We start from the raw sequence: 226,631 nt of genomic DNA, 5'->3' as shown, positions 1-226,631 counted from the left end.
AATAAATGCTTTCAAACCCAATTAATAAACACTATAGATAGAAGAACTGTTACACCTCAAAGTAACTCTGTATCTTGAAAATAACCCCCCATCCCTCTTTAAAATTGAAATAAGAACACAGAAAGAGCGTTTATTTTGGCTGTTCCGCCCTGTATGCATTCACTATTCTTACAGTCTGCTAATACTCAAAGACTAAACTCATGTGGAATACTTGATTAGAATTTTATTTCAAATACAAAACAGTTGCCCAGGTGTGCCATGAGAGCATCTCCAAACTCCTGTGCTGTTTTCATCCTCCTCTCCCCACTGGGCAGTGTCACCTGGATTCTGAAGATAGGATCAACTTTAGGCAGAAGCGTGGTACTTTCTCTGGCAAACTGAACCTCAAGCATCATCCTCTGCAGCTTTGCATTGTTGTTCAGACTTTCATCCGCAAGGAACTTCTCAACTTCCCCACTGTCAGTGAAGGGGCCACCTCTAGATTTCAGTGTGTCCAGCATGTCTAGTCTCTTCCTCTCCTTTCTTTGAGCCATCTCCCGGAATCTGTCCATCCCTAAGCTCCTGGCTCTTCTGCAAAATGATTGACCTACTGACTGCGTTCAGTGTGCCTAGCTTCTTCAGTCTGTAGTCCACCTTGCCACATTGTCTCTCCATCCCAATGTTGTGCACAGGGGTGTCATCAGTGTTACTAGCCTGTTCATTGACAGGGTAGTCCATTGGTAAGGTCTCCTCATCAATCCCATAGTCCCTCCTCTGCCTGGCCAGGACAGTCTGCAGGTGGAGCTGCATGAGATCTGTCAGCTTCTTCACTTCATCCAAGTGTCCGGCAGCCACGTCTGACACTGAGTTCAGGACCTCCTCTGTGTAGGTCTTCTTTACACCACTGAACAGCTTGTCAGACACTACAGGATACTCAGGTGTTGTGAATGTAGTGTAGTTGTCGCTGATTGGCTGGCCCAAGCCTGTATGCAGTCCCTTGTAGAACTCCCTGAGCTGAGTATGGGTAGCATCTTTTTCTATGGTTCTGGCATAGAAGGGCTCCACCAAGTGCACACCCACGCAGGCAAACACCACGAGGACCACCTTGAGGTAGGGAAGCTCCATCACTTCTCTGATGAGGCAGGCCAGGCGGTTGTTGATGTGAGGGTTCTGGCTCAGGAACTCTGTCAGATGGCCAAAGTGGTATAGCAGGACTGCTGCTGCCCTGGAGAGACACCCAAACCTGCTGTCTTTGTAGGAAAACAGCACACTGGATACCTGCCTTTGCTCAAGGAAGAGGAGGAATTCCCTGCAGCGGTTCCAGGGTTTGTGGGCATACTCAGGAGCCACCAACTTGAGGCACATGTCCAGTGCCTGTCCAGCCACACTGGCATTCTTGCTGTCTACATCCAGATCCACCATGTACTTTATTACATTAGAACTTTGCAACATCTGACAGGTGAACCAAAGTGTTCTCTTAAAATTTTATTTTATTTTTAATGATAAAAGGGGGGAAAAGTGGGAAAAAAACATGTCCGATTTAGTTTTTTGGGTGGGGTGGGGGGTTTATTTCATGATAGGTACCAACTCCCAATACAAAATATCTCCCAAATGACCCAATGCACCATCCCTGAAGTGGGCGTAATCATTTTCCAATTTTTTAATTTTTAGGCCATTTATCCCCCCGCCCTGAGCTTATCAAAGCTTTGTATGGAAACATACTGCTGCCACCATGAACAAAAAAAAGTTGGTGTGAAAAAATTCTTGTTTTAATGAGATCTCTGTTGCATTATAAGAAGAGTTAACAATAAGTTTTCATCATGTGAAATAGCAGCAAAGTTTTGTTATAGAACAACATGTTCTGTGTCCAGTAATAATGAGAAGCCTGCTCAAAAAGAATTTTGTCTTCCTGGCAGCTATACACTCCCATACCTTTGTTGAATAATCAAAGAAAGTTGAAATAACTGACTGAAATTTTGATGGATGGTTTTCAAAGTAAAACATTTCAATGCTTTGAAGTCAGTTGTATTTAAAAACAGTTGCTTTATTGTATTTTCATCAATTCCTGATTCTTAATGTAATGACAAAATGGTTTTAATTTTGTCTGTTACAGTTATTTGTGTATTTGTCATTATTTCATAATTGAATTGTATTTTAAACTTGTCTGTTAAGCGCTCTAGTCATCATCTGGTCTTGCTCTGTAAATAAATTTGATTTGACTCAAATTTAAAATTATTAAATTAATTTAATGCAGTGAACCTTCATTTCGATACATTTGAAATAACAAAGTGAAAAATCTGGGGTTCACATTTTAATTCCCTTGGCCCATGTCTGCATTTCCCAATGTAGTATCTGAGTGTATTCCTAAAAGATTAGAAGAGTAATGACTGTGTAATGTTGCAAAAGCACGACTTACTATAGCTACACAGATGAAACAGTCACATGCAATAGATCTGGCCTGTTTGCCAAATGGAAACAACTGTCTCTCTGTCTTTGCTGCATATTTGTGTTTCTTATTTTCCTACATAATAAGCATGTCACACTACCATTTGAATTCACATTTATTTAAAATACATAGTAAGTACAAATACTAATTTACATGAAAACAAGTATTCTGACCTATAATGTGTCCATATAAAATATATCAACAAACTCATATATGTGACACAACCACTCAAAGCAAGAAACAGTTAGTAGCAGCAGTCTGATATATTTAACACAAATGCCCATCATAATACACACCGTAAATGCAAAGAATATGATTCCATCTATATGACAAAAATATGTATAAGAAAGACAAGTACAAAAGACTTTACAAAAATTTAAAATGAATGGCTTGCTTAATCACAGATGCTTCTGTGACTTGTAATTTCTAGCGAAGTTGTATAATGACATCAGAGCTTTTTTCTTGTTGTGGGTGTTGTTTTAAGCTATGTGACGCACCATATTCAGATATGTTAAAGATTTTGTTGGTACAATTATTTCATGCTTTTCCTCCATTTTGTAAAGTATTGCTATTCACAGTAGATTTCTTAACTTCTATCCTCATAGACTGAGTCTCAGCTCGTGACTCCATCTTCACGCCACCTGAGATCCCCAGGGATCCCAGCACAGCTTTTCCCGTCTTTAGGCTCTTAGACATTGGGATGCGGGTCAGTCCTGTGCGAGGTGGCTGGGCATCATGCCCAGTCTGACGATAGGGAGAGAGAGTACAGTTTTTCAGGCATAGAAATGAAGACAGGGCAGCATTTGTGTGGAACATAAAGAGTAAATAATGGAAAAGGGGCAAAACCCATTACATGAAAAAAGGGAGAATTTCTAAACCATGTGCCAATCATATGCATTAGAGGAACTGTGTGAATGAAGAATGTAAATATTTATCCATTCTTTCACTTCAATCCCAGTGGGTGAGCACTTGTCCAAGCTGGGTTTCAGTGTGCTGTTCTGAATACAAGGCTGTTTTGTGTCAGCCAGAGGGCATTGAGCCCTGCATGGCTGTTTATGAATGTAAACACTGCGTAACAACTATAAATTACAGCATGACTGCAGCAGGGTGGCAAAATGCCACATCATTAGCTCTGCTGTCGTGAGGCCTGCCCACAGGGCCATTTCTGTCACGCAATTTTACCTGTGTGTGTGTGTGTGTGTGAAACCATTATTGCCCTCAAATCGTGTAAATATTTTTTCAAATGTTATGTCACTTTTGAAGAATGACAATTCAATTCATACTGCTTTCTACCAAAGCTACTTTCTACAGATTCTTTTGGTAGAAAATACTTCCAATGAACTGTTGACAGTAATATTGAACCTTTAAGTAAAACTTACCATGCTTTGTGTTGGTCTGGAAGTGGTGGATGTAACAGGGGAGATGGTGATACTGCTCATCACTTTGCTCTGTGAGCTCCTGGTGGCAGTTGTGGTGATTTGACGAGGGGAGCGCAAAACCGTCCCAGTTGATAAGGTCATTTCCTTGCTCTCTGTCACAGCAGTCGGCCTGACTACCATCTTTGGGGTGATGCTGTTGCCTAGATGAATATGGATCTTGTTATCTTCAGTGGTGGTGATAATGCTGGTGTTGTTGTGGCCCTTCCGTATAGGCACTGGGACCATCTGCTTCTCCGGGGTAACTTTGAATACAGCTCGGCCCATGGTCATCTCCTGGGGCTCTGGGGAGGCGGATGCCTCAGGTACTACAGCAGTGCTTACTGTCATAATAGAGACAGGGGACAGAGGCCTTCCTGAGGCAGCGGAGGAAGTTCGGCTGCTTTCTGGAGACTTGGCTCTTGATATAGCTGTGATGGTTACTGGAGACTTGGCTCTTTCAGGGCCCTGAGGTCCAGTGGTGGGTTTTCTCCTGGGGGTTGGGGCAGAGTAGGTGGGAATGATTGTGATTCTGGATTTAGGATGAGATGGGTTGGGGCTAAGAGGTGCTGAGCTAGAGAAAACATCCTCAGTAGTAGGGCTACTGATCTCAAGAGTGGCCATGTTGTTTTGATGGTCTGGTGTGACTCGGATGTGTAAAGGCTGGCCTTGCTTTGGGGACATGGACAGTTCAGAGGTCAAATGATCTCCATTAATATGCAGGGGCTTTTCCAAGTTGGTCTCTTGAGGGGTATTGTCCTTCTTCCTCATCCAGGGAATCCAAGATTTCTTCATGCCTAGGTCGCTGCTAGATGAAGGACAACGCTCAACAGCACCAGTCTTTTCTGTTGGCTTCTTCAGGCACCTTTGTCTGAGGTTGCTCATGATGTGATTTTCTTCTTGAACAGACTTCCTGATAAAGACAGCAGGGGTATCCTCCTCTGCTGACCCAGTAGCCGATGCCTCTGTCTGTACTCCAGTGGATGTCACAGCAACATCCACCATTCTCCTCCCATTCAAGCTAGGCCTTAGTGCTCGACTGTGGCGCTTTGCTATCTCCAGCTCTTTTGTGAGATGGAAAACTTCAGTGCCCATGTTCTTTGCTTTCTCTTCCTCTTCCAAGAACCTCTGCTGCAGGAGAGAGTAGTCCACTTGCAACTGAGAAAGCTGGTCTTCTTTATGCATCAGTTCATGGATCTTCTCTTTGAGGGCTACCACATCAGCCTGCAATTCCCTGGTTTTGGTCTCCTCTCTCTTGCAACGTTGTCGGAGGTCTTCTTCCTGGCTTTCCTCCTCTCCTTTCTCAATTGCTTTGTTCCGTGCTATCTGATTCCTCATTTCCTCCACCTGCTGCGAAAGAATGTTGGCTTTGTCTTGTTCAGTCATGAACCTTTTCTCCAACATGTCGTACTGATCCTCTGTCTTGATCAAATCTCCCTCTACCACTTCAAGTTGTTTGAGACGATTTTTCAGACGCTCAATTTCAAAGGTCAGTTCCTTAATTTTGTTGTCTTCTCTTCTTATGGGGTCAGGCATTCTCCCCAGTTCACATTTCACTGAATTCTTCACTGATAGCTTTTCTGCTTGCTCAAACACATCTAACCTCTTTTTCATTTGGCTGACTTTAGAATTAAGGTCCTTAGATTTATCAATTTCATAAGCTAGCTTAGTGTTTAGCTCCCCTTTTTCTATGGTTAGAGTTTCTACTTTGGTTTCCATCTCTGATTTCAACTTCAGGAGCTTTTTGCTTTCTTCTATCAGTTTCTCAGTCACCTCCATAACCTTACCCTGCTCAACCTTGACCATTGTACTCAATTCCTCCTTTTTCTTCTCATCTGACTTCATTCTTTCCATTAGGGTCTTTCGTTCTTCCATCAAAGCAACCGTCAATGACTTCAGCTTACTCAAGTCATCCTTGAGGCTCAGCTCAGACTTTTCCAACTTGAGTTCTGAAGATTCAAGCTCTTTCATACGGATCCTGAGAGCTATGACTTCATCTGAGAGCTCTTTGGTCAGACCCTTCTCTCTCTCTAAGGCAGTGTGTAACTGTGCACACTCAGACTTGCTAATGCTGAATGCATCCTCAAGTTTTTCTAATTCCATCATCCTTTTCTGAAGCTTCTCCACTTCCAGCCTGAGGTCTTTACCTTTACTGTCTTCCTCTTGTAGTCTCTTTCTTAGCTCCTTACACTGATTTTCAGTCTTGGTTATCTCCTCATCCTTTCCCTCCATCTCCAGCACCCGCTTCCGCAAGCTCTCCAACTCAGCAATCAAGTTCGAGTTGCCACATTCCCCTTTGCCAATCTTCTCCCTGAGCTCCTGCAGTTCTTCCTCAGATTTCCTCAAGGTCCCGTTGCTCTCCTCTAGCTCCTCCACTTTATGTGTAAGCCCCAAAAGTTTGGCATTAAGTTGACGGTTGTGGAGCTCCTGACTGGACAGCTTGGCACTCATCTCCTCATGTTGTTGGGTGAGCTTGGCAGATCTCTCTTTTAGCTCAGCCTCCAGGCTCAGCATCCTATGGCTATCCTCCTGAGCACGCTCTCTGGCTTCACTCAGTGCCTGCTCCCGCTGTTGCAGCTGCTGGCTGAGTTCCTGGACCCGCTGGCTCTGTTGGTCCATTTGCTCTAGGTGCTGCTGGCGCTCATTGACCAACATCAGGGCAAAGGATTTCAGTTTGACCAGCTCCTCTTGCACCTTGGCCAGACGTTTAGAGTGCTCCTTTTCCTTTCTCACCTGGTAGGCTTTTTCGTTCTCAAGCAACCTTTTCAGTCTGAAAACAGGATGAGAAAAAACAAAGGCAAGGTATTAGTTTGGTGTCTTGTATCTGTGCATGCCATGATGGCACAGAAATATTTGTACTCATGCACTGTTTTATCCCAGTTAATGTTTTAATCATAGTTTGTGGGTCAAAATGTTCCCTTTTAAATGAAGTTATAATCTCAAAACACATCACTGTAAGATACAAACCAAAGATACAAATTTTCATTAAACATATTTAAAGTATTATTTACAGACCTTTACCAGACAAAGAATTATAGGTGGGTGCTGCAACTAAGTCCAATACTTGAGACAAAAAGAGGATTTCATTATTTACATTATGTTGTGCAATAAAAGAGCATACATGTTATGGTATTATGCAGAAAGCAATGAGATCAAGAGGTAAAACTAGCAAAGATCTACAATACAAGTCCCAAACATTATTTTCATCCCTGTTGATGGGATAGAAACTAAGTACAAAAACTGTTGGTGTGAAAGTTTAACATCCCCTCACCAAGTGGTCTTCTTTTCTCTTAGCTTCTTTCTATGCTGCTCATGCACATTCTCATCTCCGGCTCCAACAAAATGCATGCAAAGCAGATTGAATGCAAAGCTGCATCGTCTCCCTACTTTCACAGGGACAGACTAATACAATATTCAACCAGAACATTTTTGCATTGCAAAAGAAAGCAAATTAATAGGAACAACAAAGAAGCCTGTGTATGTTTAAACAACCTCTAAAGGTTCAAATGAGCCTCTTTTAAAACATATCCTATCACCTAAAATGGGGTTTGTTTCACACTACAGAAACAAACTATATTTAAAACTTACCCACTATGGATGCTCTACAAACAGGCACATGGACATTTCTGCTATTATATAAAATCCACTCAGAATGCATAAGAAGCAGCAGGGGCCTCCTTTTCCACAGATCTTCCACCGTCACATTCCAAGCATGTTATCAGGACAATGAAAGGTGAATAAATACAGTGGAGTACCACCGGACCTCTAGTGAGTGATGTCACCTCATCCATATAAGGCAGGAATGTGTGTATGAGAGAGTGTGTGCTGCTCTGCTCTGGACACTGTGAAGGGGGTGGGACCCTTGCCACAGGAGGAGTGTTTTGGCTAAACCCCCCCCAATTTTCATGCTTTCATAAAACATGGCATGTTTGAGAAGAAACAACTATGGGCAGTTTTTTTTTATTTCGGAAAGTTTTGAGGATACTAGAAAGAATGAATAGATATTCACATTTTTCTCAGACAAAATCAGGTTCAGTGCAAGGTTGGTGCAAATTAAATTATATCTCAATTTTCCAAAGTGCACAGGATATTGCCTCTGCAGACTGGAAACCATAATCTCACTGGTACAGGAGACAGTGGAGAATGTCTGCTGTAGTTCCACTCGAGGGGAAACTGGACTTGAACGAGGTTCCCTGCAAAGTCTGCCTGTGATGAGGAAACCAGATATGGATGAGTTGAATGTCTCCCTTGAGGTGAAGAAGATCTGGGAGGATTGAACACAACCATGACAATAGGTTTATAAAGTGCTATGCCCAGACTCTTGCATGAAACTGTATAGATACATTTAATCATGTAACCACAGTTTTCACAACCATAAATCTCTGCAAATGATTTCAATTTGAAATTCTGTTGACCCTCAGTTTGTACATGGCAGTAAACATCTAACATTGACTCCAGTTACCAGCAGCTTTCACTGCCAAGTAGGGTCAGTATGCCTGGCTACTGTACAAAGGAGCCATCCAGATCGCAGAGTGCAGCTCTTAAAAATCATACTTACACAGTCACTGACACCCTAGAAATTGGCACGCTAAAATTACTGTCATGCAAAGGTCAAAGTCATGATGTCAACGGTATTTGGCACTGATAGTCAAGTCATGTAAGAACTATGGTTTAGTTTTGCAAGGTTGTGTTCTGTCACTAAGTAATAAATAACCATGGGCAAACTGGCTGTGTACAGTGCATCCACTCCTGAGAGGTAAGTACAAATGCTTGGCTGCAAGCTATGAATCCACATACTCAATCACAAGGAAGACAGTACTTCTAATAAAGAAAAGCAGACTAATTAGAGATGGACCTTCCAGAGGAAATTTGTTACTATTATTTTCTATGCTGAATGCATGTTAGTATTTCATCTTGTTTTAACATTTTAAGTGCATTTCAGGTTTAAGAAAGTTGTTTGAATGAGGTTTCTTAACTTCTTAGGCTACTACAAAGTATGTGCAAGACATAAAAACACATTTCTTAAGCAAGTACACAGGTGCGATCTATAAGCCAACATCCACAAATTTTTTTCTCCAAAATGGAACAACATTTCATCCCATGTTTCCTGGGGAATGTGACCCCCCCCCCCCCCGTCTGGAGGCTGAAGACTGAAGCAGACATGAACTGCCAAAAAACTGTCAAAACACTGTTGTATAGTAATGACAGAGAAAAAGCATTAAGTGTTAAGCAAGAGAGGCAGTGATAATGTACAGTATGGAAGACTGATATGGTGCTAACCAAGAGAAATCAAAAGCAAAGTGGACATAAGGCTATTTAAAGGCAACTATAGGTCTACACATCACTGTATGCACATTATCTGCTGACCAATTCTTGAATAATATGTCAGTTGTGCGGTACAACTTTAAAATGACAATAAATTTCATTTCATTTTAGTTTTGGATTTCAGGCTTGCATTTTCCTTTTCTGTGCATGACTTCACATTATTTAAGACTCCCTTCATGAATGGGAGTCGGTTCTTCCGTTAATCATTACACATACCACCATGCCACTTAAATATTTTATACTTCTTGACATATAAATTGCTCTGCTGTCTGAGAGAGTGTTAATGGCTGATGACTACCATTCAGTAGCAGCTAATTCAATGCCCATCCTCTGCATTCCTGCAGATGTTTGGCGCAAGACCTTCTCTCTTCACTCTCACCCAGATGGCTGGAGGAGATCACGTTGATAAGGATGAGATGATGACACGCTTCCATCTCACCTGAGAGAGTGAATGTCAAAACAGAGTGGTGCCAGACATGCGAGATTTGTGCATGCTTCTGTGTAAGTGTTGGCCGTAATGTTTTTGTGCAAATAATTGTTTTCACGGCAACAGGTAGAAGAATCTGGGCTCTGCAGTTGCTGACAGGTAAAAACCTAGCAGAGATCACCTTCTTTACTCTCTCTGTGAGGTGACTGAGGCAGACCTGTGCTTGAGCCAAGGAACCTGCTGGAAACCACCTGGCATTAGAAGGAGGTCAACTCTTTCCTGCATGCAAGACAAGGATCAAGTGAAACTTAAGTGGTAAGTTCATGATCCACACGATTTGTGCCATATGTTTCAAACAGAATCCCAGGCTCACTGCCTCCGACATTTAAAGATTATCATGATCTCATTCAGGGTATTTTTTTATTAGCCACAGAGGCAGCTTGGCTCTAGGGAGGGCAATGTTGGTTGTTTGATTCACCACTTTACCACCACCAAACCAAACTTATTATAAAATATTTCCACAACTATTGCATGGATTGCCATGAAATTATCAACAGACATTCATGCTCCCCTCAGTATGGATTGTATGGACTTAAGCTGAAAGTAGCACTTTATCCAAACGCAGCTTCACAGACCTGCTGTCATTTTTCTCCTCAGAGCTTCTGAAAGGCCCAAATGTACTGTCACATCTACTTTTGTTAAGATGCAGCATGCACAAATTTGCCTGCACATCAAAAACTTGACTTTCATCTGTTGATCTTATCTCTGCTTGACTTATCTGTGCTCATTCATGCATACATTTAGCTTCAGGATTAATGTGTTTTGAAGTAAACGTTGTCAGTCAAACCAAATCTTCAATACAACATAGTTTGTGTTAAGCCTTACAAAACCCAAATGGTATAAGTTGCATACATAACTTAAACTCCTGAAGTAATTTGGTTGAAATCATAAAACTTTAATCTAGATATGTTACTATAGCTGTGTGCACACTTATTTACAATCAAAAACAAATTCTTTATTGAAACTTTATTAATCAAGACAACCCTCTTTCTCCACCTCTTGAAACCAGCCGGACAACTAGATGTAGCTAAGCTAAAGTCTGCTGCTCATTTCCCAACTCTCTACTTCACTGTGTGATGGCAGCTCTGCTGTCATGACTGTGATTTAGCTCCCATCGTCTGTTTCCTGTGTCCTGCAGCAAAAGCCAAAGGAATAAAAGTAGTGTGTGCGTCCGCTGGGTCAGCGCAGCAAATGGACTCTTTGAAGTTTTGACAGTTCATGAAATGCAGCATATAAGTGGTTTCTAGTCTGCTTTACATTTGACTTGTCATACAATATGACCTGTACAGTACATTAACAAAGCTCTCTCTTTCTTGCTCTGTCACAAATGCTATCAAGCCTGTTTAGCAAACTATAAGTGCAAAGAGAATAACATATTAACTTACATTAGTACAATTAATGTGCACAATATCCCCATCTCTCAGGGTTATTGTGTGAGAATGGACAGTGATGCATTATGGGAATTGCAACAAATGACATTCCCCAACAAGCAACAGCCAATTAAAGTCTTTCATGCGTGAGAACTTCAATTAGTAGGGCCTCCTTTCTCGTACACATTCATTGCCCATCTACACCAAGCTTGTTTGATCTGTGTGAGGCCCTCAACACACACGTGATGTAACCATCCCCTCTCTGATGTTGGTGAGTGTGTATTGCCCCTCCTCCCCCCTCTTTCTCTCTCAACTCAACCTCTCATCCCCCATCTCCTCTTGACCAACAAGCCAAGTCGCAACCTCAGCAATGACTTCATTACACAGACCATGTAATGGGAGATTCACTCCTCTGAAATGCCCTTTATTCCTTTATTTCCTCCTCCTCCTTCACCAAGTGGTTCATCTCCTCCCCTCGCTGTCCCTGACCTCCCTCTTTCCCACAGCAAAGAGCCTGACTCCTTCCTCACCTAGAGTTTCCACTCCTCCTCCCTCCTCCAATCCCCAAGCTACCTACCTCTCCCTGTCAAAGGAAGGTATGCAAGGTTATCCCTCCAGTAGCCAGCTCCTCCCTCTCTCCTCTCTCCTCTCTCATGCTTCACCGGGCTGATGAGGCCATCTTTCACACGTTCTCCAATGTCGATCCATTCCTTCATCGCACTTCTCCCTATCTCACTTTTCTCACTGTATATGGTTCACACCAGTTTTATAAACCATGTTGGTCCTCGTATTCATGTTTTCACTTTCTCTCCTCTCCCTCTTCACACTTCTCCTCCCCCACTGCCTTCACCTGTCTGTCTTGCCAGCAAATTTTCCATATGCAAAACATACTTTGTTTATATTAGTATAGCAAATTAAGCTATACTGACATCAAAAATAGACCAGTATATAGCACCATTTATACTGTATATAAAAATGACATTCTTTACATTGTTTTCATTTTTCCACTCCATATATTCACAGTAATGATGAAAATGTATGTCAGTACTACTAAAACTTCTATTTTTCTGTATTTTAATATATATATTTAATATGTATATTGATCGACATTACACAAATGTTCTTGTCAAAAATCTAAATTTCACTGTGTACAAAGCTGCATCTTCTACTTTTCCCTTGTTTCAGCTAAAGGTGCATCTCTCAGAAGGGTTTGTTTGGTGACCTTTCAATATTTATCATAATTAGATAACATAATTTGAATAATAACACAATACTCTCTATGCCCATAAAAATGTAGCTGATGTGTGTGTTTTTGGTGCGAAGTCCCTGTTGTCTTAATCACATAGCAGTTCTAAGCCCTGCTCCTCTTCTCTCCTCCTCACCTTTCTCTCTCCTGCTCCAAGAGGTTGGTGAAGTCATCGCTCTTGTTCATGTAGTCTACATGTTTACGTTTCTCTGTGTCCAGCTCGTGGACAGTGCGGCGATGGCACTTTTCAGCAAGCAGCAACTGGCCCAGCATCCGTCGGTACGTCTCCTTGTGCTTCTCCTGCAGACGCTCCAGCTGACAAAAGGGCAAAGACACACAATCACAGCGGTAGAGGGACACGTGCAAACACATGCAAGTTCCCCAACACATGATTGAATTTTATTTGCTGTAATATAATTTGACAAGACTTTTGTAGCAAGAAGGTGTTCAGGAATTTCACATTAAACTCTTCTACCTGCGGCTGATCTCTGGAATGTAACTGACATAAAGAGAATACATTTAAAGGAAAAGATTTTAGGCTTTACTTCTTACTTAAAATATCTCATATATTTTTATAATACATCAAAAGCTTGTGAGTCAAACATTAAGTTTATTCATGTTTCTCTTACAATTTTAAGATCTATCTGCCTTTTGTGGCTTTACATGGTGTCAGGATTCAAGAGCCTTCAAAAACCTGTTGATAAAATAAAATCTTCATCATCCCTAAGAGTTTCATTTATCATAAGATGTAACTGCCAACTGACCTCAGCCATAGGCTTTTGGTAGACACTGTGGTTGTGTGGCTCAGTGTCGGTGATGAAACCATCTCTCTGCAGGGCCTGGAGGGCCGATCTGGGGGCCGCAGAGCCGTAACGTGATTCAAGGGCCTCTGGAACAGTCTGTTTGGACTTTAGCATGCAGATAACATCCTCTCTGGCCTGAAATCACATGAAGACATATAACTGATATAGGATTTTGGTCGAGGAGGATGGTGTGTGTTCACTCCAACTGTTTGAGGAGAATGGCTTCCACATTTTGCCAAAATAGTCACTGAACACATAGCACATTTGCCTGTATACGCTGGCATGTTAAACTACCATTTTCAACCACAAGATAGAGCTATTGTGCAAAGAAAATTGCAGTCTCGCTCTATCCAAAGCATGCACAGACACTTTCCATTCAAACTGACTTTGTATGCACCAACAATGCCTTTCACAGATATGTGTTCTTCCCCTCATTATTGCACTTACCCTACCTATTACAGCAGGTGAAAGGTCAAAGGGAAACAATGTGCCACATACAATGTGGAACAACATCCAACACACCTGAACCTCTCCTTCCATGATGCCCAGCAGTTTCAGGAGATCCTCTTTGGTCAGATCCCTGATGTCCCTTCTTTTTTCTCCAGCCTCTGGGGAATCCAATAGTAGCTTCTCTTTGTCTATGATCACCTCGATTTCCACCTTATCCTCATCCTCATTCTGCTGAACTTTGGCCTTCAGGCTCTTCACAGGCAAACCCACTTCCTGTTCTTGGCTGATGTCATGGTCGTCCTGTGGAACCCCAAGCACCCCATTGGCGGGGCTCTCCACCCTGCTGCTTTTGGACCTCATCTTCTACCTGTGCCAAGGACAGAAGAGACAAAAGCTTTTTCTTTTTTTTAGGGCAAATATCTTCTGTTACATTCCCGTTCACAAACAAAAATTTTAAGCTTCATTTCAAAGTTTGGCCTCTGAATATTTGACTACTGTAATACTTCAGGTTGTCAGTGCATCACAGTTTACAGTGAGTTTTATGACTTTGCCATTGAATACCTTTCCTCATATCACAACCCCATTCACTGCCCTACTGGATGATATTGTTCTATGTAACATTTCTAATCTGGAGTAATTATCCATAATTACCCAGCACTGTGTGTGTGTTTGTGTGTTGTATGGGGGTGTGTGCATTCCTGACATGTCCCATTTTCTCACGAGGGTTGTGTATCTCATGGTGAGTGTTGATGGTCTGGAAGTACGTTTGTGGCACTCCTGGGTGCTCTAACCTTCTCTGCTAACGTTAAAAATCTGAGTCAAACATTTTATCCAGATCCTGAAAAATAAATCCGTCGATGACAGACTCTAAATTCAATTCTACCACATTAATCACTTACAACAACACTGTCAAGGTGGCCGGTAGAGTATTTGTATTATAAACTTGATTACTTAAACATGCAGTGAGCTGAGAGAATAACATTGAGAAGTTGCATACTTGTTTGTACTGCTACTGTTCATAGCCCTATCAGAAGGGCTCAATTAGACGACCTCTCACCATCATGTTCCAGATGTGTTCATTTAAATTATTGTGTGCTATTTAACAATATTATACAAGAGTAAATAATTGTAACAGTATTTTTCATACAGTTGATAAATTCAATTCAACTTTTTATCAGTTGGCATACTTTTAATTAGTTCAACTGTTTAGCTTACTATTTAATCTGTTTGTCCATTTCTTTTAGCTAATGTTTAAATTGTTTATCCAATGCTTTTAGCAAACTATTAAACTGTTTATCCATGATTTTTATCTAACTATTTAACCTGTTTATTCAGTACTTTTAGCTACTTTTTTCAACTGTTTATCCAGTAGTTTTAGGTTCTATTGAAACTGTACTTTTAACTTAAACTTTTTTATGTATTTATCCATTATCTTAAGCTAATTATTTTATCTTTTCTGCCCGCTCGCGAACTTACAGCTGTCACAGCAGACACAGGGACTTCTAGATAACTATGACAACTATTAAATTACTTTTCAGTAACCATTTTTAGTATTTATCCATTATCTTTAGCTAATTATTTTAACTTTGCTCTCTGAGTTACAGCTGTTACAGCTAACAAAGGTCAGTAGGAGGTGAGTCCATCAGCTTTTTGTTGCTGATTGTTTGCTAATGACTGTGACAATAAATTTACTAATTGTAAGCCACCAATTTCCCAACCAAGTTTTTTTCTTTTTTTTTTTTTTTTTGCTGAGATACACACACTAAGATACACACATGCTAAATGTCGAAAATAGAGCACCTGCACTAAACCATAAAACAAAGTGAAATCATATGTTCTCTCTTGAATAGGAAGTTTTCATTCAACTGCACAATGTTGCAATAAACCATACCAATCTGGGCCCTGGTTGAATCACTGCACTGAAGTGTCAAAGTTGCAGGGTCCTTAGGCTACAGGTTTGCATCTCTTTGCTTGTGTGTGCATGAGTGTGTTAATGCTCCATAACAGTAACCTTGAGAGACTGTGCAAGTGATTTCTTTGTGATCAATTTCAGATATGACATCAACAGCTCTTTTTAATTACAAACAGAGATACACCCACCAAAATCCCCTCCATAGCACCCCGTTGATGTCATAGAACCCTCACATCTGAATCATTCATTGAGACATCCTGAGCAAGTTCACCAAAAAGTCCAATGATATAAAGACTACAAGCTGGAAGACCCAAAGAGGAACATTAATAGCCATTTGATTTGGTCTAAATAGACAATAAATGTGAACTGGCTGTTGCAGACTGTTATAGAAGAGAAACATGACTTTCTATATGCAATGTCAAGTGGCTTGAAAGCAAGCCTTTCAAAGGTTTTGGTTCACTTCTGTAATAGCAGGCAGCGAAGTTAAGATTGCACTGAATTGTAATGATGCTTGAAACCAGTCTCTTTGAATCCCATGTGTTTCCAGGAAAAAGACCCAAGCACATGAGAGGGAAGTGTGCAAGATAACATAGACTGCATCTCTCAGTTCAAACAAAAAAAGAATAAAATCTGACAAACCAACACATTAAGTACATTCCTTATCTTAGTCCTTGGAGTTCAGTGAGTGCACATTGGCTCCAGGGAGATGTGGTTTAACTGGAGATTAATTGCAGTGCCTTCTTTCCTGTTCATAACTATTAGTTTCAGCTGTGGGCTCACTATCACTGACTCAACCATCATAGTACAGCAGCACACACAAATACTTACAATGTTCATGCCACCATTCAGGCAGTGCCAGGGAGTCTGTATGACACCCAAGGTTGGAGGGCATTAAAAAGGGTACTACTGGGGCATGAGAGTGATGAAACATATAAACATGTGCAGTGCTGTAAATGACTTGGGCAGAGTACTGCTGACAAAGTGGTTGACACTGAGTTAGGCACTCTACAGTTTATTTTTAATTTCTGGGTTGGTGCCACGAAAATCCAGGGAAGCTACTGTAACAGCTCGCCTCATTTTCAGTGTCACTCCTGTCCAACAGGGCAAGCAGGAGAGAGTGGGTGTCTATTTAGTTATAGTTGACAGGTGTACATCTATAAAGAGTTATAATAAAATTGAAATTCAATGAAACATAAAGAAATATGTTATTACAAACAGTTGTTTTTGATTAATTGCAGAGGGTCTGAATTTCTGGCAAAAGGCATTTTGCACTGCCACTGTAAACTGCCAAAACTCTAAAAAGTGGATAAGTTGATATATCTCTGTGACCTAAGCGATTTAGTTTTTCCATCAACCCACTTACATCCTATTTGGCTCTAAATAAATACATTTCTCAATTGAACAGACATATCATTCATTTGGAGTCATGTTTATGTCCAGCGAATAAAGTCTAATATTCACTCTCCTTTTAGCTGTTTTATAGTTTCCACCAACTCCAGGGAACTATCTGGCTCTTTAGCCGCTAAATGCTCCACCATGTTCACTATCTAGTTGCTAACTTTTTCTGTGTACTATTTGGGCACGTGGCATACAGACAGTATTTAGAGCTTTTTCCCTAAAAAGGGTTGCAGTAAAACCAAAACTTCTGAAGCTGCTGAGCTGAAAGATACTAACACACTCTGTAGAATTAAGAGAAACTGCAGAGTTGGGTGATAATGATTTCATTTCATAGTCATCAAAGTCTGTTTGTCATCAAAGCCTGTTGATAAGAAGTCATCGTCATCAGTGTCTTGACCTTTTGATCCACCTTGACTGGTCACTGCAGTCTTGATTGTAGTGAATTCTCCAGAGCAACAAATGGGGATTCCTGAGCCACGTGGCCCACATTCCAGTCTGGCATGCAACATTCCCAGTTGTCTTTATGGAAAATAAAGGCGCTCTAGCAGACAATAAGCCTTTACTGTGAGGTCTGTGCCAACCCGCCACAATGCCCACACACATTCATGGCATCTAAACCATCAGTACAATGTCACTGTCTGGCCTCTAGTACCTTGATGCTTTCTAATATGAAAGGGTGGCCTAATACCCAGTGAGACCCCAGTCAAGGCCTAAGCCTAAATTTAAAGCAGGACCCCAAATCTGTCCCAGGGTTTGGGCTAGTCCAGCTGTCACATCACATATATGAGTATTTATAGGCAACACCAAAGCACGTGCCTCCATTCCAAAGTGAAAAAAAGGGGCTATAAAATTTAGTCATTGGTCAGCAAGTCAGCAGTAACATGTGCCAGACAGACTTCACACTGCCTTAGAGTTAAAACAATTAGTCAATTAATTGATTTGTCAGTCAACAGAAGATTAATCCGTAAGAATTTCATTAATCTATTAATAGTTTCAGTTATTTTATCAAACAAAAATGGCTAATACTATCTGGCTTAAGCATCTTAAATGTGAAGATTTGCTTCTTCTATTATTTTAAGTTGAATATCTTTGTGTTTTGGACTAAAGAAGGCATTTAAAGATGTTACCTTAGGCTTTCAGAGATTATTAGCAGCATTTATCACAATTTGATTGCAAACAAAATGATTACTTGATTAGAAAAAAAAAAAAAAAAAAAAAAAAGATTGAATGTTAGTTCCAATGTAGTAGTTTCATGATACAATACTTAAATAATCTGAAAGACTGGTTCATGTAAAATTGTGAATATAGTCTAAATTTAAACCCTGTTTGTGTTCAAGTACAGATATTCAGGTAACAGAGCTGTAAAATAATTGAAACAGGAGCAAAAGCAAGATTAGCAGAAATGTAGACTGTTAGCATGAAGGGGTCTGGTGGCTCTAGTCCATGTCTGTGATGTTCATATAGAGAAAAAATGAGGAAGGGGATAGCAGTGTGGCTTGTACCACAGATTAGGGATGACAACAGCAGCTACAAATAATGCTGCAAAAAGCTATACGTAAAATTATTAGTTTGATTCAGTGAGTTTTGACATATTCACACCACAAACCCAATGTGACCAAACAAGGAGTTAGAAATATTCTTTGCATGCGAGCGTTTGGCAACTCCTTCTGCCAGAGGACACTGATAAAATGCGGTACGCTTCAGAAGCTCTTCCGTCCTTACAAGAAAAACACACAAGGCCGCCAAGATATGTGAATTTCAATCAAAACTGTAGCTGTGGATGAGATTCGAAGCTATAAGACAATCCATCTGATATTGAAAGTTTTGTGTGCACCTATTTCCCATGCACGGGCAGAAAGCTGCAGCCTGTTCCAGGGTTTTGATGGACAGCGCATTCCACCCTAGACAGCCAGTGACCTTTGGGGTCAAATTTTACATAACAGTCATGTTCTAGGAAAATAAAGACACAGTTAGCAGAGATAAATGGCAAGCTCTTTCTGTTCAAATAGCAGCTCAGACATGTACTCATTCCCTCAGCATTTAACAATATCAGGACCTTTTTGTCCACTATTACTAAATTGACATGTCAAAGGTCTGTCATGGACAAAACTCAAGCCTGTACAGCTTGGCTTACTTTAATGATTGCTCCTATAAATACCCCTTAGCGACAATAACTCTAACGTTGACCTACCATACTGGACCAAAATGTCAGCATAGGTGGTGGGTTTCAACTTGTAGTATTCTCCTGATGTTACATTAACCTGATCCTCTCACTGGAGCCTACTGTAGCTTCAGCAGTTAAGGTTTCACTAATGAGCAAACTAAGAGGAATGTCAGTACTTCTCTACATGTAATTGCTCATATTAATGACTAACTTGCTGTAAGAGACTAAAAGACACACTCTTTGCATCATAAAATAACTCTGCACAGGTAGTTCCTGAATCAGTAACCTATAAATTATGACATATTTATGCTTGTTGTGCTGGTGGCGGTTTGTTAAATATTCACTTTGAATCTTTAGTGAAGTCATATAATCCCTGTGTAAATCCACAAGAGCAATTGCAAATCTTTACAAGTTGAAACAAGCTGTAACTTGGGTTATGCATTATAAACATTGGAGTGTGTGTGGGACACTTTGATGCATATTTTATTCAGATGCATATTTTATTCAGTCACACAACATGCAAACCCCATTGTTCTTAAAGTGCACTAGAGTCATCAAGCGTATGGATTGCTGCAGCTGTTGGAATAAATGACTCACCTCCATCTGTCATAATTAGTGTAATAGACAGTACATAATTGGAAACATGAACACATCCATTATTTCTAAGAGTTAAACATATTAAGTTGTAGTCTCCAAACTGGGAGCAGTTTCCATAGCAACAGCATTCATTCAATCTGTTGGGAGAGTCCATAAACCAAAACTGACTTAAGAAGATTCTTCTAGACTAATGGCAGGACTGGATATCATCTTTACAGCATGGAGATCAAGGAAGAGATCGAGTTCTGGCTGTTCTATGAATAGAAACAGTAAGGCAACATATGGATGAAGCAGACCAAGTTATTGCCCAATGTCATGGGGTCAGCTGTTAGTCTGAACTTTTTGTCTAAATGCCTGCAAGATCATAATTCCACTAACTGAACTTCATGTGTTTGCTAGAAATGGTAATGTTGCCTCACATGAAGTACTAAGCTGTTTTTTGTGACTATCAGTTTTTATACATTTGACCTTTTCGCTTGCAAATGATGAAGCTTTTTCAATTAAAAGCAGTGTTTTGATTGGAAAGGCCCGTTGACTTCATAGCACATTGTTCTCTGTCGTTTCAACACATATAGGTTTCGAAGAATATTGTTTAAAGTTATACTGATGACACAGCTATATTAGAGCCATTTAACTGCACTTGCAGGTGACAGATTAGAAGACACTTTTTCTATGCAGCTACTCTGGCATCTTTGCACTGTTAAGTGAATTTTTTTTTAAGTGAATTAAGATCTTTTTATGTAGTCTATGGGCACACCTCAATCCTTTCTCCTCAGTGGCTGCTGGTGATCAAGATCATAATGAAATCTTTTGGCAGCAAGTGGACCTCAGATATTTCTAATATCAGAAATTATCACTAATAAATTGTTATCACTTTAACTTAACAGTGCCAAAATATACTGCATGGTTCTGTCTCACTGCTCTCATTAACCCATTTCCAGCAGCAGGCAGCTGTTTTTAGTGTGGCATTGGTGGCACATGGCCCTGCTGATGCCAGCGTCAGTTTGTCAGTTGGTTGGTCCACTGGACTGATATATCTCAGTCTCAGTAATTAGGAAGTGGATTGACATGTAAGCTTATACAAACATGCATGGTCTCAAGAGGATTGAATGCTACTGACTTTGGTGATCAGCTGACTTTACTTCTGGTGCCATCACATGGTTGACCTTTATGGTTTTGTGTAAAAAATCTTGATAATTATTGCATGGATTGGAGATGAACATAGTAAGCATCAATGTATTGCAGGTGTAATGCTGATCAGCATTAATATTGTCACTGTGAGCACGAGAAGTGTGCTTAAATTAGCATTTAGCTCAGAGCACTGTTGGCTTATTGTTTGCTAGCTTTAAGCTTAGTGACATTTTAAGGTTGAAGTGTGTGTCTGCCAACTTGTAGACTATTCAGCACCATAGAGGCCTGAAAATTTAGCCATAAAGTAAGCTTATGGCCAGTAAACACATCACATCCTGGAGTACTTGAAATGATAATATAATAATAATGGGCATAGGTTTTCATATGGATGGTAGGGACATGTCAATACCAATATTTTGGGAGGACAAAACCGACCCTACCAATATTTGAGTGAACTCATTCCCGCCATGTGTGGAGTAAAGTCATTAGCTACTGTAATTCCAAGGTGCCCTCCCTGGAGGCTACATCTCCAAGACGATGATTTAGGCATGCTAGCACTTGATTGGCTGAAAGGGCAGAGACTATCGGGAGCCTCACATCATGTAGAAATATCGCACTTACTGCCAGACAGAGGAGGCGAGAGTGGATCAGTGTGCTGACAATGGTTATCAGTGTCTGTCCAGACCTCAAACATGGGTGAAAAGTTTTGTACTTTGTTGATATCTTGTCACCAAAAAAGAGACAATGCAAGCTTTTTCGCCGTCCAGAGTGTAAGTAATAGGTCGTAAACTAACCAGCCAGCAGCCACATTGAATTAAAATGAAAACCTGCTAGCTAGCTACCATTGCCAGCCTTACATTATTAAATTGTTAATACATGCATCATTGGATTAGCAGAATTTTACTGCTGTAGCTGGTCAAGGTGCTAGTTTAGCTGGGAACTAGTGTTAAATATGAAATCAGGGGGAAAGGGGAACTGAAACACTGGTAGGACTATTAAATATAAAAATATTGATGTTAGATGCAAAAAATGCAAAAATATTGTTCTTTTTTTTTTTCTTAAGTTTAGTTTTAGTCTTGGATGTGTGTGTAGTTTTTTGTTGAAATGTAAATACAGATCTTGTTATATTGATATTTTCATAAACCACTTGGTTGACAGCATTAAGGAATCCTCTTTGTTTTGGAGATGTGGCAGGGATGTTGTGTCCCCACCAATTTTAAGACCAAACCTACGCCCTTGAACACTTAGCTAACTGTAGTATTCCAGATCTTCACCAACACTACCCATTTAAGTTTTGGAGGTGAACGCTTGTATTGTGTTGGGATTGTGACTGTGCTCTTTTTGTTACTTGTTTACCTTTTTCACACAGAAAAACTAGTTATCATAAAAATGAAGTGCATGGTTGCAGGTCGGGCAAAAATAAAGTAGAGAATAGAAAAATCAGTCAGTGTGAAATTACAGTGTGGTGTTCAATCTTCAGCACAAAGTCACAAACAACCACAGAGACGTATAATCCTTATCTCAGTGCTTTTCTCCAGCTCAGGGACATCACCGGACAGATGAGGTCTCTGGATAGCTGTCATCATCACATACCAGCCCCATTGAAGAGTCATGATTATGTCACTTCACCCCAGAAAAAAACATGGAGTTATAAAAGAAAAAGCATGGTTTGGTTAGAGAGGGTGGAAATATGATTGAGCTCAACTAATATCTCCCCTCTGTGGACTTTCAAACGTCTCTTACATCAAACCGAAAAAGGTCTTCCTGCTGAGAAAGGTGCCGTATTTAGAGATGGCCACACTCACACTGTATGGAAAATACTTGTTAGCCTAGTAAGCTCTGATGAACCTGAAACTTTTGCAACACTCGTGATATTCCTACTGTATGTTAACTTCCCGAATGACCTCACTACTTCTAATATTATTACACGACAAGAACCAATTAACAACCAGTCTACTGTTTATAGCAAGTGTGTGATGCCATCTTGCATGCTACATATCAAATAATCTTGAGAAGATCTTGGGTTGCTATGGATTTTAAGGACTTATTTTTAAACCACGGGAGCATGAGTTATAAGTGCCACTGTTCTGCGAAACATCCAAATGTGTCTAAACTGCATTTTTGGAATTCAAGACCAGAGGCCCGTGTATGACTGGAGCTGTGCATATGTCAGTGACAGCTGTTGTTGAGGCCCACCAGACGTATGGGGAAGACAGCGATGAGCTTCACCTCCCTACTATATTGTGTTTCTGTGCATGTGCATAGACATATCCTGGAATAGAGTAGCCCATATGTACATACAACATGCAGGCACAGACACACATTCGCACAGTATTAAGAAAGGAATGAGGTCACTGAGTTGATAATGTGCATGTCAAAGAATAATGAAAGAAATGTGTCTGAAACATTTAAATGAACAAGTCCTCTTCTTGCAACTCCTACTTCTTTAAAATGTTTCTCTATTATACCTCTACTTTCTTTTATTCAAATACTTTTATTAGCTACTTATCCTCTTCTTTTTGTCCAAAGCTGTGTGTGTTAAGTGGTAAGCAGTTCTTAGAAAACACGCTACACTTGCCACAAGCGGCTTATGCAGAAACAGAGAAACATTATCTCTCGTCTTGAACAGGGTTGAATATGATAAGTCACAAATATCAAGCCAGTGCAGTACATTGTCAGTTGAGTATTGGGACTACTACATAAGCTCATGGCAAGGAGATAATGCTACACCTCACAGTTAAAGTATGTCACCCTCTGCATGATAAACAAGTCAAGTGACACAGACCTATAGTAATGTCATGAGGTAAGTCAGTGACACATTTAGTGCATCTCAAATCAATGCTGCCCTGGCAAACACCCAAGTTTAGCCAGCATGGGTTCAGTTTAAGCAGGGACAACAATATTGATTTACAGTAGGACTGATTAATTTACAAGATGAGATTGATAACTGCCCAGCCAGCATTCACATATGTCTTTTTCAAGTGGCTATTTGGCTGACTGAGCTCCACAGACCTTCCAGGGCATGTGCCGAGCGAGAGAGAGGACGTGCTTAGATAAAGCTGGAACGCGCACAAAAATGTTAATGAGTAATATCTCTGCAGAAGTCCTCTTTGTCTTGTTTCACTGGTGATATCACTGAGTGCACAGAGGCCACATCAGCTGGACAGGGTAGGAGGCAGGGAGAGAGGAAGGGTGAGGTTGCACAGAGCCCCTGGACACTGACAGCAGCCTAAGCCACACCTGCACTAGATTCCCCCTCTGCGAGTGAGATACATTTCATATTTTCTTTTCTTTCTACTAAGGCAAGGTGATGTGCGCCTTGACAAATGGACAGCGGCTAGCAGGAGCCATGTGTCTCCTCCGAAAAGCCGATGACTTCATGCAGATGAAATGGAATTCATTTTGGCGTCATTACAATCCATAAATATTCAGGATGAAAGATGTCATCCTTCTGCAGCTTATGGGTGCCTCTTAAGGTTCTTAATGTCAAGCAGTGGTGTGTGTATTTGCACTATGTGTACTGTATTTGGCATGTGCAGTAAGTGCAAGAGTTAGAGCTTGGCTTTATGGTGCTGCAGAGGTGTTGGAGTTGGCAGATGTGGGAGAAGTTGATGGCAAAGGTTGCAAGTGTGTGTGTATGAGTGCATATCATTGCCAAACATGATCTGACACATAAGCTGAAATACTCCTCTTTTCCCTACATTCATAATATCTCAGTGCAACATCACCCGCGTCATCTGGAGAAGATGTGGGCCTCTCTTCCCACATGCAAGGCAAAAAAGCCTTTGCACTAAATGGTCTTATTCATAAAGCAACATAACATGTGATTCACAGAGAAAGGTTTTATTCATGACTCTCTCTTTTATGTATGCATTAATACAATGCCAAATCTGTATAGCCATTAACAGCACTAAGAGTAGTCACTTGTCTTCTCACGGTTGAGAAATTAATGCAAAAAGTAGTTTGAATGTATAAAAAGTGAGCAGAATTAATTAAAGGTTCAGGGAAGAGTTGTTTCATTCATACGGCTCAAATACAGCTCAAATGAAAGAGGGTGGATTTCTTTCAACCAGTGTTCTTTATTGGCTCCATAAAACAGATGACAGTCCAGCAGCAGCACCTGTACCTGAGCCTGTTCCTGTATTTCAGTCTGAGAGCAGAACAGCTTACAAGTCCTGCTTTGCCAGAAGCACATGTCCACGGCTGTTTCCTTCACAAGGGAAACAGCCATTACAACAAGGTTAGGAGAAGCTGACTTACCTGCTGTTGTGTTGTCCCCAGGTTTGAGCAATTAGTAGCCACACCAAGTAATCCAAGAAAAAGGCACAAAAGGAGTTCAGTATCCACTAATATCCTCTAGCTTGTGTGGTCCACTTGTGGTGTCTGCTACTGAGTGGTGCCAAGAGCCATCTCAAGCTCTGCTCTCTCTCTCTCTCTCTCCTCTTTCAGTCCTTCAGGTCAGCGAGGGAATGGTAGAGAGCACTAACGGAGCACTGTAACTTCCTTCTCTCACTCTCTCACCCTCCCTCCCTCTGTTACTCCCACAGCCTATCCAGTTTTGCTCTGCATAGCACTCTAAAAACACACCTCTCATTTTCTTTCCCTCCAATCCTTTCCAGAAGTCAGTTGAAGAGTGTGTGAGAATAAAAGGCAGAAGGGGGGTGAAGGAGGTACGCAGGCACTATTCTACTCTCTCTCAGCAGTTGAAAGGGGCTGTTGCCCGGTGAGGAGAAAGGCAGAGGTGTGGTGCGATGTCCTTTGTCACAGGGCCAGATCTTTACACTCAGCTGCATCCTCCATTGTCCCTCTCTACTCTTTTTGACCAGAGTCACAGAGACTAAAAGTATAGCTCTATATTTAACTCAACCACTGTTGCCAACATGGGTGCTGTTAGCAGCTGAGGCTAGCTGAATGCTATATGGTTTGGCCGGCTAGACGGAGAGCTAATTCTCCCCACTGACCCTTGGCGACAGCTGAACCTTACCATACCATTCTCTCATGCTGGGAAAGTCCGGTGACAGCAGCCACCCAAGTCCTAACAGTGGTCCAAGGAACCACCAATTGCTGACTTAGGAGGCTGAGTGTGGCCAAACTCTCCAAGGACTTTGGAGGCTACTCTGCCCTTTTGGCCCTGCTTGTAGAAAACACTCTAAAATAGGCCAGTGAGTTAAATCCGAGGTACAGTAATGTGCTCTCCATCAGTGGGAATCATTGACTTTGCTGCCAGGGTACTGTTGGGCTAGACGTGCAGAGTTGCAGTAGAGAGCAAACACATCTAAACTTGGTTCACCTACCCATTTATTTGTGGGATAATGTTTACCCACTTTTCAAGACCAACATAAATCTCGTATCTTGTAGATTTGGGTAGCACCAGGTAGGTAAAAGGCCTTTCAAATAAAAGAGAATTAAGAGCATGCCTTAACTGGTGACCCCATCCTGCAGTAGTATGCATAAAGGCCCAGTCTTATCAGCATCTAAAACAGCAAAACTTAGCGAAGAATCACTTTGTTTCAAAGGCATCACTGCATTCAGTGGATTTGTTTGTGGGAGAGACCAAATCTGCCTCAAGTTCACTTTGACTGTCCAAAGTTGCACCTTTTTCACGAGCCCCATGTGCATCAAGTGTGCTGACACTTAAGGGAACTGAGAGCTGGATAGTCCAAAAGAGGAATCTATCATAGCTTATTAGCTGCATCGCATCATCAACTTTGATCAATCCTCCCTCTGTCAGAGTAAAAACTGAATAAACTGTGTGAATTTCTTGTCACATATAATGCTGGCAAAATAATAAATAATTACTTCTAATAATTACTTCTCTATGTCTTTGTCATCAGAACAATCAACACAACAGTTTTGCCTCTCTGCCAAAGGGGAGATTCACTGCACAATTCTTTGCTTCAAGGTGATTGCTGATGTTTTCAGATTATTTTAATATCTAGCCACACTGACAGGGCTGAGCCAATACTGGAGCAAAATCTTGCAGGTCAAAGCTCTTTGTTTCCAGCCCTATCAAGTTCTCTGTTATTGGTTAATGTTTATCTTGTTTGTAGCTTATAATAATCAGTAACAGTTTATTGTTTGATTATTATACCTCTACTGTACTGGATATTTGATTATTTCTTGAGCTGATGACCTGATGAGACATCTGCCTGCATTTCTCTTCTCCTTAAATTGAAAGTCTTGTCTAGTCACTAGAGGGAAACGCCTGGTGAACATAATGACACTCTTATCACTAGGTGGAAACCAAAGCAAACAAACGATGGAGCAGCTAAACAACAGATAATCTCACTGTGGAATTATGTCAGATGGACATTGACACTTTCACTCCCTCTTTGTCAGCTCTTTTTTGTTCCAATGTACAGTGCATCTGACCCAAGAGCAATTTAGTTCACACATTGCCATTGCTCAATTATGTGGGTGTGGGCCTGATGTAATGTTTTGTTTTGGTAAAATGAAAACACACTTCAGCAGACACAAATGCATAGATGGTTGGGCAGACAGAAACACACAGGACAGGCTTTCTGGTTGTTGTTTTTTTCTTCACTTCAGCAGTCATTTGTTCATTGACTTTCCCAAGCGCCTCTTGATACCTGGAGATACAAGGTCATCCAAGAGTTCTCAGCTCTGGAACAACCTTATAGCCTTTTCTTCTTTTTACCTTTTTGTTGTCCTGTGTGTGACACTGGAAGAGAGTCAGAGCAAAGACAAACTCAAAAAACAAAGTGCATTTGTTTGACAGGCCCCTTCCCCCCCACATATGAAGTCATCCCCCTACATGTGGTATCGAAGAAGAAGATCTATCCAAACTGAGGTCATGAGAAGTGTATTTTGATTGAATGCCATAATTCCCACACCCAAAATGAAGTCATGTGGTAGGGATCCAGTGAGGAAGAGGTTTGTTATGATTTCACTCTGTATATATAATGCCCACAGGATGGTGGTCCTGTCTGGACTGCGGTTGTAATGAATCATAGCAGAAACACGGGTTGGTTGAAGTAGCCGCTATTCCCACACTTATATGATGTGATCAGAGTGAATGGCACGCTCATTTAATTAACACAAGATGGGTGATAAAATGTTGCTGTGGGACTTGAGTTTTGTCATCCAGTTGCAAGGAAGCTTCAGTGTAAATCTTAGTTGGAGGTTTTATCAAAGGAAACATATGAGGAGAAGACAAAATGATGTCAGGCAAATTAAATTATGTTATTAACCAGAGTTGTCAACTGATGTTGTAATCCACATCAACTTTGCCCTCTGAACACAATCACACTTTTATACCTTCATTTTTCATTTCAGGTCTCTCAACGCTACCTCGTTGTTGAGTGCCCCCCCCCAAGCAAAGTAATCACTGAGGTCCCATCCAGCTGTCGTGTCTGTTGTTAAAACGCGCCAGCAACATTAGCAACCCTGTGTTCACTTCCACTTCTTCTGCTCAGACATCACCTCAGCTCTCCTGGGTCATTTTCAGTTTTGGGCGCGCTGACAGATGCTAATGAGCTGTCCAAGCAAAGTGAGATTAGAGCAGGTTGAGGCAACAGGGAACATGGTGTTCCTGGATCCAAGCCATGAAGGGACTACAAAGGTTTCCAGCAAAAGAAGAAGAAAAGTCATGAAGTGGCAGAACATCTTTATATCAATGTTTGTGCTTGTTGCCAGCTGTATACGGTGTGTTTTTTTAAAGGAACACTTTGATATTTTGGGAAATAACACTTATTGCTTTTTTGCAGAGAAACATTAACACCACTCTCACGTTATATGGAGCTGGAGCCAGTTAGCTAACTTAGCTTAGCATAAAGACTGGAAGTGATGGGAAACAGAATAAACTGTGTGAATGTATTGTTTCATATAGTCCTGGCCCAAGATGAACAAACTAGCTAGCCCCACGTAAAATGTCAAGTCGTTTTTTTTCTATTAAACAAACAAGATGTAAATTATTTATTAATTAATACTTTTGTTTGTTTGTTTGTTTGTTTGTTTGTTTGTTTACCTCTGGACAGAGCGAGGCAATCTAACTCTCAGCAAGAAAGCAAATGAGCATATTTCCCAATGCCAGCCTATCCCTTTAAAGGAGCTCTTTGTAAGTTTTGCTATTGCAACACAGTGACTGAGTAACTGTGACTTTACTCACCAAGAGCTGTCTCCAGCAGTGGAAAGCAACGCTGCTGGTAACTCTTGTCCCTGTCATGTCATTTTCTTCTACAGAAGTTAGCACGCTAACCAGGCAGCCCTGGTCCGTCCCGTTACTTTCAGATATTGACTCACTGTATTCTCCAATCTGCCCTGAAGACGTAGCGCTGCTCAGAGGACGCATTATAACCTCTTGTCTTGAAACACAGTGATGCTCAAAACTCTTCAATCACCACCACCCACTCATGGTAAGAGACTATTGGCGGAGAGCACTTACGGCCCCTTCAACATAATGATGTCAGCAGAACAACCTGAATTATTCGCTACCAAAACTCCCAGACCTAGTGATTATTTTCCCTGAGACATGACTGGCACTGACATGAGCTATTATTTTGGTTTTGTTTGCCATGACACAGCACACAGGAAACACTAGTTATGTTTGATGATTGTTTGATCCCCATTTCACAAAAAGTACAGTGTCAGATTTGTACTCATATAACACTTTAGTGCCACAGAACAGCTCACATCTTATAGTAAATTGTTACAAAAATACCAGCAAATCTCACAGTACCAGAAAAATACCACCACACATGTATCACAGCAACACAATGATTACCACAGGAATGCCAATGCTGAAGTACCACAACTTCTTTTATGTGGTTCTGTGCTCTGTGCTATAGGATTTTCTTAAAGGTTGACAGACAAGCATATCTAATTAGGGTTTGGATTTTCCACCTCCGAGCACAGTAATAGTGTCCTGTCCAAAATGAAAAATGTATATAATTTTTGCCTTTATAAAAAGAATCAAAATTACATCATACAATGTTTTAACTTAACTACTCTAATCATGCACTGCTTTTATTCATCCTTAGACTACTTATACATTAAAACTGGAGTGTTTACAGTGGGTTTACATGTATATGGTAAACCACATGTTTAACACTGTGGTGTCACAGTTCCTGCTCAGCAAAAACATTAGAGTAGTGTTCACTGCCCTTGTATTGGATTAGGGTAATAAAGAACAAGGTTTGTTTTACCAGTTTTACATTTATTTCGTTTTCAGCGGAACACAATATGGCTATATTAAATGCTTGAAACAAGTGATTCAAATTACTGAATTCATAATAGTATACATCTGGTTTCACTTTTTGCACAGTTTACCCAGTTGAACTTGTTACAGCATTAATAACACATCCAGTAAAATACCAGAACATAATACTGACTGGACTCAGAATTATCATCGCAAGAGAAGTTATTGCTGCACATACTGTAGACATTTCATCTCTTGTGGTTACTGTGTTTATTGATGTAAGTCTGTTTTTAAAGGCTAAATTGGCCTGGAAATTACATACTCTTAAGTATTTCAGTCTTTGTTTTTCTTCTGATGTTTCAGTCATAGTGATGACTTACCATCTCAGTCATGTTAATTACTTATGTTTCATTTCCTGTTTTTGCTGATCACACACTATAGAAAGGAAGTAACTCACTGACGCCCTCCTCTGTTAAGATGGTAAAATAGTTATACCAAAGCCTCTAAGACTGTGTGAAGCCCTGTAAATCAGGCTCCTCCGTTTAGAGAAAGACGTGGGACTTTGTGAATATAAGTGTTCCTATGACAATATTGCCAAATTTCTTTTAAACTTGTATGTGTTGCTTATTACCATTTAATGATTATAGTCATGACACCAGATATCTTCGATGAGGCCAGCTGAGTTGTAATTAGATGTTAATTTTTGTTTTTATCTTGTGATTCAGTGACTGTTGTTGCTTAACACAGTTTAACACAATCTGACATACACTTTTACCTTAAGGTCCACTATCCAGCTTGTCCAGAAAAACAAGAGGGGGAAAAGATGCTCAGTTTTAATGACTTACGTTATATCTTAACGTTACCAATTTCTGAACTGACATTACAAAGTGTTTCTTGGCTGCCTTGTTGGATGTGGCCATGGACTGACTTCACCCCCGGGGCCGAAGGATTTGGAAAGTAACTGTGACTTTGCTTATTATCAAAGCAAAATATAATCCACAAAAAAATTATTATATATTATAATATATATATTATTATAGATTAAGCATCCAGCACTATATAAAGCATTTACAATTAGCCCCACCTTCACCTGTTGCATTTTTAATTACATATTAATTCATCCATGTTGTTCTTAAGATCCACTTCTATAATGTGTAATATGTAATATTAAAATAGACCATTTTGCAGTATGAGTACTAGTACTTTGAGTATATACTGATTCTGATTTTGTACTTTTATTAAAATTTTAAATGCAGGACATTTACTTGTAATAGTGCAAGTCTACACTGTGACTATTTTCTGAATAATTTTCTGGCATGAAAAGGGATCAAAGGTTGTTTCGATAAGTAGAAAAAGTCATAATTTTTATGTACTGTGGGTTTTTTTTTTTTTAACCTGTTTTATATTAATGCTGATATGATCACTACTTGAATGACACTCCAGGGGGTATTATGTGAACTTTTGGCTGTTTTGTGGCCTTATGTAAGCAATATAAAGTCATAATAATTAGCCTTTTAAATCAAAGACAATGCTGATAAACCCGCTGAGTATACGGAATAGGCTATGATTAGGAGCACCCAGAACTGCAGGTGATGAATCTTGTAAATATTCCAATAAGCATGATTCTGTAGATTACATCGATAGCCTTTTCTCATTGTTGTGTATTACTAACTGAGTAAACTGTCAAGAAGGTGACTTTGCAGAAGCATCTACATGAGAGCAGACCCAGGATGACCCTCACCCTTCACCACCAGCATTTTTCTTTCTTCCTACTTTTGGATCCGTCCAAGGACAGCCACAGCAGGAGAGGAAGCTGCCACTCATCTGCCAAACCCTGGAGGAGAAGGGTATTTCCATCTCCAGCTCTGACACCCGTGACCCTGCCCGCCCAACGAGCCGAGCCGGGAGACCACAGGGCCAGAGGGTTCATTCCAAACAACAGCTGTGCATCATCCAGTGTGACAAAACACACAGACAATGAATCTCTGCCCTGCAGTGGGCTGTGGGCATGCAGGCTGCTCATCAGTTTAAGATGAGAGGTCTCAATTAATTCAACATGACAGTGAAGTCTAAAGCTGAATTCATAGCCTAATAACGATGGTGGAAGCAATGGGATGTTGTGCGTTGACAAGCCTGAGTGGACTTTATGCTCAATAGTGACCCTGCCACCTCATTTTTCATTTTCTCCTTTTGCATGTATACGTCATGCTTTTCATTTATATCTAGCACCTCTGTTAGTTGAACACATCTTTTGAAGCCATGTAAAATCCAATAGTTTCAAAGAATGCATTAAGGTGTCATTAAGAGAGAAAAATAATGTAAGTGTAAATAAGTAATAATGGCAGAGTGATTTGCTACTTTAGGACAACATCACCAACGGTACTTCTGTAGTTTTACTTGAAATGTCGCCCTCTCCTGGTTGTGATGCATCACTACATCAACACCAAACGGTTTGTCAAGGGCAAAGCCAAACCCCGCCTACTTCAATTTGATTTGTCGACGTTAACATTCTCGCAGGCTCATTGGATGCCCGGACGTCGATTGAATGACGAAGCAGGAAATGTAAGGAAGGAAAACGGTATTGGTGAGAAACGTGGGTTAACTGTTGTGTATTTTCAGCTTTGTGTCCTCGTTGTGTTGTTTGTTGTTTGTCCTCAGTCTTTTCTCAGTTTTTAGAGACAATATGAAGTGTCTCGCCTTAATTCTGAGCTCTTTACAATCGGCTCTGCTAAAGGCATTTGGACTAAAAGCTAACGCTAGCAGCAAAGGCTAATAACAGTTACACAGGGTCAGAGCTCCGTGTAATGTCAACAAGAGTCTAAAGTGAATCGTTCAGCTTGAAATTGCAGGATTGTGTATCAATGTCATCCCGACCTGGTCCTGATACGATGTTAGTGTATTTTGCCGCCAATTTTAGTCATGTTTAAACTGGAATTATGCAAATGTCACTGGTTTTAATTATACCGACTAATAGCAGCAATAAACACGTAAAAATCTTATATGGGGACCTCTTGTCAAGTGCGCTGTGAAAGAATAGTTATCATGTATTTCATGTTTCAATCATGGTCATTTAGTTTTCTATTACAACTCCACTAGATGGTGCACTAGATCTTATTATAAGATACACTAATATTGACACAGTTCTGTAGCACTAAGGTAAGACAATGGAAATCAATTCCATGACCAGATAAAGAAGTAATTGGAATTGATAATAGTTTGCCAGAATTGACAGGCGTCTATAGATTAAGACTATTCTGTTCCACATTATGCATCATGTTTGTGGGAAAACATGAATGTGTTTCAATTTAAAGGTTAAAATAAAGCCCACGCAGCCATTCTGCAGAATCCCAATTGTAAAAGGAAGTGCTGAAATAACAAAATACTGAAGAAAGGTCACTCCTGACTTGAAATGTGAAATGTAACAACTTTAGAATACTGCTACTGACAGGCTGTTATTACCATTAATGTCTCCAATGTTGCCCTTTTCATATTTCTATGCCTCTCAGCCTCTGAATGGCACTGCTGCTGAGGAAACTCATCAGTCATAGTTTCTTTCTCTCAACATGTGTGTATGTTTGTATTTCATTTTCGAAGAGTTCACCTGAACAATGTCAGCCTCAGGGAAATTGGCATCTTTACGTCTGCCTCCCTTGCCTACTGTGGGTGAGCTGATAAAGTTGTACAAGCTGCGAGCTGAGAAACAGCTGTCCCAGAACTTTCTGCTGGATTTAAGGCTCACAGGTTAGTCCTCCTGCCTCAATCTCCCTTTATTTATTTATTTTGCTCTTTCTTTCTTTCTCTCTTTTGCTAGCTCTGTCTGCAATGCACCAATAGCACCTAGTCTTTGTTACTGTGTCTACACTACATTGTGTTTTTGTCAGTGTACTTGATTGCACAGCTCCACATAGCCTTGTTTCAAGGCATTGAAATCGACAGGCTTTTCTGTATGGGGAGCTTGAGTCCTGCTAATGTGAATGGACCGAGTCAATTGTTTGCAGCCCCTGCAGAGCTCAAGCCTTAATATAATTATCAGTGATGCAGTGCAGGTCTGATCTGCTCTCCTGTCCTTGGACAAGGTGACTGTTAGATTAATACATCTTGTCTTCATCACACACAGGCAGACAGATATTGCAACATCACACACTATTAATCTTGATTTAGATACCTGAGAGTCTAATGAAAACACTTGATTGGAGAGTATCATGTAATTTATATGATGCATGACTTGAGTTAAGTTAGTATATAATTGTATTGTATTCAAAAATGTTTATGAAATAAAGTCAGATAAGTGAGTTGGTTATCCATCTCCATCTTTTCAGACAAAATTGTGCGTCAGGCAGGCAGTTTGAGGGATGCTCATGTGTGTGAGGTGGGTCCTGGTCCTGGGGGCCTGACCCGCTCCATCCTCAATGCCGGTGTGATGGATCTTCTTGTGGTGGAGAAAGATTCACGCTTCATCCCTGGGCTGAAGGTAAACTGAGGAGCTACAACGATGTTGGTTTATGCACAAGGTCATCAGGTCATTCAGCAGAACAGCCAATAACACCTTCATCTGTCAATTGCTTGAAACTAGTTAATTTGTTCTCAGATGTGGCATCATTAGCTGCCTGCAGAGTGACTGATGACTATGTAGTACCTTTTCATTTTTGATGTCATGTCTCATTCATTTCCACAGCTGTTGTCTGAGGCAGCACCAGGGAGGTTGAGGATTGTCCATGGGGACATACTCACTTACAGAATGGACCGAGGATTCCCAGTAGATATCTCTAAGCCATGGGAGGGAGGTGAGATAATTAAAATTATATAAGCTGTTACTGTGGACAGATTAAAGTAAATGCATGTGACTAAACTGCATCTACATGTGGCTCCACAGATCCACCAAATCTTCATGTCATAGGGAATCTCCCATTCAACGTCTCAACCCCCCTCATCATAAAGTGGATGGAGAACATAGCCAACAGGACAGGGCCCTTCGCCTACGGACGCACCCGACTCACACTCACTTTCCAGAAAGAGGTGGCAGAGGTGCGTGAACAGTGTGACATGTTACTTGTGTGATACTTTAAATTAAAATGAAATTTGAAGAAAGCTTAGACACACTTTGACGACTGAGTAAGAAGTCTTCATGGGGCATTATAGTCCCCTTTTATTTTGGAATCAATGGCTATTTTTTATTATCATGATTAATTATGGATCTTAAAAAATTCATAATTAGGCATAATTAGCAAGTAAAGTAAATAGGTCTGATTTTTGGTTATTATTATTTAGGCTAGTCAGAATCATTCAGAGCAGGATTTAATTATGTATGCCTAATTTTTTTTTCAATTTGTGACACATATAAACAAATTAAGACACACTTAAGTACTCTTCAAGTTTTTTCTTCGTACAATATGTTTACCAGTTTATATATGTGTTTACTACTAAAAGCAACATCATATAACTTGGTCTTACTGAAAATGCATCACTAAGTGTAATAGTTTTCCTCTCCACCCAGAGGTTGACAGCCAGCACAGGCAGCAAACAGAGGAGCCGTCTGTCCATCATGGCTCAGTATCTCTGCACTGTCCACAACTGCTTCACCATCCCTGGACGGGCCTTCGTCCCCAAGCCAAAGGTAGGACTTAATTTTGATAGTAATAATTAATATCTGTACATTTAATACTAATATGGCAAATCAGAAAAAGGCAATCAGACAGAGTGTTAAAGCATAATAAACCAGATTTAATGCAGGGAGGTTCATGTGTCTTGGTTTGTATTTGGCAAATACCTTAACCAGACAGTCAGACTGGCCTTCTGTTTGAAGTGTGATCGTCTGTTTGAACTTCATTTTGTGCTGGCTTTTGCAATGAATTAGCAAGAGATGTTCTATTGCTGTTTGTTTCAGATCTTATGTAAAGTTAACAGTTAAATGTTGACTTCACTTGTCAGTACTAGTATTGGAAAAGTGGCAGATGGACACATTATTATTTCACAGTTCTTACCCCAAGATAACAGTAAGACCTTCTCACATCTCCTAATTTCTGCTCCTCATCTGGTCCCATGTTCCCGCCGGAGTCCCTTATCATGTCACAATCACTCATCCCCCTTCACTCTTCTTGCTTTAAGGCTTCATTAAAACTGTGTTGAATCAGTGTTGTTTCTGTTCTGTCTTTGGACCCTTTCTAGGTTGTAATGATGCCTGGTGGGTATTTCAGATGTGGCACGATCACACTGCGCCTTGTAATGAGGGCCTAGTTCTTTTTTAGGACCAATTTCTCTCTCTGCGTCTTTCAGCCCCTGTGCGCGTGTCAGTGGTGAAAGCAAGGCGTTCACTCTTACATAACATGAGAATGTAAGGGGTTTTTATTTGGGGGGGATATGATAGGATGTATAGTAGACTGGGGGTGCATTAAAAAAATAAAAGTACTGCTGCAAAATTTGAAATATCAGTGTTGGCTAATAGACAGCTCCGCTGAGATATACTTCGAGATTACAGACACACAAGTCTTTTGAAAGACTCAGGAGCTCTCTTACATCTTTGTACAAATCAAACCATGTTTTTCTTTTCCTGAATTAAAGGATAGGTGTTAGGTGGATGTCAGGGATGGACTGTTGGTCCCTTGAAGATGTGGTGGCTCTTTAGGAGACCCACTGTTGGTAAATATTTAATCTCCTGTGTGGAGTAAAATGCAGCAGAGTGAATGGGACCAGTGCTGATTGCTCATTCTCTTAGAAGAGATGGCTCCCAATGATTATTTCATCACACTTTGCTGCCTTTCCGTGCATTTTCTTACTCTTGAGTCTTATTCTTGTGTGTACATCAAACTGTAGCTAAATGGATTTCAGCATGCTTGTCTGTGCTGTAAATGTGCACACACATACATGTGTGTTAGTATGCATGCCTTATGTGTAAATGTGAACGGAGTGGACATTGCACACGTGATGAATCAGCGCTTCCCACATACCCATACAGGCCATCTATCCACACTAAATGTTTTAACGGGCACAAATTGATATCATTAGGAGAGATGATGGCTGTTTGATGAGCAGGCGTCCTGCTGCTAGTGTCCTATAAAGATCAAAGAGCACGTAGAGTGTGTTAATGCTATCATACTCTCTGCATTTTTCAGGCCCCTTTTACTAGTATGTCATGTAGTATAATTCATAAAAAGCTCTATGGCTCTGCATTGTTTATTGGTACACACCAGAGTAATTACACAGAATTGCATGAACAATAAAAATGTCCTGCTTGATTTATGGGACATCAAAGTGCTGGTTGAAGTGGGGATTGAGGCTGTGACACTCAGGGATATAGACTTCTAGCTGAAGCAGTGGGTTGCCTAAAACAGAGATACATATTGTAAGAATATGTAATGGGATATAGGAAATAAAGAAAATTATTGTCATATCATTAGTGCATTAGTTCTAAAGGCTTCTGTCTTGCATGTAGGTAGTGTACACTGTTTATAGTGCTCAAGTGAAAAGGCAGAAGCTACAAGCTAAAAATGATAATGGATAAATCCCCCACCCTTCCCCCCTTTGTGGGCAGAAGTTAATTATAATGGTGGAGTAACTGCCAAATATCAAAGGTCTTTCTCTCTATATCTCTCCCCTTCTGTCTGTCTGTCTCTCAGTTTACTGCAATGTGTGTGTGTGTGTGTGTGTGTGTGTGTGTGTGTGTGTGTGCGTGTGCGTGTGCGTGCGCGTGCACGTGCGTGTGCGTGCGCCTTTTCAGGGAGCGTGTGTGACTTTGCCTTATACCTATGGCCAATAAATCAGCTCAGTGGTCTGATTATTGGTATCATCTTGTTCCCCCTGAAGCTGTGGGATCACTGATTCTGTTAATGAAGGGGGATTTGTTCAAATTGAAGCACAGCTGGGCTGTCTTTTTGTCTGCTCTTGGCATGTCATTGTCATGTCTGAACCTTAGGCTATTTGTTTTCATTTTTTGTTTGTTTTTTTTTTTGTAGTCATGACTTCCCTTGATCGTGCTAACTCAGTCATATTCAGATAAAATATTTCTGTAATTATGAATATTTCTTTCAAAGAAAACATCACCGGTTAGTCAGTGGTGTCAGATGTCTTCCCCCTGCATCCCCAATGGCAGCTCTCCTCTACTACGGTGAATAAAATACGCAGCAGCAGGTGCTGTACCACACATATGGCAATTAGTAGAGTGTGAAAAACATCTGAAGTGGTTTAATACTTTGTAATCAAACAAACACTGAGTCACAAAGAGCCACAGAAAAAGCAATGAAATTACTGAACCTTTATAAATGGCCATGATGAGAAAATAGCATCAGATAAAGGCGGGGGGAAGGGAAAATGCAGGTTGAATGGCCAGTTGATTTGAACCTATAGGAGCTGGGCAATGTGGGCTAATGGGATAATGAGAAGGGAAATGTTGAATCCATTTTACATTAGCAGCTGCTGCGGCCCGTATTGACGTAGGGTGGGCAGATAGGCTCTCGTCCTCGCTGTTTAATCTGTCTGTCTTGTTCTTCTCGCCCCCGGACTGCACCTCTCCTGTGTCACATTGAGTGACTGTGATCGTCCTTGAAGGTTTCTGAGAGTGGCGATTGGCTGCTTTGATGGTGTTCCCCCAGGCTCAGAGTGCCCTAGGTCTGTCCTGCTCCAGATCACACCTGACTCCCTTTCCTTATTAGTCACTCTTCTCCTGTTAATTCTCACACAGACGGACAGATTGAGCGATCCTGAAATTACTTCTGTCATTCACAGCTATACACACTGTATACTTGAATGATCTCTTTAAGAACGTAAACAGAAAATAGACACAAGCTTTTCTGCTGTTGCCTTAGTTATTATATTATTGCATTTCTAATTTATATTCTGGTCAGAGGTCAAGGAGTTGTAGAGTGCACCGTGCCATCAAAGCATGTGCATCTTCAACACGAACATCCTGTCATCCAGATTCATCCTCACTGCCCCTTTACATTGAAACTAGCTGATTTGCAAAGAGCAAAGAGTGTGTGTTGACTTGCTCGCGTATCTTCCACCGACTCCCTGCTTCTGATTAAAATCAACTTCTATCCATCACAAGGAGGACTTTAAGTCGGGCAGTAGATGCTTCATCACGAGCAACCTGTTGTTTCTTCTGCATGGCTTCTAGAGGGCTCTGCATTGTGCTAACAGTTCTGGTGTTCATTGGAAGAAATGATGGAAGAAAATGGAGGCACTGAGGGGTAGTGGGAGACAGAAAGATTAACACTGAGAGAAAATGAGGTAGTGAAAAAATTGAGTGATAACTAGGTGGGGGGTGACAATAAAAATAAAAGATGGATGGAGAGGAAACATTGGGAACAGACTAAAACCACAGTGAGATAAAAGAATAAAGGCAACAAAAGATAGGATTGAGTCTAAGAGAATGGAAAGGAAATGAAATTATATTTGGACTGAATGTGATGTGCAGAATGAAAGAAAAGCTAAACACAGCAAAGCCTCCTCCACACAAGTACAGAGCGCCAGAAGACAGATTAATGACAGAGATCGATCTGAAAGGAGAGTGAGGCGTACCTCCAGCAGATGGTTGTCTGGGCCAGTCATCAGCCCTCTCTGAGTAATGGCTGCATCAGCCATCACCCACCAACTAACTGAGCCTCACAGGAGAAGAGCCCTACAGATGTTTGCCTTGTACACAATTGCCTACCAAGAGCACAGGCCAGATGAGATCAGAGCCTAAATTAAATTTGTTAATGCTGCATTGAGCATCCATTATGGCTGGCAGTTGTCAGGCAGTGTTTGGACTTGTGCAGTAAAAATGTAGCAGATATTGTATTTTTTATATATATATATATATATATATATATAGTATTTTCAGCACTTGATTTTTTTATTTAGTTTTCTCTCCAGCTAAGGTGTCAGCTGGTGATTCTATCTATCTATCCGTTGAAGTCAGAGGGTGTCACGGTATTGAATGTGACCCACCGCAGTAACAGTGTACTGCAGTGGCAGGCTCAGTGATGGATATCTTCACTGTGACCTGAAGTGGCTCCTGTCTCAACAATAAGAGTGAGAATCTACTCAGAGGGGCTGCACTGCTTTCTCACCTCCTGTCCCACAATCTACAGGCACACAATTCATCCAGGCCTATTCCTATCTCATAAACGGGGTCAAACATGGTATCAAGAGTATTGGGGAAAGTTATTTCAATGACTCGTGCCAGCACGGTAAACGCCTGAAGGCTTGGTCTCAATACATCACAGACCCAAGGTAAAGAAAAGCTAAAAATACTCTCCTCCTCCTCTCTCCTTAAACAAAATGCCGAGGTTGGCAGAGTTGGCTCATGAACATCTCCAGAGATCTACTGCTCCTCCTAACAAGAAACTGTGCCGGGTTCGCTCGGAGTCAGCGTTCAGTTTAGCAGATTCAGCTCTGTTTAGTTAGTGAGCATGCCAAGAGAATATGCAGGTATTTTTGAGGAATAATGCTAAAACCCCCAGCTATATCCAAACAAAAGAAGGTCAGCTTCAAACAAACAAAAATCAAATAAATGCAACTGCTACCGCTGCAATGATACACTGATAACAAATTAAGTCAGTTAAAAAAAAAAAATCAGGCAGGGAGGCATCAATCTATAAGCTATTAACTTGAAAGGTTATTTGAACACTCTAATTTAAACTTCATGCACAGTGATTTCATGACTTCATTTCAGGTTTTTTAGATGGGGCGTAGGAGGTGTAGGTTAGTGGGTGTGTTGATTAGGTTGTGCACAGGTCTGAGTGTAAAAAGAAAACCTGACAGTTTGACTATTAAACTGACAGTTGCATCAAGCTTTAGCTTGTCATTCTGTTTCTGTGATCTCATTAATACATTGTAGTCATCTTTAACACAAGACAATAATCTCTCCTGATGCATCCACACCTTTCCACCATTTAGCCTCGATCACCTTCAGATTACTGAATCCTCCCAGCCACGCGTCCCGCCCCGTGCTCCAAGCTGAAATATTAAAGGGCCTCCTTTGAACTGTCAGAGTGTATTGTTTTCCCACAAGCTCTCCTTTTGTCATCTCCATAGCTTTTACTGCCTTCCTCAGCAGTTTACAGTGCAGCCAAGGTCGTTGCTGTTATTCCCCAGCCTCACATGTGTACTGGGACCAGAGGAGAGCAGCTCCAACAAAGGAAGGTCATTCTCCGTCATCGCTGATGACCGCATTATATCTTCAGTATGAACCTTCATGAGCATAACAGCTGTCCAAAACAAAGAGATGCACATTAAGTATGGTGACATACTAGAGTGATTTGGGTGTTTGCATCTTGAGCAACGTGGTGATCGTTAATGGAGTTTTGGCGAGCATGACAGTTAACATGCGCAGTTATCTGTCTCGCTCTTTGTGTCTACCAGCACGACTGGTGGAGCGCGTTAACGCTTTTGTGAGCAGTCATCGCCTCATTGTCTCCCACATCTCTCTTTCCTTTTCCTCCGGTTGATCTTTGGAAAGGTTATTTGCTGGTTGAGAAGGTCAGTAAAATAATCTGTGAATTTCACGAGGCAGGGGAGTTCAAATGAAAGCCCACTGCATGATTAACCCCTGCCTCAAATTGACAAGCGCTCACCTCCCTTCATCTAAGCTCACATTCCAGATCTGTCATAGCGGCAACTCGGGGTGAAAGCCTTTGATGGAAAATGTAGGTTAAATACACAGAGGAGCAGATCTTATTAGCGTTTCCCCACGAGAGGAGTAGTTATTTGATCTGCACTCTTGTTGCATAACCAAGAGGAGTGGGAGAATGAGCAAGAGCCTTAAATAATCCATGTTTGTTTCGGGAAAGCACATTCTCTCTCAGCCGATGTCAATGAGGGTCCAATCAGCTGTAATGAGATCTCAGATTCTCTTGGAAAGTCACTATTTAATAAATGCTCCATCTGAACTGTACAGGCTATATGTCACAGACAGAACATACTGTACAGTATTCTGATTTAAAACAAGCTCTGGTTAAAGCTGTAAGCGTCTTCACGCAGTTCAGACTTTGATCATTCAGATCACTCATGCTTTTAGCATTTATGTGTTTTTTCTGCATCTTAACATTCATCTTGTTTAAATTCATGTCAAATATTTCTTGTTATACTTACTTAGAGCCATAAAAAGTTGTTTTGGCAGAGGAAATACCAAATTGATGAAATATCTGTGATTGTTAATCAACTAAAAAATAAAAAAGATGTAATTTTTCAAGCAAAAATGCCAAACGTTCCCTAATTCCAACTTCTCAATTTTGATGATTTACCATATTTTATTGTCTAATGTGATAATAAAATCAATATATTAAGGTTTCGGTGTGTTTTATAGGACAAAACAAATCCTCAGCTTGACATCAGCTTGAACTTTAAAATGTGTGTTGGGCACTTTTCACTATAATCTGACTTTTTATAGGCCATAAATGACAATCCATGAAAAATAATCCCCAGATTAATTGATAATGAAAATAGTTGTTAGTTGCAGCACTACACTAATCTTCTGATGATCTTCATTAATTGTTTTCCCTCTAAAATGCCAAAATATAGTAAAAAAAATTATATTTACTACAGCACAAGGTGTTGCCTTCAGAGTTCATGTTTTATCCAACCATCTGCCCAAGCCAAAGATATTTGCTTTACTAGTAGATCACAAAGAATAGCAGCAAATCCTCCTATTTGAGAAGCTGTAATATAAATGAATGGAACAATTCATTCGTTATAAAAATTGTTGCAGATTCATTTTCTGATTTATATACCGATTTATAGTTTCAGCTCAATTTAAATATTTACTCTAATCTAATTTCTGCTGTTTATGTCTAGTATCTTCATTTTATTGGTTCTTGTTACTTAATGCAGTTGTGAGAATGTTTACATTCTCTCATACACTAAATTTAAAATACATGTATTTTTTCCTGGCCTTCATGGATCCTATGTAAATGGTTTAACTAAACTAGACTAATGGAATCCTTCAGCTGTCGCCTTCTTTTCCCATTTAATTGTACATCATCAGCAGCTACTTTACATGTTGCCATTTAACTAGTGACTTAGTGTCAGATAAACCAGACGACTGAGATAACTCCCGTTCCCTTAAGCTCCCATGGGTGCAGTCATTATTTCATTCATGTATTCTCTAATGCTGTCATCTCAGTAAGGAATGACAGGAGTGGGTTGGGTGTGTTATTAAAAGAATCCCTTTTTCAAAACCCATTTGCACATAGTAATGTTTTATAGATGCATACTTCAGTTGGACTGGATCTGCTGTATTCGTGGGTGCTGCGTATGAGCAGCTGGTCTGCCTACACTCAGCACAGCCTGCACCATCCAACAATCTCTCATGTTTGGCAGGAAGATGAATGCTATCTCTGTCCTTATCGGCCACACATGAAAGCACACAACAGACTACATACAATAGGCATATTGCTTTCACAAAATAGTTTTATTGGTAAAAAATAGAACTACTTGCACAAGCACATTGAGACAACTGTATCAGAACTTGTGAACTGGTCATCATCACAAATATGCTCTGGCAAAGTAAGAAGTGCTAAAGCATCCACAAAAATAAGCTGCAGTTATCAAAATGATAAATCAATGTCTTGTTACCGTATATGCAGGAGAGTTGTAACTCTTTAGACTTTTAGGACCTAGTCACTTTGCACTCTGGCCATTTATAAGCTAATGAAATTGCGTGCTGATGATCAAGCTACACAGCCACAAAAAAGAGAAATCTCTAGCTCCTATTTCCCTGCTGAATCCTATCAGGCAGAAATCGTTCCCTTTTTTTTCCCAGAGTGCCATTGTGTTATGTATTTGTACTGGTCCAGGGAGCTTGGATTGCTCAGCCATTTGAAACAAACTGCTGTCAAATAAAGTAACACAAGTAAAGGTGCATTGAGTAGTCTTCTTATAAAGAAGATATGGTATGAACATGGTATTTTATCTTATATTGAAACAATCGAAGGGGATTCTGATCCCTCAGTAAAAACAAACACCTTTAAAAGCTTAGATACTTGTGTACAGTTGTCACCGACCTACAGTGAACCAGAATTCCTGACACAATTAACTTTTTCTCATTTATAAAATACCACACTCATGTCTTCCCAATGAAACTCTCATGCCCAGTGAAGTCTTGCTGTGCTTTGAGAAATGAGGAATAAAGAGGATTTAAAATAACCCTCGAAAGCTGCACTGGACTGTACACAAGCATCTAGTCGACTTGAGACTTAGTCTGGCAGAACAAATCACAAATCCATAAAACATTTGTTAATGTATAATTCATGTACAAACAACGCAATAAAAAAATAAACAGAAAGAACTCCAGATAGTATTAAAACGTGTCATCATGAGACGATTTGGCACATTCTCAAAACACATCGTGTCAGTATTAGTTGATGACATGGCACATTCTTTACTTTGTTTATTGCATTGGTTATGGTGCCTGGGCAGTGAGTCGTTGTCAGGAGGCCAGTTCTGTCGGCTGAAGTCTGTGCTGGGCAAGATGGCTAACTCAGGGTGGGGTAGAAACCTGACCCTAGAGGGCTGCCAGGACCGGCAGTTGTGCCCACAGAGATGCCCATGGCGTGCCGGCAGCAGCCTGCAGGTGGCGAGCTGGACCTAGCCATCTGCTCTCCCCCAGGAAGCTGCATGTTTATGAGAGAGAAGGAGGGACTGTGCACTCCTATACATCACTGCCAAGGCCTGTCTCGAGCACGAAAACAATATTCCTCCAATATCCTTCCCTCAGAAAAAAGTAGACACACTCTGGAACACAAGCGTTTAAAAAGCGTGACAGTGCTGCTGACATATGAGTAGGTGGGAGTTTTGTTTACGTGTGCCTGCCATGCATGTGTGTTGGGCAGCCATGCTTTCAACATGCATCAGCGCTCACTCGTCAGCGATCACATCCATGTGACATGTGACACAAGCAGGACAGGGAGAGGGTAAAAAAAAAAAGATTAGACTGACAGGTAGAAAACAGAGGAATGGTGGCGTAGTCAAGTGGCCGCAATTTAAGACACTGAGACCTTCTGCAGGTGCAGACTGCTAGCGTATGCGCAATGCTGACGCACTTGGAAAACAAGTCACATATGGAGAATGACTCAAACCTTTTTTAGCTGCCTGCCACAGAGCCACCCGGTCCACCATGACTCAAGAAGGATCTCCCTCTCTGCTTCATTTTCACCTCTCTTCCGCCGCACCATTAAACATCTGCTCACCCCTGTGAGACTACTTGCATGGTATAAACACCATAATAGTGGGCAGCAAAGAAGAGCGTTTTTCAAAGCCCTCTGACCACGTAACAGGGATGCTGCTTCATGTCACTGGCTAATAAAGGGGATTAGTGAAAGTAGTGTGAGCAGAGGCTCTGATTAAAGCTTATGGAACCATGGTGAGAGAAAGAGACGCCCCCCCCAACAACTTCAAATCACTGACTGACATGCACGTACCCTCAGACAATAAAGATATTTGAATGCCTTACTCTGTTTCCATGGCAGTGTGGAGGAGGATGACAGGAGTGAAAAGCACATGCAAAAAGCCGGCGTGTCTGAGTGTTTACTCTGTACACGAAGACACACAACCGCATGTGGAAGTGTGTGGGTGTGCATGTCTGAGGGCGTGCAGGAATGGATTGGGATGGGTGGCTGTTACTTACAGGCAGAATGTTATTGTCTGGATGAAAATATGACAACAGCACATCAGATTGTCCACTCTGCTGAAGGACTGAATCTATCATTTTTCTCTCCATCTCACTCATACTCCCACCTGCTGAAAGAAAAGCAGGTATCTGTTTGTCTGCATTTTTTAGTCTCAAATCCAGCCCAGCAGCCCACATCTGTTCCTCCTGACAGTCCTCTTTGAACAGTTACAGCAGGGTAATGTTTCTACAGCTTTTCAGGCACAGGCATTGTGTGGCTATGTCTCAGTCTTCTACCAAGCATTCCGCTGTATTAATACACAGACAGGCTCCACACAGCATGCTTTAGAGGCAAAATATCAACATCAGTCTAGTAGCTAACAAAAATATTACCATTTATTTCAGTCAGTTCCACGTAGCATTCTAGTGGATAAGAATACGAAAAACTACAATGGCTTGCTAAGTGAGGACTTCCACCTACTGCTCTCAGGCATTATGTTGCCTATTTTGTCAAATGGGAGGTGTACCAAACGATTGTAAATAGCAGCTAAATGATTGCTTTTTTTTCTTTCAATTCAAACCTTTGGCGATGAAAAAAAATCTACTCGGAAGCCTTCCTTATTTGCTTAATCCGTTCCCCAGGGAACTCTTTCTGTGATTTACTGATGAAGGATGTCTGCATTTGGTTTGCGGCTTCCTTCGATTCTGCAGCACCTTATCCTAGCTCCTTAAACATTCACGCTGTTTGTTCCAAGGCGCTGCTTAGGGAATACCTCCGCTGCTTGTGCTTGCAAAACAGAAAAAAGGAGAAGAGCCAGATAGAGGAGAAGGGGAAAAATAAATTCAAAGTTGTTGCCCTCCTCCCTCATTTTTTCTCCACCTCCATCTAGAGTAGAGCCCGGTGTGTAGCAGAAGCTGTGATGGTTTCCCCTCAGGCTCATCTCCCTTTAGCTGTAGCGTACACAGCGCTGTTTTATTACACATAGTCCTGCAGGCTGTAGCCAGTCTTATTGTCTAATGGGGAGAGAGAGCAGTACTGGTGCTGGAGCTCCTGCTGCTGCTGGAGCAGCTGTTGCTGTTGCTGCTGGAGCAGCAATTTGTCAGGGGGAGGGAGCAGGACCAGGTCCTGGGGGCCATGCCTCTTCCCTGAGCAGGACATACAGAAGATGGACCCCCCAACGAAGAGGAATCCCGCTGAAACAAAGGCAACATACACAGCACCCCCAGGCTCAAACTTATTGCTCTCAGGCACACTGGAGTCCAGGAAGTTGGTGATGACCTCGTTGGTAAACCAGGAAGCAGGCACCAGACACAGAAAGCCTGCAGCGACAAAGCAGCCTCCACTGGCAATTGCAGCGTGCCGCTTGGAGCGTCGTCCACCTCCCCATCGTGTGCATTTTAGTCCCAAGGATGCAAGGCAGAGGCCCATGGCAGCCAGTACGCAGCACAGCACCATGGTGGTGCGGGCAGTCTGCAAGTATGCAGGTAGTGAAAGCACCGAATACTTAAGCGTGCAACTGAACATGCCTGTGCTGTACCATGTGCAGTCCATCCACAGTCCCTGCATCTGGGAGATTGCTGTGATGATGTTGGAGCCCACATCTGCGCTGACCTTCCAGTTGGGCAGCACAGTGGCAACCATAGCACCCATGATGCCCAACAGTGCTAGGACAAATCCAAATATCTGCATGCCCGTGGATGCCATGCTCCTTTTAAAAGTCGATGCCGCTGCCGCCTCAGCCCTTGTCCTCGCCTGGCAGCATTCACCCAGCGCCAGCCAGACTCGTCAACCCCACTGCCCAGCCGCCTCTCTCCCCTCCCTTGGTGGTGTGCCAGCTGCCAGTCAGATCCTCAGTTCCTCAGTTCTTCAGCTGCAGCTCCACTGGACTGGAGGAGAGAGACGGAAATAAGAAATTGAACTGAGTGGGTCTCCTTGCATTCCCCCCCCTTTTTTTTTTTCTTCCCTCATTCACCTCACACAAGCACAGACTTTTTCTGGCTGGAGACAAAGGACAGCATGAAGCATCAGCTATAAGAGTGGCTCTGGCGGACAGTAGGTAAGCAAAACACTGGGGGATGTTGTGCATGTGTGCATTTTCTATGCGCTGCCTTCTGCCATCTCCTTAACGGAGCCCCCTTAGCGCTGTTACTGGAGAGGGAGAAATGAGTTTGTGGTATTTGGAAGCTCAATAGCTATGTGGACTTAAAGCTGCAGCGCCCTCACCCCTTTCAAATACTGTATATTCTGCCACTTTAATTTCAGTGCCGTTTCCCTAATAAACTGAGCCTGCCTTTTTAACACTGACACAGGGTTATCTTCAGGTAAAATGTTCCATATAATTTAGACAGCCGCTAGAGTTAAACTTGAGAATGTACAGCTCTTTTTTTTAATTATTATTATTATTATTATTATTATTATTATTATTATTATTATTATTATTATTTTGTCGGACTTTCTAGCCCGCGCATTGTGATCTCTCTCTCATCTAACTAAATATGTCGATCCATCATTGGATAAATAACCTCGAAGCTCAGTCTAATTGTTTGCTGTTGTTATATGGTCCAAGGCGGTTAAAAAAAAAAAAAAAAAAAAAAAAAACCCCGATGTTGAAATAATCCCTTACCCCGGCTGGTGCAGAGCTGGCGCTGAGGCGTCACGTTGTTCGCAGTGATTCCTGTAAACACACAGACTCACACACTGAGAGGCAGCAGGCTGGTGAGGGGGCGAGCAGGAGGATTCAGCCCGGAACACGGATCCATTCAACTCATCCATTTCCTTAGCAACAGTGTGTGAGAGGACATCCCAGCTCCACAGACCACACAAGCTCGGCTCCAGCCCGGAGAAATAACTGTACCGCTCTGTCTCTCTGTCTCTTTCCCTCCCTAGCGCGCTCTCTCTCTCTCTCTCTCTCTCCCCCCCTCTCTCTCTCCTCAACAGCGTGTGTGTGTGTGTGTGTGTGTGTGTGCGCGTTGGAGAACAGCAGACTCTGCCTCACAACCACAACTTCAAAAACATCAGCTTTAGTGGGAGTTAGCTAGAGGTAATCTAGTTAGCCTCATATCAAACAGCACTTGCACTTAAGAAAAAAAAAACAAAGCTTTAAGAGTCAGTTCACCCAGACTGCAAGAACATGCCGACACCTACCTCTAGAGGTTCCTGTGTTTATTTTCCCAGGTTTGGACTGGCGATTGCAAATTGAAACAACATCCAAGCGTTTATCCGAAGTGCACTCCCTCCCGCCAAAAAAATAGTCCTTATAGTGTGTAGGTATTATTCTGCACGGTGATATATACATTTGTCTGCAATTTTTTTTTTTTTTTTTTTTTCACTATTTCACAGTCAGCTTGTGATTATGTTTTAGATCAATTTAGTGGCATTTAAATTAGAGTACCTGTATCTGTAAATATTATTTATTTATTTGGACAATCAATTTAAAAAAAAATGTAACTTTGCAAAATATCAACTAAACTAAACTAAAAGTGACAAAAACCAGCATGAAGTTTTGCAGAATGTTTGCTGAAATGGTGTTTAGCTGTAGAGAGTGGCATTATTTGTTTCCTCTGCATAAAACTCTTCTTGCTTCTCGCTACGTAATGTGAGCAAACTAAAGAATTATATTTAAATCAGTTTCTTAGCTGAATTCAGCTGCTCGGTGATGATACTGCAGTACTGCAGTTGTTTAAAGATAAGACATTGCACAGATGCAAAGTCTAGATTAGATTTCCAAACATAGCCCCATTACACAACTGGGAAGGGTAATCAAATTAAGTCAGAAGAAGAAAAGCTGCTATCTTATGACCAGATTGTGGTCTGTGAAGATTTGTTTGTTTATGTGTCCGTCCAGAGGCCAGAGGAGCATGTGTACCCCACCATGCCAAAACTGACCCTCCCTGGGGCATCATCTTCATCAGCCATCAGTCAGCAGGAGGCTAAAACTCACAGCTGCTCCCCTGTCTTTGCCTCTCTTTCCTCTCCTCTCTGTAGAGGACATACAAAACAAGGGTGGGAGTGGCTAGTACGGCCTTGATTCATGAATGACAAAGAGGGCAAAATGAGACAGGGGGGGAAAAAAATCAGACAGGGCTAATACACCTGATAACCTTGGAAACACAGATGTGTGTTGCTATTATTTTGCTGCATGGGCAAATCAGCAAAAACAGCCAGCTGTGGGGAATTATTTCCCCTATCCCCCACTTACAGTGTAACATCCAGGCATTGACCACATTGATGTGTAGCCATTACATGTAGATAGGTTGGTAGCAATTGATTTGTTTAGCTATTGATCTGTTTGTTTAATATGGCCCAGTGCTCTCTCCAGCCTCTGTTGTTTTTCTGGTAAACTACCCCTAAGAGGCCCCTTTTCTCAAAATGAGATCTGGCCGGCACGCGGAGATGGTGCGCACCACATTACCTCCAGTGTGATGTTGGCGTCGACCTTCAGCACTACATTCTCAGAGCTCTTTGTGGGATACCACTGCGGCAGGAAGAGAAAATGTTCCACTTTTCTGCAGACACACGACAGTATGGCATGTGTGACCTGTCTCCTTGTAACCAATGAGATCCTAAGTGCTGATGCTGGTGTTGTTCTGTGGGGAGTAAGATAAATAAATAAACAGATTACAGTGGGAATGGATGAAAGAAGAAAAAAAAAAAGATGGAAGGTGAGAAGAGCAAAACACAGTTAACATATACCCAGTGAGTGCAGATGTGTGACACTGTGATGTGTGAAGATATTGCAGCCTATTATAAACGAGGTTCCCTCTATTTTATCACCTCGCCGCAGAGCTCTCTAGCCTTTCTGCAGCATAGCTCTGGGGCACAGCCGGACCAACCACGCTCTCTTTTGCCCACATCAGGGTCTTTTATCGTTCAATTTGCATTTTCCTCTTTTATGTCCTCCCTTGCGTAATTGGTTTTTGTGCACAACGTCTTGCAAAGGCGGTTTGTTCACAGCGGTGATGCAAGGTGTCATGTGATAGCTGTGATGTTGCTGTCAGTGCAATCTTGTTGTGGAGAAGAGCCCGGGTCCAGTTTCACCATACATAATAAGTGTAAACCTGCCCAAGACGAAACACTTGTGACATGTTGTGAAATTACCGGCATTGGCTTGATTAAAGAGTCTCTACAGCTTACTCCATTAGGACTGACTCCCAAGTGAACAATGTGGAATGGCATTTATAAGTTTTAAATATCACATCAAAACTATTTTTCCCATGTTGCTCTAGTTTACTGTTCCGCGAGTCCAGTACATTTCACATTTTTGGCTGAATTTCAAGCTTTTCTGTGACGAAAGCATCTCTCCAAGGAGCTGATCTTGTCAAAGACCAGGGCTACAGTCTTGAATGTCCTGCCATGGGTGATTTCATGGGAAGTACACCAAAGCTCTTACTCCCTAAACCCCTCAAGCAACATCAGTATATTCAGTGGCATTGACTGCTGCCTTCTCCTCTGAGAGGCTGTCTCCCTCCACTGATGTAATGGATGTTGTCTTCTCAAGGTATTGTCATGATTAATGCAACTCTTCCTCCTTTGGTTGCAGGATCTCCGTGAGCTTTTCTCCCTTCCATTCCCTGGCTGTATATAGCTTCCGTCCATCCCCCTGCTCTTTCTCAGAACCTGCCATTATGTAAGCACAAGTGTTGGTGGTTCAGGTAGCGCAGTGGCTGGTGCCCCAGGGCCCCTGCCATCTCATCTTGGTTACGCTTAGAGGGACATGACAAATTACTGCTCACACGCCATTGGGTAAGAACTCACCAAGAAAGAGACATCAGAGGTGGAAATGAGGAAAGGGGAGCTGGAGAACCACAGGGCAAAGCTCGAATAATAGAGTTCCCTGCTGAGCTTTGGGAAGGTCAAACACATGAAATATGGTAATGCACAAGTGTGTTAAGATGGATGTGTGACTGCTGTGCTCAAGTGGGTCAGAAAAGGTCTTGAGCTGCGGACAAAAGCAGATATGTGACTTTGCGATAGAGATCTGTCAAATCTTGCCCTTTTCAAATGCTTTATCGGGGGATTCAGCAATGCAAGGCTTTCTATTTTACAGTAGAAATGCAAGGTGTCAGTGTTGGTTTATCAGATTTTTTAGTATACCATACGCCAGAGGAGAAGGAGGTTCAAAGTGTATGTAAATGTTTGAAATCTTTGTTTTCAAAAGCTCTGGTTAAATTAGTCCGATAGAGAGAATCGGAGCAAGAGGAATTTTCATGAGCTTGTGTATAGATCCTTACATAACAATCTAATTTAGAGGCCAAATTAGTGGTAATGATTCACTTGTTTTTCCCCTGCTAAATATGATTGCTTGCTGAAGCCTACAAGAAATGATTATCATCAGAGCATTTCCAGCCTCTGTCTGCTTTGTGTGGTAAGATTTCCTACTGCCGCTCTTGTAAAGAAAAGGGTAGCGGGGTGAGGGATAGGAGTCTGCGCCGGCAGGGTGGGTGGGCTGTATTAAGCTTGTCAGATAGTGTCAATAAGTCAGTCTGCTACCCAAGTTCAGGATCTCCCTCAGCAGATGCAGAGTATTTTAGGAGTTTGGGGGGGGGGGGGGGGGGGGGGTTCAAAGGCATGTTCATAGCACCTCAGTGGAGGGCCCAAGTGACAACATGTGATTTAGGATGGAGTTTCCTTGCATGTTGAGGTTATCAGGTGGAGGATTAATGGCAGGGAGCAGGATATATTACAGTGGTGCTATCTAGTGAAGCCGTGTAGCAAGGCCATACATATATCATAACAGCAAAGTGACTTGGACAAGCTGATGGCTGAAATGCTGCTGCCTGTATAGTCCCAATATCGACTTTTCCCCTTGCTCCTCTCTTAAATCATGAAGTGCGGAATATAAATGGCCTAATTATTCCAGCAGAGAGTGAAATTAAAGGCATTCCTTTTTATTGCATCTTCCCTAACAGATGGTGGTCTGATCTTGCATCAACCAAAGCACTGATGGAAGCTCTTTGCAAATCCAGATATAAGATCCTGACTTCAATCCTTACATGTTAATGTGACAGGTGGAGGAATTGATTCTCATAATACAAGCCTCAGTCCCAAACCAAATGATGCAGCCATAGCTCTCAATGCCCTTGACAATACCTGCCACATGGGCTTTGTATTTAAAATGCATCATCTGAACTAAAAGGGTTAGTGTATTAATAATAGACTCATCAAGACGAAGCCAGGGCCATTACTGACACTACAAATAAACCATGAAGTCATCATTCATTGTTAGACTGTGTTAAACGTGACAAACATCAACATTAAAATTAAACATCAGATTTTCTCGACAGCTGTATATTACATGCACTCGCAGCTTCAGCTCATAACCTCCTTCCTAATGTCAGTCCAAACTCCTGGGTAATTCTGAACCCAGGAGTTTGAAGCTTTCCCTGCTCTATAATTGCACGTAGCTTTCAGGGCTGTCGAGACTAACAGTCTCCACCACTGCCATCCCATTAAACACCACTGCGGCAGGAAACTCGGCAGCAGCCAGGCATCTCTGGACTACACAGGGATCTATAGATCTGATAAGAGATAGTGCTCCTGAGCGCTACCTCAGTTGTTCACAGAAAAGCGGAATCTAAACAGCTCATTAGAAATCCTTCGCGCGCCCTTGGACCACTTCAGATTTCCCCCCCCTAATTATCGACGCCAGCCCTTAGCCGAGAAAATGCAAAAGGCAGCTGTGAATGAGAGTGAGTCACACAATCCAGAAATACAAGCTTCAAGGATGCATGAGGAGCTCCGCAGGGCATGTAGTCTCAACAGGAGGGCTGTTGAGCTGAATTAGATGTCCTTTTATTTTACCTCTGTGTATCTGTTTGTATGAGTAAGACGCAGGCATGTCTGCGGGTGTTTTTTTTTTTTTCTTGCATGTTTGTCTTTAAATGTTAAGTTAACATGCGGTATGTCATTTCCATTCATGCACCTGCATAATTTCTTCCTTTTCGACTTTTGCTTCCTCTCCATTTGCATACCTGCACATATTACAGCTGTCTTCTCTGTTTTCTTTCTTCTCAGCATGTATATAACTTTTTTAAAAACACCCCATCCCACTTCCAGGTCTCCAATACTTTTCCATTCAGATGTGAGCTACTTATACAAATGTTTGTCATTGTTCTCGAAAAGCACTCAAAGCCAAAAAGCACTTTAGGGCAATGAAATGCATTATTATTACAACTTACTCTTCTGATGCTTCTCCACGGAGCGCCAATGTCAGTCCGACCTGCCAGTCAAGAGTCCCTCACAGTGCTCCCCCACTGGGGAAGTATGGCTATTACCAACTATGGAAAGACAGACAGGCAAATGTTCTGCTCTGCTGCCCACTGTCTGGCTGTGCCATTGGTCCACACACAGTGGAGTATGACTCTGATTGTGCTGCTCCCCTTTAAGCTATAACTTGCAGAACTGAATATCATCATGTAAAAAACACCCTTAAAAGATGATGTGCAACAGACGCACAGATCAAGCGATATCAGAAATGTTGTTTTAATGTATTTTGGTTCTTTTGATCCTATTTTGGTGTTAAAGATAAAGAGAGCAGATGATCCTCTCCAGGAAGCAATGGAGGAGAGAACATGTGGATGTATATGTGCTTGAAAGTTAAAGAGGGAGTGATCTGAGAGCAAGAGAGCAAGGCTCTGCTGAGTCTGGCACGATTACTTCAACAGTGTGTCATGTCAGCTTAGTGCTGACACACGAAGGATCGGGAGGCAGCAGCTACTGAAGAACTGGAGCCAAGGTTTCCGCCACCACCACCACCTCCACCACTACTACCACCAGTCCTCTGCTGTAGTTCAGTGATTACCAACCGGGAGCAAGGGGGTATGTTGGAAGATTGTAGAATAGCTTAACTTATTGTAACAAAAAAAGAAATAGTGTTTTATTCTTGCTTTATATAATGAATAGTGATTTAAAATGAACAACTTTGTAGCATGTTGGGTGATGTTGAAGGGGCACTTGAGTTCATCTGACAGGGTTGTGAGGTGACCTTCAAAAAGCTACATCCATAGTTTTTCCATTATATTCCTTTTTTTCATGTTTTTTTTCAGCATGAGTTGAAAAAAGAATTAATCATAGGACATATATCCACCGAGTCTCCCATAAAGCAGGACATAAGCTCTGTGGCTGGCTAACGTACCCATCACTGGATCTATGTACAGTAGGTTTATGCTCCATTGGTTTCACCCTCAATGGAAATGGTACAGCCAGATAGATAAATACAGTGGGATGAAGAGAAGAGTGCTACCGTGAGTCAGGCTCGTAGGTATTAAGTAACTCAGTGGTGATGCAGTGATAGGATGAGAGGCAGGAAAGAAAGACAGAGGCTCAGTTTCTATGGTCCATCGCACAGGTGTTACTGTGGCAACTGGAACAGGCTCGCCAGCCAGCCAGCCAGCCTTGCTGCGTCATCTTATTTTCTGCCTTTCCTCTCTTCTTTTATCCCAGTGTTGATCCCTCCACCTCTCTCTCTCTCTCCTTTGTATCGCTCTTGCCATTTGTCAGGCAACCTTTCGCTCCAGAATTTTCTCCACACTTTGCATTCTCCTTTCTCCTCACACAACTTGCTCTTTCATGACACTTTTTTTTTTACATTCACATGAGTACATTCTTTTCAATCTAGTTTTGACCCTGTTGTTTGTATTCCTCTTGCTGTGTGTGTGTGTGTGTGTGTGTGTGTGTGTGTGTGTAGGTGGACGTGGGAGTGGTTCACCTCACCCCTCTGGTTCAGCCCCAGATCCAGCAGCCCTTCAGGCTGGTGGAGAGAGTCGTCAGAAATATATTCCAGTTCCGCAGGAAGCACTGCCATAAAGGAGTAGAGTAAGCACGATTATACAACTTGATGTAGCTTGTAAAGCATCTTTCCTCTCTCTCTCTCTCTCTCTCTCTCTCTCTCTCTCTCTCTCTCTCTCTCTCTCTCTCTCTCTCTCTCTCTCTCTCTCTCTCTCTCTCTCTCTCTCTCTCTCTCTCTCTCTCTTACTTTTTAATCTTGTCTCATGCTCATCTATCATTCTCTCCTCTACATTTTTCATTCTCTGTTTTCTGACAGCAGCATCTTCATCTCATCATTAATTACGATGGTTTTTGATTTGCCTTTGCTTTCTCGCACACACACACACACACACACACACACACCATTCCGAGAAATGAAGACACAACTTTTGAGGCTGTCCGTAACCAAATTCTGAAGAGCGGCGCACTCTCAGAGCTCTATTGAAAACCACTAGCAACAAACCCACATGCCCACATTTGCACGCTGCCCATCGCCCCCGTGCCTGTTAGGAAAGTGCATGTGGGCCCGGATAACAAAAGAACACTGGCTGCGCAAAAGAGAACAGCAATTATGAGTCATTGAGGTGGCACAGGAAGACGAGGCAGCATATTTTATGTAACTGCAGTGGGTTGGCGGTAGCAGAACCAAATTGGAGAGGAGGCACCAGTGGTGAAAAGCATCTGTACTGCGGATGTGTTTGGAACTGGTTACTGCTCATTAACCTGCAGGAGAATACAGAGGAACATCTTAGGCAGGGCAGTGTCTTTAAAAATAAATGGCTACCTCTCTGTATTGAATATTCTGGAGAGCTTTTGATAGTGAGAGCCAGTAAAATAAATGGAAGCTGAAAATTTAAATTATAGCTGCACTCTTTATTTTAGAGAAATTTGTGTCTGAGAAAGAAAGAGTTTTGCGTCAATGTCTAACATCCCTTGATGTTGCATGGTAGTGGAACAAATGAACAATTCATGAGCAGTTCTAGCCCTTTGTGTGATTTCAATTAACTTCACAGATTTGAAATAATTGCTGAGGGATAATTTATTTCTGTTTGAACTTTATAATGCCATTAAACTTGCATGATTGTTAAGATATCAAAGCGACCTGAGTGCAGGAATCTGTACTATCATTTCTTTCCCCTCCCCAGAAAGTTGTTCCCAGCAGCGTGTCGTATTGAGCTGACACAGGAGATGATGCAGAAGGCAGATGTGGACCCCACTCTGCGCCCTACAGAACTCACCATACCACAGATCAGGGATTTAGTGAATGCCTATGCTCATATCTGCTCCATTGAACCCAGCCTCCTCAGCTATGAGTTCAGAGAGGAGCTCAGAATGAAGCACCTCGCAAGGCAAGGAAACACGCCAGTGGACACATTTATGGACACGCCAACCAGCCCTCTGCAACCCTGCTGAAAAAGAAGAAACCAAGAGAATCCCACTAACAGCCTCTGTTAGCACAGGGAGACAACAGACTGCTCTTAGCTGTGACATTTCCACCTGGCATAAGCATGCATTTTTAAAACGTTTTCCCCTGTGCTAAGGGAGCAATAGTTACCTATTGGTATACATGCAATCCTGGGACAGAGAGAAGAACCAGCGGGCACATAAAGAATCCTGAGTGGGTTGGAGCAGCTCCAAAACCTTGTTCCAAGATGGAACAACTCAGACTAGAGTTGTGTGTTTTTGGCAGAATAAAGAAAGCATGCTAGTTACCCACAATAGCTCTTTAAGAGTGAATGTCTCTTTATGTCCCAGTTCTTATTCAGATCCAGCTCTCATAACACCTTCTCCTATGGGACCTGAAAGAAACGTCAGAGCGTTTTCAGGGTGATTTAGAGAAGGAGAACAACATGGCAGCACCATATCCAGGCCAATTTTTCCTTTTGCTATGTACTGTATTGCTTAGTCACTTGGGAGACAGAGCTTAAAGGGAGGAGGAAAGTGCTGGGAATTTGTCAGCTCAAGAAAGACTCTTGTTGTATTAAAGGAAGAGGACTCCTATTAAAATAATTTTTGTTTAAAAAAACCTGGCCATCTTGTTTTTTATGTTAATGTTTGAGTAATATTATGTAAGTTATATTGAACATGTTCATCTAAACACTCCGTTCACGCCGTTCAACTGGTAGATGAGACATACATAGTAAATTCTAACCGTCTACTTTTAAAAAAGAATAAATCAGCTCTCTTAATTAATGGAGGTTTGTTACATTTTATGTACAGAACACAGCATGTATGATATGTACCTTAAATAAATCTGATCTGATGATAATTACACTTGGTGTTATTCTTACTCTTAGATTTTCTATCAATAAAAGCATTGTTAGATGTTTGATATGTAAATGCTAGAACAGATTATCACCAGCAGAGTGTGGGAGGGCTTTTTCCTGCCAGTGTGGCAGATGGTATGCTAGGGTTGACTTGCCAGAGGGAGGATGCATTCAGTTTTGATGATTGGTGGATGATAATCTGCAACCACAATCAGGACTTCATCTGATCTGCATGGTAGATAGATATGCAAGACTGCCATGTTGGCAGCTGCGATGCTGTGTTATCCAGACAGCTCAGTGACCTTTAAAATGTGGTTTGTGTCATGATCATCTTTTATTTTGGTAGATTACTGCACGTGTGGAGAGAGATTGGACGGACTGATGTCACACACGGTGGAGGTAATTAGCCACTGAAGAGATATAAGAGATAACCACTGAAGAGATAACTATAGCGATATCCATTGTGTTGTCCTGAGTTTGTACAATTTGTTGAATTGTTGAAGATGTGCGCTCTACTGAGTGCCATTCTTCAGCTGTGGTAAGGTAAAAAGTGTGCCCTTCTGTTATGTAGTGTAGTATAAATTAGGATTAGCACTTTTAACCACTGTTGGTGTACAGTGTACAGTTGCCCTTTTATGCATGCATTAGCACATTGTTGTGGTCTGACAACTGTGATGCAAAAAAGTGTCCAGACTCAAGAAGACTGTGGTAAGTTAAAGGTGAAAGTTTACCTTGTCAGTCATTCCCAGACAAAATTAGTGTTATTTTAAAAAATTGGCCCTCAGCTCACCACCCATCATAATTAACTTGGAAACCTTTCACTATGGTTTACACGCCATTAAACTGCCACAGTTGTCTAGTAACCTTATAAATCATGCCCAACCTGCACCAAACAAAGCTGCATCATTCTATCCATTTGACAGTACAAAGTGTAGCCTCTGCCCGGCCAGCATCATGACAGATCGATCAGCGATTTGTCACAGATTGTGAGATGCAGTGACTCTTAAGTAGTGAAAGAGCGCTAGAAGCTGGCCCTGTTAGTCTGCCAACAAAATCAGTCCAAACATATTTGATTGCTTCATCATCATGCTTGGCTGTCAGGTAGTCCTCCACACCCGTTCGCATTATCATGAAAAAACCCTTTTGTGTGGCTCAGTGTAAAACTTTGCAGGAGCAAAATACTAATCATGGCCCTACATAGAGTTTTCCTTGTGTAGCCCAGTGGAGTGCATCAAAGTGAACAGTTATTGTGCAGACATTGAGTCAGTTCACTGACGTTATGACTCGTCTGTGTTTCTGCTCCTGGCTACAATTAGCATGAAACATCATCCCATAATTGTCACATATGGCCACAGTGGTAGTTGTATATCAAACGTTACATAGGTGCTTGACGCACCCCAATTTAAATTCCACTCACCTATTTAGTGGAAAAATGAAGCTGAAACTAGATAGCCAAGCAGATAGTACACAAGGCTAAGTGGAAAAATGAACGAGACTAACAAAACATCCTTTAATTGATTATTAGGGTGTTTTCAATCAGCTGAATTTAATGAGAGAATTAAGAATAGAAACATAAATTGTATTTATGAAGATGCTAAATGTGTTCAGCCAAGAGAACATGTCCCACCATGGATAACTGCATACATGTCCATGTAAAAAAATCCAAGCACTGTAGTGAAGCTTTTTCTCAGTCCTTCTTCGTCTAACTGTCCCACTTCTGTCATGTAATTATGTATTCCATCGAGGATATACCTTTCCTTCAAATACCAGGATATAGAACTGTGTGTTTGGTTTGACAGCTAATCAGGGACTGGTGGCAAGTCTAGCCCTGGGACTGAACCTGATAAGATACTTATGTTTCCTGCACTGCTTTACCTGTCAATAGAACATAAGATATGCAAATCTGAACCAACACTCTTTGAAACTTAAGTTTAAAGCACTGTACTCAAGACATCATTCACAAATAAAACTTTTATTTATAAAACAATTCCATAAGAATTGAATAATGGGGCATTCACATTCATTGGTATCCTAGCATTAAAGGCATGGTAAGGTTGAGCTGAGAAGGTAAAAATGTAGTAGTGGTTTGCCTTGTTACAGTACCTCAAAATGTACTTTATGCTATGGCAAACAATGTTTAATAAAAATATCAGTTGCACTTATTGCAAATTCCTGCCTTGTTTCTCATCTGTACAGTGTCAAGTATGTATGAGAGAAAACATAAATGTGTCAAAGATAGAAAAGATTATATATACAGGACACACAGAAACATAAAAAGAACCATTGGGTTTTAAACATTATTGCAGTTTAAATCATTCAATTAAGCAGCCATATCTCAAACATTTGTACATTCAAATGCAAACACTGGATATTACAATCTTCAGCAAAAGACAGCCAAAATCCAGTAGGCTACATTTAAAAGTGAACGCCAAACTGTAATACATATTTTTTGTTTCAGAGAAGACCAAATCTTTAGCCAACTGTTCAAGCCTTCACCCAAAAAGTTACTTTGCTAAGATATACATAATCAAACCTATTAATAAATAAAAACAGCATTAATAACATTACAACCTGTACAAATAAAAAATATTTCAACTATATAGGCAAACAGTGTACTTTAGTGCACAAAATACCGCAAAAAGGCTTCATTGCCAAAGTCAGTCTACTTCCTGTTAATGTAAGCCCATGCCCTCTATCATCTGGGAGTCTGACTTGACCGCCACAGCTCTTTGTGTGGACCCTATTAAGTCTGAGATAGCTTTTATTCAGTGCCTCCTTTCGTTTAATGTTTGACAAAAATTACAATTCGTAGTTAGTGGTGACCTACAGCCTTGGGTTCTGTGAAACCAAATACAAATGAATACTTCACCAATCCTGAATCCATGTGAAAACCTGCTGTGCCAAAACTGCCCCAAATCACCAAAGAGGATGCCTGAAAAATGTATTTTACCTCAGTATCCCAAGGATGCACTGTGGACTTTCCGCCCTCTTTCAACTTTTGGTAGTGACGAACCAACGTGACAGACCAAGGACATTCTCCCTACTTCTTCAATGAAAAGGTCAAAACTGAATAAAAACTGCCAGTCAGTATGAGCTGCAGGGAAAACTTCGATGGAATACGTCACAAAGACAGTTTGTGGGGAGGAGGCAAAGCCCAGAGAGCCGAGGAGATCGTGGGTACGCATCAGTGCTTGGCAGATTCATTGCAGTCATCGTCACAGGGACAGAAATCACCTCGCTTCGCCTCTCTAGGGGAAAGAACTGGGTCTGTCAGCCCATAGGCTTTCATTAGAATACAAGATTTATACCTAACCCTTTAGCAGGCAGGTGTGTGGCTTAGTAAACCAACTTCGAAATTGAGGCACAGCTTCACAGCCACCCTGGTAGAGCCCACAGTGAATGACAGACCATCCCCTATTGTGATGTATGGGCTTGGATCAGCCCCTCTCACCTCTTATGGCCACTAACCAGTGGCCCAGGTACAGTATAGTCTCGTCCACCCCACAACCTAGGAGGAGGTGGCGTTTTCAGAGTTAGTGGCACAGCTCTCAGCTGGGTCATAGAAACAGTCTTCATTGACTACAGATGTCAGACTTTGAACACTAAACTCTCGCTCCAGTAACACGTTGAAGTCCATCGCCCCAGATGATGATGGTGCATCCGTCTGACTGTCCAGTGACTTACTGTGCTCCTTCATGTTCAACAGTGCACCCTGACTCCTCCTGAAACTGCCGGGTTTCCTCTTAACAGCGTTGAAGTGTCCTTGTGTCAGTTTGGGTTGGGACTCTGGAGTGTCCCCAACTCCTTCAGGTTGAACACAGGGTGCTGGTGCACAGTTTGAGACAGCGTCCTCAGAGAGCTTAAGTTGGAGGAACTGAGCCTCAATGGCACTAGTTGGGGAGCTGCTGTCTCCACTGTTCCTTCTTGTCGCACCCTCACTAAAGCCGTCATCGTCCTCATCACTTAAAATATCTGACTCTTTGACAGAGGTGGAGCGGGATTGTGAATTAGACCCCGGTGTCTCAGACCAGTTCTGCTGGACAGGGAGACTATGCGAGTCAGAGGAGGTGCAGGGTGGAGGAGCCCCAGATAAACTACAGGTCAGACTTCCCTCGTCTGAGTCTGGCCCCAGCTTGGTATTCCCAGCCTGGGCGGAGAGATCTCCAAGCGGCTGCTTACACAACCAGGAAGCCCTGGAGGAACCTGGTAATGAAGGTGGAGACAGAGTTTAGAAATGCCACTCTTATCTGAGCAAAACACTTGCTCCATAACCCCCCCACCCACCCCCCACCCCCACCCCAGCATTTTATGGCCTAAAAAGCTAGATATGATCATCTGCACAGTTGATGATTTTTAAAGCCAAATGACCTTAAAGGCTAAATGCCAGTCTGCAAGAATCACTCTTATGCCCTATGTGGGTGTGTTTTTTCCCAGGAAGCAGTGCCTGGTATGCAAAACAAGTGTCAAGTGTTTCATAGATGTTTAACAGGAAGAAATATTACAACAATTTTTCATGAGATTGCTTCTGAATACCCACCTAGCCTCGCGGAGGAGGGCAGGGTGCTGCGCAAAGGGACCAAGCGCTCCTTACAGCTCTTGTCCATCATGCCTTCACTCCTCATGTTCCTCCTCACGTTCTCCCTGAGGATGGAGCGGATCACCTTGATGATGTTGACCTTGCTCTCTGGCACACTGAGGAGGACACAGCAGAGGCACCATAGTAACATGAGCACAGGGTATGTTAAACTTGATTTGAGAAGCTAAATATAGATTAAGAGGATTGTGAGAGAGCTCCATTGTGTCCCCGGTGTCATGGGTGATTTAATTCATTAGGAGTGATCCCAATTTCACAGTGTGTAATGAGAATTACCAATTTGGTCACAGGCTTGACTCCCACCACAATCCACGTGAGGACATTTCTCACCATTAAATGCTAAAAACAATCGTGAACATTGCAGAAAATGCAGATAATTGTGGCCTGATGTGTCTTCTTTGGGGACCAAGATATGAAAACAAATGGCTTTACAAGATTAGATTATTGTAATAAACATTAATTATCATTTAAAATGTACTCTAATTCTATAATATGTAATGGGTAAAAAAAAAAAAAAAAAAAAAAAAACAACGATGGAATTTATGAATGAATACCAGAATTAACCATCACTGATTCCACCTGACAGTTTTATCTCTGACCTGCTATACAGCTGGAAGACAGTCTCCGGTCTCCCTTTCACTTCAGACCTGGAGTGAATCAGCTCCCAGATGCAGCTGCTTTCTGCACCTGTTCCTGGGAGAGCAAGGAAATAAAGGAGAGGCTTTTAATCACACAGTCCAAATATGGTTTATGGTTTCAGAAGGAGATAAGGGGGGGCGAATGGAAATGCCAGAAGAGGTGTGTGTGTGTGTGTGTGTGTGTGTGTGTGTGTGTGTGTGTGTGTGTGTGTGTGTGTGTGTGTGTGTGTGTGGGCAAAGAGAATGAGCTTAAGGGCGTGTGTGTGTGGGGAAATATGAAAGGAGAGAAAGAACAAAAAGATTTAGTGGATGTACTTTGTGAGTGATTTAGTGGGGGTAATGTGGGAGTGTGCCGGCCTCTTACCTGCAGTATTTCCCAATCTGACCTGCAGTGCAGAGAGCGGGATGAGCCATCGGAACTTAAAGGGGTCTGAATCCCCGTGAGAAAGTGCTGAACGAGGGTTGGCCTGGTCAACACACAGAAAATGCCACATAGGGGAAAAAAGAAAATTGCATTGTTTCACACCAAAGATAATATGTATGGCATGTGAGAGTAAATGAGTGCAACAGACACAATACTTACCATCTTCTTTTTCAGCTTGTTGTTTTCCCTGTAGACCAATATCACTGCTTTCTTGAACACTGGTGAGAGAGAACACATCGGCATCTTAGTTCTGCCTGCGAATGCCTCTTGGGGAATGCTGACTGAAGGAGTGCAACCCACAGAAGCATTTTAGATGCCAGCTTGAAGCCTTAAAGCATATATCAGCACTACAGCTCCGGATATTGGAATTCATTGAGATCTATTTGACTGGTACTGCAGACAATTCTGTGTGGCTCTATAGCAAACCCAACACTTGGTTTGTACCGATTAAACATTTTAACTGCGAACATGGGTGACGTTAAATTGTCTATTTGGTCATTTATGCTGAGACAAAACAGCATGTGGAGTTAGTTAGTAATAACAGTCAAGGTATTGGTTTCCAAAAACAGAAGGATTCTGGCGGGATGGGAAGGGAAATACATGTTTCCCAGAATGCAACAGTAATAATGGCAGGAACAGTGTGCAGACTCACCAAACACGGTCATTTCGGGGTCTTTTCTCATTCTACCCAACGATGGATGTGGGTTGAGCCAGACCACTGAGGAATGCATGAGAAACTCTCCCATCGAGATCTCAGTGACCTGAGAGAGACACACAAAGAAGATGTTTTGGAAGAGAGCGGAGGCAGAAGAATAACAAGCCAGACGTTTGGCTTTTCACTGTCGTGTGAGATACATACTAAGTATCAATGTCTGTGAATGGAGACCCACAGACACTACAAACTGGTGTTGGTACATAGGGTGAAAGTTGATTTTCAAGCAAATCTCTATCTGGTCTTCATCTAAGAGCTGTTTAAGTACATTGAAAACATACAGTACCCTAGACAACATTATTTAGCATTCACTTTGAATATTTATACTGCAGTGCTTACCAGCTAAATATTCTATCAATTTGTAAATGTATTCAGTCCCTAGAGGCAATGCACGGAAGACGGCGTAAACAACATAAGAAGCTAAACAACTCCACTCTGATGTCCTGATAGTTTGCTGGGTTGAAGTAGATAAGTGTTAAGTGTTTCATTTCATTTTCTATGAGAGGCCCATGTAGCAGGTGTCCTGTGAAATTCAATTTGATATCAATATACAGCTGATGCTAAGCCAACTTTAATTACACAAGACTATTCTTGGTGATTATAAATCTGATTCTAAAATGTGTATCCACCTCCTTATCATGGCCAGTCTGCTCAGCAACTAGCTGATCAAACACGGAGCCATAATCCTCGTAGATCTTCTGCATCTCATTGATGTGGCTGGCCACCTTCTCCATGGCTTTCAGAGCCTCTGCAGGGACAAGAACAGAGCACAAGTGTTGACTGTATATGTGGCTGCTTTGCATTACAGTAGCAGATTGTATTTGCTCATTGTGTGCGCAGTGTGTATGGGAACAATGCCAGTTCTTATGTGCCAAGATTTGCCACTGAATGTTCCCATGCATGTCAGCAAAACAACATGACACTGAAATGACAAGTGTGAGTACATATATTTTTTGTGAATATTATCCATGTGTGGACATGATTGTGTGCAAATGTATGTACGTATTTCTCTCCCTACCAGTGAGGTGGTAGTGCTCCTCGCTGTCAGCATCGGTGAGAGAGACCAGCTCCCTGAGCAGCAGGGGATACTTGAGCACCCTCTGCACCGGTTTAATCAGGTAGGACTCCAGGGTGGATGAGTGCTGCTTGGTGGGGTTCCTTGCATCCAGGAATTCCTTGAAGGCCTGATCCGTCTTAGCTGAAATAACACACGTACTGTATTCATAAGGATCTTTGGGCAGTCTGTTATCTTTATCTGTTTTTGGTGTCAGTGTTTGTGTTTCCTGATTGTCTCAAGCAAACATACTAAGAGAGACATGTGGCTACACTGTGAGCCAAACTCAGATGTGACATAGAAAACTGTTGCATATTATTAGTCCTATGCAGGCTAGTGCAGAATCATGGTGCAATAACGTGTCTCCAGCAGGGGGTAGTGTAGGCTTCTCCTCAACCTACTGTGACAACTGCAGTATGTGAGTGTAAACATCTGTAAATGAATCCATTACACTCAGTGCACCACCTCTTAGTATCTAATTAAACTGAAAAGAAGTTTTCACACAGATAAAGTAAAAATAAATATCCAGCAGACCTGTGATGAGTTACTTAAATACAAAAAAAGCTGTTTATTTACAATCTGGTGAAAACGATCAAGTTGGGACTGCTGAGTTTACACTGAAGCCAACAGCATAGTGTGAAATAGCAGGTATAATAAAGAACAAGCCTTCTGTAAAGGTGATGACATTTCCCCTGAACAGTATGCTTCCACGACACTTACTGAGGGGAGCCATTAAAGCATTAATTATAGCACTCCCAGCCACAGACAGGCAGCCGCATTGACACCTCCCTGAGTAATTGGCAGGCAATTAACGCGTCGACAAATAAACAGAGAAACTAAGGCAACCCAGGGCCTTTAGCATGATGAGAAAGGGAGGGGAGTGATGAAGATGGCAGAGATGGGCATATAATTACTTAAAGGGTTTTCAGACGCCCACAGATTTCTTCTCCCTGTCCTTGGATCAGCTGGTTGTGACCAGGCTGTACTGGGTGTTCTGTATCAAGCTGAGCCACCTACATACTTGGTGTGTGCGCTGTGCAACTATCACCCTGTTATACTTGGCTGTTCTGTGCTGTGCAATTATTGTACTACATGTTGCTCTAATATTTGTGCATGGCACAAGCTATAACATTTAAAGCTCTGGTTAAAGAACAGGGTGCATAAACCCTGTGAATACAGGTGCTTGGCATCTTTCCCTTCGCTCTAACATTTGGAGCTGGTTTGCATCAGCTTGGCACTGCCCGCAGACTGAAGCACTTAACAACAATCATTATGCGAAGACTTAAGTGCCATTTTGAAAAGGATGGTCAGTGATTTCTCACCACATAAATCCGAAGTTTAAAAACATTTACATTTGGATCACAGGTAACAGTTCATCACTAAAAGAAACCGGAGGGTTCTCCTCCTATGTTTTTATATCCCATTGGTGGGATATTATATCATTAATCATATTTTTCATGATTTTATATTTAACTGTACAGAAAGCCCTTCACTGCACTAGTGTTGCTTTGATAACCACAGTTGCCACAGTTATTCTCCTCTAGATAATTCTGACCCATCAGAGCGTTTTTCTCCTGTCTAATCCTATTAAACATCAATCCTGCAGCTTACTTCGAGGAATATCCCCCACAATTCTGGTAATGGGGCAGATTTAAGCAGCACAGGGGGGCAATATGCCCTCACCATCCCCCCCATGTCAGCAAAGAAGCCAATCTTCTTACATTTCTCTCTGTAGTGGGCAGCGTTCCCAAATAGTGGCAGAGAGGCTGGCGTCTTGGTGGCATAAATCAACTTTAAAATTTCTACTCTGTCACATGCTGAGGTAGACGCAAGGAATTATTAGGGCTCTCAGGTTGTCACGGTCGCATATCTGCCGTTTGTGGACAAGGTTATCCAAAGTCTGTGTATAAATATATGCATGTATTTGTTTAAACTTGGCCTGCTTGAATGTTTAGAAACCGCAGATCCCAAAATGAAAGGTGAGAAATCTCCTTTTTTGTAATGCTAATATTTTGTGTGTGTCTGTGCATGATGTTAGAGATGGAACGCGGCTTGCAGTAAATTGGAGAGGCATCACTCACCTCACTTTCATCCACTTTCTCACTTCGGGACATTTGCTTTGGTACATAATTGATTTGTTTCCCAAAAAAAAAGAGGACCAAACCTTCAACAGTGAGTGCTGTGAGGTGTCTCTGATGCAACATAGGTGCAAGGAAGCTGAATTAGCAGGGGTGTGGCAGTATGTATCTGCAGATATATTTATATGCCAATCCTCACTCCCACTTTGTGCAATGGAAGTGTATTTAGGTCGTCATATATACTTCATGTGTTTAGGTGCGTGTTGTACCTCTCTCCAGGACCTTCTGGACCTTGATGTGGTTGGCACAGAAGCCGCTGTAGAGCTTGAAGTGGTCAGCGTAGTAGAGGAACGAACCTCCAAGAGAAAACAGCAGCTTCTGAAAGCAGAGAGGGTGTGAGAGAAAAACAGAGACAGGGAGTGAGTGTTGCGCACAGATGGAGAGAGAGTGATGCTACACAACGCCAGAGAGAGGATGAAAGAGTGCGAACATGTGAGGTCGTAACTGGACCTCTGTCCTCCCTCTCTTGGGAGACTATTCAAACGCCCACTCTGTCCTCTCGCTCTTGCCTAACCTTTTGAGCACAGTAGCTTTCAGCAGCTGAGAATTCAACCAGTGAACCACTGTCTCAATCAATAGACCCCACATCTTGTCATGTCAAGGCTATAAATCAGCCGACAATGCTCCTGTCACACCACCTCAATTATTTATAAACCTCAAGATCTCAAAGATCATGAGTTTCTATGGAATAGTGCCTAAAATCACCTGGTTTGAGAACAACGCTGCTCTGTATACTCTGAATCTAAACTAAATCTTTGGACATTTAATCAATAATATAATATGCTACTGTGTGTGTGTCTCACCTTGAACTGTGAGGGAGTCTCCAGGGTGCTGAAGTCAGGCGAGGAGGCGATCCTCTCCTCCAGCGTCTGTAGGAAAACCCTCTGGAAGTCCAACATCTCTGGCAGGCTGCCAAACAGACTCTCCATCTGAGGAAGAGAACAGGGGTAGAGGGGTAGTAGGAAAAAGGACAGAAAGAGGCAAAGAAAGGAGAGGTAGTTTGGGATTGTGCCAAGGTGATGGATAAGGATGTATGAGAGGAAAATAGCAGAGAAAGTGTGGGTGGGAGGAGGAGAAGGAATATGAGGCTACAAGGAAAAAAGGGCCAAGATAGCTTGTAATTCATAACAATCAGCCAGACAGGCACCCTGGAGTGTTATAAAACCTCCACTCTGATGGCTCCATCTCTGACAAAGGCACTTAGGGACAAGCTTTAGCCCTGCTAGAAATACAGGGCACACCCATGTACAAACTTCTGCAGGCTTACACACCCTCCCCACCACACATAACCAGGGTCAACGCTTCCCTTCATTAAAAGACGTTCGGGGGCCAACACGCCCTTGTCCACTTTGTGTCTGGACACGTCCCACTGTCCCATAATGGCCTTTTAATTTGCACCAGTGCTCAGTGGCCTATCAACTAGTGTGTCTTGGGAGAGACGTCCTGTGTTTGAGGTCACGCCTGGCACAGTGCTGCACACAGGGCTTGAAACTGCAACACTAAGGTCATTAGCATGCTGCGGCTTCTCCATATGTTGTCACAGGAACTCACAATCGCAGTTTAACATGTTTTTTTAAATGAAGGCAAACCCCACTTTGTTAAAGAAAAAGGTGCACTGAAATCAGTGGACACTGAGGTGAATTGTTAAAGGCTAGGTTTCCGCTTAAGCTAGCCTTTATTAGTGTGTCCCTCTGGAATGGTAGAAGGTCAGTGTAGGGGAATGCTAATTTGTCCTCCAGCCTATCACAGCGGTAATGAGGGAGATATGGCCAACCGGAGTTCATCACCATTACCGTTGGGTAATAAACACTCAATGAATTTGCCTCAACACCTCCCAGACACGCCTCTGTGCGCTACACCTCTTCTTACATGCTCCATTCTTCATACATTCGAACACTTGCCACCTACCTCGTCCAGTGTGAGGAAGGTTTCATTCTGCAGGGGTTTCAGGTAGATCTCGAACAAACAGGCCAGGTCCTACACCAGAAAAACAAAAGGTTAGTGACAAGGAATCAAATGCTAAGATCACCCCTTACTTTTCCCTTTATAACCTCTATCTGCCTGCGTCCCACAATCCCCCATCTCATTCCTCCACCATCTCCCCTTTTCCCCCCACCCCCCACCCCCCACTCCTTTAATGTGGCTGTAGCTTGTCTTGGTATCAGTGGGAATATTCTCATTAGGTTGATTTATGGGCTTCCTCCTGCTCCTCCTCTGCCTCACCCACCCTCACCCCACCCCTTAGCTACCTTAGGCACTAGTGGTGCACAGATACGGGTGAACAGGCTCTCTGGGAAGACAATCTCCTCCCTCAATTACAAATCAGCAGTAGGCTGACTATGAGGGGTGCACGGGGAAAGGGACTCAATGAAAAATGAGGAGATGAAGAAGAAAGGGGAAAAATGCCCACCATGTCATGTGTTGCAGACACAAGAAGATCATGAATGTGGCTCTTTAATGTGCGCCAGGGAGGAAAAGGTCATATTGGAAAACATGAGGGCAGCAAAATGATTGGGCAGGGGGAAGATAAATAAGGCGAGACAGGAGGAGGAGGGAAGGAGGAACCCTGACCGTGACACAGGAAACAGCATCTCAATCAGTTCTTCTCTTGTTCTTTATGTTCCATCTCACTACTAAGCACAGTATCTTACATTACATGACATTTGTGAAATACACTTATTCGCTTTCTTGCCGAGAGCTAGACGAGAATATTTACACCACTCTCATGTCAGTATGGGGAATATATAGCTGGAGCCAGCAGCCCTTTAGCTTAATCTAGCATAAAGAAGGAAATCAGTGGGAAACAGCTAGCCTGGCTCTGTCCAAAGGTAACAAAATCCACCAAGCACCTCTAAAGTTGACTGAATATCATATCTCATTTGTTTAACCTATAAACAGACCCTAGTGTAAAAATGACAACTTGCAGTTTTATGAGGGGTTATGTGCCAGACTATTTCTTGGCCAGGAGCAGTAGTTTCAAATGCTCCCAGCCAATAAATAGTCAGGCACGTAAGCTGCCATTAAAACCTCTGAAAGTTGTTTTTACACTTCAGATTTAAACACAGATTTAAAAAAAACAACAAAAAAAAACAAACAAGCTATAACATGTTAACTATTGCGTTTCAGAGGTGCAAGCTCTCTTTCCCCCTATTTCCAGTCTTTAAGCTAAGTTAAGCTAACTGGCTATTGACGCCTGCTACATATTTTCGGTCTTGTCTTGTTGAAAATAATAATTTTATAACTGAGGAGTAAAAAAATATGACAGTTTTGAGTTTTATCAAACTTTTATTCAGGCTTCTGAGAAGACAGCTTTCAAAGCTTTGTGGTCTCACCTTCACATAGGACTTCTCTGTGTCCACCAGCTCCTGGATGACCTTTCGTAACCTCTCAGTGGCACTCATGTGCTTGGGGCACGGTCTGATCAGGGTGGCCTCTCTCGTGGGACCTGAACCCAACTCCCCTCCCTGCCTCACCCGCGGTTCCTTGGTGTCCTCCATCAGACCACCAGCGCCTGAGCCCGTCCCTTCCTGGAAGGACTGGTAGAGAGTGCACACTGTGTCTACGCTCTGTAGGGGGCAATAAAGAGACAGGGGTGGTATTTAGGTTAGGTAGCTCAGAGATTATAAACAGCCAGCTGGATAAAATGAGGATCACACTTGTGATAAGACACTGCTTTGCATGCATGCAAAGACAGTCATGCATGTGCCCACAAGCAAATTCTCTGAGATGCATTAAAATGAAAAAGTCTTTTACTTCCCTCATTTAACTATTCACCACTAATGATTTCAGCTCCACAGCCATATGAAATAATGATGTGTATACAGTAGAGCCACACTGTACATGGCCAGCCATTCCCCTGGGTATACTAAGGGCGTTATGGAGATTTAGTTATGCACTCTATCCTAATTGGCTTTGCATCAAAGACTTTACAGTGCATCTGAAAGACTGACTGGATATCCCAGCAGATAGTATTATAGCACATTACATTCTTCTAAATCCATAATGGACAGTTATGCAGCTTTGTGTCACATCAGTTCCAGAAAATTTGAAATGCCAAGAGATCCCAAGAGGTCATGTATTAGTTTGTAATTGTTTGTATTAGAGAGTGGAGGAGGAGGGTTAGTAGCATCTCATTTTCTAAATTTAGTTGGTAATACCTCTGCTCATTCACAAAAAGTACAATTGCCTCCAGCTTGGCTTGTACTTCTTTGATAGGTGGAACCCCGTGACGAACTCAGCGTCATACCATTTACAGAGGTGTTTGACGGAAACAGATAATCCGCATTATTTTATATTGGACTGCATTGCCTGGGGTAAGGAAATTAACATCAGCTCTAGGCACCATACTGAGAAGCCTTGCCTGTGGCGCGTAAGATTTTGTAGTCTGTGAGCAACTGTGGCAGAAAATGAACCATTATCAGCTTCTCTGTTCTATTCCCTGGGACATGAAAAAGAAGCAGTGAGGGAGAAGCCTCTCTCTTCTCTCTACATTACACCATGGTTGCCACTCTGCTGTATATGCTTTTCAAATACTTGAGCAAACGTATGTACACTTCAATCAAAACACAACCTAATGTCTTACCTTACAGGCAACTCAAGCATATCACTTCATCAACTGCACCGGGCTTTGCTACACTATGGTGTGCAAGCCATCAATTATGATTACTGTGCTAAAAATAGCCTCGTGATGACCAGTGCTTCTTATTCCAAGTAAATGGCATGATGTAGCATTATAATCTGTGGCCAGGCACTAGAATCAGCAGAGGCTGATAAGTGCCAGTAATAGCAGGTTCCAATCCGCTGCACAGCAACACAGCACGGTGGGTTGGCCACGACGCCAGGCAAAACAGCTGCTCAGCACTCTCCATATTCCTCTGTGTGTGTATGTGTGAGTGTGGGCGTGCTGGTATTGAAAATATTGCATGAGCAAGCATCCGAGTGCAACTCACTACTGAGAGACTGTACACTAGCACAAATGGATCAATAAACCCTTCATTCTGACACTGCAGGCGTCAATGCACACACACATGCACACACACTGAGCAGAGGGTGACAGCTTGTCTGAGCCACTCTGCTCTAACACTGGTGTGAGCTACCACCCACAACCCACCCTCCAATTCCACTCCCAGGGAGCCCAAAGACAATCAAGGCTTCCATTAATAAGCCTGCGACTCATCAGCTAGCTCATTATAGCATGGTCACTCCAGAGACAGCCGTCCGATGCTACAATACAGACTGTGTGACAGACTGAAAGACAGAGAAACGAGAGAAAGAGACAGAAGGGAGAAATTCCTCTCTGTGTCCTCTATGTATGTCTGGGTTAAGACTCTTTCAAGTGATCCACCACCCACAGCAGTGCTCCACTCTGGATTTCTTTGAATGTGGCTAGAAAATTACGACTGGGCCTTGATGTCTCCCTGTGCACTGGTCGAGGGACCAAAGAGCCAGACACACTCATACACTGCAAATAGGCATACCTTTATATGCAAGCACACACGCAGCTGGCTAAACAAGACTTAACAGTCCACAGCTAGCTCATTATAGCAGCTATGCTAGCAGCTCTGTGAAGCAGCTGTTCTTTGGGCTGAATGCTAATGTCAGCATGCTAACACTTCTCACAATGACAATGTTAACATCCTAATGTTAAGTAGGTATGTTTGCCATGTTGAACATATTAGTTTAGTGTGTTAACATGCCAATGTTAGCTAATAAACGCTAAATAAGCTAAAGCTAATGGCTGAAAAGGCCATGGTGCTAGCTTTTTAGCCACACTTGCTTAAAAAGGCCTTCTTACACTAATAACTGAGTTAAAGGTTTATCTATCTCTAAAGTGCAACTTTCTCCAGTTCAAATAAATTGTACTTTTTTAGCCCACAATTGAGTGTCTGAGCCAATGGGGAGCTTAACGTGTTTCTCAACATTTATTTTGATTGTCTGCATGAAAACACAAATGTAGTATGCATGTAATTCATAAATAACCGAAGAATATCATACGTGTAACTACATCTGCTGACGTACACTGTTCCACTAAAGATAACAAAATGTGCTTCAAATGCCAATGATGGTGCCATGCACAGTGCCAGTCAGCTTTCATTCACTGATACACGCTCTGGGAAAACTCCATATTGCACCAGGCAGGCACACAAGGGGAGATTGCCTCAAGGAAACACAGAGGTTGAAGGATATCAGAGCGACATAATCATCAAATAGGCCACTGGTAGCTCCAGACACGGGAGAGCAGCCTTGTGCAGACAGATAACAGTCATATCTGCCATTTATTTCAGCTACAGGCGCCCAGAAAGGAGAATGGAGGCCTGCTCGGGTCTTTAAAGATGTGTGTGCACCCGGTAGCACACACCACCGCTCAAGTGCTGAGTTAATTCCCATCACACCCACACACTGGAAGGATGTGGGCTCATGTTCACGCACACACACAAATGAGATGAAGGAGGAGCCACAGTATTGGGGGAAAAAGGAACATATATGCTTGGTTCGATGCTTGGGGACATGTGCTCAGAGAAAAACACTTTCACCTCTCACACAGCTTCCTAAGTAAATAAGACATCATCAACACTAAATGGCAGATACCTGCAATGGAGCGTGACAAGAAGAAGAAGAGGTGGGCTGAAAGAAAGAGAGAAGGAAAGGAGGAGGGAAAGGTGGGGGCCCACACACTGTCATGACGCAGGAATTGCAATTGTTTCACAACAATCCTACCAACACAGACTGACATCCAGCCCAAATAACCAATTAAGAACCAAGGACAGGAGCCGGCAGAGGCGGGAGAAAAGCCTGGGAGCGCCGGGAAAGACAAGTGGATTCGACAGCACCACTGTGGATTCCTGTTCAGATTTTCTCGCTGACAGCTATCAGCTCTGCATCATGTTTCTACCTCTTCTTGCTGCTCATGCCCTTTAGTCAGTTCAGAAAAGAATTCTATGTCAACCCTTGGAGGTTAAAAAAATAAAATAAAATCACCCGAGAGGCTGATGAGTCATTTTGTCTCCATCTACACATCTTCCTTTCTGACAGCATCCAGCAGCCTTTTTTTTCATTTACAGTCAGTTGTCATACACATCTACATGATGTCCATTTGCTACGATCCCCCCCTAGGACAAAGTAAAAGATTGCTATACCCAATTTGTCAAATATTAATCCATATTTTTATAAATCCACTTACATTTTCATTCCAAACTCACCAAAGAAATCCCCTTCACATAAATCAAGGTAAATCTCTCCACCAGCCATCTCATCCCTATGAAATTAAACGACATCTATTCAATCCAGAAAGCCCCTATTGAACCTACTTACCATCTGGAGCAGTGATACTTTCCGTCTGGTACTGATGACTCCCTATTGTCTCTCTTAACGAGGCCTATTCATAAACTGCATCAAATATCACAACATAAACAGCGTCAATCTTTCTAAATATTTACTTGCTCTCTCGGTCCTCTGCTCACCATGAAGAGCAGTCTATAGAGCAGCCTCCATGCTGCTGTGGCCTGCCGCTGGGTCCTCCGGGCCAGCGAGCAGCCCTTCCTACGTAGCCTGCTTCCCCTAGATGCTGGCATGGCTGCCCCGGAGACGGTGTGTGGTTTAACGGCTTGACCAAACTGGAGAAAAAATATATCCGTGACGGAACTGAAAAGTTGACCTGACCGTCCTGGAGATCTTCTCTCTCTGTCAACCCCTTATTATTCGTCTGATGGTCAACTCTTCAACTTCTCTCAGCCTCCTCTTTCTTCCCTGCTCTCTCTCTCTCTCTAATTTGCAGCTGCCCGTCTCTTTTAGGCCTTGGGTCAGAAGCCTCAGTCTTGAGTACGACTCAACCTCTGGGGTGGAGCGTGCTTTGATGGGGATCGAGCCATTGATCCTGCGTCCTGCCGTTCTGTGGGCGTAGGCAGAGAAAAAGTGCTTGCTGCTGGCTTGTTTTGCATATCAATCAGGAGTGGACTAAGTCTGGCCACTTGGTTTGTTAAAACAGAGTGGGAATTTTTCCCCTTGCTCACTATCTGTCTCTTTGCATCAGCGCTGGTCAGCCTATGTCTCTACCTCCACACACTGCCATCCATCCTACTTCCCTCTGCCCATTTGCCTCCAGATATCTCCATTTCTCCTTCCTCTTCCTCTGGATCTTCCCCTCTGCTTCGGCTCCATGTGACCTCTCTGGTGTGATTTCCAGAGAGCTGAATGGAGAGGCCCGGGGCTGTATCAGTGTCCAGTCTCTCAATAGCAGCAGTACAATGTAGACTGTTCTGGCTTGTTACCTCCACACACAGAGGAATGGCTGACTCAAAAATGGGAGGCTCTGAGCCGGTGGGGGTAACAGGGCAGGAATGTTAACTATGGCCGCGCACAAGAATAAAACGTGACATGTATCGTACATTGCACATAGTGCTTTCACATGCAATAAATAAACAGATGACGGCGGCTCTGTCCTTGTAAATTAAACTTGTTTTCCAAATTTGTTTTATTACAACCAAATTTAGCTCATTCCTTGTGAGGGTAACCAATTAAATGAAGTTGGGAGGCAAGACTCTGGCTCAGGTACTTTCTCATCTGGTATCACGTAAGAAGACAATGCAGTGTCAAGGCATGTGTGAAGGTTCCTCCAACTGTTCCTCTATTTGACAGCAGGCCTGATGACAGTCAGGACTTTGTTAAGGTATTTTTGGGCATTTTATTTTTTACTAGACAGACACATGGGAAACAAAATGGGAGCGACATGCAACAAAGGTCCCAACCAGTTGTGAAATAGGGTCATTGCAGTTCATGGTCAGCACCTTAACCCCTGGGCCTCAGTCAGGATTTTTCTGTAAGGCTTCAGTACGCTTCAACAAAACAGGTTTTGGAATGAAAAAAGAGAAGAACCAACTTCCACACATCCACAAACCTGGCCAGATGCTGCAACACCTGGCGTGCTGCATGAAGAGTTTCAGAGTCCACAGTCAGAAAGGCGGTGTGATGCACTGTTAGAAGATCCAACGCAAACTTTATGTGAATCATGCCGAGGCCTTACCCAGCAGCTTTTTAGGGGTGTTTTTTGGGGCACATACACAATAGATGTGAACTTACTGACAGCTCAAAGTGTGCCACCAAATATTATTCAGTCTTATTTGAGTTATACTCCAATACTTGTTTTTTTTCCTTGAGTTGGGCATAAATACTTCAGAAAAAAGAAAGGAAAAGGAAAAAAAACATGCGCACACAAACAGCTCAGCACTGTCAGACTGGGAGGTTGCAAGATAAACACTAAACACTGTCTCCATCTCCCTTTAACGCTCAGATGGAGTCATTATGTTCAGAGCTCAGATGAAACGCTGCTCAAATCAAAGGAGAAGCTTCGCGTTTTACCAGTGGAGAGGCCACATCTTAGCAGAAATAAACAAACAAACTTCAGAAGGGAGGGAATAAAGAAGAGGGGATGAAATACAGGAGTGTCCCTGGGGCAGGCTTTACCCATCCCTCACAGGGAACAGCTGTGTCATGAACCTATGAGAGTGAGAGCGAGAGAGCACAAGAGAGAGAGTGAGAGAGAGCAAGGGAGCACGCCCGGTGGCCGGTAGGCAGCCCAGTGATTCATTTGCCATGTTAGTGGGCTATAGTGCCACAATGCCATCTTCTTTTCAAAGCCCAATAAAAGAAGACACACGCTCATAAATCAAACAGTAGAGGGGAGGAGAGAGGAAGACGAGAGGGAGGGCTGGTCCCGTCGCGCTCCACTCAAGCCCATTTACGCCTTTTATTATTCAGCCTAAACAAATATTATTCCACAAAGTCTCGGAGGACTTTGGGAGAGGAGTGTGTTTTAATAATGAAACCAGCTTCAGATTAAAGCACCCATTCTACTGAGTCCCCTAGGCTATTCAGATCGACTCCTCTGCATGACTGCCAGTACAAAGGCAAAGTAATGCTAGCACTATATACTATTCTTCCACCAAGATGCTTAAATGCAAATGAAAGGTTAAGTGAAAATGCTTGTTGCCAATGGTAAACATGGCTTGATGATAAACAATCTTTGGAATAACTAATGGAAATCCCTCTGCTGTCCCCATTCCCTTTCCTGACCTGGAAAACACTCAGTCTGAAGTAAAAGGACTCATTCTGGCCTATCCACACCATTCAACCGCCAAAGATGAGATGGTACTAACAGATAATAGAGCCACTGTGCAAACAATGTGACTATCTGAGAGCGAATACATGCCCATAAAGACACTAACTGCAAGTCAAACCAATACAATTAATCCTAATAGGGCCCATACTGCTGAGATAACACCATGGATGGCAGTAAAAGTAACACTATGACCTTTTGACCTGTTCCTATCTGCCTAGACCATAAACCTTATACGAGAGCAGTTGAATTAAAGATCACCATGGCAGAGATACAAGTAGAAAACAAGAGTAAAGGTCTACAGCCACACAGACAGCTCTGTGAACGGCTAAATGCTAAAATCAGCATGCTAACATGCTCACAGAGACAACGCTAACATGCTGATGTTTAGTAAGTAATATTTACCATGCTCTGCTAGCATACTAACATTTGCTAATTAGCACTAAACACAAAGTCCAAATGAGTCTGGTGTCATTAGTTTTGGAGGTACTTGGATAGAAACCAGTGTAGTGTAGAAATTAAAATTCTCCAGTACAAACAGTGCTAGATGAAAATTCAGAGGATCATCAAAGTGGTTAGGTTCAATCCTCTGTGCACCATTGGTATCAGTGCTGAATTTCATGGCAATCCAGCTCATGGATTTTGAGATGTTTCAGTCTGGATCAAAGTGGTGGACTTTCCATCTGACTGCCGCACCACATGGAGCAAATAATTCATATTGGAATTCTTGTGCTCTGTAAAATTAATGCTCCAATACAAATAAAATGCAAATACTAGGCATATGAATTCTGACTGTCAAACCAGCGCAGACTCACATGCCTGGAGATATTTTTACCAAGTACACACAGAAGGTTGTGGGAGTTGTGTGAAACTGTGCAGCTCAAGTATGAAGACTCTTAGTATCAGCTACCTCAGTTAAAACCTGCTGCAGCCCATAATTACCGGTTGTTTATCCCCTTTGGCGTCTCTCTGGCAGGACAAGCAAGCAGCCATGTCCTGGGCCAGGCAAGCCAGCTTGTCTTTGACGAGCCGTCCCAGACTGAGCAGCGCAGAGCCCAGGAACAAGTCCTTCTCCTCAGTCTCGCAGCCGGACGGCCAGAACCAGCACATGGCCAGGAGGGAGCATAGGGCCTGGGCAGGCGACTGGTCCCGCATAAAGAGCTCGATGAAAGTGGTGAGGTAGAAGCACGACTGAGGAGCTTCATCGCTCACTGGTGGGGCTGCGATTGGTATGGCCACTGACATGGCTGTGCCAGGCACCCCCTTTGTGGTCATTCTAGCCAGATCTGGTTCATGCTGGATCTGGGTCCCTGCTGGTCCCTCCGTCGCTCCTTCCTTTCAAGTTTTTATCTGCCTTTCCAACTTGTTTACAGTGGAGTGCACTGACAAGAGCAGGCTAGCATTAACTGGACTGACAGCAGTAAGCTTAGATTATTAGTCTGCTCACGGCCAGATGGTGGCTGATGGGCTTAGTCATAACACACACACACACACACACACACACACACACACACACACACACACCCAATTTACACCCCCCAAACTCCCATCCCACAAATTGACACACACAACAGTTGGGTAAAGGAGATTCTCCGAAGTTTAGGGAGGGGATGTTTGTAGCTCCGAGGAGGACAGGATCATGTTTGAAGATGATGATCCGTAGGCATCAACCATATCTTTTTGAAGTCTAGGACCCATAATATGAGAGCAGAATTAAAACTGATTAATTCAGTCTCTTGGTTACACATTTTTACAAAAAAGTGTCAAAACACCTCAGAGACTCTTCTCGTCTACTGAGACAAGCGAAATAGGAAGTTCAAGACGCAAAAACGGAAAGAGGTAACAAAACCAGCACAAATGTTGCAATCTATTCATGTATATGTCTTTTTCTAATACAGAGAAGCCTCTTAACATTACTACTCAAGTCAAGTGAATCAATCAAGCCGAATGGTACAGTGTTTGGCTCCAGTCACAGCTTTCTTCAGAGGACTATTTAAATGCTCTTACTCAAATGTCTGGACATAAGCAAAGGGGGTTAATATGTCTGTCTCTGTTTAACCTTTGGTTTAATACAAGACATGACCAGCTATTTTACAACGTGTCAAACATTCAACATCAACTTATGGGGTAAAATCAATGTCACAGTATTTATAATATAATGGAATTTGACATTAATGTAACATGGCAGTAACTCACATCAGGCCTCATTATGCACAATAAATAATACAGATATTGTTTCATTCGGCTCCACAACATTACAAAAACACATGAAATTAGGGCTTGCTTCATGCAATTAAAAAAAAATTAAAAAGCCCATGGTGACATCTTCAAATGTCTTGATTTATCCAACCACCAAAACCCAAAGAGAGTGAATTTAACACTATAGAAGACCTAAACCCAGCAAATATTTGCACCTGAGAAGCTGAAGTCAGTAATATTTTGACATTTTTGCTTAAAATTGACTTACACTAATTGATCAATTAATTGATAAATTGTTTTCATGAAGCATTTTAACTGGATACATTAAAGTAGAACTGACACTATCCTTTATTTTCATTATGGTTGTTCAGTTAATCAATCTCATGTTGACATATTCAGGTTCTGACACCCAAAGGTATTCAGTTCATTTCCACAGGAGATGACTAAGAAGAAAAAAAGCATTTTTTCCCATTTGAGAAGCCAGAACTAGTGAATTTTTTGCCAAAAAAAAGATTGAATTATTGCTCAATTTCTCCCCCCAAAAAAATTTTGTCAAGTAATTCCCTAATTTTTTCAGCAGAGCATCGAAGCAGGGATGGAAGGTAATTTTGGTGCGAGAGGCCCTCAGTACATCCTGGTATGTTCATCTGCATGTGGATGATACACGTGTGTGACTCTGCTACAGTGAACTGGTGCCATGTGGTGAAACCAGACCACGCCAGATTACTTCCCGTGTCCTTCCATCTGTCTACTGGGATCGCCTGGTATGCTGAACAGTACATGTGTGTGTGTGTTCACATGTACGCGTGAGACTGTGTTGATGACCTGCCAGCCAAACAAATCCCCCGTCAGGCCTCTACTCGAGCCTTTCAGTTCCTAAACAAGCAGCAATTAGGTGTGGCGTGAACAAAATGGATGCTGCAGTTTTGAATTTGAAGACACGCATCCACATTACTGTGTTGCATGCATGTCAAATCAATTCAATTTATGGTGCCTCGTGGGAGTTATCCGGGACCAATTCAGTTGACTTCTGCAATCGATTGGTTAAGCTCATAATCGTACCACAACACTGTGTTAAACCAATCGCTATGAAGCTCTATAGCCAAATGTAACATTGAGTATGGAATCATTATCCTGATGGAAAACAACATTATCAGTTGTGCCTAGTAAGCACTTCAACTCACACACACACACACACACACACACACACACACACACACACACACACACACACACACACACACACACACACAAATCTCTCTTGTGTAAAAAATTTGAATGCGAGGGACCAATTAATCAAAGGTGGGCAGTCTAGTGAGGTAGCCGATTACAAGGTGTGACAACAGGCTTGAAATTAGTTCTTCCCTTCCATCCATTTCTATTGACTCCCACAATGCCGTCTGCACGCATGTGTGCACCTATATGCTGATACATGGCTGATTTTCTACCCGGTGACTCGATTTCTCTCTCCTCGCCCCAGAGAACAAACTGATGGCAGCGCAGTGATTAAATTCAGCTCTTCATGATGACAAAAATCTGATTTACCAGCACCAATATCTCACCCTGTGTTTTTTTCTTTTCATATCGCCTTCACAGTGGCTGACTCTTCCTGATGGAGAGAGCTTTTTCTCTTTCTATGCTGAAAATGTGCACTTATGCAGTGACCTAAGCACACACATTCATAAACCACCTTCCTTCCCTCCCTCCCACACATACACACACCTATCTCCCATTCTTCCATTCATTCCTCAGTAAAAGACAAACGGCAGGGAGCTGAGGAGCAGCAGCAGCAGCAGCAGCAGTGGTGGTGCAGTGCAGATCCCAGCGCAGTGGGACTGACTCATGTCGCCGGGCAAACAAAAAGAGAGATGAATAGAGCCAGAATAGAGTGGGGAGAAGAGAGCTAGTTGTCCTTTCTAATCCACCTCCTGGCTGACCTCGGGTCAAATACTGCACGTCATCTTCTGACACAGGCAATTAGAATAAAGCCGTGCCAGCCACGTCAATTAGCGATGGTTTCTGGATATTTGGCCTGGATTTACTATCATTGAATCACTGCTAAAATGAGCACAACACTGCTGCCTATTCCCTTTTTCATGTAGCTCGTAGTACATAATGAGCAGCTTGGTAGAAATGCGCCAAACGATCACTCACACTGTTGATAGCAACCACATGGCTTTAAAGGACATGAGGTATTAGCTGAATGATGGAAAAGAAGGTGACTGTGTATGGACACACACACACATCTGCTCCTAGGCTTCCATCCATGTCTACATCATTAACACATGGCTATTCATGATGACCACACACACTCATTACTGCTCTCAGTAAACACCAGCATACAGATTGTCCTATATCACATTGCCACAGTTCTGAGGCATAATTCCCAACGGGACACTCAGTTTAATGACTTCAATACAGTTGGTTTACACATCAAAAACCTGACCGGATATTGAACAAGAGACAGGACAGAAATAGGTGTGCAATCTGCCGTAAACCACGAGGGAGAACCATATGGCATGTTTATTCCTCTAAACCGGTTTGAAACACAGGAGTTGTGGTAATTGCAGGGTATCTAGACCAAATACAGGACTATTAAGGCAAAGACAAACACAGGGATATGTCACCAGAAAGATATCTGCATGTCTAAAATATACTCACTAAAGAGACAGCCTCTTCTCTCAGTCTCGATCCTATCTGTATGACAGTAATACGATGCATTTCTACTGGTGGCTATGATGGAATATCCTAATTATTATGGTAATGCTAAGGACTGGTGCCAGTCTGGTTTCTGAGAGCCCCACAGCTGCCACTGCGAGTCAGCACAAATACACATGCGTAACAATGTGTGCACTTTTATTCACAGAAACAAACCTGGATGGAGAGAGAGTGGTACCTTACGTGGATGTCAAAGAGACAAAAGACAGCACGTACACACTAACTCACACAGACGCTCTCACCCCTCCTACCTTGCTGTGCTGAACAGGCCTGTGTGCGCAGTGGGAGTGACCATTCTCCAGTCCTACGCACAGGGGCTCAACACCATGAGCTGCAGTGCACACATCTGGAAAGAGAGACGGAGGGAACAGTTTCAGATTTAGGTTAAGTGTCACTCTGTGTGTGTGTGTGTGTGTGTGTGTGTGTGTGTGTGTGTGTGTGTGTGTGTGTGTGTGTGTGTGTGTGCTCTGCTCATACCACCCATCACTTCATCTGTACTATAGTGGTTTTTTGCTGCAGCACATCCTTCTTCGGACCACAAAACACGAACAATGCTGGCTGGTCTAAAACCATCATGAGTGCCTGCCAGTGGCACAGAACTTAAAAATGTCTCCAAACTAAAAATGGCAGTGGCATTTAGTTGTCCCAAAAAAGAAAAAAAAACAAAACACTTGGCAACCCTAATTAAAGACTCTGTTATCTATTTTCTGAAACCCTAAAGTTGTTTTAGAGATAAAGTTGACTGCTCCTCTTGATAAAATGTATATTTGCATATGAACCCCCCCTGACATGATGATATTATCAGGTTAACTGAGTGTTTTGAAAATATTTTTCCTGATTTTATATCCACTTTTCATTAAATTCAAGCTCCCAAGGACAAACTCTCTAGCAGTTGGCACATGAAAAGACTTTATTCCTGATTGTAGCCTGGGAGGCAGGCCAATGTGACAGCAGGAAACAAAAAGAAAACTTCCAGACCCCCGTGGAGCTGAACTTTTCTTTTTCAAGCTCGCAATCATAGTCGACCAAATGTGTGACTGCTGGAGCAGAGTCGCTAAGATATCTAGTCATCTAAATTTGATTCTCTAGTCTTAAACTCTAGCATCAGGCTGAATGAATCCAGATGACATACAGTTTCCTTCTAGGAATGCCACCATGAAATTGGTTTTGTAATTTGTGTCAGACAAATGTTAATTCCTCACTGTGGGCATTTGCCTCCCTGCCTCCTTATCAGCCTGCCTGGAATCACATGCCCTCTAGAGACGGAGAAGAAAACTGCAGGAACTTTGATCAAACCACTTACTATAATGAGGCCTTCGAGTCATTAATCCATTTGTGTTCAATTATGGCTGCAGAGGAGAAAAACACTAATGAATTACTATCATTAAGATGATGCTCTCTCTGGAAGTGACTTTTTTTTGCCTGTTTTTTGATGTAAACAATGAGAAAAAGTCATCAAATGTTCTTGAAGGGAAATACCGGCAGCAAAGTTGGTATTTTAATTTTTAAAAAATGTATCTATTAACAGGTTATCCAGTGGGATAAAGTGCATACCATGAACCCACAAAAACCTGTGTTCAAATCTGAAAGTCATACCCTTCTTTACTTGATTACCACAGTCCTGTTCACTGTGACAAACCAAGTTAAACCACAACCATATCAACCATATCAAAAAAACAGAGAATTGCATCAAATCTTAAACTCGATGATACCGCAGATCATTTTTCTCTGGTTGAATTTCCCTTACCTTTAGTGCAAGGCTCAAACAGAAACAGCTGGGTATCAGCTGTGCCTGTCCAGTGATATCAACGACCTTACTGCTCCGTTCTGACACCTCGCACCCCCAGTGAGACTGAACCGAGCCGACAGGCCACTATACATTCACTGCAATAATGAGCCCTCTGCGGTCAAAAGCCCCTCCTGGCTTTCTTTCTCTCCCCGAGGACGTACAGAGCTGTGAAACTTCAACTGAAGCTTTTTCTACCGCCTTGGCATATGCTGCATTATCTCATGCTTCTCTTTTGAGGAAGTAGAGAACTTATCTGGAAAGGAAGTGTGGTGGTTGTGTTGTGGCGGAGGTGAGAGAACGACCCACTCTTTCAGCAAAAACTATTAATGTGAACAAATGAAAAAACTTTCAGGTTTACATGTTGGTTCCTTATAAAGTATGGCTAAAAGAGCATCACAAAGACAAAGCTGCTTAGATAACTGCATTGTGCGCCAAAATAAACCACAACAAAACAGATCAGAAAAACTGGAGGGGTAAACTGGGATTAAATTTCGAGCAGGTACAATGATGCAGCTTGTTTACAGAGAAAAGCCTTAAACTGATGCAGAGTCATATATGCAGAACTGAGCCAGTGCTTCTCCTAAATGGTGTGCCAAGTTGTTGCATTTTGCAGTAGCTAAAATGAATCTCTCTTTATATGTCTCCTCCTCTCTTTCCTGTCACACAACAGTGAGGCGAATTAACTAAAACAAGGAGTATTAATATCAACTCCCTCTTCTCAATTTCCATTAAGTACAAATCTTCTATAACAGCCCCACAAATGACTAAATCTACAAGTGTGTGTTTAAGTGTGGATTTAAGCACCTGAGGAGGATTTGGCTCGGTGGTGCTTGCTGTGAACCTCCTGGTTCAGTTTGGAAGGAGGGCCTGGGTGGTTGGAGGCCATGTTTGGCGGCAGGGGGCCCTCCCGCCTCAGGCTCAGGTGCAGGGTTTGTTCGGCGAACAACGTCTGGATCAGTGCCAGGTCCAGACTGGACACACAGCAACTGTTCAGCACCAGGATCTCATCACCTGGACGCAAACCTGGCAACACAACACATTTCAGTAAAGAGGCATTAAAAGCCACAGGGATCACACATGATAATGTTACTGGTGATTTGAGGGTTGTCTTTGTCATTTTTAAGGAAGTAGGCACCTTCATTGAAGGCCAGTCCATCAGGAAGCACCTCACTGACAAAGATCCTGCTGTTCTTTTGGCTGTCTATGTGTCCTGTTACTGCAAAACCTGCAAGGAGGAAGAGAAACAAAGATGCAGATATACAGTACAGAAAAGAAGAGACAGAGAAGTTAGACTGACAGGAGGATTACATAAAGGATTGTGAGGTGTATAGAAAATTACAGACACAATTAGAACTAAATCAATCCACATCTGAGGCTGACTCACCAAAGTCTCCCGTGGTGCTCGGCCTGCTCATGTGCAGTGTAAACACATTAACTGGGCAAACTTCCAACTGATCATTGACCTACAGGGTGATATCAAACAAAGCAATACCCATTAGGTAAGGCTTAGATAATGAAGAGCTGTGTGTATCCATGTGTGATTATACACATTTGCCCTCCTCACCATATCGCGGACGAGCTCTCCAGGCGCCACGTATCGAACCACGTCCTGCCCCGCTTGCCTGTGCAGTCGGAGGCAGTGCAGGGCCGGGTCCAGCTGTTTCACCTGTTCACACAAGAGCCCTTAATGTTCAACGGCCTGTGTGCACAAAATCATCCCACATATTTCATGCACCGACGCTTAGTATGACAGCTGCTGCATGGCCCAAGCATGAATTATTCACTGTCTTTACACTTAGTGATGAGAAATTTGTGATAAACAAAAAAAACATTATGCGCAAGGGACGACGTGTGTTTATGTGTGTCTGTGTGTGTGTGTGTCCATCTATTCGCAGTCATGCTTGAAGGACTCTGTGGAGTCAGACACTGCATGAATAGGTGTGGTATTTAAAGCCCTTGGGAAGATAACACAACCTGATCCTCCTGCTATAGATGCTTTAAAAAAAAAAAAAACACATTTTACCATTAACAAGATCACACCTGGTGTATTCACATGTGATCAAACTGCACATTACAGGAAAATAACAGTTCTCACCATTAAGTGCGAATGGCAGGATTATGAAAATTCTACTAGACAACTAAATCTAAATGACATCACTGCCTTTGTTTGGCGTTTTGTGCTGTAACTGTCAGGAATATTGTTCTCTCGCTCTGGTGACATGTCATCATTTCTCTGAAACCGGCTGCCAACCCAACCTTGCAGACTGAAGAGAGAAGGTCGGCGGCTGTCTGGTCTCTTCTGACGGGAACTTGGACTGTCAGGCCGTCTGGCATGTAGACACACGTCAGCATGTCTGTGGCACAACTGATGCTGTCCCACACACCGCCCTCGGGGGGCGACATGGAGTAGATGCTGGTCAGCACGTCCAGCCTCTGTGGGAGAGGATAAAGGGGGTAAAGAAGGGAGGGTAAGGAGAGATAAAAGGAAGAGGGGTGAGCCACATTAGGCGGAGGAGAGAGTAAACATAAAAAAAGGAGGAGAAGGAGGTAAACAGACGGAGGGAGGGAGTGAATAGAGAGAGAGAGGTAGAGTTTGAGTAACAGCTCACAAATCAATAGAGTTCCATTAGTCTGAATGCTTGGCTGTGGATCAAGCAGCGGAGCAAAGATGTCATACAATTAGCCTTTCAGAAATTCATTTGACAACTCAGACGGCAGTTGCGGCACATAATAGTCATCGTAATGACCGTGTAAACAAGAGGACTGGCAAAGGTCTAGACGCCCAGATGATATCTGTGCACTTCTCCAGGACTTATTTGGTTTGAAAAGCCACAAGCACACTTTTGACTTAAGTGATGTATAGGGACAATTTATTTCAAAATCAGTCAAAGTTTCAGAGGGTAATTATCTCCTGGTGGCACTAACAGTGAGGTCTGAACTGGGTATTAAGGCTGGGGGGTTAGCCCACCGCTCAGCCTCTAAGGCAGCCATTTGGGGGTTTTGGTTGCGACTCTGTGTCTCTGGAGGGGAAAGCGCCACTGCTGCGTTGTGGGGCTGTGGGAGAGACGCCACAGTGCAGCCTAAGACCACAATTATCAAGAGCCTAGATCTTTAGGAAAGGCTCAGTCACACCAAATGTACTGAAACTCGTGGGTTGCAAAAGCCAGTGATTCATCACTTCTGACAAAAATATGAAGTCTCAGTTAAACTGAGACACGGGACCAAGAGGAATAACTGCCTTAGAGAACAGGTCTGGGTATATAGCAATGTTTTAAACGCATTATGGGATCATAAAAATAGAGAATGGTGTGTGTCTGAGGCTTTCTGTCTGATGTGCATGTGTGTGAGCGTTTCTGTCTGTTGCAGAGGCTAGATGCTTGCTCTTGATGAATCACCTCAAGAGGAAAAAGACCTTTTTTCCCCTGCCAGACAAAAAGCCTAAAAGGGACAAGCTAAGATCTCTGATTCACAGCATCACTTAGCGGCACACACACAAATGCACACAAGTAGCAGTGTAGCTCAGAAAAACACAGACAAACATTTGCCTCATTTTCCATCTAAATATCCCCTTGACTAGTCTACTCCAGGAATCAGTGCTGAAATAAAGGCCACCAATGTTCTTCCCAAAATGTTTCCCCAACCTGTTGGTGATGGAGGAACACAAGGTGCCACTTCAACACCCACCCTTCTGCCCACCTCTTCAGGGATGTGAGGTCATGCTTACAAACTTAGGATGAAAAAAATAAGGCGTCACGGCAAATGGTTGCATAACCGCCCCGTTTGTGCCCCAGCAATATGGCGTGAGCGGAAAACTAAGATTTGGTTGCCTGTGCTGACCTGACCGGCGGCTGACTAACACTATACACTCATTCATGGTCAGAGAGGGTTGTGTCGGACCGACGGTTGCCCGGTCAACGTTCCATGAACTGCTGCCAAGAGTGCAGTCCAGGCACGCGCTGGACTTCAACAAGTGCTCTGTGTGGTGAGTGTGTATTCTATTTACGTTTGCATCCAGCCAAATAATTCAAAGCAATACTTCAATTTTTCCCTTCAAGTGTGGAAATTATTTCCAAGAAAGTCAACCTCCACCCTGCAGCTTCTAAAGGCGGAATGTGGAGTTATGGACGGTTTGGTGGACGCTGCACAAATACACCCTTTCTGTTCCACTTAGCAACTGGGTAACATAAATGTTACAGTGCTGCCGTGAATAGATATGGTGACCATGAAGAGGAAGCAAAAGAGTAAATTTACCCAATTTCCCTCTATTACATCTATTAAAAGAGTATTGCTGTTCATTTCCTAAGCTCCACCCAAGATCCCTCTTTCCACTGCTGTGACACACTTGTCTACACAATCACACACACAAGGTGACAATAATGGCCACCCAGACTAGCACAGTGCAAGTCTCTGTTTCTCAGCAATTACTTCAAAGTCAGAGACAGGGTGTCTGCTCGTGGGTAGTGGAGTGTGGTGACACAGAAAAAGGGATCAGTGTGTCACAGACGAGAGCGATGGGGTGGAGATCACGAGCCAATAAAATATTTCCTCAACCCTCCTCTGGACTTAACTCAACAGAAGCAGGCATTCGCATACATTAACAATATGTGAATTGCGCAAAATGAGAATGAGCATGCAGCATGAAGTTAGAAAAATCACAGTTTAAGTAACATAAGATACTTTTTAGCAGTCAAAATATATTCACTCTTGCCAGTGCAGACAGAAGAAGTGGGTGGACAGAGTATGTGAAGAGCAAGACCAAGCCATTCAGTGTGACCTGCGTTTTAACCTCCATGGAGGCCAAAGGCAGCTACTATCATAAAATCATATTGAGGTTTGTTTCTCTCCGCTTCATGCAACACTCGCAGCCTGCAGCTAGACAGTGTTAGCACATCCTCAGCCTGTTGAAATAGTTGGTTGGTTCAAATCGCGTAGAAAGCACTGTGGCCACATGAACAAACCCACATGAACAATCACACGCTATACAAGAGCTCACGAGCCAATACAGCTACAACGAAGCTTGGGCACACACTCCTACAAACACACCCTTCACTTGACTTCACTTCAGAGGATTAGTGGAATATGGTTGCTTATTAGTGTAATTCAAGGGAACTGAGATCCTAGTGGTACAGCAGGAACAAAGTCATCAAGACAGAAATGAACAACTGTCTGTGTGAACAAAAATCAATACAGCTGTGCTAACCTCTTTCACTCTTTTTCCCACTTCCCATCCTGAAGAGTCTTAATCCCCACTAAATCAAAATGGATCCTCGTGATGAGCTGTTTTCCACATTCACATCCAAACCAATGAGAGATCCAAGCATTCAGCCAGAGGGGAAGCCACTGCATTAAAAGCAAAATTAAAGCGCCGACCCAATGAAGGCCATTATTGTTTCCCAAACCACTTCCTGTTCTGAGTCCATTTCTAAACCCTAATGAGGGCAGTTTTAACACTCGACACATTCACCACAGACTCACGCCATGAATCATTGCATCCTGTGGAACAGTGATCTTCATAACACCCATCATGCTCTGTCTAAAAGTGTCCTTTATTCTCATCTGTCAGCACCACTCACATCTGTTCTTCCGGGAAGGTTTGATAAGATTGTATTTGAAAGGCAAAATATATTTATAAAACATATTATGTAACAGATACCTGTAAAGAAATTCATATATTCTAGCTTCCTTTCATATATTTTCTGGCTTCCTTTTCACATGGAGGACAGAACACAGGCTCACCAATGGAGCAGCTCCAACTGAAGTTATTTTAGTTACTAGCTCAAAAGACATGTCAGCAATACAGAGGTTTGTCAACATAATCGTTCTCTGTTAAAGGAATAGTTTGATGCTTGAGGAAATATTCTTATCCGCTTTTTAATTGAGAAGATCAATACCACTCTCTTGCCTGTCAAATATGTCATGTTAAGTATGAAGGTGCAGCCAGCAGGCAGTTAGCTTAACCTAGCATTAAGACTGGAAACAGTGGTAAAAAACTAGCCTGGCTTTGTCTGACAGCAAAATGTCCATACAAAAAGCACTAGGCCATCAGACTATGGGCATGGTGACTTGAACTTTGCCCTCAATTGTGCCAGGCCAAGTAGTAGTCCTACACATCTCCTATAAAATGGCAAATTGTTGTTTTTACACTTCACTTTTGTATGGATTAAACATATGAGATGTAGCATGTTAGCCAGTAAACAGAGCTAGGCTATCATTGATTCTTGTCTTTATGCTAAGCTAAGCTAACTGGCTGCTGGCTGTAGCTTTGTAATTAACAGGCACACATTGGAGTGATGTCAATCTTCTCATCTAACTCTCAGCGAGACAGATCATTTCCCAAAATGTGGAATTATTTCTTGAGGGGATAATTGTGGTTTATTGCGGCCTGGGAAATATTTCTGAAATCAGATGAGACTCAACCTCTAATAAACCAAAATGATCTTTTAGAGTACAGTCCCATTATGCACGTCCCAACTGTCCAGCTGCTGATGTAGCAAAAGAAAAAGGCTGAAGAGGACAAAGGGATGTGGAAGCTTGAGGACAGCGAGGTTTGGAGCTTAAGCTTACAGCAATATTTCATGCTTCCTTGATGGAGGCATGTAACCACAAATTAACCTGTAAATGGTGCAGCTCCGGTGCCTGGCTGCTCAGATGGCCAGAATTCACACTCATCAATCATTCAGCACTTTTACCATACACCCACACACTCACACTTTCAACCCAACACCCTCCATTAACTCAATTATGTAGTGAATCGGACCCCTGTCCACAGCCGAGTTTAACGCGGTTCTACTGCTGGAAAAATCTCTTGTCAGATATGCTGTCTGTTTATCTTGCAGACACCTGCAGATCTACATGAAAGTATCCTGCTTTGATCCCAGACAAGTAATATAAACCGACAGACAGACACAGACACAGACACAGACACACACAGCCCATGTGTTAAAAATATCGTTACACAGCCCACTATCAAAGCTGTGAAAGACAGCAGAGGTCAAAGCAACAAGGGACTTGTTTCTGCCACAGCTACTTCCCCTTGAAACTGATAATTCAGCACATAAAACGCTACCACAGGATGGATATGACAGATGGCAGTGGAATTTTTAAAAGACATATCAAAGATCCTCAAAGTGCAATGGACGGGCAAAGTTTCCGAACACTATGACTCACCTCAGTGCTCCTGGGAGGCAGGGCGTAAGTTTGACCCCCAGCGTCGCCGTCAAAGATCTGAAATCAAGAAACAGACAGTCAGAACTACAGACACAGGGGCACCACACTGACTGACTCATGAGCGATTAAGTGCCCAGCCACTCCAGCAACACAATATTAGACACATACAGTGCTATTATGTAGTTAATTAAAAACTACGCGTGGCGAGTGCTGCGCTTTGATACTGCCTCCAGACGGGTCTGCAGCCTTTGAAGGTGCAATAGTGGAAATATGGTCTGTGTGTGTGAGCGGAGGGGGTGTGTATAGACCCTAAGTGGTTTCTGTGTAGCAGGGAGATGAAAGGGGTAAACAGTCCAGTTACAGATGAGAAGAGGATGAGCTCTCTACCTCTCTCAATCTCCACATTCACCCTTCGGTGTCAAAATCTTTCACTTCCTGATCCATTCCTCTCTCTCTTCCTCTTCCTCTCTAGCTCCTCTCCTTGGCTTGTGATTGTGAGGCGTGCTGTGTCTGGCTAAGCCTCGGAGCTGGAGGTGACTCTGCAGCCTCAGAGGGCTTTAACAACTCTATAATACAGCAGTGACACAGAGCTATCCGTTATGTGAGGGTGTAACCCAAGTCCTCACTCAAACCGGCTGCAGTTATCAGCTTTTGCTGAGATACTTTGTCACTGGGCAGGAAGAGACGTGATAGGTGGCAGAGCTGGTGACAGAAATGGGGCATTTTGCTCTCAACATGGGTCTGACACAATCTCACAGGTGTTTGTATTTCACTGTGAAATTAACTGAGTTGAGGCTGAATTTCCTATGAAAAAGTGTCTCTTATACACTCATAAAAAGGGATATCTATCCAAGTCTCCTGCATACACCAATTTGGAAGCATCAGGATTACTTTTCTCAAAAACAATCCCAAGAAAATACCTTTAGAATCAGAAAAACTCCAGCTCCTGTTATGGTAGTAAGAACCCTCATCTGACCTCTGATCAGCAGACTACAGTAACTCTCCCTCCCCAACACAAGTACATTTATAAAGTGGCTGTAAACAGTGCTGCTTCGCCGTAAACTGACTAATTTTAGAAAGCTTTACCAACTCTCCCACAAATCCTCAGACCTTTCTGGCCTACTTCCCATAGCCGACTGCCGGCCAGCTCCCTACTGTATACATAGCACCGCTAAGAAGGATGAGAGATGAGAAAACGAGAGGAAAGGAGACAGGGGAAGAGTATGACTTTAGAGAAAGGTTGTCAAGCACAGCGTCGCAGTGGTAAATGGGATTTAGGCTTAGTCAACACAGATGAGTCAGTATGGAAACTGTGGGAGAAAGACCGCCGGGTAGTGCTCTGATGTTTATGCTCTGTGGGCCTCGGGGTTCAAGAGAGAGGACGAGGCTGAAGGGGAAAAAAGGAAAGACAAATGGTGAGAGGAATCGGGGAATAGAGTGAAATGAAACTCAAGATTTAAGAGATTTAATAAGCAGGAAAAAAACTAAAAGATAGCAGGTGTGAGTTGTAGGAAGGGGGACAAATGGAGAGCAAAAGGGAGGGAAAGCAAGACGATATCTTGAAAATCTTGGAGAATAGACTGAGAACCTGAGAAGGGAACAACAGATTAAGTGCATGGACAAGAGTTTGGCTCCTGAGATGACCTCACTGTCTAAATCCCTCTCCAGTAAACACATGTCTTGTCAGTACAACATGAGATCAACCAGGTAGCTGATGATGTCACTTAAAACGGCCATGGCTGAATTTCCCACACTGAAAAACAGATAACTGAAGTTAACACTATAATGATCTTTAAAAAAAAAAAAAGGCAAACAACTCAAAAACAACAGATGTCCAGGAAAACCCAGCACTCTGAAAACCCCTTGAAGCACTAAAAGCCATTAACTGCTCCTTATTAGCTTCTATGCAAAGAAGAAAACACCAGAAAAGCACTAAAAAGAGCTTGTAAGAGAAGGAAAGTAAGCGAAGCTGTTTAATATTTAGCGTCTTTACACCAACCATCTGCTGATGTCTGGGGGGCTGAGGAAAGAGTGGAGAATGCCATCTACCACATATGGCTTTTAATAATTCATGTGTGTGCAGCAGCGCCACCTCGGCCTTCTGCACTGTGAAATGTAACTGGGCCTCATTAGGCCGGCCGGCTGGAGTTCCCCCTGAAAAATAATAATACACACGCACACGTACCTAGTCGCTGACAGACGTGTGCAAATGCACAAACATAAATATCACTGAGCAGGTGGTGGGGTGGATCAGCTACATAAACCGGACAGAGAACATTTTGAGAGCAGTGAAGAGACAGGTCCCACCAAGTGAAGAACAGGAAGGGCTCTTGGCAGGCTGTGCGTGCTCCAAAACAATAAGACCCCATATTGACACCACAGCATAAAGCAAAATAAAGGTAGACTGTTGTTAATCAAAACCACACTCCTCTCCCTCCTCTCGTCTCAACTAATGAACAGAGGTCCATAAAAGACTTGTGCAAATGAGCGTTTCCTGTGGCGATTCTTAAAATAGACCACCAAGAGTAGAGCTGTCTCCAGGGCCATACCTTTAGGGTACAGAGTGGTGGATTTCTGTATCAATAAATAACCAGCCTGCATGAGTCTAATTACAAACCTGAGAGGATTTAGACTCCCCCCTCTGCACCTGGGTAAGGAATGCTCCCCTGTGTTTATGTTGATGGGAGGTTTGCACTTAAACCTACCGGGAAGCAGAGGGGGACGTGAGCTTATGTGTTTCTAATTAATAAAATCTCCTTAGGGGGAAATGTGTTGAAAGAGCTGCATGACTGCAACAATCTCTTGCTTTCTTTCATGTCATGCGAGTAAGCATTAAGCAACATGTTTTCAGGTTGTTTCACTAACAAATATTAACAATGTGCACCGAGGGTGTACGTATCAAGACCGTTTTTCTCAGCAGCAAGTCCCAAGAGGCCTGTGGGCTCAAACTCACGCATCTACAGCAAATCTGTGCATGCACACTTATGAATTCCGCGTGCTCATGTCATGTGCATGTGGGTGCGTATTTTCCCCTGCTGCCGAATGACGTGGGTGATCCTGCATTAGGAATCCACTAATCCAGACCACCTGAAGAGTTTTTATTCCCCTGGGGATTCAGTTGAGATTAGTTAGTGTCACTTCAAGGTCTATGTGCTGCTGTCAGACTTCCAACGATGACAAAAACACAGGAATACATATAGTTTGTTATGTAATCTTTAATCTTATTACCATATCTGTTTTTGACTGAAGTGACTGCTCGTGGGCTTGCTACAAGTCACATAAAAAATTCTTCCATCTTTCCGTAGTTCAAAATGACACTGCGACAGAATACAGTAATCTTTGTGACAAGAAAATAGCTGCAAAGTACACCAACATCTTCAACCTAAATGAAGCGCTGTGTAGTGCACAATTTTATCCTAAGGCAAGAGAGCTGCACTGTGTTTGACTACAAAGAAAAACACCAATAGCACTGCATTTTTAATGCAGCATTTTACATATATGCATAGAAAATTTTGAATACTTGTTCCTGAAAAAAAGTTTGAAGAAACAAAATATGAAGACATTAAATATTTTAACAGTTGCAAGTTAAAAGTTCTGAACATCCTTTAGACCGTTAATATAAGAAAGATTTTAAACATAGAAACTGAGTTTTGTATTTTCTTCAAAACATATTTCTGTCAGTCTATGAGTGTGCTCAGTAATACCTGTGATGCAGAGGGCCTCTTGTCCCGGCCTCTCTTTGTAAGGTTGTCCAGGCCTTTGAGCGAGGAGAAAAGACCTCTCTTGCGCTGTCTATAAGTCAGGGACAATGAGCGCCTCCTGAGTGTGGCCTCATCTCTGGAACAGATCTGAACAGATTACACAATATCAGGACTGGGATCAGTTAGCTCAACAAAAAATGTCATCTAATCAGACCATCTTAATTAGGTTTATTTTCCTCTAGTAATGCACAATGGGAGCATTAGCAGGATGCTTTTTAGTTTCAAATAGCTATAAGATTTTAAAGGTTACTGTAAGATATCAAGTAAATGAAAAATGAAGTAGGGCTGAGAGCACCCAGACACACTGCTGGTTCCCTGATTCTTTATTTTGCATCCATTAATTTGTCTTTTCCCAGTGTCCGTCCTGGGGTTCCTCACCAGTGCATGGAAGGAGGAGACAGAGAAGATCCCCAGGCGTCCCAGGGTGCTTTTGGTGGGGCGGCTGGCAATAGCTAGCAGGCTCTTTGGGTTGGGCAGTTCTCCACCCTGTAGACTGGCCAGGTAACATCGCATCCTGAAGAGATCCATGTTAAACCTCTCCAGATTCTGCTCCCACTGCTGGATCTGAAGGAAAAGGAAGACCATTACTTTGGTAGGTTTGGTAGAAGTTCTCATTGAGAATTTGGTGAAGGTTTTTGGGTGGTGGCTGAGAAAAGAGAGTTGAGGGGAGGCATAGGAGCGGGCTAGGAGAGGAGGAGGGAAGGAAAAGGGAGAGTCAAAGGGGGAGATCTAGGGTCAGTTGAGTGTTTTCCATCAAGATGCAATTGCTTGCAGATGTTGGTGAAGGGCATAAATTGGTGGAGGTTTGATAGTGAGGGGCGACTGTGTATCTAGCAGAGGAATGAGTGTGTGTGCAGTAAATCCAAATGCCCATTTTTTATGTAAGTCTAGAGAGTATAGTGATGCTGCGCAGACCTCCCATTAAACCCTCCACACCGCACAAATTCACATGCAGGACGTACACACAATTTACAGTTGCCTTCCCACTAACCCTGTTTGCAGTATGTAAGCTATGAGAAAGGGCTTATTTTGTTGGCTGGAGACTTGTTTTAATGAGAACACTCAAGTTAAACAACACTCTGTAACAACTGACTTTAATGGGTCTCGTCTGCACTGTGAGTTCATTTACAATAACGCACCCTATGGCGTTGTCCCATTAGGTCTCATTAACATTATGAACAAACTGAGGAGGGACGGGAGGGTTGCGTTTTATGAACCTCTGACTTAAACAAATTCAAACATCTTAAACAAGGAATTTGCACAGAAATCACCAAGGGACCATACTGAGCTATGTTATGTGCTAAACCCATGAAAATGCCTTTGTATGGAGCGGTGCAGGTGGCCTCGGTTAACAAGTCTTGAGTCAGTGACATTCAGCCATAATTCCCATTCCAGACCATGAGACCAGCTGCATGCTTTGGTTAAAAATGACCTTGCATTTTGGTATGTCAGTTATTTAAATAACTGAGAAAATGATCAAACACTACAGCGAAGCATTAACAACATCTACATCAAACTTCATCTTTAAGAAATCAGTACAGTTAAAATCTGAGATACACTGATTATTTCGGTAGGACATGCTACCTCCTTGCGAATACCTCAAGCCAGAGAAGGAGTGACATATTTTGCCTCTTACAAATGAAAACTTAATGAATTCATGCGTAATAAAACACAGTGTTGCTCTTTTTTATACATTTAGGGGTTTTATTGCTGCAGCTTTACCTGGTCTGGTAGCTTTTAGTGGCAAAGAGTGGCCAACTTTAGAGAGATCAACATGTATAAGTCAGTCAGTCACTTTGCTTAAAGACTCTACTTGTTTTACTGTTACAACATGTTTTAGCGTTTAGCATTATCCTGTAATTGTCACTTGTGGCCACAGGTGCTGCATGTAAGCATAGGCTGCACAGTCTCATTTTGCTATGTACAAAAATTGCTGGCTAATTACCAGCCATTGCTATGGACTATAGTAAGAATTTAGGCAACTAGCCTCATCTGAAAAGTTACATAGACAGCAACCAAAAGATGGGTCGTCTTATCTGGATAATGGTCATCACATGTAGCATTAGCTCAGTTAGCATGGAGCACCAAAGCAAATCATTTACCAGACACACATGAATGACTTTGGTGTCTGTTGACCCATCACTTAAATGAGGTCACGAACCTGTATTTCACTATCACCCTTCCTGTCCTGTCTGGTTCTTGGCTGAGAGACCATGTACATAAGTCCAGTGAGAGGTCTGAAGACAACTTTAGATGAGGAAGGAGGTATTACTGAGTAGATCACATAAGTTCCTTCCTCAAAAGCAAAGACAAATTTAGGAGAGTTGCTACACACGATCCTAGCATGCCTCTGATTTACACGCCATCTGGATGTTGTTTGTCAACAGTCAAATATCTGCATTTTCATTCAGGGATGTTCAAAAATAGTCCTGGGCAGAAAATTCGATTTGATGATTCACGCCAGGGTATGTCACTGATGAACAGAATTGTTTTGATAAAGGTCTATATGCAATCTATTGCCTAATGTGTGCAAGCAGGTTTGAATCAGAGCAATGAGACAATCAAGCAACATCAGTGAAAAGCGAGGCGTGTTTGGGCCCATCTGGCGTGCGTGCACCACTTATTCACGTCCATTTCAGAGCCATTGAGCTCAGCAGAAATAAGCCTTTCTTTTAACAGATTCTCATCTTTTCTTATTTGCCCTCTTTAACATCTGTTGCCCAATCTCTGTAAAAGCCCAAATGCATAATAAGTCTTTCAGTGCAACTTGATCGCAGTGTGTGTGTGTGTGTGTGTGTGTGTGTGTGTGTGTGTGTGTGTGTGTGTGTGTGTGTGTGTGTGTGTGAGAGGGGGTAAAGTCAGACTTCAAACGAGGTCGACTGGCACTGATTTCAGTAGACATGGGAGGGGGTGGGCGGGGACATCAAAGTAGTGCCCTGTTGGTGCTAGACAACCCCAACAAAACCTTAAATCTATCATCAGCCTCTGGGCGCCTGTATCAGAGTCCTGTCCCAGACCCCTCTGACCCTATCGTTGACTCCAACCCCGTCTGTCTCTTTGTCTACATTGAGGTGGCATCCTGGCTAATTGGAAACAGATCCCAGCACACAGTCAGTCAAGTAGTCAGACAGTGACATCTCCATTTGTCATTACTGCAGTGAGCTGTCCAGCTTCTATCTGCTTGTTCTTCAAAACAGTGTACTCGTATTTCCGCTCAGGGTGTTTTAACTCAAGACAAAGTAACAGCTCTTCCAAAATGAACAGTGTTCTAGTGCATAAGCAGTCAGTGTGTATGGACACGGGCAGTTGATGAAATATGGACCCTTGTAGCCACGCAGATGCAGAAAGTATACATTTACATTTATTGCTTCAAGAGGCACTTTAAGTCTCTGACCATGTGAGTTTCAGGTATAAAACAGCAGCCAGATTTACCCACATTCTGCAACAAGCACTAGTTTCTTGTAAAAGTATTTGTATTGAAGTTCAGGCAACCACAGGCCGATATTAGTCGTTGCATATGCTTCACTGGAAGGAAGGGAAAGTGTGTCTCTGGTATAATTCAACCACATCCATATACTGCTGCTGTGCACTGTGGCAAAAATGTTACTTTCACACATTCGATAATGTTGTTTAAATGTCAATAACATGAAACAACATGAAACTACTGGTTCACCGAAGCCAGAATCAACCTGTTGTGCCACTGTGTTGGCCAGACAAAGACACATGTGCAACATATTTCAATGATTTAACTTTTTCAATTATCTGCAATGGATTCCGGGAAGGTGTTATGTATATATGGAGAACTGCGTCAGCTGATGTGATTTATCTGAAAGAGGTAGACGTCTCCGTATGAGTTTCTTGTAAAAGTATTTCTTGCCAGGCTATAGGTTATGGGCTTTTTATACTTGTCTGTAATCGGCTGTATGTAGGCTACAGCACAGTGCTGGGTGCTAGGGATTCTCCCTCAGGCTGTGAGGAGGAGGAAGAGGATGATGCATGTTGAGAGCCCATTACCAGGAAACATCTGGAATCCCAATCTGATGCTCGGGGAAGCAAGATGCTCCCCTGGGCCCCTCGCAATGCGTTTGGGGACTGATGCATTTAGGCCACTTCACCCACCCACAGACAAAAATAAAGCACAGGCTTGTCACTGCAGTCACAAAAAACAGGAAAATTAAGTAGGGCACATCATGTGGTTGTTACATGTATCATGCGGAACAATGATACACAGAAGAGTCGACAAATCAAAGCAAGAGCTGCTGTATCAATAGTGTAGAATGATACAGCAGATTTTATGTGAAATTTATTCCAAGGCCATGAAATGTGAATGTAATGTTTAACTAACGCAGCAGGGGCCTCTCAGTGACGCTGGTATTAATTCCAACAACAACTGATGCCTCAGTATCAATACTGTTATCATTATTTTACCTGGTTCTCAATAGCTTTGCGGTTCTTTGGGTCATTGACCACGGTCAGCTGCAGCTCAGCCATCTTCTTCATCTTCCCGTCCATGTCGATCTTCTGCAGCAGGCCTCGCACCTGGCTCCGCAGCAGACGCACCGTATCTTCCTTCCCCTGGCGCTTGGCCAGCAGCGAGGCACTGGCAGAGTGGACTGCCGTCACCCAGTTCTCCAGGTCGGTCTGGTTGCTGGCCTGGAAGGGCAGAGAGGGACAGGGAGTTTGGTTTGATGAAGCTGTAATGACATCATTCCTGTTACAAGCTGGTTTCAGAGATCCGAAGTCCTATAAAGCTCCTGGGGATTGCCTGTGCACTGCTATTGTGCTGTTCTATCATATATCACAATATGATCATTGGGTAGCAAGCTGTGCTTTGTTGGATCAATAAAAGAAACCTTGATTAACATTTGATAAGCTGTTAAGAAGCCAAATCATGATTATCCCTCTGTGTTTCAACACTGGTTGTGAACTGAGGTTCTATCTTAACGTTACAGAGGAGATTTTCTCCATGCTTGCCTCTGGGGACATGTCACAGAACTATTTTATTAGATGTAGGTCTGGACCTTGCGACTTAGAGCAATCTGGGAAACCTGTAATCTTGAGTGCAGGATGCTGCACGGAGGGAGCCGAGGCTCTGCATGACTTTGGTACTAATATGTAGGTCAGTACACAGAACGGGTAAATAGGATGTTCTCTCAGACCCCTTGGCTGAGAAGTTCAGGCAACCACAGGCCGAAATTGGTCGTTGCATACGCTTCACTGGAAGGAAGGGAAAGTGTGTCTCTGGTATAATTCAACCACATCCATATACTGCTGCTGTGCACTGTGGCAACATGCTGGTGTATATTTATTTGTTCCCCTTTATGTCTCATGTCACCACATTCACACCAAAAATGTTACTTCCACACATAAACATTCATTAATGTTGTTTTAAATGTCAATAACATGAAACAACATGAAACTACTGGTTCACCGAAGCCAGAATCAACCTGTTGTAACCACTGTGTTGGCCAGACAAAGACACATGTCCAACATATTTCAATGATTGAACTTTTTCAATCATCTGCAATGGATTTCAGGAAGGTGTTCTATATGGAGAACTGCGTCAGCTGATGTGTTTTACCTGAAAGAGGTAGACGTCTCCGTATGAGTTGCTAAGGCAGAAGACATTCTCCTTTTTGGGATGCTCAGGAACGGCCTGGACAATGCTGTCCTCGGCCAAGAGAGCGTAGCGAGGTGACAGCTCCTGCTCCGGAGAACCTTTACCATAAGTCTCATAGAACAGCAACGTACATCCTGGAAAGGACGGAGCGGAGATAGAGACACAAAGACAAAGAGATGAACACATGAGTAAGTGATGCAGAAACAAAGTGTAAATCATCAAGCCATTTTAAGAGTTTGGAGTTTTAACAGCTGTCAGCTAATGTTTTACAGACAAAGTGTCCTTGCAAAAACATCCAAGAAATGACGTTCAGCACGACTGGGGTATTTGCAGCAGCATTGAAACATAAAAGCACAGTTTTACATACTCCCGAAAGGCCACTGGGAATCATAAAAATGATAAGACTGTCCTTGCTTGTACCTTTTCTTTCTTTGTAACATCCAAGAGGTAATCTTCAGTAAATACTTAAAAGCAGTACGTGGACCTACACACACTTGGTGGCCTGAATTTTATCTATTTGGTTCAGAAGCTTTTAGGGTTGGAGGGAGGGACAAAACTCAATGTCAAGTGTGGCGCCATGGTCAAGGACACAACTGCTGTGAAAAGGAAAAACTGGGTGCTCCTTAACCCTGAATTTAAAGAGGTGAAATTTAGATAATGTAATTAACTGTTAATTTCAAACCTCAAGTTAGCTCTTTAACTCAACTTCAAGAATGAGTTGTTCCTCCTTGCATATCTCCCCCCATCCCCAGACACAAGCTCACCTTTCAGGGTCACCCAGTACTGCTTCCACTTGCGGCGGGTCACCAGCTCCAGCTTCCTGTCCTTGTGCAGCGTGACAAGGGGTTTAAAAGAAAGCCAACCAGCCCGTCTCACCACACCCTGCTCCTTCTCAAACAGTTGGTCCAGCTCCTCCAGAGAGCCCTCTGCTGACTCGCTACTACTCTCGCCCTCTTCAGTGCCAGTGGACGGGTCCCTCCTCTCGCCACCTCCTCCTCCTCCTCCCTGCCCAGTGCCCGTCTCCAGCTCCCTCATGAAGTTCTCATAAATGTTCTGGCGGAGGGCATCGCTGGTTGTTTGGTGAATGGCTCCTGAAGACTGGGCCCTGGACGCTCCAGGGAACCAGAGGAGGCTAGAGACCTGGGAGGGGGAGCTGGTGTCTGCAGTCAGGCCATCGACTCCACTGTCAAATGCATCGCTCAGGTCCTTGTACCTGGTTTCCTGATAAGGCAGAAAAGAGTGTGAGCGGAGGAAAGATAAGACTTTCATGACAGTCAACAGTTTTATTGATTAGTTGGCACTGGGCTAGTTTGGAAATTTTAATCTCATTTACATGTAGGCAAAAAACACACCCTATATGGCCATGGATGTGCACACCTCTGTATGCACAACAAGCCAAAATCAAACTCTTTTCAATTAGCCCTAAGGCACTGCAAAATTGCGGGAGAAACTTCTAAGAAAAAAAATCTAGTCAAACCACTCGTACCTACTTCAAAGTCTGCATTACAGTCTCCAAATCTAAATCTTTTTGCAAGGCTGAGAAAGTGAGACAAATTTCCTGTGATGGCACCTAGGAGGTTGGAACCCTCCTGGCTCAGACAATTTCAAGTCATTTGAGGTCTGCTGTGGCTTCCCAATTCCCCAAATGAACACTTGATGGAATTGCACTCTTTCATGCCTAATGACAGCCTACCTACACTTGACTAGATTGCAGCATCGATTCTGCCCCTGGCAACAGAGTGGAGTGCTCTCAACACGCAGAAACGCTGTATGTGCTGTCGTCCCGGAGCTCATTCGCCATCTTTGTTTGTTCATGTGTCTCACTCAGTTCTGTCCATGTCTTCTCCATGATTATCCTTGCTTCATGCTATTTCGATGATCCCTTCTTGATAGTTAGCAAACAAGTTGTATATTTTTTTTATTTTCACACCCTGCAACCAGACAGTGCAGAGATCTTGCTAAGATACAAGGCAGCAATGACCCCTGTGAACCCACAGTGTTCACTTTGTACACTATAACCGTAGGAAAATCTGTACTGTGCAAGGGGCGTGTTTTCAACGGCTTTCCCTCGTTTCCTTTAGCAGGCACAGCCCAAATGCATCCACCCTCTCCTTCACCCTCTCCCAGCTGCCTTTCATTACAAGCAGGTTCTTGGTCTTTGGCATCAGGGGTCACGGTGTGACCTTTAACCCCTTAACAGAGCCCTAGAGCCCTGGAGCCCAGGTGGAGGGGAGCCAGAGCTGGAGGTGCTCCTGATTTTGGTTGACCTGCTGAAAGGAGGCACTGTTACCAGCCGCTGAAGATATATGCCACGGCAGTTTGGCTGTCAACAAAATGGCCCCCGGAGGAGAGAGAAAATTCGGTCTCAAAACAAGCTTCAAACAGCCCACTTCAACATAAACTGGTTACAGGCTTTGTCAGTCACTTCGAAAGAGCATCCCAGGTGTGAAACACTGATTCTTTTTTATTTGCATGAATTGCCCTCAAGCTTGAGTGGAAATTTAGTCTTCTTACTCTAAAAACAGAGCCCAGCTTGTTGGAGTCTGTCACCAGTACCTGGAGTTGGCAATGGATTTTATTTTCTTTGATTAACCACACCTCATTTAAAAGTTTCTTGAGGATTTATGCAGGCAAAAACAGCCTTATGTCTGGAGAAGGAAACAAAAGCTCAAGTGAATCGGTGCCCCCAAAACTGGTTAAACACCCGTACATGGCCATAGATTAGCATGGTGCTATGGCAAGCAGGAGATTTAGAGGCAGACATTACTAATGTGAAGTGAAAGCTGTGGGACACTCAAAATGAATCCTGCCTGTCTACTAGGTATTTGTCAGAGTCCTGTGACAGTGTCAAGGCAAAGTATCACATATATTTCACTCAGCATTATCTGCTATTTAAGCACAAGGAGAAGCTCACAAATTCTCAGAGGAAAATGCCACAATGATTGTTACGTCCTGTCCTTTGGTTTGTTGTCAGACGCAGCCGACTGAACACCAATCCCTATTAGCAGATTTATTCTCTAAGGATCATGAGGTGAGCCCGGAAGATCTGCGCCACACAACAGCCAGAACAACCATAAGTCATTAATTAACAGTAGAGGAGAGATGGAGTTAAATCTTCAGCTAGGATTTAGTTTCTCTCTAACAGAGCCTCTCAGAGGCTTAAAGCTATTCTCTTGGCAGTGCCCAAACAGTGTTCTTAAAACTTTTACAAGGCAAGGCTAAACGAATTAATGCAGAAACAACTGCTTTCAAGCCTGAAAGACAGAGGGACATGAGTTCAGGCTCAGTTTAAACAAATGTTTTTATGTCAAATTAAAGCTATTAAGAATGTAGTGGTTGTAGGATAAAATCACACGGTTCTTAAAACATGTGCAGGCAACATGCAGACGAGCTGCAGTTATTTCCAACCTCTCCTCTGACCTGTGCCTATATGGTACAAGTATCATTTTACTACTGGGAAAACGTTTATGTATACATCAGCTGTCTGCTCTGTGTCTCATGTGTTAATGTTGCACTGCAGAACCTGTTCCATGCTCTAATTTCTATGCACATCGATCAGCAATTAGTTCAACTGAAACCTTCAAAACCTTTTCCAATAAAATGCAAATCTCGGGCTAATGAGCACTAAGGCTAAAATCACACCTAACACCATTCCTTTATATCAACACCCTCACAGCCAACATGTGCATCTGTCTGTAAACAAAAGAGCTATACACATTAGCATGTGACAAGTAATGGATATTCAGCAGCTAATCACAACAATCAGTATATAAACCGTCAGTGGTACCCACCCAGACACAGTCATTATGGCATCTGCACGCCAGCCCCTGACTTCTCGTCCTCGGAGGATCATCCATGTCTCACATTGTAATAGGTAGTACCTCTCATCTCTGTTCCACAGTCATGAGAACAACAAGACCCAGCACCGGTTGCTTTACAAATTTCATTTTGTGCTGCCCCACTGTGCCCTGTCCTCGGACAGCTGGTGTTGTGGTGCTAAAGACCACAGGACGGTGGTTGGTTACTGGCCGTGCCAGGACAACCGCTGTGGCTCACGATCAAATAAACCTTGCCAGACAGAAAACTGTTTGTGCATGGCTGTTACTGATGCCTTCTCCTGTCTAATAAGCTGTTACTCTAAGACTAGTGATGAAGGGACTACAGATAACCACAATAAAAATACTTCCAACTACTGTGTGCTTCAACTATGAGGGCTATAAGTTATGGGGTGACTACAAACACCACATCTGTGTGACCTCATGTTTTACATACCACATAGACAAGATCCCTGTATGAACCCTGGGAGTGATGAAGGAGTATAAATTATTTTTAAAAAATGTTGAGCACAAGGCTAAATCAATGTGATCCCCAAAACCCATTGTGGCGAAAACGTACCTGAGACTTCCTTTTCTTGCGGCTGAGACTTCCTGTCCAGTCACTCAAGCGCCTAATGCGGTTTTTGATGGAGTCTTTCTTGTGGAAGACGAAATCTGGCACACCCTGCTCCTGGTGCTGCTCCTGGTCAGGGTACTGGTCTAGGTCCTCGCTCATGGTGTGGGCTTTGGCCCTGCGACAGGGCAGGGTGTATGATGAGTACTGCCGGACTTCAGGGCATTCTTCCTCCAAGGGCACATCCAGGACGGACGCAAAGGAGGCTCTGTGTGGCCTCAGACCTGGCGGAGGCTCCTGTTGCTGGGAGGACAGGCCCCTGGCTGAAGGAAAAGTGGCAGCCATTGTGGAGTCCCTGTAGAGGTCTGTGATTGACACAGGGGGAGATTGTTCAGTGAATGAGTCAAGCTGGTGGATGGGAGGGTGAACTAGCGTCCTGCTGGCAGAGCAGGGTTGGTCTTGCTCACACAGCTCTGTGCTCTGCCCCCAGGGGGAATCATACCATGAGCCATCAGAGCTCAGTGAACTTCCTTTGCTGGTCCTGGCCGTAGAGGAGGTAGAAGCCGGTGGCGGCCCGCTGCGGTGGCCATCCTGCCTACTACCACTGGAACCAGGCAGACTGGGAGTGGACGCAGACTCCAGGTTGGGAGAGAACTTGAGGAGCTGTACAGGACCAGAAGCCTCATCCAGGAGGAGGGGATTTCCCGAGGTGTTGGTGAACTCCACCCTGAGACTGCCATCCTTCTTGATCACCACCCGTGGGCTGCTCTGTTCCTCTAAAGCCTCATGTTCATCACTGTGTCCATTCAGGGTGTGCCCATTGAGCTCAGCCCCATACGGATTGTCGTCATACTCATCTGACATATGACGCCTTCGTATACCACATCCTGGGGACCGATGCCAGCGATGCTCACTCGGGCTGCCTCGCGCTCCCTTGGAGACGTAGTCATAGTGCCGAGCCGAGTACGGCTGTCGGCTTTTAGCAGGGGACAAACAGCCACGGCCAACACACCTGGCCTTGTACCCTGAGCCGACTGGGGCGCTTTTCCACCACGTATGGGGTGACAAAGCGTCGTCTTTGGCTGAGCGGAGCTTCAGTGAATATGGCTTCTGTTTCCCAGGAAAGATAAAGCTGGTGCCTTTGGGGCCCTGGATGCTGTACTGGCTCTCTGAATTTCCCATCTCTGCCTGGAAAAAATAGGAAAGGAAACAAAAACCATAATGTCACCGGCATTATGCTGGAAAATTCATGGTTTCACACACATAAGGCAGTATAATATATGGTGGTATGACATAATGCCAGATCATCAGGGACATAAAATTAACATATTCCTAATAAACAATAATGGCTTCACTCCCATAAAACCATGCCATACACACATATAATCGTTTAATTTGCAGTGGCTGTTTCCAGAGTAAAACAGCAACAGTTCTAACATCTTCCTCATGACTTTCAAAGAGAATAGTTATACCTAATTCTGTCACATCTGGCCATTAACCTGTTTGGTCTACCCCCTACTCATTTTACTACATTCTTCCATTCTTTCTTGAGAAAAGTCAAGTCAGATGAACAGGCTTTAGGCTGTCATGGTTGTTATGTGTGACGGAGTTCAGGACAATGAAAAAAATCACTTCCAGACTGTCCACAACATGACCATGACCAGACTGATATTTCATTGCAGGGTTGACGTTATAGCACATCAACTGCTGATAACACTGCTGCCAGTAAGAGACAGTGCTGCATCTGTGGCTGTCTGTGATGAGATTACATAATAGGCCCAGGTAAATACGTTCAGCAGTCTTCAAGTCATTGAATTAGCACACCTAAGTAGATTAGGAACTAAAACAAACCTCTCTGCAACATGTGGAAGGGATAAATAATTCAAACAGTTTAGCTACACAGGAGAAGATGCTGTAATAAAAAAGATCCAGTTTAGATGATGACCAAATGATGGCCATCCATCTGTTCTCGTATGCTACGGTGAAAAGAGAATGAACTAATTTTCAATGTGTATACCAGTGACAGATTTTAAATGTAGGGTGAAGTATAATCAAGCATAACAATACTGACATCCCAGATATGAAGGCCACAGTTCTCAGACTCACCTGTCTGAAAGTCTCGTCTCAGATTGGAGCTCCTATGCGTGGTTCTCTCCGCCTCATTTCTCAAGACAAACTCATTCCTCGGTCGTCTGGCTCATCTGAAACACACACACACAGAGAAGACTGACTTAATTCTGAGTCTCTTTCCACAGCACTGTAATTTACTTCATGTAATGGGCTCCATGTTTGAGAACAGGTGTGCCAGTTAAAGAGCAGATCCTAATCCCCAGCATTTGGGAGAGGATAGTGTTTGGTAGGCAGCACTACGTGTTTCTCACTGGGATCAACAAAGCCAATGCACTGCTGAAAGAGAAGTGAGGCTCCTCCACTAGTCTGGAAAAAAACATATTGGCAGCTTTGCAAAAAAATGATACAGCCAATATCCCAGAGATGAAAACATTTCCTGTCAAAAACTATGTGGCCCTATATCAAGCAGGTCCAATGAACAGCATTGTTCTGTACAAGACAGCACAGTAGAGTTGTGCCACCCTGGCGCTTCAGTATGACTAGTTTAAAAATTCACTCCACCCCCCCAAATTTAACTCTCCTCAATCAGGCATCCAAACCAAACATTAGTCACATTTTTCCACCTCCCCACAAGTAAATGACGTCGTCTTTGATCAGGGTTGGGAAAGTTTTTGAAAGCCGGCTACAGTTTGCCTGTCTGTTTATTTTTAAACTTTGGAATCCTAGCTTGCTCCCCCTTTTTTTTTTTTTTTTTTTTTTTCACTCGTCACCGCCAAATTTGTCAGGGGCAGGATCCAAAACCAGAAACGGCCGAGGAGCGTTCTTGCGGAGGCACCGGGCATCTTCTGAGAAGCAGTGTGACTCTGTCTTGTGAGTGTGATATAACCCACTTACATGGAAGGAAGGCTTTCAAATAGTGCTAACACCACTAAGCCTTGCAGCACACGTACAGCATGTGTAAGGTTACAGTGTAAACAGCTGACTGCCAAAAGCCCTAACCTTCAGGATTAAGTGATCTGCAGAATTAAGAGTTTATCTGCTCCTGCTTGGATGCACCTTGACAGTGAGGTGAGATTAAATAGTGCTGGCTGAGTAAATGAACTACTGTAAAAGAGTGTGTTTATTAGATGAAGGTGAGAAGGAAATTCCACAGGACTTGAATGATTTAAGTGTAAAACACATGTGGCCCTAGATCCCAAAGTCCACAGCCGGGGATAAAATCCGGGGTAATGTTACAAAAAAATCAAACATGACAAGGAGCCACACAAGGAAATTATTCTCTCCTTACTTAAACTGTTTAGAATAAGTGTGAAAACGCAGCACTTGAAAGCGCGGTGGAAACTTGGCCGGAGACATGCAAGCCTGGTAATGAACTTGAACCATCCGTCTGAGCTGATCAGAGGATTAACTAAACAGTTGCTTCATTCGTCATGAATTAGAGGGCAAACCAGAGAGAGAAGACATTGAATACAAGCAGCATTCATACCGAAAAGTACTATATCCCTGAAGCTTTTTGCCACTAACACACTAATAATTTCCAGCTTTGTCATGCTAGTTGAGCTGGGGCCACGGGTTCACATGGACCCTAGGCAAAGCTGAGCCAATAATACTTATGGATGCATGGTCAACTGCGCTTGGCTGATCTAACTGATCATTTGAATCCACTTCATTAACCTAGAAACCTATGGGAAAACTGATATATATTCTTACCCAAGTCTTCATGTCACCTTTACATCCCATGTCTAAAACCTGTACCACCTGACCTCCAACTTCCATTAGTACCAATGAGCCTAGAAAGCATAAGAAAGTGAAGGTAATATGAGTCAAAGTGCCTCTACATGAATGGAGAGTAACTAAACAATGCTCTTTCTGGAGTAAAGACAGAGAAAGCAGCTGCCGACAACAGCAGGAGTCAGCACAAAGCTGGTTGTCGAACTTGTCACAATGACTCGTTCTTTTAACACTACTACTGACGCTTTTCTTGCAAAGTTTATTCACGCAGAGCAGGGCTGTGAGTATGAAAGGCTCAAAGGCGTGCCTGCCAACACACAAACTTAAAGACACACACGTTCGCCTTCTGCTGCGAGTTGAACTGGAGTATTGTGCGGCTGTTTTGGGAGAACAACAAGACAAGTCTTCCTTTTAGCTGCAAACCACTGCGCCCAGTCTGAACTCTCCCCTCCCTCTTCCCCTTCAATCCTCTGTTCTCGTCAATAGCGTTCCTACAGGCCATCTGCTCAGGGGCCAAGGGCCCACTGCCACCCCATCGCTCCTCGACACAATCCATGACCTGGCATTCTTCTCAGGCTGCCCCTGGGTGACTCCCACGTAAGCTCCATGTTTAGTCTGGCACTGGTTATGTCTTGGGTCTGGAGCTCGGGATAACGTTGAGGAATGAGCCACACCTCGACATGGTATAAACACAATAGGTACATGAAGTGTTAAGGAAGCAACTGTCTTTTTCCTTCATGAAGACCACCGTGCATCTGTGGAACAGAAGCTACAACCCTTCCCTCACAAACGCAGCGTCTGGAGAACTATGTTTCAATTCTGACGCCTGTGTCCTTGAATCTCGACTTGAGAAACAAGGCTGGAGGAACAAGCTATTGACACAGCAGCGTGAAACACACAGTGATTCCCCCAAAGAGCTAAGCCACTGAGTAATATCATGATGCTGTTGGTGCAGTTATTTTAACCTCCTCTACCATAAAACCTTGGATATACAGAAATCTTCCCACAAGAGTCCATTCAGTAAGTGATAATGTGGACTAACCATATGTTTAATTAATATGTGGTTCTGATAGAAGAAATGATAAACCAAAAATGCAAATGACAAATAAAGTGGCCAAAATAATCTCATGCAAAAACTACCAACAAGGTTTCATGCTTTTGAATTATTAGCCTGTGAACTAGAAATTATGAGGTCATTTGCTATTGGTAGTGACTGTTAACACAATGGCACTGCCTTCCTCCTGTCAAATCACAGCCCATGGGACTTGTCGCTTATCACTTTCCTCTGGCGCTGTGACAACTGAGCTCTTAAAGGAGCAGTGTGCTTAAAGCTTCACTCTTTTAAACACAGCTTCAATTCAAACTTTTTCAAAACAACTGACAAGTTCAGTCAGCACAGAAAACAACAACAAGAAGTGAAGAGGAAGAGAAAACAGTGCTACTGGAGCCAAAGGCGAGGACTCCTGCTGAGTTTTTGTCATAGAAACCAGATTTAAAGTATCCTGCAGTCGTTTGCTTATGAGGAGAAATGTCTATCTATGAATCACTCACTGAAAGCCTATATTACTGTGTGGTGGATTCAGCCAAAGCAACCAAACATCCATCAAAGTGCTTGTTAAGTGTCTTTCGGACTTTTTCATAATACATTTAGAAGCTCTGCGCCTGGCTCCTGACCAAAAATGACATGGCAGCCCTCTGAATGATTTATACATGTATGCCATTGCCATTCCAGAGTGATGCCAAGAAAATAAAATGTGTACAATGTACTACATACAGAAGGCCTCCAGCAGCTTTAGCATACAGAGTTTAGACAAGGTGGTTGATTCAGTCAAACACATATTATTCACATCATTATTGTTGAGTGAAAGTGAGTCAAGCATAAAATGCTGACAACCCTGAAACAGAGAGCAGCAAAAGTGATAAAGTCTGAGATTGTGAACAGTCACTTTGTTCAATCACATGGCTACAAGAGATAAAAACTAAAGCACAAACTGCTATCTGACAGACACAGGTGGAAACAAACAGCACTCACACACGCAAACACACAGTGTAACCCACACCTGTGCATCTCAACAATGGGAAAAACAATGCAACCTCTTCACCCCAGCCTCCTCTTCTTGCAGTAAATTGTAAAAACAAAGGGAGAGAAAGATAAAACAGAGCACACAACATCTCTTACCTCTGTGGCCCAGGCTTTAATCTAGAAGCTCTTTGAAGAGCTTGCAAAGGAGAAATCTAGCTGGTTGTTCTCTGATCTCAAAGTGGATTCTCCCTGTGAAGACTCGTTGAGTCTTAAAGCAACGCGCACACACTGCATCTGACTCACACGCCCAGACACACTGGAGGACACGTGGAAACTCCCTCCCGGCTTCGAAGCAGCAGCAAATCACAATCCTCCCAGGGTAACCCTGGGTAACGGAGCGCAGAGAGGAAAAGCCAGAGAGCAGGGAGGAAAAAGTGAAAAGTTCTCAACAGAAGAGCTCTCTCAGAAAGAGAGGCGAGGACTTTTTATAGCACTCATCCATTAGAGTCTCCACTGCGAAAAAGGCTCCACTACTCCACAGTGTTGTTTTTCCTATATCCTGCTTTTCCGTTGGCTAGGAGGAGGATGCAGGGCTTGTTACAGCCAAGGCGGTTTTCCATAGCTGTTTGAGGTGATTGGCTAAGACAAGCTGGCGTATAATGGCTGAAGCGCTGCCTGGGAGGCACTGGGGAGGGCGCAATGACTGGAGCTCTTGTCTGACCCTAAATACCACAATGACCCCAGAAGGAGGCCAGAGAGGCAGCCAGCTACTGGGGAGACAGACAGAGAGAGAGTGGGTGTGTATATGTGTGTGTTCATGAGTGTGAGCCAGGGAATAAGAAAAAAGTCCAGTGAGTGAAGACAGAGGCTTGGTGTGAAAAAGAGCAGGGCCAAAGAGGAAATTACACAGGAGGAAACAGAGCTAGCGACATAGCTAAGCTGTTTGAAAGTTTCTAGGGGCCGGAGGGGCCACATTTGCATCTCATTTTGAGGAGAAGTTAATTAAAGCAACAAGAAAATGAGTCAAAACTCCTCTGGAGTTAGAATTTCTGAAAAAAAGTGTTGTGACTAAGCCTTATCCCCGCAGAGACGGACACGAGACCGCCGTCAGTCTAAAAACACACGCACGCCTCCATTTGTCTATGGTTCACATAACTGTGGTCACACAGTCAAACTGGACCCATTCAGAAAGCCACACCAGAACATAACACAGCATCAGAAATGGACGGAGCGTGCCAGGCTGTTCCAAAAGCTGCTCCCGACTCTCTTGCAAGCCAGTTGTTTGTTTCAGAGCAACAGAGTGAACGCTATTAGTTTTCAGGGACGTGTCACAGCACTCACATGGAAAACATGAGAGCCTGTGTAACTACGGTGCTCAAATCAGGTTCTTCTTTAGAAATTCCTCTTGGTCTGAAAAGCCATTCAAAGTCATGTCCATGCCACGCTGTATGAGCAGCTGTGGACTACTCTGCTGCTCGACATAGAGACATCAGCTCCAGGGCACAATATCAGCAGCGTTCACTGGGGCTAAACAACATTGTTAACAACACAATAGTCCTGAGCTCCTCTCACAGCCCTTTGTCCTGCTACAGATGGATGCAGCTAAAAGGTTGGTCAAAAACACGCCCAGAGAGACTGAGAGGCATGAAAAAAAGTGAGGCGCTGAGAAAGGCAGGGAGAGGGCAGGGAGGGCCGTTGGGATGCATATTCATACAAAGCAGGTGCTGGCTTTAATTTCACCCAGCCAAATGGTCTGACCCCTCATTAAGATCAATTAAGGCCCCAGCAAGCTCTCCAGAGCCAAATGAAATCCCTCTATATCCAAAATCTGGGCAGCCGACTCACTCATGCAGCCTAATTTCCATTCACGTCTTCAACTGCTGAACTGATACGGAACCTGGAAGTGGAAGCTGAAGGTCACGCTGCACTACGTCATGATCATGACCTAATTCAGCAAAATCCTGATGTCACATTCGGCCTGCTTGTGCCTTACTCAGGAATATCAAAGTGCAGCACAGAAAACACAACACCCAACAGAATTTCACAGGGAGGAAACTGGAAGTGCTACTTTTGTGTGAGTGTGTGGTGACACAGGTTTGAAAGAGTTTATCAGCACAGCTTTGATTTGGGATAATGCTCTCAAACACCAGGAATCCCCACTGATACTGAGGCCTAGGTGGCCCCCGATGGCCTTGTTGTCACTCTGCTCAATAACAGCAGTGTGACAAAAATCCACATCCCTTACACAAATCCCCTCAGTTAAAGCAACATTATGTCATAAAACACCTTGTATAATGGCCGGCAGGAAAAAGTCAAGGTCTGAAGAAGTCACACTGGCTTCTGGAAACGTGTAAAGGGCAATTTCACTTTTTTTTTTTAAAGGAATAGATTAACAATGAAATAAACATTAATTGCAGCCCTATTGTGCAGTGAGCAATGAGAGGATGCGGAGCACAGACTCACAGTGTTTGACTTTTCATCATCATTTTTAGAAGAGAAACAGAGCAAAACTTTAAAGAGCAACTCTGCATGTATCCTGCAAACTGGCTCAAGCATCTCAGATGGATGCATTCCATTTACAATGTGTGTTAAATGGAGAGAGGAAGGCACCTTAACTTTCTATGTGAAATAGGATTTTTATGTATGATATATAAATTATGTCACACTTAATCTCAGACAGATTACTGGCAATAATTCACCTCTGACGAAAAACTCACATTGGTTGAGCGATGCTCATGGGACCAGGCTGACAAATGGGGTGGAGGGAAGATAGTCGGGGGGGGCAGAGGGAGAAATATGAGTATTCAGTCAGCATGCTAATATTTCCCGTCTCCCTCCTAAACAGCATGATGGAGCCACTCTCATGGCTGGAGGCCGTTTGTGGTTTGATGTCATTGATTATCCTGCTCACTGGGGACTGCAGTCTGCGGCAATTTGTGAACGAAACGTCCGTTGGGAAGAAATAAATTGATCTTAATTGCTCATTGGAGCAGAGATTAGTACACTGCCTTATCCAGAAAGAGCAATTTCACATATCTATGGTCTGGAAATACATTAGAAATTATAACTTGGAGGGCCGCAGTGATTCGGGGCGTAGACTGATGGAATTTACTTCAGCTGGGATGCTTTAAGTCGGGGTGAAAGGTCAAGTCTTTTGTTGAGTGTTTGGCTTCCAACCTCCATCCCACTCCCCCTCTCAATATATTCTTAAACTGAACATCTTTGCATATGAAAAAATAAAAGCCGATGTCATATAAACTCACCCACATTCATTTACAGAGGGTGTTTTTCAAAAAGTTTCACTCCTACATCTGAATTTGAAAAGATTGAAACTAAAAACTGAAGGAAATACAAATATAATAAATGTTTCTCTAGTGTACCATGACATTCAAATCATTTAAAGGTTATCACTTCCACCATTTATCCTCATCCCTCCTCTTCTGCCTCATCATCCATCTGCCCCATTCAGTGAAATCTCTATTTTCTGCCAGCCTCCCCTGCTGTCAGCTCAGTTCATTTTCTACAGATTGGAGCTCCTGTCAGCCCACAACAGAGAGTCCGACACCGACTTTAAATTAACCAAGATATGTCACCGCATGCAGGCTCTCTCTCTCTGTGTGTGTGTGTGTGTGTGTGTGTGTGTACTCAAGAGAGACAGCACGCCAGAGGGTTTGCTCTCTGCTGGCAGAGGCAGTGCTGAAATCAAAAATGGAGAATTGTGGTGTAAAGATGTTCTGATTCTTTGTTTAGAGGAGACACAGACTCTGAACATCCTCAAGGGGGGGGTGTCGGTGCTTCTTCTGTGCGTTTGTGTGTGTGCACTTTCGTGTGCATGTTCTGTGTGACAGAGGGAGGAACAGGTTAACAGCTCTCATAAGAAGATGGTGAGAGTGTGTGAGATCCAGCAAACAGCTGGCTGGGAGACTGCAGGTGCAAATCAGATTTCCATCAGCTCCTCTGCTAATTAAGCAGCTTAATGGACAGAGGAAGGTCATGTTGAGGGTTAAATCTGTGAAGGAAAAAGACACTCTCTCTCACTCTCTCACACTCTCACACACACACACACACACACACTCAAACAGCATGTACTTGACCTTCTTCCAGAGCTGCAGTATTTGGCATTCAGACTGACTGATATTCCCATAAATTAGCTAGATTGATTTTCCAATGCAATCAACATGCTCTCCAGCACACCTCAACATCTGTGCAGAACATCTCAGCCTGGTTGTTTAGTCAGTTTCATTCTGTTATCACATAAGCTTTGAGAACCCCTGGCTCTAAGCTGCAGAGTTGCAGAGAAAATACCTGGAGGTGATGGTCAAAGAGTGACAGGCAGTGCACATGAAACATGTGGAACCAGAGTCTTTGGAAGCCACGAGGTCAGATAAGAGACCCCGAGGCTGCTGGAAAAACAAACACACCCAGCCCTGCCCAGGAAGACGGGGCAAAACACGACAGCTTTCTTGTACAAAGGGGAAGGAGAGACACCTAATTATCTCTCTGCCGACGAGAGATAGGGAAAGAAAAGCACCTTTGAGGAGGAGAAAAGGGAAAAGAACAACATCAGTTGTTAACCTTCAGGAAGGTCGGTTTGAATCTCAGGCATCATCAGTAAAGGTTCACACTGACTTTCTATATTCTGCACATGAGTTCAGACTCCTGCATAATACATCTGCATTAAAATCGTTCGCAAACTGTATTACCTCCAGTGGAACTGACTGTGGCTGTCCTTTGTGCACTGCGGGATAATCTGTCACACACTACGTGGCGCGAGCTCCAGTGATTAATACAATCAGCCCGCGACTCACTCACTCATTACCATAGCAATAGCCACTGTAGTGTACTGTGGCAGCCATGTGAGACACACTCCAGCCTCCCTAAGGTGATCCATCAGAGATCATTGACCATTGCAGTACAATATCCATCACGCAGAGCCAGCTTCTAGAGGTCACACACAGTCTCCAGAGGTTACAGGGAAACAATGAGGCACTGAGGATTTGGGAGCAGGTAGAAGAGTGCATGTACAGTAATCAAAGTCACACACACACATCCAAAACCACAAACACACACATGCATGCAGCATCAATCACTGGACACAACAGGAGACAAAAACCTACGGAACAGAAATCGATTCATCGGTGATTTGAAAAGGACAAAGTGGATCTCTTAAAGTGCCCCAGGTGGAAACTTGCACGATAAAAGCTACGCCTTTGAATCAAAATGGCATGCGGCTGGTGAATACAGCTCTATCTGGGGCAGTAGGGCAAACAACCAAGTCTGGCTTCATCCCAACAGACACACACACACACACACACAAACCACACACACACCTGCTAAGCTGGCACATACTGGTGCAGGAAAAGGCCAAACAGCCTGCATCCAGATGCTCGTGGGTATATATGAGTGTATGAGCGTGTGTGTGTGTGTGTGTGTGTGTGTGTGTGTGTGTGTGTGTGCGTCTCTTAGGCCCATCCATCACTGCCACAGACATGCATTAATCCTTCTCTGCATTCTTGAGCAGCTCTGACGCCAGAGGGAGTTTGCCCTAGTGGCCTCCCCCACCCTGGGTGGAGAGCACAACCTGTGGCCCCAGAGCCGCTTCTTCCCTTTGCAAGAGTGAAACTTTATTCACAAATCTGTGTGAGCTGATGGATCACTAACGTGCGATTTCAGCTTGAGAAGCCAGAGGACAGGTTGACCCTAATGGATATGGTAATTCAAACGTTATCTCCCTTTGCCAAGGCGAGCATATGTTCATGGTAAACCCATGCTCCAACTGGCAGTGTCTCTCCTTTTTATGGCCTATTAAGACCCAAAGTGTAGATCACAGTCAGGCCAAACAGAACATGAATCACTGGGCTTACTGATCCAATTCATCAGCGTTATTCTCTTGATGGTGCAAGTTACAGGACCATCTGACTAATAACACAAGTAAGTGACCTGGAGAACAAACCAATGAAAATGATAGGTAGGTAAAAAAATACAAAATTAGGAATCGACTGGGTCACAGTAATTGCTGGCGCTAGCTCAGCACTTTCACTGATGTTTATACATCATGGTCATATGTACTAAAGCCGTAAACTGCGATAAAGTGACAGGCTAAAGCCAAGATGATGCTTAAAGTCTATTAGAGATGGTTAGACGAGTCTGGGCCTGTCTGGTTGGTTTACTCATCGTGGTCAAGGTTAAGATAGATAACAAAGGGGCTGAGCCATTAGAGGCCATTACCTGTGGCAATTACTGTCTGTATTAAAGCCTGTCTTTTTCCACATTAGCAGGACTGACAGATTGCTTCTGTTAAGTGCTCAGGATGGATGTTACCTGGTGAGAACCACCTTGCTGACTTCCAGCGTGGCAGCTCAGTCAATATGGTGCAAAAATGTTCCTTTCAGCATGAGATAAGTCAGCGCCAATCGACTCACTCTTCAAGTGGCAAACTTCTCTTAATGCGCCATCACTGATCTGATTTATTCTTCCTTGTTTCAAAATCCTGACACTTAAAGAAACGCCTCAAACAAGTGCATCTGAACTACAAACAAGCAGGATAATCCCTCTCTGCCAGAATGGAGGATTAAATTGTTGAAAGCAAATTTCAGGACTGCATTGCTTATTAGGGCTGACCTTTTTTTTGCAGCTGTGAATCCAGACCACATCAGAAATGCATTAGACAATGTAGGAATGCATTTTCTTTCTGTTTAAAATGAAAATGAACGTGATGATTCACCAGAGAAGCTTTAGTATTCTCGTCACGCTGTCGAGCCCCTGTGAGACCAGCATACATCCTTGTGTCTGGCTGAGCTGAGTGGAGCCGGGCGGCCGGCTGTAGATGGTAGGATAAAGCAGTGGAGTTGTCAGCATCAGGTTGTGGACCTACATCAGAGCCCTGTAAACACAGGACGACAGTCTGGACGGCCAAATAAACCATCCATCAGGTGAAATCAGCGCTGTTTAGATACGTCCTGCTGGACCCGGAGTCTGAACGTATGCATGTTTATGCACATGCAGCTTATAAATGCCCTTAATCACTCATGTAGCGTCTAATAAGGAAGTATCCGACTTGCAGTACAGCTTTAGCAAACATAGTTCTGAGCTCACAAGCAGGGAAAGCTTGTGTAAATCTTCTTTTAAAGTAACCATGCTCTGACGTAAAGCTTCTCACAGCTACCGGCTCTCTACAGATGAGGGAAAACAACTAACAGTCTCTGCTGAGCTGGACGTTGATCAAAGGTGGGTAAATTCCCAAAGCAATAAACAGGTTATGAAATAAAACCAGCTTAGTGCAATCTCACTTTTACAGCAAAGCAGAAACATTATTGCTTCCGTTATCATTAACCAAAACAATTTGTTTTATTGCAGCTTCAAGCCCAGCTGGCCACGATATACAGTATCTGTAACCATGCACTGTCCATAGCAGACTCACAGCACAGATAACAGGAGAGAAATCTGAGCTAGACTGTCTGCTCAGCATCCTGAGAGCACTGATGATGGGTGAGACAGCTGGTGAGGAGCCAGGCGCAAACACACACACACACACACACACGCAGAAATTATACTCATCACCAGAGCCACCAGTGCTGGGTGTCTGAGGTCACTGTGCATGCAGCAGAGTATCTGCAAGCGATATATGGGCAAGCTTCATGCAGACGAAGAATTACGCATACAGATGAGGCATCAATATTATTTGTATAGATCTAAGTGTAATCTGATTAGAGCTAATCCTTTTTATACTTCTCAGTCTTGACAGACTTTATTTCATTACAACAGCCAATAAACAGTCACACCTGGGTGCATAGAAACTACAAGTGACCACTAGCGTCAAGCTGTGATGAGCACTGGAGTGTGGCCCTTTTTTTAAGTGTGAGAAATAAGACCACACCGAACACGTGCTGCAGAGGAGAGCGCTCACACTCAGGGTTAACACCTGGCGGGAGTGCGTGTGACTTGTGTGTGTATGAACACAACTATGCAAGTCTTCTTGCCTCATTTCGGGTAGACACTTAGTCCGTGCATAACCCGTGACCTAGTTTCTGTCCCCAAAACTGTGTCATAGGTTAACATGTAATTCACTGGAGTATTTACAATGTTGTGTGAGCCCTGTTTGAAGAAAATTTGCATGTGAGCGTGCATGTTTACGTGTGTACGTTTGAGGTCTGTGCTTTTGTCTCCGAGTCCTTTTCATTTCAAGTAGAACCAGATTTGAACATCGTGTCAGGAATTCTATAAAGCTCAGTCTAAAGGAGCCCAAATGGCAGAGGCCAGATTAGATTTCACCGTTGAATTATCACAAGAAATTAGCTGGGAGCCGTTATCGACCTATAATCCAGAACAGGTGTTCGACAAAGCACTCAGGGCAGCAGTGTGCTTTAAGTGGGAAAGTTAAATAAACGCAACAACAAAGACTGACCTGTGCAAGTGGCAGGAAAACACCTAAACCAGTTTCCCGAGTCACACGGACGCGGAAGCATGTGAGATAATTCAATTGCTGCAGTGAAGTCACAGAGAAATCTTTGCAAAACAAACTCCTTTGTCCTGTTCTGCAAAGCCTTTCGCTCTAAGGAATGTGGTTCATAAAGACTGATAACGCACAAACAAGCCAACGCGGGCATCCTATTCTACCTCATCTAAGAGCATGGCACGACTAGGCTAAGCGCTAGCAGCTGTGCCACATGTGCACCTCTTTTATCGACATGATTAAATTAAGACCCCTGCCAAACTCATTATTATCCCATCCATACAGGGAGGCTCAAGAATGTCAATGAGGACCACGCTCATTATGCAGTCGTCATGCACAGTGCCCAGATAAAAACAAGGACTTTCACACAATTACGGACAATAAATCAACAGTATATTCCAGCAGACAGGCTTTCTTTGTGACTCTGGAAAAGTATAGACCAGTCCTTAATTTTTCATCCTGTAAAATAAATTCCTCAACCAATTGAATTACTGCTCACAAGCAGATGTGACAGCCCGGTGGAGTCCCATAGGAGAGGCTAGAGGAATCGACAGGCAGATGCTCCAACCGGCAGAGGTCACAGAAGGTCAAGCAGTTCCATTATGAGAGGACAAGGGTGGTATTTATTCACTGCCATCTCCTCCTAAGCAGGGGTGGGCTTAGAGAGAATGGAGATGGATACTTAACCCTGGAGGCAAAGGCTCACTACAAACCATCCACTGTTTGTTACTGGTGGAGATACAGCAACTGTTCCACATCCACAGATGAAGGTATGAAAAAAAAAAAAAAAAGACAGAAATTCATAGATTATGCAACTCCTCAATAATCAAGAGAAAGTCCTGCCACCCAGGCTGGATAATAAAAGAAAATAATAATTCACACTGCCAAGACTCATGCACTGCAGCCCACTTTAAACAGCAATAATGACCACAGAGGCATATAGTGGTTTAAACAATCTAACCTGATCTGACTTGTCTGCAGAGTCTGTGAGGCTGTTTTGTCTAAAGTTACATCAAAGTCGCTCTGATGTTCCCCTGCTCACAGCGTATAGAAGATGACTGCAAACATTTTTTATGCTATGTATGAATGTATCTTGGCCTTGGACTCCTGCGGCTAGCCAGAGTGTATTGCAGGACTTGCCAAAAATCCCAGTCATTATGTGTGATGATATAGATGCTGGTAAAAGGTCGGAAAGAATGAATGCAGTCTTCCAGCTTGTTAAAATACTTGTTGGCTGAGAAAAAAAAGCCTGTGGCACTGTATGATGGCATGATTAGCGAAAACAGCAGGCATGTCTGGGACCAACCATGAACGCTTAGACAATCCCTCTCTCTCACACACACACACACACACACACACACACACACACACACACACACACACACACACACACACACACACACACACACACACACACTCACACACTCACACTCATTGTTTCAGAGCCGCTCTCCGACTAATGGCATACTTTCTCTTGGGCCACACTTAAGGTCCAATTAAGTGTTGAGCAAGAAAAAACAAAAAGGTTTAAACATTAAGTTCTACTTCTTCATTCAAAATCTCATCAGCTAGAGGACACATGTACACACGAATCACCCGAGTGAAAGGAAAAAATACAGAGTGAAATGATACATGAGGCTAATAATACAGCATGACTGTGTAAGTACAGCTCAGCCAGCTCCTTTCACTGTCACAATCATCTTAATTCTCAGGAAACCCCGGTTCCTGGCGTTTCTCAACTTTGTTATTATTAGTTAAAGCTGGGGCCTGCCAGTATGAACCTATGCACTGTATAATATCGTTATTAGAGTAAAAAAAGGCAGCCACAAGTTTCCAGTGAGGCCGATTTCTCCACGCGAGCAGACCGCAGGGCTTGCCGCTGGAGACAAAACCGCCCGCTCGCACACACACAAAATTACTACTGAGGAGCAGGACGAGCGCCTAAAGAGACAAGAATGGTTTTCAAAATAGCTTCAAGAAAGTATCACAGTTATTAAAGTCGTTCTTTTACAGTAAGAGTCTCTGCCAGGCAGAAACAGACATGTGGACTGAGAGAATTGGCAATCACCAATGAAAAGTGTCATGCTGTATCTAAGCCTGAGCATAGACACCTGAGGACAAAAACAAGTGAAATTATGATTTCTAGTAGCTGTTTATATTGACACAGAATATGGACTGTAATACTAAAACACTGACACTGGAATGTATCCAGTGTGTGTCAGTGGGTTGAGTGACACAACATCCTCCTATTAGTCACCAGTCAGGGCGTGCTTCTTGGATCACTACACTTATAAAACTGAATAAATGATTTCAACCTCCAAATGGGAATTGATTTATAATGTATGACTTCACCGCTGTACGCATTCACTTTACACCAGATCCTGTAACACTGTAACATGCAAGGCGAATATCAATGAGCATTTAAAAGGGGGGTTGCTGGATGCAGAAAAATGCCACATCTCTGGAAGAGTCAGTTTCTTCTTTGATATGCTGGCAGAGGGATTCCTACCATGAGAGCAGATGAGTTCGAGATCAAACCTTTGACTGTGTGAAAGCCAACAGGCGGCTACTCCTTCAACATGGATGATCAGAGAGCTGCGCCGTGAAACACAGACTTCTTATTATTCAGCTAGAAAGAATGCAAGCAGAGGAGCTGCTATACAACATGTGCGCCACAGTGGCCCTGCATACTTCAGCAGGATATGCGCATCCCATGTAGTTGTGAGTCAGATGTTCCCATTTCACCATGGAGGGACAGTGTAAACTGTAGACATTGTGCTCTCACGCATCCCCCACATCCAGAGAGATCCATCTTGAAATGCCAACAATGGTCCAGTTGAGTGGGTCAAACCGAGAGAGGTTTCAGGGGTCGAGTGAGATGATCCATACTAGCTGCTGTCCTTGCCATAGCATTAGGTCTCATGACTAGGTCATAGGCAGGGGGCTGGGGTCATGGTGCAGCAACGCTCAAGAAGCCTAAGGCCAAGTCATGACCATCTGAAGGCTGCTTTAACTTTTGCTCAATTCAAAGCATCTTTTGAATACAGTCCTATTTTACATGCAAAAAACATTGATTGTTAGAGTAATATTCTAATATTAAAGTAATATTTTAAAGGAATAGTTCAACATTTTGAGAAATCCGCTTATTCGTTTTTGTGCCAAGACTGAGATGAGAAGATTGACACCACTCTGTTAGGTTAAATATGAAGCTGGAGCCAGGCAATTGTTAGCTTCGCATAAAGACAGCAAATAAACGCTTTTCCTAAAATATCTGAGAAGCTCTCTTGGACAGAGGAACCAAAACTAGATCAGTGGGAGTCTATAAACCAAGCAGTCGACTTTCTTGGCTCCAGCACCTTTAATAACATTAGGATCGAGCTGCAGACAATTTACGAGTCAGCTTCGTCAATGACAGTTGAATGTCAAATACCATTAATAGCCTCTGATACCTCCTGTACAAACAGCACACACGTGTCTGCTGTGTTGACAGCAGTCTGGTGAACTGGATGTCCTCCATCTCCTTTCTAATATCATACCAAAGGTTCAGATGTTCTCTCATTGTGTAGAGCTTCTGTGAGTGGCAAGTTTTTATCATCCTCTGACATGGCTTTGAACCCACGATGGCTAAACTGCTAAAACTTTTAAAAAGCAGCATTTATGAGAGTCCGGTGGCATCTGCCAGGACACCGTTTGGGGACAGAGATGTATTAATATTGCATGACTGTCTCAGGTTGCAACAAGCTGAGCAGTGACCTGTACTCTGCGTAATCTGCTTGACTTGGCAGCAACCCATGGAGGAACCTGCTGACGGTAATACCGACCTTCTTGACTTTGTATAAATGTAGTTCTCTTGTGTGTGTTTGTTGATGGTGAGGTCATTCGATAAGAGGGATTTGTTTTAGCTTGTATAGCAGCAAAAATATGGAACGGGGAAGCAACCATGTGCTACACAACTGCACCTGCATGAGCTGAGAAACTTCCTTCTTATCTGAAAGTATTTCTCCTCAGCTGGGTAGAAAGGTTTACGCAGTTCTTTGCACCTGCCTTTGCACCTGCACCCATCAACTTGTAAAAACCACCCAAGCTATGGACTTTGCAGCCAGGGTGGCATAAAGACCTTGCCAGGCAGCGCGAGCAAGTTGGGCCAGAGAGGGTGAACCCTTGGTTAAACAGCTCTTATGTAACAGCCAAGCCAAGATGATCTTGGCACTAGCAGAAAGCAGAAAGGAGAAAAGTGGAATTGGATGTTTCTTGAAGAAGAGGGAAACCCCAAGTCGACCATGAGTAATGGAGAAAGGCTAGTAAATCTTTGGGCATCCAGAGGGTACTGTAAAAATAAGCAAGCCCACACACGGGTTCTTCTACTGCGGCCTGGCTTGTGCACCACTTGACTTCCCTTACATTGGGGATGTGATATATATTTTACACCATTTTCCTGCCATTTCAGAGGCATTTACTGATTAAACTGATAAAGACTACTGTTTCTTTGCTCTTATCATAATAAGTTTTACAGTAAGTTCCTTCACTCACATATCCTTTTCCTTCTAACAGCCTGTCAGCCAAATAAGCCTTGACAATGATATCACCTCAGGAAACAGATTATTTGGATACATTTACCTCTTTGGAGAAAAGGATTTTCAAGAAAGGTTTAATTGAGCATGTTCACTGAGTGGATGCCAGGATTGCCAGTGACCTGAAGCAATCAGGACCCTGTCTCTGTTTACCCTGGCCGGACGCCAAATGACTGAACCAACATGACAAAAGCCTGGAGACTGAGAAGTGGAGAAAAGTGCTTATCTTGCTTGGAGATCAAACCACCGACTGTTAAAGCAGCGAGAGGGCTGGACAAGGAGAGGAGTGCTAATGAGCCTGAAAATGTTCTTCAACATAACACGAATACAACGGCTGCCAAAGACCCTCCAAAGCACCTCACGTCTGTCACAAACCTCAGGAAGGCAGATAAGGTCATGTCATGCCCCACGCAATTCAGTGGAATGAGTTACTAAGCAAGCAAAAGAAGGGAAATAACATCAATATCTCGGGAGACTGAAGAGTTATTGCTAAATTTGTGTTGCGATGGCTGATATATGGCTGCTAAAGATAAGACTGTGATGAATGGATCCAACTATATGTAATGGACTATTACATATAGTTGGATCCATGTGTGGTCACTGATGGATTTGTGGACATCGCAACACTCTTTCCCATCTGCTCTTTCTAACTTTGCAGAACTAAGATTTATCATTTATTCTTAAGAACATATTGTGACGGGACAGTAATCAGGCTATGGTGATGGAGGGATTTGTTATCTAATTTACTATAAAAAGCAAATCCGTCTTATGATGCAGATCAGAGAGATGAACACTGCTTTGATTATTTAATTTTGATTTGATTATTTTATTTTGATCATTTAGCTTGATGTGCTGTACAAAAAAAATTATGAAGAGGCTGGGCTTCCTAGCTTTCATCAAAAACAAAAGGACAGTCAATGTCCACCCACTGATGAGCAGGTGGGATGTGTTGGAGTAAATGTGTACACAGAATTTGCTCCATCCATCATGGAGGACAATGTGAGACACATGGCACCAACTGAACATCCCAGCACCGAGCACTTAGGCCTGTAGCACCAGCTGTGTTTGCCTTCCCAATAGGACAAGGATAGTAAGTGAGACCTTATGGCTACTGGACCGAGGTAAGGCAGATCAATCACAATTTCTATTGTTATAAGGATTGACTGTTAAGCAGGCTTTGAGCCAACGGGGGGCGGGGTGCAGAAAAGGGTTTTTCCATACAAACATGGCTGTTGATTCCCCGAAGAACGCGACAACACGTGTTGTCGTTTGAAGCAGTTATCAGAAGCAAAATATATCAGTCTTTGTTGCGCACAGAGACGATGCAACTTGACTGTTTCCAGCTTGAATTCATAATCAAAGGCTCGAAGAGGATTCTACACACAGCATCAATGTGCTGAAAGAATTCGCTTTGAGGATACAAAATCACAGGCACTACTGGGTTCTCCAAAGCAGGCGTATTGTCAAGATACCAAGTCCCATATGTGGGGTATCTGTACGCCAGCAAATAGCTTCTACACCCAGTACTCCTTGTCCTCCCAGTCTCATTGTTCATACATTTTGATAATCAAACTACTCCTTGCGCAGCCACAGCTTTTAAATCACTTGGTCAGGTTCAAAGTGCTGAAACAGCACCTTCTCCAGACTGAAATATTGTGTGTCGTCTGGTATGCTTATGGGAATTACATGCACTGCTACTCAACTGCTACCATGGGGGCTGTTTGCCTCATGTACACCAATCGCCACATGATTTATATGACCATCAATAAAATAATGGTAATGGCATGTCTTACAGTTATTTCTTGGGGGTCAATGAAAGTCTGAATCACAAGTGAAGTCGTCTGGCACTGTCTAAGAGCTACCTCATTCCCTTGTTCACCTACAGCCCAATCATCTGCTAGGTAACTCTTAATCGGATGCTTTGTATGACACACTGTAAAAGCTCCCGCCACCATTTAATCTTCATTTTTTTGCGAACCTCACAGGCTATTTTCTCTAGCAGGTGACCCAGAGGGAGCGCAATTCAATTTAGAGCTACACATTAATCTTCTCAGAGGCTGGGGAGTTGTGGCTGATACGAAGAGTGCGAATGGGTGCGCAGGTTCAGCTGGATGGCACCACGTCACCCTGCTGAGCTGGACAGAAGGTTCCTGTTTGTGCAGCAGAGGAGGAGATCTTGTGTTGGAGCAGATACACACAGTGCAGCTGACTGAACAAATCCTTCAAAGTAGATGGCTGAGTGTTTGCGCGTCTGCCAGCCCAGTGGCCACAGCAAAACAAGTTAAATTCAGAATCACTGAATTATGCAGCACACAAGGTACAAAGCATCTCTTTTGGCTGATTTTTAGTCACATGGCTGAGGGTTATTATTTTTGTCCAGTGTGCTGCTACAAGACAGGACGGGGAGTGTCAGCGTTGTGTTGGTGATAGCTCTCTGACCTGTAGTTGTGTGCACCAGGAAGGTGTCAGAGCCAGTCACGTGTCTCTCGGTGAGTGTGGCAGCAAATGAAAAATCTTGGCCAAGATGCTGTCAACACCAGCTTTTAGTCCACCTGCTTTTTATAGCAGCCACTCCAGACGCTGCTGTCCGCACACTACCAGCAAACGCTTTGAAACCCAAATATAATCTCAACCACAGCAGTAAGAAATAGAAACATACAAGCCACTATTATGCTGGCCTGACAGGGCTATTTAAACGAGAATAAAGGCCTCGAAAGGGCATTTCATTGTAATCAAGAGTCAGAGTGAATATGTGGTGAAATGGAAAAAAGTAAAGCTTTTTGTTAATTTTAGTTTGATCCATTTCAAATCCCTTTGTCTAGAAGATGCAGGAGTCATGTGGAGCCCCTGTGGTTTCCCCCCTGCAGCGCCTCTCCACCTAGAGACAGTAGAAAGCCTTCATCCCCGTGTGACAATAAGCACAGATGTTACCCATGCCTGATAAGTCACATGCACGCCACCTTATATGGAGAAAAATGTGCAGAGGAGAAGACATGAAACATTGGTGTTTCTCGGCCAGTGTGCTAGCACTTCAGAATTAACGGCGACGGGCACTCACACACAGCCTGCGGAGGGGAGAACAATCCCTTTACTCACTCGAGAAAGGTTGCTGTTCACACAGAGCATCAAAGACAAAGAAGAGTACGTTTTCCACAGCAGTAGGACTGCTCTTCTTCACATAACTCCAAAAAGTTACACAGAGCAAATCAACTGACTTCAAAACAGATCGTTTCATGGGGGAAGTTCCTGTGGTAGTTATGTCACTGTCTGATGATGTTACCGAGCCCTTCAACTTAAATTAGACGAGTGACGAGCTGTAGATGCCTGTGAAGCAACTCAGTGCCACCCAGAGAGGGGGTAGCATTACATCTCTCTTTTGTCACTGGTAAACAACTTTGACAACTGGCAGTCGTGCCGGCTGAAAGGCAAAATGTGCAACACTTGGCACAAAAGGAAAGAGTGAACGAGCAAAGCGATTCGCATGTTTTCCACTAAAAGGAAATTATAGGCCACACTCAATCAATATCACTCTGGTTCAAGACCCTGTCCCAACCCGGGGAAAAACAGAATAGTAAAAACATAATGTTCCTTGTGGTTGAGGATTTCTTTGCCACAAAAATGTGAGCCGCATAGGCCAAAATATCCATATAATGCAACGGCTTCTGACCCGTCTCTGGGAGCACACATGAGAACAACAGCAATTATGTAAGTAAATAACTATTTCAGTACAGTCCATTAAACAGGCAGGGAGGCTGAAACGCCTGACGAAATATAAACCAAGCACACAGCATGTCCCCCCTCCAGAAAAATAAACAAATCGCATTCTTGGGTATCTTTTCTCTTCCGCTCAATCTGGGCCGAGTCTAACTAACCCCTGATCCAAGTAAATAATTGGTGAAACTTTACATTGCATCCAATCCATCATTCAACAGTCATTTATCACATTAATTACAATCACCTTATCATGTTTCCTTGAAAGTGAACTTCGCCACAAAGATACAGCTGTGAGAGTATCAGACAGACTCCAGCCTTCAGACAGATCAATGACCAGGCCAGCCAGTCTCTTTACGTCAAACATTAGCCCGTGTTTTTATTATTACAACCCTCCTCAGCAGCGTGCAAAGGTAGCAGGACAGCCACAATGACACCTTCACATGTGGGTTTCCATGACAGAGGGCCCACCATGCCAAAAGGCATCCCCGGCCCTTCCTCCTGCTCCGTGGCTCTGTTTGCTCTGGGCAGGCCCTTCACTCCAGGGGTCTCGGGGCCCTTTTGTTGCCTCTGTATGTGGCTAGAGAGCCCTTCCACCCCAGCGCACGGCCCAATACAAGTGGAGGATAAATCACACACAAACAGAAGAGCAGAACATTCCCCAGCATTTAGTGGAATGACCAATGCCCCCAATCTCTTAGTCCATAAATCAGAATGAGGAGAGGGAAGCAATCAGTGGCCTCTCTGACTTGGGTGGACACTGCTGTGGGCTACATGTTGAACATCTCCACACTCATTGTGTCAATGGAAAGACACCCAGATAGCTTTAGTGTGGAGTTTTAATTCATTTCCACGGCTGAACATAATAACAGGATGCAATGCATTTCATTTATCATACCAAAGCATAGTTCACACTGCACAGATTTAATAACACTCATACTGACAGTTTTAATTTCAGAAGATCATAAATATAAAAGGGAGAGGTCATTCTCTATCTCTCTAGGGCAAAGCACACTGATAAATAAGTGTATTGTACGTTTCATACCGTGAAAATTCCTTTCAGTGTGAAATGAGTTTTAATCGCTGACGACAATCACATGTTTGTGCAGGAAAATCATTTCTCTCACAGTTGCTGCAGCGAGATTTACTACACACAACGGCCAATGAGAGGACCCTGGTGAAATTCACTCCTAATATTACACAAACATCCTCAAACTTTATGTTTGACATACACGTTAAAAGTGAAAACAGTGATGCGTTTAGGTGCCGGAGCGGACAAAGCGCACATACACAAACGAACAGGGTCCTTTAAAACCAACGTGACTGTAAGAGAAGTTCGCTTGCAACTTACCGGCCAGTGTTTCCTCTGACAAACCATGCTTCACTGCGTGTTCACCTGCTTCCCTGCTCGCAAAAGCTAATGATAACGCTGTGGCATTTAACAGAAGCATAAAAATCGGATTTTCTTTCAGCGTACTTCCACGATTCCTCCGCTTCCAGAGCAAATGTTCCCGGGACGCAGCGCCAAGAGACTGCGGACTCCTCCCAGACAATGTGGGGTTAAACTCCTCCTTCCCACGGACACTGAGAGGGAGAGGGGGGCGGCCGGTTAGTTCAGTACAACATGCTGTGCTGGGAAATTAATGACAAGCACCTATATATATATAAAAGTATCATAAAACGCGATAAATCATTACTACGCAAACTGTGGTTCGTGGACCTTCATCGGTCCCTTGGGAAGATGTTAAGGTCCTCGTGAAATCAAAGAAAGTTTAATTACACGACTGTTTCACCAAAACTAAAGGGGCAGTCCACTGATTTTACACATGATATTAATTTTATTCATCTGAGGATGAATACTCAGCCTGTGAAAACAGCTGTATAATATTTCATGTGGTAATGGAGACAAATTTCCAGAGACTGAAACAAAAATAACCAGAATGGCGTCACCAGGGTTATCTAAGTTAGGGTGTGAGACTTTTATTATTTTAACAGAAAGCCTGCTTTATGAACTGGAGGTATGGGTTTGAAAGAAATAGGCATTTAGAAGGCAGAGGAGGCTTCAATAAAAATAAAAATAATAAAACAGGCCATCAAAGTGCAGTATTAGAAATGTAGGATCCAGTGTTTTTCCAATTTGAGCGATACCGGGGGCTACAAGTTGGGATTTCTCGACCTCTGCTGCTTCAATTTTAACCTTTTTTTAATGTTTTGCTTGTAAGTCATTGTGTGAAGACTAGAAATCAAACTTAGCGGCCTTCTGATGTTCTGTATGGTTGTTTATTCACAGGTTTCACAGCAACAAATGAAATCTGATATTTTTGTTGTCACTAGTGATGTGGACTGACAGAATATTTGAAGGTGATACTGTTTTAACCACCTACCCACGCTACATACATACATGCATATACTTAAGGATAAACTCCTGTTGAATTTAGATCTCTTTGGCAGGTGAACATATTTTGCATAACACTATCAAACCTGTCTGTCACATGGACAAATGACCTGATAAGCAGAGCGATAGGAAACAGGTTTGGCTTCCTCAAGACAATCAAACAGCATGCAAGCGAAGAGAATGATCATTGTTATTCTTTGACCTAATGTTTTACGTATTCATTCCTCCTTTTCATTTTCTCTCTATCATTCTCAGTCATCCTCATTGAAATGCCTCCACTCCCTGATCACACAGTTGTGATGAGCAGGCCTTCCTTCCTGCAATCTCCTTTGCGATGCTCATAAACCTTGTGTTTCATAATGTGGCTCTTTGGCCAGGCGTGTCAGCCTGGCCAGACCCATCTAATCTGCATATCAGCCTCTTTAAAGCTGCTACAGTGGAGTTCAAGCACAGTTCCCTATCTCTCTCCTGCCTGTCGTTGCAGCAGATACTGTAACACTCTGTTCCTTTCATCACAGACCCATCAAGATCTGTCTACACAACAAGCAGCCTCTCGTCCCCCCTCGGCAGATTTAGCCACGGGCATTCAACTACAGTTAGCCAAGCATATTGTTTTGAAAACAACAAAATATCTAATTATGCATCTTCAGGAGTGTCAAGGGATTATGCATACAAATGAGGTTGCGAATCATCCAGAAGAACCATCATGTTAAGCCATGATTACTGCAATGATCCACTGGGTAAATGTCTCTCAGTCTTACCAGTGACGTGCTACAGATCCCCACCCAGTATGTAATTCTGTTTAGTGAAGCACTGTGGGAATATTCATCCACATAGAGGCTCTCTGTGTTGTCTGGCAGCTATCAGGAGCTCTGGTCACTCCGCATCTCATTAAATATAATAGACTGTGACGGACATCCTGCCACCCATCCTCCTTTTCTGTCCGTCTGATGATCTGACACAAGAAAACAACTCTGACTGGGCCTTTCCCATTAACTCACAGACAACTGGTCGATAGCCACGGATGGCTGAAATATTAGTATTTACAGTTTATTGCTTTAAAACATATCAGGGAGCAGAAAAACTGTGAGCTCAGCTCGCATTTTCTCTCTTTTTTGTGCTGATGCAAAACAAATATTCCACAGATAGGCAGACCGGTATGTGCTCACACACATGTACACACAGTCACACACTCATCAGCACCTCAGCGCCCACACCTTCTCTTAAATGAGCCTTCTCAACACCTTCGGTCTAGCCATCCTGACTGTCACCACTTTGTTCGGCCATTATGGCCACTCTAATAGGGTCGCCATAGTAATCTTATGTGTAGGCTATATGAGTGTGTTGCTGTATGTGAGAGAAAGGGAGGGGGCCGACAGATCCCCTGCTAAGTGATTTTCTCACCCGTCTCACTGCTGCCCATTGTACAATGGGCTGCTGCCATTATTACCACTGTATAAGGGGGTGCTGAGCTGCAAGGGCTGGCCTGTTCAGTGTCTACATGTAATTACCCTGCTCATTTGTCATGTAGCCTTTATTGGCTAACTGTCACTGGGAGAAAATTTTCTGTACAGTTGAGAGGCTGGCAGGCTGGTGTGGAAGGTGCTCTGCAGTTGTATGGAAGGGAAGGTGGGTTTGTAGGTGACAGTCTTTCAGTCTTCGGAAACACAAGGACACAGTGTGATAAGGTGTGTGTGTGTGTGTGTGTGTGTGTGTGTGTGTGTGAAGCAGACAGAGGGAGGGCTATAATCAGACATTCTCACGCTACACCCTGAAACAACTCCTTACTTGTTTCTAAATACAGCAGCCAACATTAAAGCATCCACAACCACAAAGAGGGAACTGCAGCAGCTCGCACAAGAGACAAAGGAAATCTTTACGCAGGAAAGGTAATAGAAGGGCAAGGGTGAAGATAAGGTATGAAAAAAGCCAGGCCATTTTGAAAAGGCTTTTAATTGAACACGACAGGTCTGATCCAAGTGGTAGCTTGCAGACTCCTGAGGGCCGAACTAATGAGAAATCAATGACGACAACGAGTGAACTGCGTGTCACAGAAGCCAACCTCTCACGCCAGTGTTATTCTGGTCTTTAAAGGATGCACAGAGCACTTAAAGCACCAGATTTATCTTCCTGAATATGTGATTAGCATTTCAGCACTTTAGTACTTTTACTGTGATTCTGTAAAAGAAAAAAAAAAAACACAATTCAACAGAAACCTCACCTATAGCCTAAGATTGTGCAGAAACAAATCCAGCAGTAGGAGTTGAGCGTGGTGGCTGATAGAGCAGGTAGATGCTTGATAGAGCAGGCTGTACCTGCATTCAGAGGACATATATACCTGTATGAATGTGTTGGTGTGGGAAACCACACATGTGACAGACCTGCCCCCCCACGCACTGCATCATCTGTGGTGACTGACTACCTGTCTGAGAGGAGAGAGTAACACAGAGCAGGGAAGGGGGATGGATGTGCCTGTGCTGCTTAAGCTCTAGGTGAAGAAACTAGCACAAGGGTGTGAGACAGTGAGGATTTCAATTAGGTTTTTGTGTCCCTGCATGTGGAGAAAAGATTGAGTTGGCCATTTGATGAATGAGAGAACTGGATTTTAAGACAAAGGTAGAGCTAAAATGTAGGCCAGTGAGGCTCCACCTGCAGAAAGTAAATGCGGGAAGACCACATTAACACATGAAGCCACTGTGTCTAAAAGTGCTAAAAATCTTGCTATTGAACTGATCAAATATTTACTGTATTTCACTTTATGCAAAAGTTACCATATGTTCATTTAAAATGTGTTTACTGCAGGGGTTGTAATTACTTCTTTTCACTTCAAAAATAAACTGAAATTTGTCTAGGGTGTGCCCACTTTTGTATTCAACTGTATCTGATTTTGGTGCAAGATCATACATGACCAAATGTGCCCCGTGGGAAAGCAACTCCTTTCTTTCTCTGGCTGATTGCCTATCTGCATCTACTTGTGATTGCTGCTCTCATCACTTCAGCGTAAGGGCAGAATTTGTTCAAAGATATTTTCACCAATCAACCAATCAAGCAGGGAGCGTCAAAACAGCATCATGATATTTGTCACTGCGGTCATTTCGAGTGAGAAATCCCAAAGAAGTTCAGTATAGATGATTCCAGTTGATGCTGGGTTGATGAAGTTGATGAAAGCCAGACTCAGAAGCAAAGGGAACAATTGTGCAATATCAGTTGAAATGTATGACATTGTATCAAACATAAATAAACCATACTAAGCTACAGGATGTTGTTAGGTTGAGGATTAGCCGCTCATTATTGTAACAGACACACAGCAGTATTTCTGCACAGCAGTAGTTCCTAGCCCTAGCCTAAACTCCTGCAGGCTATTTTTGCATGTCACAATTTGTCTCTTTGTCACAAAGTGCATCAAGTGCATTCATCCAGCCACTCCTGAGAAAATATGTTATCTCCGTGCTTTCGCTCTATCAAATTTTTGTTTCAAGTTCCATGCAGTACATGAGCCAGGACGTGCATTTGTTCTGGCAACAATTATGCAATTTTTGTGGTGTGTGGACTGTCACGTCTGTTTCCATGAATCAAACCAATAATCAGATGATACCTCAGTCACTGCACCACAGTCAGCGATGAGTGTTCAGATGAGCAGTATTGAATCAGGAATCTCAACTTTCTTGTAATTGACACACTCATACACTGTATGAATCCAGCATCAGAGTAAGTACATTTGCCATATATTCAGTTTACAGTATAACGCGATGCTTGGCTCAGAGAAGCTTACATATGAGCATCTGTTGTGTTAAATAGTGAAAGCTGTTCTCTAGTTTTACCAAATCCTTTAAGCTATAATGCAACACAAGCTACACTCTGTAAGAAACTGTTTTTTCCTCATCCCTTTAAGCCCTTATGTTTTATTCTACTTCTTACCAATTCCTCTCAGGCAACATTGCCCACCTACATTAGCTCAAACACATTCAGCTGCCTCGAGTGTCTCTCTGGCCATTAGAGAGAGAAGCTTTCTCTAATAGCCAGAGACTCTGCAGTGATTGACAAGAAAATTGCCTAACCTAAAAAGCCATGTTTGTCTTCCCATCAGTCTGTGTCAAGTCTGGCACAGGGTGGCACTATACCATGTCCAAACATGGAGAAAATATGACTGATAGACTGGTGGTGGACAGCTCATCATGTGGTCAGCATGACATGAGACCTCAATCTAAAAATGTAACGGAGAAAACACACGCGTACCCATTTTTACATTTTCTTAAACTGAATATAGGGCAGATTTGACAATGACAAAGTTGCACGAGTGTAAGTAGCCAAATATAACCCACACAAGAGAAGAAAGGATATAAATGATTGAGAGACTGTGAGGACATTACTTTATGAAAGAAATATCAGGAATGGACAAGCCTTGTCTTTTATAGACTCACTGAAGGAGAATAAGGAAGCACTCTGTAGCTCTGGGCTGGCGTGACAGTCTAAGCTCCTACAAATCTCCTCACTCTTTGTTGAATGAGTACAACCACTGCCCTGCAGCCAGAGGCCAGTGGAGGTGAATCCAGAGCAAACACAGGAACATTTGATTGAGTTATCGTAAGCTTAAATAGAGTCAAACGAGAATAACATATTACAAGTCAACAAACACTCACTGTAATTCAAAGGCTGCATTAAGTGAAAAAAACGGTAAAGGCTGATTCCAATGAGCCAAATGCAATCATTCACTCTGAAGTGTAACGTAGTTTGTGTTGGGTGGTGCTGAGGTTAAATTCTGCTCATTCTAATTTAATGAGGGCAACAGGCAAACTGAAAACAAGCCAGACGACCCAGACACAAACAACTCAGTGCAGCAAGTTGAAGGCTGGGAATCACAAATGTGCTAATTAAATTCTTTAATTACATTCTTTAATTGCAACAACACTCAACCACACAACTACTTTTTCACCAATTAATGTAGCTTTGACAGTGACATTACTGGCTGCCACGGATAATATTGAAAGTGTTAGACACAAATAGGCTCTTATTGCTCCATTAGGACTGTACTTGTTGCTCAGCCGGCCCACTAAGGTAACGTTCCCACACCCATTACCTCCTCGCTCCCCACTGAGAAACACTTTCACACCCATGTGAAGAGAGTAGAACATAAGGGCTGTTAAAATTACCTTGTTAAAATCTGCTCATTTCACGTTCTTAATTAGAAACACAACCACACTGCTCTGGGTGTTTCCCACAAAATCATCACCTACCAGTACGACACAGAGTAACAGAAAGCACCAAACCCAAGCGAGGCGGTTGTCTGTCTAGCAGCCCAAGTTTTAAACAAAGTAGGAAATGAATGACCTGGAGCTTTTAATGGAAAGCTGATACTTTCCCCCCCAAAACTGTCTGGACTGGTTTGGTTACAGGCCCCATGGAGGCGTGCATGGCAACGATGAAGGCTCATAAACAGTTTTTAATGTCTCCTTGGGGGATAAACTTCAGTTATTCCCATGGAGAACCTATTAACTGCAGCAGCATTACAATTCACTATGCTAAATTTCGTGTTCCAGTTGGCTGCACGATACACTCTTCTATCAATTGACCAATTGCTGATACCCAGTGGTGGACAGTAACGGAGTAAATTTACTTGAGTACTGTACTTAAGTACATATCCAGAGGATTTGTACTTTACTTGAGTATTAGATTTCTTTGGTACTTATTACTCTTACTTGAATACATTTCCAAGACAAATATTTTTACTTTTACTTGAGAAAATTTCTAGGAAAGCTGAAAAGTACTCGTTACTTTCAGGTCTGCTCTTTTTTTTTCTTTTTTTTAAATTCTAAAATACTATTGGACACAAGCTGTGTTTGTCAAAGAATGAAACCTATCACAGTGCACGCTCTCCACTGGGATCTACAGAAAAGCGGATAACAATATCGGGACATGGGGAGACAAGACAGACATGGGGAGACAGAGTTTGTTGTGCTCCTATATTGTACTGGCACATGTCCTTCCTGGAAAGTCAAGTGACTTCAACATTGAGTTATTGAAAGCAGAGATGTAGTTTTTTGTAAAGCAGTGGTTCTCAACCAGTGGTCTGGGGACAACATTGGTCTTTGAGGGGGTTCCAGTTCCCAACTTAGTTACATGATAGAGAGTTAGTTGGACGGTGCAGGTTCATTTGGTTACAGTTTTAATGATTGTTAATAAACGCTGCATCTGCAACATCTGCTGTCCTTCATTTTATTTGTTTTTATAGGTGTTTCTGCAGGCTTTATATGACATTGTGGTTCTAAAAGCAAGCACATCAGTGCAGGTGGTTTCAAAGAGTTAATTCTCAGAAACAAGAGTTAAAAGGTCCTTAAATTCATTGAGAAAAAATTATAGTAATTCATTGATGTGAAAAATAAGAAGTTTACTCTTACTCTTACTCTTACTTTTACTTAAAGTGAATTTAAAAGCATGTACTTTTGGATACTTAAGTACCTTTAAAAGCAAGTACTTTTTTACTCTTACTCGAGTAACATTTCGACTGAGCTACTTTTACTTGTAACAGAGTAAATTTTGACCGGTAGTATTTGTACTCTCACTCAAGTACTGGGGTCGAGTACTCTGTCCATCTCTGCTGATACCCCTCTCCCAAACAAAGAGTGTTCTGTCATAGCTTAGCAAGATAGCAAGATGCTGCAGGCCTGTCAAGCTTTTGTTTTCTTCACATTTTGAATGTGTGTGCATTGTACAGCATTGAGAGTGATGCTCAGAGTGTCCAGAGGTTGGACAGTGTTATGTTATGTTGTGTTATGTAACGTAAAGTTAATGTCTTATTTTTGCCTTTACAAATAAGGAAATCACAAGCATAATGAATGAATTAAACAGTGCAGCTGTTCTAATGTAAACTGCATCAGTTGGGGCACTAGCTACCTATTAATTTTTGGAGTTATACAGCCACTATTAGCACACCCTCTGTGTTGTTGCGCAGTGTCATGGTGTGGAAGCCAACTCTGCCCTGCTCTTAATTTGATTTAGGAAAGTTTACTCACCAGCGAAACCAGTCAGCGTTAGCCGAGGTAGCATTACGTTTGCCAAACGGTTCTTATTCCAAAAGTCCTTCTCTTTTGTAGTGTTAAAAATGAAACATACTGTTTGAAAATATTAATAAGCTAAAAAAAATGAGTAATGTTACGTCTTTATTTCCATGTCTGCTACATGAATCATCAACTGATGAGGATGCTAACTTTTTGCCTGGAACATGTAGCTTTAGCCTCAATCGATAAGAAATAGCAATATTTAAGACACTTAAAAATTTTTCTTTAAAAAAAAACAAAAACAAAAAACAAAGAAACAGCGAGGAACATTGCTCCGTTACAAAGTCAGCCAAAATGTTTTCAACATATTCATGGAGCTAACGTTAGCTTAATTAGCTACCTAGTCACAGCTGATAAAATTTGCCAGTGTCAGTTGTCACGTCAACCAATAAAAATTACAGCGGCTGCCTAGAAATGATAAATCCTCCTCTTTCCAACTCTACCGTAAATTAACGACCCATTGTTTTAAAAATGACTCATTTTACTAATAATTGCTAATTGAAAGTGTGACAGTTGTGACAGAATGATTCAACTGTTGAACTACAACTGGTCTTTGTCTTTGTGGCTTTAAAAACAATAAATCAAAAAAAATGAAGGTCTGAAAATGTTACACTTGACCACATTTTACAATTACGTTAACGTGAGATTCATATTTTGTTCTTTAGGTCCATTTCCAGCAGTGTGCACCCTGGACTATTGTGTTTATTCGCGTGGGAGAACTGTGAACAAAAGAAAAGCACTCAACACGTTTCCATTTTGAAGCAGCAGGTCTCCCTTGGTGTTTATATTCTCCACAGCAACCCTTTGTGTGTGTGTGTGTGTGTGTGTTTACCTATTAGCTCATTTAGCTAATAATAGCTAATGGATCTGTGTATGCAAGACTCTTTTCATTTGGGCTGTAAAATGGGATTAGTTCCCCTGTGTGCTGTGATGTATGCGTGTTTGTGTGCGTGTGTGTGTGTGTGTGTGTGTGTGTGAGCGCATGCGTGTTTGATTTGACAACGAAGTGTGTGTTTATGTTACAATGATTTCCCCTTGAAAAGGATAGCACAGCATCCACTACATTAAGTGGAGTGTGGTTTGCATGTCCAGGTAATGGACAAAATAAGTGAAGAGCTAAGTGCTATATGATGAAGTTAAGTATTGCCCTTCAAGACAGCTTCATGCTGCTGCTGTATAAATCCTCAACTGTGTATAACAGGATATTGGAGCTTCCTCTAAGAGGGAAACGCTCCATGTCTTAGAGGGAAGCACAGAGCATCCCAGACAGCTTTAATGATGTTTAGGTCTGGTGATTTGGAAGGTCATGGGAATCATTTGAGTTCATCCTGCCGTTCACCTCATTCTTACATTTGTTTAGCAGTGCATATAAGGGCTTTATCATTTTAGGAAAATGGTTCATACATTACCGAGGTTGGAATATCAACAGTGGCTAATTGCTGCAGGGTCTAAGAACTCCATTTGATTTGCCAGACTTTTACTGTGCATCAGCAGATTTGTGCTACATTGCTATAAAATGTCTAGTCTCAGGACTTTGCATGTTTTAGTTTTGTAGGATTTTGCATATTCTTTATGAGTTTAAGTGTATTCCCTCACCACAAACCTGGGGGTTTTGCCCTGAGCACCCCTTTGGAAGTTAATCTGGCTGTTTTATTAATTATAGACCCACTACATTACTTTAATTTACTGTCATGGCTCCGTGTTTGGTAACCTTCAAATAATTGTCTGGCAAAGTTTTCTTTTTTTCATTAATTCATTCATCCCTGCTGATGACATCTGACTTGTGTCAGTAGATCTTTGTTGGCAGCGCAGCTGGTCTCAGTTTTACTTTTGGCAGTGTAGCTGAAGGTTACGTTACCGCTGGAGTTATATGGTTCTGCTGTTCCATGTAAACACTTAAGCACGAATTACACGGTGCCATTTAAATATGCACAGCTCTGATATGAGATAGAAATATTTTAAAATCCCATGCAGAAAAGCCTGGTAGTTTTGTGTAGTTGCAAATATTGTACCTTTTAAAACTATCTTTGTCCTGTTTTCATAGTTGGTTGAACTGAACAGCAGATGAGTATGTAGTCACTGAACTGAAACAGTTCCAACTATAAATGGTGGCTACATCAGCTATATTAGGCTTATATAAAAATTTAAGAATGTATGAATCCACAACCCATTTATTAAAACCCACAAAGCACTTATTAAAAAGTGATTGTCAGACCTCTTTTACAGCTGACACACACCACTAATTGGCACATTGGTTACTTTGCCTGTGCAGCTGACCTTGTAATTACGATGATGCGATGTGATGATATGATGATGAAAGTTATTCATTTCATATGAAATGTTTCTGTTATTTTGTCCACCTCCTATGTTTAATATAAACCCTACCTGATCACTGTTGGTATGGTACCATAAATTCAAAAATATGATCCAAATTGTAATAAAGTGGGATTATCCTTAAACTGGTTTATGTAAAAGCCACTTCACCAGATCAACCAGCCTCCACCACTTTGCCCCTCATCCCAGCCCAGAATGGTCTGGTCTGACCCAGCCCACACTTGTCATCGCTGACTGTTACACTCGAGGTGAGTGCCAGATTCATCTTTTCCATTTTCTCCCTGGTGTCCCATGTGACACTCAGGGCGTGAGGGCGGGTAATAGGGTGGGAGGAACAAAGGACAGAGAAAGAGAGAGACGGTGCCGGCCAAATGGGCGGGCAGAGGAGGAGACTGTCTTACTTATTCTCCCTCCTTCACCTTGGGAAACCCTCTGCACTGGTTCCTGACCCTCTTCTTGTAACTCTCTCTGAAGTCATGGCTGGTTCCTGTTCTGAATTAGCTTCTGCTTCAAGCATTGACAATCTCTGACTCTGTTTAATTTTAGTTCCAGGATCATAGTTCTCCAATTTGGACAGCTGCATAAAGATAGAAACTGTTACAGGGATGTTATGCTGAATTAGACTGTAGAAGCATTGCTCGTATTGTGTTGAAGTCAGTGCACAGACACAAACTTGTCCACATTTCTCTTACATATATCATTACTTCTGTTCTTCCCTTTCTCTTTAGCACACACGCTGCTGAGAGATCAAAGAGAGAGCAACACCATCCAAATAAGAAGACTGACATTTTAGCAGCGAAAAGTTGTTTTTGTCTAAAACACAGTTATGTATTTGGATTCACACATTTAGAAGTAAACAAAACAGCTGCCCCGGACAGGTCAACACATTATGTTAATTTTAGCCAATTTAAGCAGATCTTCCGCACTTAACTGATTTGAAATTACTTTTTTTCACAGCTACTAAAATATCTCTGTTTGTTCGAGGACCAACTAACTGGCGATCTCCCTCTAAAAGACTGACTTCAATTAAGGTGAATTCCCTTAGTCTGAGGAGTAATTTGCTGCTGTCCAGCCTCTCTGGACATGAGAGGCTGGAAAGCCTAAAAATAACCTTCAAGTATGGTTTCAGACTGTATTTTTAGTTAGTTTTATGATTCAGGCAGTAGATCCCACTGAGAGGCTCAGCTACCAGGGAATCTGACCAGACTGTTACACGCGTCACTGGGGAGTGGGGGGGGGGGGAAGCAGCTATAGGAGGTGAGACAAAGGAATAAAAAAGGATGAGGGGAGGAAGAATAATGAGGGTAAAGGATGTAGGAAGGAAAAACGGAGGGAAAAGGGGAGAGTCCAACCATGGAGAGTAGATGCGGAATCAGATGCGAGGATGTGAAGAGTGTGAAGAATGCAGCATCAGCCCTCCTCTTCTCATCGCTCATTTGTCATTTCATTTGCGGAGGCCGCGGGGCATAGCGTGTATAATTTTTATATCACATCAGAGGAGAACGAATGGTCTGGCTCAAAGGGAAGAAACAAGGGAACGAAGAAGGGTAAAAAAAAAAAAAAAGGTTTGAAATGTATACATGCAAATAAAAGTCCAACTTTTTCCGGTGACATAACAATTTTATTATATAATTAATATAGAATAATACTTATAGGGTGAGCAGCTACTGTTTGCCATGTTTGTCCACCTGCTACTACATCTCCAAGAAGTAACAGGAATGGAGTTCGGTGAAAAGAGGGACAGGAAGGAAGAGTGTGAGAGCACAGAGAGCTTTTCCTCTTTATCTTCTCTAGGTCATGGACTTCTCAACCCTGATTAAAGACACACACACACACACACTCTCTCCCTCTCACACACACTGGTGTGACATCTGCTGTAGATAGGCCCTGTCACACTGCAGTCTCTGCTGGGGCCGGCCGTCACAGATGTTCACAGCGAGGTCCTCAGTCCATTCCTCCACCCCTTGGGAGAGTTCAGACCGGCGGTCCAGAGAGACACGGAGACAGGAAATCTGTTCTTTTTCTATTTAACAGGCCAGCAGATCCACTGGTACACACACACACACACACACACACACACACACTTCAGTCATTACTATCCTATTTAAACAGCATAAAGATGAGAGGATTTATTCAGCAGTGTCTTTTTCCATGACGGTATTGTAGCATTTTTGTAGGTAGGATTGTGTGTTTTCCTTTCTGTGTGTGTGTGTGTGTGTGTGTGTGTAGAGAGAGAGAAAGTGTGTCTGTGTATCTGATACATGTGGGTGGGAGAATAGGAAGAGGTTGAGAGAGAGTGTGAAAGAGAGGAGGACTGTGTAGGTGTATGAAAGAAAGTGCAAACGTGTGTGAACACGTGTGGAGAAAGGAAAAGAAAAGTGTGTATTTGCTTATATTTCTATATGTGTACAGTGTGTGTGTGTGTGTGTGTGTGTATGAGAAAGAGAGAGGGAGTGACAGCCTGGAAATCCCTGATGCCTGCTGGTCATTAATAAACATGATCATGAATGTTTAATCCCCATCAGCAGGGTGGCAGGGGAACCCTTGTGGGTGATATTGACAAAGTCACACACACACATGATCTCACACACACTCTTGACAGATTGGAGGAGCGGCAGGAGGGGAGGTTTGAAGCGCCCAACTTGGGGTTAACTACTCGTGAGAAGGACACCGGCTCTCTTTTTACTGTGTTAACCGTGTGTGTGTGGGAAAATGAGAATTTTCTTTCCAACTTGTTTTAAATGCAAACCTTCAGATGAATGTCAACACAACGGAGTGTTCACGTGCCTACACACACTGCTGTCCAACTTTAAAGAACCTACTCAGAATAAGTGTGCATGAGAACCAGATATTTTCTGTCAGATTTAGCCACTGGGGCTGAGGAAACAAGGATACACTGTGAGAGTGGGCCTGGGGGGGGGGGGTAATTCCTCTCTGTCACAGCAGAGAAGTTTCCCTGTATTTCAGGAACTTTCTACGAATGAGCCTCTTGACATAAAACACAATAAAGTAGAGCTCTGCACTAGAATCAAGAAAGATACTTGATAGAAGAAACATTAGGAAACAAATTGAATCACGCTGAATTCATCTCAAACCTTGTGCAAAATTGTTCCAGGAAAATCAAATTTGTAGGATTCATTAGTAGATGAAGTGACTTGTTAAGATAAAGTGCAGTTATTTTCTCCAGAAACAGAATTAGCCTGATAAAATATTAATTTTACAACAGATGCCTCATATTTTAAGTTGCTGATTTGGCCGCTGATGTGATGGACATGTACTGTATCTCCTGTTGAGGTGGGAGTTAACACTGGGAGAGAAGATATTCAAGAATAACAGTTTCCTCACTCTTTGAGAAATGTCTGTATTTTTGATCCTGAAATAAATCAATTTCAATCATCAGGATCAAAACAGGGTTGGTTTGTAGACAGGGGTCTAAAGCACTGCAACGTGATGCCGCTCTTTCTAATGCATGCATATGATGCATGTAAAGGGAGATTTAATATGAAAGTACAATAACAAAGTCATTTATTTTTAATCAGGTTCATTTGCGAACAAGGCAAAAAAAAAAATAAACATCCTGGTTAACGTGACTAAAACTATTTCTTTAGTTTGAGATTTGGTGCATATGACAGTCTAAGTGCTTTTTCAGGGGCTTTTTATTGTGTCAAGAATTTCTGGGGATTATTTGCCTAAATAATTTAATGTTTCAGTTGCTGCTCAACATGAACATTTTTTTATTGGAACTTCTGTGAACTATCCAAAGAAATCAGGACATTGTTTCTTGGAAATAGATGATGCTCTTAAATCTTCTAAAAGTAATTTACCAATTCTGAGTGCCTCAAATGAAATTCTATTTATCTCCAATGTAATAAAGCAGATAATGTATCTCAAAACCTGGGAAAATAAAAGGCAAACAATCTGCATGATCAGGCACCGGTAAAGACCAGTGAGAATATGTTTCTGTTAGTTGTTGACCCTAAGATTTTGTATAACATTGGCAGCTTCATCTTAAATAACTTGAGTATCTGCTTTTGAGACGTCAGCTCTATTTCAAACAACTGATTTGATTCCATTTGTTCTCAAACACGGTTCAAAACATCCATTACAACCAGGACCAGGTTTGATGATCCCTACAAATCTGTTGACTTCCTCTTACAATAAAGCAACCTCCCCACCCCCGTACCCCCCCACACCCTTCTGCCCAACCGCATGATTCTGATGAGTCAGGAGTTTCCTATCTCTTTTAATGCGACACCGTCTGCTCTGTCTCTTGTGTGCACTTCTGACTGACGCCTCCGACTCTCAGGAGGGAATTTGCCTCTTCCCATCGTAAACAAACACGCAGACAACGAGGAGGCCTTCAGGGCTAATTACCAGCTAGCTGCTGCTGCTAACAAACAGCACAGGGGAAGCCAAGGCCAGCGCACAAATGAAGTCACATGTGTGGGCAGGTAGACACACACACACACACGTTCACCATGGTCCTTAATGGAAACAATGAAGCTTGTTTTGGCGGTTGATGAACCAGGTGTCACATCTGCAGGAAGGAGCTGAGTCAGCCTTTAATGAGCAGCTTTTATAAGGCTGACAGACGTGTGAATGGAGGCGACACAGACTGCACGAGAACAAAGTGGATATGAAATGTCTGCAGTGTATGATGGCTGTGTGAATGTGTGTGTGTGGAGGCTTTATCACACACCTTCTGTAGCTGCAGAGGACTGCAAAAATGAGAAGAGGCTACATAATCAGAAAAAATTGGTTGAGCATGCTGTGGGAGCTGGTTCGGCGAGTGTGTATGACTGCGATACGTGCACAAACGTGCCCACTCCCATGAGAGCAGCACTGATGGGAGAGCGACAGCGGGAGGCTACAGCCCCTACCTGCTTGTCCTTTCTGATATATTTCATGTTTCCGAATTTCCACAATGTGCTGCGCTGTCAAACTCTCACCATGCTAGCTCAGCATCTCAGCACACCTCCCTCCCTATATAAACCAAACCCCCTTCTCACAAACACACACATATTCCTCATTTGTGTTGTCAGGCTTAATAAGCTCCCTTGTCACCCAGATTACACACACAACACTCTGTGAATCATGACCTGATCCTCTCTGAAAACCAGAAACAGTGTTTGTTGCTCATCGTGGTCTCCTTGACTACTTCATTTTCCCAGACACCTCCCTGTCTCTCCAACAGCAGTGACCTTTAACCTCCTACACATCGATGACCTCACCCTGCCATGAGTGCAGACAGCACTGAAAGAAGTCATCTAAGGATCCAGAGACGGCCACTTCGGGCAGATAGTCACATGTAAACAGATGATATTTGTGTTTTGAACTGGGGCCTCTAACAGGAAAGATTAGGGGCTAACAGTGTTAACAGAGACAACAGTAGGAGACATCAATCCTGAAATGTAAATGTCCTGTCTCTGCCTCTGTAAACTATGTTTGCACTAATGGGTTTAATTCTGGTTGCATTGTGGCACTGCTGACACACCGCCAGTGCACACACTTAGTTATGTGTGCAGGAAAAACATATTCAGTGACAGGCATGTAGACCACTGATAACACACACACACACACACACACACACACACACACACACACACACACACACACGCCCTCCTCGGTATGCAAGTACACACTAACTTGGCAAATACAACCTCTTCTCTCTTCCTGCTCCTGGCATGGTGAAAAAAAAAATACTTGCCAGTAAATCTTTATTCTCCCTAAGAGAGGATCAAATGAAATGTCCACATAAAAGTTGAGGGAATAATGAGACAAGCTGGTGCCTTAAAAAGTGGACTCGCACTCACTGTGTAGAGGAGAACAATCAACAACACTGTGGAGAAACACTAGGTCTGGATTCACTGAACTTCTGCTTGTCTCTAGGCAAAGTCTCTATGAGACTAAGCAGTAGATAAAAGTTATGGTCCCGTGGTCCACGCTGCGATTGTGAAAGTGTTTACAGATATGTGTGGTATTACTACATCCATCCATTATCTATTCCACCTATGTATAGAGGGTCGTGGGGGGGGGGGGTAATCCCAGCTGACATTGGGTGAGGGTGGGGCACGCCCTGGACAGGACGCCAGTCTATCACAGGGCTGACATATGGAGCCAAACAACCATTCACCCTCACATTCACACCTACGGGCAATTTTAGAAACTCCAGTTAACCTAACACGCATGTCTCTGGGCTGTGGGAGGGGGCTGGAGTACCCGGAGGGAACCCACACAGGCACAAGGAGAACCCAGAACCTTCTTGCTGACTGATATCAGTCAGTGTCCACCACTTTAGTCCAGAGTAAAATGTCACAGTAACTATCATGAAATTCTGGACAGACGTTCAGGCTCCCCAGAGGATGCCTGAACGCCGCCAATCCCCCACCACCAGCTCCGAGGCTCCTGCTCTAACTTCCTACACTCACACTTTCCTGTGATGCAGTGGAACAACTCCCTGACCTTGGTGCCTCTCTCAGCCAACTTGCAGCAAGGTGCAGCCTGCGGAGGGGCTGAACTCCTGACTAGGCTAAGGTCCCGGGTGAAGGGAACTTTGGGAACCTTGGCCAAGCCTTCAAGAGTCTGCTGACCCTGATAACAGGGAGCCAGACAGGGAAAACTTACACACACTCCCGCAGTGGTGAGTAATTACTGTGGCTGCCGAGTGTGAGCCGAGATAGGGGATTCCTCTCCTGCATAACTAGGTGGACGAAAGATAGATAGTTCCATTTTTTCGCTCTAACTCGATCACTGGTGCTCATGAATTCATGCGAGCAGCCAGCGTAACGCAGACACTCTGTCTCTCTCCACTTGGCACGGACTCCAGCGTGCGCAAATTTGATATCTGGGTATCTGGCCATGGCAGATAGAAGCTGATTTTAGTCCAGAGGCTTTGGGAGGACTAATCAATAGCTTTAATCAATTAAGAATGCAGCAACTGAGAAGCTGCAGAAACAGGCCAAATCTCACACTAGAAGGACCTCATTCCATTTATCACACCGCTCCTGTATCGATCCGAAATAAAAAAGGTATGGAGAGAGGTATCTGAGGAATTAATTTCAGCAAGGTGACACCGTGAAGATCCTGCATGGCAGCAATATTCTGTGCCCCTTTCTTCACACTGACCCTGTTGCTGTTCCAAAGGAGGGGATCTAACCTGTGGGTATACCTCGCCCGACGGGCTTTTGTTTGTCTAAGTGAGAGTGAAGCACAGAAGGTAAGAGAGGTGAGCACTGCAGATTTTGAGCTGTCGCACTCCAAGAAACCAGTCTGCACAGAGCACACTCCTCTGTCTGCATCAAGGATGAGCGCTGCAGTACCACACTGACCTCAAATGGTCAGAGACGGTACTGACGTTACAGTTACCCTGACTTCAGTCCTTTTATTGGCAACAAGAGCACTGTGTCTGTTGTGGAGATGAGCCACTAGACTTCAATATGAGTAAAACTAATTAAAAATGCTCCTCACAGAGCTAACTGGGCCTTGAAGTTAACACACCTCCAGTTCATATGAGAGTAATACATTTTTTTTTTATTTCCTCACATCATATTGAAACCATTTACAAGTTCACCTTCAGCGCTGTCTAATTTTCTTCCTCTCTGCAGGGAACTCAATGTATCTGACCTATAGTCAAAACCACACATTAGCACTACCAGCTGGGCATGAACTAGCAGTGTATTATTACTCAATGCCATTACAGTTTTGGTGCTTTCATTCCTTGCCCCCCATACTGAGGTAATCCTCACCTAAAGGTCAGGCCTACTTGGTGTGTTCCTATAGGCTTGGCTCAGGGGTTTATATTGAGCTTAAAGTGATAATGATGTGCAAATGGCTCATAGACTCATCCCTGATCCAAATGTAGATATTTCATTCTATGACGTTTCCTAATTTAAAGTTTACAGTTGTGAACATGCTCTTTTTTCTGCTACAGATAAATAACCGAGGGATGCTGGACCTCTGTAGAGAGAGGATTTATTTTTATTGATGTCCAAAAGAAGCCCTACCCAACTGCTGTGTACATGTTTGTCTGTTTCAGGGCAGATAGTGGTTGATTCAAAGTCTCGGCCTGTCAAATCTTTCTGAGGGGGAGGTCAGGAGGAGGCTGGACTTGGCTGACTGCCTGGGCCTCTGGGAGTCAGGTAGGAGCTAGAAATTTATGGACTGAGTCATAACAGAGGACACACAACTGGGTATTTTCAGCTCAGCCCTGATATCCCTGAAAAAAGGTCTCCAGATGCTTAATCCAGAGCCAAACTATGAAATATGTTTTTTTTTAATCATGTATTAATGTTTGGATTAGCAGGCTAAGCTCAGGTGTAATTGGAGGTAGAGGCATTTTGCAGCACGTGGCGCTCTCAATGTTTTCTTTATGAAATTAAAAGAGCTGAAATGGCAACAATAGACACCGTGATGCAGGCGATTGTTCAAATAAATCCCCTAGCTTGTGTTTCCTAACACTAGCCAGGCCATAAATGAGTATAGAGAGGCACTAGTGTGTGCTGAGTGTGCATTTCCTCCAGCTGTAGCAGCCAGGTCCCTGGCAGTGCAGGGTGGAGGGGATGGGGGTTAAAGGTAGCCAGCATCTTCATCTCCCTCGTCTATATACTCCCTCCTCCCCCATTTGTTCTGTTGTGGTAAGCGCCAGATGGCTGCTTTTTTTCTTTATTTAATGATAGGAACTGTCCCCTGTGAGAAATGAGCACTTTCCTAGGATTCAGCGAATAATTCGTCTGCTTCAGTGAGAGGGCGTTTGATAATAAACTACACCTTTATTGCTTGGTCTGAAATACAATATATTTGTGTTTTCAGTGTGGAATTGACCATTATTCTGCATCTCAGGAGGCTTATTCTTAGGGTACAGGTTTATTGTGTCTATTGCTGGACTAAAAATGTACCTAAATCAGTCTACAGTCTAAATGTTATTCCTTTTTAATGTGAAAGAACCTTAGAAATAAGGATATGTGATGCTTATCTCAATACACTACTTGCAATATAAGATATGTCAATCCCAGAATCTTCTTAACATTTTTATTGGTTTAAACGAATAACGTGTCTGTTCAAACTATTAGTCATGTCAGCTGCATTCTGCTCTTGAGGTTGATGCTGCAGTGTTGATGTGTTTGCAAAAGTTCATCTGATTGGCTTCAATCAGGATTCATGACAATAAGAGCGGTAAAAAAAAAAAACTGATGCACCTTCAACTTTTATTCAACATCACAACTCCTGTAGTAGACATTTGGTCTGAGAGAACAGCAGACTATGGATTTCTAGTAGTATGTCTCAACAGAAAAGCACTACAAGTATGAAATGAACAAGAGAGACAGGAAGGTTAAAACATGGCTACAGGCCTGCATGCACAGAACAATGGAGTATATATTGTTCTCCTCTAGGTGAGTGCTGTACAAACTGCCCAGCTACCATTCAAACGGTAGGCCAGTCAATTCTGTGCAGGTAGCATTCTGTTCATAGAGCTGTCTGAAACTGAGTTGCACGCACAGTCTGGTGTACATCACACAGCAGTGTTGGGTAGCATCATGAACGACAAATCCATTCAAAAAGGCACAATCCCCTCCTCAACAGTCACCCAGCAAAGCTTAGGGAAACATACAGGCTGAAGTCATCAGAAACTAAAAACTACAAGTCCCACGGTTGCATCCAACAAAGTGCTCTGTGGATGGATGGTATAGCAGCAACTTGGGTTACGAGAACATCAAATCGACTGAAGTGACAGCACACAATGTGTACGAGTCTGTAAAGCAGTCTTAGTTTCCACTGGTCCTGGGTCAGAAAACAGTCCTAAAGCATGTGTTTTTAAAACAGACAAAGCATGTTTATTTCAAACTAAAACAATATGCACCCGACATGAGAAAATCCCTCTGTTCATTTTCTTTCTCCCCCCTGGCATGTCATTTTCTGTTTGTGTTCACTGTATAATTAGAAACAAATTACAGACATTTATTTTGGGGATACAACATTTTCATGTTTTCATTTGAAAAATGTTCATTTTTTCCAATTATAAGCAGCTGTGCTGGTCTCACCGTATGCAGGCTATTTGTTCTCCTTAGAAATAGAAAGCATTGTAGGACACCACAAAAGCATTCTTTGAAAACTTTGCAGCAGCATTTTAAAAGAAGAGACAGAAAATGGGGCCAGCAACTGCCATTTTCAAGTATCGTGTTTAACTGTATTCAATCCATTGTTGAACAGCCAGGATTTCTTACTCTCTTCCATAGGAAGGTCAAAACTTATTTTCCCCATATACAATTGAAACATTTTGGCAGGCAATTTGATAAAATTCACCAAGCTTAGATTAATTAAAAATGAGTGGGGTGGCATTACATCTTAAAAAAGGAAAAAGGAAATAAAATACAAACAAAATTTCTATCAATAAATCAGCTAATGAGGCTTCTATTTAAGTACACTGGTATTTGTGAGAGATAAAATCATTTGTTATTGGCTATCAGACAATAACTGATGTGAGTCAGTATTCGTCATGTCCCGTGTGGTGGTGGTTTGCTGACATAAGTACAGAGAAGAAGAGACAACTTTACAAAATGATCTTTTACCTACTGAGTGATGATTATGTCCCCTCAGTGTCTGTGACAGTGTCTACCACTGGCTGACTCGCAGCTTCCTCCATGGGCTCACTCTGTTCATTGTCTACGTCCTTAGGAGAGTCAAGCTGCTCCTGCTCTGGTTCACTTTCAGGGAGCATTGAGTCAGGGGAAGGCTCCGCAGTGGGCTCTGGAGAGGCCTCAGGTGTGGGTTCGGCCACACTGCTATTGTCCATCCCAGGTCTGTTGACCCACTGGGGGTGGGGTGGGGAGGCCCTCTCTTGTGACTCCTCCTCATCTTTCTGTGGACTTTCCTGCTCCTCCAGGGAGTGAGTTGTCTCTTCAGGGGGGCTGGCAGCTAGTGTAAAGGCCACAGGTGAGTCCTGGGATAATGCCTCAACCAAAGGTGAGGCTTGGACTGGGGTGTCACTGTCTGGAGAAGCGGTGGTCTTAGATGGGGATTGGGCTGTGGGCTGGGATTGTGATTCTGTTTGTGGAGGAGTCTCAGATTCTGGTGATGACTCGGCCTGGGTGGGAGCCTCAGTCAACGGGCTCTGACCCTTGTTAGGTGATGGGTCAGGTGATTGGGCTGAGGGTGGCGACTGTGTCTGGGGTGTCTCAGAGGAAGCTGAGGTTTCTGACTGGAGCTCAGGCGTAGCTGCTTGGCTCTGTGATGGAGGTGGAGACTTTATCTGAACCTGAGGCAGCTGCTGGTTCAGACCCATGAGGGAAGGTTTGGCCTGAGCTTGAGGCAGGAGTGGGGACTGAAATCGTGCCTGAATCTGGGGGTTCAATTTGAGTGGTGCAAGCAGTTTGCCTTGGTTCAGGGTCAGGTTAGGATTAAGAGGTGGCGTTGGAAGCAGAGGCGTAGGCAGAGGAAGAAGAGGTGTCCAGCTCCCACGTTCACGTTCCCTCTCGTGGTCTCTCTCTTTGTCACGGTCTCTGTCGCGTTCGTGCTCCCTGTTGCGATCTCGACCTCGCTCCCTGTCTCTCTCCCTCTCGCGCTCCCTCTCACGGCTGTGACGGTTACCATTCATCTCCCTCCTGAAGTCAAAATCTCTTTCGTCTCTGTCTCTTTGCCTGTCCCATGGCCGTCTTCGGTCATCTAGATCTTGATGTAATTCACTGTCAAAAGGTGCTGTGGCACCACCACTTCGGTTCCAGGCTTGTGGTCCCCCAGCAGCTCCAGTATTTCCAGGAACCCCCGCTCCTCCTGCTGCTGTCCCAGAACGGCTGTCAAAGCGGGTGGGGAAGTTCTGCCCAGGTGTGGGGCGCTCCTCCTGGAAGCCTTTTGGACCGCCAGGAGCCTGTGGGCCTCCTCGCATGCCATCTCGTTCATCAAAGTCTCCTCTGGCCTGGTTCCAGCGGTTATCAGGAGTGAAGCCTGCAAGAGCCTGCAGACGTCCCACTAGGCTGGTCCTGGCTGGCTGAGTCCCTGGAGTCTGGAGCAAGGGAGGCCTGCCCCCTCCACCTCCTCCTGCTGCTGCTCCTCCACCACCTCCAAGGGGCTCCCTATGATCTGGTGGAGGAGTCCTCAGCAGGCCAGTACTCTGCTTTTCCATAGGGGGGAAGCGATAGTCCTGGTCTTTGCCCTCATCAGCACCAGAGGAAGACTCATCTTCTGTCTTCGATAAATTTTCACTGGGAAGGTTTGGGGCCCGGTTGAAGGGGTCCAGTTGAGAGAAAGGAGCCCTGGCACGAGCCTGGAGAGAGCTGTCAAGGAGACCAGCAGCCTGCTGGGCAGGGCCCTGCTGCATGAGGAGCGGAAAGCGGGCTGCAGCCCCTGGCTGGAGGAGGTTAGGCCGCACATCTAGAGGCAACAAGCCAGGCATTCTCTGCCCAGCCAGACCAGACTGATGCAGCGGGTGGGTAAGGGAAGCTGTAGGGTGCATGCCAAGGAGACCCATCCCACTGCGGACTGCATTTTGCATGCCTGGGGACAAAACAGTCACAGATACACATGTTAAGATTCATCTTGGTAAAACACAAGTAACCATTATAGATCCAAAATAAAAACACCTATAAAAGAAAACACTCTGTGATCTGATTGTCCAGCAGAAAAAAAAAATCTATTATCACCTTGCAGTGTGAGCTCTGTAGCGACATCCAATCCCTCTGCAGACTGAGCTGTTTTCTCATTGGTGGCTTGTTGAGTTTGGACTCCCACAGGGTTGTACACACCGGCTCCAGGGATGGCTGAGGGCATAAAGCTGCCAGGGATGGTGCTGGTCGGAGGGATCATAGCACTGAATGGTGATTCCTTGACAGCATCTTGGCTGGAGGCCACTGAAGGCTGCACTAGAGCTAAAAGGTGAGCACAGGAGAAAGAACAAATTTAATCCAAAATAATAAATTCAAACTAACTGACATGAAAGGACACTTTGCCAATTTTCAAACTATATGCATGCATTAGCTATAGCGGTAGCATGTCATAAATACTTACAAGTAGTTGCTGAGGCCATGCCTGCTGTCTGTGCTGCCTGCATAAAACCTGCACAACAGAAAACAGCTTGGTGTAAGCTTGTGAATTTCTCTGGATCTGATCTATATGTGACTGTTTGCTTCATTTACCTGGTGGAGGCTGTGAGGCATTGAAGCCAGCCCTTATGAAGGGTGGTGGCGGCCCATAGCCTGGAGGGGGTATACTCATCGTGACAGGGAAGGTAGGGGGCACCAAACCTACTGCACTGGGAACAGCCTGGGCAACTGGTAGCTGGATGAGGAAGATGTGAGAGAGTGCACATGCAAAACATGGGTAAGTGGCAGCCAAAGCTTCCATTAAAGTCCTACTGTTCTTTCTATGTTTAACAAGATGCATCTCGATCCATAAATAAAGAATAAAAACACATTCATAAAAAATCTAGATGAGCCTCAAGTTTATTTTAATTTGCTCTGCTTGCAGAATTTTTATGAGGAAGCTAAAAAGAATCAAACACTGTGGTGCACTGTAGTGTCTACATTCTGTCCACAGATTGCAACAGACCCTCTTCAGTACCTGTACAGGCATCATGGTAACCTGCTGGTTGTAGGTCTCAGTCTGGGTGTTAGACACTGCTGTTGTCTCTGCGCTTACTGGTTGACTTGTAACTTCCTTCGCTGGCTCAGCATTCTTGGCTGCTTCCCACTCTGCAGAAACAGAGAAACCATTCAAAGGAAATTCAAAACGATCAACCAACTCTTTTGGATTAGGGAGTTTAGCTGTGTTTTTCCAACTCACTTTTTGTTTCCATTTCCCTATCTGGGTGGGTGTTCCCAATGGGATTTCTTAAAGGATTTTGTGCATTACCATAACAAAACAAACTGAGGAAATGAAAACCAATCCAGTAACATGATCAAATGCCAAGAAGCATCCGTGTTTGGATATCTGCGTTATGCTTTTTTCATGTGAGTACAAACTTGCTTGTCCTGCTTATATTTAACCAATTATTGCCACTGAGTCAACAGACTTAGTGTTTGTGTAGAAGAATGAAGTGAATAAGTAGAAGTGTTTCTTTTCACCATCATTGACGGTCTCCTGGTCGATGATTCCTCCTTCAGCAAAGCCATCCAGATCATCCAGCTTCACCTTCTCCCAGGGTATGTAGGTGACACCCAAGTCCACATCCCAAAACTGCTTGTACTCCTGCTTTACACCCTTGTTCAGAGCCCACGCAATCTGAAATCAGATACACACACAAGAAGGTCAAGAAACAGCATTTTTCAAAGTCAATTCTAGTAGCACACAAGGATCCATGCGCCTGGAAAACTAAACTGTCACAGAGGTTACAACATTGAAGGTCAAAAAAAAAAATTACATTAGAAACCACAGAGAGAATGAGAATTCAATAAATCAAATTATAAAGGTCATGTGCACCTTGATGACCTTCGAGCCAATCTTATAGGAGCCGGTGCTGAGCTTCTGGCGGGCGCGGTATGCATCCTGTCTGTGGACCATACAGATGTAGGCACAGCCTCTAGGAGGGATCATCTACAGAGACACACACAGATTACATTATAAAGGAGAAGGGAAGGTTAAACAACAAGACATGACTGTATAATAGAGAATGACTATAGAATTGTGTGATTAATGAGAAGGGGAGTCAGAGCTTATGGTCACAATATGGCAATGACAGACTGAGACTCAGCTACCAGTTTTCATTTTAAGATTCTGGCTAACATGTAATTAAATTAGAGGGTTAGCAGGGTCTGGGTATACTTACATTGATAGACTCAATCTGGCCAAATTCTTCAAAGAGGTTGGTGAGGTCTTGCTGAGTGGCCTTTTTGTCCACCTGGCCCACCCACAGAGTTGTGCTGCACACTAGGTAAGGGAATAAAATATTTATCAGAAAAAGCACAGATAGGAAATAAACTATTAAAATCTTCAATGACAACTTCCACTTACCACTCAGAGTTTTGGATCGTATGGGAGGCAGTCCTTTCTTCTGCCGCTCTTTTTCTCGCTCTCGGGCGCGTCTTTCACTTGAGTAAGACCGTGATGACTTCCTTTTGCGATCTCTGGAGCGTGAGCGGGAGCGCTTGCGGTGCTTACGTTTCCGTGAGCCAGAGCGGGATCTGGACCGTCTCCTCTTGGGAGACCTACAGAGGAAACACCAAAACCTTTGGAATTATTTCCCAGACTGGTATGCTACTTCTGAACCTCAACACCTATTTTCAAATATCATAATTGTACTGAACACTTGTCCACTTAAATACCTTGTGTTTGAAATTAAAGTACTACAGCAACCTAATATCACAAGCTTGTATAGGCACATAATAACTTGCTTGAACTGACTCCTCTATTTGAAAATATAATCAAAACAAATTCTTTCAACTTCCTATCACATTTTTACAGAAGTACACACAATCCAGATGTGGTACCAATATCTCTTCTTAATATAAATGAGATTAAGAAAGGTACTCTCTGCTCAGTTGTCTTAATGATAATGTACTGGCTCCACAGAGGAAAAACAGGGAACTATGTGAGGCTTCCAGAGTAAGAAAGTAATCAGGATGTTTTGGTTATCATTTACACAAACATCTTACAGTCAAAAGCTGTCCATACATATATATTCTAGGGCAACACAGTCTGTACTGTTCCATTAAGACTCTCTTCACTTACATAATTCAGATAATTCAGTAATATTCCACATTTAGTCAATTCTACCAAAAAAATTAGATTTCAGAAATTAGTGCGACTGACCTAGATCGTGACCTTGACCGTGTTCGGGAGCGTGTGCTAACAGTCTTCTTTTCCTCTGCCTCAAAGATTTCTTCCTCCATTCCATCTGGGCCCTCGTCCAGATCCATGTCCTAAAAGAAGACATCAACATTTCAACACCTCCCAACACAGAAATTCAAAGTAATGCAGAAATCTTCAGTAATTATCAGACCTGGGCGCACAGTGAAATCAACTCTGCTTTGTGCAGCCCTTGTGTTGGGACACTCACTCCACTCCACAAAAGTAAATAAATACTACCACAGTTTTGTAAGTTTAGATAATAGCCCACTGGGCAGGCCTACCTGCTGTTGGTTGTCTATGGAATCATCCAACTTGTTCTCTGGCTCAGGAAGCTGTGGCTGGCTGCTGCTCTGAGCAGTCGCAACAGAGTTCTCTTGGCCGAAGATTGAATCCTGTCCTTCTATGCTCATGGCCTGGAAGAGGAACAAGAGCAGTATATTTGAAACAGGTCTTTTATTAAAAGCTTCTGAATATATACATATTAACTAATAACTTTGTTTTACAGTGAACGCAACCGTTTCCCTGTCCTTTTTTGACTAGAATGGTCATATTACCATCCCAGTATACAAAAAGCCAAAGTGTGTGCTCCCAAACTGCCAGCATTAGCGGTAGCACCGAAGCTTGCAACAAGCCCTGTGGTGACGTTTGTTCAAAACCCAGCAGCATTTGTTCCTATCTGTCTTTACAGTTATTACCTAATATGGGAAGAGCTCAAAAAGAAACAGGGACACAGTGAGTGCAATTTCATATTTTATAGCCAAAGACAAGATGCCAGTTCAAATGAAAGTTGTTGACTTTGGTTATTAAGTCCCAGGATAGAAACATTTTTTCATAACAGTGCTGCCTTGGCTTTAGCAGAATACAGGGGAAACCTGGAAGAGCAGCTTTACATACTTTGACACTGATACTGAAATATAGTCTGGCTGCACGGCAAAGCATTATATAAGTGAAATAAGCATCCATCCATCCATTTTCCTCAGCTTATCCGAGGTCGGGTCACAGTGGCAGCAGGTCAAGCAAAGCAGTCCAGACATCCCTCTCCTGGGGGATCCTGAGGCCTTCCCAGGACAGATAAGATATATAATCTCTCCAGCGTGTTCTGGGTCTACCCCAAGGCCTCCTACCAGTTGGATGTGCCTGGAAGACCTCCAATGGAAGGCGCCCAGGAGGCATCCTAATCAGATGCCCAAACCACCTCAACTGGCTCCTTTGGATGCCAAGGAGCAGCAGCTTTATTCTGAGTTCCCTCTGGGTGTCAGTGATCCTTACCCTATCTCTAAGGCTGAGCCCAGCTACCCTGCAGAGGAAACTAATTTCAGCTGCTTGTATATGCAATCTCTTTCCCTCCCTACCCAAAGCTAATTCCATTTAGGGGGTGGTCGGAACAAGGATCGACTGGTAAATCGAGAGCCTTTGGGCTCAGCTCCTTCTTCACCACAACGGCTTTACACAGCGGCACCTATCTACCTGTCAATCTCCCTCTCCATCCTCCCTCACTCGTGAACAAAAACCCCCAAGATACTTCAACTCCTTCACTTGGGGCAGAAACTCCATCCCAGCCTGAAGAGAGCAATCCACTGTTTTCCAGTAGACTGGCTCTAGGTACATGAAGCGTAACAAGCATAAATTGCCAAATGCCATGTAGGCTGCAGAGAGTGTCAAATCACTGATTTAATATTTAATTGTTTAGAGCCACAACAAATCTTCTGATTCATGTAGAATTGAATTCTACACTGACTACTGACTATATAAGTTTTCCTCACCATTACATGTTGTGTGTATCCTAACAAACACATATTGAATGTGTTTTCCCTCAATCGTTATGAAAAAATATATAAATTGTGAGAATATATTTCACTATATTGCCCAGACCCACTAAGAGAAAGGTGAATGTAGTGAAACTCGGGTGGGGAATGAAAGTTAAGCTGTTGACTCATGCCAAGCTCCAGCACATTATAAACTGTGAAAAACATTCTGATGAAAACAGTGCTCTGAGTGTGTATGTGTCTGTGTGCTCTACCTTCTGTTGGTGCTGCTGGTGCTCTAGTAGCTGCTTTTGAAACTGCTCCAGGTTCTGCTGTTGTAGCTGCTCAGCTAACTGATGAAAGAGGGAGCTGTTGATGGGCTCAGACACCATGGGCCTGGAAATGATCAACAGCTCAATTAGATACAAGCAGTTGGTGTTTGACACAATGAAGGGTAATGAACTCTGGATTACTATTAACCAGTTTGTGCATGATTATAAAACACACTGAACTCACAGTTGAGATGACGAAGAGTCCTTTTTAGATTCTTCACTGCGTTCAGAATCATTGCCAAAGTCAAACGGACCCAAAAGTTTCTGCAGCAAAGAAACAATATAATCACATTAGGGGGGTTCAGATGATGTAGGAAATAAGACACTAACAGCTGCTGACTCCAGCCTTACCTTATTAAAAGAGGAGACCCTCTGCTCCAGGGGGTTGAGGCTGTTGGCAGTAGCAGCTGCAGTGAGTTGCGCTGTCAGTGCTTGCAACTGCACCACTAGGCCAGCATCCAAGGCCTGCAGCAGAGATGGCTGGGGCTTCTGCTGCTGCATCTGCAGACTCTGTACCAGCTGCTGCAGCTACAACAAGTGATAATAGTTATTTGAAACATTTGACCACTAGCAAAGGCAACTCAGAGGTGTAAGGAGTAGTCTAGTAAAACACAAAGATCCAACAGTGTTTACCATCCACCCATCAAAGATCTTTAGTTTAATAACTGGCATTTGGTAGATATGCACACTAACCTGTTGTCCTTGGGGACTCTGTAGGATCTGTGCCACAGCAGCCACAGTGTCTGTGTTGGTAATCTGGGAAGCCCAGTCAGGCAGACCCTGGACCAAGTTAGCTGGGGTGGCTGGGGTGGCTGGGGTGCCTGGATTCACAGAGAAACAGATGTTGTAATATAAAACACAAAGTAACCATATTACCTAACTTACACAAGTATCTGATCACATTATCAGAGGATGTTTGTGCATTTCACATGTACTTGACTGACCAGGTGTAGTGTTATTGACCGGGGCAGCACTGCTGGGCATGACAGGGGTGACACTCGGAGGTGGGATCCCTGCTGCCATGTCCAACAGAGGTTGGATGATGTCACTCTTGAAGACAGCATTCTTTTGCCACAGGTTGAGGACTCGCACTATCTTACTCTGGAAACACCAACACAGAGAGGCAACAGTGACATAACAATAAAATGTGAACAAAGACAACAACATTCAGACCATGAAAATAACCAGCTAATAAGATAGTTCAACGCTCTCTGAAGGCCAGATATGGAAGATTTATGCAAAAAAAAAAAAAAGGTGGAATGTTTTAGACCTAATCTGATCAGATTTTTTGAATAAACCTTTTATTTCTGGCCTTGAGATACTTGCTTAGAAAGATCCTTTAACTGAAAAAACTTCCACTTCTTTTACATTAATTCAGAGCTAATTCCAGCCCGTGATGTTGAAGGACAAAGACAAACTCAAACAAATGAAGTGATGTGAGTCCACTGTCAATCCCCGATCCATTCATCAAATCACCTATATATCAAATGTCTAATATCGTCTCTCATTAAACCATGACAAGCCACAAAAATGAAAAGCACAGAGATTAACACAAAACCTATTAAAAACTGTCTGACCTTATCATCTGAAGGGCAGCGGTAGAGGTGCTGGAACGTAGCGATGATATTCTTGCTGAAGCGAGGAGCAAAAACATCCTTCTCTGTGCCAAACTGGTGTCGTGACTGTCTAACAATTGAGTCGATGACGTACAGCCCAGGAACCTTGTATTCTGGTTTGCACTGTAATAGAGAGACAGACAGCTGTTGTTAGGATATTATAAAACATTCAATTAGTCCATGAATTTACTGTCTAGGGGCCTTTCATGCATTACATAAGTAATGAATGTACCAATTTAGGCAGCTATACTAAGACTTCAATTTGTGGAACTGTTAAGAAAACTTTGCATAAAACTTTGCAGAAGTATGAACACTACATTTACACTGATGATCTCTATACAACTATTGAGATCATCTTTCTGCCTTTATCTGTTTGTTTGTGAATTATTTTGATTTTAAGATGGGAAATCAAATTTAACTGAATTTACCTCATCATTGCATTAAATGACAAGTGTCCTTTAAATTGTGTATTTTATTTATGGTTTAACTGCAAAACTTTCACTGCACTTAGATATTAGGTTGTTCCTCATATGAAATATAACTCACCTTTTGGATGAACTTTTCCACACTCTGGACAACATGCTTGTAGAACTGAAAGAGAAGCAAAGGAAAGGAAACACTAAGTACAGTAAACAGAAACATCTCAGAGCAGAGCTAAATAACAGCCACAGTGGAGAAAATTTAGAAAGCAGCAGCTCCGATTTGTGAAAATCTAAGAGAGAGGGACAGAAAGTACATTACTCAGCTGTATATTGAATGTTTTTTTTAAAACTCTTTTTTTATTGGAAAATTGCTCCAGTTGCCCCACCCCTCACCACCGCACATTACTGCCAGTGAAGAGGGGGCTTAGTGATGACAACAGCAGTTGTCTCCTGGCCGTTAAAAATAAAGAAATGTGAAAATAGAGGCAATATCATTCTCAACTGTTTTAACCTTGTTTAGCAGCTCCAAAAGGACTTATCAGTAATAACTATCATAAATGAAGGAGCTACATTTAGGAGGGTGGAACAGAAAAATGCAAAATTCAACAGCCCAGTTACAAAATTAATCTTTTTTACCTGGACTGGACAACAACTACAAGTATAGATCACTTGTAGTAGTTATAGTAGATATTCTTCTCCAAGTATAGAGGCTCAAGCTTTCCAGTAACTAGTCACTTAAAAAATACCTGTTAAGTGGATGTTGCTGCTACAAGAACATTTATCTGCTTATTGTTACCAATGAATACATAGACAGTCAGCATTCATCTTTGCTTATGTAAGCAAAACTCAACTACCAAAAATAAACATTTAATTATGATGCATACTTCAGTCCAAAACATTTAAGCTGTGCACATAAAATATGTGGAGGGGTAAAACTATCTCAATTCAGTGAAACAGCTCAAACAACAAGACCAGAATGCCTGGCACAAATGATCACTTTCCATAGTGTATGTCATTCAGCCAGATCACTTGCTAGATTCAGTCCATATAGTCTTTGGTTTAATGGGACTATTACTAAATAAAAGGTACCCTGCTAGCAAGGGAAAAGTAGACAGCTATCACGTGACAGCTGTTATTTTGGGAAGTCTCCAGATCAACAGATGCCACTGACACTCACCTGAGAGAGACTAGCTGTGCCTGTTTAAAGCAATAATCATTTATGACAGCTTGGCTCATCCCTCCATAACAGACCAACCAAAATAGTAATATAGTATGGTAATGATCTACTTGGAATACTATATAAAATGTGGGTTTACTGTTGTTTGGAGTGTGACAGGGAGCAAGAAAAAAAAAACAGATAAGGGTGTGCCTAGTTCACATTAATTACCACAAAAACAGCCAATTATTATTGAGCTGATTTTTGCAAAATCATGTTTCTGTGCGGCCTAGGGGATAGGAACCTCTGCTTTTAATCAAGCAGTCTATCTAGACTCTGGTGTACAGTTGTGCATGTTGAAGTTTAAATGTACAAGAATTTATACCACAATATATAAAGGGAGGATAATATACATTTATGTGGTTCATATGATTTTGGAGATGTTTATTTTTGTGTTAGTACTATTCAGAAACTGCACTCTTGCATCTTGTTTACTACCTACGCCCACCATGGAGCTAAAAGGTGAGGCTTGATACATTCTATATTATATTTTAGCCAAAGTCAATGAAACACCTGTTAATGTCAGGACTTGTATATTCCTACCATGTGCAGTGGACACACAACAATCAGAGCCAGTCCTGTTCAGTAAGTGCTCTTCCTATATCTGGGGCTACACATGATCAGCAGCACAGTCAGACTGAGCGATTGTTTGCTCATGGAGAGAGATAATGCTGACCCTTGCAACATCACCACCATGACTATGCTGTGCACTGGTATGTCTGTGTCCCTGCTGCTAATATTTGACCTTTATGCAAATGACACTGACTGAAAAGCTTAAAGACAAATACTTTCTCTGTGCCCAGTCCAGTGAGCACAGCTAAGACTGTTGATTACGTTTTACAGCCCAGGACTTGCTGAGGTCAAAATCGTGCAGTGCAGGTTCACAAACCATGCATGTGATGTACAAAAGTACTGAAATTTGTGCCTCAATGGCAGATGACAAAAGTCATGGCTTAATCTTTACACATGAATACACTGGCACTGAGACAACTGAAAGGATTATACATTTAGTCTTTTCATAATACAGGAAAAACTAACATGGCTATGGAGACTTTTTTTTAATGCAAATCTGGAAGGGCTTTGACCAAAAGGCTGAAGCAATGGGCATCTTCGTTTAAGTAATAAAACTCTGTGCACAGTTTATACTTAGTGATGTTGTCAGTTAACATTTTCAAATTAAAAGCTCAAGTTCCACTATCATCCAGTAGATGGAGTCAAAGTACACAAGACTGATGGGCCAGAGTTTATGGCTCTTTATCCAAGGGAGCAAGTAAAGGGAAATAAGATGAAAAGCCTATCAAGCAGCTGCAGGCATGCACTCATCAATACAACAGAGATCACATATAAGGCAGTTAGGTGCTGCTGTCAAAATGAAAGTTCACTGTAAGAGCTAACACTGTACAATTCACTTGCAAATGCAAATTCTTAGCATTTTCTTACTAACAGTGCATAGATATTAGTAAGTTCAACAATTGCTGGTGTTTTTAAATGCTTGAATAATAGTATCGATTAGTTTGAAAGTTTTTCACCAAGTAATTGTCAAGAACGTGCCATATAAATACAATTAAAAACACCTTCCACAGATCTTTCTAGTTGCAGCAATCGAAATAATAAGCGTTCAAATCTGCATAAGTAAGAAAAACACATGAGCTTAATCACCTTCAATGTTCAGGAAAACAAGACACTGGTGGCAGAACACGGACTACAACTTCAAAATCAGTGATAAGAAGTTTAAAGACTTACAAACACCAGACTATGGCAAATGAACCATTCACAGAACCAACCAAACTCTGGTATTTATTTGCTTTCCATTTACAAAAAAGGTAATGCAGCCTAATGAAAATGAAAGCGTTTCATGCCATTTAACTCAAAGCCAGCTGATCGTGTCCAGTAAGGCTTGCATTGACTGAAAATTAACAATTAGAAATGTATTTGTCTCACGACACTATTAGCCAGATATTATTGAGAATAAAAGCGTCAGTAGCACCAGCCAACTTGCTAGTAGGCAGTAGCTCTACTAAAGCCTGAAATGTTGTCAGTAATTGAAAAGATTTGACACCCAGACCAAGAAGTCAAGAGATGACAGATGCCTTCCATAAGGAGCCCAGCTCAATGACATTAGCAGCACGAGCCTTACGTAAGTAGACAGTAAACAGATGTTAATGCTAAGAAGATACAAGTAAATTAAACTGTGTTCCAGTAGTTCCAGCAAGCCAATTACTGTGAGACATTCAAGACTGACCAATAATTACAGGAAAAAACACGATGCTCGACAATAACAGGGGTTTTAGATGTTGTCACACATGCACTAATTAAAATGAGCCAATCACACAATATAGGTAGGTTTAGAACTAATTCACATTTATACTTGAGAGTCAGTGTTAGCAAATACGTCTTTTTGTTCTTCAGAGTTCCTTTCACTGATGAACAACTTCAGAATTAAAAGATTTCTGAAGTGACTCTATGCTAGCTGCTAACAACAGTTCTTCACTATGATGCCCACTGCCAATAACTCTGATGACAGGTATTAACAATATGTAAGTATATGCTTGCAACCCAGTTTAGCTTATTGCCTGGCTAGGCAGGTAGAAGGTGCAGACTTGTTTAGTTTAAGAACAGGTAAGCAGCAGTGTGTATGTGCTGTATTTATAGGCAGGGTGCATGAGCCTGGCTGAAAGGTGAGTAGGTGGTGACTGGTGACACCACCACTGTCACAAACACACACAAATCAAATGTAGCATAATGTTTAAGGCGTTATGCCTTTATGACATAAAAAAGACTCATAGATAGAGGAGTTTCAAATATGACACCTGCTCTGACTTTATTAAGTAGAAGTTAAAAATACTGTAATGATTTTTAGGGAAAAGCTACATAAGTTTTCTCTCACAGAATAGCATCATTTCTATCATGCCATGTACATGAGATGCCTTGAGAATAACTCAGAATCAGCACCTGGAATTGAAATTATATCTAATTGTGAGATTCGCTGTCCTTACACATACAACAAGCTCAGCCCTTCTGAGCACAGACATGCTTTTCTTACTCATGGACAAAAAAACATTCTCATACACTAGTTGCTGCAGTGTGGACCTGTCTCTAGGCAACTGGTCTAGCATAGTGCAGAGCCTGTTTAAATTTCAATATTTCATTGTGTTTTTTAAATATGTTCAACAAATAATCATGAAGAATAGCAATGTTCAGCAGTGATTTCACCTTTATAAATCCAAAGTCCCACTCAGATGAACTTGTGTTTGGGCACTTGCAGTAACTGTTAACGCCATGGGAAAAATGCATTGGGGAAAAGAAAGTCCCATTGAAGGAAAAAAGACAGATTTTTATAGATGGCAGCAAAGACAACAGTATGCCAGGCACTGGGTGGGATTCCTCCTCAACCACACATGTGGGATTCTCCCTAATCTGAAGAATGGGCTCATTTTTGACATTTTTCAAAGCCAAACAAAGGCACCACTCTAAGTTTAAACAACTGGGGGTTTTAAAAATGACAGCAGGTTTATAGAAGTTGGAATCCTACTGTCTGATAGTTGTAATGTTTCAGTACATCCTTTGTAACCAAAAAAGCAAAGAAACTGAGATGAGTAAAAAAGGTAAATGTTTTAAAGCTGCACTGGTGACCAGGATAACAATAACAAGTTTTAAGTGTAAAGATAAACGATTCAGCATGTAACAGTAAAGCAAATGAGCAGTTTATATCCATCTGAATGTCTTTGGCATTTTCAAGTTGAATCACATTCTGAGCTATATCACCGTAACCTAAACCACAGTTCAACAAACAGCGCTTGGTCCGTAAGCCCGGTGGTGGTTGCAGTACCGTCTGTAATAATTCCTAATATATGTATCTGTACACTGGAGCAGGTTACTATTGTGCTATGACCACAAAATAAAAACAACAAAATTTTGTCAGAACTAAATACTTCAACCAACCATCGGTTCAACCAATTATATTAAAATTTCACATGTGATTGACTATGCATGTCTTGTTACCATTTTCTCTTGGAAACCCAAAAGGTAAATTTGAAATTAATTTATCTTATTGTCAATGTAGTCAATACATTACTTAACTGACTTCACCATAGCGTGATAAGCCAGGGAATTGTTTTTACTATTCTGAGCCACTGTGATTTTGGGTGTTGATGTTTTGAAAATATAAGAGACCATAAAAAGATGAGATCTACATTTATCAGCTTCTGTTTTCAGGATGTGCCCAAAGCAAAAATTGTGTCTGAGCTGCAGATTATTTGTTTTTTTAAGCACTATTGTATGACAGGCAGGACAGGTGGTACAGAACTGAAAGAGTCAGAGTGAAGCTATTCCCTGATAACCTGGTGAATAGTCAGTTATATCCATATAGGCATATGCAAGGGATAGAAGCAGAAAGGTATCAAAAAGAAAGGGAAACAAAAAGGATATTACAGCTGCAGTTCAGAAGTAGGTATGTTAGAAGTTTCTGCTCCAAAATATTTTAAAGAAATGATTAAAATCAGATTTGTCCATTGTGAATAAATATTACATTTTTTTAGTTTACAGACATCTATGATGCACTTGGTCCCTAAGCCCTATGATGTCTGTGTGTATATAATCAGGCAACATAAGTCATAACACCTGAGGGGTGGAGTGTAGATGTGTATTTATAACCACTACTTTGGCTTTAGGTTAGGCCAAGAATCTCTGCTATATTGAGAAAAACAGTCTATTGAACACAACAGAACTTACAAAAAAAAAAAAAAAAAACATGACTGCCCATTGGCTCTTCTGCTAAAGCACACCCAAACATGGCTAATTAGACCTCTGGCTGAAGGTATGTTATGTTGAGAATTAAGCAACATCCCCAATGTCATGCATTTATGACAATAATAAAGATATAACCCTTCTGACCTACAAATCTGACCAGGCAAAATGGATTTCACCTGGTGTGATTTGGAAAAAAGATATGACATGAAACAGCATGGGTCGGATTGTAAGCATATAATTTCCAGGATTGTTAGTTTGGCTAGCAGGCTCACAACAGCAGTCCATAAAGTTGTAAACTAAACTGCTTTTTATCAAACACTATACTGTCAGTAACTTCTATCATTGTCCTTCATTCACTCCCAAGCAGCAGGCCTTTCTCTACAGTATTATTTCACTGTGCATTTCCTGAATGAAACGGGAAATCCCAAAACACCTCAAACTTTGGAGATTGTAAGAGGTGGATGAATAGACCTTTTGGTTTGTCACAGCAGGAAATGTACAGGTGTCACTGATAACATTAAAAAAAGATTGCAATCCATTTAGATGAGCCAGTTCCAGGTTGCTGGCATTGTGTATGCTGGCTCAGTAAGACAGCTTAATGTGACACTTGATGGAATTGAGCCTTAAAAGATTTTGTTTAATCTATGCTTTTCCTGCTATAACAAGTCAACAGGTCTGTTGCGAAAAAGGTCCCTCTGTGGCCAGAAGTGAGCGTGTCCTGCCTCGCTAACAGTACAGTTTTGAAGATGACATTCAACCAGTCGTCATACACTCATGTGGTCCTGACACAAAGTCTTCATCAGCCAAAATAAGTGGACACATCTGTGTGGAGCAGGTCCTATAAGTTCCTATCACGGACAAATGTAACAATTCTTTTTATAAGCTTATTGATGTTTAAAAATAATGGCAAGTTGCTATTTATCTTTGATGCATTTCAGCTGCTCATTTGTACCTTCTTCCTTCACTTTCTATTAGTTCAAGATTATTTGGAGCTTGAAACAACTGTTTGGATGCACAGGAACATCAGCGTTTCTTAAGAAGAAACTACGAGAAACTACTAATATCAATAATCAAGAATTGCTCTCACAAATGTAGTCAATACAAGTCTGCTTCTAATGTATACAGAACCAACACTCATTCTACAGACCAGTGACAGACTCTACATGTAGGTTAAGGAGCAAAGGAAAGTTTTTCCCACAATCTGATCAAATATACTTTTAACAGAGGAGCAATTAGAAATAAGGGTCTAATACGATCCTTGCTCTTTCTTCAGTGGTGTAAAATCGCTGACCACCATTTGAGAATTTATGGTACTAATCTTATCTTCACGTTATTTGGGAATAATGTTTATTGTAAATTACATAAAGGTCGCTATACAGAATTTTAGTTTTATTGTGCAGCAATTATCAAGTATCAAGACGAAAAGACCTTATCTTTGAATTACTGACCAAGTCCCTTTGACCATCTACAGAATTATGAAAAAATTCAAAACGGATCCCAGATTAGTTCCCATACTGTGATATTTGGCAAATACTAGTGACAATGTGAAGCGGACCAAACTGATGACAAAAAGTAACAGAATTTTTTTTTTGCATCCCACAAAGTGAGATGTGAGTAGACGTATATACAAAGCTTCAGTTTAACTCTTGAATCCTAATTAACCCTTTAAAATCAAACAACAGCTATTAGGAGGCAAGCAAATAGTATTAGCACTGTCAAATTATTGCTGATAATACTGTTATAAGCAGTTTAAGTAGTGATTCACTAGGAGTAGTTAAGTTACAATACTGAGGCTTAAGTGAGACACTGCTATAAAAGAATTACATTGCACTTCTGTATAATAGGCACAGGGAACAGTAGCAGTAGTGATGACACTTAAACTATATCATTCATGTTGTTAGGAGACTCACCTTGCCTTAGGTCTACATTAATAAATGTAGTCTGACTCATTTCACAACAATCTGACACTGGTTATTGTTTGCCCTAAAGCTGCACACTGTCAAAATTATTAAGTAATAGGAAGACAGTGATTTTTACAGCATCACTATATACAATTTCAAGAGGACAGTTTGCGTTGTTGTTAATATGATAGCTTGCCTCTTTCTGTTGTCTGGACAGAAGTAAAGAGAGACACATACAACAAAGAAAACACACCAAAGACACAACACGTTAAGATAAGAAATCCAAATATACAGCTGAAAAGATGTTGGTGGAAACCTAATCAGCCACTAATAGGATAACACTGGCAAAATAGGCAACCTACAAGTGAACACAAACTCTGTGACTGTGAAAATGTGACTACAGATGGAACCTGATTGGTCCAAAACATGAGTCAAGTTAAGCCCCTTTCACGCTGGACAAAAAACCCACTAACACCTGCTACCATCTGGTTTTTGTCGTCACCGTGAAAGGGTACAACTGACATTCACCCCCCTGTCAAATCACGGCTATTCATTGGCTCCAGCTCCGATCAGCAGTGATGTACACTTAGCACCCCGGTGAACAGGCTCATTTTTCCATGCTGTGATGTCTTTCAGAGCACACACTGTAAATGGACCTGTCACGTGACCAGCACGGTACCAATTACCAACCAAAGCATCTAACACAGAGTCTCCAACACTTACAGGAGCACCATACTGGAGAGGAGATGTAACCGATCCATTTAACCAGCCTGCACAGCAGCTAACAGCTCACTCTTTGAAACTGTGAAGATTCTCCCTCTGCTGCATTTGTGTCTGTGTGTGTGCTCTGTAACTGCATGTGATAACGTTGCTCCCTGCAGTTGTGTGTCTGTGCTCTCTCTGTCCATACTTAAAGGCAAACTCGTTTGGCAGTGTGAAGGAGTCAATCATCTTTTTTTACTGGCATTTAAAAAAAGTACTTGTATGCGCTAATTTTAAAGTAAAAAGGGTATTATTCAGGCAGACATAGAATATGGAATAATGTCAGCGGTACCAAGTTCAAAGTAGCCTTCTCAGTAACTATGACTAATGTCAGCACAGACAGTGCACCTAATGGATGTTGACAGTGTTGAATAATAAACAGCATCACTGATTATGAACATTTTTTAGCCAAATGTGAACACGTCTGAGTCTGTTAGATTGCTTAAAATGTGAAGAACTCTGTGGTGAAGCCGAGCCAAACTGAGCTGAGCCCAGACTGTAGAGTGCAATGCACTGCCATCACTTGTAAGTCACTTTGGATAAAAAAGCGTCTGCCAAATGAGGAAATGTAAACTTAAATCTAACATAGATATGTTAAGTCCATTCAGATTTATCATAGGGATGTCATATTGGATTTGAAAGTCAAATATGGGAAAAATGTAATCAACTATCAGTAATCAGAACTGACAGGTGAATAAATGCAACAGGCCGTGCCTGATACTCCAGTAGAGGGAAGTGTTCTCCAAATGCTTTGTCATTCTTATCCCTGATCTCTCCCTATCAGTAACCCGCCTTACTGTCTATGTAAATGGAGGAAATTATCAATCTGTGCTGAATGGATAATTATGACAGCACAACATTTGAGGCATAATGCATGGAAGCATTTTGGATTCCACACCACGGATTAAAAAAAACTTGGATAAAGGTTGAGAATTCACTTGGTCTTGGGTGGCTTGGCACAACCAATGTGCATGCAACCCATTTAACGCAGGTTAACCCGGCTACCAATTACGGATGTGCCCTAAACGCCTGACATACAGGCCATGTGTAGACACTACCTTGGCGTCTGTGCATAGAGAAGGCTCTAATACTGTTACTGTAGTGCACACATCTCAGACACGTGTATGGCCAAAAATTAGTTAGTTTAAAAATACTGAGAAGAAGGTGTGAGCCTATGTATGGGAAATGTTGTGGGTTCACCAGATAAGATTGAAATCTTCCAAGTCCTTTCACACTATACTGTATGTGCCAACACGAAAAACGCTGCATGTGCAGAAAAAATGAATCATTGCTGCTCTGCCATAACAAACATTCAGGCTTTATGCACTGTGAAACAGACAGCCCTAAGAGATGAACTGACGATTAATTAAGACTGTAGTGGTTTGCTCTTGACTGACTACTAACTTTCAAAGATTCTGCATGAAGAATACCTAAAAAAATATCCATCAAGGCCCTTCCAGGTCCTCTAGACCGCTCCACCCTAACCGGACTATGCAATCTGAAAATCCAATATATATATCCCATATATGTGATGTCTGTTAAGAATGAATGCTGAATTAATGTGTGTTTTGTATTAAAGCAGCACATGAATATGTTTCTACATACATACCCAAACATTTTATAAATCACCAATGGAAACTCGTCAACTTGCCATCTCACAACTCCTGAATTTAAATTCCACAACAACTACTGATTGCTCACGCTCCATCAATGTGTAGTATGAAACACCACAGACAACGAATGATCTGTTTTAACTGTCAAGAAATGTCAAAAGATGATTGCGTTAACCAGACCAAAACAAAAATACTGAATATAGACAATTCAAGAAGAAAATGAACAAGAATGCACCTTCAACTTCAAACACCAGCAAAACCTCGACCAACGCATGACAACCAGAGAGGGACCCCATAGTGGCAGCAGAAAAAGCCCTGATTCGCTGAGTGTGTGGGAGCAAATTAACTTTAAATAAATTTAGTCTTCTTCCATCTTCCTTGTGAAACAACCCATACTCCTACCTAAGCTGGTTAGGGATTCTCTTATCTCTTTGTAACTCTCTCCACCCCATCCTCCTCCTTCACTTTCAGTGCATTGGGGGAGCTGGGAGAGCTGCTGAGGGAAGGGGAAACAGGTGTTATTCACAGGTAGCATAAGGAACAGCAACACCAAAAGCATAGCAGTTCCTTCAGAAACAAGAGTACAGGACAAGGAAATACATTATCAGAAGACTCATCATTAAGGGCTGGAGTCCTTGATTTGTGTGGTAAGGCCCTTAGATCTTAAATTATTCACATGTAATAACAATAATAAATAATTTGTTAAAAATATCTTCACTCTTGGCATCTCAGAAAAAAAACCAAGCAGTTTTGCGCTTCAAGTGAACTACAACTATAGATGTTAATGGAGACTTGGTCAGTGAATGCTGATCAGCCTTTTCCTATGAGAGGCTTCTAACAGGCCCATCATGAAGGAAACCAGCCATTAGTGTAATGTATAGTAAATACTGAAGACAGATTACAGAAATGATCTCTCTGGCAAAACAGAGACAAATAAAGTTAAGTAAAAGGGGGGTGGCATTCCCCACAGTTTTTATTTTTACTGGACAATATTAAAGAACAAAACAGGTCTTCTGAGGCCTCGCCTGTTTTGAACAGACTTGGCCTTCCCTTTTATATACACCCTAGACTCTAGTTGTGTCACTGTTTAAATAAACACTTGTAGCAAGCAATGTTGTGCAATAATAATAATAATTTTCTGCAACCCTACAAATGGTCCGGTTACAGCTCACATATCATGGTGTAGTTAGTCACTCCATGTAATTGTGCCTCACATTGCTACTTATCATATAGAGAATTTTAGAGAGGAAATAACAGGAGAAGCAACCACAATATCAAGATCTGCTTTCAACATGTGATTCAGGGTCTGCTATTGTTAAGATAATAGAGCAGTGCTTTTGTGTGTGTTTATTTTTTTTGGTCAACAAGACAGTGGCGATAGAAAAAGAATTGGTTCCTCAGCATTTTCAGTAAGATCATTTGCAAGATTTGAAAGGGTAGGCCATATACTAGGTGTCCACAGGGTCCTTTAAGTTAAATTTAAAACTTTAAAAAGATGTTCAGTGTTATGTTACAGAAGGTTTACAAACAACATAATTATTTTTAAGATCTTTGAAACCTTATTAACCTCATTAATACCCAAACACAACATTCAGTCATAAACTGATGACTGGGGTTTGTCTGTAGAAATTGTATATATTGCAGCCATTGCCAATAATGGCTGTAAGAGAAGACAGTCTTCACAGGATACATTACAGCTGTGTTTTTCAGTCTACTGTCTCAGGCCTGTCTAACAGAACTGATATGCTTCTATTTTAATCAATATAGCTGTCTACACAGGTCGCTTAATGACTCACATTTCACCCTGGTCTACATGGACAGCCGCAACCCCAAACGTCTAACTCCAGTGATTGTGTATTTGGCACTAAGTGCTGCCAAAACATGGTTGACTACACAGCAGTGCTGAAGCTGAGCACATTTAGTTTAGTTTAGACACTGACAGTGTACTTAACCTGCTGCTGTGTGGACACAGTGTTATAATACTTACAAATTAATTGCTTTTATTCATACTTTTACAGCTTAAAACTATTTATTTGTATTGCCCTTGCATGCACAAGCAATTCCATTGGTGCTCTTCAACTGGATGTGTAAAAATTCAACTAGTCAGTCCTAACTTTACACTGAGCCTCTAGCATGGCTTCCAATCAGAACAGCAGCAACTACATTTAAAACAATTAGTTAACTCAAGAGTTAGAAAGAAGCACTGAAATTTGACATGTCACAGTAGGAAAAGCACAGGTGTAAATAGTTAAAATGATGATGGCTGAAATTAGGGCTGAAAAAAAGAGCTGGAAAATCATTGTTTTGGCAGATATAGCGATAGGAGTCACAATTTCAGTTGGAATGATCATTTTTGAATTTCATTCTCACTGAAGATTTTTTAAAATGATGTGAATTTAGTTTGGTCTTGTATCAAACAATCATGTTCCCCCATGTCTGGAGAACATGATTGGTAGGCCGCCACATCTCTGGATCACCGCAACCAAATGGTGCTACCAATGCACAACAATGTGACACATTTTACCTTTATGAAAAAAATTGCAGCTTCTGCGATCTTGATATTGCACGTGGCCATATCGTAATTTTGATTATATTTCGATTAATTGTGCAGCCATAGCTGAAATCCATTTAGCTGCGTGTTGTCATGGTCCTGGTATTTTTTATGCTGGCCTAAGGTCATTCTGTTATGGCTTACTGGGACACTTGAACTGAACAAAGCCATCGCTGATATTATTACAAACATCTGTGCTTTCCCTACATTGAAAAGTCAAAACATCTGCTGTGAAAATGGTTACCACTGCAATTATAGCTAATGGTGCAAAATATGACATTTGCTTTTGTGTGGATCAAACACACAAAGATTTTATATTTAAGTTCAATTTTCATACAATTTAATGCAATAAGCTTAATTTTAAATTGACTTTTTTGGCAACATCCAATTTTGCCTATTGCCAGACCAGCAGAGTTTTTTTCACCATGCACTAATGATGCAACTTTAACTAAAATAATGCATGTAGTTCAGAGTTAATGCATAGTTTGCAGTAAATTAAGAATAAAAAATATTGAAGGTCTAGTTTAGCTTCCTAATTTTTAAGACACACACACACACAAAAAAATATTATTATTAAGTGCAGCAGGACATCAGGTTTGCTGCAGCCCTCTATCTTCATGCCGCAAACACATATCAACCAAGGTAAGCAACATTATTTGTCACTCACGCAGAGCTTATATGATGGGATCTGCTCATATGGCTCATATGCATCAGGCTAACATGTTTTGGGTCTCATAAATTCCTTCCACTAACCCAACAATTGCTTTTCCACCATTTGCCTTACTTATGAGCGTACCTACTACATGCTAGTGTGACCTGAGTTTCAATGCTTCAGGGTCTCAAGGCCTTACAGACAATATAAGAAGGTATTTGACAAGCAACACATGCTTTTGCACTGTTTTTAAGTTACACTATTTTCCCAGATATTTGTGAAAAGATATAGCCATGAGAATTTGAAATGCCCACACAAGTCCTTCAGTCTTGCACAAGCCCGCATAATTTATCTATTAAAAATATAACTAGGTCACTCCTACATATCGTGCACAGGTATTCGCATAAGATGTCAAAAACAAAATACTAGATCAGACAGGGTCTGTGCATGGGTTTATCTGAGTTGATGTTGCTTAGTAATGGACCCACTCACTGGCATAAGGAGATAATCGACAGCTTGTAAAAAGAAAGATAAGGGTATACAGCCACTGGCATTATGTTTTCAGTGTTGTTGTAGAACTGACATCAGCCCAGAGTCTGCATTTGGGAATTTATCCTTGTTTCCATTTTAACTTGATTTTTGTCTTTCAATGACAAAATAGCAATTCAGTAACGATATAGTATTTAAATTTTTCAAATGATTATTATTTTACTTTTTTCATGAAGTGACAGAAGGTAGTGGAATGCAGTTAATAGCTGAAACAAATATCTTTGTTGGGAAATAAAGTCAGTGTCTATTCCACATTTTGCTTACTATTTTATAATTCAACACATTTTTAGTAAAATATGTATACATAAACACATCTTTGGTGTTTGTCTTGGCAGAAAAAAATGCAGAGGAATTGTTTTATTCCTTTATTCCTCATTACCTGGCACATCCTTTAAGACTTCATACTTACTTTTATAGCTTTGATTCCAGACTTGGTGATCTGAGTCATCTTGGCCTTGGAGATGGGCGGCTTGTACTCATTGAGTGAGTACAGCTGAAAGATGAAATGAGACAAGAGAGAACATTTTTATTCACAGTGTATTAAAACAACGCTGATGTTCATTGCTATACTTATACATCACTGTTATATGAACAAGCAGTACTGCTCACTTCTTGTTTGCAAGCTTTGTTCACCATTTGCAAAACGTTCATTGTGGGTATGTTAGTGGTCAGGGAGCCATCAAGTTCATAATAAGATGATGCAGAGTTAGAGGGAATGCCTCCAATTGATTGATTTGACAAAATCATGAAAACAAAATAAACATTAATTGCTGTCAACTGCACAATCTGGTTCCTATTAGCTGTTAACTGTTAGTGGGCAGTGAGGCCAGCACTGACTCCGATTGTGCCAGAGGACAGACAGACTTTAGTGTCACTGCAGACAAATGATGGTTGCGCTACTAGCTGAGATTGCTAGCCGTTCACCTAGCATACTGAACATGCTAGGTTACCTCATACCATTTACATACTGTGAAAATGTACGCCAGGAAGCTGACGCTAAATCAGTCAGACTTGCATTACATAATTGAAATAATTATCTGGAAAAGTGGCAGTGAGATAGGAGTATTTCCCCCACGCCCGTGTTGGTTAGCTACCATACCAAGTTATCACGCAACTGAGGCGGTTTTGCTAACTTGTAGCTAACTTGCTAGTTACCGTTAATTCAGCACCAGGCAGGACACCATTTACACATTGGCCTGCCATCCTAAATCGGTGTGTGTCACAAAAGTTTTCTCGGTTATAGTCTGGACAATTGACACGAGTTTGCTTGAACAACAACGTTATCGCCGCATTGTTGTGAATAGACAGCGGCCTTGTCCGAGACTGCCCCCTCTCTTTCTGCAATTAGATGCTAACGTTAGCTAACAGCTGCCGTAAATGTGAATTACGGAACATTTTCTACTGGCACTGGTCAATATTTTGCAATTGTTTCAAACAAACCTCATTGTTAAAAGCTTTGACGGCCTCCATGATGATGTCTTTCGGCTCACAGGTGGCTGTAAATATTTACAGATATCTCCTCAGTAACCGGTTCAGACATGCATGCTCGACGTTTGATGAGATGGAGGAGACTGCCAATATGGCGCATAACCTCCACTGGAAATCTGCAGAGGGGCTGGCGACTCCTAGCGTCAGGTTTGGGACACTACAAGTTCAAAACAATCCCCTCCACTTGTTTCGCACCTTAATACTCAGTGCTTTCAGGAGTATTCACGGCCCTTCGTTTAACATTTAATGTTGCAGCCTTATACCAAAACTAGTTTAAACTGAAATTTCCCCTCACAAGTCTACATTCAATAACCCATGACGTCAAAGGAGGGGAAAAAAAAAAAAAAAAAAAAAAAAAAACACACAATTTGAATTTTGCAATTTTATTAAAAAGGAAAACTGAAATATCACATTGACACAAGGATTCAGATCTTTTACTCAGTCCTCAGTTGAAGCAGCTTTACAGCTTTGAGTCTTCTTGGTTGTGACATGACAGGCTTTGCACACCCAGATTTGGGGATTTTCTGCCACTCTCTGCAGAGCCTCAAGCTCTGTCAGGTTGGATGGGGACTGCCAGTGGAGATGTTACATTGGGTTTAAGTCAGGGTTCTGGCTGGGCCACCGGAGGACACTGACAGAATTGTTCCTAAGCTACTCCTTCGTTGTCTTGGCTGTATACTTTGGGTCATTGTCCTGTGGGAGGGTGAACCTTCAGCTCAGTCTGAGGGCCTGAGCACTCTGGAGCAGGTTTTCTTAAGGATATCTCTGTACTTGGCTCTTTCCAACATTCCTTCAAAAAGATCCGTTCCTCAATATGGTCCTGTGTCAGCACCTTCCACGCAGTCCCTTCCCCTTCATGGTTTGCTTTTGCTTTTTTTTTTTTTTGTTTTTTTTGTATTGTCAACTGTGACCCTTTATATAGACAGGCGTGTGCCTTTCCAAAGCACATCCAATCAATTGAATTTACCACAGGTGGACTCCAATAAAGGTGTAGAAACATCCTAGAGGTGATCAAGAGAAATGGAGGCACCTGAGCTAAATTTCTAGTGTCATAGAAAATGGTCTGAATACTTGCGTCAATGTGATATTTTAGTTCTTCCTTTTAAATAAATTTGCAAAAAAATCTATTTTTTGCTTTCTCATTTTGAGGTATTGAGTGTAGATTGATGAGGGAAACAATTCATTTAAATGATTGTCACATAAGTTTGTGACATAAAATGAAAAGTGAAGGGGTGTGTTTCTGAATGCATGGTTGCTGTGCATAGACAGTCATCTCTGACATTGACCACATGAATCAGAATTAAGCCACAATGGAGAGAAGTTCACCCATTTAACAACACTTTATTTCCCTGTATACAAGCATCACAATGACTTTCATTCCAGAATAAAGATCAAACATCACACATCCATTTACAACTGTTTACGCATAGTTCATTCAACATGCACAACAGATGAAACTCAATTCAGAAAAAAATGGTTGGGCCAATTCCAGTAGGTTTGTCAAGACCCTGCCCTTGGCCTGAGCTTCCTGTTGCTCTCTGGAGGTGTGGCTGGGCACAGTCACATAATGCCTCATGTATGTATGTATGTATGTATGTATGTAATCGTATAACTTCCCTCTCATCTGCTTATGTTTAACTAGTGCAGGGTTTGTGTTTGCTGGCCCACTTGCAGTTTTTCTTCCTGAGAATTATTTACCATGCATCCTATGTTTACAAGCACATGAAAGCACTAAATCCTGTCTCAAATCCAATGACATTAGTTAGTAACACAGTCTTTATCACATTTGTAATAAAATATGAATGAAGATGTCTGATACTGTTAATGTTTGTTGTTTGTCATGGTTGGAACTCTTCATTTAAACAGTGTGTTTTAGATTAGTAGAACACAAACACAGCCTTTTCTGCTGAAAATGAGCTGTTCAGTCTAGAAAGTTTTAATGTTAGGTGTGATGATGTACTTTCTAGGGCGAACAACACACACAAATCATTCGTAACAGCTTCTGTGAAATGCAAGTGAAACAGGCAGTAACGGTGCATGGCACCAATAAGAGACTAAAAACAGATTAAAAACTTGTTCACTACTGATGAAATCAAAACAGATAAAACATGATGTAAAAACGAGTGTTTTCCATGCAGAGCACAATGGATCCATTATTTCAACGTACTCCATCATTCCACATATCAAAACTATTTATGCATAGGTTCACAGAATTACATCATAAAACAGTCAGACAGAAAAAGTAACACTAAAACACATTTCACATTTTAATGTGACATGCTCCATTTAGGATCTCCATTTAGGATCTAAAAACACTCTTCTTCACTGATCCAGTTACTTGTTGAACAGCACTTAGAGTCCGCTAATACGGAGCAGTAGTCTGTGAATAGTGAAAACACCAGTATGTGTGTATCCAAACTGTGTGAGTGTGACGTCCTCTGAGTCCAGACACAGTAAAAAAAAAAAACAAAACAGTCATGAGGTGTCTTTATAAACTGGTCTCCACCACTGGAGCAGCACTGACTGATGCTGCAGCTTTTGTGGCCTCTGATGCCACCTGCTGGTCCTTTCTGACACAGATCTCCTGCACCAAGGGCGCATTGGCCTCCTTCCATTCTCTGAACTTGTGTGAAGTGAGCTCCTGGTTCGACAGCAGCTGCTCTATCACCTGTAAGTCCGCTTCCTTCGACTGGGACAGAAAACAATAGCACAAAGACAATGGGAAAAATGAAACAATGGCATTCAGCACTCCAAATTTTAAAGAAAAAGCAACATTTTTTTGCAATTCACACAATTATGAAATCCAAATTTTTTTTGCTAAATGTACTGTAATGGAGTTATATAAAATCACAAGTTGAAAAACAGCATAAAAGCAGTCGTAAAATAGAAACTGTACCTTTAATGTGCTGTTGAGAGCCCTGATAAGGTGCAGTTTATCATTGATAGTATGGTTTTTACAGCGTTTTATGAAGGAGGCCCTGAATTCCCTTTTCGTGGATGGTTTACGATCTCCTATTGGTGACAGGCTGGCCTCTTTTAGATGAATATACAGCTTCTCCATCTCATCTGAGCTGTTCCCATGACCCCCTGAAACAAGATATGGTTTCATTGTAGCATCACTACACATGCTGCACAGCTTAAACTGAGTCACAAACAAAGCAAAATGCATTGCTACTAGTACATTTAGATGACACACAGAACAATACAATATATAATACACAACAATATATCAGCACTGCTTAACGGAACAAAGGCAGGTCACAGATGAGTATAGGGAACAAAATATATTACAAAATCTGAAACAATGAAAATGTGCCAGTAAATGCTTTAACTAACATATCTTCCTTTGAGCATCAATGTTATCCATTTTTTGTGAAAACAGGAAATACACTGTGCTAGCATGTTTTCTTACAACTAAAAATGAAATCTAAAACAGCACAAATCTAAAATACAATCTCCTTTACTTCGAATGAAAGTTTGCTCAAAAACAGAAGCAAATGAATTAACGCATTTCCAAAAGTTCAAAGGGAAGACAATGAGATCCGTTTTTTAAGTATAAATGTCACAAAACCACAACTGAATTAAAAGTGTAAAACAAAGTCTCACTTTCATGTTGCGCACCGGAGACACCCCCCTGTGCCTCTTCCTCCGCAGCGGGGCTTTCCTCATTAGACTCTGCAGAGCCCTGGGGAGCTGAGCTCTCCAACATGTCGGAGTCTTCCTCCTCCTCTTCTGTTTCCTCTTGTGGAGGCTGATGTGAGTGTACTTGAGCTGAGCACACCACTGCTGTTTCTCCAGCTGGAGGAGACGCCTGCGAGACAAGGTCCAACCAGGACTGCCGGTGCTTGGCGAGCGAGGAGGCGGAGCCCTGCGATGTTATTGTGCTAACAGGTGACGAGAGAGAACCGTTGGCTTCGCTGGGGACTGTGGAGGAGTAAGGGGGAGGAAGGGTACCCTGGAAGACAAATACTCCAAGGTTAGAGGTAATAATCTACTGTAAATGAAACAGGCTTTTGTTCAGTTGAAAACAGCAGTTTTATTACATTTGAAAAGAAATTAATTATGTGCATTTTAACCACAATAAACACATTATGAGAAATGAATCCAGTAGCTTCAGTTTTCAGTGAATGACAGGCTCCTGTATGGTTGTGACTAATGGTGCAGTGTTGACTGTTTGTAGCCAGAGATATGACTGACCTGATGTGTGCTACCAGGCGGTACAGATGCATCCACTGAGTCCCGCAGGGTCTGTTCAGAGTATGGTGGAGGGGGGATCTCTGTGCTTTCAGCCTCTTCATGGTCGCTGGCTTCACTATAACACTCTAAAAACCCAAATGTGTGTGTGTGTGTATGTGTTTGGAGGGGCAGAGGGTGGGGGTGTGGGACAACATGAAGTTAGAAACCATAACATAACTTATACGACCAGAATCCAGAGACAATTAAATTAGTTCTGTCTTATTCTAGCTTAAAATAACCAGAAAAGATCAGTACTGTTGTTGATTGAAAGCTATTTAAGACATCCATGTTGTTCATTTGGATGTGTTAAGTTCACTTGTACATGATCATCTGAGCTAAGAAAACCAAGAAAAAACGTATTTCAAAACCAAGTGAATAACATTAAAAAAAGCATTTTTGTCACACTAAAAGCAAGGCTACCAGGGTACAGGGTTTCATTCAACAGTCACAGGTACCAAGAAAAAAAAGATTGTCATGGGTGCTCACCGGCTGCAGGGTTTTGTTCTGTTGGCTCATACTGAATGGAGGCTAGCCCAAGCTTATTCAACCATCTGAAAAAATAAATAAATAAATCACCAAACGTGAATTAAAGACAAAAACCATGCTGAGATTTTGGCTATATTTACTTTAAAAATCACCAAAATATTTTTCTTAAACACAGCAAACAGCCTCTGTCTGGGTAAGAAACTACAGCTCTGCCTCTCTCAGTCATAGGGCATTCAGTTCACCAATGGTGGAGCAATGAGCACCAAACTCAGTCAGCCCGTCACAGACATTTGCGACTTTAGAGTTGGCCGCACTGTTGCAGTCCAGCAAAAAAAAAAAAAACCCACACAAACACACTTAAAAAGAAATACATACAATGATGTGTACTTTTATGTGACTTACATGTTCATCTCCTCGTGGCTCTCGGCAGCAAAATAAAACATCATGACCTGAGGGTGGCAGGCTTTAAATGCACTGCAGGAGGAAATGGACATGGAGAGCAGTTTATACAGGACCAGCCCAAAAAAAGCAGAGTTTCAACAACAGTGGGAAATGATGTTGATAGTTAAACTCTACATTTATTCCCACTTCAATGATCAATTTGAGATTGTTTTAGTACTATACACTTCCCATCACTGCATGTGGGAACACTTTCTATGCCATTTAGATGCAACAATAGACAAACAGTGCAATTAGAAAATATTCACATTTTTTGCAGCTGTATGATAAAATCGTTTAAATTAATATTTCCCCAATCAATCTATACTCAATACCCCATAATGACAAAGCTAAAACAGAATTTTAGAAATTTTGTGACTTTAAAAATGAAAAACTCAAATATCACAGTGACATAAGTATTCAGATCCTTTGCTCAGTACTTTGGCAGCAATTGCAGCCTTGACTCTTCTTGGGCGTGACGCAACAAGCTTTGGACACCTGGATTTGGGGATTTTCTGCCATTCTCTGCAGATCCTCCCAAGATCTTTCAGGTTGGATGGGACCGTCGATGGACAGACATTTTGAGGGTCTCCAGAGATGACAGTTGGGCCCTGTCTGAGCCACTAAAGGACCTTCACAGTGTTGTTCTTCAGCCACTGCTTGTCTTGTGTGCTTACGGCCCAGTCTGAGGTCGTGAGCGCTCTGGACCAGGTTTTCATTAAGGATATCTGTTTTCTCTCTGTTCAGCTCTCCCTCGACCCCGACCAGTCTCCCCGTCCCTGCCACTGAAAAGCACCTCCACAGCATGATGCTGCCACCACCATGCTTCACCACCGGGATGGTACTGAAGCCTGGTTTCCTTCAGGCATAATCCTCCAGACTGAGGCCAAACCAATTCAATTTTGGTTTCATCATTCCAGAAAATCTTGTTTCATAAAGCCAAGATCATTGGAGTGCTGTAGTGATGATTGTCCTTCTGGTAATTTCCAGCCAGATTGACCATCAGGTTCTTGGTTACCACTATTACAAAGGCAATTCTCTCCCAGTTGCTCATTTTGGCTGGGCGGCCAGCTCTAAAGGGGGTCCTGGTTGTTCCGCACCTCTTCCTTTTAAGAATTATAGAGGACACTGTGCTCTTGGGAACCTTCAGTACAGTAGAAACATTTTGTATCCTTCCTCAGACCTGTGCCTCAACACAATCCTGTCTCTGAGCTCTGCAGACAGTTTCTCCCTCCTCAGGGCTTGGTTTTTGCTCTGATACGCGTTGTCAGCTGTGGGACCTTATATAGACTGGTATTGACAGGTGTGTATCTCTCCAAATCACGTCCAGTCCATTGAATTTACCACAGCTGGTCTCCAATCAAGGTGTAGAAACATCTCAAATATGATCAAGAGAAATTGGAGGCACGCAAGATAAATTTCAAGTGCCATAGCCAAGGGTCTAAATGCTTATGTCAATGGGATATTTCAGTTTTTCCTTTTTAATAAATTTGCAAAAAAATCAAAATTTTTGTTTTTGCTTTGCTATCATGGAGTACTAAGTGTATATTGATGGGAAAATAAATCATTTCAGTGATTTTAGATAAAGCTGCCACATTAAATATGAAACAAGTGAAGGTGTCTGAAGACTTCCTGAATGTACTGTAGATCTATTTCTTTTCAAGGTAGTGGGTGGAATATAAAATGTGAGTGAGATAAACCAGGAACAGAATAGAGTCGAACTATGAGCTTACTGTTTCTTCTTGCACTCTATGGCTCTGTCGATCATGAAGTTGGTGAGGTCAATGTAGCCCTCGGCTTTTTCTGCCTGCAACACGTAGATTGAACAACAGTGAGCGTTAAAGCAAAATGACGATTTCAAACCACTTCCTGACAATGACAACCGCTGTTATATTGCAGCAGGCTAGTTCTTCTATTTTCTAACACCATGTGATGGTGACATACATAAGATCTGACTGAAGTTATCATGCCAGTAAATCAAACATGTCAGTTACGTATGCCTGTTTTAGGGCCTGACGGGCTATGAGTGACACGGTCACCGCCAGGAAACACAGTCTCAAGGCTCGGTGGTTCCTGCAGTGACAGGCTGACGGGGAGACAGCTGTGGCAAAAACAAGTATGACTCATGTGCAGCCTCCACCGCCTCACACTGCGTCTGTGTTATATGTGTGATGTGTTACATGCAAGTTAATCACTGCAGATCTTCAGTCGACGTGTCAATACATTTTCATTTTGAATGTGGGGAAAGGAAGTTTTTATTGATTTTTTTTTCTAAACAACTTTTTTTCATTCTTTCTTTCAAAAACTTGTATAAGAGAAAAACATTTCCTCTAGCAGATACAGCTATAATCACCCTTTCCTATATGTTTTGAATTTTTTTAAATTACAGTCAATGTTTAACTATTTATACAGACCAAAACTTTATTAGTTCCGTTTGCTTGTCATTATAAACTGCATTATCCACCTGCAAACCGAAGTGAATGATAACCACCACAAGAGTTACTGGCTATGTCTGTGGACTGTATTAAACATTACTGACAATTAAACATTGTTCACGCTATGTTTTAATTTTTGAACTTTCACATATTGCCAGTGTAGTTTAGTAGCAGCTTCATAGATAAGTCTGGTGGTGATATTCTGCGTTTTTCATATTGTCAACAAATCTCATAAAAAGACCATAACCAACAATGCATTGACCCTTGATAGTGATATTATAGCTGATAAAGCATATTTCTCTGTGCCATAGAGCTCCACACACACACACACACACACACACACACACACACACACACACGTTGCACTGGTTCACATATCGTCATGATGAAACATGAGTTTATTTTGAGTTAACCTCACATGCATCATCTTGATGCTGTAAATACTCTGTACTAATAATAATGCATCAGATGTGTGATCATCTGCTGATAAAAAAAGTAATGAGTAATGTTTGCTAAAAACTACTTTGCTCAGCCGCTTTAGGAGATTACTGAGCATTTTTTAAAAAAGGAAAATGTATTTTCATGACTCGGCTTTCAAGATTTATGTCTTCAGTATGAACCACTCAGCTTAAGTCTGAGAGCCATGGAAAATCTGAGGTCAGAACGTATGGTGAGACCGACCGTCTCAAGAAAATTGCCATCATTGTACATTAAATTGTTAAACTAAATCTCATCTTATCATGTATATTCTTTTTAAAAAATGACTTGCTTGCAATGATTTGTTTAGCTTTTTTTCCAGAACTATTATATTTTCATTGTAAATCTTAAATAATCTGCTTATGAAGGTGACAGGAATTTGAATTTGAAGAGAGTCAGAGAGTGATAGAGAGAAGGTTAGTGGGCACAAGTGGGCCGGAGAGAGAGAAACCGAAACGTAGCTATATTTGACACTTATTTTTTCTTTCACTCAGGATTTGTGGAAGTACAGCACCAGACTGGAGTTTCTGTTAACAGTGATGAGCTGCGACAGCCATCTCACGCGCATGGCTCAGGCAGCGGCTGAACATGTCTACATCATAAACAGGTCCCCTGATGAAAAGGTGGCTTAGAAAAAATACTCACCAGCTGGTTGGTGTACCAGTAGAGAGCTGTCTTCTTCAGCACAAACCAGTACTTCTTCCATTTGATACCCAGGAAGCCTTTGCTCTCTTTCTTCCTGTACAGCCAGCCCTGGTGGTCTGGCTGACCCAGCTCTTTGACCGAGACTCGTCTTCTGCTCATCGTACCATTGCCTGTGCACAAAAAGTACACATGCACATGAATGCACAGGGACCTCCTCCTCTCCGTCCACAGAGATGCAAAGCCACAGTAAAGTCAAGCTCAAGTACAGCATCAGATGAAGCAAGAAGCCCAACGCGAACAAAGACAACATTTCCATTGGAGTCCAAATAGGCCACTGCATTTGGTCAATAACCAATAAATCCTAAAAATAACCCTGAACAAACCCACATAACAACCAGCAAGAGTCAATTCAGAAGAGCTGTGCTACACTCTGCTTACCTGTTCTCGTTATTTGTCTGTCAGCAATAACAATAAACACCAAAAAAAAAAAATCTAGTTTGCTTCCCAGAAGAACCAAACCGCTGGCGCACAGAGCTAAAATAGATGAGAACTGAAGTGAAACTAACCAAGCGTTGTCTAAAAGCCCTCTGTACACACCAATTGCCCCGCCACTTCACACACGCCCACAGATCAGCCAAATTATAGTTGCGGGTACACACAGAGACACAGAGAGTGACAGAGCATTCACGGGTGACAACTTACCTCCTCGGCTCTTCTTCTTGGATTTGGTTCGGAGGGAGACCTTTGGGGGAGGAGGACAACGTGAGGTCAAAGAGTCACAGGCAGCAGGGAAGAAAAACACATTAGCAGTTTTAGACCCCAGAGCCGAGAAAAGGAGGCCGTCTGGAACATCCTGTTTCTCTCACCGAGTGTCACATGCATTTTCTCTTTGCTGTCCCCTCCATCACTCTACTGATACACACATTAACATACACCTACCTCCTCTCTAACATCCTCATCTGTGACCTGCCTTTCGGTCCGGTGCGTTATCTCTTTTCGCTCTTAACACTTTTATTCCATTGTGAAATATAAAGAGAAACCACACTAGGCGTGTGGCCAGCTGTCACCTTGTGATGTAGAAAGGCTTGTTGCTATAAATATTTGATCATATACGTCATTATAAAATAGCAGAAGCAGAAGTAGATCCACCAGTAGAAGGAGATAGGGCTTTCTGTTTCATTAGTAGCAAGAACAATTCAAACTCTGACTCTGAGGTAAATGTCACACACACAAACAAAAGGAACAGAACAAACACTTACTGGGTTGTAGTCATCGGCAGCCATAGATGGCGAGACAGATATAGGGAAGGCAGCCTGTTGATAGAAACCAGAAGATACAACTTATTCACAGGACAGGTGTGTGGGTTGACAGTCTTACTACCCGCAGATAAATGGGCAGAAAATGAGCAATTTGTTGCTTCAGCGTGACAAGAGGAAGTGACATCATGGGCAGACAGCAGTGACAGTGTTTCTCAATTTTATTTTTTTTCTTTTCCAGAGTGAAGAAAACATTAATTTGAATTGATAGCGAGAAGAAAGAGAAAAAAAGTCTCCCTCTATGGAACTGGAAGCTGTGTCAGAAATAAAAGTTTCAAACTTATGTTGAGGAGCAGCACCGACTCAGAGGTGAAGTTCCACAATGTTCACCATCAGCAGTTTCATCTCGCCTTCATCTTTACACATATAGCAATTACCTAGAGACACAGCAGAGGCCAAAAGCCTGTGAGCTTTTTCGGAAAGTGGTCTCAGACCCCACTGCATCTAAATAGGGATTCTCCTGCAGTTATCGCACCTCAAAAAGAGCTTCTTTTTAAATATGTTTTCTTAGTAGCCCAGAGAATAAAACAGAAAAGTGAAGCGTTTTATTTTTTGCACCCTAAATGAACAGTGACACAAAAGATATTGGGAAATCCAAGTTGCCATCATTGACCAACTTCCTCTGCATACTTGAGTTCCTTTTTTGAACGGAGACAAAGCTGCTCGAGAGACACACAGAATATCACTAGACCAAACATTCAACAGTTTGCCACTGTTCAAAAGCCTATCACAATACAGCAAAAACATGGGTAACCGTTCACAGAAAAGCAGTCTCAACCATCCATTACACTTGTTTATGGATTAGAAATATTAGAAAGAATCAGTTTTCCATACACCCCTGACATTACACGTAGTCAAATTGAGTGATAAACCAGAAAGACGCCTCAGGAAATATAAAAGCACAGGTGGTGGACGGGTCACAGGGTCCTGAGTTCAACTCCTGCTGCAGTTGCTCGCATTCAATCACTCACCATAAACTCAATCTACAAACGTCCCTATTGAGAACAGGAAAAGAAGACAGGAAGACTCATACCTGGTTCTGTAAAACTTAACAGATTCACTCCTAGTCCACACGCCTTAGCTGAGTATCCTCTGTGACTCTGACAGCTCACACAATGGCAGCGAATGTCTAAATGAAACCTTTGTGCATGTGTGTTTCACTGTCTTGCACAACACAAATGCATCATATCTTATTTTCCGGATGTTTGAGTGAACTGGCTGCCTGCGGGAGCTAGATGCTGATCACCACACAAACCACAGCACAAGCGTGACGGTGATGACGCCTGTGTGTTTAGTAAGTAACTTCCTGCTGGATCTTTTGCAGACACTGAGAGTGAAGTGAAATTTTAGCTCCAAGTCCATCTTGAATTGGTGTATTTGCAGATTTGCATGTGTTCTTTGACTAAGGGGTAACAAGAGGTGAAATGCGTACTTATATTTTTCTAGCTGTCAGTGCAGTTGCAAGCTATTTGCAAAACCACATATTATGAGCATATTATCTGTGTATGGGCCCCCCACCCCCAACACAATGGATGTACAGTAGCTCTCCAGATGGAGGTAAGAACTGAGTCTCTAGGAGTCTAGGAATCTATACACAAAGTAAATGGACAAGCAAATGCTAAGCCCTGCAGTAGAAATCACAGATAAAATGTATTTTTGTAACTTCAAATTTAAGTGAAAGGTGTGTTTTAAAATGCAAGGCATCACCACATCTACGTTGCATCACAGTTTCATTTAAAGTAACTACACTTTGGAAACCTGAAACACACGTTCTTCAACTTTAAATGATTTAAAGTTTCACCATATTTAGGCAATGCACAACTACTTTGTAATTCAGCCGATGAAACTTTACTTTAAATGGATGTCATCAACACAAATACAATTTTATCAGCGTTTATTAAAGTGTGCGTTGGGGGGAAAATCCTTTAAAAGATCATGCAGTCCGGCCTGTAACGTTTACGGTAGCTACAATGTTAAATTCAGCCTTCCTGCTTGCGGCCTGGTGGCTTAGCTAACCAAACCCTGCGGACACAAGAGCAGCTTTCAGGTCACTTCAACAGGAACATGCAACGATACTGTACCTTCCACCATAATCTCCACGACTGAAGTTTGGCCCGAAAGCTCTGCTCAAAGTCTGACCAAACCTTGGCGAACATGTCGGTTAAAAATCTAAGAAGAAACTCACGACAACAACAACCAAAAAAAAAAAAAAAAAAAAAAAAAAAAAAAAAGGTCAGCCGGTTTCGGGTGAGCTCAGGACCTGTTTGGGTGTTGCCCCTTGTTCCTTACTTCAAAGAAGGTATCATCACCCACACTCAAAACGAAGCGACAGAAGTTATGAAGGCGCATTTTTTATTTTTTATTTATTTTTTGTTAATGCAGCTATGGCTTTCGTGATATTTTTCCATCTTGGGTGTTATTAGTCAGACAGCAAATTTATAGTTTCTATCAGAAAACAGCCGCAGTTACCACATGCGGCCTCTAGGTGTCGCTGCGCCCCTGCTCTCTGACAGCTGTAACAGCCCCTGAACTCAACATTCAGGCGACAGAGGCATAACAAAGAGTTGGGTTTTGTTTTTACTCTATAAAGTTAGAGTAAAAAAAAAAAAACACAGCGTCACAGCGTATGCCATTCATTTACATAAGCAAAGTTTAGACTGGACTGGGCTCTACTGCTCTGGAGCTCAGTCCAGTCCTAAACATCTGCTATCACCGCCTCAAATACCTGAGGAGCCACTCACAATGAGTGCACCTTCATCAGCGTGGAAGTGGTGTTAAAGTCAGGACCCAGCTAGGGCTGCGGAGACAATCACAAATTAAATATGGCTTCCTCCAGAAAGAAGGGGAAAAATGAGTGTTTCAGGTTACAGAGTCCACTCATAGCTCAGGGAAGCTGTGGCCTGGCTATCAACACCCTTAGCTGCCTCGGTGGGGAGCTCGGTTTGTAGCCATAACAGCGCTGCTCGAGCTGTAACTGTGTGGATATGTTGCTTGGATGCTCTGGCCTGTGTATGTCTGTGTCAGGATGGCGGTAAACCAGCAGACACATTCCTGGGTCCTGCGTTATTATAGTCTCCATTTCATTTCTACTTAAATAGACAGGGGCCTCTTCTCTCTTTCCACTTGCTATTGTACTGCAGAGAGTGGTCTGAAGTGACCATGAAGAGACCCCCCCCCCGCTCCCTTTATATGTTTTTTTCACATTCTCACACCATAGCTTCCTCTTTGCTTCCCCTCCCATTTGTCACCCTATCTTTCTCATCCATGGCAAGTAACTTCCCTCTGTTACACCCAAACCCCTCAAAGCGTCACCCTTTAACATTTCAATTAAATGGGATGGATTGAGTGAAACATTTCAACACCGTTCACGCTCTTCTCATTTCTGTGTTGGGGGAAGAAGTCTCAGCGTGCTACTTTAGGGTATTTTAAAGGGGCATTTGACTGAGGCTGAATTTTGGTGGAAGTGAGGTAATATTGCATGCGACTCGTGTCAAAGGCCTGAGGGATTCGCGGGAATGCAGATTGGTCACACCATTGTGGTACTCAATCTCCCATCATCATCCATGCTGAGAATTGTCATGGCACTTAGCTAATGTCCTCCCCCTCCCACCCAGAGACTGTGTGTGTGTGTGTGTGAGGAAGAGGAATGAGAGGGGGGGGGGGGGGGGGGGGGCACAGAGTGGCTATTATTTAGCAGGGGAATCTCACACAGTGTAAAGGGGGAAGGGTGCAGGGCTGGAAATGATATCAGATTCTAGCTTGCTCAGTTTGATGGGGTTGCATGCCCTCCCTCTGCTGTAGGTGGTAACTTCCAAGTTGCCCTGCTGTTGATCAACACCTCGGTTTAGATCTTACTACATGTACATATTACAGTCCTAAATGCAGCATCGAATGGCAGTGAAGGAGGATCTTGTTTTTCCTCCGTGCAGCACGTATGCAGCATGTATCCATTCAGGTGTGCACACAAATGGTGACAAAGAACAAAAGCAATTCAATACTCCATTCACCCATGTATTCCACCTTCTATCATATATAAATGCTGACTGCAAGGTCAAGGTTTTCTTGTTTGGTGCAACAACACGTTGCCATTGAACCATAAATCTGTACCAATGTGATTTGCTCACTTGCCACTCTTGACTATGCGCTTAATCCATCTGACCCTTGTGGAGGCGCATGAGTGGTATGTGCCACAGAGGGACTGTCATTGACTTATGGTACTGTGGTATATGAGTGTGTGTGTGTGTGTGTGTGTGTGTGTTTGTGTGCAAAGAGACTGTGGTGGTTCCATTTCCACATCTGCCATAGCTAATAGGTGCTGGATCAATTTTCCACTATAGCACCATTTGATGAGGAACAAGAGTCTACAGCCATGCTGGCAGCTCTGTGAGGCCGTGCTTTGCGCTAAATGCTGACACGCTAACAGTGCGAATATGCTGATGTTTAACATGTTTAATGTTCAGTTTCCCATGTTTATCATCATAGTTCATTATGTTAGCATGCTAACATTTTCTAATTAGCACTTAACAGAAATTAAAGCTGGGCCTGATTTTGATAGTAGGAATGTAGTTTTTTGGCCATGACCTAAAATTATCAGCAAACTATAAATTTAATGTGATGATAGAGCAAAATGAAAAGATTGCTGTGGCAATCCATCCAATAGCTGTTGAGCCATTTCACCCGAAACCCCAAATGTCAAATCCATAGAGGCGCTAAAGGAAAAGTCAGGGGATCATCAAAGTCTTTAGGATTTATCCCCTCGGGATCATGAATGTCTGTACATAATCTCATCCATAATTGCTGAGCTACTCTGGTCTGGACAAAAACGGTACTGACTGACAGACAAACATAGAATCATGCCGCTAGTGTGGTCAAAAAGGAAGAGGTTGATGGTTTAGATTCAGATTTTGTATGTGTGTGTGTTTGAGAGAGAGAGAGAGACTGAGAGAAATTGTGGATGTTGTCATATGTCACTGTGAAATGTAATGGGCCTGTAGCTGAGGCATTCAATTTCAACACCTCCTGCCAAGGCTGAGGCCGGTGGCATTCCTCACATTGCACAGTGTATGTATCAAACTCACATAGTTGTACACACAAACTGAATAACTGCGTACACTTGATTTTTAAATCAGTGGGAATGATAGATACTTACTGCTTGAGAGAAAGACCAGGATCGTATATGTGGCTGATTGTACCTGTAAGAACAGAGTAGAGACATTGGAAATCAACACATCGATGGTTTAAAACAACCCACTTAAGCTTATGTCAGTACTCTATGGTAATGTCGTCTTGTACATTACTTTAGATTAGACAGAAGTGTCTCTTGAGATTTTCCAACACATACTTACTGCTTCCCAGCTCATTCATAACCATTCATTATCTTTATCTATCTTCCAATCTGGCTTACTTTGTTTGGGCTGGAACAAAACAGATCCCATGGCGACTGTTTAGTTGGTGTACCAGTGGTTCTGATAATACATTTGGCAACCAGCCCCAGGAGCACGGGCAGACAAGAAGTTTGTTCCCAATGCTCAAAATACTTGATTTACCTCAGCCAGGCCTCACCCTGCAATTTCAAAGTATGAAATTGTCTCTGGCTAGTTTTTCCTGTCTTTCAATTGCTAACATTTCTTGTGCTCTCCTCCTCCTGTCGTCCATATATTTTCATGTCTTTGTCACCTCCTTAAATTACTAGTTTGCCAAAGGAGATAGTGAGCATTCTTTTTTGCAGGTGTTTTGCAACTTCAAATACTTGTGTCAGTATGTTCTGCCTACCACTTAAACAGAATGGATCCCGCATTTTTTATAGTTTTGATAAATGACATAGAAATGAAATTGATGCACCATCAAATTTTATGCTTTGTCATCAGGAAACCGGTTTGTTTTTACAGATTACCAAGCCAAAATTAAAATGACACTTGATTAAATGCACCGTCAATCAAATTCTCATGCTCAAAAACCCCCACCAACGATGAATCAACTGCTTATCTGCCTCTAGATTTACTATAGCATCTTCCTATATATTCTAAATGTGAGTAATAGGTTTTGATTGAGCGTGCAAAAAACCGGATGTGATGTGCTTGTGTGCAGCTCTCAGAATAGAACTGCAAGGGAGGGTGTGGGGGGGGGGGTGCAAGGCGTTCAGTCATTGATCACGGTGTTAATGTGGCGAGTCACACCTCCTCAGGCCCTACATCCAAGACCAGAGGAGGTACATCTGTTCCACGGATGGAGCAGCAATCCTCGGATGTCGTCATATTTTGCAGTGGGATGGAGTTATTTATGGTTGGAAGCGCAGAAGAATCAGGATTTGTCATGACAGTGACATTTCTAAAGATTCTCCAGGATGTGAAGGTGTCTTGGGGGTGGATGGCAAAGGATGGACACACACGGGAGATAATGATGTCTAAAAAAAAAACTAAAAATGTATCTACCCATTTAATAATCATCTCCAAATTGATAAATTGGTGCAGCATTCAAAGGATTATAAGTCAGTTTTATGCTGTTCAGCAAAATGACCATCATTTATTTGTAGGGGTTAGATAAAGTTGAAATTTCTGAATTTTCACTACTTCAAGCTAGAAAAAGCAAATAACAAGAAGGCTTTGAGCACATTTCACCTATACAACAGATATATTTTGATTTTCTTTGATCTAATTAGATGAGGAAATCTGATAGGGTACAATTACTGTTTCTTTATTCCAGGCCTGAAGCAGTGGAGCGATACTTTTTGTAACACAAGTTCAGTGGTAATCATGTTACTGCAGTTCCTAATAGTCTCAAGGAAACATTGTTTAACACTACATATACACCGTTACACTTGGACTGAAACTATTGTTCCAATCTAAAAGCTGCCACCACATGTTTCTGTCTCGCTTTGTGCCCTGTATGAATCCCAGCCCATTTGTCTATAGCATATTTTCCCTGATCATAAAAGCAGCCCGCCCGCTGACCCTGCACCCCGTGGTTTGTTTTAAAGAGATTCCACAGCCTGCTGTCACTCCCTGTAAGAAAATTAGACCCACCCTGCTCTTATGTTTCTCATTTGACCTATAGACTATGCGACACTGAGTGTGTGTCTGTGTGTGTGTGTGTGTGGGAGGGAGAGAAAGGGGAGAACTCACCGGTTGAGGAAGTCACTGCTAGAGTGCCAGTCAGGTCCCTGTGATACATAAAGATCTATGTGTTAACACAAGTTGGAGATGGAGTCTTTCTGCTGGTCTGGTGTGGTGTTTTTGCTCATAGCCAGCGTCCAACTTATGACTTGATGTGGTAACATTTAAAAGTTAACTGTAAAACTGCAGCGTCTTCTCTCGCAGGCAACTAAAACTTAGCCACATTTAATAGCACTAAATTTTGTGTTGTGGCAAAATAGATCTCTTCTCCATAACAGGAAAAGAAGAAACAGAGAACAAAACATTCAACACATTCACATGTCTCTGTCTGTGATTTGTGATAATAAAAAATTATTCCACATGCAGTCTATCAATAATTCAGCATATCATTCCCGTGCCGGCATAACATGTTAGTGGTTAGCAAACTAAGCAGCGGGTTAAACAGAGTGCAGGTTGTACTTAAGCAGACCACAGGTTTTCAGAAAGTGCAAATTAGTGAGGACCGCAGGCGACTATAGCTTGGCAAGCTTGGGCAGAGCAAGACATGAGGAGGAAGAGGTGGAGGAGAGATAAGAGAAGAGGCCTGTCTCCATCAGTAAACTCATGCACAAAGAAACACAGGCGAGGGGAAAAGAGGTGACAGCAGTGGGTTGTTCTTGACAGCAGTCAGGTCTTCAGCTCCGTGATGAAAGGTGCCGATCCTTGCCCGGCAAACACTTCTTCAAATCAATGAAAACGGCGAAAGCTGTCAGGCAAAGTAATCCTTATCTTACATTTAAATTTTTAAAGGACAACATATGTGCAGGAATAAGGTTCCCTGATGGGAAACTTGCTTTGACCATATGGTCCCCCAGCTGGAATTTAAAGTTCATCAAAGAGGTAAGTAGTTACATAACCATCACCATCTGACACACACTGAAAAAGGTAACTTGACATTAGCTATCCAGTTTCACCACACACTTAAAAAAACAGAAGCAGGGATCACCGCAAAGGTCAAAGCAGGTTAGAAAGACAGCAGGCCCCGGCACTCAGGCCAAGACTGGAAGCTAATTACTAAAGCTGCCTGTCAATTAAAACTAAAATAACAGTTCAGCAATGTAGTTTTCAAAAAAGAAATCATTACCCCACATGCTACATTATAATTGCACTTTGAGCAGCAATTCCACACCCAATGGTAAAATAAAGACAATACAAAAGATCACTGAAATAACTGCAATTTTTAATAAACGCTATTCAAATCTTACAAAAGGCAGATAAAGCAACAACAGACACTTCTTCCCTGTATTTTCTTAAATAATACTGTCATTCTATCTCTTGTGATGTGTGATCTTTCCATAGCCTGAGCTATTAGAAGACCATTTGACCTGTGCGTCCTATAGGATTGGTTCAAAACACTGGCTTTAAAAGACCAGTTATTACTGTCAACCAGCTGTGTATATATAGGCCCCTTTAGGTGGGTAATTGCAGAGTTTACTCAATAGAGTGCATAGCTTTAAAACCAGCACAAATACTGTATTTACTAGTGAGAAGATATAAAGATCCTTTTCCCAACCAAAATAGCACTGTCAGCTAAAGTGACTTTAAAAATCTTTCTGAAATATATGCATAGCTTACAAGAGGCAACCATTGGCAGAGGGTAATGTAACTAACTGATCACAAAAGTGTAATTTCAAAAAGAAAAAAAAATAACATGTATAGTAAAAGCACAGTTTCACTAATAAAATATGCTGTTTGTTTCACTTAGTTTTATTTTTATAACTTAGTTATGCAAATAAAATCAAAATGAGCAAAGAGCTGAAGTGATATCAGGCAAGTTTTCTTAAGTATTAAATAATGGTACCAGAGAGCATTTCAACTGAAACATGACATAACTTAATATGTACAGAGGAGTCCAGAAACAGCACACAAGGCCAAAGTGTCCTAAACCTGAACAGACTGTTTCCTCTTGAGGCAGAGAGGGGGCTTGGAGTCAGAGACGAGGAGGATTGTGGGCAGTGTTAAAGGGGTGATGACATAATGTAGTGAGTACTACAAAAGCAAGTTTGGTTGAGGAGTAGTAGTTGGTAGTAGTAGTTACGCCAGGGAAATATGGAGGTTTGGGAGAGAGGAGTGTGAGAAAGCCCGAAGCTGCCAAAAAAACAGCTGGACGTTAAAAATCAAAGGCACTGAGGAAGGACAAGACAGGAACAGGAAGCCCCGGACAGGAAGCGCATCATCAGTGAGTCAATAGCTTAAGCCGCGTGATCCAACTGACCAGTAGTGAGCGTTCAGCTGTTGTGCGCTTGGAGACGGGGGCTATGGGGGCCTTCTTCATGTCCTCCTGGTAGGGGATGGTAGCGCTGTTGTGGAGGTCTGAGTTGGAGTAGTAGCGGCTGCCCCGGATGTGGTCCACCCTGACGAGGTGACGTTCCCCCGCAGGCCTGTAGGGTGGAGACACTGAGGGGACCTCCTCTGCTATGGTGGGGATCCTCTCATTGCTCAGGTATCTGTACAGGAGGTCTTCACCTAAAACAGAGACACAATGATGAGTTTATCAGCAGCATTAACAAGGAAGCACTCTTGTGGTACAAAGGTTTTATTAATCTGGTGACAATAACCATGTAAAGACAGAACACAACATAAACATCCACAGTCGAGGGTCCAGACATCAGACGGGATTTTGTAACATGTCAGGTATTGTTACTGTTAATTTTGTCACTTGAGGTGTTGTTAGAGGGCTCATGGATATCCTATTCTGACAGCATCCTTGTCAAACCACAGATGACGGCACTTTTTACACAAGATTTATACATCACAAAGTTTTAATCTAATAGTGAAAGCATGTGTGTGCATACCTTTCCTTCCCTGTGCCCAGGGCTTGGCATAGGGATCGACCACTCCAACACAAGTATCCGCCGGCATGGACAGGGGCCGGGGCTTTCCTACAAGCAAGAGTAATTCATATTCACGAGTTACATTATTTTAAGAACCTATTTATTCGATATCCATCAGTTGAATATTCATAAGATGCACTGATGAGAAAATACTGACCACGCGAAGGCTTGTGCTCTCTCATTCTGGGCTGAATCACGTTGGCTGTGATGGGACAGCCGATGCTTAGCTTGTCATAATCTGCGATGGTGCAGCGTCTTCTGCTCTCTTGGTCCAGAAAGGAGTTGGGTGACTCAGAGCCCTTTGGTCTTTTACTAATGCTGGACAAGGAGTCTGTTCTCGCCTCTCTGCAGGGAGCAACAAATGCTCGTTTATTTATCAAAGCACAACATACCAATCCATAGGGTATAAGATATGAGGCAGAATGTCATGATTAGGAAGATTTGAAAGCAGATTATGTTATGTTACTAGCCTTTGTGTCATTTCAATTAAATACATAAATAAATATGACAAGGCTACAAACTTCTGTTTAGAAATTCAGTTCCTCTAGCATTTTAAGTAAAGTGGTCACGTTCTGTCATCTTCCTGGAGGTGGAAAATGAAGCAGCTGTTGCATGAGGACTGTGGTGGTACTGGTGGGAGCAGAGTGGGCTGAAGACAAGCAGAACAGAATGTGCAGTAGGAGTGGAAAGACGCAAGGCGATCATGGGCCCAGGACACACTGAGTGAGGAAGTGTGGCAAAGGTTGACTCGATCGCTTACAGCGGGGTGGAAGTTGGCCTCCATCACTCTTGCTGTTAGTTCTTAAAGTTGTTTTGTAGCTTATAATTGATGCTTTAACTTTTGCTTTAACCCAACTCATTGGATAAAACTTTATCTGTTAAAAACTGAGCTTGGAAAATGACGTAGGACAGCTCACCGTGGGGTGTATGGCACTGGAGGGGGAGGGGGGATGTACAAATCCAGAATGGCTGGCTTCTCTTTTTTGGTTGTTCCGTTAGCTGAGCCGCAGGGAGACTGAGCTCTGATCAAGGAGGAATTGTTCTGGAAAAGACATCATCGGCATTAATCAGTGAAAACTTCCAACATCACATACAATAAAGAATCAGTGACAGAAGGTTTTCAGTTACGCATCAGTAAATAAATGTGTTTACTGTTGAAAACGAATTCAGAACATTTTAAGTCATTGCTTGCTTTTCTCTACAGTTTGTGTTTCTTTTAAATTAAGACTGAATAGGACTTGCTGGCAATTGGGAGGAGCTCACCAGAAGTGGTGAAACATTTAAGTGCTTGTGTGTATAAACCTTCTTGTTTGAGGTATGGAAAGATTGTAAGTCAAGTCCAAAATAGCCTGTGAGACATGTACTTAAAACTGCACTCATTTACCACAGTTATGTTTCCCAACACTCAACAACATTGTGTCCTCGACTCAGTTTACCCTGCCATTCTCATCAGACACAAATGATACAACTGATAGTACAGAAAAGTAGATGTGATGTATTAATGGCAAATTAAACATTCGATCTGGGATCTCATGAATCATTCCCCCCCTTGCCTTCTCCAAATAGCTCCAGCGTGTACAAATTATATAGTAGTACAAAGCCGGTGTCATTCAATCTTGAATCACGGTGTGTGATTTGTCTCTGTTTTGCCTTCTGGGGCGTTATTATCACAGATAAACTGAGATGGTTAACTCTGATACCTCTGTCTGCTTGTTAAAACGAGATGCTGGTGGACATGTTGACATTGGCCACCTTTCTGCTGAGAGGCTCTTTTGTCTTGAGAAAACCCACTCTTATCTGATATCCTCTCATCTTGCCTTCTGAGGCTATAAAACCAAAAACAGGCTTCGCAAGATAAGACAATGCCAGAGTCTGAATTTTGGTAGCTTAAGCTTACAATGATGTTATTGTCTCCCTGTTAGCGGGGACTCAGGTGCAGAGACATGGTTAAAAGCCAAGCTAAGCCTAATGTGTTCACATGAGGGAGAACGGCAAATTGGATTACAGTCACATAACCTTATCAGCACAATATTTATCAGCTACCCCTGGGTCTTCTTTGAACAATAGACGTTTGGGGTGTTTTCTCTTGAAAATAGTAGAGTAATAGAGTAAACACAAATAATGTGGATTATCCAAAGGCCTATTGTCATCTTTTGTTGGCAACATCTGGGCCATATGTTTCTAATAAACCAGATACAATCTAACCAGACTCCAACACTTATACGCTGGCAGCTTTATCTCCCAGACTGACATGACATCATGAGACTTTGTTTGTTTGCCTCTGATGCTTTGCATGACAAAAAACTCAATGTTGTATTGAGTTGAGCTGGCGGCACTTTCAGGGTGGCTCCGTGGCACTTGTCTAAACTTGCTGTTTTGGAACCGACTCCGTGAAAATCTGATAATTGGCTGACAATGACAGAGGCTTTTGTTAACTTTCAGGGATGAAAGGAGCAAGTGTGTGTGCTTGTGTGCATGTGTGTATGTACCTGAGGTACTGGGGGCTTCCAGCGCATGTTCTTGAGTGGGGCGGGGGTGAAACCTGTTGTGCCTGTCGGCCTCTTCTTGAGAAGTAGAACCACACCTTTGGGGTCCTCCCTCAGTTTGACAACCAGGTTTTTGAGCTGCCAGCCCACCTGGTGAACAGGATGAGAAAAGACACACACACAGATGTACGCACAGTCAATTTCAATAATACTTATTGTGTACGCTCTATTTATCACTATGTATGTTGAAATGTGTGGACAGTGTATCTAAAAAATGGGAGGTTCTCACCACTGTCTGATGGTTAACCTGGATCACCTCATCACCTGCATGGATCTTCCTGGTCAGGTCTGCAGGCGACTAAAGAACAAACATACACTTATAAGCTCAAAGCCTGATAGACAACATTTCTACAACAATGAACCTGCTGCAAACACAAAACTTATAAACCAAATCTTGCGGAAATTAGATGCTAGTTTAGTGTCATTCTGCCTGATTACAACTGTTTCTGCCTTTTCATTCCCATTCAAAGATGAAAAAAAACACTTCAAGTTTGAAATCGTGAGAAAATTCAAACAACTCTGTGTTGATGAATATCAGTTCCATTGTTTTTCATGTCACACGGGATAAACTAGTCATTACTGCTGATGATTCAGGTCCTGAATCACAATTAAGGACCGGAGGTGTGAGGATTCAACCGTGGCAGTGATGCTGCTGCATTAGTCACTGACTGGTTGTATCAGTGTATGAGTTTGTGTGTGTGTGTGTGTGTGTGTGTGTGTGTGTGTGTGTGTGTGTATGTGTGTGTGTGTTTTGGGGGGACTTCTTTTCGTGGATGCTGCTTGTGATATTCAGTGGTTACTGGGATGCAGAAACAAACTATTCCCTTTACAGATGAGTAGTTCTTCACGCCTTCAGATATAGTAACTCAGTGTGTAGAGGGGTATAGGAGTATAGGAGGCGGAGAAGGATTTTTTAACTCATATCAAAAGTTTGTTCTGAAGAGTAAGGAGCACATAACTAATTGTCAGTAATTACCGTCAGACTTCAATTACTAGCCCAGGCTTTTATTTGCTTCAGTCACTGAACTGAACTGGCCTATATTTGGGACAGGCATCTACATGGAGCAGGCCTTTAATTGCTTCGCATGAGAAAATTTGATAATTAAACTGATAACTTAAATTCCAAGTTATACCTTTTTCTCTTTGCTGCCATGGTTTTTGAATGCAAGTATTGTTTACTCTTGCAACATCATATCCAAAGAACCAGGCATTTAATTGAGACTTGCGTTTACTTGACAAAATGTGCAGCCATACCAGGCTGGTAAAAAGGACTTGCTGTTTAAATGGGACTCGGCCTCTAATCCAAGTTTTACAGTAAAAGTGTATTCTTGTGGTCAACAAAGTGTTATACTTACATGTTCTGTGGTTCCTGTGATGACATGTAACCCATCGTAGGTAGACTTGATGTACATCCCCTAGGCCAAAAAACAAAACAAAACAATAAAACAGGACAGCCTTACATATGGTTTGGTAAAATACAATATTCCCAGGGGGAGACAAATGTATGACAGAGATGTGAGGGTCACAATTTGACACACACTGCATGCATTCCTGGTTCGAGACAGCAAGTTTAGGGGTGAAAAAAAAAATTCCCAGCATTCCTTACCAAACCCTCGCCGGGCTTGATATTGGTCAGCTGGACTTCTTCCAGGCAGGCAGACTGGCTCATCAGGGGGTCAGAGGTTGTTCTCACGGTCTGATCACAGATGCTGTTCAAAATCTTCGACTGCAGAGGAGAAGGCAAAAACAAAATGCATCCATGAATAAAATAAGAAGCACAAGACTCCAGCAAACTTCTCACTTTGATTATCAGTGATGTGTTAAATCCTCTAATGCTGTATTGTGCCTTTGATAACCAGTAGAGGTATTGTGTGCTTTACATGTTTGAACAAGTCAGGTTACACTGCTACTTACCTATCTTTCATCAGTGTGTTGTCTTACTATCTGTGTACATGCCTCTGTGTATGTGTGTGTGTGTGTGTGTGTGTGTGTGTGTGTGTGTGTGTGTGTGTTCATGTTTAGTGTAAGGCCTAATGGGCTAAAAGGGACCGTTAGTGTGCTATTAACTGGACGTAACACTAAAATCAGTCCTGTGCACACACACCCTTCTTTCTGCTTCGGGGCCTCAGCTGTGGCACATGCATTTTGTTTTGAACACATGGTGTACATTGTAAATGGAAGAGCTGTGAAAGAGCTGTGAGGAAAATAAGATGCAGCACAGGCTGGGAACAAAGACAAGAGCAAGACAATGCAAAATCTTACAAACACAGCATCAGCTCTACTGTTCACCTGTCTGAGAGAGAGACAGAGTGCTAGAGGAAGCCCAGTGTTAGCCTAAGTAGTCTGGAGAGTGTTAACAACAGGAAACACTGATTGATGGCCAGGGCGGGTTAGAGCTGCCTCCTCCACTGGCAATCCTATAGACCTGTCTGCTCTATTCACCCAGAAAACTGCCCTTGCTGCTGAGAGCATGTCATACAATCTCTATGAAAAAAAAGACCTTTTCCCCTTATACAGGAAATCCTGGGTCTTCTGTAGTTTACATTTTAGGAAACAAAGAGAAAAGATCAAGTTTACTTACAACTTCAAGGATCTTCTCTTCCATCTCGTAAACACTGCAGTCCTGTTGCAGAGAAGACAGTGATGACAGATGAGACTTGAGAGCAGTAAACAACAGGGAAGAGGAAGAGGTTATTCAATGGCTAGAGAGAGAAAAAGTATAGGGGTTGGGTAAATACGATATAATCAGCATTCCAGATATAGAACTGAGAGAAATGGAGAAGAGCCACAAATAAACAGCTTTTAGTTTCAAATTACCTCTTTGCCTGAATTCTGGGGATGCTATAATTGCATAATGGCCTGTGTGGTTCAGTAAACTACATTGGAACCTAAAGACCACAACACTCATCATATAGGAACAGAATATGCAGATGACTTGGTGAGGGAAAACATGTAGTGATGTTCAGAGAGCCCTCATGCAAATAGTGCTCTGGTTTCCTGGAAACATGTGGAGGCATTGGTCTCTTCAAGTCAGACAGGACACAGTAGCTGTGATGTTGGTTGTTTTTGGGGGAGAGAAGCGCTGATAAAATGTGCAAGGTCAGCTGGGATACCGAGCACTATCCCCAACACAGGACTGGTAGACTGCAGCTGGACTGGACACAGCTGAGGCAACAGCCTCCCCTGACAACTGTGTTGTTGGTGGTGAAAGGGCCCCTGGTTTTGAAAGGAGGGTTCACGGTGCGTTATTTGTGGGGGAGGGGAGGGGAGGGGCTTTATGTTGGGAATGCCCCAAGGGAAGTCATCCATCAAAACACAGGTGAAGTACTTCTGTCAAAAGCAGAGAGCACAGAAAGCCCTCACAAGCCACAAGCCTTTGTCGATGCAAAATAAAGGGAAACTGGTGTTGTGGCCCTCACAATATTAGTGACATGCACAGGCATGTGCCATGTACAAAGCCTGCTCTGTTGTTTTTTATAAATCCATTGTGCAGGCAGCAAATGGGGGGGTCAGGCAAGTTTTTCCATATTTCCATAGTGTGCACATTCCACTGGGCTAAAGGCGAGCATCTGTTTTCAAATGCATTTGGCTTGTCATACTGTTGGTTTGTTTGCATGGACAATGTTTGCATGACTGTCTGTGGCCATGAGCGATGGCTTCTCATCGCAGAGTACACCCTATGCTTCCTAAGTATTGTTTTTAATCTGTGTTTGAGTGCCTGTTTGAAGGATTAGGCTCCTTTGGTAAAGTACCATATCTTTCTGACTTTGGGGAAAAATAAAAAAACTACATAAACAATAAGTAGGAAAAAGGACAATTATACCAGGTTTAATTTGGCATATATTTGTCCCAAAATTATGTTTCCATACAATATATTTTCTCAAGTCAGCCAACAACATGTGGTGGTTTTAGGAAGAATTTGGCTATGCTTGTGTAAACATTCAACTGCATATTTCCTTTACTGACTGGACCATGTTTGGATGACTCCACTGTTGACTGAGCCAAGAGGGATGAGCTAAAAATACATATTTTGATGTTTAGAGGTCGTGAAACAGAACAGTATCATTTTGTGCTGCAGACACGGCTTGGCACATCTCCCATCAAGCTTTAACATTTACAGAACATTTCTCTTGTTTCATAGTACCACCGAAATCATGTGAAAACAATATCACGGATAATGCTTCTAAGATTTGTTCGTGATATCCAAAATAATCCCATATCTTTGTGAAAACCTAAAGTCCTTCTAGTAGATGGGAGTCAGATCAGGACTAAGCAGTGAGAGAGGCTGAGGGACAATTCCCTGGGTGTACTGATCCTGCACGTTATGGACTTGATCCCACAGCCGGTGTGGATCAGATGACTCTGTGTGCAGCTCTCTGGGCCTTTGATCTGCCACCAGAGCGGATTTGCATGGTCGAGCAATGGAGTGGCCCACAGAGAGGAGTGCTGGCACCGTGCGGGAACCTGGAGAAAAGCTGCACTTTGCACTGGAGTGAAATAAAGGCCATGGACTGCAATACTTAAGACCTGGCCTTCTAACATCCTGTTTTCATACAGTATCAATATATGGTGGATATATTTGTTGAAGTTCAGTGTTTGGCCTTCATAATGGAATCTCTGTCTGTTTTTCTACAAAAAATAGAGAGAAATAAGCCACATATCTCATCCAAAAATTCAGGAGTGGGAAGCACGGACAAAAGACACGAGGGATCGATGAAAAATGTGTTCTTTGAAAGAGAATGACCTTCACGCAGACAGGTCAGCCAAGATGGGTGATGCGTTCACAGTTTTATGGCCGTGTCCCATTGTGTGTGTACACACAGGCTTCATTCAAGCAGAACACATAAACTGTGTGATCTGAAAAGCCCTAATTCTTGGCTGAAGTTCATGAACGAGCTGGGCAAACCTCACGCTGTCCTCCCCCATCATAAAACTAATCACTGAGGCAGTCTCCTGTGCAACCTATTTTATTAACCAGTGGCTCATATGCTTGCCTGCATATTATTAAAAAAAACATAACAAAAGTCAGAAGAAATGAGATACAGAGTCAAGAATTTTGGAGCTGGGTTTGAAAGTTCAGGCTCTTAAATGATGGAGTGAGTTGGAAATAAGCCTCTTTCATCAGTGTTTCTGCAGCTCTGTACAATTACAATCAACAATGAGTTCATTTAAAACTAACAGGGGACCAAACTACATCTCTCCTCCAGCTGTTGGAGGAAACAAATCGCTCCACTCTTAAAAAACTCTTTCAGCACCTATCAAGGGTTTATTCTACACCATAACCTCTCTGCTTCATGTGGCAGTGTGGGAAATGTATACCCCCTCTCTCCTGGATGACCATGACCGAGACACCAACAGTAAATCACCAGAGGCACTGAAATCCCAGACTCTGGTGAGGAAATAGGCACTCTGGGAAAGGAATTTATTTTGATGCAATAACCCTCTAAAAACGACACCTGCAGTCTCAGTCTCACTTTCACTGGCGGTGTAAAAGGAGTTGCTTGTTGGGCTGTGCTGAAGAGAAAACCTTTGGGGAGAAGACATTATACGTACAAGCTAATGGATTTGATAGTGAAGGTAAAGCCACTCACCAGCTGCCTTTGTTTAATGCATATGTATGACCAGCCACTGCTGGTTGCATGAAACTGACAGAAGTAGACACCCAGTCGTGCCATGATGCAACGCTAGAGCAACTCTATGCAGAAAGTTCAGAAATAAAGTGGATGTGGATGTTTGCTGATGCTCTGTTTTAACCGTTAGCCATCTCTCTGGCGGGCAAATGCACCACCTCCTCATCCCTGCATTAAACCTACGCACAGGAAGTGCTTTCAGACAGTTTGGTCTCCTACTGTGAGCATCTTGGAGAAGCAAAAACAGGAACCACATGGCTGGGGAGGAACGGCAGCCTGGGGAATGTTGGCAGGCACCTTTAAAAGAGCGCCAGCCGTTTTTATGAAAAGTGGAAACACAAAAGCGGTGTTTACCATTAAACGTCCCCGCACGAAGGGGGTCTCCTTATTAGCCAGCGTGAGGAGGAAGAGATCCCAAGAAAAACATCAGCATTTGCAATAATGTGCTCAGACTGCTGGCTTCAGGTTCATGTCATGGCTGCCAGACCACATTTCCCATGACTCTCCTCTCCTATACTTTATCCTGCATGTCTGTGCCCCTGAGCTGGTATGTGCTCAGTGGAAAAAGCTATTGTGTGTGTGTCTGTTTCCTTGGGGCTGGCTACAAGCGTGCTGTTGAACTAACTAGCATGCAGACCTGTTGAACTGTGGTGGTGAGCTCCAGGCACAGCTGAATGATCTTGTTCTTGGTGGCTGTGAAGTCACTGATCCCTGTAAGAGGCGTCCTGCAAGCAGACAAAGAAGGAAAGGGAGAACATTAGGGATCAGTGATGCACTGCAGAGTTGTGTTGAAATTTGTCTTGCTCAAAGTGGATGACTGCACAATTCTAAAATCTATATATAGAACAACAGTGATATTAGTATCCAAAGTAATCAAGTCCTTAGTACTTAGTAACATGGAGTCAGCTATAATACAGCAAACTCAGTGAACCTTACTCTGATTACTGTGTTTGGGTGACTGGCCACAGACAGACTTGGTTGTAACTGAAGAATTTCACCATTCTGCTGCCATTTTGTCTCTTTTTCTCCCCTGACTCCATCTAAAACATATGAACCCCAAAACATCAGGCCCTGAACCTCCAAGCAGTCCTTGAAATACGTCAGAGGGACTTGTTGCATTAGATTAAATCTGAATAAAATCTTTAGTAAAACAACCAGAGAGCAGGAGACTGACATGAGGATGGCAGCTGCTTTATCCGGAGGCAAACGACTGGTCGGGCGCAATCAAAATAAAGGATTCCTGAGCCTTGCCTGTGTACCAGAACTTGTTGCTTACTTAGTGACTGGACAACAACACATAAGAAATGCATAAAAATATATTAACATTATTGAAAGTGCTCAGGTAGATCTATTTCTATGGTCTGAGGCCATAAGCCGTCATAACACTAAGGCCACATCCACACTAATACCTTTTCAAACGATCTCTGTCCATACTAACACACCTGAAAACACATACATGCATGATCATTCATGTACACTTGGCATGAACAAGCTGGTGTAAACAGGAACTGCACAACAGTGGCTAGCCAAGACAACATGGTCAGTAACCCTTGTAATTCATTATTCCTGTTGCTTTCACCACTGGTAGTGGAGGCCCAACCAAGGAGCGACCGAGAGCGCCTACATCATTGTTGTTAAATGTGGCAAAAGAGAAGCGTTCTAAAACTAAAACATAGTGGTGTGGACATGGCCTAAGCATAAGAGGTTTTGTTTGTTAAGACAGTATGGGGTGCTGTAAAAATGCATTTTCAATGAACAGTTACAAACCAATTTCTTCAATGGCAACATGAAAAAATGTGAATTGACGTCATCACCTGGGCACTGATTCAACATTAAGCACAGCTCTTTTGAAGACTGTTGTTCTGCTCTCATCTCAACATCACAACTACCATGTATAATCATGATGTCACCATACACAAGCCTGCCACAAAAAGAGAAGCTTAATTTCAGCCAGCTAACACTTAATCCTGGCAACCTGCTTAATATGCTCTGCTTTTATGGTGTAATGTGTTTTGGAGCAGGTCGTGGGGAGAGCAGAGGGGATATAGAAATTCAGAAATGAATGTCTGCATCTGCTTTGCCATCATATCCAAATGAAGAATGATTTGGTCCAGATTCAGTGATGTTGAGCACCAACGTCAATGCTCACATATTGTACACATTAAGTATGTTTTTTTTAATGTTTTTTTATGTGTGAGATCTGCTTTTGTAGGCAGCCGGTTTAAGCACTGGTCTTATGGCAGCCCTTCTGATATCTGATCTGATTCACAGCATACAGGTAGGTGGTGGCGAGAAAGTCTTATTACCTGTCGAGCCAAGCCAGGAGGCTCTTCGCAGCTCCGATCAGCTCCACCACGGAGGTAAGGAAGTCGTTGGGAGGCTTGCGGGAGGTGCCGCTGTCATACGCTGGGCTTTTTCTACGATCAGACGTGGCCATGTGTAGACTGTTGGTGGCAGCTCTCATCCTCACAACCAGATTCTTCAAGTTGTCCGTCTCTACTCCATAGTTCTGAAATGGTGCATTAATACACAATTTTAACTATGCACCACACCCACCGTGCACCACACGCACACTCACACCAATCAGACTCAAATCAAAGCAAATAACTCTTCTTTCACACTCTCGTCCTGGGAGGTACTTGCTTTTTTCCCCCCTGGAAAACATGTCGTTTCCTGTACATTGAATGGCTGTAATCATTTCTTTGACAGATATGATTTAAATGCACTTGTCTGTGAGGACAGCACAGGCATGAAATTCCCCTCAGTCCGCAGATTAGTTCGAGGGCGTACACGTGCCATCACCTGACTCCTATCAAGCAGAGCAAAGTTTGCATTCTTGAGCCTGGGTTGTTTCCTGCTTTTGCATTCCTCTGTTTATAGGTTATTCACATGCACAAAGCAGCAAAGCTCTGTGTCTTCAAGGGTCACTAAGTATACAGTACAGCTGTGAACTAGACTACTGAAGGGTACTGAGCTGCAACAGGATGCATATTCTTTGTTGGACAGTGAAGTATGTGTGTGTGTGTGTGTGTGTGTGTGTGTGTGTGTGTGTGTGTGTGTGTGTGTGTGTGTGTGAGGCTGAACATCACCACTTGTCAAATATTTTGAAGAGCTGGTTTTAAAGTCTTGTCAGTGTTTTGATTGAGTAAATGGGTGTGTGTTAAAGGTAAACAGAGGAATGGCAGCTTGGCTCTTGTCCTGGTAAATATCAACTTGCATGGTGTTGCATCGCTGCCAGCAACGCTGCTGTGTGTGTGATGTGCCAGAAGCTGAATATGCTTTGCAGGGAGTAAAAAAGCATGTGTTTGGCAAACAACGAAGGAGGTCTGCAAGTGGTTAGTGTCTACTTTTATTCCACTGCCTCGCTCCAACATGTGCTCAAAAAACATACAAATCACTTCACTCATTTTAATCCAGGAGTCACTGGAACAACTGGACTAGTCAAACAGTAGCTGTAGGCAGTTTTTCCTCATGCCACACTCCACATGAAATGAATTGTTGAAACATCACAAAAGAGAAGCAAACATGATCAGAGAATAGAAAGGAAAGAAGTCATTTGATGGTTTGGTTTCTCATTCAGCCATTCACACTGTCCACAAGTGGAACTTTAGCACAAAGGCAGTGCGAGCATTTTCCAGATCAAACCTCTCTCCTGGCTTTTTCATTAGCAGGCTAATCACACAGTCACAGCAGCTCTGACTGGCCCACAGATGTCCAGGGAGCCTTTGTCCCACACTGCCAGCTGAGCTAAAACCCACGTCTGAGCAAAAATCTGTGGTTTCAATCAATACAATTTTTCATTCTCAGCAACATTTAAAGCCAAATTTATGTTCTTTTGGTGCCTTTTTATAGACTTACAGTTAATCTAGAATCAAGATGGCAGAAGCTTTTTTTTTTTAAATGTAGGCTCTACTTGGGGCTCTTTGAAGGGAAATATATACTGATATAAGTGTCCTCAGGAGAAATGGAGACTGGCTATCACAACACAGCACTTCCTGCCATTGCCACAGGCATTACATGGATCTGACTTGACTATAAAGATACAAATGTCTGCAGCCTGAACAGTGTGTGTGTTACTAGAATGTGCAATCTCAGGTTGAGTGTTACATTATACCCTTGGCAATAGTAAAATGCATTTACAGCTGCTCTGCGGCCAGATGATCCGTCATATACTGTATGTTCAATGGCTGCTGGACGCAGCTAATGTGTGTGTGAATATCATGAGGCGCTCGTCTCTGAGTGGGCCACTGGGGTCTGAGAACAAATAAAGAAGTGTTGGGTTTCAACACTGACTCTGCAGAAGACATCACGGCCTTCCAGTAAAATTAATTGAAATGTTCTTTCTTTTCCCCGGACAGCAGTTTGGTCTTGATAGCTTTTGGGTGGAAGAGAAGCATGAGTATAAATGCATCCTAAAGGGCTGTGGGGGTTGTACATTAGGCCATCGGTCACCATGATTTAGGTCATGAAGGTATTATGATGGTGAAATCTTTATTTTGTGTACACATGCATAAATATTTAAAATTCAAGGCAAAAAAGAAAAAAAAAAAAATATATACCGGTATATATATGTGACAACATCAACAGGACGTGTCTGAACTAACAGTAAACAAGTGGGGGGTGTCTTAAGAGTGTGGGGGATTTCGGGTGCTGGTGGCCTGGGTTCCCGTCGGTAGCAGTGACCTTGCCACAGTTACAGCTAATTGAATCGGGGGCCTCACTTCCTCCCAAGAGGCCAGTGGAAGGTTGAGGCCTCACTCTTAATAAGGAAACCCCTAACGGACATAAAACATTAAGCCGCGCTGCTTCGATCAGAGGCGAAAGGTTGCAGAGAGTCCAGCATTCCAAGGAAAAGAGGGGGGGGGGGGGGGGGTGATAGTACAACACGTCAAATACTTCCTTGCTAAACTGCATAAGGAAAAGGGACCTACTTCACATAACGAAAGCAAGCTGAGGCAGCACTTAAGAAGCCATGTTTATGATGCAGCTCAAGAGGAAAATTACTTAAGAAGTTACTGAGTTGATGTAAAGGTTCTAGGGGTGAACAAAAATCTGGGCCTGATTACTGTGATAGTAAAAGAGGTTATGGCCCACAGAATGTACCATATGGTATATATTCTATGATGAGTACATCTATCAAAACAAAAAGGCAACCATATGTGCTTGCATGTGTCCATTCCCATGGTTATAGGTATGGAAGATACTGTGGTCAGGTAGAGGACAGGTTGCTTAGCTTCGCTTTTTGCACAATGAGAAACAATGGGAGAAACAGGAGTGTGTGTGTTGATACAGTGAAAGTTGGGTCAAAGGGAAGAGAGATCTCAAATCTGTATCTGCTTTACTCAGCATTCAAGAAAACCCATTCACAGCTTCGGTGTGCTGAGGCAAGTCACATGTTTTTCAGGCATAAAATGAGTTGATTCAAACTCGTGTCACCTACAGCTTTCAGATCACCATCATCACAAGACGCAGCCTGATGTGGGAGAGAAAAGATTCAACTTTTAAGTTTCTTCAGAGTAAAAATAACCCTGCCCCAAACAATTAATGTAAAGCATTTTAAGAGAGCATAAAGGCAGAGATGCTGACACTGTGACCACAATCTGGGACTTTTATGGCACAGGAAGTGATAAAACTTCAAATCGATCCCATCTGCTTGAAAACCTGGTTCTCTTTCAGTTGGAGCATGGACGGTTTTCATCGCTCTTTTTATGCTCGCTAGTTGAAGGCAGAGACATTTTTGTTGGCAGTTGTGATGATGAACAGTGGGTCAGCTGGTTTGCTCCCAGAGTGACGAATAAGAGCCACACAGGGGGCGTTTAACTGAACCAAGAGAGATGAATCAGGTGAGTAGTAGGGATGAAACTGACTTTCCCACATGTCTGTCATTTAGCCTGAAGAGAATGGAGCCTAAAACAAATATAGCTTTAGAATGAATGCTGCTTTGTGTGTGAAGGAGACTTTACACGTGCAGCTAAAACTGTCACTCTTCCCTACATGATAACCACCATTAACTGCCTGTAATAATCTCCCACAGCTTCAAACTGCCAAATCCAGCCCAGGGCCCCTCTGACCCCATCTATCCTCTTCTGTGACACTGCTGCTCCCCAGTGTCCCCGGGCTGCTTCATGTGTTGTGGTGCCTCCACACCCCGCTGAGCCGTGTGGGATTTGATGAGCCCTTATGCATCGCTGCTTCCTTTAGCTGCCGAACCAGAAACTACAGGCTGAGTTTTTAGTGAATACGGACACTGAGAAAGGAGGGAGTGAGGTGGGGGGGGGTGGGTGGGTGATGACCAGAGGAGGCCATGCTCCGTTACAAAACCTTTCTGAAGATACGGTGCAGTCACGTCCCACAGATATGTGAGCCAAACACACTCTTGGCAGCAAAGATTTACTGACCAGAGCGCAGAGCAGATCGACAGCCTCCAGCACCAGCTCCTGGTGTCCGATCCTGGCCACGCCGAGCTCCTCCAGGTCTTGATGTGTGATCTTCAGTAGCTGCTCCCCACTGATCTTCTCCCGCTCAAAGTTGCTCACATACTGCTGCAGGCTGTCATCCAAACCTGGGTACACAAGATGAAAAAGGCAAAGAGGGGAGGACTCGTTAGACAAACATCAAAAATACAATCAGCCTGCTGCTTTGGAAAGGTTCAGCTCAACTGTCATTTGCGAGCGGCTCTTCGCCCCAGTTAAAACAAAAACAGTGCTATCTTTAGCTTAACTGCTGTACCTGTCTATTTAGGATGTGTCCTAATTTTGTGTGTAAGTGTGTGTGTGTGCACAGCGAAGATAAGGAACAGGTGGGACTGCTATCTTTGCTGCTAGGTAGACAAACACACCATAAACAGAGTAACGGCTGAGACCTCTAAGTCTGTTAGGCTGGTTAAACAATGGATGGCTATATTTGTGTGTGTGTGTGGATGTGGGTGTGGGTGTGGGTGTGGGTGTTTCAATAAACGTCCTAGTGTCAGGGGCGTCCCCTTGCTACTATTTGGAGCTGCAATAACAAATGAGTTGGACCGTTATGCTCCTAACGACTCTGAAACATACAATGATTTAACTCGTACGACTTTACCGTGAGCTGCAACAGGCTCCTCTGGTACTGCAGGATGAGTTATGTGCAATGCATTGCAATAAACAAACTCAGAAACGTGCCCCCCCCGATGCACGCATTGTGTCCCTCAGTGTAGTGTTGAGACAACAGAGCGAGGAACGAGCCTTTGTGTGTGTGTTCAAGTGTGCATCGAGCTGTGGGTGCACAAGTAAACGCCATCTTTCTCCCCATCAAAGAGCGCACAGAGAGGGGGCAGCTGCAGCTACATGGCCCTGCGCCCTGCTTCTCTGAAAGACCTGTCAGCTGCATGACACACTCGCTCACTCTAATCATACCACACACACACACACACACACACTCCACAAATAATATTCCTCAGTATGATTTGGCAGATACTTTTCCAGTTTGATATTCAAGTCGCAAAAGCTGAACTTCTTTAGGAACGTCTAACTTCACAGCAGATAACGGCATCCAAATAAAATGCAGAGCATGTAGTTATGAGTGAAGACACAGTGGGTGTGTTCTTTGGCCACTGAGCCACTTTTGTGAATGGCACCTCATATCTTCATTCCTCTGTGACACTTAGTCTGTGCATGTGTTGCAGAGTATGCATAAGGGAAAGAGAGATACTGCGTGAAGGTGGACAGTGCTGACCAAAACTAACACCAAATAATAACAATATAGCTCATATTCCACATCCTGTTTTAAAGTGAGAAAGATTTAGACCAACTGTTATGAGGCTTTAAAGGCCCTGAAAACTCCTTCCTATGAATGATTGGATCCTACATGTACACAAAGTTTCAAAGGAAAAGTTTTGGTTATTTCATATTAGAGATTTCTGCATTTCTGTTTTTTTTTTTTCGGTGCTGTTCTTGTTGGTGTGAAGTGGGAGGGGCTCAGTTAGAAAAATATGACATCATATACTCCTGTCCGCCAATCAGAGGAAGCAGAGAAGTCATTTTCAGGGGCTTTAAGTTTGCTTTTAAGGTTATCCCGAACACTTTCATGTGCAGTCGATGGATGCAGCTGCTACACAGTAATAACCGATTTCAGGATGGAAGGCTTTTATTTTGAGGTTTTTCGGCTAACCTGGAATGTTCAGGCGTTATTTGATAAAACTGGAGCAGAAGCCAAAGAGCAGGAGCCAAGTTTCTGGCTTTATCCATGATATTGTGCTATTGCAGCTCTTTGTGGTGCATTGATAGTAGGAATCCACATAACAATGACACTACATATCAGAAGATACTGCACTGTGTAGCCCTAGGACTCAAGCTACCTACAGAGGACTCCCTTCAAAGCCATTAAAATTCCATTATGGCACCACAGTTCACTTACAACAGCATTTTCAACCCCTGAGAAAATATATCTGAGAGCTCAAGTCATCTCCACTGAATCAAAGGGAAAATCCATCATGACTTGTTAACCATTAGCCGCCACACAAGTCAAGTCCAGTTAGGCTCATTAGATTTTTCTCATTCCTTGGCATGCTAATTCCCAAGCAAGACTTCAGAGAATTTAAAGCTTAACCCCTGACTGTCCAGCGGTCTGCAGAAGAATCCACTTCGAATTGTAAGAAAAGCACTGAGTGCTGGCCTGAGCCCACGCCGCCGGGAACACAAGCCAAGTACAAACACTAGGCTAGTCACTTAATATAATTAGATGAAAACAAAGATTTGGATCCAGAAGGGGCAAAGTTTCTCCTTCCTGCTGTGTTAAGAAGGCATTTCCTGTGGAACAGTGCCACCGTCCTCACCAAACACATGAAGAAAGTGCACAAGGGAAACTTGTGGTTCAGCTTACAATAAAACACTGCTGAGGTTTACATTGTGTGTTTTTCTTAGCTCAGTTGTTGTAAAACCACACAGACTAGATATGGGAAAACGGTCTGGGAAGAAATGGTGGGGGAATTAATCTGCAACCACTAATTGATGAATGAAGGGCCTTTCCTTTCTTCTAGACTGTTTTCACTTATATTCATTCACTGGCAAGTGTGCTCTCCCCACATATCCTACCCCTGATCTTAGAGTTTAGAAATTTCAGGTCACTTCAGGGTGCAAACTGATCTGCATTTGCTTTGAAATGGAACAATTGTAAGTGTGTTTATGTGCGTCAGAGAAAGAGACCCACCATTTTAATGGTAGCAGTGATGGAGAATAAGGGTAAATGTAAGCTACAGAGACAATACGTTACTCTCCCTCTGAATTCAGGGGCCCTCAGAGGAACATACCACACCAATCTCTCCCTCTGGACTCAACCATCGACACCTTCTGAGTCAAAGAGGGGGTGTCCTTACAGTGGGGCTTATAAAACATTTATTGGGCCTTGATCAATGGCTGCTGGGGTGTGTGTATGTGTGAGTGAAACTATCAATTTTCATTAAGGGTAGAGAAAGCAGTAAAGGAGATAGAGTGTCACGTTATTGTGAATTGAGAGGAGGGAGAGGCAGCAGGGAGGACTGTGTGAATGCTTTTCAAAAGCCTGCGCAGGATGAAACGCTTTGGAGGAGTTTTATGGCCTCTGTGAACCACTTGGCAAATGTCCTCAAACCAGAGCAAGTGGGTGTAACAGTGAAGCAGAGGCACAGACGCACAACACCAATGTCAACTGCAATCACATGGTCAATAAGCTGGAAAAGCTTTAATTCACCCCAAAATATTATTTTGATAAATTAAATGAAGGATTTAAACTTGACTGAACTTTCAGTATAAAGGATCAGTGGAAACACTACACCCATGAAAGCTTGGTGCAACATAACAAACCAGTTCTAAAGAGTCGTTGGCAGTTTCTTGAACGATCTCAAGTGGTATTTTCATAAAACTGCAAAAGTGAAGACAGTTAACTAGAAAGCACTTAAAGGCTGCACAATCCTGTAAATATGTTGTGCTATTTTTATAGCAGAAAATTAAATTCATACAACTGGATCCAGATGTGAGTCAAAAAGATTGGCCAATTAACAGAAAATGCAGAAATCACCTATTTAAAAAAATGATTTGGTCATTTATCAGGCACAAATACCAACTTTAATCATTCATTCTCCAATGTGAGCATTCGAAGTCATCAACTTGGGATCAGTATAAACTTTGGTGGACTTTTCTGACATTTATGGTCTAAATAAATTCCACGAAGTGAAATTGCTCCTGATAAAAAAGCAAAAATGAAATGATAAAAACTCCTCTGTTTTTTGCAAAGAACATGTTACTTGCTCCTTGACCCCACACCTAACTTTCTGTCAAATTTCAAAGAAATGTGTTTTATGCATCCTGTTTACTAAAAGAGTGCAATGAAAAAAATATCATTATTAAGAACGAGCAGACAGAATAACATTCAGCATTCAATTTGACTGTATTAAACTACAGTTTCTGCTCTAGTTTAATACAGTCAAATTGATTACAAAACAATTTCTTGCATGTGGTTTAAAAAGATCGCCCCAGTATGAGAGACTCTGATTGAAATCTGTCAGTGTTGGTCGTCAATAACCAAACAGTGCTGGAGGTGATGCCAGTGTGTCCCAGTGTGGCACCTGTTGTTCACTGTGGGGTCTTTCTTACCACCCACCATCTCCCATTCAGTAAACAGTGATTATGTGTAGAACAGGTTACCAACCCAACTGTTTCAGTGTATGTATGCATAGTTGCACTCGCAGCCATATTTCTGAGCAGCTGAGAAAGCAGGAACCCCAGATATTCCAAGTCTGGATGCTACAAGTGGAACTGGACCCTGTTGGAGGCCTGCGAGCTCTGCAGCCTATGTAAAGCCTGTGTAAGCACACATTTTTGGCAATGTAAACAACAGAACCCTTTTTGCAAATGGCTGTGCTATTCTTGTCATAATCTCAACATTTTCACATCCGCACAGAAGCGCAAAAACAGCAGATTGGGTTTAATGTGGCCAAGAACATAACAGCTCAGGACCACTTTCGTGTTTGTGACGAAAAAGTCCTGAAACAACAGCACACAGGTTTGGAAATGACATTTTACACAAGTTCAGTGCTCGAATGTTGATCAGAGCAAAAATGTTGATCGGTTTTGAACAACAGTGCCCTCAATGCATCTTTTGGTTGCCAACTTTTTGTTCTCAGGGGTTTGATTACACTAGAAAAAGAGCAAACACTCTTTCACCTCCTACAGAAAGAACGAAACAAGCTCCGTCCTCTTCACCTCCCCCATCTTTCAGCCCCTTACTGTGCTCCCCATGGGAGCTGCAGCCACCCTGTAACACACACACACACAAACAAGGCACACACAAACCAATATCCCCACTGGGGTGGCCAGTGGGAAAGCTACTGGGTGTAGAATAGCAGAGCCACTGTAACTCTGCCGTCTTTATTTGTCAGGCCGCTCTGTGGACCTGTGGGGAATGGTCAGGAATTTGACTCATTGTTCTCTGCTGAGCAGCTCCATTGTGGGAATTCACAGCACTCTGGCACAATGGTCCCCGGCTAGACCAGGCAGTGTTGTAATTAGAAAGAAAGAAAAAGCTCCTCTCGGCGACTGCTAAGCTATCCTCTAATGCATGACTTCACAGGACAACAACAAAGCCTGTACACACACTGGGCAGGCCCTTCCAATGGGAACTGGGGATAGCAGTTACACAATGGTGCTCTACATCTCTCCAGTCAGCATGTTGTGTTCTCATCTATGGACAGTATAGAATTCAGCTTTCTATGGGACTCTTCACTTACAAATAAAGTCATAGTTTGATGGTTATTTTTGAATCGCGCGTTCTTTTACTGAAGCTGCTTTTTCTATTTCTATCACTCTCTGACTGCTTAACAGGCTGTGACGCTGTGTGACCCATGTTTTAATCTTATCATTGACAACAAAGAGTGTTTCACTTCATGTACCCTAATCTGAAACACAGACAGCTACAAAATGGCAGCGACATGTCCCCAGTGGGCTTCTTAAGTGAGGAAAAAGCAGCTGAGGCCAAGTCCCTCCACAGGCAGACAAAAGCAGCTCTGTCTCTCACAGGGTGATGGACGATGACTGATGAGAGAAGAGGGGGGTCGAAGTTTACAGGGCTGTTGTGGTTGAAGCACACCAGCAGCTATGATTGCCAGCCCCCGGTCTCGGTTAATCCTCACCTCCAGCAGCACCCGACCCCAGTCACATCGCTCGGTACCTGGTCAGATTTCTGAGCAGTGGACGGCCCCGTTCATATTGACTGGAACGGGGTGAGAGGTGACTTCTGGGAGCGATGCAGGTCAGAGCACAAGAGCGCAGGAGGTTATGAGAGGCATTTTGGCTGTCGCATAACATGATACATGATGACTTCTGGTCACAAGCAGATGAGAACATAGAGGAAAAACAAGATGGGAGTGAGGGATACTTAAAAAAAAGAGATGAAACAGACTGCTGCAGGCACAAAAGTGAGTGTCTCTGCAAACCTTTAGCAACCAAGACAGTTATTGCTTAAGCGAAGGGCGTGGAAAAAAACAACTGAAGAACTGGCTTTCTGGGTCACAGAGTTTGTGCCTGAAACTACTCTTTAGTTTTTTCTTGTCAGACTTCCTTCCCATACAGCAGACAGACATTTGATTTATTTACATGTAGTTAAATACAGGGATATTCAAAATCAGGTCTGTAAATAAACCTCCTGTTTTTCCTGATTAAAACACCATCAGTGATAGTGTGTGCAGGTGAGTGTAGCCGGCGCCTGAGTGTAGGACAGGGGCAGGGGCTGGAGCAATAACCTCTCAGGCCAACATAAACACCCATCACTCTCCAGTCAGCCGTCCGCCCGGTCACGCTGCATCTCATTACCGCTAGCATAAACACCCACTAAAGAAAGCAACAAAGACCTCAAAAATGCTTCAACCTTCCCTCTCCTCCTTCTCCTCTCAGCCCTGTTCCTGCATCCCCACCCACCACAATCTTGAGTCTTTCCTGGCCCCTCCAACGTTCATATTGTTGTGGTTCCGCATGTTGACCAGCATCCCAAGATAGTCACAGTCTTTTGTGTCTTGAAAAGGAACAACACAACGGAGACTGTCACTTTTGGAATTTGGGAATGTGTTGTCTTTTCCAGTTTTTATCCCGATAGGTGTTAAATCAGAGAGTTAATGAGGAGATTCACTCTGTGTGGCCGGAGAGTTTCTGCTGGAGATGGGATGACAGCATTGTTTGTGTGTCAACAGGACATCTAAAAGCACTCACTTTGCGACAACCTATAAATCATTTTCCCCGAGACAAAACTATAATTAAGGAGTTTTTGCAAAGAGACAGAGATGGAGGGAAAGAGGCAAAAAGCAGAGGAACAAAAGGCAGAAACAGAAAAAGACAGAGAGACGAGAAGGAAAATGACCACTTTTAGGATGTGACATCAAACCTAAGCCTGGGTTCAAAGTCATAGCCACTGAGAAACAAACAGGTCACAGAAAAAAAAAACAAAAAAAAAAAACAGGGAACTCCATTTAGTGGTTCAAGCCCGTCACATTTATGGTGTATGATCAGGGTGGCCCTACATGCTGATTACAGACCAATTTACCAGCACCATAATAGCTGCCTATGGAAACCACAATAAAGATGAACAAGGTTTGGGGGAAGAAATGAGCCCCACTCATTCAGTTTGCCATGGGAATAGTGTGCTAGTAGTCAGGCTGCGCTAACACTGCATGTGGGCATATTTTGTAGCAGAGCCAAACTTAATTAAAACTTTGCATCAGTTGTGCTATTCTGTTGTATGACAATTCTTTATTTGGCTTTGCATGAAACAGACAGATACAGCAGACAGAAACAAGCCTTTAATTTATCTAAAGATAGCTTCATATCGCCCCTGTACTTTCTCTATTCCTAATGTGGATCCCCCATAAGCATCTTTGAATAAGAACCTGCTAATTGCCGTTAATCTCCCAGAGGGCAAATCCCTCCTCAAATCTTGTTAAAAAGCCTAGCTGAGAAAGTAGAGAGAAAGATTCTACTGCCAAGCCACGTGGAGGATTTACTCGATCAGAACCGACAGTCCAATCCACGACCTTGACACAGTGGAGGTCCCTTCGTCAGCCTCGGCCGTCCACATGCAAAATCTGAGCTGGGTGCCTGCGTTCTACCCCGGCTAAACCCTACTGGAGCGCTTCGCTGTGGCAGCGCAAAGAGCTACTGGTGTCCAGCCTCTCAGTCACAACGGCTGCCAACAGAGCTAAAGAAGTGGCTGAGGCTGTAAATAAAATTAGGGTTTACTATAGTGACAAGGGAAGTGGGAAGAGGCTGGGATGGTGGGAGAGGAGAGGAGGAGTGTGTGATCGCAACCCAACAATTTAAAGCTGGCTTGTGTCCAGGTCAGGGGAGGAGGAGAGAGGGGTCAAGAAGACTGAGAACATCATTAGAGTTCATCCACCCTCTACAAAAACAAAAAAATAAACACATACACAGACACACATACTGCGATCAGCCTTCCCAAAAAATTCTCAATGACTCATTTCACGAATCTAACAAACACTTGGATAAATTATGCAATGTAAAACATCACTAGGCAGCCTACAGCCCGTGTGGGCAGCTGGTCCCTGCTGTGAGGGCTGTGGGTGGGGGAGGGTGAGTCATCTTCAACGAAAAGGTAGCGGTAAGCGACAGTGTGTGTCACCCGCAGGCCAGGACAGGGCACCTATGACGCAGCCACACAGACGCACATTCACATGCTGCACATCGTGCTGCGCTCACTGTGCCGGCTCTCTAGGTTTGGTGTTAAAAGCTGTGTCCCTGCATTTCGTTTTAATGCTCTAAACCAACAATGGATTCTTCACAAAACACACACACACGTGCATGCTATGCTCTCACTACAAAAAAACACACACACACACACACACACACACACACACACACACACACACACACACACACACACACCGCCCAATTGCAGGTGAGGTTTGTTTGTACTCTTGTCGGCACCTGTGGTTCTCCCTCACAGCCACGACATATGAAGAAAGGGACAGTCGTGTTTCTATAAATGATAGATGTGCTGCTGACTGGAAAGGGCGCACAACCAGAAGAAGAGCAGGTGGGAGGCTTTCCCAGGTGTCTGCACCGATGGGAACAAAAGAGAGAATCAACAGAATCTCCCATGATTGTTTCTTCGGGTCCAGGAGCCACCACTCCCTGCTTAAACAAATTCAAAACCCGCTTTTTGCTCAAACATTATTTGTACAACCTGCTGAGCTGAGATGACAGGAACCAAACCTGAGTGCAGATTAGCTGGGATATGACTGTGGCAAAATGGTAGCCAGCAGTTGATTTTCAGTTCAGTCAGTTGAACAACAATTCAAACATACACAAAAAACAAACAAAAAAAAACAAAGCAGGTCAGGGTGGATCTGTCGTGGCTAACCTGTATTCTGCTATCTAACCTGTTTGTTATTTGGGAGACAATAAGGAAATAAGAAACAAATGGTTGTTTTTCTTGAAGGTAGGACCCGTGGTGGGGAAGTCCAGAGGGACAGTATGTAAAACAGTTCCTGCAAACAATGATGTGACTTCACTGCCATGTGCTTGTGGAAACTTCTGAGGAGTCCCTCTGTGATTTCCAACTATAACCAAATAAAAACCGAAGCCTGGCGCAGGTGTTTCACCCATCAGTTTTATGACCTTTCCATGATGGGGTCACATGCACCTTAGTGTGCTGTGGAAAACCAAAGATATAAATAACCACAAAGAAAGTATGCAGCTTCCCTGCTTCCCTTTAATATCTATTTTTTTTTTTTTTAAAGTTTCCTGGTTAAAACCGAAACGCTTTTATCCCTCCATCCACTGCATGAAGCCATTCTGGAGGTGGACCTGGGGGCTCATCAGTGCACCATCAGCAGTGTGAAAAACACAGACAGGCCCATTACAGCTGCCATGTCTATCAGCACTCTTCAATGTAACCAGTCGACAAGTGAAAACACAAACACAAGCATTGAGACCTACAAACACTAACAGCCTGCATTTAGCGTGATACCATTATGCAAATATAAACAGAATGGATTGCGAAAGGGGGAAGTCAGTGAATTGTTTTAAACTACAGGATTACAGTTTGTGTGTGAATAGCTAGACAGGAATTCAGTCAGTCTCTGTGGAGGGCTGGGAAAATCTGGACTGGTCTGGACATGTTCTGAACAAGCTCTGACCTGGCATCCATCCAAGTGCCCGGCTAAACCCAAAAGTGGGTAACAGTTCATAAAACTACAGAGACCACTTCATAATCATAATGACATTGCACTCCATTACAGTGTAAGCTGGTGGCAGGATGAAAGAGCTTTGTGTGTATTTGGTCAGCGGGGGGGGGGGGGGGGGGGGGCGTCAACTCAACTTGGTTCAGCATTTTAAATCCGTTAAAAGCAACTGGTGGCCCCAACTGCAACAAAGGACATGTGCAACCTGTTTCGACTGCGCATTCGCAGAGCTGCTGGTTTAGTATGGTAGAGAAGAAAAAGAAACAGCAGTTGACTGCATTCCTCTCATTTTCTGTGGTTATTTGAGCATAACTGCATTAGCAGTGCTTTGATAGCAATACCAACACAGCCATACACTTCCTTTTTCACTCTCTTCACCAGTTCACCAGCGCATTATGTGGTGCAGCAGCAATTTGAGACTTTAATATACTGGAAAATTCCAATCACATGACTGAGATGGCGAGCCTTCAGGCACAGTCATGACACGCAAACACATGTAAACCAGTGAGTGTGGGCAGGCACTTGACATCCCCGCACGAGAGGTCAGTCAGCATGTGACCCGTATTTGCACTTACACCCGCTGTGCCACCTCAGGTTGGAGCGTTTATTCCCATGGCTTAAGCATGGCACTTCACAGGCCAATGCTCTTAGGGCAGAGCAGGGCCAAATAGCTTGGTCCGGCTAAACTGAGATCATCAGGGAGATTTGCAATGCATATTTTAGATTTGAATGAAAAGCAAACCGGTCTGGTGCAGGTTGGCTGGGATACGAGGTGACACTTGGTCTCCTCCACTGGAAGAACTGTTGGATATACGCGCAAATACAAACTCGTATTATCTTACTGATAAAAATCACAACCCCTATAAAGTGCCGTAGAAATGAAGGATCATTGCTGTGTACTGTCCAAACACAACATCAAAGCTGAACACACTGTCTTGACGCTCAACTTTTAACCGCTATGTAAACACTGACTAAAACATACTGACTCTTTCCCTTTGCCTCTTCATTCGCTGGATTAGAACAGCGGCATTAACTATTGATGATTTCTCTAGAAGTCCCCATATGTTGGAGCTCCTGAGGCTATAAGGCTGAGACGGCGGGCCGTGTGAGAAACAGGCCGCGGAGGGGCCAGCAGGAACAAAACCATGGCAATCCCTTTCAGCCACCTCTCTCCAGGGGGAATCCTCTTACAGCACTTCCCCTGAACTCAAAGGCCGTTTTCTATGGACAAGTAACCTGGTTATCTGCCCATCAATGGAATACAATGGGTCGATTTTAAAGGCTGAATGGCTTGATGACTGGAAACTGGTAAATGACAAAGACAGGAGTTTTAACTTTGAGTGAAGCGCATTTGAATAAATTATTTCTCCTTGTTACTTCCTTGTATACATGAGGTCAAGGGGGGGGGGGGGGGGGGGGGCCCCGTATATGCATGGTAGCCTCCACCATGCATATACGCGCAGCCTCTACAGCATAAGGGTTGCTAAACTGGATTAATGATGCCTGTGGAGGCTACCCAAACATAGACCTCCACTTGTACCATAGAGCCGGCACTAAAACAGAGACAGTGGATGCCTTAATAAGGGTGAGGCGTCTGCACAACGTCTGTTCACACTCCAGTTTGGGAAGTCTCTATTTCAGCCAGATAAAGATCATGGGCCATCATTGCCCACACCTTGCTATCATCTCCGTGGATAAGGCTGCTGAAGGTACCCATCATGTGTGGACTCAGAAACAGTGGTGTTATTTTTCCAAGCACCCACTCAGTCAAAGACAAAATCGTATTCAGCATGTTTGTCACCTCTCTGACGACCTAGTTAACCTTCTTGGCACCTCGGTGCTACTTGAGAGGCAGGATGTAGCCACACACACACACACACACACACACCCTCGCTGCCACTCTTGTGTTTCCAACCACATGACAACAAATAAAACACATCTGGGATGTCAAACCTGCGCTCGACCATTCGCATCAGACTTCCGGTTATGGGGAATGTTCACACACAAGACACACATCTGCAGCTGTAGCTCTATTAGCTTATCACTGATGAGCTAATAGAGCCAGGCCTTGTATAGATGTGTCCCAAACTGGGCTGTTTGGTCTAAAAGGGGTGTGAGATAGACGTAGGCCACTAGATCAGCAGGACTTTAATCCTGACCTCACGCTCCAAATAAACTTCATTGCTAAAATTCACATGCCTAATCCATTTACAGATACATGACTTTGAAATTTGATTAGCCGGTATTTAAGTACAGACAAAGTTGGAGGACATCCAGTGTGTGCTGCACTGCAAAGCCTGGGCTTGCTGAAGAACTGGATAACAGCCACGCAGTCAGACAGTAGTTGTGCAGGTTTGCATGTCTGGGATGCCTTGTTAAAACTTGGCAGTCGTACTCTCAGTAACTACAAGGTGCATAAGAGGAAAAGGACTAAAAGAGAGAGTGTTTGGTAAATGAGAAGTTATTCAGCTGAGGGTTGGAGCTAAACATTCCCCAATCAGCGCCAGCTCTTCTCAGCTGAAGCATTGCCCATGTGGAGTCAGGACTATATTTGGAAAATGACTTGCAGCATACGACTTAAACTTTTGACTTTGTGAACATGGGTATGTAGGTCAATGTGTTAATGCCACCGATACAGCTCTTTAAAGCCAAGCCTGTTTCATTTGTCACAACAAACTGAAAATTTGATCAATTTACTGGAAGCATATTGTGGTGGTGTCATCTATACTGTCATTAGAAAAGTGATGATTTCCCCCAGGGCGAGTAGCACCACACATGACATATGGCACACCAATCACACGACACCACAGGTCCAGCTGGAAGATCAGAGCTTGTGGTGAAGGAAGTGCGCTTCAAGGCATCTCCAGTCCCCAAACAAAAAACAAAAAACAAAAAACAGTGTTTAAATTGAAAGAACCAAACGTCCTTTCACTGGCAATAAACATCCACCAACCACCGTTTGATCTCCTTGAACAATACAAGTGATTAACAATTGTCTCAATACACAAAAAGTCCCCTGTCTTACTGGGGGAGACAACCTGAGGCAAATGAGAGCATACAGTGCTTACTGGGACTTTAATTTGACTCCTTTCACACTCCCGTGTTTGCCACTGGTGTGAACAGGTCAACATGAGGCCACGACCCTGCTCTCAACAAGCGCTTTACCACAGTGCGACGCCGCTTGTCTTCAGTATGAAAGGATTACACAAGTTATTCCTCAGTCAAACAACATCAGTTGTGGTTACATGCTATGTTGTGGCTGGGTGCTGTACAGCAGTCGCTGAGGACAACACAAGGTCTTTTCTTTTCCACGGCCACAGTTGGCGACTTCTGGCCCTCATTCAGCCACATGCTTCGCTGTCCGTGAACACAAAAGACCTTAAACATGCTTCTGGAGCATCTGACACTACAGAATCAAGAGACCGTCCTTGTTAAGGACAGTTTAGCTTGTGTTATTGCAAGTTTATGTTAGATAGCGTAAACTAAAGACATTAGCCGTGCACAGTGGACCAATCAGTGTTTTAAGTAACCATGTCAAGGCGCATTGCTGCATTTTGCTGGTTCTGTGGCTGTGACTGCTTAAAGGCAGATCAAATTGCTTGCAAAGTAATTGTAGTGTACACCCGTGGACGATGCCTGCAACCCAAGCAAAGGACTATTCAGCCTTCCTGGACCACGAAGAGGAAAATGAAATTGTGGGTATGCATCATCCACTTTGCTGAATCTCCAGCAAAAAAACTGAAATGACAACAATGCCAGGACAACCCCCCCCCCCCGTGACCAATCACTAATTCACTGCAAGTTGACCCTGTGTTCAATATCCCATGACCATGCACCAGGTTTGCATGTGTCATTTCAGTTGTTTCACCTCTGCCAAGTTTGTAGGGGTCTGCAAATCCAAGGGTTAAGCGCCGCAGAGACAACCGCTGAGTCAGATTTTTTGGGAGACTGACAGCAATGGGGCCTGTGTAGACAACTAATCCTCTACCCATACGTGCGCTGGCTGGGCTCTTCCCACTGCACACACTGAAACTAACCCCTCAACAATCCCGCCTCAGCTCCCAGCTATAGATGGGCGCTGGAAGGCATTTCTAAATCAGCAGTTACTGCGCTCCAACGCGGCCGCAGCTCCAAATGATGACAAAAGCGCTTACCCTGAAAACACAAATTATGAGATTAAACAGGAAATCTCACTTTGATTTGTTTTTCAAAATCTCCCTGACAGTAAAGACAAGCAGTTTCGTCTCACCCCCGGCCATATAAACAGCCCATTAGTCCTTTCGCAGCGTAATATAGACACACTCCACTGTTTCTGTGTTAGGAATGATGGCGCTGCGCTTATTTCCACCCATACTTCACATACCATTTGTTGTCGCTCACCAGACATACCTAAGCTGTGACTGAACTCTGGCTCAAAGAGCAATGACGCTGTTTCCTCGGTGCATTCCTGTCAGATATGGTTTTTATGAGCTGTCAGATCCCGAAAAGCACTAAAACAGAGCTCTGACTGTAAAGTGAGAGGGCGGCATTCAAATAATTTGCATTCACTCTGAAAACAAGTGATTTCAAACACTGAGGTCAACGATGAGTCGTGGTCCAACATCAGTGTTACTTCATTGACAAAATGACAGATTTGGATGATAGTGTCACTCCATGCGAGTTCAAAATACTGGCAGAGCCTTTGGTTCAAAGTGAGACTGGCTTCAGTGTCACTGACACAGACAAACATGGAAACCAGCGTGTTTGAGACTTAATCCTGTTTCTTTCACAGCATCGTTCAGCTCATGTTTGTGTCTCTCAGAGAAAAGAGGAAACACTTAAGCAGCAGCTGAACAGCCGCATCACAGAAAAGCCACCCCGGCCGAGTGAACCTGCCGGCGTCTGGAGTCAGCGCCTCGGTGGAGGCGTGTTGTCACACCGGAGCAGTTTCTGCGAAACCAGCCGGAGGTCACCGAGGAGCGACTCGCGGCCGGGGCGCACAAGCGCAAGGAGCGCAGCGGTGCCGTCCGCGGGTTAGTGTTTGTGTCATGAAACGCCGAAATGAGAGTTGTACACACAGTAAAGTACCTTTCATCCAATCGACAACTTGCTTCTGCGTCCACTTCGTTATCGGCTCCATATCTTCTCCAGCACAATATCAGAGACAACAAATATGCCAAAAAAAAAAAAAAAAAAAAATTGGCGACGTGGTTCTGAGACTTAAAAAAAAAAAAAAAAAAAAGATGTTGTCACATTCTCTACAACTGCTCGGTGTCGTTGCTCTGGTCGTGTTCACTCATCAGACAACTCTGTGCACTCATGACTGCGGGTGGACTGAACCCCCCACCGCTCCGCTCCGCCCGGGTTGGGATCAGGGCTGCTTTCAGGTGCTGCTGGGAATAATGGGAAAAATCTAAATTAGATGCAAAGTAACGAACCAGAAATCCCTCAGACATTGTAACTTGCTTTTCTCAGTCACAGATAAATCATTTATGCTTATAGCTTATGTTGTTTTCGCTTTATTAATATTTTGTTAAAATAATTATGTTTTTGATATTTTCACTGTTGCACAGTTGCGCGCCAATTGAATCTAATTTGAACCATGATGTAGCTTCACCGTTTCCGTCAAAGCATGTGTTTCTCGGTTGAGTGGTCGTTTCAAACTGATTTTTTAAAAACATTTCTGATCACAACCACATGAGCAAGCAGCAATGTGTAGTCCATGTACTACTCCGGGGCATGGAGTTAGGAGTTTACGGAGAGCGCCTGAATGTATCGTATGATGTAGGTAGTTTCTGTGTGATCACCGCCCTCATTTGAAACTGGAGGCATGTATACTAAACAGTGTGGTAGCACCATGGGCTAGCACTGAGGTTATGGTTGGGGTACTCCTGAAAGAAATGTATGCAGGGACACACGGATTGGTACACTGTAGGTCTGTCAACAACATCTACATAATGTGTCACTGTTAAATCTCAATTCATACTTTTGTTACATGAGTATTACACGTCTTATAGAGCACTGATAATACTGACACGGCATCAAGTCATTATAGTGATTTTAGCTGAATTTGTTCACTCATAGATGCAGTCACCAAGATGCAATATAGCGCATGAAAAACATTAGAGGCAGGAGACTTTTTCTTTCCATTGAAGCGATTGTGACTCGCCACTGCTCTCTGGTGGTTGAAGCCTTGCTTCTTTGCAAGGGACGTAGCAGTGGGCTGCCCTACAGTCACCCCCCCACACTGCTACACACATGCTTACAATAATGGTTCATCAACTAATTTAGTAAAACGTCTCCAATGTAATATTGTAATGGAACTGGATTTCAGGCTGTAATGATGGTAGTGAAAGTCTGATGACTACCCCAGCTACAGTGCAGAATTCACAACAACTTCAGGAACCAAGTTTGAAAGATATTTACAATATGTATTGTAATAATTTATTCTATTTTATTTTTACTGCATTTAATTTTTTTTTTTAATGCATACCATTGTTATGTATGGACAACTGCCCTGTTTTAATGCTATATGGTGAAGTCAACAACAAATTGATTGAATTTAGATTTTTGTGGTTTAACTTCATTAAAAACTTCTAATACAGAGATTTTTTTCTTGACAATGACTATATATGTAGTCATGTACTCATAGTCATAGTCATATAGGTATGACCATAAAAACATGCATTTGAACGAACAAAATCTTATTTGCTTGCCCTTGTCCAACACAGTGGGATATTATATATGTCACAAAATGCAAACTATGGTTTGTGAGAGCAACCAGTGTTGTGGTAGTTTATTGGGATGGAACAGCTGACAGTGAAAGCACAGAATGCTGAAATCTGTATTAAAAAGGTTTCCAGGAAATGTCAAAATAAAAGGAAGAAGACCTTCTTTAGTGGACAGAGGTTAGGTTCCTTTACTGTAAGGCTATTTAAAACATTGAAAGTAAGCTTTAGCGGTATGTCTTTATTAAGAGGTCTTCAATAGAGGTAATGCTTTACAGTCATGGTTTCTGACATTAAGTAACCTTTCCTGGCTTATTGTTTTTTAACAATCTGAAACACACCTTTCATGGGAGAGTCCCGGACCTTCCTATTACTCTACTACAGCTGGAAGCTGTTGTATACTCTGCACTGTAATCATCTGCAGATTAAAGCTCAGCTGTTATTAAACTTGGGCAATGCATCAATTTGCTTTAAGGCAAAAAATAATAATAATAATAATAATAATACTGGAAGCCCCAATATTGTACTACACAACAATTTATTCTGCTTTTAATTATTTTCCTTGTTTGAACATGTTGATTGTTCTGAAGAGATATTTTGAGCATGAGATATTTTCTTTACATTAATCTTACTTAAACTATTTTTAATAACTAAAATTCAAGAAGCTTATATTTTCTATACTATCTCTGAGACAAGTAAGTTTGGTGATGACTAACAGGAAGGTCGAGGGAAGCTTTTATAGAAAATCTATATAACACAACACAACACCTATATTTGACCCAATGGAGTGATTATGAGTAAAAAGTATAGTAGAATAAAATACAGCATAAAACAATGAAATGAGGCAAAGGTCACAAAGTTTTACTGCTGTTTACAAGTCAAAGAAAGCTGGAGGGTTTGGGTGGAGACCGTGTCTTATTTGGTCTTTGAAGCAGTTATACTTTTCATCACCCACAAGACAGAGATATACAATGTGTTGGTGTGTGTTGTTACCAGGCATCATAAACATTTGG

At 42.6% G+C, this 226,631-nt stretch overlaps 7 protein-coding genes across 20 annotated transcripts; 1 reads left to right on the top strand and 6 right to left on the bottom strand.

The window, feature by feature from the left end:
* Positions 1-2,522: 2,522 nt before the first annotated feature.
* Positions 2,523-25,211, bottom strand: LOC139632847 (filamin-A-interacting protein 1-like). Its single transcript, XM_071498086.1, has 6 exons — positions 24,984-25,211; positions 13,594-13,888; positions 13,033-13,206; positions 12,405-12,583; positions 3,805-6,610; positions 2,523-3,169 (listed from the first exon to the last, which is right to left on the bottom strand). Exons 2-6 carry the CDS (start codon positions 13,879-13,881, stop codon positions 2,963-2,965), a joined length of 3,654 nt encoding a protein of 1,217 aa, XP_071354187.1. The 5' UTR covers positions 13,882-13,888; positions 24,984-25,211; the 3' UTR covers positions 2,523-2,962.
* Positions 25,212-32,409: 7,198 nt separating this feature from the next.
* tfb1m (transcription factor B1, mitochondrial) lies at positions 32,410-57,503 on the top strand. Of its 4 annotated transcripts, none has more exons than XM_071498118.1 (8): positions 32,410-32,473; positions 33,475-33,621; positions 34,200-34,351; positions 34,556-34,664; positions 34,754-34,905; positions 35,375-35,494; positions 55,150-55,277; positions 56,375-57,503. In XM_071498118.1, exons 2-8 carry the CDS (start codon positions 33,489-33,491, stop codon positions 56,640-56,642), a joined length of 1,062 nt encoding a protein of 353 aa, XP_071354219.1. In that variant the 5' UTR covers positions 32,410-32,473; positions 33,475-33,488; the 3' UTR covers positions 56,643-57,503. The 4 variants fall into 4 exon arrangements, with proteins under 4 accessions (XP_071354219.1, XP_071354220.1, XP_071354221.1 ...); XM_071498119.1 differs by having other exon boundaries at positions 32,427-32,464; XM_071498120.1 differs by having other exon boundaries at positions 32,440-32,458.
* LOC139632868 (claudin-20) lies at positions 43,249-48,995 on the bottom strand. Of its 3 annotated transcripts, XM_071498123.1 has the most exons (3): positions 48,609-48,995; positions 48,088-48,138; positions 43,249-47,350 (listed from the first exon to the last, which is right to left on the bottom strand). In XM_071498123.1, exon 3 carries the CDS (start codon positions 47,166-47,168, stop codon positions 46,440-46,442), a length of 729 nt encoding a protein of 242 aa, XP_071354224.1. In that variant the 5' UTR covers positions 47,169-47,350; positions 48,088-48,138; positions 48,609-48,995; the 3' UTR covers positions 43,249-46,439. The 3 variants fall into 3 exon arrangements, with proteins under 3 accessions (XP_071354224.1, XP_071354225.1, XP_071354223.1); XM_071498124.1 differs by lacking the exon at positions 48,088-48,138; XM_071498122.1 differs by lacking the exon at positions 48,609-48,995 and having other exon boundaries at positions 48,088-48,322.
* Positions 57,504-59,452: 1,949 nt separating the features above from the next.
* Positions 59,453-149,859, bottom strand: LOC139633097 (rho guanine nucleotide exchange factor TIAM2-like). 5 transcript variants are annotated; one of them, XM_071498511.1, is made up of 27 exons: positions 149,718-149,859; positions 106,917-107,011; positions 104,817-105,998; positions 101,186-101,642; positions 100,383-100,555; positions 99,230-99,454; positions 95,180-95,365; positions 94,745-94,888; positions 91,041-91,097; positions 86,130-86,306; positions 85,438-85,539; positions 85,258-85,336; positions 85,009-85,098; positions 84,678-84,896; positions 82,336-82,430; positions 70,389-70,622; positions 68,965-69,033; positions 67,860-67,985; positions 67,266-67,374; positions 64,883-65,062; positions 64,494-64,612; positions 63,805-63,913; positions 63,312-63,370; positions 63,093-63,195; positions 62,690-62,783; positions 62,034-62,188; positions 59,453-61,699 (listed from the first exon to the last, which is right to left on the bottom strand). In XM_071498511.1, exons 3-27 carry the CDS (start codon positions 105,990-105,992, stop codon positions 61,005-61,007), a joined length of 5,232 nt encoding a protein of 1,743 aa, XP_071354612.1. In that variant the 5' UTR covers positions 105,993-105,998; positions 106,917-107,011; positions 149,718-149,859; the 3' UTR covers positions 59,453-61,004. The 5 variants fall into 5 exon arrangements, with proteins under 5 accessions (XP_071354612.1, XP_071354615.1, XP_071354611.1 ...); XM_071498514.1 differs by lacking the exon at positions 149,718-149,859 and adding an exon at positions 136,774-137,400; XM_071498510.1 differs by lacking the exon at positions 149,718-149,859 and adding an exon at positions 128,720-128,959.
* Positions 148,342-175,461, bottom strand: LOC139633098 (SR-related and CTD-associated factor 8-like). 3 transcript variants are annotated; one of them, XM_071498516.1, is made up of 21 exons: positions 174,475-175,460; positions 173,444-173,527; positions 169,685-169,778; positions 159,166-159,210; positions 158,581-158,742; positions 157,948-158,104; positions 157,697-157,824; positions 157,355-157,531; positions 157,188-157,267; positions 156,947-157,067; positions 155,208-155,339; positions 154,888-154,997; positions 154,090-154,283; positions 153,905-154,005; positions 153,559-153,672; positions 153,204-153,360; positions 152,701-152,831; positions 152,277-152,418; positions 152,149-152,196; positions 151,785-152,009; positions 148,342-151,638 (listed from the first exon to the last, which is right to left on the bottom strand). In XM_071498516.1, exons 6-21 carry the CDS (start codon positions 158,024-158,026, stop codon positions 149,732-149,734), a joined length of 3,846 nt encoding a protein of 1,281 aa, XP_071354617.1. In that variant the 5' UTR covers positions 158,027-158,104; positions 158,581-158,742; positions 159,166-159,210; positions 169,685-169,778; positions 173,444-173,527; positions 174,475-175,460; the 3' UTR covers positions 148,342-149,731. The 3 variants fall into 3 exon arrangements, with proteins under 3 accessions (XP_071354617.1, XP_071354616.1, XP_071354618.1); XM_071498515.1 differs by lacking the exon at positions 169,685-169,778 and having other exon boundaries at positions 174,475-175,461; XM_071498517.1 differs by lacking the exon at positions 174,475-175,460 and having other exon boundaries at positions 169,685-169,775.
* Positions 175,462-175,849: 388 nt separating this feature from the next.
* LOC139633101 (interactor protein for cytohesin exchange factors 1-like) lies at positions 175,850-186,984 on the bottom strand. Of its 3 annotated transcripts, none has more exons than XM_071498520.1 (11): positions 186,637-186,984; positions 184,499-184,552; positions 183,942-183,981; positions 183,240-183,409; positions 181,416-181,489; positions 179,647-179,718; positions 179,245-179,309; positions 178,720-178,844; positions 178,129-178,477; positions 177,419-177,609; positions 175,850-177,211 (listed from the first exon to the last, which is right to left on the bottom strand). In XM_071498520.1, exons 1-11 carry the CDS (start codon positions 186,709-186,711, stop codon positions 177,011-177,013), a joined length of 1,416 nt encoding a protein of 471 aa, XP_071354621.1. In that variant the 5' UTR covers positions 186,712-186,984; the 3' UTR covers positions 175,850-177,010. The 3 variants fall into 3 exon arrangements, with proteins under 3 accessions (XP_071354621.1, XP_071354622.1, XP_071354623.1); XM_071498521.1 differs by lacking the exon at positions 186,637-186,984 and adding an exon at positions 185,589-185,823; XM_071498522.1 differs by lacking the exons at positions 183,942-183,981; positions 184,499-184,552; positions 186,637-186,984 and adding an exon at positions 183,678-183,835.
* Positions 186,985-192,865: 5,881 nt separating this feature from the next.
* On the bottom strand, positions 192,866-224,250 carry LOC139633100 (connector enhancer of kinase suppressor of ras 3-like). Its single transcript, XM_071498518.1, has 13 exons — positions 223,979-224,250; positions 209,115-209,278; positions 205,023-205,225; positions 203,354-203,441; positions 199,668-199,709; positions 198,693-198,812; positions 198,442-198,501; positions 197,316-197,384; positions 197,030-197,176; positions 195,458-195,582; positions 194,698-194,885; positions 194,502-194,588; positions 192,866-194,172 (listed from the first exon to the last, which is right to left on the bottom strand). Exons 1-13 carry the CDS (start codon positions 224,028-224,030, stop codon positions 193,883-193,885), a joined length of 1,635 nt encoding a protein of 544 aa, XP_071354619.1. The 5' UTR covers positions 224,031-224,250; the 3' UTR covers positions 192,866-193,882.
* Between the last annotated feature and the right edge of the window lie 2,381 nt (positions 224,251-226,631).

The sequence above is a fragment of the Trachinotus anak genome, unplaced genomic scaffold (assembly GCF_046630095.1).
Source record: "Trachinotus anak isolate AG129_WGS33_773 ecotype Australia unplaced genomic scaffold, CSIRO_AGI_Tana_v1 ptg000015l, whole genome shotgun sequence".
Taxonomy (NCBI): domain Eukaryota; kingdom Metazoa; phylum Chordata; class Actinopteri; order Carangiformes; family Carangidae; genus Trachinotus; species Trachinotus anak.
Note: the sequence above shows the minus strand (reverse complement) of the source record. Positions and strands in the feature narration are given on the sequence as shown.

Bases quoted from the DNA above. Each gene is read 5' to 3' on its own strand.
- LOC139633097 (XM_071498511.1), bottom strand. From the start codon at position 105,992: ATGGGAAATTCAGAGAGCCAGTACAGCATCCAGGGCCCCAAAGGCACC. The intron at 99,455-100,382 runs GTAAAACACATC...CTGCCCTTCCAG, and splicing joins GAGACGTCTACCTCTTTCAG to GCCAGCAACCAGACCGACCT. The intron at 85,337-85,437 runs GTGAGGAGGGCA...ATCACCCTGTAG, and splicing joins GAGAGCTCGTCCGCGATATG to GTCAATGATCAGTTGGAAGT.
- LOC139632868 (XM_071498123.1), bottom strand. From the start codon at position 47,168: ATGGCATCCACGGGCATGCAGATATTTGGATTTGTCCTAGCACTGTTG.
- tfb1m (XM_071498118.1), top strand. From the start codon at position 33,489: ATGTCAGCCTCAGGGAAATTGGCATCTTTACGTCTGCCTCCCTTGCCT. The intron at 33,622-34,199 runs GTTAGTCCTCCT...CCATCTTTTCAG, and splicing joins GCTGGATTTAAGGCTCACAG to ACAAAATTGTGCGTCAGGCA. The intron at 34,906-35,374 runs GTGCGTGAACAG...CTCTCCACCCAG, and splicing joins TCCAGAAAGAGGTGGCAGAG to AGGTTGACAGCCAGCACAGG.
- LOC139633101 (XM_071498520.1), bottom strand. From the start codon at position 186,711: ATGTTCGCCAAGGTTTGGTCAGACTTTGAGCAGAGCTTTCGGGCCAAA. The intron at 178,478-178,719 runs GTCAGTCATATC...TTTGTCTTCCAG, and splicing joins CGCCTGGTAGCACACATCAG to GGTACCCTTCCTCCCCCTTA. The intron at 177,212-177,418 runs GTACAGTTTCTA...TTTCTGTCCCAG, and splicing joins CTCTCAACAGCACATTAAAG to TCGAAGGAAGCGGACTTACA.
- LOC139632847 (XM_071498086.1), bottom strand. From the start codon at position 13,881: ATGAGGTCCAAAAGCAGCAGGGTGGAGAGCCCCGCCAATGGGGTGCTT. The intron at 6,611-12,404 runs GTGAGGAGGAGA...TCCTGTTTTCAG, and splicing joins TTGGAGCAGGAGAGAGAAAG to ACTGAAAAGGTTGCTTGAGA. The intron at 3,170-3,804 runs GTAAGTTTTACT...CCCTATCGTCAG, and splicing joins CCAGACCAACACAAAGCATG to ACTGGGCATGATGCCCAGCC.
- LOC139633100 (XM_071498518.1), bottom strand. From the start codon at position 224,030: ATGGAGCCGATAACGAAGTGGACGCAGAAGCAAGTTGTCGATTGGATG. The intron at 197,177-197,315 runs GTGAGAACCTCC...CCTGTTCACCAG, and splicing joins AGGTTAACCATCAGACAGTG to GTGGGCTGGCAGCTCAAAAA. The intron at 194,886-195,457 runs GTGAGCTGTCCT...TGCTCCCTGCAG, and splicing joins CCAGTGCCATACACCCCACG to AGAGGCGAGAACAGACTCCT.
- LOC139633098 (XM_071498515.1), bottom strand. From the start codon at position 174,504: ATGGAGGCCGTCAAAGCTTTTAACAATGAG. The intron at 159,211-173,443 runs GTAAGTATGAAG...CTTCTCTTTCAG, and splicing joins CTGGAATCAAAGCTATAAAA to TTCTACAAGCATGTTGTCCA. The intron at 154,998-155,207 runs GTAGGCCTGCCC...GTCTTCTTTTAG, and splicing joins CCATAGACAACCAACAGCAG to GACATGGATCTGGACGAGGG.